This window comes from Phyllostomus hastatus, unplaced genomic scaffold, assembly GCF_019186645.2.
Source record: "Phyllostomus hastatus isolate PE091 unplaced genomic scaffold, TTU_PhHast_1.1 phas_scaffold_555, whole genome shotgun sequence".
Lineage (NCBI taxonomy): Eukaryota > Metazoa > Chordata > Mammalia > Chiroptera > Phyllostomidae > Phyllostomus > Phyllostomus hastatus.
In genome coordinates, this window is record NW_025334036.1 from 2,427,520 (window position 1) to 2,697,488 (window position 269,969).

The following is a 269,969-nucleotide window of genomic DNA, read 5'->3' on the forward strand; positions in this document are numbered from 1 at the left end:
TGCCTGCTATTTCTGAACGGTTCACTCCCGTGGCTGACTTTGCACAACTCGCTTGCTTCGGACTGTCTGCCGTTGCCGGTGGTTGTCCGGGCTGGGCTCTCGCGCCTGGGCAAAAGCTGCGGGTTATCGGGGTGCCGCGTGGGAGATTCTCGAGTGTACAGCCCCGCCCCCTGCCCAGCTCCCCACATTTTGGAACTGTCTTGGCCACAGTGGAGTGGGCCAGTTGTCCCACAGCTCGGCCAGCTGTGTGTGGACACAGTCTCCCTGGGGCGGATTCACCTCTTTGGCCGCCGACCCCAGGACCTCTGAGTATGGGTGGGCAGCTCAGTCGCTGCACAAGGGCCCGTGGCCCAGGAATGCCAGCCCATGGTCCCACCACCACCGAACAGGGAGCCCCCGGCTCAGGGCTACCCGCCCGGGGCGAGCAGGTGGGGTGGGGGCCCACAGCAGCCTGGATGGGGAATGCTGAATATGGGCCTTGTACACTTACCTCACACTTTTACTCACCATACCTCAGATATTTCTCTTTTGGCGGCTGTTGTGTGTTTATGTCCTCCTCAAATTCATGTGTTGAAGCCCCAGCCCCTGGTAACTCAAAATGTGGCTGTATTAGCAGGCGGGGCCTTTCAGAAGGTGATGAAGTTACAGTGCGGGCATTAGGGTGGGCCCTAATCCTGTATGAGGAGGGTCCTTGGAAGAAGAGGTGATTAGGACCCAGACGCACACAGAGGGAGCGCCCCAAGTCCCCTGATCGGGACTTGACTCCCTGCCCCTCTGGGGGGTCCTGCGTGACAGCCCCGCCCCCACCCCGTGCCCTCAGCTGACCTCTAGTGCCTCCCGCCAGGCACGACGACCTGAAGGAGATGCTGGACACCAACAAAGATTCCCTCAAGCTGGAGGCCATGAAGAGGATCGTGGCGGTGAGCGGGGGCAGGAGGGGACGCACCTTCCCCGGGGAGGGGCCCGGGGTCAAACTGTCCTGGTCCCCAGTGGACCAGCCCCTGTTAAGTGCTGGCCCTCTCCCTTCCCCTCCTCCCCCAACCTTGACCCCACCCCCAGATGATCGCCCGGGGAAAGAACGCCTCGGACCTGTTCCCCGCCGTGGTGAAGAACGTGGCCTGTAAGAACATAGAGGTGAGCACTGCCCGGCGAGGGTGGCATCCCGCCTCCCCCAGGAGGAAACCCAAGCTGGTCAGCGGAGGTGAGAGCAAACTGCCCAGCCCCTGGGGGCCCGCCCTGGTCCCGTCCACATGTCTCCAGACCAGACACGGAGCAGAGAGACGGCGGGTCCACTGGGGATGCTCTTGCTTATGGGGGGGACTTGTCCCTGGGGGCCACAGCCACGGGGGTGGGGGTGCCGGTCCCTGCTGGCAGCCTGCTCCCCCCCCCAGGTGAAGAAGCTGGTCTACGTGTACCTGGTGCGCTACGCCGAGGAGCAGCAGGACTTGGCCCTGCTGTCCATCTCCACCTTCCAGCGCGGCCTGAAGGTCAGTGGTCCTGCATGCCCCCTGGGGCCAGGGCCTCGTGGGTGCTGTGTGGGAGGCACGGGCCCAGGGACAGGCCTGGGCTCTGAGACCCCTCCCCACCCGTGAGTGCGAGGAGGGATGAGGTGGGCATCTGGAAACTGTGTCTCTCCTCCTCTGAGCAAGAAGCCGGTTAATGGCCACCCCAGATAGGACCCCACCGGCCCTTACCCCCACTGGGGTCAGGGAGCCGAGGCCCACAGCCTGGCGGACACAGGTCAAGCTCCATAAGACAGTTCCGTGACAGGCGCTGCTGGCCTGGTCCCTCAGCCCAGCAATCAGAGCCGCGGCCCTGGTGGGCTTACCTAGTCGGGCGTCTGTAGGGAGCGCTGACTTTGAAACTTTTTGCCTGGGACTGGGTAAAGAGGACAAAGGTTTACTGAAAACAAACAAGACCCCCTAAAGGTTGGGTTCCAAGGTGAGCACAGGGCCTGCCATTTCCTGTAAGTTCAGCACAGTGGGCGGTTCCCCTGGAGCTGGAACAGATTCTCGCTCTGCTCAGCCTTGTCTCAGATGCGCGGACCAGTCCCCCGTCCTGGGGGGCCACTCTGTGAGGCAGCTGGGGGGTCTGGATGCACCGAGGGGAGGGCCTTGGGAGGAGTCCAGTCCTGAGACACAGCCTGGCTCTCTGGGGGGGCAGGCGGCACGGGCACAGGCCTATGCACCTTGCGTGCGCTGGGCTATTTTTTTTTTAAGTCGAAACCAAAGGACCTATCTCAGATTGGCAAGTCCTCTTGTAAGAACCACGCTGGAATTTTTGCACACAGAGGTTTTGTATTTACCCGCCGTGTCTCCAGCCTGGCCCGTCCCAGGCTTTTAGACACCGGAGCTGGTTCAGTCCCGCTCAGCCCGGTGGTTTCTCCAGACCCGGGGCTGGCGGCGCTCCGGCGGATCCTGCCAGAGAGCTGCCCAGGCTTTGCCGGTCGCAGGGAGTCCGCCGTGCAGCTGCTCCACTCCCCCCGCCCACCCCCCCCACCCCCCCCCCCCCCCCACCCCCCCCACCCCCCATGCGGTGCGACGGCAGCCCTCAGCGAGGGGGCGTGGCCCGCTTCCGGGAGATGTTTACTTACAAAAAAGGAGAGGACAGGTGTGGCTCAAGGGCTCCCACCCACGTCGGCCTTCGGTGCAGAGCGCCGCTCACGGTGACGGAGACCTCTCTCCTTCCCGGGCCATTCGCTCCGTTTTAAGACAACTATAGTTTTTTTAAATTAGTGTATTGCATTGCAGCCCCCATAGTGATAATGTTTGCAAAATGTTCAGACCCACAAAAGACGAAAAGACAGCTATAATGAAGATCTATATGCCCAACACGGGAAACACGATGTTCCTCCAGCAGCCAAAGCCCGCCCCCAACCCCGTGTCTTCCCCTGTGTGTCGCCGCTGTGCGAGTATTTATTCCTCTCCTGTGTGTTTACCCGCCCCTAACAATGTGCGATGCTGGCTTGTAAGCGGCAGCCTGTGATACACGTGTTCCTCTGGAACTCATGTTCCTTTGGTTGGTGTTCCTGTTTCTTTCTCCCGCCTGCACATGGATACCAGTCATTTCCGTCCAGGGTTCCCCTTCTCTTTATCAGGCCCGGCCCGGGCCCGGGGCTGTGTGTGCTTTCTCCGCAGCCCGCCACTGCGGCTGGGGCTCCACCCAGACAGACCTGCAGTGGATGAGCAGGCTCCCTGCGCCCTGTCTCCTTGCAGCTGGTCCCTGGAACCCTCTGGGAACCTCCTGCATTTCCTTTCAGTGGTTGAGTACAGAGCGCTTCTAAATCTTAATTTTTGGCCTCCTGATTGCGTGTCTGCCTCCAAGAGGTTGATAAGCCGCTTGCCCCAGAGCAGCAGACGGCCCTGTGGGTATTATGTTCCCAGGCCGACACTGATCCGGTTCACGAACCCTCCCCAGGCTTAAACAGTTATGTGTCTACCTAACCGCCCGGGCAGCCGGCATTTCCCTGTCTCGTTAGAAAGGATCTTATTCTAGAGCAAAAACATTTCTTAACACCTTCCCTGTGCAAAGGGCAGTGGTGACACAGCAATGAAATAAACGTGAATCCTGCTCTTGAAACAAAAGACCTGCACCACAAATGGTTCCCACAAAGCCTTGCAGAGATCAAGGGACATAGTGTTCATGCCTACCAGCCTAGCCACCCTGTCGGAAAGGAAAACAGACTCGGGTGGGGGGGGTAACTTCCTGCGAATCCATAATAATTTTCAGATAAAATGTTTGTTTGTTTTTTTAAGATTTTTTATTTATTTATTTTTTAGACAGAGGGAAAGGGAAGAATGGGAGGGAAACATCAATGTGCAGTTGCCTCTCACACGCCCCCTACTGGGGATCTGGCCTACAACCCAGGTGTGTGCCCTGACTGGGAATCGAACCAGTGACCCTTTGGTTCACAGGCCAGTGCTCAATCCACTGAGCCACACCAGCCAGGGCAAAATGTTCTCCTTTTCAAAAGAGGAAACTACGTAGGTTTTCGTGGACAATGGGATATGCTTTGACTGTAAGAAAAGACAGACTCCCGCTTTTTCAATCATTGCTTTTGAGCCGTCTGCTTGAAAACCGATTCCGGAATGGTGACGGGGGCCGCCAGCACCGCCATCCGCCATTCTGTGGATCTTGCTCTTTTTTAGAAAGTCAGGGTCGCGTCTGTCTTGAGCGTCCAGCGGCCCTGCCACTGCCCACCATCCTCTGAGATCTGCCGCTGCCTCGGCCGCAATCCCCTGGCCGCGAGGCACTCGGGTCCTTCTCAGGTGTACAGGAAGCTACAGGTGCAAAGAGGAGGGGCCTGCGCACCATCCTCCTGCAACGCTGTGGGAGAAAAGAAGAGCAGCTAGGGAGAGGGCTTGGGGGAGGGGAACGGAAGGAGGGACTCCCGGGAAGGGAGACCCGCTTGCCTTCGCTGGCAGACACCTCGGAGAGAAACACAGAGGGACGCAGGAAACGGGGTTTTCAGGAAGGTCAGTTGTTCTGAAAGTGAAGCAGCCCATCACCCCACCTGCCCGCTCAGGTGTCAGGTTTCTGCAGCCGGGGTCAAGAGTCGGTGACCTCAAGCAGTGCCCGCCCCCATCAGGTCCTGAACGGTGGGTGGCAGTGCACCCAGGGGCAGGACAGGAGGCAGGGGAGCAAGAGCTGGCGGTGGCCCCGGGACATCGCGTCCCACAGGCGTGGCGGCCTCTCACGGCCCCCCCGCCGCCGCCACCTCCGCCCTCAGGACCCCAACCAGCTGATTCGCGCCAGCGCCCTCCGCGTCCTCTCCAGCATCCGCGTGCCCATCATCGTGCCCATCATGATGCTGGCCATCAAGGAAGCCGCCTCGGACATGTCACCCTACGTGCGGAAAACGGCCGCGCACGCCATCCCCAAACTCTACAGGTGCCCCAGCCCCGCCCTTCCCTCCTGGGTGGGGGGCGGTGCCCACGCCCGGCCCCGCCCGGCCCTGGCTCCTCGTAGGCCCTGCGGGCTGCCCTGGTTTTTCCGCTCTTCGGGAGCTTTAGGCCAGTGTTGGGAACGGACAGAGATGGAGGGCCCTGGAGGTGGCGGCCTGCGCCTCTTTATGGATGGGGCTGCGGGCAGGGAGGTGGGCGCATCTCGGGTGGACACTGGGGAGGCTGGAGACGCGGAGTGGCGGGTTCCTCTCAACGCTTTCTCCCCCAGTTTGGATCCTGACCAGAAGGACCAGCTCATAGAGGTCATTGAGAAGCTTCTGGCTGACAAGACCACGGTAGGTACAGGGGCGCACAGGGTGGGCAGTGGGGAGGCCCTTCCGTTGACCCTCTCTCGCCTCTGTCCGGCGCCCAGCTGGTGGCGGGCAGCGTGGTGATGGCCTTCGAGGAGGTGTGCCCGGAGCGCATCGACCTGATCCACAAGAACTACCGGAAACTCTGCAACCTGCTCATCGACGTGGAGGAGTGGGGCCAGGTGGTCATCATCAGCATGCTCACCCGCTACGCCCGCACCCAGTTCCTGAGCCCCACCCAGAATGTGAGTGCGCCCGCCCCGCCCCGCCCCGCCCTCGCCCGCAGAGCCGGCCCGAGGGTCACGCCGAGAGGAGGCACCCGCTGCCCCGCCCGTCTCCCCAACAGGAGTCCCTGCTGGAGGAGAACCCCGAGAAAGCCTTCTACGGCTCGGAGGAGGACGAGGCGAAGGGCCCGGGGTCGGAGGAGGCGGCCGCCTCGGCGCTGCCGGCCAGGAAGCCCTACGTCATGGACCCCGACCACCGGCTGCTGCTGCGCAACACGAAGCCGCTGCTGCAGAGCCGCAGCGCCGCGGTGGTCATGGCGGTGGCGCAGCTGTATTTCCACCTGGCGCCCAAGGCCGAGGTGGGCGTCATCGCCAAGGCGCTGGTGCGCCTGCTGCGCAGCCACAGGTGCGTGCCTGCCCCTCCCACACCCAGTCTTGGCCCCGCCCACATCCGGCCCTGGCCCCGCCCCGCTTCTCCTGCACCCTGGGCGCATCAGGCCCCGCCTCCCCATCCTAGCCCACTAGCCCAGCCCACCGCGCTGACCCCAGCTCTGCCTTCCTCCTGCTGGTGACCTGCCCGCCATCCCGTCCTCTCCTGCGTGTACTTGGTCCGCTTTTCTTACGCCCACCTGCTGCCCCTTGCCCCTGCCGAGGGGCCGTACAACCTCCGACCGTCCTCTCTGCAGTGAGGTGCAGTACGTGGTGCTCCAGAACGTGGCCACCATGTCCATCAAGCGCCGGGTGAGCAAGCGCACAAGGCCTGCGCTCCCGGTCCCAGGGGTGGCTTCTGTGGTGCTAGGGACACCGAGGAAGGACCGGTGGGGGTGAGGGGGAGTGCCTTGTTGGTGTGGAGTGGCGGAGGGGAGACCCCAAGTGCAGGGTCCTGAGGGCCACTCGGAGGAAAGTCCGGTGGAGAAAGACCCGGTCATATCTAGGAGGGAGGAGGGGAGAGATTTGAGACTGGAGCGCAGTGCGGTGGCGCGGGGGTGCTGGGCGCAGGTCCGGGGGCAGGGGGCGCTCTGGGAGAGAGGCCTGGTGGGACTCCCTGGGCTGCCTCTCTCCGCCAGGGCATGTTCGAGCCCTACCTGAAGAGCTTCTACATCAGGTCCACGGACCCCACCCAGATCAAGGTCCTGAAGGTGAGACGCGGACAGAGTGGCGGGGTCTCTCTGCCCCATACCCCCGCCCCCCACCCCACTCAGACCCACTCAGATACCCAGAGTGGCCACTGGGGGGCCTGCCTGTTTCCGGGGCTGTCGGCGATCCCACCACAGAGGAGAGGAGATGGTCCCTCTGCATTTTGAATGAGTTTTGAGACCTGTCAGTTTCCGCGCCCGTCGGGGGGAGGGCGCTGCAGGGCTGCCCTGAGGATTGTTTGCGGGGGTGCGGCGTGGGTTTGCAACGGCGGGTGAGCGAGCCCGCAAAGCCCACTCTCTGCCCCCCTGCAGCTGGAGGTGTTGACCAACCTGGCCAATGAGACCAACATCCCCACGGTCCTGCGGGAATTCCAGGTACGGGCCAGGGGCGGCTCCCATCTGGAGGGGGCGCAGGGGAGCTGCCTTGTGCACAGGAAGTGGCGTCCTGCAGGCGGACCTTCGCTGAAGGGTCCAATGTGGGGACGCAGATGCCTCAGGTCCTCTCCCAGTGCCTCTTGCTGGGATCCCTGGGCGGCGGGCGAGGGTGTCACTCCCCTCCCAGACTGTCGTCTCTGGCGTGATGAGTCATTGAGTGAGGGGGACCGCTTCCCAGAAGGTCACCCGAGAGCCCGCCGAGTCACCGCAGCGGGGTCACGGCCCGCGCGGGGGGTCACTGTGCTGTGCCCCACAGACCTACATCCGCAGCATGGACAAGGACTTCGTGGCGGCCACGATCCAGGCCATCGGACGCTGCGCGACCAGCATAGGCCGGGTCCGAGACACCTGCCTCAACGGCCTGGTGCAGCTGCTGTCCAACCGCGACGGTCAGTGCGTGGCGGGGCGTCCGGCTCCGACGTCCGCCGGGGGTCTGCCTGCACGTCCGCCTCACACGACCGGCGGGCACCCCCTGTCTGTGCAGGCGCAATGCGTGTCCATCACACAGTCTGTCCGCCTCAAGTAGCGCCCGAGTGCCCCTGCGTCTCTGAGGGCCCGTGGAGAAGTGCAGGGGGGGAGGAGGAGGAGGGCCAGGGGCCTGGGGGTGTCGCAGGGCGGCTGTCCCCCCCGGGCGTGGCCACCTGATGGTCCCAGGGGCCCCTGCAGAGCTGGTGGTGGCAGAGTCGGTGGTCGTCATCAAGAAGCTGCTGCAGATGCAGCCGGCGCAGCACGGGGAGATCATCAAGCACCTGGCGAAGCTCACGGACAACATCCAGGTGAGGGGCCGCCCCGTGTCCCCTCCCCGCCCCGGGTCCGCCCCGTGACTGTAAGGCCCTGTCAGGAACGACGTCGACCTCGCACCTTCCACCCTGGCTCGGAAAGGTCTTCCGGTGGAAGGCGGGGAGAGATGGGACACTGTCACCCTGACCTCGCGGCCCAAGATTCGCGCTCCCTTTGGGGACCACTCCCTGGACTCCCCACTTTGTAGTGTTTCCTCTGGCGCTCTGGCCAAGAGCAGACAGTCGACAAACCCCGTGTTTCTCTGCCCCGTCCGAACTTTAAGACGAGGCGTCCCTGAGCGTCCAGGAAGAGTAACGTGGCAGGGAAGCACCGAGGGTGCAGTGGGTCCGGAACGTCAGTGTTTTCAGTCACGACCGACTTTGGGGCTCGGACAAGCCAGTGGCACCCCGGGGAAGAGGGGAGCTGCTGCCCAGGAAGTGCCCACCTGTTACCCCGTCTCCCACCACCCTCCCCCCGACGGGGTCTCGAGGCCCCCATGGTCCCGGAGGCCGGCGTGGACGGCAGGGGTGCCGTCGCCTGGGCGTCCCCCTGCTCACGCCTCTGCCGCACCCACAGGTGCCCATGGCCCGAGCCAGCATCCTGTGGCTCATCGGGGAGTACTGCGAGCACGTGCCCAAGATCGCGCCCGACGTCCTGAGGAAGATGGCCAAGTCCTTCACTGCAGAGGAGGACATCGTCAAGCTGCAGGTCATCAACCTGGCGGCCAAGCTCTACCTGACCAACTCCAAGCAGGTAGAGACTGAGCGGTGCCTGTCTGATGCCTGGTCCCCAGCCGCAGCGCAGGCAGTGCCCCAAGGGCCTCCCGGGGGTGAGGGGGGGGGGCCGTGACCTGTGGCACCGCTTTCTGAAGAGAGAGTTCGAGGCAGGTGGCTGGTCTGTCCTGGTAGCCGGTGTTCCCCCAGCGCCCGCGGTTCCTCTGGGGGCCCCGGGACCTGAGGGGCTGGACGCTGGACTCTTGGCTTCCCATGGGGGCCTTCCGGTGGTGGCGCTGCGCTTCTCCGGTGGCCCCTCTGATCCGGGGGCTGCAGTGGGCCCCGGGACAGGCTGGGCAGTGGAGCCCTGCTGTGCTGGGACAACAGTCAGGAGCAGGAAAGGACAGCAGTTCATGTGGACGCAAAGGGGCCCTGGGTCTGTGGGTGTTGGGACCGTAGGAGGAGGAGATCGGAGAAGGGAAGGCGAGCGAGTGCCCTGGGGAGCATTCAGTCTTCGGACAAATGTCTGCGTGCCTCCTGTGCTCTGGGTGGGTGGAGCCGGGAACAGGCGAGAGGCAGCCCCTGTGAACACAGATGGGAAGAGGAGGCAGTGTGGGTGGGGAGCTGTGCAGGTGGGGGGTCCGATAGGCTCGGGGCTGAGCCAAGTGCTGGGCCCCAGGATGGTGTTGGAGTCCAAGGCCAAGAGGGGGAGAGCGCGAAAGGACAGCCTCTTTTGCGGACCCCGGGCAGCTGTCAGAAACTGGGGGCCAGGCCCTGGCTGGTGTGGCTCAGTGGACTGAGTTCTGGCCTGCGAACCAAAGGGTCACCAGTTCGACTCCCAGTCAGGGCACAGGCCTGGGTTGCAGGCCAGGTCCCCAGTAAGGAGTGCATGAGTTAACCACACATTGATGTTTCTCGCCCTCTCTCTCTCTCTCTCTCTCTCTCTCTCTCTCCCCCTTCCCATCTCTCTAAAAATAAAAACTCTTTAAAAAATTATTTTTAAAAAGTTGGGGTCCAGAGTCAGGGATGGGGGAGGGACAGGGGTGGGTGCAGCCGGTCTAAGACGGGAGGGCAGCTCTGTGTGAGGGCGTCCGCGTTGGCTCAGAGCCCGGGTCTGACACCGCCCCCCGTGTCCCCACTCCCTGACCACTGCTGCCGCCCCCTCGTCCCCCAGACCAAGCTGCTGACCCAGTACGTGCTGAGCCTGGCCAAGTACGACCAGAACTACGACATCCGCGACCGCGCTCGCTTCACCCGGCAGCTCATCGTCCCCTCGGAGCAGGGCGGGGCCCTCAGCCGCCACGCCAAGAAGCTCTTCCTGGCGCCCAAGCCAGCCCCCGTCCTGGAGTCGTCCTTCAAAGGTGGGGGCCTGGCCCCGGAGCTTCCCCCGAGGCCTCTGTCTCAGCCGGGCACAGGCTCTGCGGGCAGGACTTCTAGAGAAAGGCCAGTCCCCTGTGCCCATCCCTGCAGCACCCACGGTGACTCTGCCCACCCACAGCCCCCACCAGCTTCCTCGAGGCCCGGTCCCAGCCCTCCAGTGGGTGGGCCGTCGCCCACCGGGTCTCGGTATCGGGACTCTAAGTACAAGGGCCGGGAAGGCAGGAAGTAACCACCACCACCCAGGGAGAGGTGCGTGTGGGCGAGGGCCCTGACGAGGCAGCGGCCGCACTCCGGGCTGCCCCTGGGGGTCACCCCCGGGGCCCAGGCCCTCATCCTGGCCTCTGTCTGAGCTCGCCTCCGGGACAAGGGCTCTGAGAGGGGTGGGCGAGGAGGGTCCTCACACGACTCTTGGGACCCAGGAACCCACCTGGGACGGAGCTCTCTTCATAGAGCTTGCTGGTCGTCCTGTTATCTTTTGCTTTTTCTCTCTCCTCTGCACCTCTGTCTGAGGTCAGGGGGCGGGATTTGGAAATCTGGGAAGGAGGGAAACCAGCTCTTTCTCCTGCCAACACCGACCCTACTCGAAAGTCTCTGTGCCGCCCCCTCTGGGTCTGACGTCCTCCCATGGCCATGGGGGCAGCTCACCCCTCGGCCCCCTGCCCGGCCCGGTGAGCAGGATCACATGCTCCCACCGCCTGGAAGAGACGCCACCCCAAGCTTCCACCGCCCCCCGCAGCAGGCAGGCCGGGCAGAGTGGCCAGCAGCACCCGTGGGGCCAGAGTCCCCTCCGGCCCTCCTCTGCCATCCCACCCGCCCCCACCCCCCAGCCCTGTGAGGGTCAGGCCGGACATGCTTTCCTTCCGGCGTACGGACCCGAGGGTGCGGCTGGGTTGGAAGAGCCCCTGAGGGCACGCCCACCCCCTCCACCCACCCAGCCAGGGCGTCCCTGCCGGAATCGCCACAGCCCCCAGGAAACAGCTCCCCGGGCAGCACCTCACTGCCACCCTGCACGACCTCTCACCTTGTCCGCAGACCGGGACCACTTCCAGCTGGGCTCGCTGTCCCACCTGCTCAATGCCAAGGCCACGGGCTACCAGGAGCTCCCGGACTGGCCAGAGGAAGCCCCGGACCCATCCGTGCGCAATGTGGAGGTCAGCAGGGGTGGAGGGTTGAGCCATGCAGGGGGAGAGACAGACAGCAGGGAGCCCCCCCCACCCCGTGTCTCCAGTGCCGGCCCGGCCCCCCTGACACGCTCCCCACATGCAGGAAGAAGATCTCTCCCTTATCGAGACCCACGTGGGCCTGTTGGGCGAATACACCGAGGTCCCCCACACCTCCGTGTGCCGTGTGCCGTGTGCCCTCCGCTCGCGGGCAGTGCTTTCTCTCCGGTCCCCCCTCCGTGTGTTCCCACCTGAGCCTTCCCTCCCCTCTGCGTCTCCCTTGGTCCCGCAGGGCCCCCTGCCCCCCCCCAGCTGTGCCCCCCGGGGCAGGGCCAGGTCGGGCCCCAGAAGAGTGGGGGTGAAGGATGAGATGCCCCCTCCCCAGCCACGACTTAGCAGCCCTGCCCCCACTCCCGTCTCCAGGTGCCGGAGTGGACCAAGTGCTCCAACCGGGAGAAGAGGAAGGAGAAGGAGAAGCCCTTCTACTCGGACTCTGAGGGGGAGTCGGGCCCCACGGAGTCCGCAGACAGCGGTGAGGAGATGGAGGGCCGGGCCCCGGGCTGCTCCCCACGCGTGTGCCGTGTGTGTGTGTGTGTGTGTGAGTGAGTGACGTGGTCGTGTACCCGAGGGGCGTGCACCTGCTGTGTGCCTGCATGTGCACTTGCTCACCGGAGGGGCTCTGGCCCCAGGTGTGTGCGTGCACACGCAGGTCTCTATCCAGGTGGCCCCATCTGCATCGCAGGTGGTCCGGCGGCTCCTGGGACCAGGGGCAGGCTGGGGGGAGAGGGGTTGCAGCTTCAGCGCCCAGTCTGACGCTGGGAGCCCAGGGCACCTGCTGGGGACCCAGGGGCCCGCACACAGGCAGGGGCGCCTGACACTGCCCTCCGCAGACCCCGAGTCCGAGAGCGAATCGGACAGCAAGAGCAGCAGCGAGAGCGGCTCCGGGGAGTCCAGCAGCGAGTCCGAGGAGGAAGACCGGGAGGAGGAGGAGAAGGGGAGGAGCAGTGAGAGGTAAGGGGCGGGGCTGGAGGTCTCCCTGGGGAAGGGGGGGCGGGGGAGGGGGAGAGCTCCCGCGCTGGGGCTCTGAAGTTTGCAGCATGGAGAAGCATGGGGGGCCGGCGCTGGTGCAGGACTCCGCGGGCCCGGGCTCCCCACCCTCACCCCCGCTTTTCAAGGTGTCCCCGCTCTCCTGTGAGGCAAGGAGGGGGAGCCCAGTCCGAGCCTGAGTGCCATTTGCCCCCTGCCCTGCAGTGAGCAGAGCGAGGAGGAAGGGGAGAAGAGCAAGACGAAGAAGAGGAAGAAGGCGCAGACAAAGGGACAGGGGGAGGGCTCGTCCTCGGAGGAGGAGGGCAGCGGCTCCAGCAGCGGCTCCTCGGAGTCTGAGGGGTCGTCGGAGACGGAGGAGGAGCAGGCGGAACCGGCGTCCTGGCGGAAGAAGACGGTGAGAGTCCTGGGCCCGGAGGGGGCGGCTGGGGCGCAGGGCCAGGGCCCTCCCGCCGGCCAGAGCTCACCGAGGTGGCTGCACCGGCGCTTCCTGCCACACCCACTTCCGTTCTCTCCCCAGCCCCCCAGCAGCAGAAGTGCCCCCGCAGCCCAGGAGGTCTCCCTGCTGGACCTAGAGGACTGTGAGTCTGGGCCCCCGGGGTCATGGTGGGGGGAGCCCGGGCAGTGACTTAGGAAGGTCCTGTGGGCGCGCTGGATTGGGTGCCTCGGGGCTGGGGGTGCGGGGAGCAGAGGGAACCCGTCCTCCGACCTGAGAGGGCACCTGAGAGGGCACGGGGTGTGGGGCTGGGGTCAAGGGTGGGTCGCCACTGAGAGCCTCCAGGTTGCCCGGGGCCCGCTGTCCGTGGTGCTGAACGGTCTGCTCCTCGAGCCCCGCCCAGTTCAGGCCTGTGCCACGCGGCCTCTCCCCACCCGCAGTCTTCCTCGTCTGCCCCACAGTCGCCCCGCCGAGCGTCCAGCCCGTGTCTCCGCCCGCGGCCGTGTCCACCAGCCTGGCTGCGGACCTGGAGGGCCTGACCCTCACAGACTCGCCGCTGGTGCCCTCGGTGAGGGGGACGGGACAGGCGGGGCTGCGTCCTGTGGCGCGGAGCTGGGCCTCGGGTGTGGTGGCGGGGGACGCCTGGGGTCCCCGTTGCCGGATGACCTCCCCCCCAGGTGGGGACAGGGCCCGGGTGGGCTGCCTGTTGCTCATTTTCGCACCCCCCCTCCCCCGTCTTCTCCCCCAGCTGCTGAGCCCGGCCTCGAGCGTGGGGAGGCAGGAGCTCCTGCACCGCGTGGCGGGCGAGGGGCTGGCCGTGGACTATGCCTTCAGCCGCCAGCCCTTCCCCGGGGACCCCCACATGGTGTCTCTGCTCATCCACTTCTCCAACAGCTCTGAGACGCCCGTCAAGGGCCTGCACGTGGGCACCCCCAAACTGCCGGCTGGCATCAGCATCCAGGAATTTCCTGAGATCGGTGCGGCCCCGGGCAGGGCCAGTCAGTCCTTCTGTGGCTGCCGAGTTCCCTCCGTGCCAGGCCAGGGGGAGTGCCCCAGAGAGGGCACCTAGCACGGCCCCTGCCCTGGGGGGCAGACCACACCTGCCAAGGAGCGAGTGCCAACCCAGGGCAGGGGGCGCTGGAGGCGTGGCTGTTTCAACACTGACTTCAATGGTCATTTGAGGGTGGCTGGGAGGGTGTTCAGATTTGAGCGGAAAACCAGGAACAGTCTCCAGGGCCCAGGAAGCTCGGAGTGGTGGGGTCAGGTCTGGCGGCGGAGGGGAGCTGGGCCTGGGATTCAGGCCTGGCCTGCCAGGTGACGGTGTCTCTCCCCTCCACCACCCCCCCCAACCGCCCTCTGCAGAGTCCCTGGCCCCCGGAGAGTCTGCCACTGCCGTCATGGGCATTAATTTCTGCGACTCGACCCAGGCAGCCAACTTCCAGCTGTGGTGTGTGTCCGTCTCGTGGTGGGTGGGAGGGTGGGCTGGGGGAGGTGGGGTCACAGTGACCTGGAACCCTGGAACCGGAGGGTGGTGGCGGTGGGGGGAGGGGGGAGGAGCACGGTGCCGTGGAGGGTCTGGAAGCCGCCCGCACGCAGTGCTCAGGTCTTGCCTCAGTCTCCGGCCGCCTGCAAGCCCCGCCCCCAAAGTGGGAGGCGCGGGGAGGATGCGGGCCTCACCGCCTGCCTCCGTCTTCTGCCCTCCACCCCAGCACCCAGACCCGACAGTTCTACGTCTCCATCCAGCCGCCTGTCGGGGAGCTGATGGCCCCCGTGTTCATGAGTGAGAATGAGTTCAAGAAGGAGCAGGGTGAGTGCTCCCCGAGGGTGGACGGGTGCGTCTCAGCACCGCGCACGGGGGCCCGGCGAGCTGCAGCGCCCAGCCTCGCCCGAGGACCCTCAGCTCCTCCAGACCCCGAGGCCTCGCAGTCTGCGCCTTCGCAGAGGCCGGGACCCGTCAGGGAGGCTCGGGGGAGTGTCAGCCCGGCCGGCCGAGAGTTCTGGGCCCGCATCCCAGCCGGGGAAACATCGCCAGTGAGGGCTGGAGAAGAGTTTTCAGGAAGAAAAGGGGGTGCAGTGTGGTTTGGGGCGTGGAGTCCCCAGGACAGGGGAGCGGTAAGCACGAAGCTGGAGATCGAGTTGGTCTGATTTCTGGGTGCCTTGAATGCCGTGCTGAAGGGTTTGGGCCCCAGAGTTGTGCGCGGCTGGAAGGGGTCGCAGAGGTTGGTGGATCCCACGCCCTCCTTGGAGAGCTAAGCCGGGCGGATTCCGGAGTCCTGGGAGGGGACTGGGTGGGGGAGGGGCCAGGCGGAGGCCCGAGGCCGCCCTCAGCTGGAGAAACGGGGGATGGGCCCCAGAGCGCTGGCTCAGGTTCTGACCCTGCACGCACTGGGTGTGCGAGCCTGGACCAGATTCTGTGCCCAGCTGTAAGGCCGTTGTGGTTGCAGCAGACCTGATGGGAGATGGTGAGGAAGGGAGGGGAGGGCTGGGGAGGGGGCGGGGCTGGGAGGAGGGAAGTCACAGGCCTTTCCCGAGAAGGGCAGGGAGGGAGGTGTGGAAGCTGTTCTAGAATCCGGGCTTGGGTGGTAAGGAGACTGGCAGCACCCCTCGCCCAGACGGGGGTCGGCGCGCGTTTCCTGTAACGTGCGGGAAAGCCAGCACGCAGGCTCTGTGGGCCGGGCGGCCTGCCCTGCAGGCACCGTTTGGGGCCCCCAGGGGTTGTCTGGATTTGGCCTGCAGGCTGCACCTGGCCAAACCGCTGATCTGGGAGGCGAGAGTGGGTGTGGGCGAGGGAGGAGGGAGGGCCACGGCTGGCTTTGGGCGAGCCCATTCTGCCGTGGATTCTGCGGCGCCTTTGGGAAGTTCGGGGGGAAAGGCGGGTGTGCGCCCAGGAAGCACTTCCGGGCCGGAGTCGCGAACCCAGAAGTGACCACTGAAGCTGTGAGTGTCGGTGAGCTCACCTGGGAGGGGAGGGGGGGGGGGGGGAAGGTGAGAGAGCCAAGGGCCTTCCCCAAGGAGGAAAACTCACATTCTTCCGGGCGGGGGTGGGGTAGGAGAAGGAGCAAAGGAGTGGGTGCAGGGAGAACCAGGCCCGGGGGAGGGGTCTGCAGGCCGGTAGGTAGGTCGGTGCAGAAGGGGGCAGAGGCCGGCCGGGCAGGCCTGGTGGGGGGGCTGAAGGGGCCCGCCGAGGAAGTGGGGTCCTCCAGGAGGGGCTCTGGCCGAGGAAGGGGAGGGAGGCACGGCCTTGGCATGGCAGGAATCTGGCTTCTGGGGAGGACTTCTTAGGAGCAAAGAGCCTTGGACATGGAGAGGCGGAAGGCACCGGCGAGAAAACCCGACTAGTGAGGAAAGGAGGGGCGGGGGAGGGGCTGGAGAGGCGGCGGAGGACAAGGAGCCCACGCTGGCCGAGAGGGCGTGGGAGTGGAGGGGGGGGAGAGGCCGGCCTGCCCAGGGGGCCTTCCCGTGGGTCCAGCACCTTGGCTGCTGCCCCAGGTGAAGGCAGGGGTCCCCCTGCGAGGGCCAGTCCCCCGTGAGGACTCCGCCTCAGGAGCCCGAGGGGACGGGAACTCGGCTGGGGAGCCGGCCAGGGAAGGCCAGAGGGTGTGGGGTCCAGGCTGGAGGGAACCTCTACGAAGGGACTGGGTGCTCCTGAGGGGCGGGGGCCCAGATGTCCGGCGGTGGGGCAATGCCAAGTCCGTCTGGGGTCCGCAACACGGACGGAGCCCCGGGTGGGCTGGGAGGTCCCCCTTCCCAGGACCACTGAGCGGACTCAGGCCGGCCCAGCCTGAGGACGGGCGAGGGAGCTCGGTGGGTGGGCAGCCCGGGGCGAGCCCCCGCAGCCTCTGCCCCCATCACGACCTCTGCCCCCAGGAAAGCTGACGGGCATGAACGAGATCACCGAGAAGCTCGCGCTGCCGGACGCCTGCCGCAGTGACCACGCTGTGGTGCAGAAAGTGACCGCCACTGCCAACCTGGGCCGCGTCCCTTGCGGGACGTCTGACGAGTACAGGTACGGGGCCGCCGCCCAGGCAGAGAGAGGCGGCTGGGCCTGGTGGGGAGTGGGGGCGCCATCCCCCGGGGTTAACCCCTCCCTCTCCCCTCCCCGCCCCACCTCAGGTTCGCAGGGAGGACGCTGACCAGCGGGAGCCTGGTCCTGCTGACCCTGGTCGCGCGGCCCCCGGGACCGGCCCAGCTGACCGTCAACAGCGAGAAGATGGTGATCGGCACCATGCTGGTGAAGGACGTGGTGCAGGCTCTCACCCAGTGACGCCGGGGGTCCCGGCCTCCCCGACGCCCCCGGCTGTCCCGCGGGACACTTGGGCTGTCGGCATCCGCCCCCCCACCCCCACTCCCTCCCCCTCTCTGGTGTGAGGTTCCTGGGGCCAGAGGGTGTTCAGGGCCCCTGCCCCCTCTGGTCATTAACAGATTCCTGCCACCCCCCCCAGCCCTCCCCGTGGGCCCCTCAGTGACCCAGTGTGCGGAGGGGCGCGGCAGCTGCTCCCTAGTCCCCATCCCCCCCCCCCCCGCTTTCTGTAGCTGTTTCTGTAGCACCTTCTCAATAAACGTCTTCTCCCTAGATGCCGGCTCTCCCCTCCTTTCTCCTAGGCTCTAAGGGGCTGGGGGACCGTTTGAGGGGTCCGTGGTTGACCCCTGGGAATGACCGCTGCTGACTCCCAGGGGGGCCGTGCACGCCTCCCGGACGTGACTCCAGCTGGACCCCTGCCCCAGATGACCGTCCCCACGTCACCAGGCGTCTCTGGGGAAGGGACACCTGGGCAGAGACGAAGGGCCCTGGTCCTTCCCATGAGCCTCTTCCACGGCCACAGTCCCCACGGATCCCCGTGTGGGCCCTTGAAGGAGGAGTCATGACGTGGGGAATTCCCCAAACAGGTGCGAGGTTCGGAACATGCCGACTCCATCTGGATGTGGGGCCCAGAGCCCCCACCTGGCTGGGGACGTGACCCAAGTGGCCGTCGTGGAGGGGGAAGGCCGGCAGGTGTGGGACAGGGCCCCCCACTGCGTGTGCTGACCTGCTCTCAGAGCAGGCGGCCTTGGGTGGGGCCCGGGGTCCTGCACTGCTAACAAGGTCCCAGCCCCCGCTACACACTGCTGCCCCATGGACACCAGGGAGGTCGGAGACCCAGCCTTCCACGCCTGGGACAGCTTTCTCGCGGTGGCAGCGCGAGGCGGGGCCCGCTGCCACCCTCCCTGGTGAGTGCGGACGCTGAGTGAGCGGTTTCCAAAAGGTGTGAAAGGTGCCTGTTGGCATCCATTCTTTAAAAAAAAGTCTGTGACTGCGTGAGTTTAGGAATCACAGATTAGGTAAGTTTATTTCCTGCAGGCCTTCTCAGAGCCTCTACTATGCTAACGTGCATTGTGACCCCCCCACACCCCCCCCCACCCCGGGGCTGGAGCTCAGCGCTGTCCAACTTGGTGTGGACCTCCGCACGCTCTGCCCCGGATCTCTGGAGGGACTGGGCTCTGAGGAGCACGCCCCAGGGAGCGCTGGAGGTGTGCACCCCCACCTCTGACCCACCACGGCCCGGGGTCCAGCTCCGGGGCCCCAGCCCTGGCACTGAGGCACCTGAGCTCAGGGCGGAGCAGGTGTGAAGGCAGTGCCAGGGGACACCCTGCCACCGGCTCCGGGGACGTGCTGGGCTCCGTGGCACCACACAGCAACTGCAGCCACTGCTTCCCTGAGAGCCTGGGGCCCCCCCGAGTCTCCCTGGGGTCCCTGTCGTCACCCCAGGTTTAAGGTAGAAGTGATCCACCGCCGAGGGCACCTGAATGGGGGGGGGGACTCCACTCCTGTCTCTGGATCAGCACTGCCTCTGTGAGGAAGGTGGTGGGGGTGACTTCCTAAGAAATCAGCTGCACGGGGAGGGTTTTGGAGAGGGGGGTGGGAGTGGATGAGGCAGAAAGTGCCCCCAGCAAGGGTGGGGTGGGGCACTAACTGGACCCAGGGCCACAGGGCGGTCTGAGCTGACTTGACCACAGGCCTCGACAGGTCGGAGGACAATGAGCCCGGTGGGGGCTGGGAACGGGGAGCCCAGGGCGGGACAGCAAGTGGGTAAGAGAGAAGGCCTCAGTGTCCGGCCAGGCCAAAGCAACCCGCGAGACCCAGTGGGTGGGGAGCAGACCCATCTAGGGACGCCCAGGAAGCTGTGAGGACCCTGGGGGCGGGTCAGCTGTGCCCACGGCTGAAACCCCACCCAGCCACTGTGCTCGCTCAGCACCCTGCACCGGGCAGCAGGAGGGTCGCCTTGCAGTGCAGCCTGCAGACCAGAGGGGTGGGTGTTGGGTGTGCAGTGGGGCTTGGCCTGGCCCGACTGGACAAGAAAGGGAAACTAGGGAAATTCTGACCCACCCGGGGGCCTGGCCCCGGGACAGCCAGGGTCCTCACCGGTCCTTTCTCCCCTGACTCCCAGCCACATCCCCAGCCTCTCGGTCACCCCACCTCTGCCACAGCTCCACATGACGGGGGTTGGGAGAGGCCTGCCTCGGGTCACTCCTTCCTCGTCTCCAGCATTTCCTGAGCAGCGACTGTGGTGACAAGGCCCGGTCGGTTTTGTGTTCCAGGGTCAAGAGGAGGATGGCGAACAGTGGCTGGAAGGCGACGCCCAGGTAGAGGCATGGAGAACTGGGTCAAGGGGGACCATCCCCAGAGAAGCCGATGCACTGCCCCGGCTCATCCACTCGGTGGCGCTGGTCTGACCCCCTTGGCTGCCCTGTCCCCGCCCTGCTGGCCTGCCAAGATGAAGCGCTGAGGACCGCACTGTAATCCTGAGTTTTGGGAACCCTACCACGCACGCAGAGAACACTTTAGTCTCTGAGGCCTCGCCGCTGAGCGGGGGGGGGGGGGGCAGTGCTGGCAGTGCCCACACCCCTTGAACATCTCACTGTTACTTACCGGGTGCCAAGGACCCTCCAATTTTCACGTTTCACCTCTTGCCCCTCAGGACTCCACCCAAGGGAAGCCGCCCCACGGCGTCCCCGGGGTACCTGGCGGACAGGGCGGGCAACGGCTCAGAGAACGCTGCACACCTGTCTGGAATCCTCCCCCACACACGTCCCCGTCTTTGGGACTATTTAATTAAAACTTTTTAAAATATATATTATTTATTTTTAGAGAGAGGGGAAAGGAGAAAGAAAAACATCCATGTGGGTTGCTTCTCCTGTGCCAGTGCGCCCCCTAGTGGGGACCTGGCCCACAACCCAGGCCTGTGCCCTGACTGGGAATCCAACCGGTGACCCTTTGGTTCTCAGGCCGGTGCTCAGTCCGCTGAGCCACACCAGCCGGGGCTAATGAAAACTTTTCAGCATAACATTCATGTAGAAAATTGTACGGATCACAAGTGTGCGACCTGACGTGTTTTCACAGGATGTGTGACCCATGGAAACACAGTGGGACTCATGCCTGTCTGGCCGCCTTCCAGGTCGGGGCAGTGTTCTATGTCGCTCAGAGGTCACGGAGCCTTGAGACGGCACAGCACCGGACCCCCAAAGGTGGTGGCACCCCAGAGGCCAGCATGGACGAGGGACTTGGGGACACGATGGCACGTGCCGCTCTCGTGGGCTTCTGGGGACGCCTTCCCGACAGCCCAGGGCGGGGTGTGGGAATAAGCAGGCTGTCTTCTTGGTTTTTGACTGAGGGAGAATGTGAGGGAAGGAGGAACTCTTCCCGGCTTGGGCGAGGCGACCCTGGTCCAGGCCTGGCTGTGGCAGGTCCCCGGCGTTGTCGCCCCCTCCTGTGTGCTGGCGGCCGTGGGGGTGAACAAGAGGACCCTGTGGAAGGGTCGTTTCTGAGGTTAGGTCGTAGAAGTCACTGCCCCTCCATCCGGGCATCTCTCTCTCTCTCTCTCTCTCTCTCTCTCACTTGCTGGGGAGAAAGCCGGCCGCTCTGTGGGGTGTCCAGGGCAGGAGGCAGGGAGGGAGCTGGGAAGCAAGCCCTCCGGCTGCCGGCGGCGCTCCCAGTGCCTGTGGCTCTGGCCGACCTCGGGAGACCGTGGGCCAGAGCCACCCAGCAAAATGCTCTGGGACTTTGTGTGAGATGGCAAATATCCCTTGTGGACAGCAACACAAACACAGTCCGGCCCTCAACCCACCTCAGAGAGTGTTGGAAAAGTCTTCAAGGCGAGTGGCGGGTGCGTGCCGGCTCCTGAGCGCCGAGTGTTCCGCTTTCAGGAGGCCACCAGAGTGTGGAGCCGGCAGCTGGCGTCGCCTTAGAAGTGTGAACTCCGCCGTGGTGGGAGCCGTAGGTGACCACTGCAAACCAAACCGTCCCCTCCCCACCGCCAACAGTCAAGCACATGCCGGAACGCCATGTCCCTCGGTTTTCGCCATCCCTTCACCTTTTTAAGAAATTATAACGACGCATGTCAGGTTTAAGAGTAAAACGCCAACTGCCTGTGTCCAGCTCTCGGGGTTGGACACGTACAGCACTTAGGAATTCGGTTCCTTCCTTGTCCCGCCCATTTCACAGGCTCTTCCCTCCCCACCTGAAGAAGTCGTCATTCTCGGTTTTGTCTTTATCGACGCCATGCAATTTTTGTACTTTTATTACATACAGACGTGTTCCTAGCCGACACATAGTACTGGGCTGAGTGACCGTCGTGCACTGCGTTTTAAAGTCGTCTGTAAATGGCACCGTAGAGTATGTACGCTCCCAGGTCCTGCTTTTTTTCCACGCCACATTGTTCCTGAGCCATCCACACTGACACAACTGGCTTTATGTCCTTTACTTTTATTTGTATATAGTATTCCATTGTACGACTATACCACAATTTACTGACCCCCTCTCTTGTGGGTGGGCATTTCAGGCTACCTAGTTTACTTTATTTCTGCAACTACGAATGCTGTAGCTATTGGCATCTTTACCCATGCCCCTTTTAACATGCATGCAAGCCGCCGTAACGTGTTAGCCCAGGAGTGCCGCTGCCTGATCCTGGCGCACACACCCCTGCACCTGCACGGCACCTCCCGGCTGCTCACCAGGGTAAGCGGTGAGCTGAACGTGGAAACGTCCACAGCACCCGTATTCATAATCATTTCCCAAGGGGGAACAATTCAAAGGCCAGTCAGCAGGAGATGAGAGGAGAAAATTATGGTATGTCCATACAATGGAATACCACTTACCAATGAAAAAGGACCGAACCTGTGACAATGCGGATGATAGCATGATATCTCACACAGATACCATGTTGGCTGGGAGAAGTCAAGTGCGTCTATACAGCTCTAGGCCGGGTAGGATGAATCTGTGAGGGAAGCAGGAAGAACAGCAGTTGCCTCAAGGAGAGGGCACAGAGCAGGAAAGGCATGCTGGGACGCTGTGGGTGGTGGTTACTACACAGGTAAGTTAAAAAAAAAAAAAAGCCGTACACTTAAGATTTGTGCACTCTACGGAATGTGTGTTATTCCTCATTGAAAAAAAAAAAACTAGAAAACAAAAGCAAAAACCAGTGTACACCCTGTACAGGGGACCACCAGTGGCCACACCAGTGCATAGTGAGACTTCATTTTTTTCTGAGATGGGTGACATGGGTCCCTACTGTGGTCTCACGGGCGCCTCCTGCTGAGGGGTGCGGGTAGGCGCCTCACGATGTGTTTGTTGGCTACTTGGGCTTCCACTGCTGTCAACCACCCGTGCCCATCTTTTGCCCATTTTTCTACCGGGATTTTTTTTTCCCCTCACTGTAGAAGTTCTTATGTGTTTTGGCAACTAGACCTTCATGGATCACGTATTGCAAATACCGGTTTTCCTGTCTACGGCTTGTCTCCCAGTTTTAAATATCTTTTGATAAGCCAAAATGTTTAACTCCCACGGGGTCAAATTTATCAATTTCCATTTATAGCCTGTGCTTATTGTCCCATGTTGATGAAATTCATTCACACTTTGAGGTAATAAAAATAGTTTCCTAATATTTTCTTCTAAAAAAAAAGTCCAAGTAATGCTTTTCACATCTGTACTTTTGACTCACTTTAAATTGATATTCATGCGTGGTGAAAGGTGGGGCTCTTCTCCCACTTACAGGGACACGAGAAAAAGAGTGTGGCTTCCTCTGCACAGAGCTGGGCAGAAGTCGGGGCGAGACTGTGAGCTCACCTCGCCCCATGGTCAGGAGCTCCTCCGTGGATATGCTTTCTGATCACTTCCAACCAGGAAAGTGATTTTTCCCGGCAGCCTCCGGCCTCTCAGCTGCCCGCCTGCCGCGGAACACCCGCGTGTATGAAAGACTGCAGGGTCCCTCCTGCCCCCCTACCACGTGCACTAAAAACTTAGTGCAGCCAGTTAGTTTCGTTCAAACCTGGGCTGTGGATCTGGGGCCTGACCACAGGGGCGGTGCCAGGCGTAGCCGGGCTCAAAAGCCGTTTGTTGACAGGGAGAATGGATAATGCCGCCCGCTTGTTCCGGCTGCTTCTGCCAGTGACCAGCTGTGGGGACCTGACCAAGTCATTCAGTATCTCCACCTCTGCCGCTTCCCACAGCCTGCCCCGTGGACTGTGGACACCTCGTCAGAGGCACTGCGGTCCCTGTATCTGCTGCAGGCCTGGCCCTATGGGTGGGGAGCAAGGGCCCACCCACACACGAGGCCACCCGTCCCTGCACCGTCCGCCGTGAGCTCTGGGCTCGGGAAGTGCACAGGGGACACACGGGGGTGCTGTGGGTGTCATCTGGTTAGGACTTTAGTCTCTGAAGCCAGAAGCCTGCCTGGGTTTGAGTCTTTGCTCTTCTACTTCTAGTGCGGAGTCTTTGGGCTGGTTACGTAACTTCTCTGAGCTTCAGTTTCCTCATCTGGAAAACGGGTTCGCACAGGTAAACCACTCAGAACTGTGCCAAGCACAGGGTAGGAGCTCAGCAAAGGCCAGCTATTATTGCGTTATAGGAATGATTAAGTTTAGGGAGAGGGGAGAGGTTCGGGCAACAGAAGTTTCTGTTCTAAATCACCTGAAAAGTACCTTCCTTTTCTTATGGCTTCCAAAAACATGAAAGAGCGCCCAGAGACCTGTTCCGGGTTTCACATCCCCAGGAAAGGGTGGCAAGGGTCACAGGTCGAAGCCAGGGAGCTGCATGGAGCCCTGGCCCCGCTGGGCTTGGCTCTCAATCTGAGTTAGTGATCGCCTTTAACGTTAGGAAGATTTCACTGGGACTTCACTCCTCCACGGCGCCCATCAGCTCACACTGCTCTTCCCGACGCACCTTCTAGGTGCTCCTGCCCGCCCTCACGGGGCTCCTCTGCTGCAGGTGTCTGGGGGTGGCACCCCTGTGAGGACAGGCCAGATACACCGTCTCGGAGCGGCCGCCCTGAACTGCTCGTGGGCCGGGGTGGGACTTGGGGACGGGCTGCAGCTCCTAAAGAAGCAAGGGCCCAGCGAAGTGCGACCAGAGGGGTGCCCTGCGGGGCAGCTGGAATGAGCCACCTTGAGGAAGGGCGGATGGCTCAGCAGCTGGGAAGGAGAGGGCAGGGTGAAGCCCCAATGACTAGGGTTGCCAGGGACCCTCTTGGCCGGCCCCTGCAGCCACCGCCCTCTCTGCCCAGGACCTCAGCAACCCAAGGAAGTCCTGCCCAGCGATATTCTGTGGGCAGAGAAGGGCCAGCTCTGTCACTCTGACTCCTCCCGGGCACTGCTCCAACGTGGTTCTTACCCTAGCCACCTTCCCCCATGAACCCTCCTGAAACACTAGGCACCCACTGACTTCCTCTCCATCCACTGCCCCAAGCAGAAACCTACAGTTCCCGGCCGCCTCCCTTTAGGCACCAGATCAGGGCCAGCCTCGTTGGCCTGCCAGGAAGGCAGCAGCCCCTGCTCCCCAATAGCCAGGAGGAGTCTGGAGCTCAGAAAGTCCTTTGCAAATGCGTGACGATGGTGAGGCAACACATGCAAACCACTCAGAAATGATCAACAAACGCTGGTCCCTTTCCTCCTTGTTCCAGTTCTTTGTTTCTCCCCCTTTTCTGTGCAACCCGCATAATCAGTCTCCAGTATCATCTTAAAGAACTTGATACTGCCATTCTCCTGTTTACAATGGTCAGTAGTCCCCTGCTATCACAAAATAAAGGCCCTTCCTTCTCAAACTGGGCCCCTGCCTCCTTCCTGCCGTGCCAGCACGCCTTATCCTCTGCGGTGGTCAGATGGTGCCCCCTGTTCAGTCCCCCTTTCCGCCTTTGCCCTGTGTCCCTGCCTGGCGTGCCACCTCCACCACTGCGCTGGCCTGGGGCTTCCGGTCCGCCCCTGCCCCAGCCACCCCACCCCGGGACGCCTTTCCTGACAATGGCCCGGCCCACGGTCGTCCCTCTCAACCGCGACCCCCTCCCGGTCCCTTCTCCGTGAACCTACCGATCGTAGTCTGGCAAGGGTGTCTGAAGCGGTTTCTCCAGGGAACTGCGGTCCAGAGAGGACCCCTGCCGTCTTTGGAAGTTTCCGGAATCCCCGGACGCCCGCACCGCGCCGCTGCCAGCGCCGGGAGCAGCCCGCTTAGTGTGGGCGCGCCTGCTGGAGCCCGGGCGCAGGCTCGCTCGGACCGGGACGCACGGGGCTGGCTCTCGCCCTGGAGGGATCCTTGGAAGGAGCGGAGCGTGGACACCGGAAAAAGGGCTTTCCTGACCCAAAGCATCGCCGCCGCCGCCGCCGCGTCGCAGGGCTCGTAAATCTCGCTCTATGTCACAAGGGGTAAAGCGAGGCCCAGCACGATGAGTGACTTGACCAGGGTCACTAGGTGAGTGGCGCGCTCAGGTGTGGGCCTTTGGCCTCCAACGGGGAGCAGCTGCGGCCGCTCGCGTCCGGGCGCCCGGCTCCCGGGGGCAGCTGAGCCTCGGCCTCGCGCGCTGGAAGGGGCGGGGCGGAGGCGGGGGCCCGGGCGGGGCCGACACAGGTGTTTCGCATCCAGCCCGGGGAGCGGCTCCGCCGGGCTTTATAAGCGGGCCCCGGGTGTGGCGCTCTTCGCGGCTTGCTGCAATAGTAGTGCGCACGTGTCTGCGCGTCCCTGGCCGCGCCGGCCCGCCGCCCGTCAGCCGGCCCGTCCGGCCCGCAGGACCGCACCGGCCCCATGGCGTCCCCGCTGGTAAGAGCCGCCGCCGTCCGCCAGGGCGGGGCCGCAGTCCTGGCCGTGGCGGCTAACGGTGCGCGCAGTCTCAGCCGGTCCGCGGGACCCCCCTCCCCCGCCCCGGTGCGAGCAGGGCCCGGGCGGGGTGCAGGTCACGTGCCCGCGGGCGTGGGGCCTCGCTGAGGGGGTGACTGGCGGGGGGGGGCAGGGCGTCTCCTCGTGACTCAGGGCCTTTGAGTTTAAAGGCGCCGCGGCCCTCTGGGGGCCGCCAGTAGGGCCTCTCAGCTGCGGCGCAGACTCCCAGTGGCCTCGAGCGTCTGTCCAGACGGGAGTTGAGCGCACGGAAGGAAGCCCCTGCTCGGGAAACCTTCTTTCTCCTACAGCCGTCGCACATGAGCCCTGCAGCCTCCCGCGCCTCGCCGCGGCCGCCCTCCCCCCGCCCCGGCGACTCTTGCTCTTACCCAGAAGGCGACTGGGCGGGCGGCCCGGGTGGGGCGGGACTCCTGGCGGCGGGCATCCCCGCGAACGCCACGACGGCAGCGGTGCGGCTCCTTTAAGGCGGAGGGATCGGCCCCTCGTGCTGTGCTCACTGCCTTAGCCCGGGAGGTCACGTGCCTTCACACGTTCTATTGACGCAGGAGCCCGGGCTGTCCAGGTGGGTGTCGCGCAGCTGGGTGGACGAGCACGTGCGAGTCGGCTTCGCGTTCTGAGGTGACTCCTGGGGCCCCGGGGGCTTGGGGACGTGTGGGGTGGGGCGGTGGCCCCGAGCATGGCGCCGGGCCACAGGAGACCGGTGCACATGGCCGCGGCTCTGTCACGTTCTCCTCAGCTGGGAGCCCGACCGGGGGCCCCGGTTCGGATGAGGGTCGGGGCCGACTCAGCTGTGGCCGCAGGTGCGGCGGGACCGTGGCGGGGGGCGGACGAGGTCGCCCGCTTGGCCAGCACGCCGGTGAGCCGCGGGGTCCCGGCGAATCAGGCCGCGGGAAGGCCATGCACCTTGGGTTGTCCAGCATGGCGGCCCTCCCGGGGCTTTCCCGCGCGTGGGGGTTTTGTCCGGTCGGACCGGGGCAGCTCGACCCTGACTGGCCCGCGTGGTTCCCGGAGGGCCCGGACCAGGCCAGGGCCCTGGTAAGCGGCCTGGCGCTGCCCGTGGGGCCCGGAACGGCCCGGAGCACGTAGCGTGGGCCTGGCGGGCCCTGCCCGGCTGCTCGGGGCCGTGTGGTGGGGGGGCTTGCGAGGCCTTGAGGCCCCCCGGACCCACAGCAGGCCCGCCCCACCCGCGGGCCGGGCTCCTGGCGGCGCCTCCCTGTCGCCCCGCCCCGGCGGCACAGGAATAAACTGCCCCGTGACCTCGGCCGGGCCCGGGCGCGTGGGCGGAGCCGGCCCTCCGGAAGGCCCGGGTGGGCTTCCAGCCGCGGGTGGCCGCCGTCTGCTCCTCAGGTGCCGCCGGGGACAGGTGCCAGCCGCGGGCGTGTCTGCCGGGGATCGCTCGTGGCCGTGGGCTCGGGTCCTCTTTGAGCCTAGAGACGCAGACAGACTTAAAATGAAGTGCTCCGAGCGGGCGGAACGCGAGCTTGGAAGTCCTGGCGTCCGTGGTGGGGGTGCGGGTGCCGGCGCGCCTGGTGGGGCTGGTTTCATGGGGGCGGGGGGGGGGAGGAGAAGCTTGAGATCTGGGCCTCAGGGAAGCCCCGTGCTGTGAGGAGCCCCTCGGGGCAGGTGACAGGGGTGTGCGGGCTCGCCGCCATTGCCCACTCAGCTTTCCAGGGCTGATGGAGTCTGTTTTTGTCAGGGCGCCTGCCCCCGTGCTTGCGAGAACTAGGGTTTGGACGTTGCCGGCTCCGTGTGTGTGTGTGTGTGTGTGTGTGTGTGTGTGTGTGTGTGTGCGCGCGCGCATCCTCGTCCCGCTGAAGCATCGTCGTGGGCCCATCTCGCCGGGTGGAGTGGGAGGGCCCCTGTGTGGGTCTGCGCGTGGGCAGGACGCTGGGGGCGTGTGCAGGAGGTGGGGGTGGCGGGGTCCTCGGTGCCTCCTGGGGTCCGTGCTGTGCCCTCCTCACCGCGGTGCACAGAAGGTGCCGGAAGATGGTGACGGCAGTAAGACACCAGACTTGCCAACAGCAGACTTCATAGCCTTCTTGGTGTTTTCATGGGCCACCACGTTGTTGTTTATTTTGTTTCCAGTTCTTCAAGTGGGATGCCAGCCGAAATCCCTTCCGGGGCTGGAGGTAATTAATGTAAAAGAACAGAGGGAGAGGAAGGGGGGCGGTGTCTGTGAGGCAAGCAGCCTGGGGCTGGTGCAGAAGTGGGAGCCCAGAGTTGGTGGGTCTTTGGCTTTTGTTCCTAGTGAAGCCTCCGGGCCTTTCCTTTAAAGGAGACAGTTAAAACATTGTAAGCACAGAGTGGACCAAAGATAACATCTCTGAAGACTGGGCGCCACCTGAGGGCCAGTTTCCATCCTGTCTTTGAAACGTCCCTTTTTCATTCCCCCTCCACTGCCTGGGGTCGTGCAGATGGGGACACAGGCGTAGAGAGCACATTTGTCCCGAGGCTGCCAGCTGATAAGCCAGGGTGTGAACCTAGGTCTTTCCGGTGCCACCCCGCAACCTAGGGCACTGTGTTCTGGTCTGTGAGAGAGGTCAGGGGTGGTCGTGGTCGGAGGTGTGCCTTGCACAGAAAACCCAAGGTCTGGGGGCTGCGCGCGGTGACCCTTCCCCGAGTTGGAGGGGCCGGTGGTGTGGCGGTGCTGACAGTGGGAGGAATGTGCTGTGTTTGTCATTCCGGGACGGGCGAGCCCTGGTAGCCGGTCCTGGGAGGACCCCGTGAGATCTGTGGCAGGCAGGCCTCTCCCAGGCTCTGCACCAAACTCGTGGTGTTTTCAGGGCAATTTCAGTAACTTTTTCCTCCTGACACAAGGCACGTTTGAAATTATATCATTGTTCTAAGATTTACCAAAGCACAGTGGGGTTCATTAAATCTCACCCCTTCTCTTTAGCTAAAATTCTCATAATCCTGTCTCTCAGATTTCCAGGAAGAGTTCCTAAGGGTTTTAGTAGCACCCGGGAGACTCTTCTGGGGTGCGTGCTCAGGACATCACGTAGCCTTGCGCCAAGAAAGAGGCTCTGGACTTAGATTCTGGGCGAAATTGAGCATCCCAGCAGTGTACTGAGCCACACTAGCAGCATAAAGGGGTGTTTACCTTTACTTCTGTATCTTATTCCCAGAGACGTTAAAGCGTGAGGCAGTAAAGAGTACATCTGGAGCCTTTGCCAAAACGATTTCTCCGTGAGAATGCAGACTCAAATACAAACTAGGTAGCTTTTTTTTTTTTTTTTTTTAAGCCTGTGGTCTGGGAAGGTTTGGGAAAGATGGAAACTTTAAAATGTTCCTCATCCCCAGCTGCTTCTCTAGCAGCCTTTGCAGGTCAGTCCCCAAGTTCTCACAGTTGAGTGTCTGGGCATTTGGGGGTGAAGGGGAAGGGTGGCCAAACCAGCGCTCTGCTGGTGTTCTAGAGTTCGTATGCCAGGCCGTGTCTGCAGACTTCTCATTCATTGCCTCCAGGTCCCTTAGCGAAATCACTGTTTCTAAAATCGCCATGTGCTTGTTTAAAAGGAAAATTAATTAGTGAATTTGTAGCTCTGGTTGAACGTTTGGGGCAGGAATGCATACCGAACCTGGAGATGGATGTTTAGGCTGTTGTCTGCAGCAGGTAGTGGTGGAGGCAGTGAAACGTGGGATCAAATAACAAATGATTTTCTCCCCTATGGAAGAGCTGTGCTAATCCCATCCTGTTCTGCATATTTGCTTTTCCTAGCCGATACCCAAGCTGTACTGACTCTGAGGAGAACTTGCCGGAAGGTAGCTGGGTAGGGGGGGTGGAAAGGAAGGGAGTGAGTGGTGGGAAAGTGGTGGGACCTTGAGGTTGGAGTGGAGGAGGTTACAGAAGGAATTTTTACTTCTTTGTGTTTGAGGGAAAACCGAGAAGCCCTGATGGCCCCAGTCAGGGTTTAGTCAGTCTTGCTTGCCCCCTGCTTTTGTCCCCCACCTTACAGCTTTGGGACACGCTCTTGGTTTTCTTTCCTGCCGTCGCTGCGTGTTTTCAGTTAGAACTGCTCCTGAGAGCTTTTCATTTTCTATAAGACAGATTCCAAATGCCCAAAGTCTTTTATGTTCAATAGGAACCCCCAAATACAGCATTTCTCAATCACAAACTGGCTGAGAAGGTTGAACTGAAGTATATAATGTGTGTGATAGAGTTCATAAGATTATCTGACTTCCCATGAAATGAGTCTGTATCCAAATTTCCCTGTTAAATTTTCATTGTAAACAACTCTCAGTGAGTTTCGCTATTTGGATTTTGAAAGGCTTCTGTTAGGGGTTATTTTGCTTCCTTAATATCTACTGTTTTAAATAACACAGGCCCTGGGGGGTGCCTACATGGGCCTTGGATTCAATCGCACAGACACTCAGGCACACACAACCTCTAAATCTACTTTGTGTTTTGCTCTCCGGCATGGTAGGGGCACCCTTTGAGGTTTCAGTGAGCTAACACTGTTTTGGTTTTTAAGGCCCGTGTTTGTGATGAGTTACCTCGAGGTAACTGGAGACTCCCCAGAGCACAGGTCTACAGGTGGATTTGTGTGCTAAAATGGGTCACAGTTACGTGTCGCTGTTGCTTCTGAGAGTAACTTGACTACGTTAGTATTAAGGTTTCTTTATTCTTGGGCAGCATAATGCACTGATAGAGCTACCATCCTGACAGGTGTAGCACCTTGGCCTGAGGTCTCCCTTGATCAAGGTGGGGGAGCAGCTGTCTGTTGGAAGAAAGCAGTTTCCTGGAAGGGCAAGGTGGGGTTCCCTCCCCCACCCCGGTCTTTTGACAGAACACTTAATCTCTTACTAAACACCTGTGCTCTCTGCATTCTGGTTTTGTACTCCTGGCTTCTGACTCTGACACCATCTGTCTTCTGAGTTTGCCCTTTCTCCTGAGACTTTTTTTCTGTAAGCTGTAATTTTGGAATTGTTTTCTTTTTTTTTTTTAGTTGTAATTTTGGAAGTTCAAAAGGTGTTACAGCGCTATCTCCCAGGTACAACTTGGAGATGACAGCAAACCCAGGTTGTCATGTCTGACTCTTATTTTCATGGACACGGAGAATTAGGCTTAGAAGGAAACGTGAAGTGTTCTAAGTTTATAGGTTAGGCGGATAATAGACTCAGACTCGGAAGCCAGGTCTCTTCATTTCCAGATTAGTGTTGTTCTAGAATTCATCGTGCACCTTGACCTCTGTTACGTTGCTCTCTGATTATTTCATTTTACTTAAAATTCCCACTTGGTTCCTAAGACTCGGTGACTTGCTCCCCCCACACACTCTCCACCCCGCTTCTGTCTGATCCCTTCTTGTGTTGGCACTTCAGGCTTCCGCCTCCCCCTGAATGCCGCATTCCCCGTGGTTCATTCTGCTGGCTCGTTCTCGCCCTCTCACACAGAGGGCCTGTGTGTTCCTGCAGCGCCCGTTCTCTCGCTGCGGTCCAGTTCTAGGTCGCGCTCTTTAGCGCTGGTTGTTCTCGAGACCCCTGGCTCCGAGCGGCCTCCTGAATGGGCCTGTCTGTCTGAGGCGCACGAAACCTGGACAGGTCTGGAAGCAGAACCCGCGTCCTGTTTCCTCTTCCCCTGGGGCTGATCTGATTCTCTCCCCTCCACCCAGTCGGTCCACTGGTTTTCCCCCCTATACGCTAGTGTGCTCTCGGGGGAAAGAACTGTGTTTGAGTGGTTTTCGTTTGTTTGTTTCAACGAGAGGCCCTAGTACAGAGATGCTGGGCTTGTCTGTTCACACCCGCCACTCCGTGCGGAGCTTTGCCACCCTGGTGGTCCTGCTGCTCCGGGACACGCCCCTCCGGGGCCTTGGGTCGTTCCGGAGGGTTGTACCCCGAGCTGAGTGCTGAGCTGTGGATGGGGGGCCCTTTCCTACCCGTACCGCAGGAGTGACGAGGGAGGTGTCGCTTGATTAAATTCAGGAGTTCAGGACGAAACGCAGACTTCCCTTAGGTTTGGGATTTGAAGGCGGCTGCAGCAGCTCCACCATCCTGCCGCTTTTCCTGCTCACATCGTCCTGCCCGGGTTGGGGGAAGCATCTTAACGCTAAAGCTTCTGAATGTTTTAGAAATCCAAGAAAATTGAAACACGACAAAACCCACCCCCAGAACCAGCACACTGTCCAGTTACGTGCTGAATAAGTACGTATGCTCCTTGGCGAGCCTGACTGGGGTGAGTAGTTGAAAGTGTACTTCTGAGTAATGGTGACTTAGTCAACTGCGTGGCATTGGGGGACATCCGTCACTAGTAAGTTATTTATTGAGCATGCCCGGATTCTTTGTACGTTTCTCTTTACCACGAGGTCTGCAGAGCAGGTGGCCCCGCATGTCATACCTGAGGCAGCCGGGGCTCTGAGAAGCTACTTCAGGTGGTGAAGTTAGTGTTTCTGCTCCAGAGCCTGTCTTCTTTCTGCTTTCCAGAGCAGTGAATCCCAGTTTTGGGGAGGATTCTTCCCCTGTGGGAAAGGGGGGTGCATTCTCAGGACGGTAGTCCTCCCTCCACTCCCCGCCCTCTCCATGGAGGATTGTTGCGGAAGGAAACCACTCTTCTGTGATGGGAGTGCCGATTGTTACCTGTTGAAAAGGGGGAATTGAGACCTACTAAAGAAAATTGCTTGTGTTAGCAGAGATTCCTCATGAACCGTTCTTTCTGAGAATAAGTAGTTATGAGTAGTTTTATCTTGAGGCCATTTTTAGCCAGTAACAGTAAGAATTGTTGTTTTTCTTCTCCAGCATTGCCAGTTATTTTTTTCCTGTTGATCCACGATCACAGTAGTCCTAAGGTTTGCCTTCTCTCGAAAAGTCTTTGGTTTGTCTTAAAGCCTACTTTCCCATCCACAGCGAAAGACCAAATAAAGGCCAGAAGAAGCTGCAAACGATCTCACTTTATGGGAAAATATGCCGAAAATTGCAGTGAAAGCTATCAGGCGATAGTAGCATTAGCAAGGGAAAGGAAACCTCTTTTTCCTTGGGGTAAAATTTGGGCATGAAGTCAGACCTATAAATCGATCAAAGTTAAGATAAAAATATACAGAGTAGGGGTGGGTAGAAGGTGCGAGTTTTGAAAACAAAAACTGAATTCATTTACTGGAGTTTAAAAGGATCATACTGCCTTCCAGCAGGTTCAGGGTTTAGGCAGTCTGACTTATAGTATGTTTCTAATCTTTCGGCTAAGCTTTTAAAATCAATTGACTAGCAAGATCTGACATGAAAGAACTTGGGGTCTTCAAAGGAATAGTTGGCCTGGGTCTTTAGTCCCTTTTTTCTCCTTTATGAACAAATAAGTTCTTTTCTTCAAGGATCCCTGTGGTGGCTTCTGACCCCTTGGTGTCATTACAAGGACACTACGATCACCACGTCCAGCTGTTCAGCACATAATTATGTCCCAGGTACCGTGCCCGGCATGTGCGGCGTAGTCACAAGTCCTGTGAGAGGCCTTGTACACGCATTGTTCCCATCCGACGTCACTGCCTTGGGCTTTTGTTTGTCCCTTTCCGTTCTGAATCGGTTATTCAAGGCACACGGTGGGGTACTTAGCGATGTGGTCACACAGTTTGGGTATGAATGCAACACTTCGTTTGCTTCTACCCGAACGTCAGCGAGTCCTTGGGGTCTCTGACTTGGTGCACTGGAGAGAAGGGTGGGCAGTGGGCGGGGTTAGCCAGGCATCCTCCCAATGAGGGTGATTAAGACTGCTTCAGATGATAACACTCTCAGACCTTCTTTCCTCCTGGGGACGCAGGTTCCCCTCCCAGCTGCCCCCAAGGCCTCCAGGTCTGCATCTTTACCCAGATGACCCACTAGGGCCTGAGGAGGGGGCGGGGATTTTCTTCCCTGGCTCTCCTGCCTCCGCCTTTCATGTGGTTGCTCACGGTCTCTGCCTGACACTCCCATGCAGTTGTCATTAACCTACCCGTAAGCGTGGCCAGGACCTGGGAATCCATATAGATCACACCTCTTATTACAGTCAGTTGAAATCAGGTTAATTTTTATATATTAACAGGGGGATTTTAAAGTTTGGAAACCTCTATTGTAGAAGATAACCCTCACTCCTCAGCCTGGTAGGCGAAGCTGCCTCTCCCTTCTTTTCTCTTGTGCCCCGGATGCCCCACACTCTGGACCACTTGGGATGCTGTCCCGCTGTCCTCCATGCTCTTCACCCTTCCTCCTACCCTCACTCCAGGCACAGCCTCTTCCTCTGAGCCTCTGGCCTTAGAGAACCATCACAGCACATTGCAGCGTGGGCTGCAGTTGCTCACAACACAGTAAGCTCTGAGTTCCCTTTCTAGACTTGAGAATTTTCCTTCTGGTCGAATCTCTAATGTGCTTACTCTCGGGCGTTCCGTGTAGGTGGCAGGCAGTCGGTGCACGTTGACCATGAGGCAGCGCGTCCGGGAGACGTGCTGACGTGCTGCCGGAGGACCTGCAGGGAGACTGTAGGTGCCCGTGTCCCGGCCCCTGCAGCTGCCCTGGTGGCGTGGAGACTTGGAGAAACCAAGGGCTGTGAAAGGCCTGAGTCACGGACTGGGGGCTCTCCGGTCCGCACTGCCCACAGGGGACACCGGTCTTTTCAAGAGTTTGAGAATGAGGGACTCAGGTTGGTCCCTTCAAGCCATCGGCGGGGTTCGCAGAACTGAACGCTGTGGTCCTTCTCAGGCTCACCTGGACTTGACTAGGCTGTGGGGTCTTAGGTGCTTGTTTCCTCACTCAGTCTGCTTTTAGGGGATTTCCCCCAAGGTCACTGGGACTGAAGGAGCTAATGAGTCTGACTCCCCTTGGAAGGCGTCTGTCAGCCAGTGTTCTGTGACTCCCGCTGTCGGGCCCTGGACGGGGCGAAGGAGGCAGACTGGAGAATGGAGCGTGTGCACCTGGACTCAGTCCGGGGCGCCTGCTGGGTGGTGGTGTCACTTATTTGGGGGGTTCAGTTCCCGATTGTGAGGAGTGCTTCTTTCACTTGGTAACGTCGTATATGACGTGTATGTACCTTTACTGACCACACGGAATCGCACAGCTTATTTAGACTGTTCATTTGTGTGGTGTTCGTACCACTCTTCCCACGTCGCTGGCTATGGCCGTACCTTCAGGTGTGACAGGCAGCTACCATGCACTCAGAGTACTTCATCAGGAGGGCGATACTCTTCCCACTTCACAGATGGGGAAACTGAGGCACAGAGGTGGAGTGATGGCTAATACATGGCTGAACTACACTTTTTAAACACATGTATTGAGAAGTAATTTACATAAAGTTCACCTTTCAATATACAAGTCAGTGATTTTTAGTATGTTTACAGAGTTGCAGTCAATAATCTAATTTTAGAATATTTTCACTGCCTCACAAAGAAACTTCGTACCCATTAGCCACCACCTCCTAATCGCCCCTGCTCCTTAGTGGAAGGCAGCTGATCTGCTTTAGATGTGTTTACTCTGGACGTTTTATGTCAGTGAACTTGTCTAAAATGTCTTTTGTGGCTGGCTTCTTTGATGTAGAATAATATTTTTGAGGTTTCTCCATGTAGTAGTTTGCATCAATACTTCATTGCTTTTCACTGGCAAATAATACGCTGTCGTGTAGACATCCCCCAGGCTCTGAACCAGGTGTGTCTGGACCTAAGGCTCGGGCCGCTGCCGCCTTGCCGAGGTAGCTCCGGCACACACCCCGTCCGAGGAGAAGGCCCTCGCGGCAGCCTGCTCAGGGCCCACAGTAAGCACTCTCGGAGTGTTTGAGCACACAGGCAGGACGCACCAACCCTCGCTGCGGTGTTCTCTGACTCTTGGCGTCGGGTTGGGGGAACGGGGCTGTCGTGAGGAGTGCAGACACCCTGAATGTCTCTGCTCTGTGTCTAGGAGGAGGAAGCGGGAAGGATCAAAGATTGCTGGGACAGCCAGGAGGCACACGCACTCTCCACGTGTAGCAATGCCAGTATCTTCCAGAGGATAAATGCCATACTGGATAATTCTCTGGATTTCAGTGGAGTCTGCACTACGCCCATCAGTCGAGAAGTTCATGATCATCTGCCAGGTGAGTTAGATGTGAAGACGTGCTGCTCTGGGCCTGTGTGCAGAGAGGATTCTGGCAGCCTCCTCGTGAGCCTGTGCAGGACGGTCTGGAATCCCCGGTAACGCTCGCCGCCCTGTAGTGTCCTGGTGGGCGCCCCCAGGTGAAGACTGCCTTTGATTGTAATGTCGAAATCTAGCTTACCGTACTCAAGAAGACTGGGTAAAAAAGGACAAGTCAGAGGTGGCAGGATTATTTGTATAGAGAGTTATAATGTGAGTCACATGTAATCATGGAGTTTCTGGTAGTGACATTGAAGTTAAAAAGGTGATTCTGACCAAGGTGGCTTGGTTGGTTGGGCATTGTCCTGCAAAGCGAAAGGTCATTGGTTTGATTCTGGGTCAGGGCACATGCCAGAGTCTTGGGTTCGGTCCCCGGATGGGACGTGTACGAGCGGCAACCAATAGATGTTTCCTTCCCTCTCTCTCCTTCCTTTCCCTTCTCTCTAAAAATAAAAAATAAAATCTTTTTTTAAAAAGTTAAAATGGTGAAATTAATATTTTACGTAACCCAACATATAGGAAGTATTATGACAACATACAGTCAGTGTGAAACTATCAGTGAGATGTCGTTTCCTCTGTTAGTACTAAGACTTCCAAACCCGCTGTATGTTTGTGCGCTGACAGCACGGCTCAGTTTGAACTCCCTGCGGTCGAAGTGGTCAGTAGGCACCTGCGACCAGCGGCTACTGTATTGGGCAGTGCGGCTCTCGAATATTTTAGCTGCTTACAAACGTGAGTGCAAGTTCACGTCCCTGTTGTCTGTGCGATATTTCGGATCACTCCGCAGAGCAGTGCCGCGTCTGCTGAGCCTGACGCGTCTCCTGAGCCTGAGGTCACAGGGCAGCCAGGTGACCTCATTGTTCCCTGATCTATTCCTGTGCGAGTTGCAACATGTTACAGGAATGTGGATGGACTGGTTTTTGAGTTATTTTATATGAAAGTGAACATGCTTTAAATTTTTTTAATGGACCTTGAAAAAGATGCGGCAACAACAGGGATTCTCAAGGGTGAGTGATTGCTCAATTTTAGTTAGGAAAATTTTATTTTCAAAAACTTGGCCTTGGGAAATAATTCCCACAAAGATGTAGGGTCATGTGAGCATACAGTAGCTAAATGTTTGAGGGAGAGGTTCATTGAGAAGGTGATGGACTTACGGTAACTTTAGAATTTGTTTCTATGAAATTATACTGGAGGGCAATTGAGAGAAGGTCACGGGGGACTGGAGCTCTCTTTTCTAACTTCCCAAAAAATATACACATGTATAATAGTTTTTGTTAATTGGAATAAACCATAAGCTAAACCTTATTCTCCTTTAGCTTATGCTGAGTTAAAAATTCAGGGAATCAGCTTAGTTCTACATACATGTTCTGTTTTTTTCCTTTGAGGAAAACTATGAATTGTATTCCAGTAAGAAAAATTGTATGAATTATATTCCAGTAAGAAGCTTATGCTGAGTTAAAAATTTAGAGAATCCGCTTAGTTCTACATGCATGTGCTGTTTTGCTCCTTTGAGGAAAAACTGCGTGAATTCTATCCCAGTAAGAGAATTAAATCAACAATGGCTTAGTTCTCGCCGGGTTACTCACACCTGCCGGAAACTTCCGTTGCTCATAGCAGAGTATTTTTCACTGAGGCCGGGTTGCCGAACCACGTGAGGGGTGGGGCCTGTGCCTCGTGAGAGAGGGGCTGGGAGGAGCACACCTTTGCACTTGGCCAGGCGGCTGGATGGCGTCGCCAGGAAGGTGCCAGGCCCTGGTGAGGGGGTTGCCCGTGCACCCCTGGCCAGGCCAGTGGGTGGTCAGACTGAAAGATAGATACTTATGGCCTGTTTTGACCCTCCTCAGGGCACATGGAGAGGCGCAGTGGAAAGAGTACCTTGAAAAAGTGGGGAAACCTGGGTTCTGAGGTTGACCTTGGGCAGTGAGACAGTTTTCCTAACTGTAGGACAGAGTGGTGCCTGTCCTACGTAGGTTCTCTTGGGGCTCAGGTGAGGAAACAGTACTGTGTTTGAAGGGACCCAGGGGATTGTAGGACAGGCTGTGGTCAAGTAGCTGGTGCTCTTCCGCCCACTTGGACTGGAAGGGCTGCAGTGCAGGGTGGGAGGGGAGCCAACCCAGGAGGAGCAATAGCACTGTGAGATTGGTCTCCACCCCTTCTGCAGACTCCGCCCTTTTCCTCACTTTAGGAGGTGGGGGACGTGAAGTGGGATTTCCAGAGCCTTGGTCTGCGTGGTCCTGTCCCCATCTGCTGGAATGTCGGGGCTTTGCCGCTCAACGCTCAGGCTGGATTGTCTCGATCACAGGCAGGACCACTCCCACTTCAGTGTGCGTGTTCGGTTTCTGAATGCAGATGTTCTATGTCTGTTTGGCCGAAGGAGAAACGAGTGCACTTGTTGTGGGGAGAGCCCTGTGTGGAGGTCGAGGGTTAGGGCTTCTGGAATCGGTACCAAAGAGGGTGTTTCTGCTGTGAACAGGAGAGGCGTGGACTTTTTAGAGTCCGAGGTACCCTTCTGTTTGTAATGTTCTGTGGTTCACTGTATTAACTGTAACCTAATTTTATATTGTTTTTGGACTCCTAATGTCAAACTTAAAATTTTTTAGTATGGACTTTTTTTTTTTTTTTTTTTTTGGTAAAAATTTAAAATTTTGCCCTGGCTGGTGTGGCTCAGTGGATTGTGCACCAAAAGGTTGTGGGTTTGATTCCCTGTCGGGGCACACACCTGGGTTGTGGGCCAGGTCCCCAGTTGGGGCATACACATTGACCTTTCTCTCCCTCTCTCTCTCCCTCCCTCCCCTCTCTCTGAAAATAAATAAATAAAATCTTTAAAAATTTAAAAAAAAATTTCAAATTTATTTAGGAGATATTATATCTTGTAATTTTTTTTCTTGTTACAATATGTTCATTGTAAAAATTTTCTGAAGAGCCCTGGCTGGTGTAGCTCAGTGGATTGAGCTCCGGCTGCAAACCAAAAGGTCTCTAGTTCAATTCCCAGTCAGAGCACATGCCTGGGTTGCAGGCAAGGTCCCCAGTACTGGGTGCGAGAGGGGCAACTACACATTGAAATTTCTCTCCTTCTCTTCCCTTCTCTCTAAAAATGAATAAATAAAATCTTTTTAAAAAATTCTGAAGAAAACAAGACAAACTAGAAGGGGAAAAAAAAAAACATATGTAAACTCACTACCCAGAGGAAAGAACTCATAACATTTTTGTGTATCTCTTCAGTGTTTTTCATATAGATATATATATATATATATGTATTAAGGTGAGAATCTTTGAACACACTGGGCAGTAATTTGCCTTTCTTTTTTTTCTTTATGTCATTCATTTTCTGTCATTTTCAAGGCTACTTCACATTTTATTGTGTAGATAGATGCATTTTGGGATTCTTAGCCAGGGTCCCTGGGTAGAAATCAGAGAGTCAGGTAACTTGGGCAGGATTAAAAGCTTAGACCTTCTCCCCCTCACCAATGTGTAACTGAAATGGAGCATTTCTTGCTATCACAAAGGCAAGCAACATATCACAACAACATTAGCCTGACCTAAAACTTTGGCAATAGTTACCATCATCGGTAGGATGGTTGGACATTTTGGATCTTACTGCTTTATAGTCATGCACATATATCTTGAAATGTTGTTTTTGCTCATCACTACTTCAAAATGATGATCACGATTTTACATATTTAGCAACATTATTCTTAGAAGGTACCCATAGGCTTTAGCAGACTGCCAAATGGTTCCCGGTACAAAACGTCAAGAATTCCACACTGTGGGAAACAGTTTGCTCCAGTAGGTGTCTATTTCACAGTAGAAGTACCTGGAGGTACAACTGTCGCCTGCATCTGCGGTTATGTGGACATAGTACAAATCTCGACGATAAATTGTTTCATTAAGTAAGTATCTTTCAAAGCTTTCCGGGCACATGTTAGATCACCCTCCAGGAATGATGTACTAATTTACTCTGTTTCTGTACAACATGGAAGCAACTGGTATTTTTAAAATCACTAGCTGTGACGTTCTGTAGATCTGTTGTGATTGGACCCTGTCAGGGATCCAGTTTGGTGTCAGGCTCAAGGACCTTCTGCAGACCTGACACTTGAACACTGTAGCCTCAGGGAAGTAACATGTCATTGTGGTCGGGTTCTACTAGTCTTCCACACCACTTGGGGACCCCACCTGGACAGCATGCTGCTTTCCAGGACCTGAGTCTTCGAGGCATTCTGCTCCAGAAACGCCCATGCCGGACGCCGTAGGTTAGGTGGAGCTGGCCTTGGGTCAGCTGCCGCCTTTACTGCTCTCCATGAGGAAGAAGTTAAAAAAGTGTCAAGTTCAGAATGGTATGTGCCGGTGGCAGTGGAATCTTGAGAACTTTAGAATGTGAATTGAACGTTCTGTTGAGGAAGCAGGGGGTGGGGGGTTGGGGGAACTAGGAGTCGGGTGGAGTCGGTATTAGGAACTGAACTCCTGGTAGGATGGGGTGGATTTAGCTCCAGGGGGTCCTAAGTAGAGAAAGAGAGAGGATTCATTAATAATTTTATAAAATTATTTTTAAAAAACAAGATTTATTTACTTTTTAAAAAAAGATTTTATTTATTTCTAGAGGGGGGAGGGAGAAGAGAGGGAGAGAAACAATGTGTGGTTGTCTCTCGTGTGCCCCTCACTGGGGACCTGGCCAGCAACCCAAGTCCGTGCCCTAGACTGGGAATCGAACCGGTGGCCCTTTGGTTCGCAGGCCCACGCTCAATCCACTGAGCCACACCAACCAGGGCTAATTTTATAAAATCATTAAAGCAAGTCTCTGTTGGGGTGGTATGAGTGTAGACATGGGCTGAGAAAGTGCCGCAGAGCAGGAGAGAGGCAGGAGACCAGGTCGGCCCCTGGATTTGGGTCCCACGTCTGCCACTTCGTAGCTTTGTCAGTCTGGCCCTGTCTCGGCCTTGTCTGCTCTTTCGTAAAGAAGTGGTCTGACCAGCTGGTGTTGTAGCTCCTTTCCTGCTTTCCACTGCGGCTGTCTCTGTCACCTGGTGCTGGGGCACTGGGGGCTCTGTCCCAGAGCGTCCCATCCTCCTGAATGATCACTCTTTCGGTCAGTTCCTGCCAGAGGGCCTGAATCACACAGAACACTCTTACTTGCACATGATCAAACACCTCATTAGAACTAACTTTAGCAGAATGTGGGATGTGTTGTAAGGCTCTTGGTTTGTATATAGGTCACAGGATAGGAAATCTCTGACAAACTAAGGACGCTGAATTGGAGGGCCCCCAGTGTTGTCAGGACCGTCTCTGGGCTGCTTCTCTCCCTGGCTTTCGAGGTTGTCTTTTGCACCGTCTCCTATTATCTGAGGCGCAGGGGCTGTGCTCACATCCTCTGGCACCGTGAAGTCAGGTAATGGTCCTTCCTCCACGAGAGCCAACCGGAACAGTCTCACGGAAGGGCTCCCAGGTAGCTCGGTGTGCATCGTGTCCATAGCTGGACTGGTCTCTGTGGTCACAGGGGTGGGCTGCTTTGGCCCAGGTTGGGTCAGACCTGCGGGCCATTACAGTGCTCATGAGCAGAGCCTGTAAGAAGATGGCATTTGTCCTCAGGACCCCTGGGACGGCATAGGAGGAAACAGTTCAACAAAAACCTAGTGTGGGGGACATTTTTAAAACTTGTTCTTGGGGATTCGTGAAGTAGACAGCAGCATCTTCAAACATTTGTTTGTATACATCTTGTTTTAAAAAAAAAGTGTACCCCACAATGAGATACCAGTTCATACCCATTCGGATGGGCGTTGAGCAATAAATACATACATATATGAGGTCTCGATGGGGATGAGGAGAAACAAACATCTGTGCGTTGTGAGGTGGAAGTGGGGCAGCCGTGGTGGTGAGTGTGGTTTCTAAGGGAATTAAACAGAGTTGGTGTATGATCCGGCAGTTCTGTCTCTTGGTGTGTATGAAAAGAATTGGGAGACTTCTGGCAAGATGGAGGCATAGGTGGACGCACCGTACCTCCGTGCACAACCAAGATTAGAACAACAACAATTTAGAGCCAGAATAATACCCAGAACTGATAGAGGATTTATCTGAATGGAAGTCGGACAGCCAAGAAGTTGAAGTAGACCTGTACATCCAGACTGGTAGGAGGGGCGGAGAGGACGAGCCGGGCGGGCGCGGGTCAGCAGTGGTGCACAGAGGTTGGGGAGAACTCGGCGTGAACTCTGCGCGTAAGCCATCCAGGGCGCGCAAGAACTCAGCGGTGGTCCCTGAGTACGCAAGCTGCGGCTGGCAGACCCAGTGAGGTGGCGATTGTGGACCAGGGCAGAGCTCGCAACCCAGGATCCCAAAGAAGGGACTGATATCCCAGGAGAATGGAACTACCGCCATTGTTCCCTCCCGTCCCAGCTCCCACCCCCACCCCCACATATAACGTCACAATCTAGCGACTGGGGTGCCCAGCCCCAGTGAATAGCTAAGGCTCTGCCCCCCACCGTGACAAGAGCAACCAGACCAGGAAAAAAAAAGGACAGGGAAAGACATGTTTCCAACAGAACAGATCAGTCCCCCAGGACTCATCCTTTTGAGCGACCAAGAAATAGCCAATCTATCAGATGCACAGTTCAAAACACTGGTGATCAGAAAGCTCACGGAATTGGTTGATTTTGGGCGCAAATTAGATGAAAAGATGCAGGTTACCATAAAAGAGATGAAGGAAGATACACGGAGGAGAGCCAATAGTGAAGGAAAGGAAACTGGGTCTCAAAACAATACAGTGGACCAGAAGGAAGCTAGAATCAACCAAGCAGGAAAGCATGAGGAAATAAGAATTCAAAAAAATGAGGAGAGGCTTAGGAACCTCCAGGACACCTTTAAACGATCCAACATCCGAATTATAGGGGTACCTGAAGGAGAAGAGGAAGAGCAACAAGTGGAAAACTTATTTGAACAAATAATAAAGGAGAACTTCCCCAATCTGGCAAAGGAAGTAGTCTTCCAAGAAATCCAGGAAGCTCAGAGAGCCCCAAAGAAGTTGGACCCAAGAAGAAACGCACCAGGGCACATTGTAATTACATTTAGGTAAAAATGAAGTAAAGAATCCTAGAAGCAGCAAGAGATAAGGGGACAGTAATCTACAAAGGAGTTCCCATCAGACTGTCAGTTGATTTCTCAAAAGAGACCTTACAGGCAAGAAGGGGCTGGAAAGAAATATTCCAAGTCATGAAAGACAAGGATCTACATCCCAGATTGCTCTGTCCAGCAAAGCTCTCATTTAGAATGGAAGGGTAGATAAAGTGCTTCTCAGATAAGGTCAAGTTAAAGGAGTTCATCATCACCAAGCCCTTATTTTATGAAATGCTAAAGGGACTTATCTAAGAAAAGAAGATAAAGAAAAAACATGTATAGTTAAAGGACAGCAAACTCACAATTATTAATAACCACACCTAAAGCAAAACCAAAAGAAACTAAGCAAACAACTAGAACAGGAACAGAACCACAGAAGTGGAGGTCACATGGAGGGTTAACAGCAGAGGGGTGAGAGGAGGAGAGAGGGGGAAAAGGTACAAAAATAAGTAGCATAGAATGTAGGTTGAAAATAGACAGGGGGAGGGCAAGAATAGTACGGGAAATGTAGAAGCTAAAGAACTCATAAGTATGACACATGGACATGAACTAAAGGGGGGGGGAATGTGGGTGGGAGAGGGTGTACAGGGTGGAGGGGAGTGAAGGGGGGAAATGGGACAACTCTAATAGCATAATCAATAAAATATATTAAAAAATAAAGAAAGAAAAAGAAAAGAATTGAAAAGACATGTTTGTACCTTGATGTTCATAGCAGTGCTATTCATAATAGCCAAAAGGTGGAAATATCCCACATATCCACGGACAGATGAATGGAAAAACAAAATGAAGCCCATTCACACAAAGGAATAGTACTCAGCCTTAAAAGGGGAGGAAATTATGTCACCTGCTACAATATGGCCAAACTCTGAAGACATTATACTGAGTGAAATAAGCCAGTCACAAAGGACAAATATTAGATGACTCTACTTCTGTGAGGCACCTAGAGTAATGGAGTTGATAGAGCAATTATTGGAGGCTTAGTGGGGCACTAGTGTTTCATGGATACAGAGTTTCAGTTTGAGATGAAAAAGTCGTGGCAGCAGATCGTGGGGATGGGTGCAGAAAGGCGTGCGTGTACTTAACGCCTCCGAACTGTACGCTGAAGAATGCTAAAATTTTGTTACTTGTGTTTTATCACAATAAAAAAAAACATTTAAAAATATAAAGTACTCCTGGCACATATAACCTGATGCCTAATTTTCATTGTAAGTAAAAATGTATCAAGTAGAATCGAAATAGTAGAGGGATTGGTATCTATTATCTTTTCAAAAATATGAGCCAATTCTTTAACAGTGGGCAAATTCTCATTATTCCTTTTTTTTTAACCGTATTTCTAGTCTGCTTCTCCCACAGAATTTTGTCCTAATGTAATGCTTTACACTTGCGTCTTCTGTTGATCATGCTAACCCTCTCTGCAACGGAAATAGCACATAAATTGAAATTTTGAATGATTTCCCGTGACTGAAGTCTCAATTGTTGTGGCATTGATTGCTAGGGCAACTGATTAAGACAGCCTAAACGTGACAGATTTTGATAGTTTTATTCTTTAGCTAATCATTGTTTATTGGAAATGCTTCTTAACGAGATAAATGAGGCATTTAAAAACCTCACGTAATATTAGATGACTCACTTATTCCTAGAGTGACTCAGAATTTTCAACACCAAGTACATTCCGATTGTCTATGTTTATGGATCTGGGCTCTGAGTAACCTGTTCACACAAACAAGCACGCAGGATGTGAAGGCATTGTAAGAGCAGGGTCATCCAATTGTTTCAACTTGAGTTTTGTGCAAAAAAAAAAAATCAGTCATCTATCATTATTTTTAGTCATTTATGTGCTGACAGTTCCATTTACTCTCACAAATTTGTCAAGAAGAAGGAACTGGAAAACCATCCAATTTGTTAAAAGATTTGTTACCTAAGTCAGCTGTCATTGAATTTCTCAGTTCTTTGGGAGTGTATCAAGAATGCTTTATGTAGATTTCAGATGACTACTATGTTATTCTTTCACTTAGAGGCCTTATTTAGGGTCTTCAGTTTACCTGAAGAATTGAGAAAGTTGAGGTATTGTTCATTTAAAAAAACACCTCTGCAACCCTGGCCAGGTAGCTCAGTGGGTCAGAGCGTCATCCCGATCCACCAAGGGTGTGGGTTTGATCCCTGGTCAGGGCGCACAAAAGTAGCCACAAATGAATGCAGAGATAAGTGGAACAACAAATCAGTGATTCTCTCTCCCTCTTCCCCGTCCCCCTCTTCCCCTCCCTCCCCTCTCTCCTTTCTCTAGAAATCAATAAATTAAAAGAGAACAAATAAAACTACACCTTTGCCAATACAATATTCTAAAATGCTGTTTATCCTATAACTTGCTTAAAGTACGTTTTGTCAAGACTCTGGGTCTATAGGTTTTAACTTAATCTGCTTGTTGGTAATGTCAACCATAAAATCTAATTTAATGAAGTCCCGTTCTTCTTGTCAAACCAATTGGTTCAGACAGACTTGCTTTTTGTCGGAAAAAAGGTGACTTCATTTTCCCCTAACGTGGCATGCAGTTCTCATTCACAGCACGCAGTGTGCGGAGCAGGGCTTCTCGTTGTAGCATGTGGTGTGGGGAGTGGCATCTCACTGTGGTCCAGTTCGTATCTCTTTGATAACTGATGACGTTGAGTGCATTTTCAAGAGCTTATGGGCCCTTTATATATCTTTGTGATAGACCTTTTCAAGATTTTCTGCCCTTAAAAAATTTTTTTTTTTACTTTTCCTATATACTGTAGATATTAGCCATTTGTCAAATGTGGTCCCAGATATTTCCTCCTTTTTGGCAGCTTGCCTGATTATCCTCCTAACGGTGTCTTGATGAGCAGAAGCGTTTCATCTTGGTGAGCCGGGGTCATCCAAATCTTTCCCAGCAATCATTGCTTTCTGTGTCCTCTGTCAGAAACCTCTGCGCTCCCTACTCCAAGTCACAGATGTACTCGGTTGTCCTAGAGAAGCTTTAGAGTTGTAACTTTTCCTTACACGTCTCTCTGATGTGTATGAAATGAGTGTGTGTGTGGGGTGTGAGGTCGGGGGTCAAGCTTCATCCTTTCCTCCATATGGCTGTTTGGCTGTCCCTGCACCATCTGTTCGGAAGTCTTTCCCCCCACCCGGACCTGCCTTCAGGCAGGGCTCCTTGTTGGGGTCGCATAGATCGATGTGGTGGCAATTAGCTCTTGAACAATATTGAATCTTCCGATTTGTGAACACTGCATACGACGTAAAATCTAAATATCGGTAAGATTTATCGTAAGACATCATAGAAATCACTTTGAAAGAATTTGCAGAACTCCTTTGGAGATGATAAAGAGCAGTCAAGATGTACATAACCCAATGATCGTGTTTTTATGCCGGGACTTACGAGGTAAACCTAATACTCACTGTTACACCTTGTCCTGTTGTAATGTGACTTTTAACGTATAGCTAAAATCGCAGGGCAGCTCTCCTTGTGTACCCGAGCCATCACGCGCTCTCTCCCCTCTGCATCACTGTTGCCCTCGTTAGCACCTAGATTAACGAGAAGTTGTTCTGTAGTCTCTGAGCTTCCAGAGAGCTCAGCCTTTAGTGTCAGACACAATAAACAAGTGAGCTGGGGTCTTTGGTCTGAGCAGCCACAGGGAGCCCTTGGGGGTCCTTGTTCAGGAGGATGCGCACCATGAAGAATGAGGGTGAGCGAGAACGGGGTGAATTACCTGGAAGAGAGAATCTGGGGTAGAAAAACCCTGTTAAACTTCGGCTTCTTGAAGCGTGGTCAGCAGACCAGCGGCACCAGCAGCACTTGGGAGTTTGTTAGAAATGCCGGTTCTGGGGCCTGACCCAGATCCACTGCCTCAGAACCTGCTCTGAAAAGACCCCTGAGTCACCCGCTTGCCCGTCGGGGTCTGAGCAGAGCTGCGTGGAGAAACCTGCATGCAGCCTGCCGGCGCCCGGGGCCGCAGAGCACTCGGGGCGGTGGGACTGACCCTGACGGGCCCCGACTTCCTGCAGGTTCGCTCGTTAAGTTGCCAAAATGGATTTTCAAAGGCATCGTTTTGGTTTTCTTGATTCGGGGGGAGAAAATAGCCTTTCAAACAGCCTTTTTAGAGATGCAGTCCTACACGGGCTACTTCACGGACGTGGTAGATGGAACTTGTCTTCAGCGGGCTGTCCAGTCACTCAGTCATTTCAGTGAACCTAGTGGGGACAGACGACCCACGTCCTGTCTCTGCCCTTCGTGGGGACTGGGGCTGGGGATGATGTGTTTGCCGTGTGTGCTACACAGCTTGCTTGTTTAAAATCTAAAAAGGAAAAGCAGAGGACGGGTTTTGTTTTGTACTGTTGTAATGTTTATGCAGTAGCTGAAGGAAAATAAATCTATTAGAGCCTACTACCCTCACACAGTAGCTGCATTTTTCTGTGTGTTTTTTTTAACCAACATTGTCCACCAACACACAGAGTTTTCACATAGTTATAATCACGGCATCAGATTCAGCTTCCCAACTCCCCCGACTGTTTCTCTCCCCCTCGTCTTCCTCTCGCCCCTGGGCTCCCTCGCTCTGATCTCCGGTGCACCTTGGGCCTCTTCCTCACCATCTTTTATCGAAGAGTGTACAGATTCCTCACCGTGTGCCTGAGCATCAGTTTGGTGTTCCAGCCTCGGCCCTTCCTGGCTTGACTCGCCCTTCTCCCCTGTCACCTCCTCAAAGCTACGTCTCTGGTTTCCTGTCATCAGCCTGTGGCACATCTGCCCAGGATGCCCAGGGCTGTCCAGGGCCGTCACCGCCTGCCTGCCTTTGGCAGTGGAGTCTGCCCCTTCCTTGTCTTGCTCCCCTGTTTGCCGGACGCTCGAGAAGGGTGGCTGCTGAGGCCCCGGAGCAAACACGTGCAGACGGTGCTAGAAGAGGGTCATCGGAGGACAGGCAGGCCTTATGCTGAGGATGCAGAACTCAGCAGCCCTGGGGCCGAGTCCCTGCTCACCTGTCTTTGGGTCCAGCGGGGGATGCTTTAGCTCAGGCTGCGGCGCAACTTTCAGCCTCAGGTCGGTTAACTGATTTCCCTGAGTTCTGTTGCTTAAATCACTGATATTTTCAAAGGGAAATAATTTTTAAATTGCAAGCCAAGCGAAGGGACCTAAAGCAGACACTCTGTGCAGATGTCGATAAAAGAGTCTTGGAGGAGAAAGCGTGTAAGCCGAGACGTCGTTCAGATAGATGACCTCAGAGTAAGAACCAACTCTCCACCTTGTGCTGGTTCCCGGAGATCGCTCTGAGGATCCAGTTGGTGCTTGACAGAAGATTATAAAGAATATTCTCCAATGAAAAGGACCAAATTCCTGTCTAGCACCAGGTGTGAGTTTGAGAGGCACAGGTGGGTGTTCGCTCAGGAAAGTCGGCCTTTCCTCTTCAGACCTTCGAACTCACCGCCTGTTGGCCTGTGTCCACTGCTTGCTTCTCACACTTCCTTCCCCCCGCGGAGCAGAAGGGGTGAGTTGGGAGAAGGAAGCCCTTAGAAAGGAAGCTTCTAGAGTAAAAATGCTTCAGACCACGGGTGGCTGCAAGTAGAATGACCCTGCCTGCCTTCCGCCCAGGACAGTCTCTGTTCAAGCTGCTGCCCTGCCGTGATTATTAACGTTTGCCCCTTTCTCTCTCTCAAACGTGTCTTGTTTGGGTGATAAATTACATGGGCACCCTATGGAAAGTAAAATACTGATAAAATTTTGGGGGCCAGACACAAATGCTTTGTGCCGTCCTGACAAAATATCTGACAGGTGGCGGCGGCTGCCCCTTGGCCGGCAAAAAGAGGTGCCCAGAAAGGCTGAGGGACTGGACGGAGATCACACAGCACAGACCTGCTGAGCGGAGCAAGGTCTGTGGGACTCCCACAGCGAGCTCATTCCTCCCAGCCCGCCACGCTGAGGGTCCCGCGGGCGCAGTGACGGCGTCCTTTACGTGGAAGGGACAGTGCGAGGGAGGGTGGGCCCAGGGTAACGGTGCCGTCTGCCACGGCATGCGCCACGAATGCAGAGGGGAGCTGTGTTTAGATCCCAAGCACAGACTTCGAGTGCTGCGTACTCAGGTGGGGCTCCTGTTGGAGAGGGGGCAGAGCCCGCAGGCCTCAGGTGGGACCTGGGGGCCTGTCTTTGTAACAGGCTCCTGGGGTGGCAGTACTGCTGGTCTGTCACGTTCTACCTCGGGCAGCAAGACGATAGTCACTGATTAGGTTCCCTCTGCGTGCCCTCGTCACCACGTATGCGACGCCGGGTGTGAGGGGACAGGGGAGAAGTGGTGGCCTGTGGACGGCGAAATGGAGGGGCCATACAGAGAGCTGGTTTCGGGGAAATGGCTTCTCAAGTCTGGGTGCTTGAAGAGGAAGCATCACGTGTTGTAGCTGATCCATACGGATCAGTTTGAAAAGTCTCCTCTTAGCTTGGGGAAGGGTGGGCGTGGAGGGCAGGCTGGGTGGGGGCAGTGCGGCCCGTGCGCTGGGAAACCGAGGCCCTGACACAGACGGGCAGCCAGACGAGGACCGGGATGGATGACACAGCAGCACAGCTCTAAAAAAAACCCTCCCGGGAGGCGTCCCTCCCACAGGCTGGCTGTGCCCGCTGGGCTGAGGCCGGTGCCTGTGGACACGGGCCGAGCTGCAGGAGGCGCTGGCCAGCGTTCCTGCGTGACAGCATTGTGCCCCGCTCTGCCCCCCTGGGGCCCTGTCACGGCAGGCGGCAGTCCCCGGTGGGCCTGCTCCCAGCACAGGGTCACTTGTGTTCCACGGGGAACAGCAGGGCGGGTGCTGCAGCCCGGGCTCGGGGTGCAGCCTGCCTGCCGGGGCTGGGGTCTGGGCCGCCCCTCCTTTCTGAGGTCGTGTGGGAGAAAGACTGGTGCAGAGAGGACGTTGGTGAGGGGCGGTTGGAAGAGCTGACCTTGGTTGCTGGAGCTGTGGGTGGTCACAGACACAGGGCCTTGGCCCTGGCAGCATCCCTAATGCGAGGGGACCGGGTAGCTGACGCATTCGGGGATGCTCACAGCCGGCAGGACAGCTCTCAGGCCCCCGGAAGGGCAGAGCTGGTGACCGGAGGGTCTCAATGGGGCTTCTGTGGGGCGTAAGGCCACGTCTGAGACGGCTGCTCGTGTTTTGGTCTTTCAGACACTGGGGAGTGTTTCGTCTCTCTAGGCCTCCCGTTGCCGGAGGGAGGGAGTCACGGGGCCTGATACGTGTGTGCGCTCCTGACAGATTGTCCTAGTCAGGGCAGGTCTCCCTGGGCGTGGCGTGTGGGCTGTGGGCTGTACCTCCAGCAGCCCCGAGACTCCCCTCCCACTGCCAGCGCTGACCCCTTTCCCCTGTGATCGGCGGCTCCAGACAGGAGCACCAGGTGTTGCTGCCGGGGTGCACGTGTTCAGTGTTTTCTGAAGGTTATCCCACCCTCTGTGGAAGACACTGCTGTGTCAGGGTGCTGCCCAGGGGCCTCGGGGAGCCCATGGGTCTTTGCTCGCAGGACCGCGGAGCTTTGCGTTGGGCTGCAAAACCAGGACTCGAGCAAGCAGCTGGAGAGAGTCCAGGACTAGAGTGTTTTTGGGTTTGGGGGTGGAGAGCGGAGGGAGGGAGTGGGAGGGGCAGGAGGGCAGCGCCACGAGCCAGCAGGCGCAGCTTTGGCTCTGCTGTCGGCAGGCGGCGAGGACCTCAGTCCTGCCTCAGGGCCACCGGGCCACCATTGCTGGAGACCGGAGGGCGCCGCCTCGCAGCCCTGACTTACCGGCGCCGCACCGGCTGTTCCGAGTAGCTGCTGTGCTGCCTTTTCCCTGGGAGGCGAGTCTCCTCCCCGCCGTCCCCTCCCGCTCCTCCCCGTGCTGTGAGGGATGATGCCGCTCGCTCTGCTGCACGGCTCAGCCGGCTGATGTCACTGGCAGCGGGAAGCATCAGCAGCCTGATCACATGCTGGCCAGTCTGTAATGCGGACGGGATGGGGTGTGTGCCTGGGGAGGGGGCTGCATGGCCGCTGCTCTCTCTCTAACGCCCCCAAAAGTGCAGAGGCAGCTGCTGCAGCATCCCGCCCGCTTGGGTGTCTGGTCCCTAAGCCTGGGGAAACTATTATTAATAATATTTGTTGTTGGTAACACCAGGGCGAACAGCCCTTAACTCTGGGGTTTTGCTGTCCTCCTGTCCGAAACAGACTTCCCGGACTCGGAAGAAACAGTCGTGAGCAGGATGCTTTTCCCCACCTCTGCGCAAGATTCTCCCCGGGGCCTCCCAGATGCAAATGACCTGTGCCTTGGCCTGCAGTCGCTCAGTCTCGCGGGCTGGGACCGACCCTGGAGCACCCAGGACTCCGATTCCTCAGCCCAGAGCAGCGCGCAGTCGGGTGAGTGCCAGAGAACGGGTCGGCGGGGGAGGGGGCGCCCGGGCGGCCGGCGCAGATATCCACAGCAACAGTTGTTCCGCTCCCCTCTGCCTCCCCCACCCCTCCCCACGTACAACATGGAGCTGTTTTGCAAGAGATGGAAATGCTGGCCGTGAGCGTGCAGGACAGATGGTGGCTCGGAAGGGCAAGCACGGCTTCTCCGCTTTCCCTGACAAATTCCCCAGAGTTGTTGGCCTGCACCTGGGGTGGCCCTGAGAAAGGTCCCCAAGGTGACAGCCCGAGGCAGAAAAGATCCGGATAAACCCCCTGGTGCCCAGGCCTGTCTTAGAGATGATGAAGCAAAACACTTTTGGGTGGGGGAGGGGACTTCAGGGGCTGCCTACTGGACGCCCGGATTCTGTTTCTCAGTGGCCTTAAGGCTAGGGAGCTCTCGTGCAGGACGGGTGGTCCCTGAGTGGTGGCAAGTGAGCTGGGAAATCCTGGGCGATCGGAATTGGCTTCACATGGGCTGAGAGCATCGATCCTGGAAGGGGGTGGGCAGGGCGAGCAGGGTGGAGTGGCTCTCGGCTACAGAGGCCCTTTTCCTTCCTTTGTGTTAAGGGTGACCCGGTGGGTGAAGGGAGGGCCACTCCCCTTCAGGAGTGATTGTCACCGGAGGGATTTGATGGGGGCAAATCGAAGGGGCCCTGGCCCCCTTGATCGGCTTCTGCCCAGACCTTCCCTCTGGTGGTACAAGGGGGGGGTAGTCACATTCAGGTCTTGGGTATTCGGGAGGAAATGGGAACTTAAGGGGTACTGTATGGGTGTACTTAGAATCTGCGTATTTGGCTGTATGTGAGTTGTGCCTTAATAACGGATGTCTGTCGGCAGCAGCTACTTCAGGAGGACCGGTGGGTGGGGGTGGGGGGGCAGCCATTTGCTGTTGCTGCCGAAGGAGTCACGGAGCTGCCGCCACCCTTCCTGCCGCCCGGCTCTGGGCTCCAGCCTCCGGGCTCCTGCCCTGGCGCAGCCAGGTGCTGCCGTGCTGGTTTCTCTGGCCTCCACCCTCATTGGTGCAGGTCTTTTTTTAGAATACTTTGCAGAGCCTGGGACTGTTGTGTCTGCTGGCATTTTAATGCCCATTTATTTCAGTAAAATCCCATTGGATTGGGGGTCGGGGTTTGGGGTTTTTGAACTTGGTTGCAGGTGGGGATGAGCTTTGCTGTGACCACCTCTGGGTGGGAGCCCTAGCCTTCCGCCGCCTCGGGCTTCCCCCGAGTGGGGGGGTACGGGCCCCAGGGCAGCGTGGTGTCAGTGGGGTCTGGGCCTGCAGATCTCGGCTGGAGGCTGTGGTGGCTTCATTTGGGGGTGCTCTGCAGCCATCCTGTGTGGCCTGCAAAGCTGACCTGGGCTCCGTCCCACCGTGTCTGAGCCACAGAAAGAGGCGCTCCCCTGAGAAACGGGCCTGTCTGTGGTGGCCAGTGTCGGACCAGGGCCCTGTCTTCGACGGGTGTCAGGTTGGGGTGTGGCCCTCCCCTGGCTCTGGTTTGCCTCTGCTGCAAGGGCCTTCCCGAGAGGTAATCACAGCACGCAGATGTGCAAGAGGGCCCGTCTGGGGGCTGGGAGAGCTTGGCCTGAAAGTTGCTGTGAAATTAGGCTGTAAAAATAGCTTGGGATATTACTCAGCAATAAAAAAAGAGTGAAACCCTGCCATTTGCAACCACACGGACGGACTCGGAGCGTGTTATGCTCAGTGAAATAAGTCAGGCAGAGAAGGACGAATACCATGTGATCCCTCTTGTAGGTGCACGCTAAAACACCACACAAACAGAACGGAGACTCGGACACGGAGGGCAGGTGGACGGTTCCGGGGCGAGGGTGGGGAGTGGGTGGGAAAGGTAGGAGGCCTGAGAGGCCCAGACTCCCCGTTGCGGAGTCCGTCGCAGGGGCGTCGTGCACGGCCCCCGGAGTGCGGTCCGTGTTGCTGTCAGAGCCAGGTATGCAGACACACGGGTCCCAGGCTCACCAAGGTGGTCACGCTGTAAGGTGTGTAAACTTTGAACCACTGTGTTGTACACCTGAAACTAAAGTGTTGCATGGCAGCTACACTTTAATTAAAAAAAATAGCTTGGGTCCAGCCTTAATTTCCGCAGCTTTGCCACCCCGAGAAGCCTGTGCCTGGAGCTGTCTCTGAAATGGGGGTGGGCCTGCTTCGCCACCTTCCATCTCAGGCTCTTGAGTGATACATGTTGGTGGGCTCTGTGCACCAGGGAGGGACTGTGGCGTGACCCTTGTGTTCAGAGGGGCCGGGGGGTGGCCCTGGCGGCGTGGCCTCGCTGCGGGCAGGGCCAGTGTGGGCACGTCCTTCTCTCTGAGGGGTGGAGACACACTGTCCTCAGTCCCCATGTTGTCCTTGGATTTCGGAGCTGTGGCGAGGGCCGTGTCCTCGTTTCCTGCGTCCCGGCCTTCTGAAAGCCCACGCAGGCGCCGCCTCCTGCAGTGGGGTGCAGCCCTCCCACCCCCGGCTGCAGCAGGCGCCCTTGCCAGCTGTGCGGGAACATGCAGCCCACACTCCAGGGCCCACCCTGCCTTCCTGCCTGAGGCCCAGCTAGCTCCGTCTCTCCAGGGTGGCTCTGGGCAGTCAGGGGTCGTCCTTGCAGGCAACTGGCACCCTGTGTGTGGCCTCTGCGTGGACTGAGTCCTTGGGCTCTGCCCGGTGCCGTGGTGCCCAGGCAGCTGTGGCTTCCCCTCTGACCATCTGCTGGCACTCCAAGGGTCCGGCACTGTTCAGGGCAGCAGGTCGGGAGAGAGCTCTTGACTGAGAAATCTTGGCTAAATTCAGTCAGCAAACACCCAGCACTTGGTGTGTGCTGGGCACCGTGCTCTGGGCACTGGAGATAGCCACAGCAGATAAAACCCTCGCCCTTAACCCCCCCCCCCACCCACTGAGGGAGGCGATGTGGAAGCGTACCAAATGCAGTGTGGGGGGTTTGTGCGGTGGGGTTCTTTGCATTGGGGTGACCTTTCGCTCGGCGCTCTGCAGGAGACGGGTTCGCTCTCCCCGGGGTGGGGCCTCCTGCTGCGTGGGTTTCGTGGGCCTCGCAGGCTGCAGTGCAGGCAGACCCTGCGGTGGACTCCGAGCTGGAGGCTGTGGTTGCAGGGCCAGTGCTGGTTCGGATGTCTTCTAGACGGTGCGTACCTCACGAATGCCGTCCTCACTGTCCTGGAACGGGGTACCATGGCCGAACGCCAGCAGTATCGAGTGCTTCCTGTGCTGAGTACATCGTGTGACTGGGATGCTTCTCGGTCCTGGGAGACGGGTGCTGATGCTGGTCCCGCCCTGAGGACGAGGAAGCAGGCTCCCAAAGCAGCCCCACTGCCAGATTCTGGCCCAGACTCTGACCAGGTCTCGCTGGTTCCGAACTTGTTCAGCTTTCCATTACACCTGTGTTCCCTCGAGCACAGCCCTAATGGCGGGGCAAGAACGCAGGGTAGGGGACCTCTGTGGATGACTCTGGGGCTCCCGAGCCAGAGGTGACGGTTGCCTCAGGGCCAGGGCCTGCGCTGGGCAGGTCTCAGCTCCTCCACTGCCCCCCGGGGGATGGTCTTCCGGCCTCCCCCAGGGGACTCGGGCGTGTAGCAGAACTCGGCAGGAAGTGGAACCAGGACTCCTAGGGACACCTGGCACAGAAGCCCGGGGGCAGACCAGACGCCGGGCTCGGGGTGCTGGAGGGCGTGTCCTGTTTCCCCCACTCCCCGGAGCAGGTACCGGGGTGTAGCCTGCTTGCTGTGTCTGGGCTCCGCCCTGACTGCTGAGCAGGGGGTGCTGGGTCCCCTGTGTGGTGCCCCCTGGCTGCAGGCTGGATGGTCCCAGCCGAGAGGGGCAGGCGTCCTCTGCATTTTGCTTCTGCAGCTGCTGTGCTTCCAAAAAACCTTTCCAAAGCAGCATCCAAAATAGGATTCCTCCCCTGTGTGGCATGGGCGTCTGGGCCCAAGGGTCCCTGCAAGTTGAGCCCGGCTGTGCAGCTCTCCGCCACCGTACTCCAGCACACAGCTCGGGGCCCGGTCGTGGCTGCCGGCTGCGCAGTCAGGGCGTGAGTGACGGGAGCTGGCCCCCTGCCAGTCCCGGTGCGTCTGGACCTCAGGCTTCAGGCAGGGTCGCTCCGTGTGTTCTTCTGCTGGGTGGGCAGGTCCTGCAGGGTCAGTGACTCCGCGTCCCCACGGCTCCCGGGGCCTGGCGGCCAGCTCGCAGGAAGTTGCAGCATGCACTGGAGCCGGAGTCCTTGTGGTAGTCCTTGTAGTGTCAGGTAGTCTGTGGAAGAGTCACTGTCCGCGCAGAGAAGGGAGGGGCTCCTGGGAACCCTGTGACAGTGGGGTCCCTCCCAGGTGGGGTGGGTGGCTGCGGGACGTGTCGCTTCTTCTGTCAGGGAAACTTCCAGAGGTCGGGGTGAGGAGAAAGGCGGCGTCAGGGCCCACCCTGGACCTGTGAGACCCATAGTCAGGGCAGAGAGACGAGACCGAGGAGCGCACCCGAGCTGCAGGCTGGGTCCGGAACGAGTGCCACCCTCCCCCTTCAACCTCTGTGCCTTCAGGTCCATCTTGGACCCACGGCCTAGCACCAAGGGTCGGGAAGGGGGGAAGGGCTCAGGGGACGTAGCCTTCTGTCTCAGGGTGGGACTCCCAGCACGTGTCTGCGTTTCTCCCGAGACTTCTGTTACGTAAGAGGAGTCTGACTGTGTGTCTGGGGCCTCACCTGCCGTGCTGAGCTCAGGCTCTGACTGTGTTCCATGCAGTCCTCTGTCCGGCACAAAGCTCCCACTGCCGTCGCTGCCGCCGCCACCGTCAGACCCTGGGTGCCTTTGTCCTCTTGGGCCAGGCTTGAGAAAATTCCAGCAGTGACTCAGCTGTGAAGCCCACAGGAGCTGGCGTAGAAGGGTGACAGTGGAGAAAGCTAACAGTCGGTCTAAAAATATGACTGCGGATTGGGTCTCTTGCGCCCGCTGAGGGAGCGCTAGCGAGTGAGCCCTCTGCCAGGCCCTCTCTCCCATGACCGCCCTGAGAGCTGACGGTGGCGGTACCATCCCGGCCAGCCCGGGAGTGGGTTGGGGTTACTGTGCACTCAGCCAGCAGGGCGGGGGGCACTTGGTGAACCTCTGACTTTCTGTCTGTGACCCCTGAACTGTGCAGGTCAGGACAGGAGCTGAGCAGGGGTGACTGTGGGACCCTGGCCTTGACGGAGTGAGCTCCGTGCCCCGTGCCGGGGAGCGGGCTTTGAGAGAGTCACTGGCCTGCAGCACGGGGACCTGTCGTTTCCAGAGGGTTTTAGGTTCCGTGGCTTATGGAGAGTGCCTTTCCCGTCTGGTCGTCCCCCTTCCAGTTAGGGAGAAGGGACCTGCCGAGGACCAGCTGCTTTGTGTCCCCCCCGACTTTCGGTTCGTGGGAGTCGGGGCCACTCGCTCAGCACACGTGCTACAGGGGTGGGGCTGCTCCGTGGGCTGGGCTGGGGGCAAGGCGGGCTCCGTCTCTTGAAAGGGGGCCCCTGCCTGGGACCCCGCTGTCTCCGCGGCTTTCCCTCTTTTTGGCCGGTGGATACTCAGAGCACCGCCTGGCCAGGCCCTGTGTGCTGGCAGCCTGCGGAGGGACAGTCACGTCACTGTAGGGCACTGGACCACGGGTGACAGTTTCCAGAAACTCAGCTTCTTCCGAGGTTGAAGGGGCTGTCAAACCACCTGGGAAACCCCAGGCGTCTGGAGACTGGAGTTTCTCGTCTTCCCTGTGTTTCCTAGTCACGCTCCTGCCGTAACCTTAGCCCCTTCCAGTCTCATCTTTGCAGGACACGTATGCATGCACAGCGGTGCTGACGTGGCCCAGGTGTGGAGATTCCGGGCACCCTGCTCTTACACGATAGCCAGGTGACATTGCCCCTTCCAGGCCGTCACTGCCAGCCCGCGCCCCCGTTGCCCTGTGTGGTCGGCAGAGCTCACTGAGGCCCTGCGCCCGCTCCCTGAGCCTGAATGCAGAGGTGGTGTCGGGGCTGGGAGGGCCCCGGAGGGTTCCGGGGAGGGCTGGGCAGGGAGGGTGACCCTGCAGCCTGCACTGCACACGGTCAGCCCTCCTCGAAGGAGGTGTCTGAGACCAGGGGCCGGGCACAGGACCGGGCGGCTCTCAGTCTCTGTGTTGGCGGTAGGCTGGGCAGGGGTAAGCCGAGGGATTTTCCCCAGCTCTGAGTCGCATGGAAGTCGGCATGGTCCTCCGATCGGGGAGCTGTGATGGGAAGGGTGTGGCCTCAGTGAGCGGTCTGGCTCTAAGGCCCAGGGGACAGCCCCTTTCGGTACGTCCAGCAAACACGGTCCCCACTCCGGGTAGGTGTGGGGCCAGGTGCTGTCCGGTGGGGTGTGGGGACGGACGCCGAGCGTGTACTCGGCCGAGCAGGCGGAGCCGCGTGTACACGTGCCTGCAGATGCCTGTACGGAGCTGTCTGAACAGCTTGTTTAGGAGGAGGTGCCTTCTTCCTCCAGACGGACACTCCAGAGCTACTCGGGTACCGTTTTTTCCTCTGGGGAGTCTAGCCCCTCTCACTTACGCTCTGCTGAGATCAATTGCCTCAAAAAAGGCAGAGAGAATCAAATGGGAATTGACTAGTTTTCTTTCCTGTCATTAAAAAAAAAAAAAGTTTTCTGGGAAATAATTTCAAACTTACAGAATTTACAGATACGGAACAGCGCGCACAGAGGATGCTGGCACTCCCCTTTATCCGGTTCCCCGTTGCGGACTTGCCCCCCCATCACTCTCACGTTCCCTCTGCAGGGTGGGGCTGGGGCAGGGCTGCCGTCGTGAGCACGCAAAACAGTTTATTCTTGTGTTGTTATTTATTGATTATTGTACTGGTTTCCACACGAACCACTGTAAACCACCACCTTTGCTCCACCCTGTGTCTATATATGTAACTTCTGAACCATTAAGAATAAGGATATTCTCACATGGATACACAGCAAAGCGGCTGTCTGCCTCTCTCCCTCTCGTCAGCCCCCCAGCCCCGCCCAGTGCTTTCAGAGTTCCCACATGGGTTCCTTTCTCATCGTGGGGAGCAGTTGCCTTTGTGCCGTCTGAGCTGTGCTTAAATAACCCATGGTTTCTAAGTCAAGGGAAATAATTGGACATGAAAGGATTTTGGGGGGTGGTAAAGGGGACAGGTAAGGAGCTTGAAGTAGCAAGGCTCAGGATTTTCTAGTTCAGTGCTTCTCAAACTTTAATGTGCACACAGTCTCCTGGGGATCTGTTAAAGTGCAGGTTCTGATTGAGTAGGTCTGGAGCAGGGCCCACGGTGCATCTTTAATGAGTTCCCACAGCAGCCAGGCCCCGGAGAAGTGTTCAGACCCAGATGATGGAGTTCCCAAGGCACGGACCCCGGGGAGCTGAGAGCTTGTCCGTAGATGATGGTCAAGGATGGTGAAGACGAGGCGAGGTAGAATTCGGGTATTTAAAGACACGAGATGCTCATGAAGGTGCAAGGCTTGGAATCGGAAAGAATTGGGTCCCACTCTGTCACTCACTAGCTGTTACTCACATACTTGCTCTTCGAGCCTTGGGGTCCCTTTGTTGAGATGGGGTGACAACACCCCCCCGTTAGGGTTCCATGAAGGGTACTTACCCGGAGTGCTGCCGACCGTATCGGGCATGTTCGACGTGTGCGGCACCCGGGAGCTGCTGTCGGCGAGGGCAGGAGCGTGATGGGACGTGGGGCACAGGAGAGCCCACGACCGACCACGCACCGCGAACATGCAAGGACGCGGAGGTCAGTGGCCCGCGTGGGCCGTCCTGCCTTTCTCTTCTTGGGCAGGCCTGTCATCAGACTGGGAGACGTGGTGGAGGTCATTCCTGGCTTTGGCACAGGACTCTGACAGAGCCTCAAGATTTGTGTGTGGGCGTGACAGAAATACATGAAAACTGCAGGTGGTTTGATGGCTTTGTGGCTGGTAGAGCAGGTGTCCCAGCAGAGGGAACACAGATCGGGGACCGAGGAAAGTGGTCCACAGTGGCACCCATATTGCTTTTTGACTTTTTCAGGCGTACTTTTTTTTTTTTTTTTAACCTTGGGTGAAAGTGTAGCTCCAGCCCATGCTGATCGTCCGCAAGCCCTTTGGGCCGCTGCCGAGGGTGGGTGGGTGCGCCTGCCGCTCTGTGCTCGGTTTCCCCTGACGACGCTGGAAGGTTAGTGCACTGTCCTTCACCGTGCCCGTCTCTGGCGAGTGCTCCTCCGGCCTCGCAGGACGCCACTTTGTCGAGCGGGGGCCACGCATTCTCCCCCAGTCCTCCTCCTCTGAAGGTCTCAGTGTCTGTTCTTGTGTATCTGTTTCAGCTTCAATCCCGGTGACCGGCGTGCGCCCCTTCATGCCCGTGTGGGCGACCTGTCCAGTATTTCACAGTCCACACAGTCCCCTTCAGCCACCTGAGGTCATGCACCCCGGGTCTTCCTCCTGTCCGTCCTGCCTGCCCCTGCATTCCTCTTGCAGTCAGCAGCCGCCGGGAACGGCCGGTTTTCCATTTGCTTCCTGTCTGCTGACACTCCCTGTCTTTCCCTGATAACACACAACCCGTCCTGGGCTCCACTTCAGTCTTCCTTGACGTTTCTCTCTCTCTCTCTCTCTCTCTCTCTCTCTCTCTCACACACACACACACACACACACATCGCCTGCCTGCCGAGTGCCCCCCCGACCCCCCCCACCCGGCAGTATAGTGAAATAGTTGTATTCCACCCAAGAGACCACGACAGAGCAGGGACGTGCAGGGCTCCCCTGCACACATGGTCCGCTGCGGAGGGCCAGGCCAGGGCTTCGTCCGAGGTTTGTCTGAGGCCATAGCGGCTCCTCCAGAATGTCACTCTGCTTCCATCCCGAGGGATCGAGGTCTGGGGTGCCCTGCTTAAAGGGACTCTCAGAGGAGAGGCGTGTGTGTGTTGTGCCAGACCTCGGGGGTACAGGGGAGAAGTCCTGTGTCAGCTGTGCAGGGGAGAACAGTGGGGGTTCTGATGAACCCGTTGGCTGGCAGGGAGGAGGGTGTGTCTCCAGTGGCACCCTGGGCGTGTGTCTTCAGGTGTTGATAGCAGCTGTGACCCGTCCCTGATGGCACAGGTTCCCACATGCTGGCACTGACCCTGAAGCCTGGTGGCAGAGAGCAGGAGGCTTGTTCCTTCCGTTGCAGCAGGGCCTCTGGTCTGTCTTCAGAAAGCTGCCCTGTAACTGCCCCCGTGGCCCCAGGTGGCCGGTGTCGGTACCGGGTGTGCGCCTGCAACTTGCACTCAAACTGGGGCCCTGGGGCAGTTCGGGGGCTGTGCCTCGGCCCGTCCTGTTGGGTGGCTGTGGGAGGAGAGGGAAGGGCTGTGGGCTGGGAAGAAATGAGAGGGGTCATGAGACTTTCTTCTTCTCTCCTTCCTAGTGCTGAGCATGCTCCACAACCCACTGGGCAATGTCCTGGGGAAGTCCCCCTTGGGCTTTCTGCCGCTGGACCCCCTGGGAGCTGATGTGGTGGACAAGTTCCCAGCACCCTCGGTCAGAAGCTCCCGCCTGGACACGCGGCCCATCCTGGACTCCCGTTCCAGTAGCCCCTCCGACTCAGACACCAGTGGCTTCAGCTCGGGATCGGACCACCTCTCCGACTTGATCGTATGTAGCTCGTCGGGGGTGAGCCGTGGGTGTGCGTCCCTCGAGCACAGGCCCGGAGGGTAGGGGCCGCCGTGGGCGCAGACAGAGCTGCTCGCCTCTGCAGAGTAGGGGTGCGTCGTGAGCAGTGGGGACGGTTTTCCGAGCTTCTCCAGGAGCCGTTGCCGGCTGACCGTCGTCCCAGAGCGGACATGGGGGTCCTCGCAGCGCTCTCCTTCCTGAGTGACACGGGTTTTCTTTCACCTTTAAGCAGTGTCGTTTGTGTGCTTTCATGTGTGAGATCTCGACATTTTTAAGTGATGATTTAAACAACCCCACGTTAGCATACAAGGTGGCACGCCTCGGGTGTCACGTTGTTTTACAGACTGAGACCAGGCCCCGCCCCAGCAAAGGGACGTTGACTCGCTTTCCTGGGAGACTCGCTCTGTCGTGGCGGTCTGCAGCCAGAGCCCCGGGATCGGCACGCCTGCCTGCCTGTCGTCCGCAGGGCCAGGGTCTGAGGCCAGATCTGACTGGCTCCGGCTCCCGAGTCCCGTCCTCTGGCCCACGCCGGCTCTCAGCCGGGGGCCACCGTGGCTCTGGGAGCTGCTGCCTGCGGGTTAATCTGCACGCACACTCCTCATTCCTCACGCACAGCCCGAGGAGCCGGCGCACTGCCGCTGCTGGGGGGAGCTGGACAGGGGGTCAGCAGATGCAAGCGGGGCTACCAGGAGAAGGCACGTGGGGCGGGGCGGCTGTGAGGAACCGCCCCGCAGTGAAGTGCAGTGTCAACGTGCCTCCTCCTCCCGGCCTCGCTCCGGCCTCGCTCCTCCCCAGCCCCCTGAGCGCACTGTTCTGTGACGGGGAGGGCTGCTTCTCCCCTGTGCCCAGGACTGGCAACCGTGGTGGTGGTGGTGGTGACAGTGTTCCTTTTGTAGCACCACCCATAGCACCCGCCTCGTCCCTGTCAGCTGGCCCAGGGCGCGAGCGGGGAGCAGGCGCTTTGCCCCCCACAGCTTCCTCCCCGTGAGTGGAGTGAGATGAGGGGCTCCTGCCTGTGTCCTGGGCGATGGGGCTCGGCCCTGGAAGTGGGCCTCTCGAAGCTTTCCCGTCCCGGGAGTTTGTCCGAAGAGCTTTCTCAGATAGCCTCGCCCCAGGGGGGAGCGGGTGAAGGGGTTTGGACAGACGGCTCACAGACGCAGAACTAGAGGCAGTGTTTGAACTTTGGTTCTGTTGAACAATTATTTTACGTTGTTTTTTTCTTTTTTGGTGATGTGATATCATTTAGCCACTTAAATCAGTACAATTTAAAGCCTGGGTGCAGCCTGCAGTGAAACGCTCTGACACAGTTCTGATAGAATTCCCATCCACCCCCCCCCCGTGCCCCCCCCCCCACACACACAGCCAGAAGGCATTTTGACATTCCAGACCTAGGAATCTGACCAAAGAAAACACAAAATGTGAAGAAGCTACATTTTAGAGTGTTTATAATCCTGAAAAGTCAGCGAGTATCCCAATGTTCAGCAGTACAGGAATAGTTCAGGGAGATGTAGCTTGTTCCCGAAATAGAGGATCATAAATTAATTAACAACGTTATGAAGACTGTCGGGCAGAGCGAAAAAAAAAGTGTTGACTTGGGGAGAAAAGCCTCTGTTTAAATTATAGTAGGACAAGTAATTTTAAAAATGCTTAGGAGGGAAGTCAAAGAAAATATAGCAGATGCGTGATAGTACTTTTCATAGCGTGATCGTCACTGTTACTACAAGACTGTCCTTTAAAACCCATGTCTCCCTCCTTCCTCCCCTAGTCAAGCCTCCGCATCTCCCCCCCGCTGCCCTTCCTGTCTCTGACAGGGGGTGGCCCCAGGGAGTCTTTAAAGATGGGGGTTGGGTCCCGGATGGACCAAGAGCAAGCCGCTCTCGCCGCAGTCACTCCTTCCCCGACCAGCGCGTCCAAGAGATGGCCGGGGGCTTCCTTGTGGCCGTCCTGGGACCTCCTGGAAGCCCCTAAAGACCCCTTCAGCATTGAGAGAGAGGCCAGGCTGCACCGGCAGGCTGCAGGTGAGTGGGCGGCGGGCAGGCTGGGGCGCGAGGCCGCCTCCTGGGCGCAGGGGGGAGCAGCCGGGGCCACAGGCGGGGAGCTGTCTGTGAAGAAGAGGGCTGGGCTTCATGGGGAGGCCTCTGGGTCTGCGACGCTGCTCTGCTCTGCGGCTGAGTGCTGACAGGGCCACAGCCGGGGCTTCTGCAGAGGGGGAGGCGGTGGAGACCCTGGGGCGCAGGGCTGTGCCCGTGAGGGCTGGACCCGTCTCAGTCGGGCTCCTCCGTGTGGAGCTGCCCCTTTTATCCCCTCACGGACGGGCGGACGGAGGTCTTCAGGAGAGACCCAGACGTGAGGCTCAGAGTTCCTCTGCCTCCCCCTTCCCCCTTCCGGCTCTGAGCCGCGTCAGACACCACCCCCCCACCCCTCCCCCCACACACACACACTGGATGGAGCTTTCCTCCCCGAGGCTTCCTGTCTGGTAGACCCAGGGTGCCCCGGGGTGGGCGGCCCCCGAGGGAAGGGGTGTCCCCAGTGTCCTGGTCTCCCAGACCCCTGGGTCCTGTCATTCTTGTGATCTCCAGATTTGCTGTTCATCTCACACCAGTGCTCGGAAGTCAGTGGGCTGCGGGGTCGCTGTTTACTAAGACTCCGGGGGCACCCCCGACCGCGGTTCTGGGTGCTGGAGTGGGTGCCCAGGTCGGTGCTGAGTGTCTCCGTGCCCCGTGCTTCCAGGCTGGGCCCGACCTCCCGCTCCCCCGAGCACGGTGGCCCTATTCACCTAACGGCTTGGGCGGCCATCTCTGCACTGTCCCCAGTGCCGTCTTCCTGTGTGGTGACATGGCCCCACCTTTGGACAAGGCCGTTACCTCGACTTCTGTTTCTGTTCGCAAAACACTGCTGACGGTGCCCGGGTTCCCGCTCTAGCCGCACGCCGGGCCGGGCTGCGCAGGGCGTGGCTTCCGTGCTGTCACCCTGAGCGACAGGGACGGCGGTTTCCATGCCCCCCGCCCCGGTGCTGAAGGCGGGAGCACAGCCGGCGAGGCCTGGCCCTCCCCACGCGGTCAGTCTCTGGTCTGGAACAGCACAGACCAAGTGGGGGCAGGACGAAGGACTGACAGAGGCTGACTTGGTCCCCAAGAAGAGAGAGGCCTCTAGAAGTGGTCAGGGCCAAACAGAGGTGCAGTCCCACTTCCTGCAGCGGCCAGGGTTTCTCGACAGGGAGTTTGACTCAGAAGAGCCTCGCGGTGGGTCCCCCCAGCCTGTGTTCGGTGGTGGAAGGATGCCGAGGGGTCGAGGGGAAGCCCTTGTCACACGGAAGGGCCAGTGCCAGCCTGGCACCACACAGGTGGCTCTGGGAGAGTGGGGCACGGCCCTGACTCGGGGACATTGGTGGCACTCTTGTAGGGTTGCTCCTGGTGGGTTCTACTGGCAGTGCACTAACTCCTGTGACCGACGAGTCCGGAGCAGAGACTGGGGAAGGAGACCCGGTGTTCCTTCTTGGGGCATTGGGAGGTGATGCCCTCCTGGGCCAGTCGGCCTTTGGGACGATGCTGTGTACAAAGTCGTTCTGTTTGTGTTCACGTCATTTTAGTTTAAGTCGGTTGGTCTTCTAAACAGAGACTAGATGTAACTGCTTTGCGGTTAAAGAACCAGTCACACACTTGAAGATAGCTCGCTCGGGGACCATCTGTGCTCTGCATGACTCTCGGGGTTCGTGGAGGAAGAACTCCAGTGAATGAGGGTCATCAGGCCGGCGGGGCATAGGTTTCCCTGCCTTGCGGAATGGTCGAGGGCGTTCTCCCAGCAGCTGGCTGCGACCGGGGCCTGTCCAGTCCTTCCCAGACAACTTCACGCGGAGCAGGGCGGTGCCTTTGCCGGGTTTCTGACCCCGTTTCTCTCTCCCTCTCCCACCACAGCCGTGAACGAAGCCACCTGTACCTGGAGTGGTCAACTTCCTCCCCGGAACTACAAGAACCCCATCTACTCTTGCAAAGTGTTCCTAGGAGGTGTTCCTTGGGATATCACGGAGGGTGAGCTGCCTGGGCCCTCCCGCTCCAGGCCTTGTGGGGAGGGGCGTCTTTCGGGAGCGGGGAGCGTCTGGGGCGCATGTGCCGCAGCTCCCGCTGTTCTTGCCCATCTCTCCGCAGCTGGATTGATTAACACCTTCCGTGTTTTTGGCGCTCTGAGTGTGGAGTGGCCCGGTAAGGACGGAAAGCACCCCCGGTGTCCTCCCAAAGGTAATATGCCTAAAGGTAATACAGACGTGGTAGGAGCTCTTTTCTTCCCCCCTAGCACCTAACCGCACTGAGGTGTCGCCGCTGCATGCCGGACCGTGGTTGAGCACTCAGAGCACGCGATCTCGGTCCCCACCCTGCCCTCCCACCGCACGACCCTCTGTCTCCTCCCAGCTAACCGTCCGTCCGTCCCAACTCACCTGCAGCGGGAGCTGCCCCAACACCCCTGAGGGGGAACTTCCCTGTGCACTCCCCCCAGGCCGGGCCCAGCGGCTTTTTTCCTCTGGAAACGGGGCGTTTGGAAAGCTTTCCTTCGCCCGCCTCCCCTGCCCAGTCGCGTTGTCGCCCGACCCAGTTCTGAGGTCCCTCCGGGGTTGGCAGGCACGAGGCCCGAGCCTCTGGTTCCTCAGTGGTCTGAAATGAGATCCCTTCCCTGTAGGAAGGAGCAGGTGCTATTTTCACCCTGCACCGTCTTCGCCGGAAATGTGCCGAGGAACTGGACCAGTGGTCTAACTAGGCTTTTAGAGCAGAGCCCCCCGCACCCCCACCCGGCGGCCCGCAGACCTGCCCTCCCTCCGGCCGGGAAGTGTGGCTTGCCGGACCCCCATGGCATCCCGCGTGGAGAGCCGTGTGCTCTGACGGGCCCGTGTCCTGCCAGTCCCCTCCCTGCTTAGCTGGGAGAGGGACGTGTCTCCCTCCCCAGTCCTGGGCAGTGGGCAGAGCAGGGGCTCCGTTCGCAAGACTCCTGAGGGGTAGGACAGGATCGCGTCTTACACGCGAGAGCGTTTCTCCCGGGAGACCCTCCCGGCTGCAGAACTAAGGCTGAGGAGGGGCCACCGAGGGATTGTGATGCCGTTTCTCCTGTCGTTGGGAACAGGGTACGTGTACCTGGTCTTCGAGCAGGAGAAGTCCGTCCGGGCTTTGCTGCAGGCTTGCTCCCACGACCCGCTGAGCCCGGACGGCCTGAGCGAGTACTACTTCAAGATGGCCAGCCGCAGGATGCGCTGCAAGGAGGTGAGTCGGCGCCACGTCCTCTCTGGGCTGCGGCAGCTGACCGCGAGGCCGTGGGCTTCCTCGGGCGGGGGGTGTGGGGCGGGGGGCTCCCGGGCCGCAGGCGAGGGTTGCTGCTGAGGCAAGAGGGCCGCTCCGCTTCCCTCACGGCAGACGTAACATATGTTCTTGATCACGTCAACAGACAAAAACAAGCAACCTTTGGGCCTCAGTGGTGTGTGTGCTCCTGCCCGAGGAAGTTGCTGTCTCTCAGCCCCTCCCCGTCCGTGGGGGCAGCTCTGAGCCACGTCCGCCTGTGGTCGCCGCCTCCCTCCCGGGCAGGCTTCGCTGGCTCTGGGGTTCTCCCCGCGCGCGTTCTTGCTCCTCGGGCCTCTCCTGCTGCTGCTTTTTCCACCTGGAACCTCACGCCGTGTTCCTGGGCTCCTTCTCAGACGTGCCGTGCCTGTCTGGGAGGAGCTAAAGGACCTCCTCGTCCACCGCGCTGCCTGCGGGCTCCAGGGGACAGTGCTGGAGACATGGGTGTTAAAGGACAGCCCTGGGCCCGGAGCTCCAGACTCCTTCCGGTCGTGAGGGCCCACGTCCCATAGTGGAGGCTGTTCGGTTTAGTGGGGAACCGGTGCTGCTGCTTCCCAGTCCTGGTTCCAGAGCACGACCCTTCTGGGACATTGGACCAGACATTTAACGTCGCTGAAACCTCATTTCCTTGTCTATGAAACAGGGCGTCAACAGGCACGTTTTCGTAAAAAGACGAAAAGTGCTGCCAGGGGTCACGGGGAAGGGACGGGTGAGTGGGTGTGGCACCTACTCCGTGTGACACTACAGCAGTGAGTACAGGAGTCCGTGGAGGCTGGCCGGTCGTGACAGAGGCACCTGTGCTGCCGGAGGCCGGTGGTGGGGAGGCTGCGTGTACGGAGAAGGGGTGGGAGGGGCTCACGGCACTTGAGCTCCATTTTGCTGTGCGCCTGAAGCCACTCTAGAAAGTCAAGTCTGTTAGAACCTGCGGAGTAAGGGGCAGGGTAGAGTGTCTGCCTTATTGAGAGGTCACATCCGAGCGAAATCGTCCGTGCGGCGGAGCTGGTTCTTTCCTGCATGGGTGTTTCCCAGTGTGTGTGCCCATTTCATCCCAATAACAGGCCGGGTTCACCCTCTCGTGTTCGGTGTGAGGAAAAGCCTGCAAGCCTGGTGGCCCTTAGGGCGTGGACCCCGGGGGTGGTACTTCCCGTGGGAGTGAGTGGGAAGAGCAAAGCGGGCCTGTTCATCTCCTGGTGAAGGTGAAATTGGCTTCTGTGGTAGCTTCTGCTGGGCTGCCCCGCCCCCGCCCCCGCCCCCGCCCCCGAGGCCCAGGCTGAGCCCTCAGTCCTGGCTGTTCCGAGCCCGGCACCCTGGCCTCCGCCACCTTCCTCTCCTGTCCTCTGGACGACTGTTTCTGCCTTCTTGCTGGTTTCTACAGTACTTCGTCGGGACAGGACCGCTGCGCCTGGGCCTCCACAGCCCCGCCCCGCGAACCTGCAGGAGCCTGTGTCTGGGTGCCCGCCAGGGTGACAGCCTTTGGGTGGTTTGCAGGTACAAGTGATCCCCTGGGTCTTGGCTGACAGCAACTTTGTCCGGAGCCCGTCTCAGAGACTCGACCCCAGCAGGACGGTGTTTGTGGGCGCTCTGCACGGGATGCTCAACGCCGAGGCCCTGGCAGCCATCCTCAACGACCTATTTGGCGGAGTGGTTTACGCCGGCATTGACACAGATAAGCACAAGTATCCCATTGGTGAGTGTCCCACTTCTGTGTGGGGAGGCTCGGTGGCCCCTGGGAGGTAGCCCAGGATTGCGGTACTCCCCACGGGGGCGGAGAGGGAGGCCGACCCAGGTCTGCGGACGGACGTGCACCAGCAGCTCAGCGTCTCCCCAGGTAAGCCAGCTGCCTCGACCCCTGTGCACCCACCCTCCCCCACCTCCCCGGGAGGGGAGGACACACAGAGGCAGGAGGCCTAGCAGGTGAAAGCGAGACAGGAACTCGGGTGGGCAGCTCCGAGCCAAACCGTCTGGGGCAGGGAGCAGGCCGTATTTTGTTACAAGGCCGGGACTTTCTGAACCTGCCTGCTGCTTCTTAAGGGCGTTCTTGAGAAGTGTCCCTTGTGTAGGGTCAGGCTGAAGGAGAGCCCGGGTGGCTCAGGCAGCAGTGCAGCCGTCCACTGCCACCCCAGCGTGGGGCACGGGGCAGCGATCTGAGGGCCAGCCCCTGGGTCGGCTCCCTGGACGTCGCAGAAGGGTCTCAGGGGGCAGGCTCTGGAGGTGGAGCGGAGCCTGAACCTTCTGGCTGACACGCGGTGCACCCGCCTCCCCAAATACCGGGTCTGCCCGCCCTCCGAGCCCGGTCGGGAAGGAGCCGTGTCCTCCGGGAGCTGCACTGCAGCCTGGGAACGGGCCCTCCCGGCTCCCAGCCAGGTCTCGGAGGGCCGCAGAGGAGGGCGTGGCTGCTGGGCCACCTTCAGAGAGAGGTTCTCTCTGCCTCTGGGTTTCCACTCGGAGTCTTCTCATCTTACCTGTGCACCTGCCCACTCCAGAGGACTCTTCCCTCCCCGTTTCCATCAGCAAACCCTTCCCCTGTCCTGCTGGGTTCATGCCATCGTGGTCTGTAACCGTGTCATCTAACACGGCAGCCACCAGCCACATGTGGCTGCTGAGCGCTTAAAATGTAGCCAGTGCCACATGTTGGGATGGTAAGGTTTGGGATATGTGGGTAAAATAAAATAAACTACTAAAATTAATCCCACCACTTGCCTCCTTAAATGTGGCTCCTAGAAAACTTGACATTACGTCAGTTGCCCCCATTGTGTTTCTGAGGGCCTTCACTGGTGTGGAGACGGGGTTTCCCGAGTGCCGACAAGGGGCAGTTTGGGAGAGTCCGGCTGGAAGGTACACGTGTTGTGTTGTTCCTCCACCAGGGTCTGGTCGTGTGACTTTCAATAACCAGCGTAGTTACTTGAAAGCCGTGAGTGCCGCTTTCGTGGAGATAAAAACCACCAAGTTCACCAAGAAGGTGAGGGGCAGGTCCCTGCTTCTCCTGGGCCCCTTACTACCCTGGGCAGTCCTGAGGCGGGGTGTGCCCACAGCAGGGAGCTGAGATCCAAGGGACCCCCAGGGGTCAGGTCGGGGTGTGGGGCGAGCCTGGTCCGGGTGACTCCGGAGAGCAGGGCTGGCTCCCTTGGGCCTCCTCCGCCTCCCCTGGCTGTGGTGTTGGCCGGGCGTTGCTAGGTAGCCTGGCGTCCTTCTCCTGGCCTGTGTCCTCTGGACACTCACGTCTCGCTGGGTGGAAGCGTGTGGGGTCCCCTGTGCTGGGAAGTCAAGGCAGGAATGAATGCACATGGTCGCCCAGCTGCAGAGGCCGCCAGCCAAGCCCTCTGTAGTGTGTTCGCCTGTCCTCGAACACCCGTAATTCTCTCGGGGCCCCTTGAACTCAGGGAGCGCCCGCGTCACACAGAGGGCCCGGCAGTGCACCTTCCCTCCCTAGCCCACTGGCCTCCCGGGGGAGGAGCCACTTCCTTCTCCGTTTTGCTCTGTGCAGGTTCAGATCGACCCCTACCTGGAAGACTCTCTGTGTCATATCTGCAGCTCTCAGCCTGGCCCTTTCTTCTGTCGAGATCAGGTGAGCCCCCTGGACATTTGAGGTGTCCAGGAACTCTGCCCCACCCTTAAGTAGAAGTGGTCACGCCCCTTTCATCACGTGGAGTATTGGCCTTCTCAGGTCCCTTGTGGTCAGCTCAGCGCAGAGGAAGAGGGAGTGGTGGTGGTCAGGCCAGGGGCACACTGCAGTAGCCTGAGCTGGAACTCGCGGGAGCGCTCGCCGGGTTGTCCTGACGCTTGGGCCTCTCCTGGTGCGGGGCGTTGGCAGGCGGTGCCCCTGCTGACCCACCGATGGCTTCAGAGGACGGCAGGGGCCTGGGTGGGTGTGGTCAGCAGTACCTGTGGGCCAAGCAGCGTTTGTTGTTCAGATCCCGGGACCTCCCAGGCTGGTTCCCCCACTCGGGGACCCCTTCTCTACTTCTGAATCTCTGGCCTGTTTTGATCCCCCAGCCGGGGTGGGGGTTGTACCCCCAGTGGTCAGAAGCAGCGTGGGCGGCATTTGGTGGGACGTCTCTGGGCGAGGTGCACAGGTCGGGAGGGCGGTGCAGGGAAACGCCCCCCGTGCTGCGGTGTGTACACACACCACCGGGGACCCTGGGTAGGTGTGGCCTGCGCTTCCGGGGGTTGGCAGTGGGGCCTGGGACCCCGTTCTCCTGGCGAGCTTCCAGGCCGTGCCAGTGTTGCTGGTTTTCCCAGTGGTGTGTCTGTCGCTCAGTTTGGAGACTCTGGGTGGACAGTGGGTAAACGGAGGCTACGGAGCGGGGGTGTGCAGTGCGTCTGGGTTGCTGGGCGGGGCCTGGGGACGAGCATCTCTGATCAGCCTCCATGACAGGCTTCGGGTGTCAGATCTGTCACAGATGGTGCCCCGTTTCCAGGTGATTGCTCAGAGGTCAGTGGCTTGCCAGAGGTTACCCAGCTCAGAGCACGAGGTGGGACAGAGACCGAGGTGCATACCGTCACCTGTCCTCACTTAAGGTGAAGCAGAAGGCACGTCACTTGCATTAGGCTCCGACGTCCTCACACAGGAGCAGCCTGCAACGCAGCTGCTGTAGGCGAGGGAAGGGCAGGGGCTGGGGGCAAGGGGAGCAGCACGGCTCTGCACAGGGTCCAAGGGAGCCCAGCGTGTGCGACGAAGTCGGCACCCGCAGGAACACGGGCCGCAGGTTCGTGGGTCGGTCGGGCCTGCGCTGGGGTGAGAGGGTTCTGGGAGACCCTCTCTTGTAGCCCCTCAGAGGCCACCGGGAATCCCCACGTCTCACGAGCGGGGCTGGCCACGCTGACCCAGGAGAGCCCTGTCTCCCTCTTCCTCCCCACGCCAGGTGTGCTTCAAGTACTTCTGCCGGAGCTGCTGGCACTGGCGGCACAGCACGGAGGGCCTGCGCCACCACAGCCCCCTGATGCGGAACCAGAAGAGCCGAGATTCCAGCTAGAGGAGCCGGCCTCGCCCGGTGGCCTGTGGTGCCCGAGTGCCCGCGGCTGGCAGGTCAGGCGGCAGCCTGCACCACCCGGCCACCGGCGACCAGGGAGCTGGCTTCCCGGGGACAAGGGAAGACCGTAGTCACCTTTGCACTTGCTGAGTCTGTCTTTGTTTCTGCACTAATTAATGCACAATGAGTTTTGTCAGGTTTGTTTTCAGGGGCTGAGGCAGGGCAAGGACCCTCTGGCTCGCCCTCCAAGCGACTCTGTAGTTTTCCCAGATTTTTAGTTCCTCATTTTGCCGATGAAAAGCAAAGCAAACTACGTGTCCAGAAGGTACCGACACGATGCCTACATCTAGGTTTATTTATTAAAAGCGCTTTTTTTACATTCCTTGCAATACCGACGGTGGTGATGCGCAGGTCTCGCTGGTTTCATTCTCGCAGTTGCCATACAGTGCCTTTCCATTGATTTAGCCCCCACCTGAACGGCATAAACTGAGTGTTCAGCTGGTGTTTTTTACTGTAAACAACAAGGAGACTTTGCTCTTCATTTGAACCAAAATCATATTTCATATTTTATGCTCGAGGGTTTTTACCGGTTCCTTTTTACACTCCTTAAGATAGTTTTTAAGTCATTTGGAACAACAGAATTTTTTTTTTCCTTTCCTGGCAGCTTTTAACATTATAGCAAATTTGTGTCTGGGGGACTGCTGGTCACTGTTTCTCACAGTTGCGAATGACGGGATAAAAATTGCAACCAAGAAAAAAAAAGTTTTTGAGTTGCATACTGGACCAGGTAAACGGTGTTAGAGCAGCTGCTATACATAAGTTTAAATGGTTTATTGCACCTTAAGTTGCACTTATTCGGGGGGAGGGTTGATAGGAGTTTTTAATCACAAAGTCACAGGACTTCTTTCTTTTGTAACTGAGCTAAAAAAGGGCTGCTTTTCAGTGGGGCAGAGGGAGGCTCACAGGAGCCCTTTCTCTCAGAGGGGACGGGAACTGTTCCCTTGTTTCTTCGATTTGAGAAATGTGCGGAGCGACAGTTGCAGTGGACGGAAATGCTACTGGAATTTGAAAACTTGACTTTTTTTTCTTTTTCCTTTTTTTTTTTTAAACCTACTTGCCCCTCTTTGGGAAGCTGTGTGCCAAAGAACCAGTGTCATAACCCCCCCTCCCCGCTGAGCTGACGTTGCATTGTTGCATATCCCAGCTACTCTGTGGGTTTCGTGAAGCCGTGTGTGAAGTCTCTACCTCATTGTAGTATATGCAGGCAAGACTGCACTCTCCTGCGGATGTGTGGAGTAAGCTGTGGTGTAGTTTTTTTTTGGCACATAATAAACACGTTGCAGCAGAGTTCTCCTCTTGTCTCTGTGTCTGAGGGTGGGGACTTGGGAGCAGTGGGGTCCTAAGTCAGGCTCCAGAGTGGAAACGCACATTTCCTCGGATCTCCTGGATGGGGTTCCAGCCCAGGTAGGTGGCGGGACCACGTGGGAGACTTGTCCCTGTAGGTACGTCTCGGCCACTTCCATGGCCAAGTGCACCTCGGAGATGCCTCTTGGGCAGGTGGGTACCACTAGTCCAAGTGTGAAAGGCCCTCACTTAGGCTTCCTGGGGGCCCTTCCCCCGTAAGTCCCAGGCCCGGCTTGGAGGAACTGGGGCCCCGCCGCTCAGACGTCAGCACAAGCCGCTGGTCTGTCTCCCCCGTGCACCCTGGGCCTCTGTGTCCGTGTTGGGGGCTTCCTGTCCTCTGGACTCACCGGGCCGACCCGGTTCTTTTCCGGGAGGGAGGGAGGGAAGCATTCGTGGTACTTCCCACCACTCTCCAGAGGGCCCGCTGATTTGGTCGGGTGGGGTGTGCCCGGCCCCTCTGCTGGACGGATCCTACAGAAGACTGCATTTTGGCCTGAGGTGCCGGGGACCCTCCGTGCCAAAGGGCCTTTCTGTGGCAGGTACACCAACCCACTCGGGTGGGGGAGGGCGGGGCACCAGGAGTCCCTCCACCAAGGAGAGACCTCCCCTTTCACTTGAGGCCTGGCTGGTGGCAGCTTGGCTTGACCTTTGCTGGTAGCTGAAGTTCCTGCAGCCTGCCCTCCCTTCCGGTCTCTTCTTGCTGCCTTACGCTGTAGGGGGGCTTCCTGTCCCTCAGCCTTCCACTTCCAGTCAGTTTAGAGTGATGGGACTGACGGAGGTGACGAGTAGGGACATTGAGGGATGAGAGACAGCCCTGTGTCCCTTAGCTCACCCAGCCTGGCCAGCCCAGCCTTCCCTTGAGTTGGGGGAGGGCCTGGGACTAGGAGAGTTGTGGGGAGGGGGCAGGGCACTCCGTAGGCTAGTGAGGCCATCAAAGGTGGCCAGTACTGGTGGCTGTAGAGGGCCTGATTCAGGATGGGTACATGACAGGGACAGCCTGAAGGCAGAAGGTGTCCCAATGGTTGGGGGCATCGCACGTGAACTGGGCCCTTGGTTTAATTTGAGAGCATGCCTTGTGCTGGGCACTGTTCAGGTGAGTAGCTGAATCACCTGTCCCTTGCTGTCATGGAGCTCAGCGGGATGAGAAAATGAAGTCACCGTGACAAGTGCTGTACTCAGTCGTGCATAATGTGCACGTTTTTGCCCAAGTTTTTTAGGGTAAAAAAGGGTGTGCAGTTATCCATGGGTAGCACGTGAAATACCTTGTATCTGCTCTTGTATTTTGTAGTTATTTGTTACATAAAATTTCTTCCATCCTGACTGGTGTAGCTCAGTGAATTGAGCAAGGGCTGCGAACCAAAGTGCCACAGGTTCGATTCCCAGTCAGGGTACATGCCTGGGTTGCAGGCCATGACCCCCAGCAACCGCACATTGATGTTTCTCTTCCTCCCTCCCTTCCCTCTCTAAAAATAAAAATAAATTAACACTTGTTAAAAAAATTTCTTATACCATAATGTTCAAAATTGCTAAAATTCCTTTATAATAAAAACACAAGTATTCAAGCCCTGGCTGGTGTAGCTCAGTGGATTGAGCGCAGGGTGGGAGCCAAAGCATCGCAGGTTCGATTCCCAGTCAGGGCACATGCCTGGGTTGCAGGCCACGGCTCCCAGCAACTGCACATGGATGTTTCTGTCTCTCCCTTCCCTCTCTAAAAATAAAATCTTAAAAAAATTTTAAATATAAATAAAAATTGAATTAAAAACTAAAAATGACATTTTTCCTGAAAGTTTGGGCCAAAAACATGCATTACACACGGGAGTGCATTGTACACCGCAGAACACAGTAGAGAGAGACGCAGACTTAAAGGGATAGTGATGCTGTGTAAGTTGGACGGAAAGGCCCTCGTGTAAGGTGACCTTTGAGGAAAGGCTGGGGAGAAATGAGAGAAGCCTCTCCCGGTTGTACCTGGGTTTCCACCAAGCTAACAGGACAAATCTCTGACCGCGGACTGGGTGGGGGTTCCTGGGCAGGGGACATCTACTTCCTCACCTTTCCACGCCACCAAATGGCCTTCCCAAGGCCTGACTCAGTCTCCCTCCCTTGCCCCGGCAGATGAGGAACACGTGCACTCCTTTTGGCCTGGACACACCCAACAGGCTCTCGGAACCTACGCGCTCAGAGAAAGCCCAGGGCTGAGCTAGGGGGCGGGGCCTATAAGCGAGAGCCCCGCCCGCCAGTGCTTGCTGGCTGGCTGGCTGGCTGCCTGCACTTCCGCTCCGCCCCACCAGGGGTCGCTGCCGCGCGCCCGCGTAGGCGCCGCATGTCCCGGCCAAGGCGGAAGCGGCTTTCTAGCCTGCGCTTTATAGGCCTCTCTTGTGCTTCCTGTTTCCTCTTTCACCAGGGACCCAAGATGGTAGGTTCCTTGGCTTGAAGCTGTTGTTTCTCGCAATCGACTTCCATCTGCCTCTTTCCGCTGCCTGCAGCCCGCAAGGAGGGGCGCCGGGCCCTGTCAGGCCAGAGACTCTGCGGGCCACGGGCTTCCGCGTTGATCCCGCGCTCCGGCGACGCCCGGCCGGCTCATTCCCTTCCTCTCCTCTCCCGGGCTCGGCCCCGGCCCGCAGACCCTGATGTGGTCGGGACGCGACGGCGCGCTCTCGCGAGGAGGGGGGTCCTGGCTGGCAATGACCCTGTCTTCTCCACCCGCAGGGCCGCGTTCGCACCAAGACCGTGAAGAAGGCGGCCCGGGTCATCATCGAGAAGTACTACACGCGCCTGGGCAATGACTTCCACACCAACAAGCGCGTGTGCGAGGAGATCGCCATTATCCCCAGCAAGAAGCTCCGAAACAAGATAGCGGGGTGAGTGGGGTGGGGCGCCGAGGCCCGGGGGCCGTCCTGGGCCTGCGCTTCCCGCGAAGTGGGGCTGGAGCCGGGGCGGGGGACTATGCCCCGGGGGGTTCGCGAGCGCCAGTCTTCCCGATGCCCCGGGGAAGTGCTTTTGCAAGGTTTCTCGTTGGGACTGTCACATCTGGCCGTGACAGCCGGCCACGGTCAGCCCTCCGGGAGACTCTGCATGTATGTATGTATGTGTGTATGTATGTGCATTCTCCTTATTGGGCTCGTCCACTGCCATTGTCCCCCCATATCCTCCCAGAAGACTTAGTATGAAGTGTGATAAATCGGGACTGGGACGAGAGCCCCAAAAACGACGACCGGGGAGGGGCTGATGGCTTGGACGGAACTGGACCAGAGGGCGTGAGGGGCGTGTTTAGGCAGCGGGGCGCTGTGTGGTCCGGAGTCGCGGCTCCTGGGGTGGCGAGCCCGCTCCCTCCTCCCTGTGGACGTCTCGTGCCCCCGCGCCGGGTCTCAGCGTGTTTCTTGGGCCTTTGAACCCCGCAGCTATGTCACGCATCTGATGAAGCGGATCCAGAGAGGCCCCGTGAGAGGCATCTCCATCAAGCTGCAGGAGGAGGAGAGAGAGAGGAGGGACAATTACGTTCCCGAGGTAAACTGTCCGGGCCTCTGGCCCCTCCCGGGGAAGATGGAGCAGGCTCCCAGCGCCCTGCCGGGTGCCTGGTTTCTAAAGGCAGCTGAGTCGGAGAGGGAGGTCCCTTCTCGCCTTGCCTGACCCAGCTGCAGGTACCCCCAGCCTGCCCGCCCGGTGCCGGTCTCTGTTGCGCCCTGTTGGGGCCATTTTGGTCCATTCGGGTTTTCATGGCCAGCTGCCCCTTCGGGGTGTTTGCCTGGTCGTGTCTTCTGGGTGATTGTTTTGCCTCACCCCGGGTGTTCCTGGGTTAGACCGTGTTCCTTGGTTTTCTGAGTGCCAGGAGGATGGTAGTGAGGGCATGCCAGGGTAAAGCGGGAAGAACTGACCTTTGGGGCCTGTGATCCCTACACCGACTGCTTCTCCTGTGGGATCCATCCCCGCTTCTTTGCAAGCGCCCCCTCTCTCCGTGTTTGAGAAAGTTGGGAAAGGGGCGGGAAGGCAAGAGAGAACTCGGGGGCTGATGTCTGGGGCGTTCCTGGTTCCTTCTAGGTCTCCGCCCTGGACCAGGAGATCATCGAGGTTGACCCTGACACTAAGGAGATGCTGAAGCTCCTGGTGAGTGTTCAGTGGGACTCCCCGTGGCTCTCTGCCGCCTGTGGCGGCACCAAGTCTTCCTCCTCGTGTTCTCCGCGCCTCGTCTTCTCACCCTGGGCTCCGTGGCTGCGTCCTCACATTTGTCCTTGGGGCCTTCGCTGCTTTGTCTGTGTGCTGACCGCTCTTGCGAGCTGTGGTGTCGTCTCCGGGTGCTTCCTACCGGGCACCGCTCGGCGCCGCTCTCCCGAGAACAGGGCGAGGTGTCTCTGCTGGGGCTTCTCTTAACGCTCTCACGGGCGCGGTGAACACAGCGCGGGCTTCAGCGTCCACTTAGGCCCTTGGTGGTTTAGACCAGCTTCACGCTTTGTTTTTTTACGATCGTGAAATGCTTAAGACGTTCGACAGCATGAGCTCCCACGTACCCACCACCAGCTGCAGAAGAGCGTTTCCAGGACAGCTAAAGCCTCCTACGAAGGCGGCCTTCTAGCTGCAGCTGGGAAAATTGGGTTTCGGGGATAAAATGGGAAATTGGTTCGGGTATTCGGTGTGCCCTTGAGTTCTTTGCCCCACTCAGACTGCGCGCGCTTAAAGGGAGGGCCCGGCCTGTCCTCCGACCTCACGCTCGGGCGGGTCCCCCACATGCCGGTTGCCCAGGGCCTGCCATCTGTGAGCCAGCCTCCCCGGGCTGGTCCCGGAAAGGAACTGGCTCCACGCAGCCCTGGCGCAGTGATTCCCAGAGGGAGAGATGCCCCACCCTGGGACCCTGGGGCATTTTTGGGTTGTCACAGCTCGGGCACCCAAGGGACGCTGCTAAGCATCCCGCAGTCACAGGGCAGCCCCCAACAGCTTGCTGTTGAAAGGCAGGGTCCTTGAAATCTCCAGTAGATGCCCTGTGAGATTTTTATTCTGAGGTGGGAGGAGAAGGCCCTTTGTTGGGTGTCTTCGGGTCCCAGCAACCTGACCCCGGGCTGCTGGGTGCCCGGCACGGCCTGGGGGTGGTTGGTCCCGGGGCTCTGACCACAGGTCTCACTGGTGCGGCCACACTGAACCTTCACATTTGTTGTTCCAGGACTTTGGCAGTCTGTCCAACCTGCAGGTCACTCAGCCTACAGTCGGGATGAATTTCAAAACGCCACGCGGAGCTGTTTGAATCTTTCTACTGTAATATTATCAATAAACCATCGACAACTTTACCTGTGTCGTCCCCTGCGGGGTTGGGTGCAGTGGAACGAAGGGAAGCGGGTGGAGGGGAGAGCTCACCAGCTGGGTTCTGGGTGGATGGCTCTGACAGGTGGGGAGAAGAGGCCCCGTGCCCTGGACAGGAGGGTGACCTGCGCGCAGCACCCGAGCCTCTTGGGCAGCCGCCCCCTGCGGAGGGCGCCCCTCTCCGTGCCCGGGATGAGGCACGGGACTTGGTCCACGCCCCGCTCCCACTAACGTGGAAGCGCTCCAGCCTGGGCGGCGAGGAGCAGGGCTCCCCGGAGGAGCCGCGGCAGCGGGAGGCCGCGGAGCCCCTTGTCGGGCAGGCGCTGCCTATGGGGGTGGGGGGCCTGCCCTGGCAGGCGGGGCCCTTGGCCAGACCCCGGCGGGAGCTGCGCAGGGCCAGCCCGGGGATGATCGACGTCAGGAGGAGCCCCCTGTAGGTCTGGGGCAGAGCCGGCCTCCGACGGGGGTCCGAGCCCGCCGAAAGGTACGGTGCTGCCTGCGTCTGCCAAGGAGCCCTCACCTCGCTCTAGATCAGAGTCAGCCCAGACGAACTGGGCTCAGTTACTGTGACTCTTTGTAAAAGCGGCTCCCTACCGCCCCCTTCCGGCGAGCTGCGGCACGACGGCCGCCTTCGGCTCGGACCGGTTCGAGCAGGACACGTGCGGTCTGCGGGCCGTGCCGCTGGCTCTGCGGTGCAGCGGGGCGGTCCCGGAGCGGCCTGGGGTGTAAGCGGGCGCAGTGTGCGGGGTTGGGAAGCAGCAGGCGTTTGGAGTTGTGCGCAGCCGTTTTGTAATAAATGAGAACGGCCTCTGGAGACACCGGTGTTCACTGAGTCGGACCGACAGCAGCAGGAAGCGGCTGGGGAGCACGGCGGGCCTGGAAGTCACTCCGAGACCGGGTGTGGGGGGGGGGAGGCAGCTGCCGGCCGGGCCTGCACCGGGACTCCACGGCGGGCCGGCCCACCCCCACTCGGCGAGTCCCCCGCAGACGGCGGGGACTGGGCCGGGGACTGGCTCTCGGGGCACCGAGCTGGGCCACCGAGCTGGGCCACGGCCACAGCGAACCACGGGCGGGGCGGTGTACGGCGACGCGCCGGGAGCTGAGTAGCCAGAGGTGCCTTTATTGTTCCGGGGAGTGCGAGCCATTTACCCTGCCGCCCGCCTCTGTCCCAGGGTCCCAGCCTCGCGGCGGCTTCACAAGGGGCCCGGTTCACCAGAGAGGAAGCGTTGTCCTGACCTGCCACGGTCACGGTCGGCGGGGGGGCGGGGGCGGGGGGGGGGGCTGGAATGGGACCCTGGTCTTGCAGGGCCGCGCCTGGCTCCAGGCTGCCCCTGAGGTGCAGCACCCGCCAACCGTGGCAGGGGCTGGGGGGATGCAGGCTGGGGCCAGCCCCCGAGACTCCATGCCTGTGGGGTGACCCTACCTTCATCTTTCGGGCTCGTCCAGTTCCCGGGAGCCCGTTCTTCCCGCTCTGGGCAGTGGGCAGGCGAAGCGAGCCTCTGGGTGCCCTGCTGGGGAGCCCTTCGCGGGATGCGCCCGCAACTCCGGGTGTGCCCAGAGGACAGCGCTCCCGGAGCGCTTCTGCGGGGGCGCAGGAGTGCCCGACCCGGCTCCGCAGTGCCTGTGGCTGTCGGTCCCCGGCACGACCTTCCTCACTAGCTGATCAGCTTCCTCCGCGAGTAGGTTCTGCTGACGGGGCGTCGCCTGGAAAAGGCTTGTCCATCGTGGGAAACATGTCCGCGTCCTCGTCTAGAAAAAGGCGGACGCACGGGCGGGGACTGAGGACGCAGCCAAGGACAACGGGGCTGGGGCTGCAGGCGGTCCACGCGAAGGCCGCGCTCGCCCCCGCAGGGCCGCTTTCCGCGCTGGAAGCAACAACACCCACTAAACAACACTCTGCTTGTGTAGTTTTTTTTTTTTAATTTACTTATTTAACTTTGAAAATCATTTAATTTCAGTAGAAATGGTTTCTAACATGATTCTACGGGTTTTAAATTTGCTTTTTCAGATTTTTTTTTTAAAGAATTACAGCTGACGCCCTGGCTGGCATAGCTCAGTGGATTGAGTGCAGGCTGCGAACCAAAGCATCGCAGGTTCGATTCCCAGTCAGGGCACATGCCTGGGTTGTGGGCCAGGTCCCCAGTGGGGGCCACATGAGAGGCAACCACACACTGATGTTTCTCTCTCTCTCTTTCTCCCTCCCTTCCCCTCTCTGAAAATAAATAAAATATTTTTTAAAATTACAGTTGACATTCAGTAGTACTTCATGTCCGTCTCAGAAATGCCGTGTGGTGGTTGGACATTTACATAGCTTCTGGAGCCGTGAGTCTGGTACCTGCCTGGTACCACACACAGTCACGTAATTCGTTTTTCGTGTTATTGAACTATACTCATGAACTGTGGTCTGTTAAAGCGCTTGGGTGCGCGCGCACACACACACACACACACACACACACACACACACACACCCGCCCCCTCTGGTCTGAGTTGTCAACACCCAGAGAAGCACAACAGGCCTTACCAAAACGACTCCATCAGGCTGGAACTGGCGCCGCTGAGGTTGGAGCAGGGAAACCAGCTCTCGGTGACTGCCGGGGTCCAGGGCGCGGTGCGGCCGAGCTCCTGCTGGACCCACTCTGGACCGGGAGGCGCTGCAGGGAGCGGGGCAGAGATGGGGGGAAAGGAGGCGTGAGAACCACGGTGGCCACCCCCGCACTGGCTGCTGCCGGGGACCCACCGCCTCCTGCCCGAGGACCTGCGGAGGGGCACTAACTACATTCCTTCGGCGGCACCAACTCCGATGGGCCCGCGTGTCTACGACAACCGCTACTGCGGAGACGCGCAGACGCGGGCTTGCTGCTGCTGCTCAGACACAGCGGACACACACCCGGCCCACGGCCTCTATCGGGAACATCCGCTCCCTGCCGCTTCCGTGAGGCCTGGGCGCAAATACTGCCTTTCAACAAGGCCTGCCGAAAACCACCCCCTTCCAGGCTTGGCTGCTGTGGCTCAGTGGACTGAGTGCTGGCCTCCAAGCCAAAGGGTAGCTGGTTCAATCCCCAGTCAGGGCCCATTTCTGGGTTGCAGGCTGGGCCAGCGGTAGGGGGTGTGCACGAGGTCACACATGCATGTTTTTTTGTCCCTCCTTCACCCTCCCTTCCCCTCTAAAAATAGAAATCTTAATCTCTTTTTGAAAAATTTTTAAAAATATATTTTATTGATTATGCTATTACAGTTGTCCCTTTCCCCCTTTCACTCCCCTCCACCCTGCACGTCCTCTCCCACCCACATTCCCTCCCTCTAGTTCATGTCCATGTGTCATAAGTTCTTTAGCTTCTACATTTCCCATACTATTCTTGCCCTCCCCCTGTCTATTCTTTACCTACCGTCTATGCTACTTATTCTCTGTACCTTTTCCCCCTCTCTCCTCCCACTCCCCTGTTGCTAACCCTCCATGTGATCTCCATTCCTGTGGTTCTGTTCCTGTTCTAGTTGTTTGCTTAGTTTGTTTTGGTTTTTGTCTTAGGTGTGGTTGTTAATAATTGTGAGTTTGCTGTCTTTTTACTGTTCATATTTTTTATCTTCTTTTTCTTAGATAAGTCCCTTTAACAGTCCCTTTTTCATAAAATAAGGGCTTGGTGATGATGAACTCCTTGAACTTGACCTTATCTGAGAAGCACTTTATCTGCCCTTCCATTCTAAATGAAAGTTTTGCTGGATAGAGCAATCTGGGATATAGGTCCTTGCCTTTCATGACTTGCAATACTTCTTTCCAGCCCCTTCTTGCCTGTAAGGTCTCTTTTGAGAAATCAGCTGACAGTCTGATGGGAACTCCTTTGTAGGTTACTGTCCCCTTATCTCTTGCTGCCTCTGGGATTCTCTCCTTCATTTTTACCTTGGCTAATGTAATTATGATGTGCCTTGGTATGTTCCTTCTTGGGTCCAACTTCTTTGGGACTCTCTGAGCTTCTTGCATTTCCTGGAAGTCTATGTCCTTTGCCAGATTGGGGAGGTTCTCCTTTATTATTTGTTCAAATAAGTTTTCCACTTGTTGCTCTTCCTCTTCCCCTTCTGGTACCCCTATAATTCGGATATTGGAACATTTAAAGATGTCCTGGAGGTTCCTAAAACTCTCCTCATTTTTTAAAATTCTTGTTTCTTCATTCTTTTCTGATTGTATGTTTTTTTTTCTTCCCTCTGGTTCATACCATTGATTTGAGTCCCAGTTTCCTTCCTATCACTGTTGGTTCCCTGTGCATTTTCCTTCATTTTACTTAGCATAGCCTTCATTTTTTCATCTAATTTGCGATCAAAATCAACCAATTCTGTGAGCATCCTGATCACCAGTGCTTTGAACTGTGCATCTGATAGGCTGGCTATCTCTTAGTCGCTTAATTGTATTTGCTTTGGAGCTTGGATCTGTTCTTCCATTTGGGCCAATTTTGGGGGGGGGTGTCACACCTGTTACGTTGAGGGGTGGAGCCTTAGGTGTTCACCAGGGCGGGGCAACCCAGTCACTGGGTTGTGACGCTGTATGTGGGGGCGGGGTCCGAGAGGGAACAATGGCGCTTGCTCTGCTCTCCATCAGACCTCAGTCCCTTCCACCGCTTCCCCCAAGCGAACTGGGCCTTTCTGGCGCTGATTCCCGGGTGAGTGGGCTTGTGCATGTTCTAGGACCCTGTGGGTCTCTCCATCGACCTCTCCCATGAGGCTCAGAGTTTCTCCTGGCACCTCAATCCCCACAGGTGTTTTCAATCGGTGCTTTTGCTTTTAGGCTTTATTTCCCGGCGCTGGGGCCCTGGGTGGCGAGGTCTGTCTCGCTGCCCGTTTTCGCAGGAATGTGTGTCCACGGTCAGCCAGCCGCCTTGCCGCCTCACTGGGTCTGCCCGCTGCCTCTCCTGCCCAGGGTCTGCCAGCCACGGCCTGTGCCCCTGGGAGCACCAACCACCACTTTTTCCTGCTGCGACCTCTCTCCACCGGCCCTGACTCCGCCCCTCTTACCGGTTTGGATGAATGGTTGTTGGACTTCTGTACAGTTCAATTTTCTGTCAGATCTGGTTTTTTGTTTCTAAATTTTTGTTCTCAGTTTTGGTTGTGCGAGGATGCACAGTGTTCCACGTACTCCTCCATCTTGGTCGGCAATCTAAAAATAAAAATCTTCATAAAATAAAATTGCACCCCTCCAACTCCCCTTTAACGTGCTCCACTCCCAGTTTCCTGTTTATTACATGGCACTCACCGCTTCGAGTGCACTGTGTAACTCCCTCACGCAGTTTATTCTCTCATCGCCCCGGACTGACGGTAAACCCCACGACGGCAGAGACCTTTGTCTGTTCCGTTCACTGACGAACTCCCCAAACCTAGAACCATGCCCGACACGTAGTGGGCACTCCCTAAATCTGTTCAGTAGATGGAATATCACATTAATTTTATTTTTACCTACCTAGCATAAATAACACTGCCGTGCACTGGAAGGCAGACGGAATCCCAAAGTTGTAGGTGCAGTCTTTATTAGGTGGCAACCTGCACGAGAAGTTCTAGTTCGCTGAGAATGGTGCTGGTGTATGCATGAAGAATGTCGCTCAGTAACAGAAACAGTAGCCTCTCCCCGTGATTATCCATATAAAAAACTGGAGTAGAGATGGGCCTGAGGGCGTTAGTGCTGGAACTGAGCTTACAGATCACGTACTCCTGACTCCTCAACGCACAAACAGGGAAGCCCGGGGTCGCCGGGAGTGTGGACTGAGCATGTGCTCTGTGCTCGTCATAACTCACGGACTCCCCCAGCCTCTCTGAGGCAACCGTGGTTCCCGCCCCATTGCATCCAGGAGGGCTGAGGCCGAGGAATGAGTAACCTGTTCGAGGTCGCCCAGTTAGCGAGGGGCAGAAGCCACGTGTGTACGAACCCCAACCCCGTGCTGAACCAGGAGGCGGCACGGCCGCTGGGGGTTCGCCAGCTCACACGGCGGGCAGAGAGGGGAGACCGGACCCCCCATCCCGCCGCCCCACGCCCCTCCCTCTGCTCTTCGTCCGTCAGGGCAGAGAGCCCTCAGGACCTCTGCTCGGGGACCGCCCAGCTCGTCTCCAGAATGTCTCACACCGCGGTCCGGGAGAGGGAAGCCTTCTGGGGTTACGAAGGCAGAAGACGAACTAAGGCGGGGAGTTTGTTGGCTGTTTAAAACTAGCCATCACCTTTAAGCAAAAAGGAAAAAAGACCCGTGGACATGGACAAGAGTGTGGTGATTGCTGGGGGGTGGAGGGTGTAAGGGGACTAAACAGTAACGGGGAAAAACACAATAAAGATGAAATAAAAATAACCATCGCCTTTAAATCAAGCCTGGGTAGGTATTCCTTTTTAGAAGCCACTTCTAAGTTTGTGTAACTATTGGACACTATTATATCTAATATTACAGTGGAGGGCTTTTAAAAATGAAATGTGATTTTTACATAAAAGTGATAGATGCGTATCAAATGCCCCCTTGTCCGTGGGAGATGTGTTCCGAGCCCCCCAGGGGCGCCTGGAACCGCACAGCACCACACGCTATACACGCATGACGTTTTTTCCTGTGTGCACAGGCCTATGGCACAGTTTGCTGCGTCAGTTAGACACAGTGAGAGACTGACAACAAGCACCTGCGAAGCAGTACAGCTGTAACAGTGCACTGGAACAACAGTCATGTGAAGGTGGTCTGTCGCGCCCAACACACCTTCCTGCACCGCCCGCACCTGTCCACGGGAGGGAGCACTTGCGGCCTCGCTGTGGCCTCCGCAGTGCCAGCGCCACGGGCCTTGTGCTCTGCGGCCACCAGTAAGTCAAGCGAGGGCCGCCTGGACGCCAGCGCCGTGACGCCGGGACGGCTACCAACCTAACGGGCGAGGGGTGTGGGCGGCGCAGAGACGCTGGACTAAGGGACGGCCCACGACCGGGCAGGAGGGCGCGAGAAAGGGGGGGGGGAATGTGGGTGGGAGGGGGTGTGCAGGGTGGAGCGGAGTGAAGGGGGAAAATGGGACAGCTGTAATAGCATTATCAAGAAAATACAGTTGAATAAAAATAATAATACAAAAAAAGAAAATTATCACTGGTGTAAACCTCTAGTTTTTCAGGGGGAAAAAAAAATAAAGAAATGTCTACCAGACCAGACCTGAGACCTGAGAGTGATGGACAGGTCAGGAGCGCTAACCCCGCCCCGCGGCTGACTGACAGTTGGGAGGCCCCCGCGGTGGGGAAAGAGCTGGGCCTGCCTCTGTCCCCGGCTGCCCCGCCCAGCCTCCTCTCAGACGGAACGGGCCGCCAAGGGGTGTGAGGCCCTCTGTCCCTCGGGCTTTCCATTCAGAGCCTCTTCGCTCGCTCGCTGGTTGTCCCTGGGCTTGGGCACTGGCCTCTCCGGGGAGCGGTGGCCCAGCCTGTGAGGTGGACCCAGGTGCGGCTTCCACCAGGTCGCAGGGCCCAGGTGTGGCTCTCCTGCACCAGAGCCCAGCTCACTGTCCCGTGTCTACAGTTTTCATGTCCACACGCACACATACAGATACGCGTAGGTGCAGATATAATCTGATTAGCAGCGGAAACAAGAGCAACAATAATCACCACGTGCTTCTCCCCCAGGGGGCCCGGGGCACCGGGGTCTGCCTCGCCTGGAGGCCGCAGCCATGCGACCCCACAGGGAGGTGAGCGGGAGGGAAATGAAGGTCATGGGCAGAAGGCGGCCTCAGCAGCGACACAGCGACACTTCCACCTTGCGTGTTCTTGGTTTTCCTGGGAGAGGGGAAGCCAAGCAGAGTGCCCTCCTCCCGTTCAGGAGGGCGATCTCGGTGCGGGCGATGGCACACCTCGGTCAGCACGTCTCCCTGGCCGGTGGCCTCAGCCGGCCGGGCACTGCCCTTCTCTCAGCCCCAGCCCTTCCCTGTGGGCACCCAGGGGGAGGTATGGTGCAAGGCCAGAGTCATTTTGTGGCCTCAGGTCTCTTTTGCAAGTAGATGATGTGTAAATGATTAATAAAGGAAGTGTGAAGTGTGGTATTAGACTTTTTATGCCCAGAATCATCTGGGGTAGCACAGTGAGCTCCTCCCCTCCTCAGCCTCCCCTTCAGCTCCCTGCTTCACAAGAATGGCCAGACCATTTCCTTTCCCGGGGCAGATCCTGTCTTTGGACCCCCGGTCTGGGTGGACACCTTGCTACGTCACGGGAATGGAGGGGCTGTCCTTCCACAGACTTGTAAGCTGGCAGGATGGACATTTCCAGCTCCCCTAGTGAGGGGGAGTCCTGCCAGTGATAAAGCCAAAATGGAGTGATGAAGACCAAGACCCTGGATCGAACCTTACCTGAAGCCGCACTCGGGCATCTCATTACCTGAATCTGTAAGCTAAGGTCCTTCCTCACCCCACCCGCCTTCTTCTTACAGAGGGCAGTTCTCAGCTACAAGAGTGGGCCACTACAAGTACCATCGTGGAGGAAGGCACGTGGACCTGCTCATTCCTCCCCGCTCAGGCCCTGGCCCGTTGAGGCCCTGGCCCGTTGAGGCCCTAGCACGGGTTCTGGGGGCACAAGGATGGGTTAAGTCCTCAGTCGGGTCTCAGTCGACTGAGGGGGCAGACATAAGACAAAGCCACGATGCCCTGGGCTGAGTGTCGGGTGTGTGCGGGGAGCAAACTGAATCAGGGAGGGCTTCCCAGGGGTGGTGACGCCTGCCTTGAGAGAGAAAAGGGCGCGGGCCCAGGCCACGCAGCTGACAGGACATGGAGTGTGTGAAGAGACCGCAAGCGAGGAGCTGGCAGCCTGGCACTCCCTGGGCGGCGGGCGGGTGGGAGCGGGGCCACAGCTGCAGCCCCCGCCCCAGCTCCCGCACGGGCCCCAGGCCGGCCCTCGTGACTCTGTCCCTGCCTGGAGGGGTGGCAGGAAGAGGCTTGGAAAGACGTACACGGTAGGAACAGCAGGGGAAGGAGGGGATCTCGCCCCTTCTTCCCAGCACAGGCTGGGCTTCCTGCGGCTGGAAAAGAAAATACACCAACACCGTGCTTTTCGGTGCCCCGTCCGGGCTGAGCAGGGCCGGAGCGGCCCCGGGTGCTCCCGGACGGCCCGGCCGCCCTTGAGAGCACAGCGAGGTCCCCCTGGCCCGGCCCGGGCCCCTGGCCTCCCCGTCCAGCCCAGAGCAACTCGGCCCCACGGCAGGCTTTCAAAATAAAGTGGTTTTTATTCCATATTCACCAGACACGTTACAAAACACAAAACTGCGGTTGCAGCTTCTCGTATTATTCAGGCAACTCTCCCCCATCTCCCTGCCCAAAGCAGTTCACAAAGGGTCTTCGGTCTCCGCAAGTTCAGTCGGAGTCAGCGCCTCCAGCGGACACGGGTGGGCCGCGAGGGGAGGAGGCCGAGTGTCCCCGGCTGTGGGACCGGGAACACCCGCGCATCGGGGCTCCGGCGGCGGCGGCCGGAGCGCGGTTTGCGGGCCGCGGAGGAGGAGGAGGCCGGCGGGAAAGGATCTCCCGGGCGAGACGCGGCTGCGCGGGGCCTGCAGCCCCGGCGCCTGTCCGCTGGGCGGCCTCGGAGAGCAGGCCGTGCGTCCGCGGCGCCGAGGCAGAGGGTTCGGCTCTGCCCCTCGGAACCCGGGGGGCTGCGCTGGGGGGCCTCGGGGCAGGGGCGGGCAGGCCCTGGGGCGCCCCCCGCCCGCTCTTGCTTGCCCTCCTCCAGGTCCCGCCGATGGAATGCGGGCCCGGGCCTGATGCGGTTCGAGGGAAAAGGGTTTCCAGTGGAAGTTTGCGGAGGGCTGACCCGGGCGCCCTGGAAGGTCCGGGGGACTCGGGGTGCGGGACGGCGGGCCTTCCTGAGCCCCGTCGGTCCCTCGGGAACCCGGAGTCGCCGCCCCGTGGGAGCTGAGCGCCGGGCGGGGGGACGCCCGCTGCTCGGAGAAGCCAGCCCCGCACAGGCGGGGGCGCCTGCCCGTGGTGCCTGGGACCCGTGGCCGAGCACAGGCCCATCCCCAAGGCGTCCCCGTCACTAAGAGCAGGAGTGGCTGGGACCCGGCACCCTGAGCTTCAGGCTGTGACTCCGGCTCCAACCACGGGGGGCCGCCCCAGCTCGGAGCACCCTACAGTGGGGGGGGGGCGCTGCCAGCGCCCTGCAGGAAACACGGAGCAGTCAGCACCCCGGACACTCAGCGAAGCGGGGTGGCCCTCACCGTGGTGGCCCCAAGGTGGGGGAACCCGTGGGGACCTTGATTGCCAGCCTCATCGAAGGCCGGGTGACGACAGCCCCCCCCCCCCACGAGGGCCCACGGGGGAGGGATGGGCTGGCTTCCTCAGCTGCTCCCGGGACCCCTGAGGCGGTGGCCTCGGTCTAGGCAGCTCCCTGGCGCCTGCCTGGCCTCTCCTCCCTCCCCCCACGGGAGCCCCTGCCGGGCCTCAGCACGGGACCCCTGGGCCCCCCAACCGCCCACCTTCCGTCTAGCCTAGGAACTGGGGGGGTGGGGCAGGGGCTCATCTCAATCCATGCGGGAAGGGGGCTGTTGGAGTGAGAGGGGGCACCCGCCCTCCCCCTTGCAGGAGCCAGAGCCGCCTGGGGAGGCCGGAGACGCCTTTGCGCCCGGAGGGCATCGCTGGGGCCGGGCGGGAAACGGAGGGCCCAGTGGGCGGGGCTCGGAGGACAACGCCTACCCCCTCCCTCCGGCCCCCGAAGTAGGAGAGGGGGGAGTGGGGAGGGAGGAGGGGAGTCCCTCAGAGCCCCGCCCCACCCGGCTCCCGGATTCCAGATCCTTCCGGAGCGTCGCTGATCTCCGGGCCCTGCGGGGCAGAGGCCAGGCCCGCGTGGGAGCCGCCGCGGACGCCCCAGCGGGGACTGGGGCTTTTCAGACGCGGCGCTTCCCGCGGGGTGCGGGTGAGCCGGGGGTCCGGGCGGGGCGGGGGCGGGAGGGCCGCGAGCCCATAACCGCTGGCTCTGAGAGTCGAGTCAGCGGGCACTTGCGCCAGGCGAGGGGCACCGCGCTAAACCCGCAGCGTGGCCGGGGGGGGGGGGCGACCTCCCCACGGAACCCTCGTTGCACAGGAAAGCAGCTATTTCTACAGTGACGCTCCCACAACAACGGAAAGGTCGCCGCCGGTGTGGCGACTGCGGGTCCCTGCCACCGCAGACCCAGCGCAGGGGGAGAGGCGCGGGGCTTGCAGGCCCATCGTGGGAGGTGCTGCGGTTGTCCCCATTTTACAGCCGGGGAAACTGAGGTTCGCGGGGCCGGGGTGGGGGCGGTCTCATCCACTCCACCCCTGCGGGAGTCTCTTCCTGTGTGGCCTCCCCCAAAGCCCTGGGCTGTGCGCAAGTGTCCCCCGAGGAGCCCACGTCTGGGTTCGGGCCCCAGGGACTCTGATGTACTGGTTGGGGTTTGGTCTGGATGTCGGGGTTCTCTGAGCTGCCCAGGCCCCCTGTCTCAGTGCCCAGCGCCGCGTCCCACCAGCTACCTCAGCCCCGGGCAGGCGCACCAGCCTCGGTGGCCTTACAGGGAGCAGCTGTGTCCCTGGTGACAGAGATGCTGTCGGCACATTTTCATCCTGATCATTGTGGGCGTGATTCAGCGCATGTCGCAAAGCTGTGCGATTTCTAGAACATTCTGATGACGCGTGGGGAACAGCAGGATGCAGTTCGTGGAATCAACGTTATTTCAGCAAAGTTAGGGTGTCTGGTGACCCCCTGACAAATGTAAATGTTGTGATGAGGAGGGAGAAGGGACCCCAAAGGATGGCTGAGGTGGGCTTGGGCAGGTCCTGATGGGCGATGGGGATTGGAAGGTTCTGGAAGGGAGTCGGCTGCATCGTAGGTAGGCACGAAGGGACACTACTGAAAGTGTAGACGTCAGAGGCAGGACATGTCCAGGGAGAATCTCTGGGGGGGGGCAGGACACCAGGGGAGCCTGGAACGCGGCACTAGGGAGCTGGAATTGTAGGCTCCAGATAAATAATTACAGGTGACACTATCCCCTGCAGTCAGGCCCCAGCAAATGACCAGGTGCAGCCCCAAGGTTAGAAACGGCCTCTGGCCGCCGGGTTTTGTAAACAGTCATCGCCTTCAGCATCCCACGGGCGAGCTGGGCCCAGGGCTCTATGCAGCAGCACCCAGGGGAGCACCGCGCGTCCGAGCAGCTGCTACAGAGCCGGGAGCCCCCCCTCCTACCTCCGGATACTCCCAAGCTGTCCCTGCCGGCCTGGCCATCGTTCAGAGGTCTCAGCCAGGACCAAAGATAGCCAGCACGTGTCCCTGGAGCCACAGCGCCTGGCCAGCCTGGGCCACACGGGCTGGCCGGGTCTCTGGCCTCTGTTCCCGGGCTGCACCGGGCCGAGGAGCCAGCTCCCCGGGGCCTCCGGGCCGTGCTGAAAGGCTGCGTCATGAATTGTGCGCGGGGCAGTTCAGAGTGAAGAACCCCTAGGTGCCAGTTGGCAGCGATAAGGCCCTTGAATGCCAGGGCTTGGCTTTTCTGATGTTTACTGATGTGGATTATTTTTTCTGAGAGGGATTTTGAAAAGTTCTGGGAAGGAAGGAAGGAAGGAAGGAAGGAAGGAGAGGAAGAAAGAAAAACTAGCTGGAAATGCTCTCCAAGCCTCGGTGGTTGCCGAAGTCTGTGATTCACAACATGCTCTTCAGCTATTTTATGAGGCAGCCAGACCTCTACTTACCGCCCCCCCAATACTATTTTCTTGGACTCTGGCAACTAGTGCCTCGACTCCGGACTTGCCCTAAAAGCAAACAGCCATTTTTAAAAATTGCATAAACAGTGTCACAATGTCACCAAGACAATAAGCAACTCAAACAAGTCTGTTGTGGTTGCTATAGTGTTGTTTATGCCGTGACCTTCACAAGAAGGAAAATAGGCAGCCGTAACACCAGCATCCCCTGCGCCCCCCCCATGCTACTGTTGCCATTTGCCACCCCCCTCAGCTGGCTGCAAAGTCCTGCAACCCACTTGAAAGGCAGCTTTGTCTAAATTGCAAATTGTGGGTGCATTTACTTTGGATCCAGCAACCCCACTTCTGAGAATTTTCCCTCAAGTACAAAAATGACACTTGGACAAGGTTATTCTTTGCCGTGTTGTTTGTGACAGTAACAGATTAGATCCGAGTGTCCATTTGTTGGGGAATAGAGACAAAAATGACGATGCATCATCCATCAAAGGAAGAAACACTCTGAGAGGTGAAACACTGAGCAGGAAGCCCTCCCTCTACTGGATAGAAAGGGTACTGCAAGGTGCAGAACAGGACCGGAGAGAGTAAGAATTTTCTTAGTGTTTTTACAACAAAACACTCCAAGGATGCACATGAAATAAAAGTGAAACCTTTTATTGAAAGGAAAGATGTGAGCAAAATTTTCCAGTGAGTAATTTAAAATATCTACCTGATTTTTTATTATGTGACTGTAACTAACCCTCCAAAAAAAGGAGCAATTTCCCACAAGTTGAAGCCCTCAAATGACGAGCAGAGTACTGGTAACCGAAAAATTGATTCTCAATTTCTCCATTTGTTTTATACTTGCTCCTCCCTGCACCTCATTCTTGGAGCTTCCATGATCTTAGGGCCTCGTGCAATTTTGTTAAACCCTTAAACATATAAGCAAAAGAATCCTTTTTTAAACATTTTCTTAGACTATTGTAGCATTAAGTCCAACAGAGGGCTCAAAGTGCTAGAACTTTGTGACAATGGCGCCCTCTTGTGGTTCTTAGCTATTCCTGTTACATCGAGGTCTCTTCTGGGACCCAAGGAGAGTAATGATCAGACGTTTTATTTTCTGGTTAGTAATAACCTATTTCTAATAACCGCCTTTACCAGCATTTTCCAAGATGACGTCATGATCCGGGATTTTTGATTAACTAGCTGGTGACACTCTCAGATGAGAGGACTTGAACTGAAAACGGTCTGCTAGCGTCTTGAAGCTGAACGAGGAACTGGGGGAGGTGGGGCTGGAGTTTGTAGGTTTCACAGGCACTCCAGGTGACTCTGACACCCAGTAGGTCTACGAGCCATGGATCCCTGCTCTCAGGTGGGAAATGGGTCCATTTCCCCAACAGATGAAACATATCAGCCGGTGTGAACTGATCACGTACCGTCATGGATGCTGGCCGAGAATGTTCTGTCCGCCTGCATCTGCCCAGGATCACAGCTGCAGAGTTCACACTGGGGAGGCTAAGGCCCTTGGGGGGGAATTTTGGGGTTCAAAAGTTTTCTTTACAATTCTCTTGAAAACATTACTTTAATCTGTTTGCACTCACATGAAGTGTCGGTGGCGGGGCTGTCTGTGTACAGTGTTTGCCTTGCTTGTGCCCCGCCCCCCCAAAAGGCCCCGCCCCGCCCCGGATGGGTAGCTCAGTTGGCTGGAGCATCATCCTGATGTGCCAGGGTTGCGGGTTCGATTCCCTGGTCCGGGCACATGCAGGAAGCCACCAATGAATGCATGGATGGGCGGAGCAACAGACCGATGTTTCTTTCTCTCTCTCTCATCCTCTCTCGTTCTAAAAATCAATAAATAAGAAAATTTTTAAGTTGTTTAAAAACAGAAAAAGCCCAGTCCCCTCCCACACCTGAACTCAGAGGTCATTCTGAAAGTGTGCCCTCCCACCTGGCAAATGGAGTGGAAGTCTCAACCATAACACGCTTCTACTAATGTGAAGTGGCCTTAAGATCCAGCTGGCCCTGGTACTCAGCTGCTGCTGGACACAGCGGGTCAGCGGGAGGAAACTATGCCAAACTAGTATAATGTGCTTTCTTCTCTACGTTTCCTGGGGTTCGGCACATTTTTCAATAAGTGTTCCACTTGGTTAAATGAGAAAGGAACATGTACGCCATTGCGAAATACATTTCATTTCTAAATATTTAGTGACATGAAGTCGGCTGCCTCTGTTACGACAGGGTGAGCCTCGGAAGCAGGGGCGAGAAGCCGTGTGACTTCGGCTCAGACAAGGGAGCTGCACGGCACTGGCCCGGAGACTGTTTCGGGCCCAAACCGCCTCTGCGTGGTTCCCGTGTCCGATGCGGTGATGGCCAGAGAGCAGAACCCGCAGGACCGACAGAGAGTGCGGATCCTGCACCAGACCCACCTGTGCCACAGGGGTCCCGGCCAGGGGACAGAAACCTCGCCAGATATCCTGAGAGAAAGAATTTTTGTCTTAATTTGTTGATTTTAGAGAGAGAAGAAGGGAGAGGGAGAAGGAGAGAGAGAGATTTGTTGTTCCACTTATTGATGCATTCGTTGGTTGATTCTTGTCTGTGCCCTGACCGGGGATCAAACCCGCAACCTTGGTGTACAGAGACGATGCTGTAACCAACTGAGCTATCCAGCCGGGGCCGAACAGAGAGCATTTTTAAGAACAGTTTTACTGAGGGCGAATGTGTACGCCCTGGCTGCACATCTCAAATGTGTAATTTGATAGGGTGACGAATTTATACGCCACCACCCCTGCTGTGCTCAGAATGTCCCTGCGCCCCCCACATTCATACGCTGAAATCCCAGCCCACAAAGGGGATGGGATTAGGAGGCAGGGCTTCTGTGGGGGTGGGGGGTGATTAGGTCATAAGGCTAGAGCCCTAATGAATGGGATTAATGCTGTTTTAACGGAGACCCCAGAAAGCAGGCTTGCTCTCTCCCTGCCATGGGAGGGTGGGTACAGGCAGAAGGTGGCCCTCTGCAACCAGAAAGGGCTTCTTCCCCAGGACCGCACCGCACCGGCCACCTGCCTCGGACTTCCAGCCTCCAGAGCCGTGGGGTCTCACTTCCTGTTGTTTAGCAGCGGCACAGCTGGTAGCACTTCGGGACAAAAACTGGACCAGCTCAGACACCACAGACTCGGGGAGAGTGGATTCAGGATGACCTGTCCCCAGGACGTCCTGTGCCAGGTGCAGGAGAAGGAAACATACGTTTTCCCTTCACGGTATGTATCTCTCAACGAGCGGAGGTTTGGAGACTGTGCTCTTCCCGCTGTGGTTGAGAAATCTCTGCCTAAATCAAGATTTACAAAGATTGTTATTTTATGTTTTCTTTTGGAAGTGTTACAGTTTTATGTTTGAGTTAAATCTGTTATTTACAGCTTTAGGTTTATTTATGTTGAGTTAATTTTTCTGAGAGATTTGGAGTGAAGTTTATGTTTTATCATATGGATGTCACATTTTTTCCAGCACCATTTATTGACAAAGGCTCTCCACGGAATCCATTTGCAACTTTATCAAAATCAGTTTCCCACATTTGTGTGGGTCTATTTCTAGTATTCCGTGATAGGAATAGTCCATAATGTGTGCGATACTACAAGATCTAACAACCTTTTGTGTTATGCATCCACAAATATTCTTTTACACACCTTTTGTGTGTCTGGAAGGGCAGCTGGTGAGGTAGAGTGTGTGCCTTTAAAACTCTGCTGTGTCCAGATCGCTCTCTGTAATGGTTGCACTTACACTCCCATCAACAATGTGTGAGATTTGAGAGTGCATGGTTCCCCCTGTTCTTGTCCATGTTCTTAAGCTTTTTTTTTTTCAACATTTGCCACCTTTATAGGCCAAAGCAGGGGGTGGGGGAAGGATGATATGGCATGGCACCCTTTTATGTAGATGAGGTTGAACACATTGTCATAGGTTTAGAAGCCACTTAAACTTTCTTTTGTGTATCATTTACTATTTGCGTTCTTACTACATTTTTCTACTGACCTGTAAGTCTTCTTTGTATTGGTTTGCAAATATCCTTGGCCAGTTTGCTGTTTAGCTGGTGCTTGGTTTTTGGCCCAGGAGAAATGTTTCATTCTTATGTGGTTCTGTTTATCAGTTTTCACCCCTACACATAAACATTCCCAGTATAAAAATGCTGATACAAAATTACTTTTGAGAGGTAAGTGTGAACCCAGTAAAAATACCAACGCTACTTTGAAAAGGAGAAACTAGACACATTCATTACTTTCAATTTGGGGGTCATAACTGGACAGTCTTGGAACTGAGCCAGCTAAGGTAGAGCGAGGAAAGGTGAAGGAAAGCATACAGGAATTCCAGGTTGGCAAGGCCGGATGGGGTGACATGTAGGTGCCCGGCCAAGTGCAAATCACCGGGCACCCCTGGCTTCTGAAAACTGCCCACAAGGACATGGTCTGTGCACGTCTGGCCACCTGTCCAGGCTGGTGGTTCATTGGCTGGTTTTCTGCGCCTGCATAAGTCTTTGGGGGCACACCTGACTCGGCTGGTCCGGTGATCTCAGAGGTGTGGAGAGAAGACCTGCTCTCATCTCCTGAAAGGCAGAAACCGAAAACCTGGGGAGAAAAAAACAAAACAAAACAAAACAAAGCAAAAAACACTATTAGGGTGTGGTGTCCAGTAACGCTCAGTATCAATTATGGAGTAAGAACGAGTCCTCGGTCCGTTGCCGTCCTTCGGGGAGTTGCATGGTTTCCGTCCGACAGTCCACACCCGGCTGCAGGTTAGTCCTCCCGGGAGCCCGGGAACCGTTCGTGCGCCCCCGGGAAGCCCGTGCCCGTGTCCCGGGGAGTTTACTCGGACCGTGTCGGCCGCCGGGGAATTGCGTGGGGAGTCGGCCCCCATCCCTGCAGCCTCCTGAAAAAAACATTTACAAATTCCCCTTTCTGCGGCCAGGGTCGCGCCATGCCGGGGGTGAACTCTGAGGTGGACGCCCGGGTCCAGGCTGCACGCCCTCCGCGGCTCGGAACCTCGCAAGAGACGAGCTCCGGGGCGAGCGAGATGAGGCAGGGCAGGAGTGGAGCGGGAAGGCCGGCGGTGCGCCCCAGCCAGCCCCCGTCGGTCCCGCTGACCTCGGCGCCGGTTTTCCGGCGCCACCTGGTGGCCGCTTTTATATTGTCTCCTTCCTCTGGAGCTCCGGGGCAATCGGTGAGGGAAGAGAATTGATCACAGTGCCCCAGACAGAGCTCCAGGAGGTCGGCAGCGCTTTCACGCTCACCGCGGTAGAGCCCAGAGAACCGCGCTTCATCTGTTCTCTGGAGATTGTAGCTGCAGGTTTGCAGGGACGGAGACGGCGGAGGTGGTGAGGCCATTGCTAGCCCTTCTGGCTGCGGTGTGGGGTGCGCCAGGACAGGTTGACCAGCAAACGGATGGTGCCTCTCTGCTCGCGGGAGCCCACTGAGGCCCCACGGGAAAGGGGAGAAGTCAGTGCTTCCCAACCAGACGCCCGAGGTGCCCGGATGTGGATCCGGAGGTGGGAGACCGCCCTGGGCTGGTGAGACAGGCTGGGCCCTGAAAAGGTGCGGACCCGCTCCTTAGATTTCTCTCAAAATTCTCGGGGCTCTCCCCGGGCGGTCTGGGATGTGAGTGGGAGCAACGGGTGGTAGAGAGGTCTAGGTCCCTGCTAAGGTGCTTTCTTCGGATTTCATTTCCTCGGCCCGTGGAACACGGTAGTAACTAAGGGATGGAACTTGGCCACAGTGCCCAGGGGAGAGTTCCAGGAGGCTGGCAGTGCTTTCAGGCTCACCCCGGTAGAGCCCAGGGAACCGCGCTCCATCTGTTCTCCGGAGATCATAGCTGCAGGTTTGTAGGGACGGAGACGGCGGACGTGGTGAGGCCATTGCTAGACCTTTTGGCTGAGGTGTGGGGTGCGCCAGGACAGGTTGACCAGCAAGCAGATGGTGCCTCTACTTGCGGGACCCCACTGAGGCCCCACGGGAAACGGGAGAAGACAGTCCTTCCCACCGAGATGCCCGAGGTGCCTGGATCTGGATCCAGAGGTGGGAGACGGCCCTGGGCGGGTGAGATGGGCTGGGTCCCACTCCCTAGATTTTTCTCTGAATTTTCGGGGCTCTCCCCAGACAGCCCGGTTTGTGAGTGGGAGCAACGGGTGGTAGAGAGGTCTAGGTCCCTGCTAAGGTGCCTTCTGCGGATTTGACGTCCTTGGCCCGTGGAACACAGTAGTTAGGTAAGGGAGGGAATTTGGTCCCAGTGCCCAGGGGAGAGTTCCAGGAGGCCGGCAGAACTTTCAGGCTCACCCCAGTAGAGCCCAGGAGTCCAAGCTTCATCTGTTCTCTGGAGATTGTAGCTGCAGGCTTGTAGGGCTGGGGGTGGTGAAGGTAGTGGGGCTGTTGCTAGCACTTCTGGCTGAGGTGTGGGGGTGCGCCAGGACCGGTTGACCAGCAAACGGATGGTGCCTCTCTGCTCGAGGGATCCCACTGAGGGTCCCTGGGAAACGGGAGAAGTCAGTGCTTCCCAACGAAACACCCGAGGTGCCTGGATCTGGATCCGGAGGTGGGAGACGGTTCCACACTGGTGAGAGATGGGCTGGGCCCTGGAAAGGTGGGAACCATGCCATAGATTTTTCTCAGGATTTTCAGGGCTCTCCCCAGACCGTCTGGTTTGTGAGTGGGAGCAACGGGTGGTAGAGAGGTCTAGGTCCCTGCTAAGGTGCCTTCTTTGGATTTCATTTCCTCGGCCCGTGGAACACAGTAGTAGCTAAGGGATGGAACTTGGCCACAGTGCCCAGGGGAGAGTTCCAGGAGGCCGGCAGTGCTTTCAGGCTCACCCCGGTAGAGCCCAGGGAACCGCGCTTCATCTGTTCTCTGGAGATTGTAGCTGCAGGTTTGCAGGGACGGAGACGGTGGAGGTGGTGAGGCCATTGCTAGCCCTTCTGGCTGCGGTGTGGGGGTGCGCCAGGGACAGGTTGACCAGTAAAGCGGATGGTGCCTCTCTGCTTGCAGGGAGCCCCACTGAGGCCCCACGGGAAAGGGGAGAAGTCAGTGCTTCCCAACCCGAGACGCCCGAGGTGCCCTGGATGTGGATCCGGAGGTGGGAGACAGCCCTGGGCTGGGTGAGAGGCTGGGCCCTGAAAGGTGCGGACCCGCTCCTTAGATTTCTCTCAGAAATTTTCGGGGCTCTCCCCAGACGGTCCCGGTTTGTGAGTGGGAGCAACGGGTGGTAGAGAGGTCTAGGTCCCTGCTAAGGTGCTTTCTTTGGGATTTCACTTTCCTCGGCCCGTGGAACACAGTAGTAGCTAAAGGGATGGAATTTGGTCCACAGTGCCCAGGGGAGAGTTCCAGGAGGCCGGCAGTGCTTTCAGGCTCACCCCGGTAGAGCCCAGGGAACCGCGCTCCATCTGTTCTCCGGAGATCATAGCTGCAGGTTTGTAGGGACGGAGTCAGTGGAGGTGGTGAGGCCATTGCTAGACCTTTTGGCTGAGGTGTGGGGTGCGCCAGGACTGGTTGACCAGCAAGCAGATGGTGCCTCTGCTCGAGGGACCCCACTGAGGGTCCCTGGGAAACGGGAGAAGACAGTCCTTCCCACCGAGATGCCCGAGGTGCCTGGATCTGGATCCGGAGGTGGGAGACGGTTCCACACTGGTGAGAGATGGGCTGGGCCCCGGAAAGGTGGGAACCACGCCGTAGATTTTTCTCAGGATTTTCAGGGCTCTCCCCAGACCGCGTCTGGTTTGTGAGTGGGAGCAACGGGTGGTAGAGAGGTCTAGGTCCCTGCTAAGGTGCCTTCTTTGGATTTCACTTCCTTGGTCCGTGGAACAACGTGGTAGTAGGTAGGGGATGGATTTGGCCGCAGTGCCCAGGGCTGAGTTCCAGGAGGCCGGCAGCACTCAGGCTCACACCGGTAGTGCCCGGGGTCTGAGCTTCATCTGTTTTTCAGAGGAATTGTAGCTGCAGGTTTGTAGGGATGGGGGCGGTGGAGGTAGTGGGGCCACTGCTAACACTTCTGGCTGAGGTGTGGGGGTGCATCAGGACTGGTTGCCCAGTGAACGGATGGTGCTTCTCTGCTCGAGGGACCCCACTGAGGGTCCCTGGGAAACGGGAGAAGAGAGTGCTTCCCAACCAGATGCCCGAGGTGCCTGGATCCTGGGGTGGGAGACCGCCCTGGGTGGGTGAGATGGGCTGGGCCCCACTCCCTGGATTTCTCAGAATTTTCGAGGCTCTCCCCAGATGGTCCAGTTTGTGAGTGGGAGCAACGGGTGGTAGAAAGGTCTAGGTCCTGCTAAGGTGCTTTCTTTGGATTTCACATCCTTGGTCCAATGGAACATGGTAGTAGGTAAGGGATGGAGTTTGGTCCCAGTACCCAGGGGAGAGTTCCAGGAGGCCGGCAGCGCTCTCAGGCTCACCCCCAGTAGTGCCCAGGGGCCTGTGCTTCATTTGTTCTCGGGAGGAATTGTAGGTTCGGGGGTGTGGTGTGCTATAACTTCTAGCTAAGGTGTTGGGGCCGGTCGACTCAGCGTGTGTGCCCTTCCGTCACGGGGGGCCCACTGGGGCTCTGTGGAAATGGGGAGAGGGTGTTTCCCACCCAGATACTGGAGGCATCCGCTCTGGAGGTGAGAACCGGCCCGGGGCAGGCGAGAGGGGCTCGGCTGCAGACACACAGCGGGAGCCACTGACCAGCCTGAGCTTTGGGCTGTGGTGACCCCACCTCACAGGTCTTCCTGTTTTGTGTAGGAGGTTCTCCTCCGAGGTTAAGCTATACTTCACCTGAAAAGGGCTGCGAGACGGATGCAGCCCTTCCCGGCTGCTCTCCGCACGTGGCCCTCACGCACTCCTCGGACGCACCCTTAACCGCACAGAGGAGGAGCAGACAGCGCCCACTCTGCCCCCGGCTGGGCCTGTGTTCCTGCCCAACGTGGTGCTCTGCTTGCGGGGCCTGCGCTCCTCATTGGTCAGGTCAGAGACGTGCTCCGAGGTTGAGCACATCGATTCAGCGGCCGTGGGTGCACCCTTGCCATCCCGAGAGGTGGACCCATCCACGGGACATTTGCGTTGGTTGTCTCAGGCGCCACGTGGCGGATGCTTTTCCATGGTTCCCTCCTTCGGGAGCACAGGATTTGGCTGTGGTGAGCCAGGCAGAGCTCCAGGAGGCCCTTGGCACTCCCAGGATCGTCCGGTTCATGTGGCTTCGGGACGTCAGAAGGTGGGCCCCCACCAGAAGTGCCCCCTCATTGGGCCCCAGCTCACTGCGGAGGTGGGGGGGCTGGCACAGGCCGTGCTGGGGGAGCTCTGAGGTGGGTCGGAAGCTCACAAGTGTTCCTTCATCGGGGGCACCTCCGTGGGAATTTGTTTCCATCTGGAGACTTGAAGGGACCATTCTCCCTGCTGTGACTACATCCATTGGGTTGACCAGATGGCCCTACGGGCTCTGAGGCTAAGGGAAGGGGATGGTAGAGAGGATCAGTGACCAGGCCATGGTTCCAGGATGGCCGCATGAACTGTAATTCGGCCCCGCCAACAGGCAAGGTATTTTTTTCTGTCAGAAGCCAGTGGTTTGTATCACCAGATTAGTGGTCACCCCACGGTGGGTGGTTGAGGAAGTCTGCTCCGTGAACAGACCTCTGGGTTTGACCATGAGCAGATGCATGGCTCTGCCCCGGCTACAGACACGCCAGAGTGACTCTGCTGGAGAGCAGCTCTGTGTCTTTGTCTTGCTTTTTCAGGCTCCTGTGCCTGAAGTGGGGTGAATGCGGTTCTGCCCAGGGCTGCTGTGTGGGAAGCAGTGGGACTCTGGCCCTGCTGTGACTGGGCCCTCCTGTGCTGTAGAGCCTGCCCTCAGCACCTCCTTGCTGTCCCCTGCCTGGGGCTGCTGTGTGGGAAGCAGTGGAAGGTATTCTACTGGCCTAGCTCTTCTGTGCTATTGAGTCTGCCCTTGGCAGCTCTATGCTGTGCCCTGCCCAGGGCTGCTGCATGGGAAGCAGCAGAGGGGACCCTGCTGACTGGGCCCTCAATACCTCCTCACTGTGCTGTGCCCTGCCCAGGGCTGCTGCATGGGAAGCAGCAGAGGGGACCCTGCTGACTGGGCCCTCAATACCTCCTCACTGTGCTGTGCCCTGCCCAGGGCTGCTGCATGGGAAGCAGCAGAGGGGACCCTGCTGACTGGGCCCTCAATACCTCCTCACTGTGCTGTGCCCTGCCCAGGGCTGCTGCATGGGAAGCAGCAGAGGGGACCCTGCTGACTGGGCCCTCCTGTGCTGTAGACTCTGCCCTTGATACCCCCTTGCTGTGCCCTGCCCAGGGCTGCTGCATGGGAAGGAGCAGAGTGGACCCTGCTGACTGGGCCCTCCTGTGCTGTAGACTCTGCCCTTGATACCCCCTTGCTGTGCCCTGCCCAGGGCTGCTGCATGGGAAGCAGCAGTGGTCCCTGCTGACTGGGCCCTCCTGTGCTGTAGACTCTGCCCTTGATACCCCTTTGCTGTGCCCTGTGCAGGGCTGCTGCATGGGAAGCAGTGGGAGGCACCCCACTGACCCAGCCCTTCTGTGCTGTGCAAGACAACGATGGGTGCTGCAGTGTAAGAGCAGAGTACTTCAGACTCTAAGGATAGTGCATCTGGAGAGTGTCAGCTAGAGATGGGCCTATGTGTTCCACCTTGGGGTAGGAAGATGCACTGGCATCCTATTCCTCCCTTCCTTGCAAGATGTTGACTGTCTGGCTCTGCCTCCTTGGTCTGGATGTTTGGGACTGGGGTTTGTGGCCCCCCCTTTGTCTGGTGGTGTGTGAAGAGCAGTGTCCTGTGTCCCAGTGTGTGCTGCTCCTCTGAGTCATGACTGTGCCTGCCACCTCTGTCCAGTGCTGCTCTGCCCACATGGGCTCTTCCTGACCAGGGTGGAGTTTGGTGTCAAGCCTGTGATGCTTGCTCTCTTCCATTGCCTGTCAGGCCCCCCGGGATGCCAGTAGATACTGGGTCATCACCCCAAGTCCCTAAGACTGAGTGGGGGGTGTCCTTCCCTTTGTTTGACTGCCTCAAGCTACTGCTGCAGTTCCTGGAAAAGTGGGTAGGCCCATGTTCCCACCCCAGAGATGGGTTGTGTGTTGTGCCAACTATGCTCTGCTTGCCAATTAGCTAAGCCAGCCCTAGGGGGTCCATCAGGTCCTGGCCCAGAAGTGTTTTGCATGTTACATGCAACTCAAGTCCCCCTTGGGCTTAGTTGAGAACACAAGTTAGGAAAAAAGTGCTTGGGGGAGTTGCATGTAGATCAGGTTAGGGTCCCAGTGCTCCTCCCAGATGCTGTGAGGCTGCCTCTGATCCCTCCATCTGAAGCTCTGGCTTCCGTGTGGGCCAACCTGGGAAGTGATGGCCCCTGGTGACAGGACATCAAACAACACCCAGTTGGCTTCCAGTCACTGGTGTGGAAATGGGTGAGTAGGGTCCATGATGCTTTTGTCCGTAGCTGGGTTTGGGCCATGGGTGCGGCCAAGCCTGTGCTTTTTGCCTCAGACCACTTGGTGCTCTTTGTGTCCAGGGGCTCAACCTCCAAAGCCCTGCTGTGCAGGCAGCTCCCTTTCCTGCACCATCCTCAGTGCACAGGTGGGTATGTGGGAACATTTCTGAGACTGATGGGGGTTGTGAGTTAAAACACATGTGGCTGGTGGGGGGAGGTGCAGAGGCCCCTGTGTTCCAGACAGGTGTCAGGATGGAGTGGCCTGCACGCTGGTGAGAGTGGATCCCATCCTGTCTTCTGGAGCTGTGAAGAAGACCCTTCCTCGAGCCCTCCTGACTGCCTCACCTTGGCTGCCTTGTTTCATCCCTACTGACCTCATGGATTGAAATCGGCCTCAGTGTGTGGCAGTCCTGGGGTGAAGTGGCCCAGGAGACAAGCCAGTGGCTGATCAGCACAGGATGTTGGTGTGTATGGGGTGAGCTGGGTTGGAACACAAGGGTGGTGGGTGTGTCACCAAACAAGCAGGTGTCCTGGGGTCCCCTGTGTTCAGCTTTGAGGGCTGGGGCTTGCTTTAGACACCCCCACCTTCTTTGGGAACCTGAGTCCCACTTCTTCCCCTCTATGGGGAAAGCACTGCTTCTAGCCTACTGCTGTGACTTGGATGTAGGGGGCCTGCTCCCCTGTGACATGTGTACCCCAAAGTGGTTTTATAAGAATGGAAATTGGACAGGCTCTGTCTCTGTTCTTGGTGGTGGCTGTCAGTCAGCTTGACTGCTTGTCATCACATGGTGGCTCTCTCCATCTGCAGCTTCCCTTTGGGGGGAAGAACACCTGTCAAGTTAGATCAGGGCTAGACAGCCACTGTAGGAGGGGGGGAAGTATATGTTAAGGCGATTGAAGGGGTTTGCCTTGCTGTAGTGCCAAAGTGGACAGCAGCAGCAAGGTCTCTCTTAGCCTTTATCTACCAGATGTGGGGCCTCTCCGTGCAGGTCTCCAGGAGCAGGCTCTACCTCCTTTGCCAGACAAAGGGCTGCTGCAGCCTGACAGGAAGCAAAGAGACAGCACCAGAGGGGAAAGATCTCTGTCCAACATAGTGTGTAGGTGGATTGCAATTTGCTCTGCATGTGAACACAGCTCACCAACAGAACCTTTTTTGGGGGTCCTCTGCACTTGGAAGTGGAATAGAAGTTATGGCACAATCCAGCTGAAGACAGCATCGGTGGTGTGGGGTGAGCACAAGAAAGCTACTTGGAGACTAGTAAGTATTAGGTTTTGGAGGGCTGGCCCCTCCCTGTCCATGGGAGTGGGGCACTGCCTCAGCCAACACTGTGGGGAGTTTGGGGGGTGGCAGCAGGAGACCGAGACCTCAATAGAAAATGACTCAGATATAGAGGGTGGCAGGGACAGCTGCCCTCGGTCACCGCGTTGAAGTCGTCCTCTCAGCTACAGATGACCATGTTGTGGAATGTTCTTCAGTACCACATCCCCCCCATGCCTCAGCTCCTTTGTTGTATTAGCAAGAGGGCTTGAGGTGACTGGCGTTTTTGCTGAGCACCCGGGTGCTGTGTGGCAGTCAGCCTGGGTTGTTGGGAAAAACGTGTGAGGGCAGTTTCTTCACAGGATTTGCTGTGTGTGTGAGAGAGACATGAGCCTGAGACGGTTCTGTGATCTGTTGAAAAGATGGCCCTGTGCACTGGCTGTGTGGTGTGATTCTCAAAAACAATTACTTAAAAGCGTTCTCAAAATGTGTGTCATTAACACTGCCTTAAGTGGGTTGTGTTGATGGGGTTTGAGACCACAGCAAAGTGAGTAATGATTTGAGAGGAGGGAAGGAGAGAGTGGAAGGTATGAGGAGACAGAGGAGTGGCCCCAGCAGGTCGACCAGATGTCCCAGGAAATGAGCACGCAGCAGGACAAGCAGTGAGTGGGTCGACCAGATGTCCCAGTAGAGGAGCTGCCTGGATGTGAGAGCAAGGCCTGTGACCTCCAGCAGTATGCAGAGACGAAACATGCATTTTGGGGGTTAGCAGAAGATGAGCAAGGAATTGAGCCAGGACAAAGGGTGCTAGAAGAGCGTAATGAGAAGGGTCACGTGTGACTAGCAGGGTGGATGACCACACAAAAACGACAAAAACGCTGCTGGTGCCTTAGTGGCCTCCTGTGAGGGGGCAGAGGAGCCCAGACGTCACTCACCCTTGGTTGTCCCCTTCCCGCTTCCTCGGATGCCCCCAAACCACACCCTCTGCTTTGCTTTACAAAGATCTTCCAAAAGGCCCAGTGAACCCTTCAATCCACTGCAGCGTGGCGCCCATGAGGCCAGATCACATGCGACACACCAGCTTCACACAGAACGTGGACTGTGTCTGGTGGCGTGGCACGTGCACACACACACACACACACACACAGACCTCTGTTACGTGAGGCACTGCTGTGAGGGAACCACGAGTGTCTGCCCCAACAAGACACTCACCCAAGCAGCCCACCCAGTTCTCCTGGACACGGTGCTGCAGGCGAGCTGGTCCCAGGACCCACCCGAGTGTGTGCACTCAGCTTTACCCACTCAGCCTCACACCGTTAGGGCCACCCACGCAAAGCACTTCCTACGTGTCTGAGTTGTTCCTTGTGCTTTCCCACCTGTGCGTTGAGTTCTTCCTGCGTTTTCAGGCGAGCAGCTGCTAAGGCCTCTTGTTTCACAGCATCGTCAGGTTCTACCGTGAATGGGAGAAAAAATTAAGCTAGAAAGCATTTGTACAAAATGGGAATTCTTGAGTTTAGAGGAGCATTAGGAATATATAAAAGCACAGATAGCAGATGGTGCAAAAACATGTTTCTACATGAAGAAGGCTACCCTTCCGCATAGGGAAGTCTGGGGAAGGCGCCCTGACGTTTCTCATGGAAGAGGAGGACTCCCCTTCCAAACGATAACATAACGTTCCTCCACCCCGCCTCCCCGTATTTAGTCATCATTGCTTTCAGCATTAAAGGTAAGTTCTACCGTGTGGAGATGTTCATGTTTTGCTGGACATTTCTTTTTCCCTTTGACATTTCCCAGTCAGGGCCGGTCCCCAGTAGGGGGTGTGTGAGAGGCAACCACACACTGACCTTTCTCTCTCTCCCCCCTTCTCTCTAAAAATAAAATCTTAAAAAACAAAAAGAACCCACACACACTTCCATTTTATAGCAATGTGAGTTTCGGTGCCATTTCTGTTGGCCCATTCTCAGAATAAAATCTATCACGGGTAGGTTTTTAATCGTGTTCTCACAAAATAGGCCAGCATGACGCACCACCTTTCACTGCGGTTCCGTTCTGTAGTGCTTCCTGAAAACAAGCCTCTCGGACGCGCCATCCCATCACCACCACCTGGCGCTTCGTGAAATCCTGCATCTTACGCAAGATTTACGATTGCATTCTGTGCTTTGTTGGTGCACGTGCTCGTAGTTAACAATCAAGAAGACCGAGAGTGGCAGAGATGAGCGACATCTGCATTTAATGATGCCCCCATTCTCAAAGCACTTAACATGTCTTTGGGATGTCCTCAGAAACTGGAGCTTCAAACTCCAGTTTCTAAGTGCTGACAAGGCTACCGTTTCTGAGAGAATGACTTTAAAACAACCAAGTAGAATCTGAAGTCAGGCCTGATGAGTGAGTTGCGATAAATCAAAATATCATGAAGAACTGAACCTGACTTTCTCCTCCCTCATCGAGGTCTGAAAGACAACTCACAGTGCACAGGCAGACCCACGAGTGAAGTTTTCCAGGGAACCCGTCGTGGAAGGTGAAAAGCCCTCCAACAAGTACGCACCGCCAGGTAGATTTCCCCCCTCGATTAAAATCCCCGACGTGAGACGACCTGTTGTCGCACGTTCACCAAAATCGACTTCGGAAGCGCGCACACACGTTTTCTTCCCGTACTTTCTTACCCCGAACAGCAGCCCGGATTTGCAGTCACTAACCCACAGCAGCCGGCGCGGTCCAGCTGCCTCTGCCTCAAGGCTCGCGGGCGTGTGGAAAGCTGCTGAAAAATCAGGCACGACAGGATGCAGCTGAAGACCATGAACCGGCCGCAGGTGGCCAGCGGGGAGCCCACTGGGGAAAAAAAAAAAAGAAAGCCGTCTGCAAGGAGCTCAAAAAAGGACGCTGCTGAGGCTCAAGAGAAGACTTCCTGCAACTCGAGAGGGCAGAGGCCCCTCGGACCTCGGGGACGGAGAGAAAAGGGTGGCCGTGGGGGGCTGGTGCGGCGCGCGGCGTTCCAGTGTGGGCGGGCAGGGAGGGCTGGGCGACCAGGCCTGGAGACCGGCGCCGGAGGCCCAGCGTCCCCAGACACCGCAGCCCAAGAGCTTGCTTCGCAAAAAGTACATAAAAAGCCGGACGGCGCCGCCCGGGAAAATGCGGCTCCAGGAGGGCCAAGGCCTCCCCAGGCCCCGCGCGCCGCGGAAGAAGACGCACCGAACATGGCGGCGCCACCCCGCTTCCCCGCGGCCCGCGGCTACTCACCAGGGACGTGCAGGAACCGCAGCCCCTCCGTCTCCAGAGCCGGGCGCGCGGGCAGCTACTCCGCGTCCCGCTCCTGGCGGCCACAGCTCTGCCCGGTCCCTCCGCGTCAGCCTCGGGCCTTCGCCTTCGGGCCCGCCCCCACGTATACGTACTCGGGGGCGTGGCCCGGTCGGCCTGGCCAATCACAGCGGAGTGGGCGGGGCCCGGAGCCGGCGGAGCCCGGGGCCCATTTGGGCCCTTCAAAGCCCTGCGTCCTCCCAGGCGGCCCACCGCTGACCTCCTTGTGGACCTCGCGAGTGTTGACTTCGGTACCCAAGCAGGGCAGCCTGCTCCTGCTGCCGGTGTTACCTTTTAGTCTAAGAAAGTCCCGTCGATCCTCGTGTTTCTCCCCCCCTCCAGAATCAAAACCTCTTGAGATGAATGACAGCAATGGCTCTAACACCCCATTTCACTGGCACGAAACACTCGCGGTTATTGGTGGCGGAGCCGCTGCCTGCAGAGCCCTCCACCCATTGCCACTCCTCACCTGCCACCCACCACCTCTCTCAGGCCTACCTTGCCCTATCCTATGTGCACCTTGACTTGGAGGGTTTTTTGTGGGGTTTTTGTCGGGGCGGGGGGAGTTGAAGTGAACATACCTAGCAGTCTCAAAAGCTGACAAATTTTTAAAGAGAAAATCGTAGGCGCCCTTGATACCAAACCTAGTTTTAATACCCGACCTGATTGCTGTCTCAATCTCTCCCAGAAACGTAGTTAACTAGTCTGGAGTTTTCTGGTCAGGCACCAGTAAAGCATCTGTCACAATCCCTCTCGCATCCCCACCCCAGGAAGAAGAGGCAATCTGCTCAATGAGAACTCTTGCCATTCACTCCCGTCAACCATGCTCCCCCATCTAATAATCCTTTCTTCCTTTCTGTTTTCTTTTTTAATTTTAAATATGAGCCAAGCTGGCAACATATACAGGGGGAGCAAGTTCTCAAATACTCCCCTTTCCTTTCTTTTTCAATAGCTCCCTTGCCCCACTTTCTTCCTCTAAAAACCTTCCCCTTTTTTGATAACTCCTCTGAGTGCCCTTCTAGTTGCTAGATAAGATGCTGCCTGATTCATGACTCACTTCATAAAGCAGATTAGATCTTCACATTTATTAGGTTGCATTTTTTGGACACCTCTTCAAAAAATGTTATGTATTGATTTGAGAGAACTATCCATCTGTTGTCTATGCATTCATTGGTTGAATTATCACGTGTGCCCTGACTGGGGATCGAACCCTCGACCTTGGTGTATCAGGATAAGGCTCTAACCAGCTGAGCTATCTGGCTAGGGCTAACACCTACTTCTCAATGTTTTCCTTTCACTTGTGAAAGGTGAGCCATCACTCATTGCTTTGAGGTGGGCTTTCATTTATTCTGACATCTTGAACCTGTGCTAAAACTGAATGCTTTCTTGGGGTTACAGTTGTAATACTTGGTCTGGGAGCAACTTTAAATATACAGTCAAATCCTGATTCTCGAATGTCTCCCTCTCCTGCCCTCCAAAATTTTATTTACTTTTAGAGCGAGGGGGAGGGAGAAAGAGTAAGAAAAGCATCAGTGATTCTGTTCTCGCACGCCCCCGACTGGGGACCTGGCCTGCAACTCAGACATGTGTCCTGACTGGCAATCAAACCTGCAACCTTTGCCTTTGTTTGCAGGCCAGCGCTCAATCCGCTGAGCCACAGCCACCAGGGCTCCCTTTTGGGGGGACTGAGATTTTATGTTTATTTATTTACTTATTTTATAGGGGAAGGGAAGGAGAAAGAAGGAAAGAAACATCAATGTGTGGTTGCATCTCACACACCCCTACTATTGACTTGGCCAGCAAGCCAGGCATGTGCCCTGATTGGGAATCAAACCGGTGACCTTGTGGTTCTCAGGCCGGTGCTCAACCCACTGAGCCACACCAGCCGGGGCAACTGTCTCTCATTTTGAACAATCCCATTCTCCATGAGGTCATTCACAGAAAAAAAAAATGTGTGTGATCAGTCGTATGTCTCGGGTGACAAAGGAGAGGATGCACAAGTGTGAATAATTTTTTTTAATAAATGGCTTCTCAAACAGCCTCTCAGAACAAGTTCAGTTCAAGAGCCAAGGTTCCACTGTGCGGTGAACTGCAGTACCGTGCATCTGTGCATGCGTGCATGTGCACACAGTACGACAGGCTCATTCCACTCGGATTTCACAGATTCTGAGTTACCAGAATGCATGAACGATGGTCTCCCTTTCAATCCCTCACATATTGTTCTGCGGTCCCATTCCTTCCAAGTCTTGTCCCTTTAATCAGGGCGTGTTCTCCCCTAGCTTGCCAAGAACCAGGGTTATTCCAGCAAACAATTACTCAGTACAGCTGCTCGGGTGTTGTTTGCTGAAACAGGTGGAAGGTAGTATCCAGAATTCCATCCCTGACTGACCATGTTAAGACTGATTTGCCCTGGCTGGTGTGGCTCAGTGGATTGAGTGCTGGCCTGGGAACCAAAGGGTCGCCAGTTCGATTCCCAGTCAGGGCACATGCCTGGTTGGTCCCCAGTAGGGGGCGCGTGAGACACAACCACACATTGATGTTTCTCTTCCTCTCTCAAAATAAATAACCTTAAAAAAAAAAGCGGACTTGCTCCGATGCATCACTTTACAGCCACCTCCTCACCACGGCCTCCAGGTGGGAGGAGCGGGAGGAGCGGGAGGAGCGTAGTTCCCCAGCCTCTGCCTTGGGAGGCAGCCAGGTGTCTTAGTTTGGCCAATGGCAAGTAGGCGGAACTAATTGTGTCCGTAGTGCAGGCCCAAGACGCCTCTAGCGTTCCTTCCCCTCTTGCACCTTTGCCCAGTTAGCCCACTTGTCCACAGGCCCGTGGGGAAAGCAGAGCCAGCTGTGTGCGTCCACAGTGGTTGCTGACTCAAACCCAAGTTCTAGGGTGGAGGCCCTCACCTCCACCACCGTTTTTAGGGAGCATCGATGGGCTCTCAGGGGTGAGAGCTGTGATCAGGCGTGGAGTCGTGAGGACACTAGCCCTGGCCGGCCCATGGGGGCGGCTGTGACTCCCCTGCGACGTCCTGAACATTGGCACGTGCCACTCTGCACCCCTCAGCTGACAAGGTAAAGCTGCGTCCCCCTCCAGCTCTTCAAATCAGTAATTCATTCGCATGACGTTTGTGAAATAAAAACTCCAAAGGATGCTGCTTCTGGTAAAGCCCTAAAGCTCGGCTGCCTGGAATGAAGCTCACGATTCTTTTTTTTTTTTAATATTTTATTTATTTTTAGAGACGGGAAGGAGGGGAAGAGAGAGAAACATCAATATGTGGTTGCCTCTCACGTGGCCCCCACTGGGAACTTGGCCTGCAACCCAGGCATGTGCCCTGACTGGGAATCGAACCTGTGATGCTTTGGTTCACAGCCTGCGCTCAATCCACTGAGCTACGCCAGCCAGGGCAAGCTTGCGATTCTTTATGCAGAAGAACATGCTCCGGAGATGGCAGGTTCTCACAACCAATCGCTGGCAGCACGCACACTCCTGAGTTTTACTAAGGATTGAAATGTCTGGAGCGGGGTGTCAAACTCATTCTCACCAGGGCCCACATCAGCCTTGCAGTTGCCTTCTAAGGGCGGAATGTGATTTCAAGTCCTTAACAGTTAAGGAGTAATTCCATTTCCACAGTCCAAAAATTATTTCGGCCCTTTGAAGGCGACCTCGAGGCTGATGTGGTCCCCCGGGAAAAATGAGTCTGACACCCCAATGTAAGCATTTCCTCGAGGACCCAGAAGCCCAGTTAGAGACGACACCCTCCTGCATCTCCGTTTACAGGCGCCCACACCCCTCACTGCACGCCCAGCCCAATGACACGCAACTTGGCAGCACAGCGAGTGTCCTTGGTTTTTACTCTTTGTAGAAAACAGGCATCTCAATTTCCAGTGTTCTATTAGAAAATGACCAGCAGCAGCAGCAGCAGCAGCTTGCAGTGTTTCAACAATGCTCGGGAGCTCTCTGCTGACGCCAACGAGGCTACTGTTCCACATTCAACAGGCAGGGCTTGTCCCACGCCGGTGTCGCAGGGCCCGTGGGTGCTCGGGCCTCGCTGCTCAGGACCCGCTTGTGACTGTGTCCTCCTCCATCACCTCTTTGCTGTCGTCCGTGGGGCCTGGAAGGAAACACAACCCAGAGTCACGTCGACGTCAGAGAACGAGCTCTCTCGGCACGTGGGTGCCCGTTCCCTGAGGCTCCTGCGTGCCAGGCCCCGCACAAGGCACGAGAGCCCAACAGCAGCCTCGGCCCTCGGGATGCTCACGGCCCAGCGACCTTCGGGCTCTGGCAGGTGGGCAAAGGGACGGCCTGTTCCCAAAGGAAAAGGAAGATCGCACAGGCGTTTTATGGAAGTCAGACTCCCCGCCTACCACCCCCAACTCATTCACGCATCCGCCACTCAGCCCTGCGCACGCGTGCTTCCTCGTCTGCCAGGTCCCCCGCCTTCCCGCCACCCCCTGCCCAGAGCTGTGCCCACAGGGGCCTCTTTCCGTTCAAGTGTGCAAGGCCGCCTTGTGCCAGCGTGGAGTCAGAAACCTTATGGATGAACAGCTCCTACTTTCTCCCCTGAAAACCCACTGGTCCATCTTGTACCATTTGCCACACACGTACTTATAACCCTGGGGAGCCCTGGTTCCCTGAGCTCTGCAGATGCCGACCTGCCTCATTGCACAGCGTAAAAAAAATCACATTGGTTCCCTAGCTGGTGTGGCTCAGTGGACTGAGCGCCGGTCAGCAAACCAGAGGGAAACAGGTTCGATTCCCACTCAAGAACGTGTGTGGGTTGCAGGCCAGGTCCCTGGTAGGGAGCATGCAAGGGGAAGCACACGGTGATGTTTCTCTTCTTTCTCTCTCCTTTCCCCTGGCTCTAAAAATAAATAAAAAAATATTTTTAAAAAACCTCACATTTGTGAACATCACTGATTTCCTCAGAAAAGTCTGCGAGTGCTGCGAGGCTGTCATGGCTACAGTTGAGGGTAAAAATTTTCTAGCATTTTACTCTGCTTGAAAGTTTGAATTTTATCACTGGTAACAAATACCATGAGTTGTCTCGCTTGAAGGAATAGGCTCACCTCGTGTTTGAGAAGACGCCTGCCTCTCAGCTGATCAGTTGCAGACAGCTTATCATAGGCTTGTACACCTGGAACCTGCTGGCACCCCAATACACTAAAAAACAAAACAAAACAAAAACAGCCAAGGACAAACATCCAACTTAGGCAGAGAGAAGTGCTTTACACCCCACCCCCACCGCTGGCTCTGTCCCCCAGAGTATCTAAAAGATGCGCACTCGAGGGTGATATTTAATGAAAGGAGTAATTCTCATTGCTTCCTGAAGGACATTCCTAAGCAGAACATCAGCGAATAACACCTTGGTGCTGTTACAGTAAGTTCGACCTCACAACCCCCCAGGGGCCCAAAGACCACAGAGTGAGAACCCCTGGCCTGCTCACTGCCTTCCTCCTCTTCTGCCTCACTCCAAACACTATTTCCCCAGCTGCCGGTCTAGCCGGGGGCTCCCATTACACCCAGAGCGAAGCTGGCAATTGCATTCTTCTGAGTGGTTTTTAATTCACACCCCCAGTGCCCACGCTGCCTGACACAAAGCTGGCATCGTGTCGGATCCTGTGCTCTGTGGCACCTCAGAAGTGTCTTACTTAGTCTTCCCAACAGCGTCTGAGGGCGGCACTATTATCATCTCAGGTTTCAAGATGAAGAAATGGATTTCAGAGTAAGTGGGGACTGGGAAATTCACCCGAGGACAGAGCCGGTGAGGCTACGACCCGAGTCTCCGGCTGGGTGCCCCTCAGGCCTGCGTTCAGACTGCTCAGCCAGCCTGGCTGCACATGGGAGCGAGTCCACACCGGGTCCCCTCGTGTTCAGTCTCAGGCCACAGCTGTGCAGTGGTGTCTGCGTCAACATTCACACAGACAAGCCCCCGAGTCCTGTACCACGGCATGGTCTATCAGATCGTTTCTCCCGAAAGAGCATTTAACGGGATCTCGTGAACATCGGGTGAGAGGCGATGAGGCGCTGCGCTCTGGCACTCCGGGCTCGCAGCACCCCAGCTGCTCTGGAACCACTGCCGGGGAACAGGCACTGCAAGCGCACGGGCAGAGCGCGCTCTCCTGACCCGATCTGCGCTCCCTGCCGGGGATCTGGCCCGACTGCAGCAGGCCCTTCGGCTTCTCCACCTCAGCCAGCGTGGATGCATTCGCGATGGCGTTCTGGGGACACACAGAGGACACAGGCAGTCAGTTTCAGCTCGGTGCGCCGACCACCCAGACAACACCTATGGAAACTCACAGCACCTTTCTGAGTTGGAACATTAAACAGTTCTGTGTTGGGGGAAGAATTTGATTGGCATGTTGAAATCAAGCAGAAAACCAAATCGTTCCATTTCCAAAACTGATAAAGAAATGCAGACCCTCCGATAGAAGGAAAAAAAAATTATTTCATATGCCCTAAAATGCCAGCAAACTGAATTACCTACTGGGATTATGTTACTGGATAATTCAGCAGGCAACATTGTACCCTTATCAAGCAGGATCTTTGGGACAGTAAATCTCTCAAAGCAAAAACTACGCAAACATCGACACAGCATCCAGAGGGACGAACCGTCCAGAAGCGCACGTCCTGCGGAAATGAGGAAGATCAGAGCTGCCTCCGCTTCCCTGGCCCAGGTCAAGGTCTGGTCCAATAACAGCTTCAAGCCTGTTTCTCGTCACACACAAATACAGCTGGATTCTAATAACCGTGGGGGAATCGGCGGTGTCCAGAACTCGATGCATTAAGCATCTGTGTGTCTCACACCCGTGGCAGTGCTCTCGGGCCCGAGTTCTAACGCACCATTATTACCTTGATGGCTCCCACATCCCCCGGGGACGGACCACCTTTCTTTTTGTCAGTAGGCAAACCGGCCCCTGGATTGAACCTTGGGAGGGGAGGGAAGGACGTGACTGTCAAACCCAGACGGACGGAAATTGCTTCTCTTCTACTTTCAAAAAGCTTTTGAAAGTAAAATCCAACCAGTGTAGCATCTTATCTTTGTTAACAAACTGATACAAGCGACTGTCTCCTTCAGAAACACCACGGTGTTCCTCTTCCCGGGCAAAGCGGGGCGTGTGTAACAGGACATTGGGACTGAATACTGCAACCTTTGCCCTGCTAACCTGGTCAAAACCTCGTGTGACACAGCGACCCCAGACGGTCAGGGACGAGCGTCACGCAAATTTAATGCCGGATCAGTGGCAGGTGTCTCGTTAGCGTTTGTGGGAGGCGCATGGCCAGACAGAGAGTGTTTCTGAAGGGGAAGTAGAGTGAAGTCAGACGTCCGTGTCTTACGTTTTGCTTCTCCTGGCAATACCCTTTGCAAGCTGTGCACCCCTCCTGCCCTGGAACATTTTCTCTGCTTCCTGACGCTCCTACGGCGACACCACACACAGAGTTAACAGAAGTAGGAACACCACCTGCATTTAGACGCAGTCCTCAGAAAACAGGGAAGGAAAAGAAACTCTTCTGGAGTATTTGGGGCCTGTAAAACACACACACACACACACACACACACACACACACACACACACACACACAAAGCCAATTCCAAGTTCAGAGGAGACACAACGGCTTTGCCTTCTCTGGCGAAGCGCCCTGAAGAAAAGCCCTCGCCTTGTTTTGAGGAGGCGGGGGGCTCCCAAAGAACTAAGTCACTTTAAAAGAAAAACGAAATCCCAACTAAGGGGAATCATCCGAATGATTCAAGGTGCTGGAAACGGGCAGCATTACGTTCCCCAGCGGGAACAGTCTGTCGTCGCCAGGGCTCACTGGGGCTCTGAGCCGCTGCCACCCCCGGGACACCCAACGCCACACACGACAGCTTTGACTCCGGGCCCCACCACACACTCCGCTGTGAAAACAACCTGACATCTTCTTTCCCCATGTTTTTATTCGAAACCGATAGTAAAACTCATTAGGCAACTTTTAAAAAATGAGTCAACAAGTATCAAAGATCAAAACCACAAATCAACCCTAGCCACTGTGGCTCAGTGGGGTGGCTGCTGTCCCACAGAAAGAAAGGTTGCAGGCTCGATTCCCGGTCAGCGCTCAGGCCTGGGTTGTGGGTCAAGTCCCAGGTTGAGGCCACAGGCAGGAGGCAACCAATGCACGTTTCTCTCTCACACTGATGTTTCTCTATCTCTCTTTCTCCCTCCCTTCCCCTCCTCCAAAAGTAAATAAATAAAATCTTACCACCCCCCCACCACACACACAAATGGTATGACTTATGATCAACAAAATAATACTTTCAGTTTCACCTTCTGGAAATCCAGCACTCTGACTTGTGGAACTTTATAAATTACACACAGTCAGTCTGTAATGCTTCTTATCTGTTACAGGATTTCTCAGAAGACTACGAGAAGAGGAACACTATCATGCCAACTTTGTTCGTAGCATAGCATTGAAGGGGTTCCTTTTAATAAAATCGAATGAATCCATAAATCAAGGAAAAATCCACTATTCTTCACATTTAATTTCAGTGTCATAACAACTTAAGTAACATTGGGGACATTTTAATAGAGCCCTTGGCTAAAAAAAAATATCTTCAATATTTGTTTTTAAAAGGTGCCTTTTTTTGGTGGTATAAAAATAATAAGATTCATGTACGAGTTTTAAAATAAAATTTTTTAATTAAAAAAGATTGCCCCCCCATTACAGTTTACATACAACATTATTTGTATTAGTTTCAGGGGTAGGTGTACAGCAAAGTCAAAGGTATTTGTTACGAACTAGAGGCTCTAAGGTCAAGGCCGGAAGAGTGTCACGTCGAAGGGCCTCCATGTCTCCACCACGAGCGAGCCCCGTACCTTAGGTAAGTCAGTGACTTAAGAGATGCCAGAGGGTCCAGGTCGCCCTGCAAGACAACAGCCGCGGGTGAGCACACAGGGCCACGCCCGACCCACACTCGGGAATAGCGAGGCCTTCGGAGCGAGGACTCATCCCGTCTTTCACTTTGTTCCTGCTCCGGGACCTGACACATTTCTACCGAGTGAACTGGTACGTAAACTTGAGCTTCTTACACTGAGCACCTTGGCCATACCAGCTTCTATCTCAATAATCATGACGTCTAGATGGTTTTTAAAAAGTATAATAAATATGTAACAAGTTGAGTGGGGGTTTGAAATGTTTAAGAACCCTGTACTGCTTAGGAGGAGAAAGGTATTGGTTAACTTTAAGCTTTGGTAAATATGTATGTTTTCCTTCCTAGAATGCTAAGAATAGAAACTATTTAATAATTAATTTCTAAGAAAAAATGGAATGAACAAAAAGAGTGAGCGCAAAAGAGTGTGAGGGAGAAATATGGGAGAGAAAAAAATAACAAATGAGCAGGATGAGCTCCAGAAAAAGGACAAACACACACACGTCAGTAATCACATCGACATAAACAGGCTGATGATTTCAGAGACAGATGTCAGGGTGCATGGTAAAGTATCCTATCATATGCTGTTCTCAAGAGACAAACCTAAAACAGAAAGGAAATAAACACTGGGGGTCTGTTTCAGATGGGAGAAAGGTGATCGTGCAAATACGAACGGACAGAAGCTGGTTTTGGTGTACGATGGCAGATACAGCAGCAACGTATGCCCAACAGCGCTGATAAGACCCCTTCAGAAACCGAGAGGACAGACTCAGCCTTCCTCACTGCAAACAGCATTAAACACTGCTGCAACGCACAGAACCGCGCAGGCAGCCCTACCATGCCCCACATTCCCCGCGAGTGTGCGCTCTGGGCTGAGTCCGTCCGGCCATTTCAGAAAGGACGCGGCCTCAAACAGGCCAGTGCTTCTTACTCTGGAGTCAAGCACTCCGCTGGGAGCCTGAGGAGTCACAAACCTGGCCCGCCAGGAAAGGAACAATCAGAGAAATGGGGAAGGGAGGTGAGGGGAAAATAGCCCCAAGTCCAGTTATGTAAGAGGGACCTAAATGTCCAGCATTTCAGGGGGAAATTTTGGTTACAAAACAATATATAATATGGGCTCAATTTTGTTAAAACCTATACATACAGAGAAGAAACTTAAAAAGCGTAAAAAGAAATGTCAAAATATTCAGATCCAAGTAGGGGAAATGAAATCTGCCCCTCATCTCACAGGCAAACCGAATCTGAGTATTGTGGGCTGTTGATCTGAATGCGGAAAGCAAACACAAGTTTCTAGAACAGACTCGTCCAACAAAATTTAGCTCATGTCACATACATAATTTCAGATTTCCCAATAACTACATTAAAATAGAAAAAAATACTTTTAATGTTATTTAACTTATTTTTCAAAATATGATCGTGTCAACATCCATGTAACAGAAGCACTGTCAGCTGACACCCTCTTCTGCTTCTCTGCGGCCCAGGCAGAAAGCGGGGCGCAGCTGGAAGCTCTGAGGAGTCACCCCTCAGCAGCTGCCGGGGCCAGCGGCCACCCTACCGGGCGCTGCAATTCCACAGGATGACATAGGCGAGGAGTTTCCTCCCGACCCTGGGTAGGGGACGCTTAACAGAGCATCGAAAGCACTAGAAACAACAATAACAAAGATGAATAAACTGGACTACACCAAAATTAGGAAATACTCCTCCAGACACCCTCAGAAAGTGGAAAGGCAACCTACAGAGTGAGGAAGGACACCTGCAACTGAGGAAGGCCCAAGTCTGGAACGAATTCAGAAGACAAAGAAAAAGGATGATGAGATAATCTTCTGGAATTAACAAAAATTCTGCAAGAATGCGCAACCTTTAGCCCCTCCCCTCCAGATCCTTTTCCGCCCCTGGTCGTTCTACTTACCAACCCCACAAGGCTGTAGTTGGTAAGAACGAGTTCCGTCAGGCAGGGCAGGGCTAAAATCAGAACACACGCCCTCAGTGGAAGCGACAAGGAAGTTAGCTAATGGTTTCTTCTAAGTCCTTGCTCAGAGGGTCTCGGACTCCCAAGTGGGAAGAACTTCGGAGAGTTCTTTTTCAACCCCTCCTCCCCTTACCCATGTGACAGAGGCACAAGGAGGAAACCTGGCCAAGGTCACAGGCTGAGGGATGGAAGCAGCATGATTTTGGAGCCATGCCTTCTAAAAGTGGTCTGGGCCCTTCCCCATCACAGTTCCCAGTGACACCTAAGGAAAGGAGCAGCTCCTGCGCAGAACCAACTCCAGGCCTGGCTTCTGCGCAGGCGGCACAGAAACCCCAGAGACACTGCACTCACAGCGCAGGCGCAAGACACACACCCACCACCTACTGCAGAGGGAATGGTTAATGCCCGAGAAATATGCCTAGTGCCAAATGTGCACAAACCAGCATGTGTTTAATTTAATTAAATGATTGATTTTTAAAGATTTTATTTATTTATTTTTAGAGAGAGGGACAAGGAAGGAGAAAGAGGAAAACATCACTGAGTGGTTGCCCCTCGTGTGCCCCCTACTGGGAACCTGGCCTGCAACCTAGGCAGGTGCCCTGACTGGGAATGGAACTGGTGACCCTTTGGTTTGCAGGCTGGCGCCCAATCCACTGACCCGCACCAGCCAGGGCAGCATGTGTTTAATTTAAATTAGAAGTTTACCGTGAACATACATACAAGTAGACTAGATTTGTGAATAGATACAAGTAAGTCTAGACCAATGCCAAGTCAAGCTCTGATCTGTATGAGAAAAGTGCGGCTCCTTTCTCATTTTAAGAGGAAATGTGCAACGTGTGGCCAGTAGCAGGTACTACAGCTTCTTCAGGGAACTGTGACATTTACACTAGGGGGAAAAATACTCCCCATTAGCAGACACCATATTCTGTTGTTGTTCACCAGTGATGTTTTCAGTCTCCTCAACAAAGGAAATCCATTCAGTTTCCTGATTTCATTGTCAGAAAAATCAATACCATCAAACTGGCCTAAGTCGCACCCAGATTTTCAATGACAGGAATTTTATACCCTATGAAGTAGAAAAAAAAATAAATCCATCAAGTATTAATAGAATTAAAGGGAATCTTAACACATTAGCAGTACTTCCTGGTAATTCGACTCAAAGCTATCATTCATTCAGAAGGGGTTTACTAGCACCTACGCCAAACACTGCAAGGCACTGGCCCATAGAGTGAGGGACAAGAGAGGCTCAAACCCCGCTGCCACGAATCCTGCGGTCCAGTGGTGGTCACGAAGACAGTGGTGACGACAAGGTCAAGGGCGGTGCTGATGGCGATACTCACCAGCAGTGACACTGGTAGCTAAGGCTTGTGAGAACACCTGTAAGGTGCCTCACACCGTTCTGTACGGCCCCGGGGCTAGTTAAGTGATGTAACAGGAATTCACACGATGATTTGCTTATAGAAAGCGTCCACACCTTTTTCATATACACGGTGGACAACAGTGTCGCATTCATGGAACTCACAGGGTAGCATCACCATACCATGACATTCTCCTTACTTCACCTCCCCCGGCTCCAATCCACAGTTGAAAGTCAATGGTTTAAACACAATGGTAAATCGCTCTACGCACGGTTCACTCAAGTGCTCACCGGCGTGTCTACTATGCACATAATTATTGTGTTACTTGCTAGAAAAGAGGTGAACCCAGCCAAGGTTACAGTACACAATTCAGCGGTGGAAGGGCTACATCAAAGACAAGGACCCAAACCAGGATCCTCAACACTCCAGGCACTGCAGGCTCGGGGAGAAGGCAGAGGTTCCCTGGGCCAAGGCAGCGAGAGTGGTCAGTTACTCTTAAACTGAATCTTTCTCTAAGGCACTTAATTTCATCAAAATAAAAGAACTGGGTTTTGTCAGCAAGGAGTCTAAGCAGAAAATAGTGCCGCCTCCTGAGACCCTAAGGTCCCCACGGGAGCAAATTTCAGGCCAAGGCTGTATTAGCTCCTCCCCAGAGAAGCTGCTCTGCCCGCCCTTCCTAAAGCCATCTTCTGATATGCTGATTCGATCACCGATCGCCGTACTCCCCTACTCGCCGCGCGCCGCGCGCCGGCTGCCTCCCGCCAGCCAGAAGTCCCGGCGTGCCCTGCGCCCGCCGCCAGGCAGCACCAATCGCACGATGCACGCGCCCGCAGCTCAACGTCCAGGCCGAAGCAATCGAAGAGCCACGCCCCGGATCTCATTCTGCTCTGAGATCCTAGCGCACCTGGACTACGTCCCTGGTTCTGGTTCCTTTCCCTGGGGCGTGTCTGGAATCAGGAGGGACCCTGATTCCACACATGTGTATCCGCTAGTTAAGCAATATATTAAAGCACACGAGTGGGACATTCTCACGTGCCTTTGCACTTGGAGGTGAACGGAAAGCTGCGACAGTCCTCACTCCACCCGGGAGGGGCGGCAACCCGTGGGTCCAGGACCTTAGATTCCCGTACGGGCTCTGGTCTTTGGCACCGGGCTGCAACGTGAGAACCGGGGATGGATCGCCCGCTCGTGGCCAGACCTCTGGGACCGCCCTACCGGCTGGCACTTCAGACCAAGCACCGGGTATGATGGAGTTCTGACAATTAAATATTTCTACTGACGCAGGATTTACAGAAAACTGCGCAGATCAGAAGTCTGAACCGTAACGAATGAGCACAGAGTGAGCCCACCTGCTAGCTGCCGCCAGGGTGCCGAAAAGGAACACTATTTCGAAAGCCTCCGATCTGAGGATGATAATTTTATTTCGTCTTTTACGATTTTTATACTAGTTCTTTTTTTCTTAATTTTATTTATTGGTTGGGGGGAGAGAAACATCCATTTGTTGTTCCACTTATTCATGCATTCATTGGTTGCTTCTTGTACGTGCCCTGACCAGGGATCAGACACTCAACTTGGGCCTGTGGGGATGATGCTCTAACCAGCTGAGCTACCCGGCCAGGGCCTAGACTACTCCTACTTGTGCAAGATTCCTCACAGAAGTAAGGACACGTGAACTAGATAGAAATTCCAGGAAACCTCAGACAAACACACTGAGGGACAGTCTACAGATAACTGCCAATAACAGCCTCAGTCTTTAAAGGGTTCAAGGTCATGAAAGTCAAGGAAAGGTCGAGGAACTGTTCTAGATTGAAGAAGACCAGAGACACGAAGGTTAAACGCAGAGTGTGACTCTAAGTGCAAATGTGGTCTAAACTGGATCACTTCGCTAAGGACATTCCTGGGACAACTGGCAAAATTTGGATCCAGTCAGATTGGACAGTAGTAATATATCAAAGGGAATTTCCTGATTCTGTTGGTTATGCAGCAGAAGGTCCTTGTTTATAGGAAATAGCCCCTAAAATATTTAGGGGTTAACAGTGTATCATATCAGTAACTTTCTTTCAAATTGTTCACAAGAAAATTTCTTTGTGCTATGCAACTCTTCCATAATTTTGTTTTGTGATTGTTAAAAAAAAAAAGTTAAAAATATCCAAACTTCACATAATTCCAGAGAAGCCCACCAGGTGGCGGGCTTAGATCACAGAGCTGGTTTTACTCGCTGTTTGGCTGGCTGGATTTTTTTCAAAAAAAAAAAAGGTTTCTTTACTTTTAGAAAGGAAATTTGTATGAGTTTCTGTTGCTTCAGCACAGGATCTGAGAGATGAATCAAACTTGGAAAGTTTTATTAATTTTAGGGTATCTCTATGAGGTCGAGAAAGGGTTTTTTTAATTTAAATTCTTTGGGCTAGAGTTTCTCAACTTGGTACAGTTGACATTTGGAAGCTGGATGATTCTTTATTGCGAGAGCTGTCCTGTGCATTTCAGGAGGCTGAGCAGCATCTCCGGCCTCAGCCCACTAGATGTCAGTACATTCCTCCAGCTGTAACCCCAAAACACCTCGACATTGCCAGATGTCCCCAAGGAGACAAGAACCACCCCAGGTTGAGAATCGCTGTTTTTGGGCAACAAGATGATCTCTGCTCTGGGTACTTGAGTGCCTGTTCACTCACCAGGGAGCCTAGGAGGCATCTGATCACCCTTAGTATAGCCATTATCTACTAAGAGGATGGGAACTTCGGGTGGTGGGAACTGAACCCCAGGGCATGAGATGGGTGTTCAGCGTCGCACCATCTAGGGGTGCTGTTTTGTGCACGGACAAACCGCAGGGCCTGGGGTATCAGGAAAGGCCTTGGACAACCAGCCAGGAAGGATAAGGACTGGGTTCAAGGAAGGAGAGGGGCAGAGGAGGCCGGGGCAGGCCCCTCTTTCCCATGGCAGCCAGTGCTCAGCTGCCTCCCCGCTGGCTGCGCAGAACCTGAAGATGCCAGGGAACAGTTCTGGTGTGCTACCTGCCATCAGCCCTGCTTGTTCTTCCTTTTCTTTTATTTGTGTCTTTATTGTACTTTTCCCGTTACCATTTACTCCCCTTATATTGCCCTCCTTAGCCCTGATTGTTCATCAAATGGTTTAAAAGCAGTGGATGCCCTGGCTGGTGTGGCTCAGTGGACGGAGCACTGGCCTGCAGACCCTAAGGCCCCCATTTGGATTCCGTCAGGGCCCATAAATCCCCAGTAGGGGGCGTGCGAGAGAAAACCAATCAATGTTCCTCTCACCGAAGTTTCTCTCCCTCTCTTTCTCCCTCCTTTCCCTCTTTCTAAAAATAAATACATCTTAAAAAAAAAACAAAAAAAAAAAACAATGGCTGATCATGTCCAGTCTGAAGTTCAAGGGACCCATACTGCTGGCCACATTTCACCATGTTGCCCTTTTGCTTTTTTTAAAGCTCTGTTCGGCCTCCCTCCCAAGATGTGTCTTCTGTAAAGAGCACGATTCTCCCCAGCCCTGGGCAGACTCACAAGGCAGAATGCCAGCAGCGGCCTGGGAGGGGTGGGGATATGAACCTGGGACCCTGTCAGAAAAATGTCCCTCCCCGGAAATAAACCTAGTTGAACCCGAATGCACCGTGGCTGTGCTTGGCCGGCAGCAGCAGTGACTCTCCCCACTACAGAGAGCCCGCCTCCCTCTCTGGGCACATGGAAGGGGGCAGCCCGGCCAGTTGCAGCCCACGCCAGTCACGTCGCGCCTGTGAGCCCCAGTCCGTGACGTGGCAGATTTAGAGAGCGTGCTCCATGATTCTGTCACACAAAACGAGCTCCGTACACGTGTCCTGCCCCCGCTGAGTCCCGATGAATGCACTTAAGGTTGGGCCATTTGCAAACAGGCATTTTATTTGGGCCGTCTTTTTAAAAAATTTTATTCTTACCTGAGGACATTTTTTCATTGCTTTTAGAGAGAGGCAGGGATGGAGGGAGAGAAGGAGAGAAACATTGGTGTGAGAGACAAACATTGATTGGTTGCCTCCTGTATGTGTCCCCCACCAGGGATGGAACCCTCACGCCGGGCGTGAGCCCTGACTGGGAATCAAACTGGCGACCTTTCGCTTTGCGGGACAACACCCAACCCACTGAGCCACACCAGTCAGGGTCCCAGTTTTGTTTCTTTCCTCCGTCAGTTCTTGTTGCTGCATTTCCTGTGTTTGCAGCCAAAAGATGCCCGGCAAGTACAAGCTTCTGCCGCTGCAGAGAGGCCACAGGAAAAAAGTGCACGTGGGGATCTGTCTCTGTGCATAAAAAGACGAGCTGCAACCTAATTAAGTTAAGCCACACCTGGCAGCTTTAGGGGAGAGCCCCTCTGGCTGGAACTCTGGGACCTCCCCATGACCTTGTTACCTCACCATGCGCTGGAGCTCAAAGACCCCCCCGCCCCAAGAAGACTTCGCACAGATCCGGAAACCCCACAGTAAAGCCATTTCCCGCCTTGGTCGGCACCTAAGTTTAGTGTCTGTGCCCTGGAGAGAAATACAGGCTCCTTCGCTGTGGGATGTTAACTGTTTTATTAATTTAGGGCTAACCCTGTGTTTGCTCTGCGGATCTCTTCTTCGGAGGCGTGGACGCGACCAACACCTGTGGGCACCCCCCCCCCCAAGCTCGCGGGGACCAGTCGCAGGACGTGCGACAGTCAGAGGGGGCGCGGGCCGACAAGGAGAGAAGTACAAGCTCAGGAGAATTTAAGGCAAATGTTACCCCCACGTGACGGGGAGCCGATCGAGCCGACCTGTGCATTTCAATGAAAACATATGAAATATTTGTCACAATAATGAACGTCGGTAAAAATCAGACACATGTAGCTTATAAAACGCCCTCCCAGGTTTGGCGGGAAGAGGGCCCGCCGTGCTGCCGGGCTCGCGGCACACACAGACACCGCCACCCCGACCTCGAGGACGAGGATCCCGAGGAGCGCGGGGGGGGGGGGGGCACATGGGTTTTAGCAGCAACCCCACCCACCGGGACGTGAATGGTGAACCACCCAGGGGCTGGGCGGACATCTCGGTCGGAGGAACCGCTTGGTCATTGAGGCACCTTCCTGGCTGGCCCCCCGAGACACCGGCTGGGGACCCTCCTCAGAAGGCTGGGCGTCCAGGTGGAGGCAGGCATGGACCAGGGCCACGAGACTCCCACAGACACAGACTGAGGGCTTGGGGAGGGCGCTTGGCTCACTCAAAGGAGAGTGCTCTGGGAAGGAAGACCCTCCCCCGTCCCCGGGGTTTGGAATCTGACTCTCTAAGCGACTGCAGCTGTTTCAGAGGTCGCTGATTATGTAGAAGTAGATGCTCTACGCCCGGTGGTCAGACACTGTGTGCCCCCCAATCTGTCTTATCTCTAGTCTGACCAAACTGTTCCCCCGGACTGCTCTGTGGCAGCTGGGGGAGCAGGTGTGGGCCCAGCCCTGCACCGAGCACGCATGGGGACAGCCAGGTTCTGCGAGCTGGGCCTGGTGGCTGAGATTGACCTCGGAGCTGCTTGAAAGCCCGCGGGAGGCGGGGGGAGGGTGACATGGGAGGCCAAGTGGCGTGACTTTCTGCTTTGGTCTTGAAGATTCAGTAAACATATGGTCCCAGCAGCCGGAGCTGTAGACTCCCAGGATTCCCGTGGTTCCCGTGTGCAGTTGGCGGGAAGAATGCAGCCAGCAAGCGGAGTGGGAGAGGACAGTGCTGTCAGGGGCAGCCCCTGCAGGCGCCCTGCCCCCGCCCCCGGGTGCCCAGAGATGCGGCCTGAAGGACCTCGCTCCCCGGGAGATAAAGCTGTCGGGTGCAGGGCTCTGCCCCGGAAACAGGCTCTGGCCCCCAGTCCGGAGATGGGTGGACGGACCGACGGACGGACGGGAGCGGCCCTGCCCTCTGCGGGCGGCCAGGCGCCCCTACTCAGCCAGGAGGCACGTGCGGCAGCAGAACTGAACGAAGAGCTTCCGTTCGCAGAGGCGGTTGGACTTCACCATCTCGCAGCATGTCTCGTCGGCTGGGGCACCGAAGCGGAGAGAAAGGGGGCACGGGTCAGGCTTAGGGGCCTGTTTAATTGTCCCAACCATCCCACTGTGCCGGTCCCGACGGTATGAGGGGACAGGGGCCACAGAGACAGTGGGGGGGGGGGCCGCCAGGGCCGCCCTCAGGGCCATCCCGGTGACGTGTGGTGAGCCCGCTACGGCAGAGGCAGCACGTGGCACGCAGGGGCTCCCGCTGAGTCTGGAAGACGAGGATGATAGAAGGGCCGGGGTGGGGGTGGGGGGTAGCCGGCCCGTGAGCACCGCACCTGGGCTGTGCCAGTGTGGCCTCAGTGCGACTCTGTCCAGACAGCAGGGAGGCCAACCAGGGAGATGGTGGCGGGGGGGGGGGGGGGGGGCGGGGGAGGGCTGGAAGGGGCAGGGACAGAGCAGAGCCACGCAGAGCGGCCCTCCCCTTGGTGTTTGAGAATGCGATGCCGTCCGTGCGACCCGGAAAGCCTCCTGTGGCCACCTCACTGTCCTGGGCTGGACGCACAACCTGTGACCCCGACAGAGGGAGCTTCTGGGCCTCGGCAGGGCTCCCCTGATTGGTCCTTGGTCTCCTCTGAGCTCCTGTGTTCACACCCCGCCCTCGTCTCCCAGTCCACTGAGACAAGCGGGGCTCCCCCCTGGCACAGACAGGGGTCTGCCCTGGGGGGCCCGTGGGCTCTGTGAGGCAGAGACCCTGCAGGCCTCCTGACTTGACCCCCAAAGCCAGGCCTCTCCTAACGGAATTCACGGCACACAGGCCACCTGGGGGTGATGGCTTGAGAGCAGAGCCAGCACAAAAACAAAGTCATTTTAAGAGTCGCTCCACAAACCGACCAGCAGCTGCTGGGTTGTGGCCGGGATGTGTGTCTGATCAATGTGAGAGGCTTCACAGGAAGGGAGGCAGGCTGGAGGGGTCCCGGAACAGTCTAGCCTCGGGCGGGGCAGGGCTGCCTTCCCAGCGTTTTCCTTCCCTTTGGACTGGACGCGGCGCACCCATCACGCAGCTGGAGCTCACCGTTGCTGCAGGTGTGGTTGGCGACGCTCGAGGTCCCCAGCCGCGTGGAGCCCGTCTTACACTGGCTGCAGTTCCTGCTGGAGCCTTCGCAGCTCAGGCAGCTCTGGTTGCACCTGCGCGGGGACACAGCTTCCTGTTGCCGCACGTGCCAGAGGCCCTCCCTTCTTGACCTGTGCCCCCTGGCTGGGACCGTGTCCCCCACGGTGGCCTGAAGCCCTGGCCAAGAGTCTGCAAGTCCAGCCTCCTGTCTGACTGCACTGTGGTGCGGGGAGGGGGGAGACGCTCACAGCCCGATTGAGGGAGCGCGCCTGGAGCAGAAGCGCATTGGGAGTGGCGGACACCGCATCTCCGAGACTCCACTGGGCTCACCTGGACACCCTCACGCAATGTTGGGGCTCAGGACAAGGCTCCACCCAGGGATGTGACATGCCTGGTTCTGGACCTGCCCGGGGACAGCTGCTGCGTCCACCAGGCTCAGCCTCCTTTGTGGTGACACTGGCCTGTCCCCTGGGGCGAGGGAGAGGGAGGCACCCTCCCAGTCCTGGCCCAGAGATGGGAGCCAGGGCACCGTGACCCCAGGGGAGGGTGGGCACCCTCAGGCTCTCGGGCCACCTCACACTCGTGTATGTGCAGGGTGTCTGTGTCTGCTTTCACGTGCTGGGGTTGAGCAGCTGTGACCGAGACCGTGTGGCCGGCAAAGCAGAGACTACAGACCACCAGGCCCCTTTATCGAAGGAGCTGGCCCACGCCACTCTGGGGCTTGAGTCCAACCCGTCCTCCCAGCGAGTGGCTCTGCGCAGCGCTCCGGTCTGGTGCCCGCCTCCTTCTTTCCCAGCAGCGCGCCTGCGCCCTGACTTGCAGTGCAGGTGGGAGCCCCCGTGGAGTCTGCTACTGGGGTGTGAGCCCTGCCAGGCAGGTCCCCCAGGATCTGTTTCCTGCCCTGTCTCAGCTACACAGTGCCTGGCACACAGCAGGAGCTCCACAAAGACTCCTTAAGTGAACCAAGGAATGAACGTTGCCTGCTAACTTGTGCCCTTGGCAAGTCCTCCTCTCAAAGGGGTTGCAGTGTAAGGGGGTTCTGGTGTGCCCACCACACCCGACGCAGTGGTGAAATGCTGCACACCTGTCCCCCAGCTGCCGGGGAAGGGCTAACAGACTCGGTCCCCCTGCCACCTCTTTGCGGGCACCGGCAGTGTCGGTCCGAGCCAGGAAGACCATCTGACGGGCACGTACCTCTGGCACACTTTGTGGAGCAAACCCCGCATCTCCTGAGGGCAGCAGCCCTCGCCACAGGCTGGCACGCATTTCCAGTCTTGGAAGTGGAAGTGTGCGGTGCAGTGAATACATTCTCCTCCGCTGGGTCCTGCGGGGCGGGGGAAAGCAGCGGGTCTCAGGGGCTGCCTGCCCATCCTGTGCCCCAGGCCTGCTGCAGCGACCGAGGGAGTGGGGGGCTGTTCTGATGTGCCAAGGACACCACCACCACTGGGCGCCGGGTGCCCACTGTGCATGTGACTTGCTGAACCCCATCTTTCAATGGGGATAAGAGGTTGAAAACTACTGAACGTCATAAACACACTCATACATGAGAATACTAGGCAGCCGTTTAGAAATGCTGTGTGATCCCGCTTTCATCCAAAAGGAGAAAGGACAGAAGGAAAGAGGGAGGGAGGGAAGGCCGGCCGGAGCCAGGGCGGTGCAGGGCGAAGCCAGAACATCAACTGGATAAGAGATCCAGCCGCCTTTGGCCCCTGTTCATTGTCAACGAAGAAATCTGACGAGCGCTGTTTTCCCATTCCCAGAGTCAGGCCCGATAGCCGTAAGTATGCAAAACTAGCTTTGGTCACTGAGTTCCCACCAGCAGGTGTTCCAGCTGGGATGCTCCCAAATATAATGCGGCATCTCCAGCAGCGCGGGAACGTGGGAGGCAGTGGAGCCATCTGCCGCCTCCTCTGTGCTGGAGCCTGGTGGTGGAAATGGCAGAAACACAGTCCCAGCACTCCACTAACACAACAGGGAAATGGACAAGCAAACGCACCGATGACAATACAGTGTGGGAAAGATGCTGGAGGGAAGCACAGGGTGCCATTCCTCTGTGTTGGTCACTGAGAGACAGTTGGGAAAGAGTCGTAAGTAGCAAGCAACTCAGGGGGCCCCATGTTTCCACTGCAGAAGGCCAAGCCAGCAGGAGGCTAGAAGCCATAAAGAGCCATGGCAGGATCAGTGCCATCCTGTTTAACCCCAAGGCAGGGCTACTTTCTGCAACGGGAAAGAGTGGTAAGTAGCCCGTGGACTGAATGCACCTTGCCCTCCATCGTCCACTGTGGACAACAAGCAGCCAAGGCCCAGGACCTCCCCCTCTGCCGTGCCTCTGCACCCCTGATGCAGAGTGCCACTGCGGCCCTGGACATCAGCCACCACAGGTAAATGCAGGAAGGAAGCCCAGCACTCAAGCTCTGCTGGAGAACCCTTCAGCTTTCCTAAGGGGCAAAGGGCCTTCGAGCGCTGCCCAGTGAAGAGACTGCCACCAAGCTTGAGTCTGAAAAGCCCTGGCCAGGAACTCGGTTTGCATAAGGCACAAACACAAAGACACCAAGAATTCCTCGATACCGCAAGAGTATTTCCGGACCAGGGAAGACCAAACAACGAAGACAGGCGCCAGGGCGGGCCTTGCACTCACCTCCGCCCTTCAAACCTGGGCCTGGATTTATCGCTAGCTGATGGGTCTGGACCCTGGTGCGGCCCGGGGCTGGAGTTGATTCGGGAGACAAGGAGTTCGTTTCCCCAGAGGAGCCGAGTGCCCAGGCACGGGGCTGTCGCCGTCAGAAGACCCCTTGGGGACGCCCTCCCGCCGTTGGGGAGACTGGCCGGCCTGGGCCGCCGTTGTGGGGAAGGGTTGGCTCTCGGCAGTTGAACCCGTCTTTTTATTAAAGTTTATGCCGTTTTGCAGGATCGTCCTCCACCTCATTCAGACTCTCGCCTACCAGCAAAGCTCTACCTGTAGTTGCAGCAGGGACGGGTGGGCTGAAAAACTCGCTAAGCCCAGGGTCCCCCTTCCGCCGGAAGCTGGAAGGATGTGCCCCGCCCCCTGTCCTCCCCCCAGGCCCCCCTGCTTCCTTCCAGCCCCTCCACTTCCGGTTCCGCCGTCTGGCTTCGCTGGTCCGCATTTTGGCCTGCAGGCGGTTCTGTCGACATGGCGGGTGGTCTGGGTCTCTCGCTCGCCGGGCGTGCCCGCGCTGTCGTCGCTCGCTGTGGTCTCGCGACCCGAGGGGTGGCAGGCTCAGGCTCTATGGGCCGCGAGCCGGATCACGATACCTACTGGGAGCCGGAGGAGCGGGAGCTGCAGGAGGTGGAGAGGTACCAGCTCCTTTCCGGGCCCTCAGCCTGAAGGAGGGTCTCCGGCCCCGGCGATCCAGGCCGCGTCTCCTTGGCGCCGGGCGTCCAGCCGTTGCCTCTGCAGCGGCCCATGTTTCTTATTCTGATCAGAGACGCAGGGGCAGGTATTCAGCTCCTTCGGGACCACGGGTCCCTTGACCAGTGACGAGTTTCATCACCCGTGTAGGGAGCTCGGCTAGCCCAAGTTCTAGGCGTTAGGTTTCTGGGGCGGTGAACAAGGAGGAGGCCCAGCACTCCGTGATTTAGCCCGAGACTCTTCAGCCCCTCAGCTAGCTCCCACCCATGGCTTCTGCCATTGGTTCTCTTCTCCAGCGCCCTGAAACGACAGAAAAAGGCCATTCGGTTCCAGAAAATTCGGAGGCAAATGGAGGCGCCAGGTGCCCCACCCAGGACTCTGACGAGGGAAGCCATGGAGCAGATCCGGTAAGACCCCCGTTGTCTGGATCTGCTGTGTTGGGGAGGGAGGGATACTGCGCAAGATCATGTGGTTTTCCTACTTTCTTTTATTAGCATTTCAGATTTCCTTTTCTTAAAGATTTCATTTATTTCAGAGAAGGGGGAAGGGAGTGAGAAAGGAGAAACATCGGTGTAGGGGAGATAACAACATTGCGTTGCCTCTAGCACGGCCCCTACTGGCCGGCGTCCCAGGAATGCGCCCCGACTGGAAACGGAACTGCGATCTTTCAGTTCCAGGGTGGACACTCGATCCACCGAGCCCCACCGAGCCGCACTGGGTGGAGCTCAGATTTCTTTTCTTATTCATTCCTTCTGCTTCTCCTGTTGTTGTTGTTTTTTTTTGTTTTGTTTTGTTTTGTTTTGTTTTGTTTTTTGTTTTTAGAGCAAAAGAAGGGACAAAAGGAACATCAGTTTGTTGTCCCACGTTTTGTGCATTCACTGGTCGCTGGCATGTGCCCTGACCAGACCGCAGCCTTGGCGTCTGGGGCCTGCTCTCGCTGGCTGACCTCTGGGCCAGGGCTCATTTATGGTTTCTTATGGCAAAGTAATGGAATGAACTGCCATAAACCCATCATCTTGATTTAAAAATTTTTAATGTTGTGACACGGTTCATTTTGCTGAAATTTTAAAGTAGTCAACTGCAGACCTCACAACATTTAAATGTTAGATAGTAAATCAGGACGTTCTTACTCTAAGAACCAGAGCTGGGGGCTTTCATGGTTATGCCCATTTTTGAAATTCTTTTCTCCCTTCACCCTGGTACCACTTGCTTCTATTTCTAGAGCTGCTTTTCTCTTTCTTTCCTGAATACCCCTGCTTCCTCCTGTTGGTTAAATGTTCCTGTTTTCTTTAGAGCTATGTTCTCAGTCATTTTCTCTCACTCTGCATATTTCCCTGCCTAACGGCAGCCACCCACCCACACAGCTTCAACCACCTTTGCTGTCGGCTTATGACTTCCAAAGCCATCACCTTCAGTCCGTGTTTTTCTCCTGACCCCCAGCTGTGCACCGGACGCCTCCGTCTGGATGCCACACAGGTTCCTCCAACTCAGAGTGTACAAGATAGAATTCACCACTGTTCCGGACAGTTTAATCCCGCTCCTGATTTCGCTGTAACCCTGAATGAGCCTGCAAGTCAGCCCAGCTAAAATCCTGGTCTCAGCCTCCTTCCTCACTTACCACGTTCTCCCATGTGGCCCTCCTAAAATACTTCTCAGGTCTCTTGCCTCCTCCCCTCTCACTGCCACCACCTCAGTCCACCCCGTCTGGATTATTCTGACAGCCTCTCGCTCAAGCTTTCCGCCTCTAGTCTTGCTGCTGAAGGACCACCACTGGATTGGGCTTCAGAATGAAAGTTTGCTCATGGCATTCCACCCTTTAAAAGCTTTCCTTGGTTTGCTGTTGCTCTGGGATGAACTCCAGATTACTAAGCACGGCGTGATCCTGCTCCTGCCTTCACTGTCGGATGAGTTATTCCCCACGAAGATGGTGTTCCGTGCATTTCACATGCTCGCTCTGCCATCAGTATTTTTGGCCCCCCACCGCCGGCTCGCTAACTCCTTTGCATCCTTTCAGACCAGCTCTAACATCGACTTCCCGGAGCAGCTCCTGGGCCACGCTGCCCGGGTTGTGACAGCCTGTTCTTGGGTCTCCGTCGTGGGAGCTCTCACAGCATCCTGTGCTGTGAGACCCATCACAGTGTTGTTCTGTGTTAACATATTCGTCTTGACCCCCGGATTGTACATTCTTTGAAGGGAAGGACGGTCTTCACGCGGTCGCCAGGGTTCACGGGGGAAGCTGTGTAGGGGGAGGTGGTCAGTCGGTGCGAAATAAAGTGATCGAACAGCGGCTGGGTGTTGCTGTCGGCACTCGGGATGGAGCACAGCCTGTGTTTGCAGCTCCTCTTCCCGTGTAGTTACCACTAATATTGTCAGTCAGCTATTCTGATAGAAGACTTGACAATTTGAAAAACTGCTTTGTTTTCCTGTAGGTACTTACATAAGGAATTTGCAGAGTCCTGGTCAGTCCCCAGGTTGGCGGAAGGCTTTGATGTGAGCACCGATGTGATCAGAAGGGTTTTAAGGAGCAAGTTTGTTCCCACGTTGGAGCAGAAACTGAAGCAGGATCAGAAAGTCCTTAAGAAAGCTGGGCTTGCCCATGCGCTCCGCCAGCTTCCGGGCTCTGGGGAAACCTGGAAACTGCTTCCCACGTGCCACTCTGCGTCAGGAGGTGAAGCCTCATCCCAAGGCCAGGGTCGCAGCACAGCTCTGAAGGTGGTGGGACCGAATACTCACAGTACAGACCCACCGAGCAGACAGGAGAGAAGGAACAGCGGGATCCGCAGCCTGGAGAAGGAGGGCTTGGCGCCCGTGGCTGCAGCAGGAGGTCATTGGGGAGAGCTGCAGAAGCGTCCCACCGCGGACTGCGAGGGCACCGGGGGGACCGACAGTGCCGGATCGCCGAGTGCGGTCAAGCTGGAGGAGCTGGCGGCAGGAGAACGGGGTGGCGAGAACTTCAGCAGCAGAGTAGTGCAGCAGGGGCGAGAGTTCTTTGACGACAACGGAAACTTCCTGTATAGAATCTGAGCTGGAGCCTGACCTGTGGAGGTGCCGCGTGAAACCCACCTGGGCAAGCGCATGGATGACTGGCCGGGTACAGCCCAGCTTCCGTGAGCTTGGCCCCCCCGGTCTGACCCGTCCGGACATTCAGTGCTCACCCTTCTTGCTTAGGCTCTCTGTGTTTCAAAACCAGCCCATATTGCATGTGTTAGGAATTTCTATTGTACCTGCAAAATGTGTTTTGGAGGAATTGAAATGTTGGCCTTCTGACTTGATTTATTTCTCGATTAATGAACACTAACAGTTCTGAAGCTGCTTAGTCAGTTGGTTGTTTTCATTATGTGCAAAATAAACTGAAATGTAGCGGTGTGATCGCTGGTTCTGTGGGTGGGAGGGCTTACCTGTGAAACCTGGTGCGGGAAGGAAGGGGCGGAGGGTCCCTTGTCTGCGAACACTGGCAGGGAGATGGGGCCGGGGGATCGCCCGCAGAGAGCTCTGTAGGTCACTGCTCAGTGCTGGAATCTGACAGGTAAAAAGGACATGAATTTTTTTTCAGTTACTAAGGTTGTAAAAGATCGAGATGTGTGTGGGGTTTGATTTTTTAAAATGCAAGTAGGCAAAGGCTTTGGGGCCCTCATCAGCCCCAGTCCCTTTCAAAAACTTAAAAGTATCTCTTCAGTTTCTCACATCTTGGCAGCAGTGTTATGCTGGAGGCAAGAACAGATAACGGGCCCCTTTTAGCAAATGACACCATCGCAAAGGAATGTGGATTTGCCTGAGGCCACGTGGCTGCTCCTAAGTAGCAAACCTGGTATTGAACCCAGGTCTGATCCTTAATTCAAGGCCTTTAAAATTGGAGACACTTTGTTACAACAAAGTGATTGTTGTAGAGAGGGAATGAGTCGTGGGAGCAGCAGAAACCCAGTGACAGTTTTCAACCATGTCTCGTTTTAACAATTCACAGCAAAAATCGGTTATTTGGAGCTTACATGTATGCCGAAAACACTGATATTCCAAACCTGTTACTGATGGTCTGTCTGTGAAACCTTCCTGTTTCCAATGCCATCAACAGCTATTCTGTCCCTGCTCACTCCTAACTGGAGCATTTGTTCGGTTTAAACGGCCTTGTCTCCTGCCAGTCACAGGAAACCCAGATGTTGGGAATGCCACATTGGGCAGACAAAGCCCTTGTTCTCTCACTGGTCTTGTAGTTTCTAGTCAAAGCGGATCAGTGTGACGATTTTAAAGGAATGTGGTCCTTTTCCATTAGAACCTTTCAGGCGTTTGAGAGGTGCGAGGTGCTGTGTGACTTTAAATTAGCGGTTCCAGCTCCTGCAGATCATGTCCGTGCCCGTTCCCCAGGGGCCCGCGGGGAGTTTTAGCTGTTGTTCCAGACCGGGGTAGGTACTCCATTTACCTCATCCTCGGCTACAGTTCACTCAGCTTCAGTCTTCCCATTCTTGAACGTGTCCGTCTGAGGCTTTTGTACTCCCTGGTTCTTTGCCCCCAGGTATTCGCTTGGCTGGCTCCTTGTCATTTAGGACTCAGGTCAAATGTCGCTTTCGTAGGTTTTCCCTAATGACCGGGATCTAAAGCATCTCCGTGTTCTCACACACACGACACCCTGTTTAATTTTTCCCAATATTTGAAAAACATTACCACTGTATTTGTGATTACCCATTCAATAGAATGTAGACCCCACGAGGGCAGGAGACGTGTCTGTGTCGCTGCAGTCCCAGTGCCCAGCATAGATTTTAATAGGGGTGAGGAAATGGGTGGGACCTGATACCAAACAGCCAGCCCACAGTGGCAGAAAGCCCCGCCTTTCACCCTTGGCCACCTCCTCGAGCAGGTAGCAGTCAGCAAGTCCTGAGCTCCCTCCTGTCCCTCCTGTGCTGTGGATTCTAACCCACAGGGGCACAGGTGCGGTATCTGTTGGAGGGAGCAACAGATGGCAAGGTTCTGGTGGACCTGGAGAAAAAGCAGCTGTGAGGAGAATGGACATCTCAGAGAAACCCGGGGACCAAGCTCAGGAGGCTGGTGAACGCCAACAGAAGGGATTTAAGTCCCCATGCTCAAGTGACTGTCTCGTCTGTCCTGGGCAGCCCCAGCCTTTCTGCAGCTGAGGTTCAATCAGACGAAGAGAGTGTGGGGAAGGAAAGCTCAGTATTGAATGCTAGATGATCTCTTGAAGCCCAGTGTGAGCACAAAAGTAGTTTTTTGCTTGATCTTAAAAGAATTTTTCAAATACACAAAAGTTGGGAGACTGTAACGGAATGATCCCCTGTGTACCCATCACCCAGCTTTAACATTGAACAAGTGGCCAGTCTCCATTATTGGAGAAAATGCAGCAGAAAATCCTGCTGCACTTGCCGCACATTTACCCCTGGCTTAAAATAAATTCCAGACATGTTTTGCCTGTATGTACTTCAGTCTACATCTCAAAGAGCTAAGGACTCCTATTTAACATAGATACATGCGCCATCACTGTAACTTCAGTTTTAGTAATTCCTTAATTTCAGCTAAAATCATGGTAGTACTCTTTCACAAATGGCTTTTATGATTTAGTTCTTTGGAACAGGATCCATGCAACAGTGCATTGTGTTGATGTGTTCCAGAAGTCTCTTATTCTGAAGCGGTTTCCCCTTCCACTTTATTCCCCTCACCGCTGGACAGGTTATTTATTCCATATAACTTCCTGCATTTAGATTTCATTCTTGTGATGTCTTCTGACACGTTCTCTACCTTCCCTATGAACTGATAGCTAGTTTTGAGGCTTGATGAGGTCAGAGCTGTGGCAATCGGTGATGCTCTGTGCTTCCTCTTCACCTATGCAGAAGATGAGGATGTGATGTTATGATTGATTACTGAGTTCAGGTTATTGTCAGCAGGATCTATTCCTTATGACTCTATAAGTCCCCCCCCCCCCGCCCAAATAGGTAGATATAATTACCATCATCCCTGAAAATTACCTAATTTTTCTCTCCAGTTATCATCCCAAAGTCAAGCACATTTTTGAATATTTTTCAACACAGATTAGTTTGTCCTGTTCTAGAACCTTGTGTAAGTGGCATCACACAAATGCCACTATCGTTCTGGCTTCTCTGATTTATGCATTTGATTTTATGAATACGCCATAGTTTATCAATCCATTTTCCCATGAGGGACGTTAATGAGTCAAAACCCTGGCATCCAAAGGCCACAGCTGGCGGGGACTTTTAGCTCCCACTGGATCCCATCGCGGTCTCCGCCCCCCCCCCGCCCCCACTCCCCAACTCTCTGAGTCTCTCCTGCAGCTCGGAAGCTAGAGACCTGCTAGCTACCGCGCCTCTAAGAGTAGGTTTGATTGACAGTCAAGATCCCCAAGATCAGCGCTCTTCAGTCTCCGATGGGTTTCACCCATTATATGAATTTCTAAAAATCAAGCAAGTGCCCAACCCTCGCTTGAACAAGCTAGGAGAATCGAGTGTGCCCTTAAGCACTAGTTTTATCATAGAGCACACCCCTCTGGCCAGAAATGAGACTTGCCCTTTGAGGCGTTGGCTCCCGTTTTGAAATGTCCCTTCCAAGGCACCGTCCATTTCTGATCCGCCAACCTCCGGTGGGGGGGGGGAGGAAGGAGGACTTCCGGAAGCACCGGAAGCCTCTCCTGTCAGTCGGGAGGCGGGGTTCTCCCTGCAGCAGCAAGACCGGAATCCCGCTGACCTACGGTGGGGAGCTGTTAGGGCCGGGTCGGGGCACCGTGGCTGCAGGCCTGAGACGTGGGTGACTGAGGCGGCCGCTGTCTGGCCGGGAGGTGGCCATTCTTTCCTCGAGCGCAGCTGAAGAGTGAGAGCCCCTTCGGGGGCTCTTTGGACGTCCGTGGTGCCCAGGCCTGAAGGAGAGCCGCCCTGCGCTTACCCTGGGCTGCTGCCGGCCCTGTGAGAGCGGAGGGCGACCTCCTTCTCACACCCCGCGGCCATGTCTTTCCCACATCGGCCGGACGCCCCGGAGCTGCCTGACTTCTCCATGCTCAAGAGGCTAGCCCGAGACCAGCTCATCTACCTGCTGGAGCAGGTCAGTGCCCGCCGCGCCGGGGGCCTTTGCTGCACGCACTGGACGCGTGGTTCTTCCTTGCTGTGTCCCCTTGAGCTTGTTCTTGGCCTTTGGTGTTGTCCTTGGAGCTTCTGGGGCAGGCCCGAAAGGAAGCACCCAGGGAGGAAAACCTGGGACCTGGCCAGGGAGTTCATGGAAACCACCTTTCCCCCATAGAGGCCAGGGACACAGCACTGGTGCCAGGCGTCACTGGGAGGGAAAGCTGGTTAAGACACCTCTGCTCTTGGGGAGCCCACACTCCAGGAGGAGCCGCAGGACACACGAATGGCCACACCTAGCGCATCGTGTGGTGAGTGAGTGATAGGTACGGTGCCTGAAGCGTTCAGAATACGCAGTCATTTGTAACTGGAGTGATCTGGGAGTTTCAACGAGCCAGAATGTGAAGAATAAGCATATTTTTCTTGGAGATTAGGGGACCATGTTCCGGGGAAATGGATTGGGAGGAGCAAAGTCAAGGAACCGGAGAAGGACGAGGCTTTTATAGGGAAGATCATGACCACACGTTACCACATGTTACACAGTAGGCAGCCACTGAAGGATTCCCCCCCCAACCCCGCCCCCCAGTTTGTGGCATGAAGCTGTGCTTGAAGGTGGTTCTCATAGCCGCGAGTACAGGCGGGTAAATGGACAGGCAGAAGGGCAATTTGGAGACCATAGACCAGACAGAGGTACTAAAGGCCCATCCAAACTTAGTGACCCTGGGAATGGAGGGCAATAATGGGCTTTTAAGTCACCGTGAAAGAAGATTCAAAGACTTGTTGACTGGTTGTAAAGGTTGAGGGAGAAGCAAAGCTGACTTTGGGATTTTAAACTCGAGTTAATAGGAAAGTAATGATGCCAATATAATTGCAAATATAATTGTTACATACATAGTTTGTTTAATGTCCATGTCTCCGGACATTAGCTTGAAAGATCTCTGAGGATGGAACTTGTCTGTTTTGTTTAACACTGTATATCTTGTGAGAGTCAGGCACATAGCATGTACTTAGTAAATATTTGTTGCATGGACACTGAATGGAAGTGAACAAAAGAATTAGAAAGAGGAACAGGTTCGGTGGGGACCCTTCCTTAGTTTGGGTTTGAGTAGGATGAAGTTCAGAGCTGGTAGGAACTACTGCTTGTGCTGTCCAGCAGATGGAGCTGGAGAGCCGCCGCCGGGATGGAGATGGGGACGTGGGAGAACCTCAGGGAATGTAGGGCCACATTTTATTTCACTTTTCTGTGCCCCGATTTGCACAGGAAATTCACTCAACAAATGGAAGGAATTGAAGAGGTGCTAGTTAAAGCCACTGGCCCAGGCAAGAGCCACAGGGAAGAGAGTAAATGGGACCAAGGAGAGGAACTTGTCAATGCAGCATAGGTGGGGACGAGGGGCCACAAGGGCACTCAGTGTGGCCAAGTGGGTCCCTGTGCTGTGACATCCTCTTCACACTCACTTCTTGTCAGTGGGCATTGCTGTTCAGCCTCGAACCCTCACAGTCGGCTTTGACTCTCCTTCCCCCCTCCTATTGACTGAGCCAGGTACTGAGTCCTGTGGGTATTTCCTTCCACCCGACTTTTTAAAATAGTGGTTACAAAGTAATGTTCACACAGTATGGGAAATGTGCAAGATAAAGGGAAGTACAAAGAAGACAATCATCTAGATGCAAGCTCTGTTAACACAGTTCATTTCTTTCAGCCACTTAAAAAATTCTGTTACAACTTCCGGCCAAGATGGAGGCGTAGGTAGACACACTGTGCCTCCTGGCACAACCAAGATAGGGACAACAACAACTTAGAAACAGAATAACAACCAGAACTGACAGAAAAGTGAACTGTATGGAAGTCAGACAGCCAAGAAGTGAAAATAGACCAGTTCATCCAGACCGGTAGGAGGGGTGGAGTCGGGCAGCCGTTCGCAGGTCGCGGTGAGCAGAGCAGAGAGTGTTGGGACTGGGTGCATGGGGCATCCGGGGCACACAAGACCGCAGCGGGCAGACCCTGAGTGCGCAAGCAGCAGCTGGCAGACCCCAGCTGAGGGGTGGCAACCGGTAGACCCAGCAAGGCGGCAGTTGTGAAGCACGGCACTGCACGCAACCCAGGATCCCAGCGCTGGGAAATGGAGCCTTGGGGCACTGATTGAAAACACCTGTGGGGGTTGAGGCGCAGGGAGAGACTCCCAGCCTCACAGGAGAGGTCCTTGGAAGGTCCCGCAGGGTGTGCAAGCCCACCCACATGGGAGTTGGCACCAGAGGGACTCGGTTTGCTCAGGGGAGGCGGCGGAGGGGACTGGGATCTGTCCGAGAGCAGAGCGGGCGCCATTGTTCCCTCTCAGACCCCGCCCCCACATACAACGTCACAACCCAGTGACTGGGGTGCCCCACCCTGAAGAACCTAAGACTCTGCCCCTCAATGTAACAGGCACGACCAGACCAAATGGGGGGTGGGGTTGGGGGTGGGATGGCTCAAACAGAAATGAAAGCCCCAGAACCAATACTTTTAAGTGACCGAGAGATAGCCAACCTATCAGATGCACAGTTCAAAGCACTGGTGATCAGGATGCTCACAGAATTGGTTGATTTTGGTTGCAAATTAGATGAATAAATGCAGGCTACGATAAGAGAAATGAAGGAAAAATGCACAGGGAACCAATAGTGATGGGAAGGAAACTGGGACTCAAAACAATAGAGTGGACCAGAAGGAAGAAAGAAACAACCAAACAGAAGATTGAAGCAACAAGAATTCAAAAAAATGAGGAGAAACTTAGGAACCTCCAGGACATCTTTAAACGTTCCAACATCCGAATTATAGGGGTACCAGAAGGAGAAGAGAAAGAGCAACAAGTGGAAAAGTTATTTGAACAAATAATGAAGGAGAACTTCCCCAATCTGGCAAAGGAAATAGACTTCCAGGAGGTCCAGGAAGTTCAGAGAATCCCAAAGAAGTTGGACCCGAGGAGGAACACACCAAGGCACATCATAATTACATTAGTCAAGAGACTACAATGAAGGAAAGACTCCTAGAAGCAGCGACAGATGAGGAGACAGTAACCTACAAAGGAGTTCCCATCAGACTGTCAGCCGATTTCTCAATAGAGACCTTGCAGGCAAGAAGGGGCTGGAAAGAAGTATTCCAAGTCATGAAAGGCAAGGACCTACATCCCAGATTGCTCTATCCAGCAAAGCTTTCATTTAGAATGGAAGGGCAGATAAAGTGTTTCTCAGATAAGGTCAAGTTCAAGGAGTTCATCATCACCAAGCCCTTATTTTATGAAATGTTAAAGGGACTTATCTAAGAAAAAGAAGTTAAAAAAACATGTACAGTAAAATGACAGCAAACTCACAATTATTAACAACCACACCTAAAACAAAAAACAAAAACAAACTAAGCAAAGCAACTGGAACAGGGAACAGAACCACAGAAATGGAGATCACATGGAGGGTTAGCAACAGGGGAGTGGGAGGAGGAGAGGGGGGAAAAGGTACAGAGAATAAGTAGCATAGACAGTAGGGAGAAAATAGACAGGAGGAGGGCAAGAACAGTATAGGAAATGTAGAAGCTAAAGAACCTATGACACATGGGCATGAACTAAAGGGGGGAATGTGGGTGGGAGAGGGTGTGCAGGGTGGAGGGGAGTGAAGGGGGGTAATGGGACAACTGTAATAGCATAATCAATAAAATATATTTTTTAAAAATTCCGTTACACGGTCCAAGTGTTTCTTAAGTAGCCTATTGTGTTCACACTGCCAGCCAGCCTGACTCAGGGTCTCACTCACCGCCACACGCCTGAGCTGCCTGGACTGTCGCATGAACCCCATAACTGGGCCGCCTGCCTCCAATGTCCCCGTCTCCAGCCCGTCTCACCCGCAGTTCCCAGACCCAGCTCACGGAAAAGGAGGCTTCGGGGCACAAGAGCTTCCTGTTTTCCCTGTTCCCTGGAGGGTCACCTGCAAACTCTCACCTGGCATTTGGGGCCGGCCCTTCCGGCCCGATTCTAGACAGCTGTTTTCGAGACCCCCTCTCTTCGGGGCTGCGAACCGCTGCCCCGTACGTGCCTGTGCACCGGCCACTCCGAATTGCTTGCTTTGCTCTCACCCTTCCGCCTGCCCTTTCCCCGGCCTCTGCTGGGCTGACCTCTTGCTGTGTCACTGCCAGCACGCGCCCCGCTTGCCCAGGCCTCGCTGAGGGGACGCTCACAATGAGTCCCTCGCCCCCTGCCTCTCAGTGTGCCCTCTCCTTCCCCCAGCCAGGCGGGAGCCACGCTAGGAGTGGTGATGCCAGAGTCAGGCGACAGGGACCTGGGGTGGGGAAGTGGTTTTGTACTTGGAAGAAAAAAGCTCCTTAGAAAGAGATTTGGTAGTTCAGGGAGGTGCAGAATGCCAGGTGGGGTTCGGTTTTGTTCGCCTTTGCACAGCAGGACCAGGACTCTTGGGAGGCACAGTGGTGAAGGGGGCGGTGACGAGGACAAGGTCCCAGGCTAGGTTGGAGGGCTGAGTGACAAGGGGTGCACCTCAGAAAGAAGGGAAGATACTCTCCTGCTGACACAGAAAACGAGGAGACAGAACAGGTGACCGTACAGATGTCCTCTGTGGACATGACATCAGCAGCAAATAAGGCGCTGGGGTAGATGGTGTCTCTGGTCTTCCGGCCCAGAGACTGTGCTTCCGCTCACCGCGTGGCCGTGCGGGCTGTCACCGCGGGCGCTGGTGTGACCCCGGAGTGGGCCCAGGATGCTGTGTCTCCTTCAGCTTCCAGGGAGAAAGGACCTGTTCATCGAGGCGGACCTCATGAGCCCTTTGGATCGAATCGCCAACGTCTCCATCCTGAAGGTACCGCCCTTCCTTCCAGGCGGGCTCAGGCCACGCCTTCGTCCTTAAGCAGTTTTCTTTTGACGCACAACACAGATTACTGAGGAGGGACCACCCTCACAGGGTACACAGAGGGGAGCAGGATGGGGTGCCCCAAGGGGGGGTCGCTGCTGTTGTCCACATTGTGTTTGAGGTGTTTTTATTTTTGGTTTTTGAGGAAGGTTCAGTGCATGGTTGTCAGGGAGACGGTTGGATTTCTGGAGTCGGAGTAAATGGGAGGCCAGTCCCCCGTGTTTGCATCAGGCTGTGGGTTTCCAGGCGCCCCACATCCCGTGCCTTGCTGGGTTCTCTCCGCAGCAACACGAAGTGGACAAGCTGTACAAGGTGGAGAACAGGCCGGCCCTGAGCTCCAGTGAGCAGTGAGTGCCCCGGGGGCCCAGCTTGGCCCCCAGCCGGAGGCCGTCCCTGCACGCTTGTCCCTGCACGCTTGTCCCTGGCTGAGATCTGGCCGCGGGAGGTTTGCGATACGGTTCAGTCATCTGAGAACAGGAACTCCTGGGTGCCCTGTAGGGCCAGATACTGTGTCCCACCCCCCCCCCGTCCCCCCCCCCCCCCCGCCACCGAGCAGAATGTCCCTGCCGCCGCAAGTGGCCCAGCCGTGGTGAGACTGAGACCTGTGGGCCTGCCGAGAGGAGCAGCCGGGGAAAGAGGTGGCGTCGTGTCAGGTTCAGTGGGTGCCACCTCCCACCTCACGGCTCTTCCTCCCTGAGCGTCGTCCCTCCCTCCCCTAGACTGTGCTTCCTGGTCCGACCCCGCATCAAGAACGTGCGCTACATCGCCAGTGAGTAGCGGCCCCCCGCGGGTGGGGCCGGGTGGGGTGGGGCGGGGCTGCCTCCTGGCTCCTCTGACGCACCGCCCTCGGCTTTCCTCCTTACGCGCCCTGTTCACAGGTCTCGTCAATGCTGACAAGCTGGCCGGCCGGACCCGAAAATACAAAGTGATCTTCAGCCCTCAGAAGGTGAGTGGATCCTGGTGGGAGGGGCTGAGGGAGGACGGGATTCAGGACCAGGAAGGGACAGGGGGCAAAGCTCCATCTCCCCCAAAGCAAGTTATAGGGATTGAGCAAGCACCCGTCACTGTCTTATTATTAACGTAGACCTGACTGATAAGCAGAGGGCCTGTCACCAGACCGCCCCAAATATGGACTGGGGACCCCACACAAGCCACAGGAGAAGACTGACCCCCCCAGAGCCGGCACGGACTCCCGCGCAGGTGCAGCCTGCGACACTGGGGCTTTTCAGTGGCTTTCCCGCTGCAGCCCTCCGTGAGAAGTACGCTGAGCCGTGGCCTCCCCGGGCTCGGCCTTTCCTCGCACGGGGCAGGCGCCGCAGAGACCGTGTGACTGCACCCCAGCTTGTGTGGGCTGACGCCCACGGCCGCACAGTGAGGCGGCAGAGCCGGGCTGGGTCCCTGCCACCTTTCCCTCCGTGAGGGCAGTGCTCGTGATCTGTCCTAGTGGCTCCGCGTCTCCATCCCTCTGCCCCTCATCAGCGAGGTGCGTCAGAGGGGCGTGCGCAGCCCCGCTCACTATCGGGAGGAGTGGCGTGCAGGTGAGCCCCCTGCCGGGGGTCAGCCTGGAAGGCTGCGCCGCGTAGTGTGGGCAGCAGTTGGAGCAGGTAGCAGTCGCAGCTGAAGGGACAGGGATTTCTTCTGACGCGATAGAAGCCCAAGGGTTCCGAAGCTGAAGTGTGGTCCTTGGGTGACTGCTCTGTGCCTCAGTTTTCTCATCTGTAAAATGGGGTTGACGACGGTACTTACATCTTTTAATGTAAATGCGACGACTTTCAGTGTCTGTTAAGAAACCGAGTGGAGTCGGAGGTGTCTACTGCTTCTTCCTCGTGCGAAAGGACTAAGAGGAAAGAGCCGCGGTCTTGCTTTGAGCATGGGTCGGAGGCTGCCGCGCTTTCCCACCGCCCTGGGCCTGTTCAGGGGTAGACATCCGCCGAGTGTGGCTTCCACCGGGGCAAGACGCCCCGAACTAGATAATCGGTCGCGATTACAGGTTACTCCGGAATGTCACCAAAGGAGCCGGGGCAGTCATTTCTAGTTTTGGGCATCTTACCAACCTTTTTTTTTCTCATTAAACTTTCCCAAGGGCAGATTTGTGTAAACAATGGTGAGAATAAGGCGGTACCGTTTTGAATACAAACCGCTGTATCACACAGAAAAACAAACCTGCCGTTTGTACGAGTTTTCCCATCTGACACTGCGCAAGGAATCAGGTTCCGTGACCGAGTTCCCTTATCGCAGGGAGAGCTCTCCCCGGGCAGCTCTGGGGAGGAGGGGTCTCCGTATCCCCCTGAGGCTCCCTTTGTCAATGAATGGGGGTTTTCGAGCTGGGCTGGGGAATCCCGCCCCTTAGCGTTGCAGCGGCCTGTGGGTGTCAGTCACGCTGACTCGAGCCTGTGAGGGGCGAAGAGGGCTCTTCTTTGCGACGGGAAAATAGCACACAGCAGTGTTCTGCTTCCCTACCTCAGAGCTCCTCGCCACCGGCTCCGGTGTTCCCTCGGCCCGGCCTGGGCTCTCTTCTCCCCGAGAGTTCTCTGTTCCTGGACAGGCCACCCACCTTAAACGCAGCGTGTGTGCCGCCGACACCCGAGACTGTGTCTCCAGACCCCTCGGTGCCTCCAGGGGTCCCACGGACATGTCCCAACCAGAGCGCCCTCTCTCCACGCCACTGCTCTTACCCCCGCTGCCCTCGGTCTGTAGCTGTCCCGCCCTCCTCCTCCCCGCCTGCAGGACCACCCTGCCCCGGCAGCTGGAGCGCCTTCTCCTCCGCAGAGCCTTTCTGACTCTGGGGGAGACGAAGATCAGCTGACTCGATACACGCACGAAACGGGTGACGGGGGAACGCGGTGCGAGGCCCGTGGTTCCAGTGGTTTCTCGACCGGAGCGGCTGGGTCCCCCTGCGGGCTTCAGCCGCTGCTGCCCTCACTGGGGACCGCGGAGGACGGCAAGGGCAGGGGCGGTGTTTGCTCATCGGCCTCCTTTCCTCCTGCAGTTCTACGCCTGCGAGATGGTGCTGGAGGAGGAGGGGATCTTCGGAGGTGAGAGGAGAGCGGGAGAAGGAACAGCGGCCCTTCCCCATCCCCTCCTGCTCCTGGGGCATCCGGTTGGCCCAGCAGGAGGTTGGCCCAGCAGGAGGGGCACGTCTGAGGATGGAGGGGCGGGGATGCTGGGATGCTGGGATGCTGGGAGGGGACGCGCAGGCTTGTCCTTGGAAGTTACCCGCTGCTCTGGCCTTCCCTCCCAGACTCCCCCGGGAGCAGCTGTGCCCACCCTCCCTTGCGTGTTCCGACCTGGCCATGGCCCTCCCTGCAGCACGTCCTGCAGTGGCTGGAATGGTCCCTACCTTACGCTTTTCCCAACCCCGATCTTATTCCGGAGGGTTCTTTGCTGCACCCCCGCTTGAGCTTAGACCCTACAAGGCTGGTGCGCAGGGTGGCTGTTCTCCGGGGCCCAGCGGTAGTTCCGTCTGTCTGGTGCACGTCCCCACTAGATGGAGAATCTGCCCAGGAGATGGGGGGACAGGTCCCTTCTCTCCCACTGCGTCCCCGGTGCCCAGCCTAGTTAGTGCCTGCCCGTGGGCGCCTTTCCGTCAGTGCCTGTCACACTGTGACCGCCTGTTTCCTTGGTGTTTCTGGTGGGGACCCTAAGGAAAACAGGTGCCTGGTCGCATCATATCACAGGCTGTCATGCGCGTGTCTCTATGGTTACCGGACTCCGGGCGCCTTCGGGGCTCAAGCTGCGGCTTACTCAACCCGGAGCAGCCGCGCTCACTGGGTGCAGCCCGGGCGTGTGCGTGCACTCGGTGCCTTCGCGTGCTGGCCGGTGCGCATGCCTGTGTGCGCGGAGCCCGTGCCTCCAGCCGGGAGGCTAAGGCGCCCTGTGCCCACAGACGTGAGCTGTGACGAATGGGCCTTCTCTCTGCTGCCTCTCGACGTGGATCTGCTGAGCATGGAGCTGCCCGAGTTCTTCAGGGACTACTTCCTGGTACGTGGCGGGGGGGTGGGCCTTGGGTCTGGGCGTCGTCCATGGTGGGGACAAGCAGGGTCCAGTGGGCTGGCAACATTGATGTACCTTCACCGACCCCACAGTTTGTTGTGTGACAGTGACTGGGACATTGAATGCCACTGATTAGCGGGCATGGGACTTCCTTTGGGGACAGAGCGAAGTCCCACAACCTGCCTCTGGCCCCAGGGCCCCAGGGCCCGCACTTCCCAAGTGGGTCTGTCGGGTTGGCCCCCACGTCTGTGGCCTCTGTGGTCCCTGCAGGAAGGAGACCAGCGCTGGATCAACACGGTGGCGCAGGCCTTGCACCTTCTCAGCACTCTCTACGGCCCCTTCCCCAACTGCTACGGCATCGGGAGGTGCGCCAAGGTGAGCGCCGGCAGGGCCCCACGTCCCGGTCCGCCCCACCGCAGGTCCTCCGGGGCATCTGTGGCAGGAGGCCTGTTCTTCCCTGTGCTTCTGTTGCTGAGGAGCTGGTCCTCAGCGCAGAACCGGGGCGGCTGACAGGAAGCCCTGAGCCAGGGCCCCTGGCCTCCGTGTCTTGGGGAGGGGGGTGGGCGGGGAGAGAGGGGGTTGGAACAAATGGGGCCAGAACAGGTCATGTTGCTGACGGCTAGCCCCCGCCCTTACCTGCATGGCTAACTTAGTTGGACGTCACCCCACAGAGCAAAGGGTCGCCAGTTTGATTCCCGGCCAGGGCACATGCCTGGGCTGCGGGCCCGGGCCCTCGCTGGAGTGTGAGCCAGAGGCACCTGATTGATATCTCTCTCGCACGTCGATGTTTCGCTCCCTCTCTTTCTCCTTCCCTTACCCTGTCTTTAAAGAGAAATAAATAAAGCCCTTTTAAAACTCCGCTCCCCTCTTGGGGTCCAGAAGTAGCCCACGGGAAGGCGTTGGCTTCTTCTGTACGTCTGGGGAGGCGGGAGGACCCGGGGCCGCAGGTTCAGAATGTCTCGTGTTTCTCCCAACTGCATGTGAATCTATAAACGTCTCAAAGTAAAAATGTTGAATTAAAACAACATTTAAAATTTGGGGGGATGCAAGCATGACTCGATCCCTGGCAGATGTCATACGAACTGTGGAGGAAACTGGAAGAGGAGGAGGATGGTGAGACCAAGGGCCGCAGGCCAGAAATCGGGCACATCTTCCTCCTGGACAGAGGTGAGCGACGCTCAGCTCGCCCGTGTCCCCGGGCCTGGAGGCCGTCGCGGTGCGGGCCGCGTGGTGGTGGCTCGGACGGGCCCTGGCTCTGAGTACAGCATTGCCCAGCAACCGGGGCGCTCCGGCCTGGGAACGGCTCTCGAGCCGACGCTGAGCAAACCGGGTGGCAGGCGGTGCCGGGGATACCCTCACGGTCAGGGGTCTCGGTTTCAGACGTGGACTTCGTGACGGCGCTCTGCTCCCAGGTGGTGTACGAGGGGCTGGTGGACGACACCTTCCGCATCAAGTGTGGTACGTGGGGCCTCGGCTCCTGGGCCCGCCTGCGTGGGGCGCGCTGCTGGCTGCAGACCGCCCGGAGGCCCTGTGGCAGCAGTTCTGGGGAGGGGAGAAGGGGGCCTCCTCGCAGAACCTCACGGCTGTCCCCTCTGCTCTCCGATGCAAGGGAGTGTCGACTTCGGCCCCGAAATCACGTCCTCTGACAAGAGCCTGAAGGTGCTGCTCAACGCTGAGGACAAGGTGCGGGCGTGGGTGCTTGCGGTGGGTCCCCCGGGGGCTCTGCTCCCGCGTGGCCGAGGGCACCGCCCTGCGGGGGAGGCCGAGTCTGCAGGACAGAGGGTCCCCATCGGCTAAGAGCGTACCCATGGCCCGTAGCAGGTCTGACGCCGAGTGTCCGCTGCTAGCTCAGCTCTCCCCTCTCTGTTGCTAGACCCCCACCCCAGCACGCTGCCTGTGCTGTCGCTCTGTCCCTCTGTCACCCTGTCCCTCTGTCACCGAGGCAGGAGGGAACAAGGCGCGGTTCCCTCCGCTGAGCTCTGGCTGCCCTGCCCCCCTCCCAGGTGTTCAGCGAGATCCGCAACGAGCACTTCTCCAACGTCTTCGGCTTCCTGAGCCAGAAGGCCCGAAACCTGCAGGCCCAGTACGACGTGAGGCTCCGCGCCCCGCCCCCCCCCCCCCCCGCCGCTCAGGTTCCCCGGCGGCACGCACCCCCCACCCCCCGAGGCCGCGGCCCCCGGCCACCCCTCTGACACCGCCGCCACAGGGTCCCGACGCGTCTCTTGCATCGGTGGGAACCCAGGGCAGGCAGTGGGTGCTCCTGTCCGAGGGCGGGGACAGGTGACCTTAGGGGGACTTCCCCACAGCGCCGGAGGGGCATGGACATCAAGCAGATGAAGAACTTCGTGTCCCAGGAGCTGAAGGGACTGAAACAGGAGCACCGCCTGCTGAGTCTGCGTAGGTTTCGGCTGGGAGGGGCCGGGAGGGGGGAGGGGAGGGGGCAGACCCCTCTTCATCGGGCAGACGCTGCTCTCCTGGTCCAGAGCCAGAACCGTGTCTGCATACTGCCTTGAGGTCTTGACTCTTCTGGACAATGAAGGAATATCCTTCTGGAGCCAGGAACGCTTCAGCTGTTTTTTCATCCTCTGCAGATATTGGGGCCTGTGAATCCATCATGAAGAAGAAAACCAAGCAGGACTTCCAGGAGCTCATCAAGACCGAGCACGGTGACTGCTGGCTGGTCCTGGCAGGGCTCACTCCGCCCCCGGCTCCACCCCCTCCCGCCCCCTCCCGCCCCGAGAAGAGGCTCTCTGGCTCCTTCCAGCTGACCCGGCTGTGCGGAGTGTCGGTTCCTGTTAGAAGTCTGGGGGCCCTTGACCCAGGATGGGGGAGGAGCTGGGGGGAGAGACGCCCGATAGCACAGATGGCGGCAGCTGCGCTGCTCCCGACAACGGCTGTCCCCTGACCACCCACAGCGCTGCTGGAGGGCTTCGGCGTCCGCGAGAGCACCAGCTTCATTGAAGAGCACATCGACCGGCAGGTGGGCCGGGGCGCGGGGTCTGGTGTTTCCAGTGGGCCAAGCCCCCTCCCCCGCCCAGCAAGGAGGGGGAGGACGTGTGCTGCAAACTTGAACTCTCCTTGGCTCTCTCTTCCTGTGTAGGTGTCACCTATAGAGAGCCTTCGCCTCATGTGCCTTCTGTCCATCACGGAGAATGGTGAGCCCGGGCACCCCGGGTCCCAGGCCCACACTGTGCCAGGGGGGAGGGGGAGTGGACATCCTGGCAGACGGGACGCTTCCCTACGATGTTGCGGGTCCTCTCCTCTGTGAGATTCAAGCCGTTTCTGTTTGGAGCAAAACGTCTGCAGGCCGCAGGGTCAGTTAGCGCCCTCGCCCGAACAAGGACGAGGTCCAGCCCCCAGCCCTGGACAAGGGCTGTCGCACCTGGGGACTGCACAGGTGCAGAGCGGGGCGCGCCTCTGTCCTCACCCCAGCTGCTCTGCTGCCTTCCACCGGCTTCTGGGAGAGATGCGGCCCCCGGGAAAGGCGCCAGCCAGGCAGCCCATGCACGTTCCCAAACGCCCGGGTTCCCCAGCCTGTTCCCCAGCCTGTGACGGCAGCCAGTTCTTGCTGCTGAAGGCGTCCGGCTGGGAAATGTTCTTTGAGGGTGCTCTCTGCCCAGGGCAGGGGTCTGCGTGTTGTAAGTCCCCTCTGTTGTGGTCGGAGGCCCATTTCTTCTTACCTCAGTGGGGGGCTGCATCCGAGACTGGCCTTGGAGCCGGGTGACCCCTCCCTGTTCCTCAGCAGTGTGGGACGTGCCCAGCAGATCTGGCCCACAGCCAGGGAGAGACGCAGGAAGTCCCGCCCTCTCCTGCTGCTTGTGCACCATCCCCACCATCCCCACCATCCCCACCATCCCCACCATCCCCACCCACCATCCCCAGCTGGGGTTAGCGCTCAGCTCAGTGCACCTCAGCGTCCAGAGCTTCAGGGCGCCCCCTTGCCTCGCCGGAGCAGGCTCTCCCAGTAAGCCAGCTTCAAGTGCAGGGTCAGTTTAGAACCAACGGCAGGGTGCGAGGTGGTTTACACCGCTTACTGAAATCCTTCCTCCTGGTTAGGGTTTTCTCCTGGGGAGGAGGGCGGGCAGGGGGGCGGGCGGGTGGGCTTATACGTTTTAGGACACCTCAGCTGGCTCACAAACCTGTCTTGTCTTCCTCCCCCTCAGGTCTGATCCCCAAAGATTACCGATCCCTGAAAACGCAGTATCTACAGGTGCGGCCAGGAGAACTTGGTGGAGGGGGGCACTGGGCATTTCTGAAACAGGCAAAAGAAGACACGGCCCCTCTCCTGCCCCTGTCCCCATCCTGTCTGTCCCCATCCTGTCGCCCTCTGGGCAGTTCTCGGGATAGTCACCTTCCAGCAAGGAGACCCCGCCCACTGCCGGGGGCACCCTCTCCCCGGTTCTCACCAGTGCTGAGAGACACTAGGTGCTAGGTTCTTGCCCCCAGCTGCCTCTCCCTGTAGCACGCCGGGGCATGGTAAGTGCCTCCCTTCCAGGTCTTTCACTCAAGAGAGTGAGGCCCCCACCACCCTTCTGTCAGCTGCATGGAACTGCCTCTGGTCGTTAATAGCTCACGTTGCTTTTCTTCTGGGTTTGACATTTGGCTATCTCTGATAAGAAAACGTCTCATGCCAATAAGCATGAGCTCCTCAAGGCACAGACGGCACACCCCTCCCCCATCCCCACCATCCCCTCCGTGTCACCGTGTCACCAAGCAGGGCTAGACCCCGGGTGGGCGCCCGGGAGAGACTGACTGCGTTTCCTTCAGAGCTACGGCCCCGAGCACCTGCTGACCTTCTCCAATCTGCGGCGAGCGGGACTCCTCACCGAGCAGGCCCCTGGGGACACCCTGACGGCTGTGGAGAGCCGAGTGAGCAAGCTGGTGACAGACAAGGCTGCCGGTGAGCAGGGAGCGCCGGAGGGAGCCTCGTCTCGCCTCCCTTCCCCTCCCCTCCACGGGCAGAGCTCCTGGGCGGAGGGAAGGCTCGGAAGGAGAACGGGGTCCCCACTGTCACTGCCACCACCCACGGCTGCCCCTGCCAGCGGGAGCCGCTGCCACTCACTCACCCTCGGCACATGCCGAGCCCTTTAAATACAGCTCCTCACGAAGGCGAGTCTGGTCTCCTTTTACGGAGGAGGAAACTGTAGAAGAGGTTAAGAGGCTTGTCTGAGACCCCCCCCCCCCCCCTGAGTTACTCAGTCACGTGGGAACCCGGGTCGGTTTGACCCTGCAGTCCATACACGTGACCAGTAAACCGGGGTTGCCCTGTAGGCCACGTTTTGTAGGGAGCTGCCCCCGTAGGAGGGGGAAGACGGGCGCAGGTGGCCACGGGAGGGGGGGGATGCTGAGTGTCCTGCTCAGTCCCAGGCCGCTGTGGGCGGGTGGCTGAGAGGTGGGACAGGCCCTGCGGGTGGAGGAGAGGCGGGCCTGTCCCTTCCCCAACGGCGTGGCCCGGGGCAGAGCTGTGAGCCCGCAGACTTAGGTAAAACCCAGCACAGTTTTCTTCCCCAGGGAAGATCACTGACGCCTTCAGCTCTCTGGCCAAGAGGAGCAACTTTCGCGCCATCAGCAAGAAGCTGAATCTGGTACGTGCGGCAGGGACGGACGGGGGAGGCCGGGGTTCCGTCCTCGGAGCGGGGTTCGGACGCACAGAGGCCCTTCTGTTGTTCTGTCTGTATCGAGACCCTGTCTTTGACAGCGTGATAACACTGGCTTCGTTTACTAAGGGGCAGGACACGCAGAACCGTGTAGTTAGTGAACGGGGAGCAAGTGCCTGAGGAGCCAGAGAACAGGCCAAGTGCCGCTGCAGTGACAGACGCACCCCGTGTCCCCGAGGGGCCTGCGGAGGGGGCCCTTCCCTCCAGGGAGTGTGGGGACTCAGTCAGGAGAGCCAGCCGGCACTGCCCGGAGCTGGAACCTTTGCGGAGTCTCTTCTTTGCAGGCCACGGCTGCGCCTCCCTTTAGCAGGAGTAAGAACAGCTCTTAGGGACCCGCCACTTTTCTCCAACCATGTGAATGACTGCAGACTGGGCTGTCACTCGCCTCATGGCGTCCCCTTTGCCCTCCAGATCCCGCGTGTGGATGGCGAGTATGACCTCAAGGTGCCACGCGACATGGCCTACGTGTTCAGCGGCGCTTACGTGCCCCTCAGCTGCCGCGTCATCGAGCAGGTGAGAGCCGGTGCCCCTCGCTCCCGTGCGTGTCCCGCTCTCCGCTCTCTCGAGTCCCCAGCCTGTCGCAGGTTGTGATTGCATGGTGACGAGCAGGGACGGTGACCCTTGGGCCACGGCGACCGTCCTTCCCTATACTCGGCCCTGTCTTAACCTGAAAGCGGCGCCCGTGCCTTCCCAGGTGCTGGAGCGGCGGAGCTGGCAGGGCCTGGACGAGGTGCTGCGGCTGCTGAACTGCAGCGAGCTGGCCTTCACAGGTGCGCGCCGGGAAGGGCGGGGCCGGGCGGGGTGGGCAGGGCGGGCAGGGCGAGGGGGCTGGTCCCGCCCCTGGGGCTCCCAAGCCAGGGAAGAGCTGAGTCCAGGCTGCTCTCCGCAGACGTGGCCAAGGAAGACAAGGCGTCCAGCGAGTCCCTGCGCCTCATCCTGGTGGTGTTCCTAGGTGGCTGCACTTTCTCTGAGATCTCAGCCCTGCGGTTCCTGGGCAGAGAGAAAGGTAAGAGAACCGGATGGTGACAACTGGCCTCCGTGGGCGGGCTCTGGGGGACGAAGGGCAGCGCTCAGGGAGGCCTCTCGGCTGCCGTCTGCGTACCACTGGCGCGGCAGCCCCGCATCCGAGTATGTGCCCCGGTGCTGCGGCCCAGCCCCGGCTGGGGAAGCTGAGGCGGAGTGGTTCCGTGCGGCCACCGCCGGTGCGGGGTCCTCTGACCTGCTCGTACTCACGGGTGCTGGTGCTTTTGGCTCCTCAGGGTACAGGTTCATTTTTCTGACGACAGCAGTCACCAACAGTGCCCGCCTCCTGGAGGCCATGAGTGAGGTGAAGGCCTGAAGCTGGCCCTGGACGCGCTGCCCGCTGCGCGGCGAACAGTGTCCCCCAAGCACGCTGCCGAGCGCCGGTGGGGAGCACGGAACTTGCTCCGGGGGTTTAGGGACCAAGTGAGAGGGGAGAGCTCAGCGCCTGCCCCCAGGGAGTTTTGTTTCTGGTCTGTGGCGGACAGGCCCTGCCGATAAGCTATGGGGGAGGAGGATCTCCCGCTACACCCCGTTCGTTCGGGTGTCACTGTAAATAAAGCCTCTACTCTGAAATGGAGCGTTTAGCCCTGGAGCGGCCCCCTCATCTCTGGCCCCGTGGGGCGTCCCGGGCTCTGCGAGCTGGACTCCGGTTGCCCCAGGCCTGCGCCGGCTCTTCCGGAAACTTGCCAGTACTGGCGTTTCCAGAACACCAGGAGGTGGGTTTCCCAGCCGGCCCGTCAGCCCCCTTCCCGTTCTAAAGTTCTGACCCGTGACACTGTGAAAAAGTTTGCTGTTGTTTCAACCTAAGGGGGCATTTCAATTTTCAGCGTTTGGTTTCTTGGTGCAGAAGGAAGGACTGTGTCCCGTTAGGGCGAGTCCGGGCACCAGCAGGCGGCACTCCAGCAGGGTCACCAGGGTGGCCCTCCTCGCCAGGCACCTGTTCCCATTTGTGCTCTGCACCCCCTCCGGGAGCGGCCCCTCAGCCTCTTCTCATGTGATCTCACAATGACGACCAGCCTTTCCTTCTTGAAATTCTTGTACTCGCTTCCATGACCGTCTTTCTGACCTCCCACAGTCTCCTGGGCCGCGCTGGTCTCCTTTGACCCCCCCTGCTGTCCCTGGTGCGGCATCTCCCCTCTCTCTGTCCCTCGTCGTCGTCACCCCCTCCAGCGGCCTCAAGCCGCTGTCTCAGCGCTGAGCCGCACGCCGGTACTCCCACGTGGCGAGGCCACTTCTGGAATAAGCTCCCAACCCGACCCTCCTGTCCCCACCTTAAATCCCCAAGTCTGTCCCTCTGCCCGTATTCCCTTGACATGGGAATATCCTGCACCCCAGATTTTTTCTTTTTATCCCCCACATTCACCTGGGCCTCTGCCCATTGTTCTGCAAGACTGTCCCAGGTGCCCCGCCTCCTGTCTGTTCCCCACTCCACGGTGCTGCCGCGTATGAAGAGAAACACCCAAACCTGTGGCACGGGATCATCAAAAGTATTCCTTGCACACACTGACGATGATGTCGTATCAGCTGAGAAAGATTCACACCTCAAGTATCTAGCGAGAATCTGGACAGCACCGTGTCCAGCGCTGGTCTCACTGGGGCCGAGTGAATACGCAGTTGCGGTACGCGGCGCCCGCAGGCTCGACACCGGACGAGGCGGCACAGGAGGTCCCCGTGGAAGGGTCTGGCACGCGCGCACACATCACACAGTGCTTCACACGTGGAGCACCGCTCACAGTGCCCCTGCAATCATTCTGCGACTTGGTTTAGCTTCGGAGCCGCAGCATAAAGGACGTGATGGCCAGGCTGTCTTTTCCTTCTCTGCACCCTCCCCGTGCTGCCCCTGGGGACATGTCTGAAGTGCCAGGGTTCTGAAGCTCTCTGAAAACCTCTCAAGTTAACCAACAAAGAGTGCCACAAGATTTCCAAGTAGTGCCTGAGGGCCACCGTATTAGTGGGCGAACGTTTGGCACTCTGCTGACAAGTTAAAGGATGTTGGCAGTGCCATTTGGCCTTGAACGAGAACCAAACAAGCATCCTTTACTTTTCCTTCGTGGAAAAGGCAAAGGAGAGAATCTCCAGAGGTAACAGTTGGCCGGCACCCGTGGGGAGAATGTGCGGTTTCAGCTGTAACCCAGCAAATGCCACTCACAGAAAGAGGTGCCACGTTCTGCCTGAGAAGCTCACAGAAAACAGTGTCCCCCCCTGCCCCATGGGGGGGTCTTGTTCTATAGTTTGCCTGCCACCGGCAGGAATGGTGACCTTCAATGTCAGAGTTTGGTAGAAAGGAAAGGAATTATTTACCTAAAAGTTACACAGGTTTAGAATAATAGCAGAATTCTGCTGTTAAATCTCACTCCCTTTAGAAACATACTCCCAGAAACACACAGTCCTGCCCTTTCCCTTTGTCGGCTCAGCCAGTCTCAGCATGCCAGCCAGAAGGACTGTCTAGAAGGAAAAAAAAATAGAAAGTCCGTAGCTCACTTCTTCCAGTTCCTCCCAGTAACCTTTACTCGCCCGTGCAGGCCTCCCGAGGTTCCCAGCACCATTGGCTGTGTCCTGTGTTTGCAATCTCCAGTGATTAATCCAAAACCACGGGGCACCTCCTCATGGCACACGAGTGTCCTTTCACCCCTTTTCTCCCTGAGTGGACCCACCAGGTCCTGCACTGTCTCCGTCCCACTTGGCGGCCCACCTTTGCGTTTAAATCCCAGTCTGGAACCTCCTGTGTTACCCCGTTTCTCACTCCTCCCACAATTGGCTACACCTGCTCGCACTCCTGTATTTTTCTGTCTTCCTTGGCCACCAAGGTCGACCGTGCAGGCGCAGTGAACCATCTCCAAGCTCTAGCGCTGTGCCCGGGGGAGCTGCCTCCCAGACATCACGGGTCAAAGCCACGCCCATCTAACCGGGCTCTGCGCAGGCACAAGTGTTAATACTAAAACTGGCCAAGGTACTGCATTACAAAACTAGCAAAGAGGTCTAAAAGGACAGTAGTAGAGCCGCTAAGGGTAACTGCACCATACTCTGCTGGTGTGGCTTCCTTGGTGAGGAGGGCAAATTAATACACCTCTCTGCAAAGGGAGCGCTCAGTAGTTAAACTTGCAGCAGTCAGCATACAAAACTGCACGATGCAAAGATTCGTGTCTGAAGACATTTATGTGCAAAAATTACAATCTAAGTATCCCTCATTAGCAAAATAGTTATGAGATATCCACATGCCAGGCTATTATGCAACTTATTAGGCTATCATCACTGAAAAAAACCTGATTTATAATCATTCGGAATATAGCATGTTCAGCAAGAGGTACAAAAGTACTGTCAATTTTGAGTTTTAAAATGTTCGTAACAATGATATAAACCTGAGGAATTTTAAAGAAAACCACGACCTGAGAGGTCCGCCTTACTGCGCTCTTCGCCCCTTCTTGGCTAGGAATGCGAACAACTCCGAGAGGCGGCGGGGCGGGGGCTCCGGCCAGGGGCGGGCTCGCGCGGCGGAGAGCCACGTCTGCGGCGGAGCCGGGAAAGCCCGTCGCACCGGGGCGTGGATCAGCGCATGCGCCCGCGCTGGAGCAGCTGGCGACGGAACCTGGAATTGCCCGCAGCGGAGGCCGGGCTCTGCGCTCGCCCACGCCCAGGGGGCGGGGCGAGGGCGGGTTCGCGAGAGTGACGGGACGACGAGCCAATCGCAGGGCCGCTCTTCCTCCCGGCTTGGTTTGAAATCCCTGGCTGCCTAACGGCTCGCGCGGCAGCAATCCCGTGCGAGCTGTCCTGGTCGTCGGTTGCTGCGCTCGGTGCTGTGTGGAGCAGGTCCCGGACTCCCACGTCCGGTCCCCGGGAGCGTTCGCCATGAGGAGAAGGTGCGGGCTGCGGGGGAGTGGAGGGGTGCGGGAGGGAGCGACGCCCGTCCCGGGTGCGGGGTCGGTTCCGGCTTCGGGAGGAGCCCCCCTCGGCCCGAGGCTGGGGTGTCACCTCAGCCCGCGCCCGAGAGAGCCCCGGGCGCGACCGGGCAGGGCAGGCGGCGGTGAGCGGCCGCACGGGTCGCGGGCCCCGGCGGGGCGGAGGCCAGGCGGGACGCGCAGCTTCCCGGCGACCTCGGGTCCCCCAGACCCTGAGGCCGGGGTGGGGCGGAGCGGGGTCCGGTGGGCCGCGCCGGCGCACTGCGTGTCGCGTGCGGCTCTCCGAGTCCTGAATCTTGGGGTCTGCGCGTCTCGTGTGTCTTTGTCGTTGTCTCCCAGGCAGCTGGGTTGCCGTTTTAAAATTTAACGGAATCGGAGAGAGCGAGCTTGGTTCCCTTGCAAGTCACGCGACTCCGTTTAAGGAGTTCCTTCTCGGTCGTGTTAACCACTCAGACTGCGCCGCGGGGGGCAGTGCCCGACTCGAGTCGCGGCCGGTTCCGTCGCGCTGTCGCTTACCAGCCTTGTGACGGGGGCAAGGTGCCGGGGGTGCGTCTTCTCACCCGTGGAGTGAAAAGTACGCACGGCAGAGTTCGGGATTGAGAGCGACGGGGCCCCTCCGAGTGGGACTGGGAGCCCGGGCGCGGCCGGCGCTGGCGCGGCTCCAAGGCCTCCGCCGCTCCCAGCACCGCGGCCGCCGCGGGCCCCGCGGGCCGGGTGGGGGCCGGTCTTCCTTTGGGCTCGTTCCCAGCGGCGACTCCTCCTCGCGCGCACTCATCCTCTGGCTCTCCCGGACACGGCTGAGGTCCCCCTTCGCCGCACGATGCCTCTCCCGCGTCCCTACCCCCTCATTAGCAGGGACACTGCCGGCGGGACTCCTGGCGTGGGTGGGGGTCCCTTCCTCTCCGGTCTTTTCTCTGTCTTCCCACGGAGGGGCCTGGGAGGGCCCCGGGGCTTTAAAGGGCCCGAGCCCCAGCGCACCTGGACGTGCCCACTGCACTGTGCTGGCGGCCGCAGCAGGTGTGTGGTCAGTGGCCGGGGCTGCTCGGCCCCAAGAGACCTCGAACAACCTGTGTCTCTCCAGGGGCAGGAGGGGTTTGGCCCCCTACCCCACCTGCTTCCACTCCAGGCCCCTGTCCTCACCTGTGGCACCGCTCACAAGGAAGGAGTCTTGCCCACTCCCAGCCCTGCTCCACCCCATGAAGCTGTGGGGTCCTGTACAAATCTCCGTCCTTTCCCGTTAGGGTGTTTGGTTTTTCACTGGAAGGACAGAATCACAGGGGCTCATACTTGGAATTATAACCCCCCCCCCTTTTTAAGGCTACCTTTTATAATGGGCTACATTCCAGCCGGTGCATAAAGGGTGTTCGTGACTGGGGAAGGCCTGCAGCTGCGTTGCAATGTCCTATAAAGAGCGTTCTGTCTGTCTCCAGGACAGTTTCCTCCTGTGGAATCCCATGGGGGGATCAGTATCTGCATTATTTAGTTCTAAGTACATTCCACCCTTCTGGAAAAAGCATACGTGGGCATCCTTGGTTTCAAGAAGATCTTGTCCTGTCAGGCGAATTGGGGCACATTTGACGAGTGAAAATATATATTGCTCCATAACGTTCCCTAGTTGGAAGGGAACAGGTTCTGCTTTAAAAATGGGCATTGGTTGATGAGCTCTCCCCACTGTTTGTACAGAAGTTCTACTCCACGGGGGAGGGCGACTTACCTGGGGAGGGTGAAGAGCAGACGAAGTGGCCCCAGTGTCCACAAGGGCCCAGTCATTTACCCTTTTGTGGTGGTTCAGTCCCTCCTGCAGCATCAGTACGGAGAAGGGGACAGGACCTCTCCCAGCCCTGTGAACAACCCGGGGCCTGCTCTGGGGGCGTTTGTTTTTCCCAATCCTGTTAGTTTTCTACGGTCCTGCTGAAGGGGTCCTGCTTTCTACAGTAAAAGCAGAGTCCTCTGGGAGAGTTTGCCCAGCAAACATTTTAGTCATTCCCTTGCTTTGCTCCCAGAAACCAGAAGGTACACTCATTGGAACGGGTCGGAATAGCCGAGCTCATACGTTCTAACAGTGAACTTAGTTCCTGCAAATACTTCATGCAGTGTGTTGGAGGCAGGGGCTCACGCAGCGGCTTTCTCTCCTGCTCCCCAGTGAGGTGCTCGCGGAGGAGTCCATTCTGTGTCTGCAGAAAGCCCTGGTGAGCCTTCGGGAGATATGGGAAGTCATTGGGATTCCCGAGGACCAGCGGCTGCAAAGAACGGAGGTTGTGAAGAAGCACATCAAGGTGAGTGCGGCGCGGCTGTCTTTGCGGTGGGACGCGGGTGGCCTGGGTGGGGCCTTCGAGTCCCGTCTGAGGCAGTGTGTCAGAGTGCCACCGAGGCAGCACGGGCTCTTCCTGGCTTCTACGTCCTTACTTACAAACTGGACATTGTTAGGGTTTGGGTTTTTTTCCCTCACTGGCCCCAAACTTCTACGGGACTGACTTCTCTGCTGTAGGACCTCCTGGACATGATGATTGCCGAAGAGGAGAGCCTGAAGGAAAGGCTCATCAAAAGCATCGCGAACTGTCAGAAAGAGCTGGCCACCCTGTGCAGGGAGCTGTGCGTTGAGCCGTTTCAGGTACACAGGAGGGTGCTGGGCTCCTGCTCAGGTCTGAGGTTCAGGGAGGGCCTTTGCCTTGGGGCTGCGACAGAAGGTGTTGGGGTGCTGCTGGGTGCGAGAAGTGGGGTCCGTGCGGCCCAGTCCTCCAGTCCCAGCAGCTTCCCCATCTGTGTGAAGAGCGACCCCGCTGAGTGGCGGGGCGGCCGGTGGGCGCTGCCACGCTGTGGTCTGGAACACACTTCCTCTAGCTGTCAGTCTGTGGGGCACAAAAATGCTTTTTTAGCTCTGAGGGAAGTTAGGCATAGATGATACTGTGCCATCTTTTTCTCTGAAAGGAAATGAGAACAACTACTTAGGAAGCTGAAGTGTCTAGTGATATAAGGGAAAGTTACCCCAAACCCTGCCTTTGTGGGCTTCTTCTTATCCAAAAGCCACAGCCCAGTGAGCCAGCCAGAGTTGCCACTTGAGAAGAAACGTCTCCAAAGCTGGGGCGTCAGGAGAGCACAGCCAGGTCCACAGCACGTTGGGCTGGACCAGAATGAGGCCGCCAGCAAGCAGGGAACCAGCAGGGACAGATGGGGCCCCAGACACCCCTGGTTAGAGCCCGCAGAAACGATGCTGGGCTCATAAAAGTGAAGACCTCTGGGGAGCTTGTGAGGGTGATGGAAACAGTTGTGAGCACAGGGACAGGGCAGGCCATTCCGGCCTCCGTGGTCCCCGTGAGTTCTCAGGCCCCTCTCCCGGTCACAGGCAGAGCTCACGGCCTGCTCTCCACATGGAGTCCGCCTGGGAGCGGAGACGGCCTTTACCAGGTCAAGGCTAACTCACCCGTGATGGCCAGGGGCAGTTGGGCAGACCGTGCTGTCCGTGTCACTGATGATGATGGACAGCTTCTTTAGTCTTTTTTTTTTTTTTTAAACGTTCACTGTGGAGCAGGGTGAGAAGTTAGGCATGTGCCGGTACACCTCCCTTAAATACACGACGGTGCTTAGTTCCCCAGTGCTGAGCCCAGTGTACAGGATCAGTGACGTCCCCTGTGTCAGTCATGCCTTGCATGTCAGTAGTGCAAGAAGTGCTACCCTGACTGCTCCCGGTTAGGTGAAACCCTTAGGACTACCGGGGTGAGCGTCAGCTACGAGCTCAGCGCCCCGGCCTGCGCAGTCGACCGCTGCCGCCTGCAGCAGAGCCCTGGCGCCTTTCCCTGGCGGGGACCTCCCTGGGGGCCCTCTTTGTGCCCCGTTCTGCTGTGCGGGAGTTGGCTCGTTTGCAAGTTCAACTAAAAGTCTGTCCTTTTAGCCCTCTTTCATTGTCTTACTCTTCCTTTGAGGAAGTCTTGGGACCCTGTAATGATGGTACGTCTCCTGTGGCCTCACACAGGAGGAAGGGGAGCCGACCATCTTGCAGCTAGAAAAGGATTTGCGGACTCAGGTGGAACTCATGCGGAAACAGAAGAAGGAGAGAAAACGGGAGCTGAAGCTGCTTCAAGAACAAGATCAAGAACTGTGTGAACTCCTGTGTGTGCCACGCTACGACATCGACGGGGACGCGGTCCCCAGCATCGAGGAGCTGAACCAGTTCAGGCAGCACGTGGCCGCCCTGAGGGAGACGAAGGTACGCTGCCCGCCCCGCCCGTCCGCAGGCCGGGTCGGCTTCCCTGGGCGGACCCTGCAGCCGTTCCCTTCCACAGGCCTCTCGGCGCGAGGAGTTCGTCGCCCTGAAGAGGCAGATCATACTGTGTATGGAGGAACTGGACCACACCCCAGACACGAGCTTCGAACGGGACGTGGTGTGTGAAGACGAAGATGCCTTTTGTTTGTCTTTGGAGAACATCGCAACGCTGCAGAAGCTGCTGCAGCAGGTGACGTCCACTCAGAGTGTGGCCTGGGGCCCCGTCTCCACGGGGCGCAGCAGCTTGAGAGCAGGGACGGTTTCCCCTGTAGTTTTACGTGGGAGCCGGTGCCCTGGTAGGTGCAGAGACTGAGAGAGGATAGTGATGGTATTATGAGATAAACACCCTGACTTTTTTAAACAAAAAACTTAATTTATGTGTAGCTCTAAGAATATGAAACTGACATTATTGATGAAATAGTTGAGTTGAAAAAAAAACTTTTAGTTCAGAATTTGAGTTGACATTCCCGGGGCCTGAGACCAACACAGTGACGGCCTGACAGCTCGTGCTCACCAGTCACAAAAACGCCTGGGCCGGGTCTTGTGAACGTGCCCACCCTGCCCGGCGGCCCGCGGAGCTCGGGGGTGGGGGAGGGGGCCAGAGGGCAAGCCCCCGTGCCGCCGCCTTCGCCGTCAGCACTGCCTTTCCTTCCTACCGCAGCTGGACATGCGGAAGTCCCAGAACGAAGCGGCGTGTGAGGGGCTGCGCGCCCAGATCCAGGAGCTCTGGGACAGGCTGCAGATACCAGCAGAGGAGAGAGAAGCTCTGGCCATGGTTATGACTGGGTCGAAGGCCAAGGTCAAGAAAGCGGTAGGAGACCCAAAGGGTGCGGGGTCAGCAGTCTCTACGGGCACTTTTGTGGTGCTCTCACGTCTTTACCAATGTCTTCCTCGAGCCTGTTCGAGAGCGAGCACCTCACCTCTTCTCCTTTGTGTCCGCTTCTTAGGTTTCCGCCTCCTATAATAGCATTGCTATACAGAGTGTCGACTCAGCTCTGTGGTTTTGTGCTATAGTTTTGTTAAAAAGGGAAAGTTTTGCCCTGACTGGGGTGTGGTTCCGTGGATTGAGTGCTGGTCTGAGAACAGAAAGGTTACAGGCTCGATTCCCAGTCAGGGCACATGCCTGGGTTTCGAGCCAGGTGCCCAGTAGAGGGTATATAGGAGCAAGTGATCAATGTATTTTTCACACATCAATGGTTCTCCCTCCACCCCTCCCTGTCCCTCTCTCTAAAAAGAAGTAAAATCTTTTAAAGGGGGGGCACTTTGCAAAGCACCGTGAAAGTAACATATACCAAGCTCCTTGAACAACAGATACTGTGTTTTCAGCTGCAGTCAGAAGTGGATCGCTTGGAAGAACTGAAAAGGCAAAACATGAAGACAGTGATCGAGGCGATCCGGGCGGAGCTGGCGAAGTACTGGGACCAGTGTTTCTACAGCCAGGAGCAGAGACGGGCCTTTGCCGTTTACTCTGACGGTTGGTGCGGAAGCGGCGGGCTTTATGTGGCCCCACTTGTAAAGACGCAGACTTGCACCAGGAGGCCCTTCCTGGGCTGAACAGATATAACTACCTTTAAAACAAAACAAAACATTTTATTTATTTATCTTTAGACAGGGGATAGGAGGGAGAAAGGGAGAGAGAGAAGTATCACTGTGTGGTTGCCTCTCACATGGCCCCCACTGGGGACCTGGCCCACAGCCTAGGCACATGCCCTGACTGGGAACCGAACCAGTGACCTTTTGGTTCTCAGGCCGGCGCTCAATCCACTGAGCCACACCAGCCAGGGCATAACTACTGTCTTAAGCCACTGGGCCTACATTGCCGTTCCTGTGTAAATGGGCATTTGCAAATGCTGCTGGGAACTAAGGGGTGTCTTGAGTTCTGAAGCAGTGTACCGCTCTAGCCTGTGGATGTGAAGCCCAAGTTTATCAGGTGCTTGCTCCCTCTCTGCCAGGCGCAGTGTCAAACTCTCAACAGCATTATCTCCGTCTCCATGTCTGGAGACACACACACAGGTGCATCCATGTTGAACAGCTCGAACCAAAGGCACAGCAGGAAACGGGCAGGGCTCACCTTTGAACCCCCAGAGTGTGACCCCAGACCCCACAGAATTCTAGTCTGACCTGAACTGAACGCACAGACGAGGCTGTCTGCTGAATCCCACGTTGGGGGTGTTTTCTGTAACTCGGCCCTCGGCTGGGCAGGGTGGGAAGGAGGGATACGAAAGGAACCTAAGACGAGGGGGAGAGGACGCAGGTTTGGAAGCCTTAGGCCCCACCCTGGACCCGTCCTCCCCAGCCCCTCCTGGCGGACCCTGGCGGACGCTGGCGGCCCGGCTCTCACCCCCACCCCCACCCCCACCCCCACCCCTGCTCGTTCGTGTGCCGCTCTCACCACAGTGCAGAGTGAGTCTCAGTGAGTTTAGGGGATGAAGGGTTAGTATTGTGCATTGAGGTCTGAAACACTAGGGGGGTTTTTAAAAATGATCGGGCCTGTGTCTTGCAGAAGACTACACAGAAACCCTGCTCCAGCTCCATGACGCTGAGATCGTGCGGGTAAAAAGCTACTACGAGTTCCACAGGGAGCTCTTCGAAGGCGTGCGGAAGTGGGAAGAGAGCTGGAGGCTCTTCTTGGACTTTGAGGTACGGCCCTGCTTTGCCCGTCCTCCTGGAGCGGACGGCGAAGCGTTAAGGAAGCACGTCCTGGGCAGAGCCAGAGTCCGTGTCCCCTGCTCTTTGCTGGGTCTCCGACACCCTGTCTTCCTCAGTCGGTCTCTGATCACTGCCGACCCGTCTGTGTGTGTGAGGCACGGGCGCTGGAGCGTGGGGGAGAGAGGCCCACACAGACGGCTGCAGTGAGCGAGGTGCGTCCGGCGCGGGGCAGTGCGGGGCAGGTGTGGCCGCTCCACAGTCGGGGGGCCCAGACTTGTCCAGCTCACGGCTGCCCCACCTCGCAGGGGTGGGCCTTGTCCTCAGGGCCACGGTGGCCCGAGAGCTCCCCGAATAGCGTTGCAGGCAGCGCAGTGGAGGAAGGGACACAGAGGGCCCTGTCCCTGCAGCTCCCTGAGGCCCATCCCAGGCTGTTACCCCCGCACCTCTGCTCCTGTGCCACCCGGGCCACCGGCAGGGCTGGGGGCATCGCTGCCGCAGAAGAACTCGGGCTCTGTCAGTGAAGAGGGGAGGAGGGTGGGTGCCGGGCCCAGCAGCTAACACCCTCTGCCATTGCAGCTTTTGCTGCGTTCTTAATGTGCCTGGTGCTGGGCCACCTTTGCTTACTGAGTCCCTTTTCTTCTGGTCCACATAGCACGGGCAGGTTCCCCCAGAGCACTGTGGCGCCGGGGGGCTGGGAGAGGCCTCGCAGACACAGAACTGAAGCCACTGGGTCTCAGGGTCAGGCTGGCCCTGTTACAGCCCGAGGGGTCCTTCAGGGAATCCCGGGTTTGGTTCCTCCATAGTACAGGTGGGAAACTAGGACTCAGAAGTGGAACGAACCGTGTGAGACCAGACGGCTGTGTGAGCAGGTGCCCCATCCTCAGTCACTCCCCACTCCTGCCTGGAAGCAAGGAGGGGCAGATGTCACTAAAGGGCCAAGTACGCGACCCTCGTTGGCGCGCCTGTAGCTAAGGGGGCAGAGCAGACGAACCGCCGCCCGCCGTAGTTCCTGTTCACGGGCCCCGACCAGCCTAGCAGGCTGGGAGGGCAGTGGAAGTTCTTTACAAGCTTTGCCCCCAAATTGTCACGATTTGTTTTGTATTTTTCTGACTAACTGCCCCTAATTTTTAAGTGTCTACACCTAATTTATTATAAATTATATGCACATATTACTGCTGTCATATACTGTATACATGATAGAACAACAAAAAATGTAAGTTAAAAAGAAGAGATGCGGTTACATGGAGCAGACTGACAGCTGTCAGGGGAGGCGGGAGGGGGGACTGGATGGAGGAAGTGGCAGGGGCCAGCCAGAAAACACACACGCAGGACCACGGACACAGGCCACACTGCGGGAGGGCCAGAAGGCCCGAGGGAAGGAGGGGTGGGGGTTGGGAGGAGGGGGGCAAACAAAGGGTGGGGGATTGGGACATCTGTAGTTGTGTCGATAATAAAAGTAAAGGGGAAAAAAGAAAAGTTAAAAAGAAGACACCTAACATACTATGTTTTTTCACTTGTCCATTATGAGGGGGTTCATTCAATGAAAACCGGCGACCTATGACTTTCAACCTGGCACGTTTCAGCTGTGCCATCCCAATGGGCCGGGAGTGAGTGGGCAAGCAGGGGCGCCCCCCAGACTCCGAGTGCAGCCTTCCCCTCGTCCTGCACGTCGCTCACTTCCTGTAGGTGACGGTTCAGATCTTTTGACTTGCAGACCAAGGAAGGGACCAGTGACACTGTGTTAAATATTCTTTTAAAGATTTTATTTATTTATTTTTTAAGAGAGAGGAGAAGGGAAGGAGAAAGGGAGAGAAACAGCAATGTGTGGTTGCTTCTCACATGGCCCCCATTGGGGACCTGGCCTGCAACCCAGGCATGTGCTCTGACTGGGAATCAAACCGGCGACCCTTTGGTTCCCAGCCTGCGCTCAATCCACTGACCTATACCAGCCAGGCACGTGCTAAATATTGAGACCTGTCTTCCTTCTGGCGACAAAGGGAACACTGTGCTCACACCCAACGCCCCTGCCTCAGGGCCCCTGCCCCTCCCCACTGAGAGGGAGTGTGGCCGCAGTGCTGCACTCCGGACCGCCAGCAGCCCCAGCAGTGACTGGTCTGAGGGCCTGCCCCGGGGCCCACTCTGATTAAAGTGTATTTTCACAGAGAAAAGCGTCAGATCCAAGTCGGTTCACAAACCGCGGAGGAAATCTTCTGAAAGAGGAAAAGCAACGGGCCAGGCTCCAAAAAACACTCTCTAAGGTAATACTGCTGTTAAGAGTCTTGGTGCTCGGCTACTAAATACTTCACTTTTGTGTGTTTGCTTTGAGTCATTTGCCCAGACTGTCTTCTCTTCCAAAGGCTAGGCAAGGATGATAAGGAATAGTGGGCCTTCCCAGCATAAGCAACTGAATGTGAAGGTGCATTTGTTTCCAAGGGCAGCCGCACGTGCCCCAGACGGGACGGCCTAAAGCACAGACGCTCCCAGCCTCAGAATTCTGGCAGCTGGAAGTCCGCTTGCGGCCTGGGCAGTGCCGGTCGCTTCTGGGGCCCGTGGGCGGCTGTCTTCTCCGTGTGTCTCCACGTGGCCTTCCCTCTGTGTGTCTGTGGCCACATTGTGTCGTCTCGCGAAGCTCCCCCCATCCCGTCGCTTCAGGACCCACCCTGTGGGCCTCACTCTAACTGAGCTGATTCTGCGCCCACTCAGTCCTGAGAACGGAGCTCAGGACCTCAGCATATGAGCGGGCGGCTGGGGAGGTGCGGGGCACAATTCACTCAAAAACACAGGACAAGCTCTTTAGCAGGTTCTGTGGGCTGAAGTGCTTTTCTCTCTGGTTTTTCTTAATCCGGCCTTGAGGATGTGTTGATTTCAGAGAGGAAGGGGGAGAGAAACCTCCGCCGGTGGCCTCCCATACATGCCCAGACTGGGGACTGAACCCACAGCGTAGGTTGTGCCCTGACAGGGATCAAACCTGCAGCCTTTTGTTGGATGGGACAATGCTCCAACCAGTTGAGCCACCCGGCCAGGGCCAGTACTATTCTCTATGTTAATAATAATAGCATTTATTGAGCTAACAACCAGAAACTTTTTTTTAAGATTTATTTTTAGAGAGAGGGCAAGGAGAAAAAGAGGGAGACAAATAACAGCGGGTGGTTGCCTCTCACACACCCCCCACTGGGGACCTGGCCCACGACCCAGGCATGTGCCCTGACTGGGATTTGAACCCGCAACCCTCTGGTTTGCAGCCCACGCTCAATCCACTGAGCTACACCAGCCAGGGCCAGCCAGAAACTATTTGCGAGTGCTTTCTATTTGTACAGTTGAGGAAACTGAGGCACTGAGAACTTAAGTAGCTTGCCCACCTTCTCACCACTAGTAGGTAGGCTCCAGGCGGGAGCCTATCCGGTGCCGCTCGGCTGCACGGCGCTTCTGGAAGGCTCCCGCTCCTCGCGCTCTAACACCGAGACCGCGGTGGCCACGCTGGTCCTCGCCCTCCCCGCCTTCACGTGCACTGTGAACGCCCCATCCCTCATCCTTGACTTCCTGCTACTGTGGCCCTTCCCCAGCGGGTCCGGCCCAGTGATGCCCTGGGAGGGAGCACCGTTCGGGGTGGGGAGCATTTCCTTTGGGCTTCACACCAAAGGTGTGAGGCAAGTAGCGTCCTCTCGTGCCTGGTTGCAGCTGGAAGAGGAACTGAAGGCCCAGATTGAAGCGTGGGAACAGGAGCATTCCGAGGCATTTGTGGTGAATGGACAGAGATTCATGGAGTACGTTGCCGAACAGTGGGAGATGTTCCGCCTAGAGAAAGAGCGCGCCAAGCAGGAAAGGGTGAGCGGGCCCAGTTTGGGAAGAGGGGCGGGCGGTCCTGTGGGCAGCCCAGACTCCGCCGGTGCCCGTGGGGTGGCCTTGGCGCCAGGCTCCTGCCCCCACCCCCGTCCCAGAGCTGCTCCCTTCCCGCCTGCTCAGTGCCACTCTGACCCGCACACAGCAACTGAAGAACAAGAAGCAGACGGAGATGGAGATGCTGTACGGCAGCGCGCCCCGGACGCCCAGCAAGCGGCGCGGGCTGCTGCCCACCACACCCGGGAAGGTGCGCAAGGTGAGCGAGAGGCTCCAGGCCTCTCCCGACGGGGCGGGCGGGGGGGGGCCAGGCTCGCAGCCGACTCTGGTTTTCCGCCTGCGGAGACGGGCCAGGGGTTCTAGACTTCCAGGGGAATCCGTGTGAACATGGAGCATCATTTTCCTTCTTCCTCTACTTATTCTTTGTAACAGGTGAAACACTGAAAATTCACCTGTACCATAACGCAAGAGAACCACTGAGAGTATTTAGTGTTTTCCTGTTTTTTTTAAGCTTATGGATTCAATTTCATAAAAAAAATTTTTTTTATTTACTTGTTTTCAGAGCGAGGGGAAGGGAGGGGGAAAGGAAGAGAGCCACTGATGTGTGAGAGACACATCCGTCGGTTGCCTCCCAGGTGCCCTGCCGGCCCGTCCCGGCCCGAGGCGACACCCGAGACCCATCTGCGCTTCCGGGGGCGGCGCCGACACGCGGCACTTCCCCACCCCCTGCGGCTGCACCTCTGCTCCTCGGCCGGGTCTGCAGTAGCGGCCCGTGGTCTCTGTGTGTTGCTCTGGTCACGCGTGAAGCGAGCATGTGCGTGTTTCTCACACGGGTCACAGGAGTCCCTTACGTTCCGGATGCTTTCCCAGTCACTGGCGTCCAGGGCAGCCCGTCGTCGTCTCTCCACGGGGCTTCGATGACGGGCAGGGAGGTCCTCCCTGTCATGCAGGGGGAGTGCTCCCGGCTGCTTTCCTCCTGGCTTGTCCCCCTGGGCTCTGTGGGCGGTCCGTCTGTGGCCTGAGGCCGCACGGATGTTCTCCCGTGCTGGGCTTCCCAGTCTCTGTGTTTCATTCGGACGGTGCTGCTGTCCCTGTAAGGTTTCCAGTCCACCTGGAGTTTTTCATGTAAACAAATGTTCACAGTCTATCGACACCTGGTAAGTGTGTAAAGTGCACACTGAACATGTCCAGCATGTGTGCGCCTTGACGCTGCCATGCGGTGCAGACCGTGAGCCACTCACTGCCCCAGCGCCCCTCCCCCTGCTCCTGGCCAGCACAGACTGCTGTCACTGTCGGGTAGGCGGCAGTTCCTAGCATTTTACATACACACAGACTCACAGGACGGCTTTTTCCACGGGGCACAACTCTTGAGCGGCTCCTGCACGTTGGTCCGTGTGTCAGCAGGTCACTGCTTCCTACTTCTGAGCAGCGTGGCGTTGTGAGATGCCACCGTTTGCCCAGCCATCCGCCCGGCGGTGTGTTACTGTGGCTTGGCCCTGGTGTGGGTGGTTACAGGCGCAGCTGCTGTACACACGTGTGTACACATATGTCTTTCTGTGCAGCCGTGCGCTCGTGCCTCCTGGGAGAGCTGTGGCGGCTCCTGGGCTGGGTGTCTCCCCAGTGCTGGGGACAGGATGGTCCTGCCATTCTGTAGCTCTGTGTGCCGGGCATGAACAGGCTTCGGGCCCTTCTGCCGGGCCTCCTCACAGCTCTTCACGTGAACGCGTCTTCCGCCGACTGCTCCCCACACCGTGTCCTGGCGTGCGGGGACGGGCTGCTGGGTGCGTCTCCTGAACGGGGCTCTGTTCTCCTCAGCTGAACACCACCGTCATGTCCAATGCCACGGCCAACAGCAGCATCCGGCCTGCCTTTGGGGGAACGGTCTACCACTCTCCGGTGTCTCGGCTTCCACCTTCCGGCAGCAAGGTCAGTGAGCCCTGTGCACAGGCACGTCCCCGGCACCGCCCCAGCCTCTCTGTCCGGGGCCCCCGCCCTGCTGCTTCCAGTCCCTGAGAGCCCTGGGTTCAGTTACCACCGAGACGCTGAGGGATGACAGATGGAAGCTGGTTCATCTAAACAACCCAGTGGCAGAGAGAAAGACGGAGGTGGTCACACCGAGCCCCACTGGTGTCGTAGGGAAGCCCTGGGATGGGACTGGGCAGCGGAAGAGAGGGGCTGGTCCCCGGGGCCCAGTCCAGAGCCAGGGCTTCAGCTGCTGCTGTGCAGGGCCCCGCAGGGCCCCGGTCCCGGCGTGCATCACCAGACAGGCGCTCACGTAAGGAGACCGGACCGGTGGGCAGTCTGCGCTACGTGTGTTCAGTTGTCCAAGCATTTTCCAGATGACAAAATTCAAGATCAGTGCTCTACAAATCATTGTTACGTTTTCTTTTCGCATCAGAAGTGCTACATAGGGTTAGAAGCACATGAGTAATAAGACGGTGTCGCTCTGTGTGGTCATCACAACACGTCGATCCATCCTTTCTCTGCAGCCCGTCCTCACTTCCACCTGCTCAGGGAAGAAGAAAGCGCGTGCCGCCCTCCGTGGAGCCGACAAGGAGAACCTGGAGCTCAACGGCAGCTTGCTGAGCGGTGGGTACCCCAGCTCGGCCCCCCTCCAGCGCAACTTCAGCATTAACTCTGTTGCCAGCACCTATTCTGAGTTTGCGGTAATTGACCTTTTCTGACATCTGCCAGTCTCTGGGGAGCACACAGTGGGGCAGTGGGTGTCAGCCCAGGGGCACCCAGGCGCTCGGCACAGGGTTTGGGGGCTGAGAATCCCTTTCCTGCCTTCACCGCGGCGTGGGGCAGGGCGGGGAGGGTCCGTGGGCGTGCGGAGCAGGGCAGCTGGCGGCAGCACGGGACGGGAGGCTGGACCCCCGCTGACGCGATACCGGCCCCTGGCTGCGGGAGGCGAGCCTTCTCCTCACTGCCCTGTGCGCTCTTGGTGTTCTTGGTAATTGTCTCAATTCTCTGTTCTTAGAAGGACCCGTCCCCCTCTGACAGCTCCACTGCCGGGCTTCAGGTCTGTGTGGCAACCCCTGCGTGTCTCATGTCCCCTTTGCAAACCCACCTGTCGCCTGCTGGCTTCCTTCCCACCTGGGCACAGGGCTGCACCATCCCGCTCACGAAGGGGGCAGGGCTGCCGGGCCAGACTGCGTAAGCAGCAAACGTCTGGCTTGAGTTCCCAACGTGCTCAGCTGCTGATTAACAAGAAAACGTGTTCAGACTTGCATTGGATTCTCAGCCCTACTAAGGTCAGGCAGAGTTTTTGTATAATTTCACAATAGCTCACAACAGAAAACTCGCACGATCCCTGACGGTGACCGCAAAGGCCGCCCCTGTGCGGGGAAGAGCGCCCGTCCCCAGGGAGGGGCCCCGGCTGTGTGCTGCTTCTCGTGATTCCCCCGGACAGTGTGCCCCCTGGCCCTCGGCTGAGCGCCGCCTCCTGTCCTCTCGGAGCTCGGGCGCTGCCTCCTCGTCTTTGCCTGTTGCTGCCGCTTGAGCTGCCGGAGCCTGTATGAGGCTGTGGGAGAGCCTCATATACTTTCTAGAATGCTCCTCAGCTCCTGGTATCCTACTCCGTGCTTACCGACACCTAACTGCTGTGCTCTTCACCTGCTGGGCGCTCTCCCCCCAGTGTCTTCCTGGTGAGGTGAGCCGCCACCGCCCGGGGGATGCTGAGGCACAGGCCAGGGTGCGGCTCTCCTCGCCGCAGGGACGGAGTGCGGCCCCGTCGTCCCGGCTGCGGGCACTTGGAGTGCCAACGTTAGCTTCGCAGCACGGCACTTCTCACATCCCACGACCGGTGCAGCTCCAGCTGTGGGTGTGTGCATGCTGCTTTGGCTGCCTGATGGCTGCACTGAGGGTCCAGGTTTCTTTCTTTTTTCCTTTTTTTTTCTTTCTCTTTTTTTTTTCTTTTTTTTTTTTTGGCTTGCTCAGTCAAGCCCCATTTCATCCACCTGGACCTTAAATGTTACCTGCTTACCTCCGTGATGGCACCTGAGGCAGCTCGTGTGGTTTTGGTGTCTGGGTGGCAGGCCCCACCAGACCCCACCGAAGCCAGTGACTAACCTCTGCTAACACCTGTCCTTCCCGCGCAGTCCCCCGCCCCGTGCCACGTGCTCCGGCAGCTCGTGTCGCCAGCAGGTGCAAGGCCTCAGCCCCAGGGACTGGTAGATTCCTGGTCTGGCCAGGGGCTTCTCACTGTCGGGCTCTGCAGAGCAGCCTGGGCACAGAGAGGGCTCGAGGGTCTGTGCACGCGCTTCGCCCGTGACAAACAGGACGGCGCCCTGCGTGCCTTGCCCCCCGTTCTGACGCGGCCCGTGCCGGGCCCCTGCGTGTCAGAGCAGCAGCCCTCAGGAGGCTGAGTGCTGACACCCACACTTATAAGGGCGGGGCATGCGTGGAAGGGGAACAACACCACTGACGGTGTTTGTTTCTCAACAGCGAGAACTTTCAAAGGCCTCCAGATCTGACGCTACTTCTCGAGTCCTCAATTCCACCAACCTGCAGTCCTAAGAAGCCCCGATCAGCCCGCTGGCTGTGGCTCCTGTGCCTAGACTGGACCTAGCTGTGCGGGTGGCTTCCATTTTCTCCGCCTCAGGTGTGCTTGGGGCCCCGGGTAGGCGCCATTGCCCCTGGACGGCCTTTCCTACAGGCACAAGTGCATGCTGAGCTTAGCGGACCTTAGACACTATTTTTGGCTCAAGACACATATTAGAAGTAGGCTCACAGCAGTGAGCACAGATTCAGCTCACGGGCCTAACGTTCCCGTCCCCCATCACTGCTCTGGCTGAAGCACATTCGACAACACACATCACGTGATCGCCGTCGGGTGAGAAGATGATGGCCTCCGCCCGCCCCTCAGGGCTGAGGTGGGACACGTGGTGCTTTCCGCACCTGCAGCGAGCAGCTGGCACCTGTTTGGTTTAGGGACTCTCAGCAGTGCCGCGAGGGTGGCTCTGCCCTCACCCAGAGGCCTGTCCGCAGCACGCAGGGCAGCCTTCCTCCTGGTGACAGTGTCCCTGTCGGAGTTGTGATGGCCTGGCCTGCTGCCAGAGGGTGTCAGGGAGGTTGGTGGCCCCTTTGTGAACTGTGTACAGTCACTCTACATGGCGTCAACACGTGCTTGTCTGACTCTAGTCCTTCAGTTTTCTGTGTCCAGCACCCCTCTCCCCACCTTGCCCACCATCACCCCAGGCCCACTGTGCCTGTGTGTGGCCGCCCCCTGCATCTGGCAGCCAGGCCCAGAAGCTGCTGGGGAGACGTAGAACTTTGCACATGTCTGTTGGGGAGTGTTCCCGCTGTAGCTGCCCTGCAGTCACTAGGGTCCTCCGGAAGCGCTGTTATTTATTCCAGCCCCGCCTGCGCTGCCGCCAGCACTACATGTTCCCGCCACCGGGGCGGCCCGTCTGCAGGCGAGCGCCCTGCTGTCTAGCCCTGTGTCCTGTCTTTTAAATCTTCTAAATATAAATATGTTGTTAATAAATTAAAATTTACATATTAAAAAAACTGCGAAGTGTGTTGTCTTCAAGTTTTCCTAAGGTTTTGCTTTGGTCTGTAGAAGAGAAATTCCTGCTCAGGAGTGTAATTTTTTTATAGTGTGTTGTGCGTGTGTAAATAAATGAAGATCACCTTTTCACAGATTAAAAAGGGTTTTGAGAGGGAAAAAAAGGCCTGATATATAACGGGGTGAGTTAATATTAGGAAACGTAGTTTCATTGGTATTTGTCACGAATAGAACTAGGTTTTATAGGGCGAAACTGGCCTTTTATTTTAAAATATAGAGTTAATATTTTTAAAAAATATACATTTAAAAAACATTTCAGTTGTATTTGACATTGGAAATCATTAGTTACAGGTGTACAGTACAATGGTGAGACATTTACATAACCTAGGAAGTGACCCCCCCGGAGAAGAGGAGTAGTGACGCACTATTAGCGGACTCCTGCAGAAGCACGAGAAGCAGACAAACTCTGCCCTGGCTGGTGGGGCTCAGTGGGTTGGGCGCTGGCCGGAGAGCTGAAAGGTCATCAGTTCAATGTCTGGTCAGGGCACATGCCCGGGTTGCAGGCCAGGTTCTCCAGTAGGGGGCATGCAAGAGGCAACCCATCGATGTTTCCCCCTTTCTCCTTCCCTTTCCTCCTCTAAAAAAGTATCCAAAACTGGGAGTGAGGGGGTGGAAGAAGGGGGGGAGGGAAGGGTAGACTAGAAAAAAAAAAAGGATGCTATGATAGGGAGGGGCCGGCAATGGTGCTTCTGGAACCAGGGGGGGAGCTTCACGGGTGTTACCTGTATGAATTTTTACTGCACACTCATTTCGCGCCTGTCCACAGCCATCAGCTCGTCTCTCTCTGCACTGCATACACGTAGGTGTTCCAGGGCCCGCAGCTCACAGCCACTGCCTGGAGCTGCTTATCTACAAAGTATTCCACCCGGCAGGGCCAGTCCCGGCTGGTCGTGTCCCCGTGGCCCAGCTGTCCGTATTTACCTACAGTGAGACCAGACCCTCGGCCACTGTCCCCCCTGGACCCCGGCACCTCTCCCCTCCAGGCAGGAAAACCAGCCACTCTGCAGGGTCTGCTGGGACCTCAGGAGACCAGCCTCCGGGGCAGGCAAGCTGGCCCGGCTGCCCTCGGCGGCAGCCACCAGTCACCCCAGGCCAGCTGCCTCTCAGGCTCCTCACGCCTAAACCCAGACCTCACCACAGGGATTTTCTTTTTATCCTTTTCCCTACCCAGTGCCAGACCAAAAAGTGTTTCATAAATGCTGGCCAAAGCTTCCCTTCAGACAAACGGCTTTTCAGAAAGGCAGAGGGGACCTGAGTGTGCCTAGATTTGCTGTAGAGAAGGGGACAAACACAGCTGTCCGGTCCCGGCCCTCCCACGTGTCAGCGTGTCAGCACGGCCCGTCACCTGCCCTGGGTTCCGGCATCCCCGAGGCGAAGCCCCGACTTACCCCAGCCCCAGGTGTACAGCTCCCCGGCTCCTGCAACCGAGAGGACCGGAAGGGGCCATCACCAGGCTGTCCGACGAGGCGGCTGCCCAGCTTGGCCGGCCACAGCCGGGGCCGGCACACCGCAAGCCGTGAGGTTTGCTTGGCAGAGCCCAGCAGCCCCTCTGTCTCTCTCTGACAACTGTCCAACCACATGTGGGGTGGTGGCTCACCTCCCCATGTGCCACCTGCACCTCACAGCTACTGAGCTGAGGGGTCTTAGCAGCCGGCCGGGGCACGTCGGTGGCTGTGCAGAGGCTGGCCCACCCGGGCCCGCCTCAAGACCCTCTGGGGCCTCAGTGCCCTGTGACACTCGCGGGAGGTTGGGACTCTGTTTCCCAGCGAGGCTGCTACTCAGCATATGTCCCAGACGCCCACAACAGCAGCGTTCTGCGGGACCACACCCTTTTCTGCGCCGCCAGCCAGAGCGGGCAGACCGACGGTCCTGCTCCCCCCTGAACCAGCCTGCCCAGCCACACTCACTCGTCACCACAGCTGTGTGCCGGGACCCACAACTGGCCTTGACCGCTTCCGAGCCCAGGGGGAGGTCCAGTAACGCTGGGAAGGGCTGCAGGGCTATGCAGGGGACAGGGGCTCCGCCCTCATCCCCGGCGGTTCCCGTCACTCCAGGACCACGTCCGCTCAGTCCTGTGGCTTCAGAGAAGCAGTGAGCCTGATGACCACGGCAGCGGCCATCACTCCCTGAGCTGCCCACACCGACTAATGCAAGGCCCTACGGAGCACAGTGCCTGCTGTCTAGCCCCCAAGCTGGTGCCGCCAGCCCTCTCTCCCTGGGAAGGGCTGGGGTGGACAGGTGTGTGGGCGCCAGCCTTGCCACGCTCCCTCCCAGAAGGGGTTTCTGTGGTGTGTCCTGGGGTCCCAAGCATGTCGCACGTCCCTTTTAGACACTGAGAGCCACAGGCTGACCTGTGGCCGGGAGTCAGGAATGACAGAAAAGTGTGCAAGTCCAGAGTTGAGACTCACTGTCCCCCGTGACTGTCTCTCTGTCCTCCGCCAGGCTCCTGGTGGGCAGGGCCAGCTGCCCCGATTCATTCCAGCCCCAGGTATAAACGTCCCCAGTCTCTGAAAGGGACATAAAGGAAGCCCATTAAGCAGACTGTGACCCTCTCTGCCTCCTAAGCCCCTTGCATGTCTCCCAACTGCCCTGCACCCAACTTGCATCCTGGGCACCTGAGGCCAGCCCTGCGCAAGGCAGCACTGCGGGGACAGAGCGCCTCCCCAGGCACCCGGCAGCGTCCTTGTCCTTGTCTTAGCAGGTTCCCCCCCTCCCCAAAGTACCTTTGGGTCATCTTTGTCACTGAAGGAAGTCTCTTGCTGGACTTCCTCTCTTTTCCCTCCGTTGCTCAGTTGCCCCTCCCACTCCCACCACACACATGCACACGCTTCAGAAGGGTGTCCCTGGAAGTCCTCCCGTGGTCCCCACTCAAATCCCAAGTCCGCTTCTGAAGCCCCACTCCCCCCCACCCCCGCCACAAGTCCCGTGGAAGCCTCTCCCTGAAGCCTCCAGCGACCTCACCCCTGACGCACGGTCTGGGGTTGGAGCAGCGGCTGCAACACTGGAAACTCACTACTGGCTGATCATTGCCGAGTGCTCTCACCTGCGCCGGTGTCGCAAGCACCGCTCCCACGAACCCACTGTGCACAGCGCTCCCGTCTCGGTCACGAGAGAGCCTGTGGCACAGAGAGCTGGCGCGTGCGGCAGAAGCTCACAACGCACAGGGCGCCAATCTGAACCTGCAGGTCGGGTTTGGGGCACCTGGGCTCCACCACGACACCGAACCACCAAACTGAAGGCCTCCAATTCCCCCTGGACCCTCGGTGCGGGGCGCGCTGCTGGCCTGTTTCCAGCGTCCCCTCTGTTCTCCGTGGCCCAGTCGCCCTTGACGGAGCCCGTCTGCCACAGCGCCCGTGCGTTCAGTGGGACCGGGGAGGAGGCAGTTTCCCCGCAACGGAAGCAGCAGCCAGAACTCCTGCAGAGTCATCGGCCGCCTGCCGGGCACACGACTCAAAGTGACACTCCCCCTCGTGGCCCCAGGTCCCCCACCAGCAGGACCCACACTCACCACCTTCACGCTCCCTGTGGGCCACACGTCATGACCACCTAGACACCTGCAGCCACTTCCTCCACTCCCCTCGGCCCGGCTGCCCCTCGGCCCTTCACCCTTGCTCAGCAGGGGTTTGGAAACACACAGCTGCGGCCCGAGGCAGGTGGTGAGACCAGTAACAGGAGCGAGTGGCCTCGGAGCTCAGTACCAGAGGCTGTCACGAGGGGTCACGAATGACCGGCGTGGAACCAGCTCCGAAGGAGGCCTGGCTATGCCCCACCCCCACCCACACCCCCATCCCCAGAACTGCAAGAGGAGAAGGTTTGGAGCCTCCAAGATCGAGCTTCTCTGCAGAAACACCAGCCACTCACCGCTCACACACACGGAGTGCCAGCCACCGGCGGCCACCTCAGCCATGGGCAGCCCCTGCAGCGCCTCCAACAGCCGGGGCTCCGGCTCTGCCTCCAGAGTCCCGTGGCCCAGCTGTCCATGCCTGAGCAAGGGAACCGCTGGTCAGCTCGTCACACCAGGGGGTGTCCCTGTCCCTCCTTCCGCGGTCACACTCACCTGCCCCCGCCCCAGGAGTACACCTGGCCAGCCTCGTCCAGCAGCAACGCGTGCTCGGTGCCAAGCTCCAGCCGACGTGCCCGCAGCTCCGGGGCCAGGGGCCGGTACAGGGGCGGCAGCGGGCTCACGTAGGCGCGGGCGCCGGGCAGCAGCGGCAGAGGCCGGGCCCGGGTACCGTCGCCCTCTCCGTCTTCCCCGTCTTCCCGCTGAGCCTCCAGCACCACGGTCTGGGCCCAGAGGGGCTCCCCACACAGCGCCGAGCCGGGCGCCCAGGCCTGCAGCTCAGCCCCAGACCCAGGTCCCCGCCCGTCGCGCAGCACCACGAGTAGCGTCTCTGAGGCCCAGGCGTCCCGACAGCCCTCCGCCGCGCCACGGGCCGAGCCGGACAGCTGCACCTGGCCTGCACCTGCGGGAGCGGGGAGCCAGCTGAGCAGGAGGCGGGGACAAGTGGGGGCGGGGCCGGGAGGGATTGGGCCAGGGCGCTCACGGCTCAAGAACGCGGTGTAGCTCCAGCTGGCGCTCACGCCGCAGACGTCTGCGTCTGTGCCCGGAGCGCGCAGTGGCTCGGGGCTGTGCACCTGCCGCCCGCGGCCCGAGCCCAGCGCCTGCCCGAAGCCGCAGAAACCGAAGCCGAACCAGGACCCGCGGCGCTCCTCGGCCATGCCCTCGCAGCGCCCTCTGCCGGCCGCCAGCGGCCTCGCCTGTAAGATGGGGAAGTTCCGGTCTCCAAACCAGAGAGCCCGGCGATATCCTCCCACAGGGTTCGCTGAGCGGGAGCCTGGGATGAAGTCCTACCAGATTTAGGACAATTCGGGACTGTCTAGGCTGGGGCAGTTTCCCTGTCCTCCTTTTGGACTCAGGCAAGCTCAGCGCCCCTCGAACTGGGCACTTCATCCCACGAAATGTTGGGAACAATTGTCGCCATTGGACAGAGAGAGTAACCGTTACACAATCTCACAGCTCGGGGCAGAGGGCGGAACCCCAGGGAGACGGTGACGGGTGATCCCCAGCTCCAGGGTTCCCCTTTGCTTCTGCAGCTAGCGGGGCCTTGCGTCCTCAGCTAATTCACTTCAGCGCTCAATTCAGTTTCTTCAGTTTGACAAAGATGGAAGTAAGGGAGTGAGAAAGTCGTTCGCAAGGCCTGCGCCTCGGGTGAGGCGCCCATTGGCTGCCGCAGCCGCCCGGGGCCAATGGCCCGCGAGGGTGGCGGCTGCGTCACGGCGCCGGCGGCCGCACGCCGAAGCTCACCGCGGTACTGGCGGTCTTCGCAGCGGCCGGTCCAGTCCAGGTTCCGTGGAGCTGGTGCCGAGGCGGAGGCAGTACCACTGCGGCCCCGGGTGCCCAGTGTACGACCCTCCGGCGGGCGTGGGTCCGCGGCGCTCGGGTGAGACGCCGGTGGGACAACACTCCCTGGAGAGTCAAGGCAAAGCGACAGCGAACAGCCACCCCTCACACCTCCCACCGCGCCACTCTGCGACCCCACCGGAAGCTGCCTCGGCAGCCCTCCCTCCCATTGGCTTGGAATCTGTCATCCATCTCTTCGACCCAATGAGTTGCAGACGCTGGCTCGGCCTGCCTCCCAGCGGAACCAGGAGGCGGGGCCACCCAAGCTTGGCTCCCACGCGGCTGAGGTAAGGAAGAGCTGGGCCGGCGGCACACCCACCCCGACAGGCAGCGGGAGTGGTCACTGAAACTCTCAATACAAAGTACTGAAGGACCAGCACCGAGCAGTCTGTACCCTAAACCCGTTCGTTTATTAACTTTCTACGCTTAACCCCTGAGTCTCCAAAGGGCCTGAGCAGCGACTCAGTGCCTTGGGTGCGGAATCCGTGGGATTCCTTACTAGAGGTGGTACCACTGCGCGCGCGGGCACACAGTTCCTGCTCCAGGGGCTGACCCCCCGCCAGCCTTCCCCCAGGTCACAGACAGGGCACACATCTGAGTTCCACACACTTTATTATTAGAGGGTCAGGGGCGGTCCCGCTAGCAGGCTTGGGTGACGCTCACTGCTGGTGAAGCTGCTGGACGTGCCCTTCCCCTGCTGGTGAGGCTGCTCCAGGCGCCCTTCCCCTGCCCGGGGCTGAGTGAGAAGGGCCTAACCCTTTGCAGCCGTCCATACAGTAGTACAGGAAAGCCCCGCTGCGTGAGGCTGCAGGCAGCGCTGGCAGTGCAGGGCTGTGGTGAGCGTGGCCCTGACTCGGGACACACATCAGAGGGCAGCTGGGGAGACGAGGCCCCGCAGCCCAACCCCAGGCCCCCAAAGCTGCGTGTCCTTGTTCCTGTGCTGTGAGGCGCAGTGTGCATGAGAGTGCGAGAGCCCCTCACTGTCCATCCTGGTTGGGCTTGATGAGCCCATACTCCACCGCTTTCCCCAGGCAGGCCGCGGCCGCCCTCGTGACAGGGCCCTCCTTGCCCTTGGCCAGCACCGACAGGATCTCCAGCACCTCGCTCTCCATCAGGGTGCTGGCGGTCTCTCGGGAGGCCTCCACCATGTTCAGCACCACCACGGCACCCCGGTGCTGCAGCTCCTGGTTGGGGCTGAGGAGCAGAGCCTGCAGGATCTCTAGCCAGTGGGTGGTCTGCAGGAAATGGGGCGGTGTGAACACAGAGCCACAGGTTGGACCCTGGCAGGGGCCACACCGACCTGCCCTGCAAATGCCCCGCCAATGGCCACCATGCTGGGGGGTCCTGGCCCGCCACCCCTCCCCTGTAGAGAAGAGGCACTGACCACTTGGGGGATGCGGTGGCAGAGAGAGGGCCGCATGGAGGTGAGCATGGCCAGGCCCCCGGCGGCCGCCCGCCGTAGCAGCTCGTCGTCCTCCCCGCTGTACAGCACCAGCAGCTTCAGCCGGTCATTGCCCTCGGCCTCAAAGAGGTCCTGCACCTGCGGCCGGATGACGGAGCCCGGGTCAGCCGAGGCGAGGCCCGCCCAGCACGCCGGCCCGCACGCCGGCCCCGACCAGCCCTCACCTCCTTGCTCATGGCCAAGTTACACATGCACTCTGTGGCCGCCCGGCGGATCATCTCGTGGTCCTCAAACATGTAGCCCTCGATCATGGGCACGGCCTTCTCCTTCAGGATCTTCTGCCTGCGGAGCAGTGGGGGCAGCACCGTCAGAGCCTCCACCGCCGGTCCCCGCACAGTCCACCCCTGGGCTATGTCCACGGAGCCGCCCGCACCAGGGGTGAACGGCACTGGTTTCCGGCCTTCCAGCCGGGCCCAGGAGGTGACATGGGACCATGGGAGACGCTCTGAGCTACGGGTTAGGAGACGAGGGTGGCGTGATGGCGATGCTAAACCTACCATCTGAGCTCTTACCTGACCCAGTCCGCACACCATCTGCCTTCACACCGCACCCCCTGACCCTGGCCCAGCAGAAGGCGCAGGCGTGATTATCGGGACTGTTCTGTAGCAGAGGCAGCCACGGCTGCGGACTGCACCATGCCGCCACGGTCGTGATCAGTAACAGCCGCTACTACGTACTGACTGGGCACATCGCTGGGAGCCGGGCACCTTTGTACCAAGTGCTTTTACATGTATTTTCTCACTTAATTCTCCTCACCACAAATCCACTTCACGGGGGAAACTGAGGCATGACATGATTAATTAACTTGCTTAAGGTCACACACTGGTAACCAGAGAGGCCAGGCTTCAAACCCTGGCAGTCTGACTCCGAGCCTACACTGCTGTGGCCGGGGCCTTCTCCTCCCGGGACTGTCCCCTCAGCTGTGTGAGGCACAGGGATCCCGAACAGGACAGCGAGCGGACAGTGCTTCCCAGGCTGTGAGGGACTTCACGGGGAAAATCTAACCCCCGATGCCCCGCCCAGGCCCCCACCCCCAGACATCTTACCGGAGCCTCTCACCGATCCCCGCCAGGTTCGTCAGCGCCATGAGCGCCTCGAAGTTCTGCAGGCCGGAGCAGTGGAGGTGCAGCAGGGAGACCAGGGGCCGGACCACCTCGTAGATCTGTGACACGCACCCCACCCATCAGGGCTGCGCACCCCGACCACGTAGGTGGCGGCCCACCCCCAGCAGAGGCTGCCCTCCCTATCCAGGAGCTCAGCAAAGCTGCCGCTCCCTGTGAGTCCCAAGATGGAGCCAGAGCCCCGGCGAGAGGCCCCAGGGCCCAGTGAGGGGGTGGAGGAGCGGCCCGGGCTGGAGCAGGCAGACACGACACGCACCCGCTCGCCAGGAAACGTCATCTCCGGGTCGGAAGTGATGGTGAGCTTGGCGAGGGCCTGGGCTGCCTTCGTCTGCCCCACGTCGGTGCCCTCCAGGGCCAGCGGGAGCAGGGCCTGCGGGGACAGGCCCTTTGGTGAACGCGGTGGGCCCGGGAGCGGCAGGCCCCGACTGTGCTGCCCTCGCCATGCTCCCCTCCCCCCGGCCTGAAGACTGGGGGGCTCGGACCCTGCTCCCCTCTCCGGGGTCTCCCACGAAGCTATGCAAACACTTCCCAGAACACCCTTTAAGGCCTAGACGCTGGCTGTGCGGGGCTCTGGGCTTTGGAGGCGGAGACACAGGGAAAAGAGGAGAAGGCAGGACCCAAACAGGAGCCCGCCCCGGTCACCATCGGTCAGGCAGCAGGAAGACGGCTTTCCTGGCCACGAATGATGCCTTTCTGTTCCACAGCTATGCCAACTGCCAGCATGGCAGCCAGCGAGGTGTGCTTCAGAGCCCAGGAAGGAGCCTGCCGACGAGCTCACCTTGCCCCCTCCCTGTGCCACCACAGTGCCGCGGTCCTCCGCCTCCTCCACCAGAGCCAGGAAGACCCTGCGGGAAGAAGGCAGTGCCGGTGGGCGGGCCCGGGGCTCAGGACAGGAGGGCAGCTCCCTCGGTGCAACGCAGGCTCACCTGGACAGCAGCTCCCTGCAGGAGTTGGTCAGCACGGGGCTCTCGGTCTTCACCATGCACGTCATGGCTGACACCACGCCCGCGGCCAGCAGCTTCCTGACCCGAGCCCGCACGAAACTCGGCTTGTCCTGGGGAGGGAGGCAGCTCAGCTCGCTCGACAGGGAATGGGGACCCTCACACAGCACGACTCGGCGCACAGGGAAACGAAGGGAGGGAAGCCCACTCAAATGAAAGGCCTGCCTGCCACGGATGCCCCAGATCAACGGGCCCCGCTGACGCAAGAGCCCCGGCCCCTCACACAGCTGCCTCACCTTGGGGTGCTGCTCGGGCACGTGCTGCTTGGCGTACTTGGCCAGCTCCACCATCTTGGGGTCGGGCTCCTCGTAGTCGTAGCTGTTGGTGCAGTTCACGAGCGCCGAGGCCACGGCAAAGAGTACCGACCTCTCTTCCGACTGCAGGAGCAGAGGGCGGGCAGAGTAGCACTGAAATCCATGTGACTGAGGCCCGGGCCCCCCAGTTGTGCCCCTGGTGGGACCACCTGAGCCCCGGATGAGCCTGGGAACTCCCCCAGCCCCCAGGCCGGCCCCAGGCTTTAAGAGCTCACACGCCTGACCCCTCCCCCCGACCCCTCTAGAGAGGTCATCCTTTCCGACACTGCTGCTGTGTGTGGGCCAGTGTGCCCATGCCACACAGTGTGGCCACTCAGGCGACCCGCCCGCCCTCCGTGGGGCCCGAGAGCCGTCGGCCAAGGTGTGCCGGGAGAGCCCGGTGGGTCAGACCGGCTGCACCGCCCGTGCGGATACCCGGCTGAGCTGGAACAGAGCCTTCAGGGCGGCCTCGTCCTCCACGAGCTCCTCCTTCACGTCGGCGTCGAAGGTGAGGTAGGCCAGGCCCTCCACCGCCCAGCGCCGCGTGCCCGCATCGATCTGGTCGTTGCAGAGCCACCTGGGGGCAAGCGGGGCAGCGGGCAGCCCTCAGATGGGGGCGAGAAGGGGCAGGCCGGGGCCCGGGGGGGACGCCAGGGGCTCGATCCGCTCCAAACAGTGAAGCCGTTCCCAGGGTCTGCCTGGGGGTGGGCAGGGCAGTGAGGAGGCCCCGCCCTCTCACGGCCCCTACTCTCCGGAGGCCAGGCCAGGAGGCGGGAGCCAGAGCAGCGCCAGCAACTCACTTTCGACACTGCTTGGCCAGCTTGAGAGTGGAGCCCTCAGCAAACTGCTTCATGCTGAAGTCGGTCCCGCCGGCCGAGCCGAGTTTACAGAGTCCCTGGAAGAAGCAGCGAGGACCCGCTGTGGCCCCTGGGGACGAGGCGGAGCTGGGCCCCTCCCCGGCACTCTTCCAGGCCACTCTCTGGAGCATTTGGTAGCACAATGCAATGCTGGGGTGTCCACACGACACAGGACCTAGTTAGAGACTGGCTCATGGGCCGCTGTGCGGTCCTGGGCCCCAACCCCTCCCGATCCAGCCTGGGATTTGCTGTTTCCTTGACACGTCAGACAACGAGAAAAGACTCTCTACAGGAGAAGCTAGGACATGTATGGGGACAAGACAGGTGCGTCAGCCATGGTCAAGATCCTCACCGGATGAAGCAGCCCAGGACCGAGTGCCTGGGGGGAACCAGTCTCCCCGAGGTGCATGGTGGCAGTAGGCTCAGGCAGGGCAGAGGCCCCCAAACCCCCAGCTCCTGGGGCCGCCCACAGGCCCTGCCTTTCCATGTGGCCCTTCTCACCGGCCTGGCCCAACGGGTCCTCCAAACTCATCGCCTCCTCCTAAAGCTCCTCCCAGTGCCTCCAGGGGGCAGCGTGTGTGGCCTGCACGCCTAGGTGTGCTCTCTGCATAGGGCCCCTCTGCCAGATGTGGCCCTGACAGGCCTGGCCCTGGCCGGGCAAAGCCCTGCGCACCCCGTGTCCTTTCCAGCCTGAGCGGGCAGAGGCCATCCAGCCCGGAGCCCCGCCCACCGGCCCACACGCCAGCTCACCACCAGCGCCCGGATGCGGATGCTGTCCTTCTCGCTGCGCTTGTACAGGTCCTTCAGCAGCGAGACGCCGTTGGCCGTGATGAAGGAGGCCCGCTTGGCCTTGCCGGCCGCGTGGATCAGCGCCTCCACCGCCACCAGCTGCTCCTCCTCCCGCTCGGAGGCGCACAGCGCGATCACGCTCTCCATGACGCCGCTCAGCTCCAGGGCCCGGTTGCCAGCGTCGCACGGGCCCTGCAGGAGGCAGGACACCGTCTGGATGGCCCGCAGCTTCCCGGCCAGCCCACGGCCCTCGAACCAGCTCCTGAGGGGCACAGGGCGGCAGCCATCACAGCGAGGCCAGCATAAAGGGACCCTCCGCCCCTACCACTGGCCGGGCATCTGCGCTCCCCACGCAGGGACGGCCGGAGAAGCGGCCGCGGGGAAGGCGAGGCCCTTCCCCGACAGCAGCGCGGAGGCCCCTTCTCTGGGCTCCCCTCCCGCCTCCCCGACGACGGCCCGCCCCGCGCTCTCTGTTCCGCACTCAGTAAGGTCGGACACTGCCCTGCTCCTGTCACAGTCTGTCATCGCCTTCTCCCGGCTGTGGCCTCTGTAAGAGCGGGACTGTCACGCCGCACTGCTGTGACCAAGGAGACTCGGCGCGTGCCCAGTACAGAGCCCAGCCGCACGAGGCGTCACAGCGGATCAAGAAAGAGGGCCGCTGGGGGGCGCTGTGGACTCGAAGCCCGCCCCACGGCAGCTGCCCCTCCCCAAGGAGCTGCGGGGCGGACGGCAGACCGCTTGCCTGATGTAGTTCTCGCAGAGCCGGTGGAAGTTCTCCCTCTCGGCGTCGCACTTGAGGTCGTCGAAGAGCTTGCTGAGCAGGGTGGAGGCGCTCATGCGGCTGTTGGCCGTCACCGCGAGCTCCCCGGGGGGCTCCTGCAGAGAGCTCCCCACCTCCAGGATCTTCTTCAAACCTGCAAAGGCGGCCTGTTCAGAAGCAGAACACACCTAGCCCCGACAGACCGAGGGCAGAGGTCCCCGGGCGCCCACAGGAGGGCAGGCCCAGGCCGGGCAGGCTGCAGGCCGCAGGCAGCGGTGGGCAGGGCCGGCTGCTCGGGGGCTCTGAGGTTCCTGGTGAGCGTGAGACTGAGGGGAAAGCAACACCCACACCGCACAGGACCACTGAGGCCACACAGGAGGGCGAGCACCCGACAGACACCCTCGCACGGGGACTCCTCTCTGCCAGGCTTCCCTCCCGGACCCCTCAGGGGAAAGGGCGGTGCGAATTGCGACGTCACGCGTCACTGCTTCCCCCAGCACAGAAGTGACACTCGCTCACCGAACACCTCCGGGTGCGGAAAGTGGACCGGCCCCCTGCTCGCAGGCCCGCTCCCCATGCACTCGTCCCCGCCGGGGGCTCTGACTCGGTGCCGTGAGGGCCAGCGGGGCCGCAGGCGGCACCTCAGTGCAGACACGCAGCCGGTGCTGAGCGGGCCCGGCCACCCACGCAAGACGCAGCACGTCCACTCTGTCTCCCTCTCCTTCTAACACGCTGTCCCCTACCTTGGTCGATGACCCAGAGTGTGAGGCTGTTGTTGGGGTCCTTAAAAGACTTCCGGGGCACCACTTTGATCAGGAGGGTCAGGGCGTTGTCTCGGCCTTGGCCCGAGACCCCCACCTCAGTCAGCAGCTCCAGCAGGTTGCTGATGAGGACCTTCAACTCCCGGGCAGGATCTGGCAACGCGAAGACATCAGCAGGCTCCCCAGTGACCCAGCCCTGTCTGGACTCTGAACCTCCCCACGAGGCCGGAGACACACAGGGAGGGGCGCCTGCACCCTGAGCTCTGGGCTGGGCTCCAGCTCCCCCACAGCTCAGAATCTGGGGTAAAACCCCGTCTCCAAACCCGACTCCTGAAACACCTGCACCTCAGTGTCTGGCCCGAACAGCCCGGCTGGCTCAGTTCCTCCCTCCCTCAGTCCCTGACGTCACCACCCAGCCCCCCGGCCCCCCACCCCGGGGCCTGCTCCCGCTCACCCACGATGAGGGCGCCTTCTTTGCCTCGGAAGCCCTTCTTGACACCTTCCTTGAGGGCATCAAACATCACCTGCAGCAGGTGACAGGCAGCCAGCGACACGGCCTGGTTTTCCACGCCCAGGACGGAGACCAGCCGCCGAGTTCCCAGCACGCTCAGGGTCGCCACTGTCTGGGAGGGAGACAGGAGGGCAGAGAGTGTGGGTGGGGGGGCTCCTCCTAGAGCGGCCAGGGTCAAGTCCCTGCTCCCCGGGTTCCAGCCAGCTCAGGTAAGCGGCCGGGACAGGGCTGCTCCTGCTAACACGTCTGGACACCACCGTCCGTGCTGAGGGTCATCACAGGGCCAAGCCCTTCACGTCTGGTCACATCACCATCCCGATGGCACAGATGCTGCGGGCGACAGCACTGGCCACGTCGAGATGCCAGCGGGACTGCCAGGGAAGGACGGGTGCCCTGTCCTCTGCAGCGAGCTCGCTGTGAGCGCTGGGACAGGGAGCCGGAGACCGGGCCTCTCCGTGAGCAGCTGCGGAGGGTCGCGCCCAGAAGCCGCCCCCTGAAGCAAGTGCTCGGGCTGTGGTGGGCGGCTCTGCCACTTCCGGGCCCCAGTTCGTCCCCAGTCACAGGGGCCTTCGTCGAGCCCCTTTAACTTTCCCTCCCCTGTCACATGTCTCCTTGTACCCTGCCTCAGGGTCTTTGTGGAGCAAGATGAGAGGTGGGAGCGCGGACGGAGGGATGGACAGACGGGCCCTCCAGCCCACCTACCCGGGGCTGGTGCTCGGAGCAGATGCCGACCAGCGTGCGCAGCGCCGCCAGCATCAGGTCGGTCTCGCCCGTGTCCAGCAGGCGCTGCAGGAGCTGGACCCCATTGTTCCGGAAGATCTTCTCGGCGCCAGCCTCCTCCCGGGCCAGCACCACCAGGTTCTGAGAAGCCTGCGTCAAAGGGAGTACAGGATGATGTGGGCACCCCCACCCCCATACACACACAGGGCTGGGGCAGGCAGAGGCCCTGAGCTCTGGCCCAGCTGAGCGACCTCGCTGAGCTTCGGTGCCCTTCTGTGTAAGCAGAGGCGACAGCCTGCTCTCAGGGCTGATGCTTATTGTTGGACTCGGGGTCCCAAGTCCCCAGCAGCCTGAGGGGCAGGGTCAGCGTCTCAGTCTCCTTTGTGCACCCAGCGCCTGGCAGGTAGCCTGGCCAGCAGGTGCCCCGAGAACACTGGTTCCCTCCCCTTGGCTCACACTCGGACGCCCGGCCCCGAGCTCCCGCCCAGGCTCTGCGACCCCAGGCGCACGGCCTGAGCAGCGACATGCGGCCGACCAGGCCCACAGGGGCTTCCGGGGCCACCGCCCGCACACAGGCCGGGCACTCCGCCCAGGGGCCTCACCTTCTGCTTCTTCTCGGTGCCCTTCTCCTGGGGGTCCAACAGGATCTGGAACATCTGTTCCACCTTGGCATCCGTCGAAGACATGTATCGAACCTGCGACAGCCCAACAGAGGCTGGAACAGACCCCCGCTTTGGCCGGAGACAACACCCCCCCACCCTGTTCTCTCCGGCTGCTCCCAGGGCCTGGCTGCTGCCTTGGGGAGGCACGGCGGGCATGCCTGGGTTCAGGGCCTGTGCGAAGCTACCATGGGCAGGAAGAGACTTGCCTGGCAGCTTCTCCCAAACTCCCTGCAGCTGTTTTCCTCTCTGAGCGACTTCCCGCTTGGGCAGCGGGGGTGGCGCCCGTGCCGAAGGCAGTGCCATTCAGAAGGGGAGGCATCCTGCTAGCCAAGGGCTACCCGCTCCCACTGGTGCCATCTATGTCGTGGCAGCACTTACACTTCCTGCAAGGGGGCCAGCGGGTCATGAGGTGGCTGCCAACACTGCCCTTGGGTCACGTATTCAAAAATAATCTGAATGATCTCGGTCATCCCCCTCACCATGGCCTGGGCGTGGATGGTGGCACAGGCCTTACATGGGCTATGCCCTCCCCTCCCGCAGCCATGGCAGACATGACCAATCAATCTCAGCACATCCTGCTGCCAGGCCCAGGCCACTGGCTCCCCCATCCTTCCCACACAGGCCTAGGCAGACCCTGGTAGTCAAACAGCGCCAGTACGGGAAGGAACATGGTTTGCTTTCCCAGGTCTCAACCTCTCAGTCAGGCATCTGCCATCATAGTACTTGCTTCCACTGTGTCAGCACTTTAACACCAAATCTGCTAAATTCAACTTTGGTTACAGTTCACGAGGGTGTTTAAACTCTTTTCTCCTAAATTAATCCCTTTCCCCAGGGGTCACACTGTTATCATTTTGACACGTATCTTTTCAATTCTTTTCCTTCACGTTTATATACCCCAGTGTACGCAAACAAAAAATATGGTATTGTTTTGAGGGGTGTAGGTGACACACTCATTTAATGTAAATGTCATCACGCTACCCATCTTATCGTACATTTTGTTTTTCACTCAATAAGCACCAGCTTTCCAGGTCTATGCACGCAGATCTGCCCGCCGTCCGTGACTACAGCGTAGGGGCCTGTGGTGAGGACGCCGCCCGGCTCCCCCACCGTCCTCCCACCGCTGGGCAGTCAGGCAAGCTCCAGGTCTTTGCTAAGATAAACAGGCTCACACACATGCACACGCACACACATGCACACACACACACACACACCTGCTCGTGATCGCGGGCGAGACTTTTCCAGGGAGACACGTAAACATCCTGGGTCGCAGGGCATGCCCACGGACCACTTTCAGAGCGACGCTGAAATGCCCTCCCACTTAGCTGTACCAGCTCAGACCTTCTGGCAGCCAGGAGTGGGCCCGTGCCCGCCAACCGCCCCACTCAAGTGTCTGCCTCCCTCCTTCCAGCAGAGCGGACAAACTTCCAAGCAGACCACCCCCAGAAAACAGCACCTTGCTGTTATTCCACTTGCCTGTCCCTCCCCGCTGCCTGGGGGCGGGGGGCGGGCATCGTTCTGTAAGCTGGTGGGCCACCAGCACCTCCCACCTGCAGACCTGTGTTTACACCTCTGCCCCGGACCTGTTTACCGGTGTCCCTCTGCCACTGGTGAACGCCACGCTTGCTCAGCCACGCACCCACCTTCTCCTGAATCTGGCCGCCAATGCTGCGCAGGGCCTCCTGGAAAACTTTGTTCTTGGGCTCCAGGCTCATGCATCTCTGCAGGTCAAGGACGGCCTGGTCGAGGCGGCCCAGCTTCTCCAGGGCTTGGCTCCGCCGGTAAAGTGCTTTAACGTCCCCGCCATCCTTTTCAATGGCTGAGCACAAACAGGAGCTCTGTCAGCGCCCGTGCGGCCACCGTCTCCAGGCAAGAGCAGGAGGGAAAAGTCTTGAGGGCCAGAGGAAGGTGGGGGGACGGATGTGGGGCTCAGGACTTCAGCCTCGGAAAAGGTGAGGGCAGCTGCAGAAAAGGAAATGCCCGAGGCAGTGGGAAAGGAGGCCGGCGTGTTTCCAGGGGAAGGAGGAGAGTGTGATGGTGAGGTGGTCCCAGAATCCGTGCACACCGCAGAAGCCCCACAGCCCCGTACCCGGCACATTCCCTACCTTTGGATGCCTCGGCTTCTGCTTTGTCGTAATCTTCCTGTGAAAGAAAACACAGGGGCCTGGCTGACTGTCCAGCTCCTTTTCAGGGCACTGACTAGGCAGCAGGACTGGTCTCCGGAATCACCTGGCAAGACATCCCACAGGTGTGTGTGTGGCCTGAGAAGGTGACTGTCCTGCCAGGGGGCCCCTCAGTGGCGAGACGGGCACACCAGAGCAGTCAGGGCAGGGGCAGGGGCTCCCTCACCAGCTTGAGGTGGCAGGCGGCCAGGTTCCGGTGCAGGATGGCCTGGTCCTCGGCCGTGGCGCCCAGCTCCAGCGCCTGGGCGTAGGCCGTGAGGGCGCCCTTGTAGTCCTCGCGTTTGAACATCTCGTTGCCATCCTTCCGCAGCTGCTCCACGGAGCTGGCCTGTGGAGGGAAGGGCGGAGGGGTGGGAACGCGGAGATGGGCTCGGGGCCGAGCCGGGAGCTGGGGGTCCGCGATGAGCCTCACGTTGGGCCGGGACTGAGGGAGGAGGCTGGGGATGGTCAGAGCAGGTGCGGAGTGGTGACCGTGCCGGGGGTGCGGAGGTAGGTGCGCACCCCGGGGATGGTGGGCTGGGGTTGGGGGGCGGTTCCCGAGCCACTCACAGTCATTGTGGAGGGGGCGTCCCGGGCGCGCGCCGGCGAAACCTCCGAGGCGGGCTGAATCCTCGCTACGGAATCCACCGCCCGCCGCGCCGCCCCGCCCCGCCCCGGCCTGCGTCAGAGGCGGTGGCCGGGCGGGGGCGGGGGCGGGGCCAAGGCGTGCGCGCGTCAAGGAGGGGCGGGGCGCCCAGCCGGGCCCGCAGGCACAGAGAAGCCCGGAGCGCGCCTCGTCTGTTCCCAACAAGACCTGCAGGGGGCGCGTCGCCGAAGACCCGCGGCGGCCGAGGCCCCGACCGCGGCGGAAGTGCAGGAGGTCCACCGTCACCATGGCTGCGAACAGCAGCTTGCAAGAAGCCCAAGGCTGGGAGCGGGCCGGTCTCTGTGGGAGAGGGCTCAGTATCAGGATGCTGGCCCCCGCTAGTGCAGTCTGTGGGTAACAGAGCCCGAGAGCCCAGAGAAAGCTCACGCCCCCTCCCCGGATCAATGCAGAATCTGTAAACACAAATTCAGGGGGCCCACAGATAGGCTTACACCACCCATGGAAAGATTCAGGATTGCAAACGCTGATTATAATGTGTGTAATCCACGAAGCACCAAACCCTGCGACTGTTGACCCTTGCCCCAACGACACATGCATGCCCTCCCTGTTACCCGCTTTCCCGCCCCCTGAACTTTTCCTTCACCGAACTGTTTGTAATCACGTATTGACTTGACTTTCTGTTTGAGGTCTGTCTCTCCATCAGTCTGTAAGCTACAAGCCTCCCACCCCGGAATTTAAGAACAGAGCCCCGGATCCTGGAACTCCCTGGCAGTGTTCCCATGACTTTGGGGCTGAAGTTTTTGCCTGAGGATGGGCTGAGGCTGAAGAGCAGACAGGTTGAGCTGGCGTGGGCCTCAAATTTAGCCCGGGCGCACTAGGAGCCCCCTGCAGTCTGCAGGTGGCAATAGGAGGCTTCCTCCAGAGGACCGGAGAGCTGAGGACAGAAGAAGCCACGGTAGTGGTGGCCATCCGCATGGCATCCTGGGTGGTTTGGCACAAGTGAGGGTGCTGAGCCAAAACTGAAAGGAGAGGCAAGGGGGCTGGCAACCGGCAGGTTTGGACTGCCCACACCCTACTCTGCACCTTTGGGAGAGTGAAAGGGACCAGCTGTATAGAAGGGCAGGCTCCCTTCCTCCCAACCAGCTTCTCAGAAGGGCCCAGATTTGCTGAGAGAGAAGGGGACCTGAAAGGGGCAGGGGGGTACGGAGGAGACTGCTGTACCTGGGAGAGAGTTGGCTGGGCAAGGGTCATCCAGCTGAAGAGCAGCAGCAGCCCCATGGGGAGCCTCCTCCGGAAGCCCATGAGAGGTTACCGCCCCCTCTGCCCTGGTCCTAGGTGCCCCAGCATCGCTCACTGAGCCAAGGCTGCAGACGATAAGGAAGTAGCAATCAAAGCTCTAAGGCCCCTGTGCACTGTGACCACAGACCTGCAGTTTCTCTGTCACAGACCCCCATAAAGAGCTGAAACTGACTGAGTTTCTACCTTCTGCTGGAAAATGTGGGGACTGGGGCTCCAAGCTGCCTAAGGTTTTCTGAGCTGTAATGGAAAGGCTGAGACTAGAGGTCAGCATGAGGGATGAGAAAGAAGTTGAGCCTTTAGCCTGAAGAACACACAGGCCTGTAGAACCAGACTCCACCCACTCTCAACTCTCAGGCTTCCGTGGAAGCCCTGGGAATTCTGACTGTTGCACTTCAAGCCCCAGAGGCCTCAGTCCAAGCGCTGGGAACTTCCCTCCCTAACCTCTGCACCGGGGCAACCACCAGGACTAGCTGAAAACCAAGGGTGGGTCCTCTCATTGACTTTTCCCCTGCGTTCTCATCTGCCCCAGCTGCCAGCCAAAGCACTAAAGCTACCTGTCTGGGGTTTACTTAGGAACTAGCTGGTCCCATGTCACAGGGAAAGACTCACCCTACAGCGCATGGTAGGTGCCGGGGGGTGGGGCGGGGGGGTGAGGCAGGAACCCTATGGCATCCCAGGGTTGCCAAGAAAGAAACACGAAATTTGCCCCAGCCCCTGAGAGCAAAGAAGTCGATTCCTGCAGAAACATCGCTGGTGCTTGGGAGGCTAAATCTGAAGCTATACAGCAGAGCTCCCAGCATAGGCTCCAGTTTCCAGAAGGTCAGGCTCTAGTGTCGTCTGGGCCCAAAGTGAAGGTGCCCTGCCCTTGGCAACCAGGCCCCTCCCTGTAGGGAGAATTATTTTTCAAGCACTTTGAGAATTTTCAGAGCATTGACAGCTTGCAGATTTCCATGGGGAGAGAAGTCCCTCCTGGGAGAAGCTGGCTGGCTCTGTCCTTGAGGCTAGGTGCATTGCCCTTCCGCCTCGGTAACAGTCACCTGTGCCTTCCTGCTCTGTGCTCAGCACACTGTGAGGCCACTGCTTTGTTTCTCCTCTCTTCCTCCTTCTAACTGCCACCTGGACCACATTCCACAATCCCCGGGGCCTCCCAGGCGCCAGGGGGCGCTGTGGTGCACGGCCCGGGCTTCCCGAGCTCTCAGGGGCGCGGTCTCCCGTCCCAACGCGATGGGCTCCGAGGCGGCGCAATTGCTGGAGGCTGCAGATTTCGCTGCTCGGAAGCACCGTGCGCAGCGGCGAAAGGACCCCGAAGGGACCCCCTACATCAACCACCCTATCGGTCAGCACGGAGCCCGGGGAGCAACCGCAATGGTGTCGGGGCCGGGGGCGTGCCGCTCACTGAGCACCTACTCTGCACCCAGCTTGGTGCCCGTCATTTTGGGTGTTTAAGCCCCGCACAATCCGGGGCGGTGGGCATGGCTGTTCCCTGTGGACTCTTGACACCCAGAGAGAGTAAAGACTTGCCCAAGGCCACCCAGTTAGTGGCTCTACAAAACCCACGGCACGCGTGCCTGGGACTCCCCTCGGGTCTGACTTCCTGCTTTGCCCCGCCAGGTGTGGCTCGGATCCTGACCCACGAGGCGGGCATCACTGACATTGTGGTGTTGCAGGTAACTTTCCTCCTCCTCTGCCAGGAGGCTGGGTCGGGGATCCGGGGCCCCATTCATCTATGGCCACCCCTTGCCTGGCGTCACACGGCTGAGTGGAAACCTGTCCCCAGGCCGCCCTGCTCCATGACACAGTGGAGGACACAGACACCACCCTGGACGAGGTGGAGCTGCACTTTGGGGCACAGGTGCGGCGCCTGGTGGAGGAGGTAACCGATGACAAGACTCTGCCCAAGCTGGAGAGGAAGAGGATGCAGGTGCAGCAGGCTCCCCACAGCAGCCCGGGGGCTAAACTGGTGAAGCTGGCGGACAAGCTGTACAATCTGAGGGACCTGAACCGCTGCACCCCAGAGGGTAGGATTCCCCGGCCTGCTGGGGGGAAAGGGGCGGGTCCACCTTCTGGAGGCCCCGGTTGGCCAGTTCCCCCAAGGAGGAAAAAAAAAAAATGCCTGGCGTTTTGGTTAATTCTCCAAACTAATTCTACTAGATCACTCTGATCTGCTGTCACAGGGCAGAAATACAGTACTATAGCGGGGCCAAGGGGAAGATTTCAGGACGAATCAGACCATCAAGAAGTCATCTCCTGGCCCTGCACCAGACCCTCCGGGAAGTTGGCAGAACCCAGTGCTGTCCTGCAGGTTGTGTGAGCCGTTTTCTGTCCATTCACGCGCAGGGTGGTCTGAACATCGAGTCCAGGAATACTTTGAGTGGGCAGCGCAGGTGGTGAAGGGCCTTCAGGGAACAAACCGGCAGCTGGAAGAGGCTCTGCAGCAGCTGTTTAAGGAGCGGGGGTTGGCGCTCTGAGCAGTGCTTGGCGTGGCAGAGACTCCAGCCTTGTCCAGGCCAGAGTGGAGTCCCACGCTAGCCTCTCGGTGCCTTCTCCAGCTCCCTCCGCGGTTCGCTCAGCCGAGCGGCCAAAAACCTTTGCCTTTTCTCACTCGGGACGACTCCTGCCGACTGCTAAGCTGAGCCTGGATTGTGGGAGTCAGACACCCCCATCCACTTCTAACGCCGTCACTGCCCTCCAAGGCCTTCAGTCTGTTTGCCGTTTTGCAAGGTGAGGTCTCTGGTCCCTCAGGAACTCGGGCTTGTATAAATACTTGTTTATAGTCATTATTGGAAAATAAAGCATTTTGCGTAAAGCTTTAGGGTGCTGCTCCTTCTCCGGCCTCTGGAGTGGGGAACCGGTAGGGGACACCTGCTCCGAACCTGGCTTCCTTATCGGTGACCAAGGCTGTGTAATTCTCAGGATGACATTCCGTGACGCGCCTGAAGCAGCCTGACACAGGCGCTCAAAAAATGGGAGTCGTCCTCGTTAAGAAAGTTGGACTGGGGGCAGGTGAATTGGAAAGGAATGCCACCGGCTCATTTGAAGCCCCTGCTGGGTACCGGAGAGACCCCAGCAGCAGCGTGGTAGGCCCGGTGGGATACCGCGAGTCCCCCCACTGCTCGGGTCGCAGCCTTGTCACTTCGCGGGATTCTTTGGTTGCTAAGCCACAGGAACTTCCGGGCGGCTCCGGAAGTGACCCTTCCCCGAGGCCCGGAGGTGGTGGGCGGGGCCTGGGGAGGGGCTGTGTGGCCTCTGCTGGGGGGAGTTCACCGGGAGGTGGGTTTTTGGTTCCTGCTGAGCCGCTGGGGTTTATTAGCCCCCTTGAAAAGGGTACCCCTTAGGGATGAGTAAATTGTTAAGTCGAAGCCACTTCATTCCGGACCACGATGTTTTTTCATCCAAAGAAGGCCCAGTGCCCTTTGCAGGAAAAAAATAAAAAATGCAAAGGGCCACAAAAAATGTGACTTTAAAAGGAAACAAGTTTCAGGACAGTCCCAGATGAACAAAGTTCCAAAGTCCAGTGTAATCCTCTTAAAGGCAGAGCCAGGTACTTTTCGGAGAATTTGGGTTTGTTTTTTTAATTAGTTTTTTTTTGGGGGGGGGGCGGGTTGCAGGATTTTTAAAAACAGTATTTATTTGCCAAAGTCTTAAAATCAGTCTGCAGTTTTTAAGTGGTTTAAAATTTAAGTTTCGGGACATTTAATGAACATGAGCCCCTTCTGCACCCTCGGAATGAAAAGGGTCACAGGACGCTTGATGCTGTACAAACCTCACATTATGTGGCTTCTTTACGATAACCAGACGGGCAGAGCAGGGCAGGGCTCACTCGGCTTCTTCTGGGAATAAGCTTGGAGAGGTGAGAAGGCTCCTTCGTGATAAAGTGGACCGAATAGTGACGGACTCGGGCCCAGAGTCGCTCTCCTGTTCTGCCTCACCGCTGGGCCCTGCAGCCAGACGACAGTGACCGCAGCTGATGTCACTCTAACCCCTGGATGGACATGGAGGTCCGGCCCGAAATGGCTAGTGCGTTTGGACCATGAGTCTAAGAACTTCTTAAGGACGCCTGTTTGATCTGAGCCAATATAGAAGATATTTATTTTTTAAATTCAATTTTTTAAACCATCAGAAACGGGAGTTGGAAGTAGAGGGTACGCAAGTTTCCCCCCTGAGCCACTTGACGTTAATGTGCCAACCGGATGCCCTGTTGCCCCTAAACACCTTAGTATGTAGACACAGAAATTCTATGTGACCCAACTAGAACCATCAACACCAAGAAATTAACATTAGCACATGGCTACCTTCAGTCTGTGATAATAGGGCGCCTCACGGTTTACACAGAGGCTCACTTTGCCAGAGCTGGGAACCCAAAGTTCTGCTTCTGGCCTACAATTAGAAAATGCTTTTCCCATTTTAAATACTCCATGCAGCATTCTTAGACAGTAGGGGGCAGCAGTATTGCTGTGCCTCCTCTAGCTGGAACGTTAAGTCCTAGCCATTCCAGCAGGGAACACCCGCTTCTAGGCATCTCGAGGCTTTTACACTCAACGCCGTGTCTTAAATCTTCATTCCTGTCACATTCCAAGTGCCAAGAAGGCCTCCTCCGCAACCCGCTAGTGCGTAGACAACCTAATTATGCGGAGTTCACTTCCAGTTCAGGTTTATTCTCAACTGGGGAGGTCAAAGGTCAGGAGTCGCAGTGGGTGGAAGCCCTTGGCAGGCCCACTTGGTCCTGGCAGCTGAACTGATTTCTCACCGACTCTTAAATAAGACTGAGGTTTGTTAGGAAGGATCTGGTTTGTCCTCAGGGGATGAAGACAAATGGAACCGTGAGAACTGCCACTGGGAAGTGTTTGTTCTTCGTACACATTTTTGTTAGAGAAACACAAAGACGTTTAGAGATCTTGGTTTTGATGGCCAGCCTCGTTCCCAGCCTGATCTTCCCCTCCGTGAGCGCCAGAGTGTCACCGCGAAGCACAGTGACAGTGTGGTACGCAGGTCGATTTCCGGGTACAGGTGTCACCTCCCCTACACAGGTACTGGAGGTCACACTTGCCCCCTACACAAGCCACACCAGCGCTCTGCCTGGGTGCCGGCGCACCATACAGCTCTCCCTTCTTCACGCAAACAGGGTGGTTCTAGGGGGACAGAGAAGCGCAGGAACAGAATTCCATCCAGTTCCAGGGGCTGAAGGTGCTTCTGTCTGCGTTCAGTCCTGGCTCCAGCTCTGATTGTTAACGGTCAGAGCTGCGAGGCCTCAGTGCCGGCACTCCACGGCCACGGTCCAGCGCTGCTGCTTGCCTCGAACTTGGGGGCCCGCTGCCCGGTTTGGTGTGCAAGAGGGTCACCTGGGAGCTTGTTACCATGCAGATTCCTTGGCCCCTCCTCTCAGAGACTGGTCCAGCAGGCTGTGCCCGGGAATCTGCCTTTCCCCTGGCACTAGTTAGTTTTTAGTTCTTGCCACGTCGGTCTCAGGTCCCAAGAGCTCCGCTCCACAGACCGCCCTCCACGCTGATGACCTTGTCTCTTGCACTGCGGGACAGATGGGATTCCGAGTGTCCCGGGGGGCCGCGGTGTCACTCTTGCAGCTCTACATCGCTGCTTAGCGAGCTTTTCTCCTCGTGTGCATTTTCTCCCCCAGCTGTCATTTGCGTCTTAACCTTGATGTTTTCCATCACGCAGAAACTCTGAATGTGTTTGTGGTAAAAATCTATCTTTTCCCTTATTATAAAAACCTTTTAGGTTTCACGTCATTTAGAACAGACCTTCCCACACCAGAGGTACAAAAATACCCTGTATTTTCTGCAGTAATTTTATAGTTTGAACTTTTTGATATTTTCCCCTCTGGAATTAATTCTTGTGGAAACTATGAGGCAAAGAGCTAACTTTCAAAGATAAAGTACTAGTTACTAAATAATCCGTCTTTTCCCCCGTAAATACTGCTTTTATCCTAAACCCCCAAACAGCTGGGTCTGTGCACGGCCCGCCCCCCTTGTCCCTCCAGGACACACGCACGGGACTCGTCACGGTCGCTTGAGCACCCCTCGGGAAGTCCCGCAGGCCGAGTGCCCTCCACCCCCCCTCCTACGGCACGGCCACCCCCGACTGACGCATCAGTACTCACAACTAGTATTCTCACACGTTTACTCTTCCCAATGAACTTTAGAACTTGTCAAATTGCAAAAAATATCCAATCTCACTGGAATAGGATGAATTTATGGGCTGTCTGGAGACAGCCGGAGTCTATACAGGAAACTGCTAGTGTCAGCGGGGTCAGCTTATGGAATCAATGCTCTTGCTAGGTCTGCAGTTGACTTCAGGGGCCGGCCCTCCTGTTGTCCCCACGTAATGACAATTGTACCTCGTCTCCATCGCCCTCACCGGCCACACCGCCGGGCTCGGCTGTGCCGGGACTTCCCTCAATACCAGTAGGGCCTCGGCCGGCTCTGGACTCCAGCAATGCCGTTCCCTGTGGGTTTCTGATAGCAGCCTTGATCTACATCAGCACGTCCCTTTCTAACCTTAAACCTGTAAGAAGGGGTAGCTTGTGAATTTGGCCGATGTCGTTTCAGCATCGGTAGAGGCTATCGTGAATTTTTCTCTGTTAATTGGAGCGGAAATAAAGCAGCCGCGGTGCCTGCAAATGACGCGCACACCCCTGGTCCCGCGCCAGGACCGCTCCTGGCCCTCCGGGAGGGGGGGCACCGACGTGGAGCCCTGTGGCCTGGCTGGAGGGGCGGCGCCAACAGCCCTCTCAGGTTGCCCGCGCCCGGCGTCTCGGAGGCTCCGCTGTCTCTCCAGGGAAGGAAGCCTGGTTGACCACACACCCCCCACAACGATTGGAAGGAGCTCTGGGGGACAGTGGGGTGCAGAGTACAGGAACCGAAGAGGCGTCAGTGGGGTGGAGGACCCCCCACGCCCCGCCACCTTCCCACAAATCAACACACAGACCAAGTGCCCAGCCCCAGACGGGGATTTGTACCTGAAGTGTCCTGCGACCTCTGGCGCAACAGCGTCTAGTGACTCCTCCTGCCACACTGCAGCCCCTAGCCAGGGCGGGCGGGTCCCACAGCCGTGATGCCTCCTCCACCCGCTGCTGGCTCAGTCCCCATTCCCCTCCTGCCTGCCGAGCAGGGACAGGCAGTCCCTACACGACCCCGGGATCCCCCGTCGCCAGCCAGCCCTGAGGCCGGCCGTTACCCCCTGGGCCTCCCCTACCCCTCCTGCTTCTCCGCCATCCCACTCTGGGAAAAGACTGGGTGCTTGGGCCTGTGCCCAACGGGGCGGCCACTCGCACCCCGAGCCGAGGCCGGCCCTGCCCACCCCGACCTTGGGCCGGGTCTCCCTGATCTCGCCAGTGTGGGCCCTGGCTCCCCAACACCGGGCCGCGGGCGGCCCCCGCACACAGAAGCAGCCACAACCAGGAAACCAGGGCCGAGCCCAGTCTGTCGGGTTCTGAGAGGTAGATCAGCACAGGAGACGCCCTGCGTGGCTCGTCCGACCCGGCCTTGTGTGGGAGGCAGTCTCTGTGGACGGACCTGGTCTCCGGGCCGCGGGAGGCCCTAGCCCAGGCGGAGGCGGAAGGTGGCGACCTCCATGGGCTCCAAGTAGACGTCAGTGCCGTTGGAGGGCGCGGCCAGCGGGTACAGCAGCGTCAAGGACGTCGGCTGCAGGAAGCCCACGTCCAGGCCGTGGAAAAGGCTGCCCAGGGCCACCTGTGCGGAGGAGAGCGGGCAGGGCTGTGCTGGGGGCGGGCACGCCGGACGAGGCAGCTGCTCCCCCACCCCACCCCAGGGCCTGCTGCAGCCCCGCTCAGCAGCCAGGTGCCCCTCACATGTGCAGGCCTGCACCCATGCGCCCTATCTCAGGCTCGCCCACGCGGCCCGAGCCCGGAGCCTGCCCTTGGGCCGAGGGTCGGCCCCGGCCCTGAGCTGTGAGCCGTCTGAGCGCAGGGCCTGCGTCTGGGTTCACTTCTGAGCACCCGGAGGCTTTTTGTCAGGGCCGGCTTAGACCGCGAACGAGCTGGACGGCTTTCGGTGTTTTATTCCTGTGACTCCTGCTTTGTTGGGTGGGCGCCCCTGCCCGGGGGAGAGAGGTCCAGCTGCGTGCCTCACGGAGAACCTGCCCGCCGGCCCTCAGCAGCTCTGAACACGAGTGTCGGCAGCTTCCCCCTTGCTCTCCGCCAAGGCCCAGAGTGACCCCCGCCCTCCGATCTCGGCCAGACCCCACTGCAGTCTCACCCGCCTCTCTTCGCTCACGCCTGCCCTCCCCAGTCGCCCCGTTTCCCTCCCTCCCTCCCTCCCCTCGTCAGGGGTTCTTCCCGCACCCGGGCCCTGCTCACCTTGCCTTGGCTCGTGGTGCAGTTGAAGCCCAGGTTCTTGGCCTCGAGGCCACAGTCAAAGCCTTTGCGGTGTAGGATGAGCGCGGCTTCCGCCGAGGGCAGGGCATCGTCCTGGGTGACAGACAGGCGGCACAGAGGCAGTGAGTGTGTGAGAGAGTGTGTGTGTGTGAGTGTGTAAGAATGTGTGTGTGTGTAAGAATGTGTGTGTGACTGTGTGAATATGAGAGAGTGTGGGGGGTGCTGCTCAGGGCTCGCAGGTGCAGCAGCCCCCCTGCCCAGAGGCGGGACAGGGACAGGGAGGAGTCTGGGTGAGGCCCCGGAGGTGCAAGGCCGGCGGGGCGCTCACCTCGGCGTGCAGCGTGCGCAGGTTGAGCAGGTGGAAGTCGCAGGGCAGGGAGGCGGCCAGGGGGTGGAAGGAGCGCAGGCTGGGGGCGGGGCGCTGCCTCTTGGCCACAGGCAGGGCGAGCACCGGGGCGTTCAGGGACACGGAGGTCAGGTGGCTGAGGAGGGACGGGTAGCTGGAGGAGTGGCCGTCTGGGACCTGCAAAATCGGCCCAAGACGCGGGTGAGGGGACAGAGCCGGGGACGAAGCACAACCGAGTGGGTCCCTTTGGGAAGAGCTTCCCTGCGGGGGGCCGGACACGGGGCGGGCCTGGCTCTGGGATCCGTCCAGCACGGCCACCCCTGTGGCACGCCACTCACAGAGGGCTTCTGCCCTCAGCCACCTCGCCTCTGCTTTGGGTTTTTTTTTTCTCTTTCCTTCAAGGACAGTCGTGAACACCACACTCCACCAGCAGCACCTGCCGCCACGTGGGGAGACTCTCAGCGCGGGTGGCGGGGGGGCGGCAGGCAGACGGCCGAGCGTCCCCGGGGGGCCGGGCCTCCAACGGAGGAGGCCCCAAGTGAGCCCCCCAACCCGGCCCCAGCCCCGACCCTCGGGCCCGGTGGTTCCCACAGCCGTGCCGGCTGAGACCGCCTGGGTGGCCGACCTGGACGTATGTCACACACTCGGGACCCTCCGCGACGGCCGCTTCCCATGTCCTGGGTTTCTGTCCCTGGCCCCCCCCGCCCTTTCCACTGGCCCAGAACCTCGCTGACCCCCGGCCTGTCCTCAGTGCCGCAGCAGCCGGGTCCGTACACCCACTCGGCCCCCGCCTCTGCCCCGACCCTCTCCCGCCCACGGCTCAGGGGCCGGCCACCAGCCTTTCCTGCTTGAGAGGCCCCCGGACCGTCCTCCTTCCCCCAGATCCACCCTCCCTGCTGCTGTTGGAGCGACCTGCCCGGGGCAGAGTCCTGATGACAACGTCCCTCCTGCCCGAGATCCTTCGCTGGCCTCCGGGGTGCAGTGCGGACCCCGGGCCAGGCACGCAGCCTGCCCCCACCGACCCCGAGCCGGCCCAGCGCTGCCGTGACTTCCTGCGGCGACGGAAACACGCGCCAGCTGCACTGACACGGCAGCTGCCTCCACGTGTGGCCATGGAGCACCTGCCTGCCGTGCGGTGAGTGAGAGTGAAGAGCTCACCGGTCTTTGTGTTTAGCTCTGGTTCATTTAAACAGCCGCCCTGGACAGGCAGCTCCAGTCTGAGGGATTGCACTGCTAGTCCCCATTCACCCCAGCCACCCGCACCTGGACGGCACCTCCTCCAGGAAGCCCTCCTCGATCCTCTGGCCCCCCACCCCCACCCACGAAGAGTCCAGGAGAGCACAGCCAGTGCCCCAGGCACGGGAGAGCGCAGCAGGTGCGCGGGGGCTGCTTGAGACACAGAGCCCGGAGGCGGAGGGGCAGGGGGCCGTAGAGGGTGCCGACGCCCACCACCACCTGCCGGCACTCACTCCGCACCCACCGCCGGCCCTCACCTCTCGGTCCCTGCTCCTGCTCGTGGGAAAGACCGAGTCCCTAACCGTGGCTGCCAGTCTGGAGAAAAAGCCAGGCTGCCGGGGGCAGAGAAAGCCACGGGATGAACAGGCTGCTGGGGGCCGAGGGGGCCGAGGGGAAGGGGTGGCCGAGGAGCAGGAGGGCCCTGGAAGCAGGTGCGGCGGGCAGGGAGGTGCCAGGCTGCAGGAGGCGGGGCTTCGGGGCATCAGGCTTCCTCCCCGCCCGGAAACCCAGCTTTGCTCCCGCCTCCCCGCCCAGCTCCAGCTGGGCCCCTCCAGCCCTTGGCCGGCACCGCCCCGGGGCCGCCCACCCTGCCCCGCAGGCCCCGGGTCTACCTCGCTGCCCAGGGTGCGCCGCTCCAGCAGGAGGCGGAAGCGGTTGCAGGTCCTCTTGTTGTCCTTGAGCCCTTGGCCCAGGCCGCGGTTGTCGTCCTGCATCAGCCTCCGGTCCAGGATCACCTCCAGCTGGCCTGCGGGAGTGGCCTGTGAGTGCCCGGCCCGAGCAGACAGTGGCCTCTGGAGGACCCCCGACCCCAGGCCCCTGGGTGGGGGGACAGCCCTGCGGGCGGATGGCCGGAAGCTCGGTCACTGGGGAGAAAAAGCACCCTGGGACCCGGGGCTGGAGGCGGGCAGGCCGGCCCTGGCAGGTCACCGTCCGGGCTCCGAGACTCACAGCCGGGCCCGGCCAGAGATCCAGGCAGGAGACCGGCCCGGACCGGCTGCACAAACACACTGAGCGGGCAAAGGCAAGACTGCCGGCGCCCGCCCCCCGCGGCCACTGCCAGGGCCCTGCCGGGGCCGGCTCTCGGGCGGAGCGGAGCCTGGTGAGACCACGCATCCGCTGCCCCTGCTCCGGGTGGGGGGGACCGACCCCCGCTCTGCCCGTCCGACCGTCAGGAGGGCTGCGGGGAGGACAGCCGGAGGGCCAGTCAGGCAGAGGCTCAAATGAGGTGTCATTTGGGGGCACCCTAGGGGAGAGAGACAGGGGGTGATCACCTTGTCTTCTTTTAAAATACGCTTGGGGACGGGGCGCACTGCAAAGCTGGCATGTGTGGGGGATGAGCGTCTTCCCAGCAGCTGTTTTTTATTTTGTTTTAGGAGCCCCCAGGGGAGCCCCCACGGAGGGCCCCACCCGCCCTTCCGCTGCCCGAGCCCTGGCTCCGGCTCTGGCAGTTCCTCGGTCGTCGCCCTGAGCGACCACAGAAAGGTAGCTGGGAACCCCAAACGGCCTCCTGGCACGTGAGACAGTCATTTCTCAGCACGCGGTTCCCGGAAGGGCGGAGAGAACCAGGCGGGACGAGGCTCCGGGCAGGTTCTACAGCCGCTGACCCCGCCGGGTGGGGGGTGGGGGGCGGGGGGCGGGGGGTGGGGGTGAGGGCGGCAGAGAGCCCCGCGGCTCCCAGCCCCGCGCTCACCAGCGGCCCCACGAAGCTGGGAGGGGACTCTCCACTGGGCCCCGCACCAGGCCCATCTCCAAGGGCGACCTGACGCCCTCTGGGGCCACCAAGTGCGAGGTGTCCGCTCCGCCCCGAGGGCGCGGAGACGCCCGGGCTTGCCCAGCGGACCAGCTCCAGGGCAGTGCTCCGAGCGTCCTTGTTCTGAGTCTTGAGAACGTCATTCTCTCTCTTAATGACCGTGAGTAGGAAGACAGCGTGTAATTTCCTCCTTGGCTATTGGTTTCATTGCAGCATCGATGTGCTTTCCCAACAGTCCCCCTCCCATCCCGGGCCAGGAGGGGGCTGCACACCGCCGCCGAGAACCACCATTCGCTATTCGGCCGCCCCTTGAGGGGGTCTACCAGGGCACCCACCCCCTGGACGCCTCCACCAGGGCAGAGGGTGACAGCGGTGCCTGCCCGCCTCCAGCAGCTGTGACTGACAGCTGATGATGCCCCCCCGCTTCCCTCGTGGGGGTGAGGCCGACTGGAAGGAAAGAAGGAAGAAAGGGAGAAAGGGAAGAAGAAAGGAAGGGAGGAAGGAAGGGAGAAAGGGAGAAAGGGAGGGAGGAAGGAAGGAGGAAGGGAGGGAGGAAGGGAGGGAGGAAGGAAGGAGGAAGGGAGGAGGGAAGGAAGGAAGGAAGGGAGGGAGAAAGGAAGGGAGGGAGGAAGGGAGGGAGGAAGGGAGGGAGAAAGGGAGGAAGGGAGGGAGAAAGGAAGGGAGGGAGGAAGGTAGGGAGGAAGGGAGGAAGGAAAGGAGGGAGAAAGGGAGGAAAAGAGGAAGGAAGAAGGAAGGGAGGGAGGAAAGAAGGAGGGAGGAAGGGGGAGGCCCTGGGGCAGGACACGCTGCCCCTCCCGGCCTCTTCCCCACTCACCATCGCGGAGGCTGGAGACGCCCAGGGCCTGGGCCGTGTGCAGCGTGAGGCGGCTCCGGGCGTCCTGGAGGTAGGCCATGACCGGCATGGGGTAGAAGTTGGCCTGCAGGGGCAGCTTCTTCAGGTACCGCCGGGGCTGCACCTGCGGGCAGGGCCGGCCAGCAGGTCAAGGGCAGCTGGGCCGTCCCGGGTCGGGGCTAGTGGTCCCTGACCACGCTGGCTGGCTCCCCCCTTCCCCATCGGGGCAGACCCCCGCTCCCCACCCCCACCCCACCCCCTCGCCGCACGCACACCCTGGTGCCTGTGACGGAAGCAAACGCCGTTCCCGCTGGGTCCCTCGGGGTCCCCAGGGCACGCCCCCCCCCCCCCGGAGTCACCTGAAAGCCGTTGAGGTCCGTGAAGAAGGTGCCCTGGCTGCCGATGTCCGTGCGGAGACGCACGGCCAGCTCCTTGTTGACGTAGTCCCGGATGTCCACCAGCGACGACAGCTCCAGGGACAGCCCCTCCACGCCTGCGCGCGGGGACCGCAGGAGAGCAGAGAGCGCACCACCGAGGCGGCATGAGAGACGGAGCCGCAGCGCTGTGCCCACCCTGCCCCCGCCCCCCCGGGCCATTCCCAGCGCTTCCTCCTGGACGACCTGGCCTCCAGGAGAATTAGTGAAGCGTCCTCCCAGCCCCCGGGGTCGCTGCTCAGGAGCAGACGCAAGAACAGAGCACGGGCAGAAGGGAGAGCGTGTCACAGTCGGGGGGTGGTGGGGTGGTGGGGTGGTGGGGTGGTGGGGTGGGCCGGCCCTCCCTCGCTCCTTCCCTCCCTCCCTCATCCGCACAGCGCACCTGGCAGGTTGTACAGCCGCACCACCTGGTGCACGTGCTCGTAGTAGGCCGCCACCTCGGAGAAGAAGGGGCCTTCCGTGACACGCAGCACAGGGGGGTCCTTGGGCACGTACGGCTGGGGGAAGAGCAGGTGGCAGCTGAGCCCACAGCGCAGAGCAAAGCAGGTGGGCACCAGCCCGGGGCCAGGCAGGGAAGTAGTTGTTCTGTGCAGGCTCTGGTGCCCCCCAACCTCCCACAGGCAGCAGGCCCCCCCCCGCCTGGAGGAAGGCCCGCGCCCCGCTCACTGCCTCCGTTCACAGGTCTCGGGGTGCAGGGCCCAGGCCCGAGGGGCCCCGCCACGTCTGCCGGGTACCTGGGCCTCGCCGTCAGGCAGGAAGAGGTAGGCTCCGCTCTTGTCCTTGGACGTGCGGGTGCCGTAGACGAGGAACTCCATGTCCACGCGCTGCTCCTGCTCCTCGTCCACCCTTCGGATGCTCTGCCAAAACACACAGCCCTGACCCCTGGCCCCACAGCGGCGCGTCAGGCCTGCCCCCGGGAGGGCTGGACGAACCTCCCGACAGAGCCACGCACGCGCCCCCCCCCCCCCCGCACGCGCAGCCGCACGCCCTCCTCCGGCCCCCGCCCTGGCCCTTTACCTTGAGGAGCCCGCTAAGGCCTGAGAACCAGACCTTCATGTAGCGGTTGCTGATGGCAAAGTCGCCGGCGCCGGAGTCGACGACGCGCAGAGGGAAGGCCTCGTGCCGGCTGACAGCCAGCCGCCGGCCGTGCAGGTGGACGCGCGTGGAGGAGGGCAGCGTGCGGTGTCCGTCCAGGCCCAGCTGCAGCTGCAGCACGCCCAGGCCCAGCGCCGGCAGCCGGACGGGCACCGACACCTGCCGGCACAGGGCGGCGAGGGAGCGGGGGCCACGGCCCGGGCCTCAGGGGTGGACCCGGGCCCGGGACTCTGCTCGCGGGGCCTGAGCAAGTCCCCGCACCCACTGGTGCCTCTGCCCCGCCTCTGAAAGGGGAGGTTACAGAACCTGCCCCCGTCAGGCTGTTGTGAATCTCATACGGAGAACCTGGGAATTGGCAACCCCACGCTGACCCCTCAGTACAGGCTCGCGGAACGAGCGACCGATGCGGCAGCCTTCGGGCTCTCACTGCCACTCTGCCAAACCACCCTCCCTTCAAACACTGACTCAAGTCCCCAAAGTGATGGTCCCCAGGACTCCTGTCCCCACCCCGGGGAGCGGGTGGGAGGGTGGGAGGGTGGTGCTGAAGGGCAGAGGGCCAGAGCCCCCCTGCCGTGTCCCCCCCTCACCTGGTAGACGTCGGGGACCATTTCGGTGGCGGAGCTCCAGTGGGCGCTGACCTGCACGGCCAGGGGCTGACCCTCCTCCGAGAACACGCGCACGTGGGGCGAGCTGACCAGCAGGGACGCCACGCTGAGCCGCTCGTGCTCCAGCGGGTTGAAGAGCACCACGTACCTGCGGGGGAGGGGGGGTGAGCTCGCCCAGGGGGCCCCTGCGCCTGGCTGGCAGGTGCGGGGGGCAGGCGGGTGGGAGAGGCTCTGCCTCTGCACCTGGCCTGTTTCCACCCACCTGGGTGAGGCGTCCAGCTGGACCACAGCGCGCTCCGGCAGGGCATCGTGATTCAGGCGGCTGTCATCCTGGAATTCAGTGGGTGGGGAGGGCAGAGCCGGCGTGAGGCTCCGCCCCGCTCCGCATCCTGCCCCCGCCCCCTGTTCCCACCGTCTGTCCTGGGTGGGGACCGCCAGGTGCACGGGGCACACATCCTCACCTCGGCCATGATGAGGAAGAGAAACACCCCCCACCCCAGCTCCCGGGCGGGGCTGCACACACCAGAGGGCCCCCCCCCACCCCCGGCAGCAGACCCCTGCAGGGGGGGGCTCACCGTCTGGAGGAAGGGTGCCGCGGGGTCAAAGTGGTAGGTCTCCTTGTCGCCCAGCACCAGGTAGTGAGCTGCGTTAATGATGACCTGCTTCAGGCCCACGAGGGAGCGCAGCAGCCTGGGGAGGCAGGAGGGGGGCCGCGGAGGAGGTGACCGCAGGCACTCTGTCCGCGCTGCCAGCGGGCTGGGGCTCCAGGAGGCCTGCCTGACGACCGCCCGGCACGCCCTTTCTTTGGGGAGGCAAGTAGGGGCGTGGAGCCCACGGGGAGAGGCCAGGGCCCGCACCTGACGCCGTAGTCCGCCACGACGGCCTCCTTGGCGGTGCCAGTGATGGCGTCGTGGTGCTGGAAGAGCCCCAGGGTGCGCCGAGCTTCCGTCAGGAGGGCCAAGTTCGAGAGCGGGTACTGGCTGGCCAGTCCGGCGCGGCGGGCGTGAGCGACGGCCAGGCTGTACAGAATCTCCGCCCCCCTGCCCGGAGAGACGAGTCGGCGCCGGCCCACACTAGTCCAGGGTCCCACCCTCTGCTCCCCACCGCGCATGCCCCCGGCCCCCCCCCGCCCCCCCGCCCGGGTCTCACCGCAGGTGGGCTTCCAGGACGCGGTCCAGGCTCTTGTAGAACGGCCGGGAGGTGTAATAGCCTGTCCAGTAATGGTCCTCCCGGTCCGCGTAGGAGAAGAAATCTCCACTCAGCACAGGAAACCCCGGGGGCTGGGCCCCTGGCTCCACCCCCGTCCTCTTGTACAAGGCGTCAAAGTAGTCGGAGAGGGTGCCAAACTGGGCCTGTGGGGACCCCCAAAACCCGTCCCCATCAGTGCCAGCGCCTCCCGGGGATGGTGGACCAGTGGCTGCAGCCAGGGACCCGTGTGCGCAGTCCCGTCCTCCCCACCCTCCGCTCCGCACGCACCAGCGGGGCCCGGGAAGGAAGGCGGAGAGAAAAACGGAAGCCCTGCGGGGGGTCAGCGGTGAGCCCTGGTCTGAAGCCAGGAGCGCGTGCTGGGGCTGCGCGGGGAGGGGCCCTCACACCTGCACGTGGAGGTCAGGCTTGCTGTTGAGGAAGTCGAAGAGCCGCTGGTAGTTGAAGAACTGGGCGTCCCACTCCTGGGGCTTGTCGTAGCGGAAGTCGTCGCCCAGCGGCACCAGCAGGACGTTGCTCCGGAAGAGCCGGGACTTCTTGCGGTACTGGTCCAGCAGCAGGGCTGCCCTGCGGGTGCGAGCGCGCGGCGTGCGTCTCCTGTGGCGTGGCGGCATCCTGGGCAGAGCCAGCCCGGGAGGCCCCTCCGCCGCCGCCCCATCAGGAGTCGCCCGCCTGCAGGCGCGCCGTCCGGCCCCCAGCCTTCTCCCCGAAGTCCCCACAAGCGGAGAGCTCTTTCCGCTCTGGCCTGCACCGTGCCTTCCCCTCCCTGACCCCACGCCCATGGTTCCCCTTCCGACGTAAAAGATGTGCCCGCGCTCCTCTGTGCAGGGACCCAGTGATGGACACGATGGATACTATGGATACGGGGGACAAGGGAAGACAGAACCGCACTCCCTTCCGGTCTGGCGCCCCCACGGGAGCGGCGTGCGTTCACCCGGGTGCAGCTGGCAGCCCCCTCGGTCACCCACAGCGCTATGTTCTCCAGGCCCGAGGCTCTCAAGGTCTTTTCTCCTCATCCTGACCTTTCTATTCCCTTTCCTGAAGCGAACTGTGGAAACCTACATCTCTACCTAATAAACCTGAGGTGGTGAGATCCAACCTACGTCCCAAAATGTGGAGATGGCTCGGGATCCAGCTTCATCCTGCCCACCAGTTAGGGAGGCAGCCCTGCGGTAAGGGGCCTGGGCTCGCGAGCCAGACCCCGCCCACACCGACTCAGTGTGCATGAGCTGAGCGATCTTCAGTGAGTGACTTAACCTCTCGGCCTCCGTTTCTATAAAATGAGGCAACATCAGCACCCACCATCCTAACGTCACAAGAGTTAAAATGAACTGCCTGCCCTGGCTGGCGTAGCTCAGTGGATTGAGCGCAGGCTGGGAACCAAAGCATCGCAGGTTCGATTCCCAGTCAGGGCACATGCCTGGGTTGCAGGCCACGGCCCCCAGCAACCGCACATTGATGTTTCTCTCTCCCTTCCCTCTCTAAAAATGAATAAATAAAATCTTTTTAAAAATGAATTGCATGCGTTAATCTTTGCTAGAACACTTGGAATAGTGCCTGGCACCTAGTAAGAACTAGAGATAAACACTTTTCTTTTTCACCCAAATCGGTACACAAACAGGGCCCTGTAGCATATCCTCAAAGCCCTTTTCTCTTTTTAGATCAACCTATCAGTAAGTCGCGTGTCGTGGGGGTCAGTGTTCAGTCAGCCACTAAGCTACTTCACCGCGCTGGTCGGCATCTGCTCTTCTGTTTTGTTTTGGGGAGAGGACGCCTCTGATACCGTTTCCCCCTAATTTATCAGCCCGGGAAGTCTTTCAAAGGAAGAAATGAGGTGACTCTCAGGACTTGCTCGCTGCACACCGGGGCTGGCCTCTGAGGCTCCCGGTGGCTGCTTTAAGAAGAATCCGGCCCTGGCTGGTGCGGCTCAGTGGACTGAACACCAGCCTGCAAAGCAAAGGGTCGCCGGTTCCATTCCCAGTCAGGGCACGTGCTGGGGTTGCGGGCCAGGTCCCTGGTGGCGGTGTGTGAAAGGCAACCACACACGGCTGTGTCTCTCCCTCTCTTTCTCCCTCCCCTCCCCCTCACTCTAAAAATAAATAAATCTTTAAAAAGAAAAATCCTGCCTCCGCAGCCCTAGGTGCTTATTTGGGAGCAGCATTTAGGTTTCTGGATTCCGGAAACAAAGGACCCCTTTCTTCGCCTCCAGTCACATGTTCTATCTCTTGGGCCTCACGGAAATCAGAGTACGGCAACGTGGAAACCAGTCCGACCGGCTACGTGCCTTAGGCAGCCTGGTTCTGGCTCAGTCACGGTTTTCTGTCACCCTGAGCCTGCTCTTTCCCAGGGGGTGGGCCTCAGAGACAGGGACACTTTAGGGGCCCCTGCTGAGTCTCTCAAAGGGAATGAGCCCACTTTCTCCGAGGCCAGAGGCTGCTGGGCAGGACCGAACGTGCACTTGCATTAGGTCCTCAGGACACAGAGGGTCCTGGCTGACTCGGGGCCAAGGCAAGGCGCCTGAGCTCAGGGACGATGGCCTAGGAGGCCGAGGGCTGGAGGGAACCGTACCCAACCCGAGAACGACTCGCCCCTGAGTCAGCCAGGCAGCTCTGGCAGCTTGCCGGGACGCAGGGACACGTGCCCGCTTGGGACGTGAAACCATCCGGCGGAAGGCGGTTCCTTCCAGCCACATGTTTTCCGGGGAGGCTGGTGAGGGAGCGGCTGCCGCAGGGGCAGTGGGCCCGACGCACCTCCTGAGCCCCCGGCCCGCCCGAGCCCCCAGCCCGCCCGAGCCCGGGGCTGGCGCCAAGTACCTCTCGGCCACGTTGGCCTCCGTGATGGCTCGGGGGGGCACCTTCCAGGGGCAGTTGATGCGCCCGCCGGGCAAGCGTTTGAAGTCGAACTGGCAGCAGATCTTGGGGTCCGGGCCGCAGGTGTGGGGCACGTCGTAGCTGTAGAAGGGCATCATGTGGCAGAAGATGTCCGTGGTGGAGTCCGAGTCTGAGGGAGACACAGCGGGCAGTCAGCCGCCGCCGACCCCGCCGTCGGGAACTGGGCACCGGCGCGCGGGCAGGACGGGGGTCTGCTGAAGCTACAGGCAGCCCCGACCGAGGCGGGGATCGACCCAGGCTCAAGGCTGCAGAGGACAGGCAGGCCGAGGGTCAGGACACAGTGGGGACTCCGGAGCACGCAGCTCCCCCATGGGACGGCTCGCCCACACCCTGGGGGTGAACAGTGGGTCCCATAGAGGCAAGACGTGAATTTGATCTTCTCCCACCCAGTGCCTGGGGACCCCCGCTCTGCTCCAGGGAGAACGACCACCACCACCCCATCCACCCTGCCCGGCCTCACCCCAGGTCTGCCTCCACATGAACTCCAGGCTGTGGGTGGTGGCAAAGTGCTTCTTGATGGCGTAGTGCACCCTCTGAATCAGCATGCTGGTCAGGTTGGCCCGGCGCAGCAGGTACGCCATGGTGGGGCTGTGCCCGAAGGGGTCCACCGCCCAGCCGGAGCGCGGGGCTGCACCTGGGCGGGGCCACGGGAGCCAGAGGCCCCCCCTGAACACCTCAGTGCCGGGCCTCCCGGTACCGGGGCCCCAGCTCCCCTCACCCTGCCATCACACCGGGGCCCCTGACGGGGCAATTAGCACACCAAGGAGCCACCCCCCGCCCGCCCCTGCACCTTACAGCCCCCTGCTGTCCTTGGGGGTCCAGCTCTGGGGGCAGACTCTCTTCCCCGGCCTCACCGAGGTTTTTCTCCAGCCACTGGTGCCCCTCGATGAGCTGGTCGATCAGCGCAAAGTAGTGGGAGTTGGCCTCGTCGGGCATCACCCAGCCTCCCGTCACAATCTCCAGCTGCCCGTTCCCCACCAGCCTGGAGGAGGTGAGGACGCACAGTCAGCGTGGGGCGGGGACAGGTGCGCACTCGTGCCGAACGGGACATGCCGGGCCTGTGCACCGCGGCCTCCCTGAGCCAGCTCACCGACACCTGCGACCCAGGGGCCGGACGCGTGCCCTCCCCTCCTGCCAGCCCTGGCCCTGCTGACCCGCAGACCCCATCCGGGCGCCCAGGAGCCTGGCCCCACGCTTCCCCTTCTCTGTGCTCACGGAGCTTTGCTTTCTCCTAACACAAGCGACCCTCAGACCAGTGACCCTGCCTCCTCGTTCTGGGCCCCTCCACCACCCAGCTGCACCCCCACCCTGCTTCCCCTTGCGGCTCCTGCCACAGCTGCGACCACAGTGGCTCCTCTGGGTGAGACCCGGGCCCTGGGGGCCGCCCTCCCCCGCCCCCCGCCGGGCACTGGCCTGCGGACCGCTGCTCTCTTCTGGGCGTTGATGTTGTCCCACCACTTGGCGAAGAAGGAGACCTCGGCCCAGAGGAAGCGCCGCCGCGGGTCCTCCTGCAGCTTGGACACCATGCTGTTGAGGATGTGCTGCGTCTGCTCGGAGTAGTACTTGTCGAAGGTCTTGATCCAGCCTGGGGGGCCCGACACGGGGTCCCCTGAGGACGCCGCGCCCGCGGCGACCCTCCCCCTCCCCGACCCCTGCCGTCGGAGGGAGGGCCCGCCCCGCAGCCCAGCTCCGGCTGGCCCCCACCTGGGTCGTTGTGAGAGTGGGGCACCACGAACACCTGCAGGTCCTCGGCGTCCCAGTCGTGCGGGCCGTAGGAGATGTCGAAGCCTTGCTTCCACACGCCGCCGTCCACGTTGTCGAAAGGCAGCTCCTCCGACACGGTCAGCATCTGCGGAGCGGGACGGTGGCTCGGTGAGGCCTCCGTGGCCGCCGGGGGCGGGGGGGGGTGCGGGGAGCGCCTGCCAGCTGGGGCTCTTACCTGCAGCTCCGGCTTCTGGCCCCGGCCCCCCAGGGCAAACTGGCAGTCTTGCGGGGAGACGGAGAAGAAGCTGGGCCGGGGCTCTGGCGGCACCACCCAGGAGCCGTTGGCCGTGTAGTAGGGCAGCAGGGCGGGCGGGCCCTCGGCGTTGGCGGTCAGCTCCAGCACAGACTCCTTGATGTGGCTGATGATCTCGTGGTTCTCCTCCAGCAGCTGCTCCAGCTGCTGGATGCGGTTCTGCAGCACGGAAATTTGGCTCTGCCGGGAAACCAGAACGCCATCACCCGCAGCCCCTCGTGCCTCGGGGACCGTCTCCGCCCGGGGCCCAGGACCTGAGGCCTGCCTGCTGACCCCGCGCTCCCCGGCGGAAGGCAGGGCCACGAGCCCACGGGCGGTGGCTCTGGTTGGATACGGGAAGAGGTGCGAATCGCCACGGAGGACCGCAGTCCACTCGGAAGCAGCCTCACTCTCCAGTCCAGGGTGGCAAAGGTTGCACCTCACAGGCCTATTCCCACCCGCCGGCACGGCCCGTGTGGAGCGCCGGGCTGACCAGGGTCGTGTCCGGGCTCAGTGGGAGCGAACGGTGCGGTCTGTGAGCAATGGCTGCCGGGAATTCCCGAGACAGAGCAGCCGAACCTCACCGCCCTCCCTCCCCTCCCCCTCTCCTTGCCCGCGGGGAAGGACGGTTCTCACACGGGACTGACGAGGCTCCCCGGCCTGGACGCTAACCTCAGCCCGCACGACGTGTGTGTGTGTGTGTGTGTGTGTGCCGACAGCCTCAGACGCCAGGCGTGACTCACCCGAGGGAAGTTCCCGCCACTCTGGTGCCGGGCAGGGTCATGCTGCACTCGGTCCAGCATGAGGTAGAGCGAAAAGACCGCCACGCAGAAGACAGCTGCCCCACACACGGTCACCTGCTTCTTCAGCTTCATGCTGGCCTCCACGGACCCCTGGCAGGAGGGACACCGCATGGAGCGCCGCCGGCCAAAATCCCTTCGGCGACCTTTCCACCACACGCCCCAGTGAGTTCCCGAGGGCTGCTCCCAAGGAACCTCTGGGTGCGTGACTCCCCCCCCCAAAAAAAGCAAGCTTCGAGCCATCAAATCTCAACACTGCCCTGTGGGTCCTGACCCCACCTGGGTCTTCTCTTGGCCGAGATACAGAAAGCACAAGTAACGCATCCGAGGCTGGTCCCGCTTCACCCCGACAGCAGCTCTCCCCAGGCTGGTGCTAGGAAAAGCAAGACAGGATGACAGACTTCCCAGGTCTGGCTCCAGAGGCCACCACACAACCAACCTCCTGATTAGAACCAGCTTCCCAAAGGGCTTATCTGTAAGAAAGATTCCACCCAGCAAAGGAGGCGGCTGTCCAGGCTCCTTGACCACGTGGTTCTAGTTCCAGGGGAATAAACTGCTATCTGTTTTGATTGAACAGGTATACTCGAAGCCCAAAGAGACAGACAGGAAAGCCTTTCTCCCTGCGCGGTAGGTCCAGACTGGCACTGGGCAGAAGCCGTGCCTGGCACAGCCCTTCTCTCATTAGGAAATCCAGAACGAATTCAAAAAGCAGCAGCTTATATGTCTAACATGGACCGAGTTCTCTGTCTCCTCCTTGTTAGTTCTGACTCCGCAGTGGGTAACTTTCAGCCTCTGCTCACGCGGTAATTAGGTGACCCCCTGGGGAGCCAGCGGCGACTGATGCTGAAGATCCCCTGGGCAGGGAGAGGTCTGGCAGAGCTGTTCGGCTGTGGGGCAACTTCGGGCGCTGCCCCCGCCCCAGCCGGCAGGCCCCTCCTTGCGTGCTCCACGGAGGGAGGCCGCTAACTGCTAGCCAGCGTGAGGGGGACGCAGCTCTGAGTCTCGCTCCGGCCAGGGGCCCAAAGGCTCTGTCGCCTGTGCCTTGTGCCCTACTTAGCACAATCTGGTAGTGCTCAGAAGCCTCCGGGCAATATTTTTAGCCCTTGGAGGCGGATTCGAGGCCAAACTGGGTGGAGCTGGGGGATACCACCGGAGGCAAGCACCTGCGCCAGGTCCTCGGCTGCCCACCCGCTGGAAAGCCCCTCCTGGCCCGCCCCTCCTCCGCACGGACTCCGCAGGTCCCAGGACCGTGACAACTCCCCGGTGCGGGAGCACGGGCCGCTTTCGGCCCCGAGGCACGCTCGTGCTCCTGCTGCCCAAGCGGGCCGCGGCGGGATAGGCGAGCCCTCCCCCACGTCTGCCCGGCGCGTTACCGTCTGAGACTCGCCTCGCGCCGCTCCGGGCCCCGCCGGCCTCGCGGTGCCACTCACATCCCCGGGGTCAACGGCCCGCGCGAGGCAGCGACGCAAGGAAAGCGGCCGTCCGCCTACCCGTCGTCCCGGCTCCGCGCGTCGCAGCCGCGCTCCCGCGGGGCCCGGGCCGCCGGCGCGCTCCAACGCTCCCGCCTGCCCGCGCCGTCCCCTCCTCTAGCGGCCGGCAGAGCAGCGTGCGGGGCGGGGACAGCCGCACCCCCGCGGCCCCGCCTGCTCCTCGACCCCACGCAGCCCCGCCCGGCCCCAGCCCGGCCTCTCTTCTCCCGTGCTCGCCCGTTGCCTGGGACGGGGCCCGCAATGCGCAGCCGCAGTCCGCCCCGCCTGGGCGCGCTGCGGACCTGGGAGCAGGGGAGCGAGACTTTATTTGGTCTGAATCTTACTAGAGTAAGCACAGAATCAAACCCCGTGGCGCACTTCCCGCGCCCGCCCCGCTCCGCTCTAGGGGTCCTTACTTCCACGCAGCTGTTCTCAGGCAGAGAGGTGCTGCCCCCTGCCGGTGCGGCGCCTTCATCACCATCCCTCTCCTGCTTGCCACCCAAGGAGTTAAGTAAGGCAGCACGTAATTGCCTTGGTGATTCTCCTCTTATTGGGCGTCTGGGCTTTTGCAATTTTGAAGTATAATAAACCATACTGCGATGACCTTCTCCACTAAGTCCACGTCTGTCTTCTTTCTAAATGACCTTAGGACAAATTCACAGTAGCGCGGCAAAAAATAAGGACTGATATGACCGGTGATGAGCCGCACACCACGGCTCAATTGCACACTGTTGAATATTACTTTAACAATGGTTTTGTTGATTAACCGGATTTAAAATGGCACCTCGTTGTTTTAACTCCCATGTCTTGGATCACCATCCGGAACGTTTTTCTAGGTTTATGTACCAACTGTCACTAAGGCGGCAGACCCAGCCTGGGTCTCTCGCCTGTGCTCTGGGAGACATTATCTTCCAGCCCTTCTATTGAATTGTTCACTTTGGCAATCACGATCTTAATGTTCCAGAGCTCTTGTTTGTTCTCTCCTAGCTATCTTTTTTTTTTTTAATTGAGATATAGCCCTGACTGGTGTGGCTCAGTAGGTTGGGTGTCATCCTGCAAACTGAGGGGTCGGTGGTTCAATTCCCAGTCAGGGCACACGCTTGGGTTGCAGGCCAGGTCCCCAGTTGGGGGGAGCGCATGAGAGGCAACTGATCGATGTTTCTCTCCCTCTTTCTTCCTCCCTTCCCCTCTCCCTAAAAATAAATATATAAAATCTTTAAAAATAGAGGTATAACTTGTAGTATACGGTGCAAGTCTTAAGTGCACAGCTGGGTAAACTTCAATAGCTGTACACACAAGTATAATCACCGCTCTGACCGAACACAGAACATTCCCTTCACCCCGAAAGTCTCCCCCATGTCAAGAATCAAGCAGTCACAACGTGCGCTGTGGTGGCTCACTGCGCAGCTGTGAGGCGGGCCCGTCACACTTGCACAGACTCAGCAGGTAAGGAGGCGACGAGCCCCACGGGATCCAGACAGCTGACCGACCACTCAGACCGGCACGGAGTCCACTTCCTGCCTCCCTAGTCCCACAGGATGACACTGAATCGGAGGGACCAGGTAACAGGATGATGGGAGGTATGCGGGAGGTATGGGGGTGGGCCACTCCGTGGCTAAAGAGCCACCTCCAAACTGCAGCCAGCACTTGTGTGGCCTGGGGCCGCTCTGTAGAGTTGGCCGATGAAAAGGATGAAAAGCCCCACACTCAAGGGAGACTAGGAAGAGGGATGACCAGCGGCCCAGGGCGGTCTCCCACAAGCCAGGGCGTCTCCACTGTAGGCTGCCAGTCCCCTTGCTCCAAGCGTAATTACTTGTAGGGCATTCTCTCCAGACTGTCAAGACCCAGGCCAGCCTGCCCGAGCCCTGGCCACGTGGCCCACAGAGGGGAGACGTGCAGGGCGGCAGGAACACCTCGGGGAGCTGCGCACCTGCGCCCGCACACCTTGCCATTGGCACCCCTCAGATGTGGCCCTTCCTCTCGCTTCTCTGCGGCTTGGTTTTGCCTGTCCGTGAACTTCATAAAATGGATTGGAAGGATGCACTCCTGCCTGTCTGACTTCTTAGCATGTCTTCGAGAGCCATCAGGGCTGGTGCGTGTATGTACCGGGGAGTGCCCTTCCTTATTGCTGTATACGTGTTTGAGTCCTTGGCAGTTTAGTCTGGTCCTAACTCCTCTCTCCCCCTTTGGAATGTCAGTTACTCACGGATCGGAGTCCCATGTGCATCTTAGGCTGGTCCCCCCCCCCATTCTTCTCTCTCTCTCTGTACTTCCATTTAGGTACCTTCTATTAGATCTATCTTCGAGTTCACTAATTCTGTCTTCTAATGTGTCCCATTGCTATAATTGTGACTTTATCCCTTAGTTGTATGAAGTTTTATGAAACCTATCCAGTGAATTTGTAATTTCAGAGGTGGTGTTTTTTCCAGCTTTGCCTGCTCCTTTGATTCTTGTAAAGTGGATTCCAACCCTGTTGAAATTCTGTATATTTTTGTATCTATTGGTATATGTTCTGAACTTCTGTATATATTTGTGTATCTTTTTTGTCCATCATTCCCCACATTTAACATATCAACCATTAGTGCTGTTGAAATCCTTGCCTGCCACCTCCAATATCTGGACCATCTGTGGGTTTGCTTCTACTGTTTATTTATTTTTTCTCCTGTGTGTTGGCCCAATTTTTCTTTTTCCTTTCTTTTGCACATTTTATAGTTTTTGTTTGCATGATGCATGTCGGGTGTAAAACACAGAGTAAGGACCTCAGACTGTGTTATTCCTCACCTCCAGCCCCGCCCCCCCAACCCACAGGAGCCGGTCACCCCGATACGATATAACAACGTCCTGGGTCAAGTTGGGGCAGTTACAGTCCTGGTGAATTTCTCCAGGCCTCCTCTGGATTGCCCCTGTCCCTTCGGAGTGGCCCTCTTGGATTTGGGGTTGGAAGCCTGGCCAGTCTCTGTCTCTCTTAGCCCTGGCAATTCTGCTCCTCAGAGATTTTAGGGTGAGCTCTGCAGTCTCCCCATCCACACAGGTTCTAGGCCTGGCCAGTATCTTGTGGAGGGAGACCAGTTATTTGCTTGTTTTAGGCGCACCCCCCAAACACTGCAAGGCCGGGGGACTTGCCTTCCCAGCCCGGCCCCTTCCCGGAACTCAGAGGACATTCCAGGAGGAAACCTGGTGTTGCGTTTGGGACTCCTCGTGTGCCCGGTGGGCGTGACACAAATGGCCCGTTCCTCCTTTCCTCGGTGGTCTCTCCGTCTGGGACAATCCTGAGCTTCAGCGACGTCCCCAATTAGCAAATGTCTCAGGAAAGTAAGTAGCCACCCAGCTTCTGTTCACCCCGCAGGGGCCCTGTCCTCCTTGAAACCTTAGATTGTCCAATTCTCATCCTCCCCACACAATCCGTGCTCTTTAAGAGTGAAAGTCATCACGTGGTCCCCCCCTCCTTGCTGCAAGGAGCAAGCAGGCCTGCAGGGACCCGCCGCATCCTACCCAGAAGCAGAAGTTCTTCGGTTCTGCTTTTTACCCCTGCCAACAGAGATACATGATTTGCCTTCCTAGTGTTTCCATGCAGTCACGCACTAACTTGTTTCTAGAGAAGCTGTCGGGCTTTTATGTCTCTGAACACAGATGTTGACTATCTCCTCAACTTTCCCGAGGGAGGGCCATTGGGCCTCGGGGTTCTGCTTTGTTCTCGGGTGCCACCGCTCCTCCCTGGCTCCGCTTGTCAGTGTGTTAGGGTTCCTCGCTGCTGGACCTTCACTGGTGCTGCTGGCAAGGCCTGAGGTCTCCGGCAGTGCTACAGGTGCCTGGGGCCTCCACTTCCTGCTCTGCTACCCCGCCTGCGGCTCAGTGAGCTCGCGTGGGAGGTAAACAGCCCCCCCCCATTTCTATCTCTTCAGCCCCTCCAGTCTCCCCCCAGTGAAGCTCTAGCTCTCCCGGACTCTCCCCTCCGTGCTGAATCTCTCGGGACTGCTGCGCGCGTCCGCAGTGTTGGGAAGTCTCTGACATTTGTAAGCTCTTGACGTGCAGGCCTCAAGTGCCCGCCTGTATCTCTGTCTGGGCTGGACTTACGCGTCACGCCGACAACCCCCCAGGCCCCGCAAACCACGTGGGTTCCGCCCCGGGAACCCCGCCTCTATCCGTCCTCATGGGTGCAGTACGGACAGACACTCTGACCTTCCCAAGACCCGCCCTCCCGAGGAGCACGCACGCCCAGAGCACTGGAGGGCACAAGTGGTTTATTTGTTCCGCCTGGGAGAGGAGGCCTGGGCAGGAGCCTGCAGGCGCAGCAGACCCGGAGCTGCGTCCCCGGCGGCGGCGGCACGGGGAACATGGCCGGAGTCCAGAACCGCGAGGAGCCACCCCACGCGGTGAGCTGCAGCTGGGATGGCGGAGCGATCTTGCCGGCAGAGGCCGCTGGCTCGGGGAGCGGGGAGCGGGGAGCGGGCCCCGCCTCACCGGTGCCGCTTCCGGATGCTCTGCAGCTCCTGGTAGATGGTGCTGAAGCCGGGCCGCTGCCCGGGCTCGTAGGCCCAGCACTGCTCCATGAGCCTGAACACGGCGTCCGGGCACAGCTCGGGGCAGGGCAAGCGGCCCCCTGTGAGGACGGGCACAGCGGGCCGGCATGAGGAGGGGGTCTGAGGGCCCCCCCACCCCCCCACCCCCCCACAGCCCTGGGGCAGACCGTGAGCGATGGAGCCGCTGAAGCTGCTCTGAAGCGCTTCTCGAGGAGCCGCTCTCCCTCCCCAGAGCCCCGAGCGCACAGAGGTCCTGACCGCCATCCCACCAAGCGCTAGCTGCACCGCCTCTGCAAGCCGCAGTCTTTCCTTCTGCAAAAGGGGCACACTAATCCCCACCCCCCTGCTGTGAGGAGCAAACGAAGTAATGGACAGCCTGGGCCACATCAGGCGTCCACCCAGCGACCTCTACAGCACTGACTGTTCTTCTTCGGGCCCAAGCGGGAAGACAGGAAGGTGAGGGGCCCTGGGAGAGTCCCCCTGCAGCGCGAGGTGGCGCCTTGGCTCGGAGTCTGCTGCCACGCAGCGCGGCTGCCTTACCTGTCTCTATGAACTCCCGGGTCTGCTGATTGCTGAGGTTGGGGTAGGGCGAGGCTCCCAGGCTGAAGGTCTCCCAGAGCAAGATGCCAAAGCTCCACACGTCGCTCTCGGAGGAATAGCGGCCTGCGGGGAGGCGCGGAGGTGTCAGCGGGCCGGCCGCCTCCGCCGGTCCGTGAGGCGCGCCCCGCCCTGGGCTCCCGGCCCGGAGTGGACAAGGCCCGGGTTGGCACCGGAGGCCTGGCGTCGCCCGCTCACCGTAGTTGAGAGCCTCGGGTGCGGTCCACTTCACGGGCACTTGTCTGAGGCCCCCCGAGGCGGCGTAGATCCCGTCCTCCTCCTCCCGGGACATCCCGAAGTCACTGATCTTCAGGACGTTCTTCTCTGTGACCAGGCAGTTCCGAGCAGCCAGGTCGCTGGGGACAGCAGGCAGGAGAGGGGCTCACTCAGCCACCGTCCACGCGGCATCTGTCACCTGACTGAGCAGGGCACGCTAGCCACACCCACGAACGAAGGCTGCTCCCTGCCCCGGGACCCACGGTCCGTGGGGAGAGGCTGAGCCCAGCGCTCGCACTGGGCCTGCTGCTGGCCGAGGGGCGCCGGGTGCTAATCATCGCACAGCCCGAGCCTGGGCGGGGCCCCGGGGGCTGGGGGCCCCAGGCCGGAGCTCCTCGCTCACCGGTGGATGCAGCCCTTGCTCTCCAGGTACTCCATGCCCGCAGCCGCGTGCCCCACCATCTGCAGCAGAGTCTTCACCCGCAGGCGGGCTCCCTCCGTCCGAAGGAAGGTCAGGAAGTCGCCCCCTGGCGGTGGGTGCAGGGGAAGCCTTGCTGAGCCTCCTGCAGGGGGCGCTCACCCCCCCCCGCCCCCCCCAAGTCCCCACCCCCGCAGTGCAGTGTGGGGGAAGGGGGGGCTGGGGGCTCACCCTGCACGAGCTCCATGACGATGTAGATGGGCTGCTTCTGGGTGCAGACGCCAATGAGACGCACGATGTTGGGGTGGCTGTACTGCTTCAGGATCCTGCAGGGCACGGCTGCTCAGGCTCCCAGCGTGGGGACCTGCGCATCGCTCCCCGGCCCCGGGGACCCAAGGGAGAGTGGGGAGAGGGGCGCCGGAAGAGACAAGCTTGGACTCAAAGGCCAGGAGGCCCGGACGTGTGTGCCCTCTAGCAGGTCTCTGAGCCGCGAGCCCGCCGCCCTGGCGGAGGGGTCTGTGAGGATGACGACCCCACGGGAGTGGCCCTCTGCAGAACGCCCCCGCACGGAGGAACGCCCTGCACAGACCGCGACGGCGACCCCGATTCCTTCACCCACCGCGCTTCCTGCAGAAACTTGGCCTTGAGGTCGGGCGGGAGCGTCTCTCGGCAGGACTTCACCGCCACCAGCGTGTTGTCCACGCGCAGGCGCCCGCTGAACACCTCGCCGAAGTTCCCCTGAAACAGTCCGGGGCGTCTACCCCCGTCCCCGGACCACGGTCCTCTCGTGTCGAGGGACAGCCCTCCTGGTCCCCACCCGCCCTTCGCTCAGTGCCCCCGCCCCGGCTCCCCAGTCCACCCCCTGGTGGGGGGACCAGCCCAGCGAGCACCCCCGGCACAGGCAGGGGATGCCCCCTCCGGCTGCCACGTTCGCTAAGAGACGTGACGTGGAAAATCCCAAAGCCACTTTCCCTTGGGCTGGAGAAGCCTTGTCACGTGTAGGAAACAATCCTTTCCTAAGCAGGTGTTTCACGGCTCCCGTGGCCACAGTGTGTCTCCTGTCGCACACGGGGGTGGGGGTGGGGCCCCTGGGGAGGCAGCGCGGAGCGGGGGTGGGGACAGGAGGGCTGAGGGTGCCAGCAGCAGAGCCTCCTCCCTGGCCCCCGGAGGGCGGTGTTCAGTGCTGGCCCGGAGGGGAGTCGGCTGCGGCTCCGGGCTGGGGCTCAGACTGAGGCAGGGAGGCCAAAGGGCTGGGGCGCCGGTGCGGCCGGGTGGCCAGCCGGAAGCGGAGCCGGGTGAGGGGGGCCGCAGGCAGCCGGGAGGCCAGCAGGGCACTCAACTCACCCGCCCAATCTGCTCGCCCAGCACCAGGTCCTCGTGGTTCAGCGCCCACTTGTCCTGAGGGGGGGGGCGGGGGTCAGAGGTCGGCAAAGGGAAGGCGAGCGGGTCCTGCCAAGGACTGAAACCCCCACCCAGGCGACCACTCTCGTCTCTTGGTAGCTCAGTTAGTCTGCTAAGTGGCCGTTGGGCCGTATGGGGATCACAATCGGATGGCTCTGGGGGCCCTAACAGGGTGAGCGCCAGCCTGTGAAATGGGGGTGGCCTTGACGTTCCAAATCTGGCAGGTGGCTGACCCCGTACGTAGACCGGGGACCTGGGAAGCCCCTTGGGCCCTGACTTGGTGGCCTGAACCCACGCTCCGCAAGGCCTGCAGGGGGGGTGGGGGGGTGGGGGGGGCAGCGGGCCCAGGCTCACCTTGGGCACAGCCCTGCTCAGGACGATGCCACTCTTCTTGGTGAGGGGCTGCTGGGAGCGCAGCAGGTGGTCGATGAGCAAGGGGATGGTGGGAAAGCCATCGCCCTCCAGGCGGTACAGGTTCTGCAGGGCAGGGGCAAGCTGCGGTGAGCAGCCTCCACGGCCCGGCCCGGCCCGGCCGAGGGGACCCGGGCCCTGGGAGGGGGCGCAGAGCAGCCGGGAGAAGGCCCGCAGAAAGGCGCAGCCTGCTGGCGCCCCAGGGCCTGCCCCCCGCCTGAGCGGGGCAGCCGCCCCGAAGGGGTCAGCCAGTCGTGTCGCTGGAACGAGGCCGTCCCCCGGGGGGGCAGGGGGGCAGGGGGGCGGGGCCGGGCCCACTCACGTCCGAGGACTGGATGATGAAGTGCCGGGGCAGGCCGTCCCACAGCACCGACAGCACGCACTCCTGCTTGCCCTGGCTCTCCCGCACCAGGAAGTCCCCGCACTGCGTCAGCAGCTCGGCCACCTCCGTCCTCGGGATGGCCCCATGGTACCACAGCTGCTCCTGCAGGGGCTTCTGCACCTCGGGGACCAGCTGCAGCGGTGGGGGGAGCTGGGGAGGGGTGAGTGGGGGTCACTCAGCCCGCCCCTCGGGGGACGCCACTAGGCCAACTCAGGGTCGGGGGGTTGCTGCCTCACATGACCCTCCATCCTCCCGAACTGCCGGGACGGCGGGCAGAGCCGTCCGCAGGCCCCTGGAGCAGGCTCGCTCCGGGCAGAGTGGGGATGGGAGGCCTGGGCTTGGCTGGGCCCGAACCAAGCTTTTGCCTTCTACCCCAGGCCGCAGCCTCCCAACCACTCCCGGAGCAGGAAGGGCAGCGGGGCAGCCAAGGCCGCAGGCCCCTCTGCACGCACGTGTGGTGGCTGGGGTCGGGGGGCAGGATGGGGGGGGTGTCTGCACCTGGACACCCAACAGAAGCAGCCTGGGCAGAGCCGTCTCTCTACCGGGGCAACCCCGCGACTCGCCCGCACCCCCAGGTGGGAGGGGCCTAGGAGGACGTTTCCGAGACCCCCGGCCTGGCCCGCCACCACCTGGAGAAGAGGCGGAGGCGTGGCCTCTCCTGGGCTCCACTCACCGAGAACTTGGGGCGAAAGATTCCTGAGATGTGGCTCTTAAGGATCTCCAGGGTGGGCGTCCTTCCCCCTTCCCGCTCATGCTCCTGAGGCCAGGGACAGACGTCAGCGGGTGGCCGGGCTTGGGAGGCGGAGGGTGACAATGAGGAGCGCGGCCCCGGCCAGCCTGCAGGGCGGCCGCGGTGGGCGGTGGGGTGCTCACCGAGGACGAGGTGGAGTGGCGGTCGTCCTGCAGGAGCGCCACGGGGGGCGGCTCGCCGGGGCCCAGCTTCTCCAGCTTGGCCTGCAGCAGGTCCTGCTGGGCCTGCAGCTTGGCCTGGCTGCACAGCGCCACCTGCAGCCCCTGCAGCTCCTCCTGCAGCACCTGCCTCTTGCCCAGCAGGTAAACCCTGCCGGCGGGCGGGAGAGAGGGCTCAGCCTGCAGCCCGCCGCCTCCGCGGAGGGCAGGTGGGAGGCTGCTGCAGGTGGGACCCACTCACCGCTGGCGAGGGTGGATGCCCTGCTCCTCCTTCCGGAGCTCCCGCTGCAGCTGGGTGACCACTTCCTGCCGCCTCAGCACCGTCTGGGTGGCCGCGGCCAGCTCGTCCGTCACGGAGGTGAGCCTGTGCCAGGAGGAAGGGCCGCGGTAGCGCCGGCCTCTCGGACGCGCCCTGCAGAACCACCCCCCCGCCCCGGCACCCCCGCCCCGCCGTCCTGGCACCCACGTGTGCTGCACGCTCTCCACTGTCAGCTCGTTCAGCTGCAGCTCCCCGGGCTCCAGCGCTTCGCTGTCCTCCAGCAGCGACTCGTCGAACGTGACGCAGGGCGGGACGTCAGGCACGGACCTGTGTTGGGGAGCGTGCCCGGTCAGGGAGCAGGCCGGCGGCCCTGCTGCCCGGCAGGGGCGAGGCGGGGCTTACCCGTACTGCTGCAGGAAGCCCTGGTACTCGGCGTCCGGCTGGATGCGGGCGACGGCCGCAGCCATCGCCTGGTGAAGGGCCGCCACCTCGTCCTGCACCAGGCTGCTGATCTCCAGGTACTCCTGCAGGATCTCCTTCCTGCCAGCAGACGGGCCCGGGTCAGTGGGGGGCGGGGCTCGGGCCCCTGACTCTGGGTTGGGAGGCGGGCGGCGGGGGGTGGGGGGTTTGAGCGCCGCGTCATCATTTACCGGCCTAATGACCACCGACAGATTACGGACCGACTCCTGGTCTACACGTCCTGCTACGTGCCCCAGGGGTGCTGGGAGTCCCACGGAGGGAGAGAGGCGTGCATGGAGTGTGTTACACAGGAAGTGCTGGCCGGACGTGCGCTACCCTCCTGTCTGCCCTGGGCGGCCGCCCCGCGCACCGGGCGTAAGCTGTCGCTGTGCGGCAGCCCCCACACGGACACCCCCAGGCCCAGCTCCTCCCCAGCGCCCCAGTCGCAAGTGCCCATCTACGCACTCGGGACGTCTGGCTGGACACCATGTGTTGGAAAACGAATTCCTTTTCCTCTCTCCTGAGCCCGTCTCTCCCAGAGCCTTCTCCGCACACGCTGACAGCTCCTACCGTGTCTTCCGCGCCGACCCTTGGAGTCGCCCTCGCTGCTCTACTTCACACCCCACTGCCGGTCCCTACAGAAACCCGCTGGCTCCGCCCTCAAAGCACCTCCAGGACTGACCGCCTCCCACCTCCGAGGGTCCGAGCAGCCACGAGCTGTGGTCTGCAGAGTTTAAGTAGCCTCCCGTCCTCCTGTCTGGTTCTCCCCGCCCTTGTCCTTGTCCTTGTCCCCGGAGGTCTAGTCTCTGGTGTCAACACAGCCCACGTCCTCGCGAGGGCCTGCTGCTCCCTCCGCACCCCAGCGGCCCCCGGGCCTGGCTTCCTCCAGCCTCACGGCTGGCCGGGCCCTTGCTGGACTCCGCGTGGGCTGCACCGGCCTCCTCGCCCTGGCCTCCTCTCCAGCATTCTCCCACCTCAGGGCCTTTGCCCTGCGGTTCCCTCTTTGTCCCAGCGTCCCCCGCTTCAGTCCTGCACGCTGAGGCTTTTTCAGACCGCTCTGTTTGAGGCCGCCCCCTCACCCCACTTCCTTGTTTCCGCTTTCCCCACAGCACTTATCGCTTCCAACGTGCCTTTTTCTTTTGTTTGCCGACTTTCCCCCGATACTAATGATCTTAAAGAACAGATATTTTTATCTGCATTTTCCTCCGCGGTATCCCAGAGCCTAGCACGGTGCTCAGTCAGTAGGAGGAACCCCGACAATAAGAGGCCCTGGAATAATGCAATTCAGATGCAAACGGACCGGCACTGATCCCCGGTCCCATGGCCTGTCCTCCTGTGATGCCACGACCATCACTTCTATGGGGCTGACTTTTCTGGGCGCGGCGGCAGGGTGAGGGGGCTGGGGCGGGGCGGGGCACGGGTGGCGGGGGCCGCGGGCTCACAGGATGCGCGCCATCTCCTGGTGCAGGTCCTGCAGCGACTGGAGCAGGCCGGGCAGCATGAGCTGGTGGTGGTGCTGGTGGTGCAGCTGCGCAGCCCGCACGCCGAGCACGTAGCGGTTGTGGTGAGCGAAGAGCTTCCACAGGCTGCGCACGTACTTGTCCTTGGCCCGGTCACGGTCCTTGTCTGCCAGGTTGGGGGGGGGCGGGGTGAGCGACAGCACGGAGGAGGCCAGGGCACGGAGGAGGCCTGGGCACCTGCGGACAGGTCGGAGGGAAGGCACGCACCTTTGCTGGACTCCTGGTATTTGCGCCGGGCCTGGGCGCTGTCCCGGGCCAGGGCTCGGTACTGGTTCTTCAGCTTCTCGATGTCCTGGCTGTGGGTCTGGGGAGAGAGAGGGGGCGGTGCGGGTCAGCAGGTCCCCGGGGCGGCGCACCCAAGCCCGCCCTCCGGGGAGGGCCCGCAGACCTCTGGGGCCTGCAGACCTCTGGGGTCAGAGGAGCTGGACCAAGGGCAGGCCCTTGGGGCCTGGGGAAGGCTGCCGCTGCCCCTCCGAGGCCCAGAGTGGCGGCAGGCGGCAGGCGGGGCCCGGCTGCAGGCGGGCAGAGCCCGCACTTAGAAGGCCACCACACTTGGTTCAACGCCGTGCTGACGCCATGTTGAAACGCTCGTGGGATCTCTCACCAGGGACCCCATCTTCACTCCCCACTGAGCCCTGCGAAGGGTGTTCCTGGTGGCGGGAGTGACAGACGGCCGAGACCGGCGCTCCCAACCCAAGTCCCCTGTCTAGGTGCTGGGATGCTCTCGGGCGGGTTCTGCACCCCTCTCCTCTGAACCGCAGGCTCCCCATCTGCCATGAGCCAAATGTACAGGCCGGATGAGCCTTTTCCTTCCAGGGCCAACTGGTGAACACTCTAGGCATGTCAGCCATACGGTCTCTGTGGCAATTACTCAGCTCCGCCGTCGTAGCTCTGGAGTGGCCACAGGTGACCTGAGAACAGGTGTGTGTGCCTGTGTGCCAGCAAAAGCACCTGGGACGACCGGCCCACCCTGCGTCTAGACAAGGTTCTGGGGGAGAGAGGCGTGGGTCCACGCTGGCCACCAGGGGCCGCTGTAGGCCCGCAGCGAGGCCAGGCTTTGCTCTGGTGGAAGAGACGGGTGCAAGGGGGCCACCAGCACGCTGGATTAGAACAACAATTTTCAACCTTTTTCATCTCCTGGCGCTAATTACTAAAATCCTGCAGCACACCAAAAAATATTTTTTTGGCATTCAGACCAAAAAAAAAAAAAAGTACAATTTTGACTAACTTACAAAAATAATAATAATAATAATTACCTACCCTTTTTGCTCCAGAGCTTTGTTAAAAAAATCAGTTGCCTACACTTGTAGGTAAGGATTTCTGGTAGCAAGAGCTAACCAATCAGACGCAGTCTTATTATGCGACGTGACCAGTAAGAGGCAACCTGATATTATGTGGCCTACGTGTTTATGGTTCAAGACAGGGCAGTCGCACCGACAGCTATAGTTGTGCTGGCCGTTGCCATTTTCTTCCTTTGACGGTCGGTCTGAGGGAAAAGAGACCACGGCCCCCGACCAAAGCGTCCAAAGCTCTTGCAGCGCAGTGGCTGGGAAGTGCTGGCTGAGAAGGCTGGGAGCACTCAGACAGATGAGCAGCTCCCGTCTCACGGCCTCTGAGCTGAGGAGCTGGGCAGCCTGCAAATGCAGACAGGCTGACCTCACAGCCCCTGTGTGTAACCTCTGTGTCGGGGCCTCAGGGTATCTCTGGGACCCCGGGAAAAGCCCACCTAGGCCAAGGGCAGACAGACTGGCCTTCATTCCTCAGTCCCTCAGCTCCCAGAGCCAGCGGGTGCCCTCTGGGCGGTGAGTCACAGATCTGTGGTCCCCAGGCTGCGGCTGGACCACTCATCCTGATGCCCGGGCACACAGTAGGGTGACAGAAAATGCACGGGGAGGCCCTGCTGTGCGCCAGCCCGAGAAGGTGCGAAGGGAAGTTTCCGGGAACAGGCCTGCGGTCAGAACTTCCACTTTCCTGTGAATCCAGGGGCGCTTGTACCAAACCAGCCTTTTCGGCTCAAAACGCAGGCAGAGGGGGCCAGGCGAAGCCCCCGGACGCCCACCCACCTTGGTGAGCTCCTGCTGCAGCTGCTGCCACTGTTCGCCGTAGGTCTTGCGCAGCTGCTGCCGCACCCCAATAAGCAGGCTGAGCTTGCTGAGGGGCCCAGAGTTCAGATCTTCTGCGTGCTGCCTCAGCAACCGGCTCAGGCCCTCCGTCTGGCTGGTGATCTCTGCCCAGGACTGCAGCACGGGGCGGGTGAGACGGGGCAAGGGGACTCCAGGGCCCGGCCTGCCCAACTGCTAACCCTCCCTGGGGGGTCTTCGGGAAAGGAAGGGGCAGACAATATCCCTGGAACCTCCAGGAATTCTTGGGGTGAAGGTGGGAAGAGGGTGAGGAGGCCTCAGGCCCCACTGAACCCCACCTGGCTGATGGGGCTGTTGAGGACGCCCCGGCTCTGGGCCCCGCAGTCCTGCAGGGACATGTGGTGCAGCAGCCCCGCGTACTCCCGGTCACTCTTGACCCGCTGGGCCATCCACTTCCTCATGCCCTCCAGCAGCCGGAGCTCGGCCTCCTGCATTTGCTGCACCGCCCCGTGGCCCTGGGGGCTGCACAGCTCCGAAGAGAAGCCCATGGTGCTGTCCTGCGGACGGAGTGAGAAGGGGCCACAGGTGGGGAAGGCAGCGGTGGCGGCTGCTGCTGCTGCAGCAGACGGAGGCCTAGGGCCGGGAGGCTGTGGGCTGAGGACCCAGAGAAGCTGCAGATGGGTGGGGGCTGGGGGCCCGTCCGGCAGAGATGCGGCCACAGGTGCAAAACCCCACCTCGCCCGGGACTGACTCTGTTTCCTGTGTCTCAGGCTACGGCCTGGCGCCAGGGGTCCCCTCCCAGTCCTGGAACAGAACCACCCAGAGTCGCCTCCTGTGTCCCAGGGGTGCGCCAGCCTGGGCCCCGCTCCTGCGGCCACCCCTGCCTGCCCCGGCCTGTCCTGTGTCCACTGTGAACCTGTTGGGCCCCAGCCCCTGCTCTCCGGCCACCACCCACTGCCGGCTGCCTCCCGGGTCCTGGGCAGGCGTTCGGACTCACCGCTCCGGCAGCTGCTCCGGGGGCCCGCGGGGGACCGACTTAGGCCCAGCCGAGTGGCCAGTTCCTGATTCGGTGCTTCCTCCTCCCGCGGTTTCAGTTAGCTCGGGCCCTGGGGCGGGCCGCTGAGGGGAAGGGGCGGGCGGTAGCCCCCCTGCCTGCCGGCCCCCCCCTGCCCAGCCCCAGCCACACAACCACGGAAACGGAAGGGAGGAGGGGCCGGGAAGAATGGCCCTGCAGAGGGCAGCCTGGGCCAGGGCTCCCCAGGGCCTGGGGTGGGGACGGGAGCGGCCCCAGGTCGCCTTGTGGAGGGGGAAGCGCAGGGGGGGCCGCAGCCGGCGCCGGGCCTCAGACCCTGGGGGTCCCGCGGCAGGCGGGCAGTCCTAGCAGCAGCCCAGTGGCCCCAGAGGAGTGAGAGTGAGCGCAGCCCAGATCCTCCGCACCCCAGGGGCTCCCCAAGGAGCACTCCCGTGCCAGGCTCCCTTGAAATAAAATTTCCCAGTACATCTATCTACCTGGCAGAGGCCCGGTCCTGGTGGGCCAACCACCTCTGCCTACCCCAGGCGGGGGCTTCTGTCCCAGGGAGACCTGAGGGGAGGGCTTGGGGAGCGGAGAGGCAGCTGCCCAGCTGGGGCTCGGGCTTCCCCCCCCCCCCGGCAAGAGCACCCCGGCCTGCCTGGCCCCACCTCGGGCCTCAGCCCCACACCCTGGGGCCGGACCCTTCCTTCGGCCCAGGGAGACCCCGAGCGACGGGGACACAGGCTGTAACTGTCCGCCCTGCTGGAGACCAGGCCTGTGGGGGTGCAGGTGCTCGGCTCGTCCCGCCCCCGGGCGCTCGTCCCCGTCTGCTCCCTACAGCAGGGGTGTCAACCTTTTGGTGTCTCTGGGCCACACATGACATACACACACACTAATGGAAACCGATGAGCAAAAAAAAATGTTTTAAGTAAATTCACAATTTTGTGTTGGGTCGCGTTCACAGCCATCCTGGGCGGCATGTGGCCTTTGGGCTGCAGGCTGGACACCCCTGAAAGGGACCCCTCAGTGGACAGACTTCGCAGTCCTGACTCAGGCCCATCTCGGGGCACGCAGACATCACACCGGGCGTCTCGCCCCCCAGCCGTGCGACACCGCCCCCCCCCCCCGCCCCGGCCCATGGGATGCCGCCCCAAGGACCTGGGAAGAATGGCGCCACCACACTGGAGACCAGGTCTGGTTTGCATAGTCTGCACGTTTAATCACTTTAAAACCTCTAACATTATCTCGTGTCCATTAAATAGAACCAACAATGCCGGGCCTGTTTAAATTACAAGGAAAAGAAACTGCTGTGCGCCAACCCAGTATCTTACAAAACCAGCCGGGCTGGCCACAAGGGGGCGGGACGGGGCACCCCCGGGCAGGTGGCTGGGTGCCGGGAGGGGCTGGGGGACAGGAAGGAGAGGGCTCCCAAACAGAAGGGGGCTGATTGTCCTACTGGGAGGGGTGCGAAAGGCACGTCAGGAGAGCGGAACTCGGAGGGGCAGGCCGGCCCGTGCTCTCTCCGCCGGGGCACAGTGATGGAGGGCGCGGTGCCGCTGCCTGCCCACCCCTGGCACTTGGAGAACCGGCGACCCGTGAGCCCTGGGCACGACAAGCCCCATCTGGAACGAGGACAACAGCCGCCACCCCTCCCCCCAACCGCGATCTCCCTTTCCGAGGGCGCCCCTGGCCAGCCTCCTCGGGACTCGGGGCTCAGCTACACCTCACTCCCCCGCTACGAACGTGCTGTGGCCCCACACCTCAGGGCCAGGGCGGCCGGGGGAACAGCAGGGTGGAAAGTAGGTGTGGGAAGGTGGGTGGTCCAGCTGCTACCCCCATTAAAAATACAAAAAAAAAAAAGTCAGCATCTAAAGTGAAATCATCACAGAGTGAAAATATATCCTCAAACAGCCCCTGAGATCCCCACAGGGGAAAGCAGCATCGGGTGGGAGGCGGGAGGGGCCGGCCGGGCCCCCGCCCCCGCCCCCCCCCACCCGGGGGCTCCGAGGCCGAGAGTGCCGACAGCCCAGGCAGCCCCGGGCTCAGAAAACAGGGACCCGGCCCCGGCGGGAGGGGAGGGCGGCCGGGACGCCGGCGTGGGGCTCCTGGCGGGGCCAGCCGCGGTGAGCAGGGGGACACACACACGTGTGTGCACGCACACGCATGCACACGCCCTGGAAGCACCTGCCTCGCCTTGGTCCCTTCCTTCGGCCACTGCTTCCGCCTGAGGCGCGTCGGAGGCGGGGGCGCTGCCGGGGGGGGGGGGTGCGCGAGCCCTTGACGGTGGCCTCCGCCGTCACCTGCCCCTCGGCCAGCCTCCCTGCTGCCCGGACGGGGGCCGTTATTGCTTTAGAGGGGCAGGGAAGGAGCCGGCGCCGCAACCAGGTCGGGGCCGCAGAGAGAGGGGCTCCCCCTCCTTCCCCCGCAGGGAGCGCTGCTGGCCGGGCCTGGACGGCCTCGCAGAGCTGCCCGGAGGTTTCACTCCTCTCCTCGCAGAGGGCGTGTGTGTGGGGGGTGGGTGAGGCCCCCCCCTGCCCCCCAGCTGGTCCTGGGCCCCCCCCTCAGGCAGCCAGGAGGCCCAAGGGGAGGGTGGGAAGCCGTCTCTGCCCCTCCTGCCTCCTAGCTGGGGTCCAGACCCAGTCCCGAGATAAAAAAATACTTTGGTGAGTTAAAAAGTGCCCGAGGAGGAGACGGGCTCGAAGGGGCAGCGGCGGGCGCTCGTCAGAGGATGCTCTGGTCTCTGATGAAGGTGGTCCTCTCGCCCCGGCCCTCGTCCTCCTCGGAGTCCGACGGGCACTCCTGCCAGGCCTCGGGGGGCAGCCCCTTGTAGGAGATGAGGCCGCGGTCCATGGTGTACACCTTCACCCCCCGGAAGCTGAAGCCGGAGCGCAGCTGCAGGACCAGGAAGACGGTGATGAAGACCAGGACGATGAAGGCGCAGCTGAGCCCGGCCACCACCTCGGGCAGGTGCGAGGGCAGCAGCCCGGCCCGCGGCCGCGGCTCCACCTCCACCTCCGGAGGCGGCCGGGTCGGGGGCGGCAGCTGCTTCGGCGACTCCCGGCTGCTCTGGCCTTGCCGGGAGCACGTCTGCTCCACGGGGTCCAGGAAGGCGTGGCTGGGGCAGGTGAGGCAGTCTGTGGGGGCTGGCCCGCGGCACGTGGCGCACGAGGCGTGGCAGGGGGCGCAGACACTGGCGCGGATGGTCTCCACGTCGTTCTCCGTGCTGTAGTGCGTGTCGAGAACTTGGGGGGCGGAGCCCGGCGGGCAGTGCTGGACGCAGCTCTTCTCGTGCAGGGAGAAGCCTTCCTCACACACTGCGGGCGTGGGAGAGAAGGCGGGCGTCGGCCACGCTGCCCCCGGGACCCGCCACCGCAGTCCCCAGGGGCCCCAGAACGGGGTGACCCCGCGGGCTTCAGACCCCCTTTCCGCCCAGAGCACGGCTTTGGGACAGGGACCCCCTTCCCCCCAGCCTCTGGCCCCCATGCCCCAATAGCACCCGGTACTGACCCACACAGGCCTGGCTGGACGTGAGGGTCTTGCAGCCGCTGCTCTCGGGCACGGTGGGCAGCCCCTCGGGGGCTGTGCCGTACAGCACGAGGGTGAACTTGGTCAGCGTCCCTGTTCCGGGCGGGGGGGGGGGGCGGGGAGGCCAGTGTGAGCGGCGCCGGGACCTGGCCCCCAGACCCCGCCGGCTCTCCCCGCCCACCCCGGCTCTCCCCGTGTGGCCCCCCCACCCACCGTAGTTGTTGGCTTCGCTGGTGTTCTCGACCTCCAGGACCCACTCGCCGGAGGGGTCCTCGTCCCAGGAGTGGGTGGTCATGAAGGCCCAGTCATTGAACCCGTCGGCAGAGTAGTCGTGCGGCCTGACGGGGGGGCAGGGTGCACATGGCCGTGTGAGGCCTCAGGGCTGAGCCAGCGGGCGCCACGCCCACCGCTGGCGCTCCCCACCCCCCCAACACCAGCCCCGCTGCTGGGCTGGGGGTGCCTGCGGGCCCTGACTCCCCATGGGCCACGTGTGCTTAACCAGAAGGTTCTGGAGACACGCAAGGGCACTGCACACGGCAGGCACACGGCCGTGGCATGTGAGGGGTGGGGCCGGGGATTCCTGCAACACGGGACAGCCCCACCGGACGAAGCCACCCCTTGGGAAGTGCCCGCGGCACCCGGCTGAGGGTGGTCGGCGCCCGTCAGGGTGCAGGACCGGATGCACGCACTCGGGCGCAGGGGGGCGGGCAGGCACCTGGCGGCCAGCAGAGTGGAGCGGGTGCCCATGGGGCTGACCAGGTGGATGGCCAGGTCGCCGCGGCGGTTGTAGGACAGGGTGAGGCGCGCCTGCACGTGCTCCAGCCGCGTGATGTGGCCGGCCTCCCCGAGGCAGGCGGTCACGGTCCTCCGCACCTCCAGCCGCTTCCCGATGTCCCTGTGCAGACGGCGGTCCATCAGCCCGACCCACGAGGACCCGAGGACACCCGCCACCGCTCTCAGGTCCTGCCCGCCCCTCCCAGGCAGGCTCCGGCCCTCACCTGGGCTCGGTGAGGATGTCGATGATGCACTTCCGCTGTGGGGGCACCGTAGTCCAGTTCTGGGCCAGGGCCACCATGGCGCCCGCGTCCAGCAGCCCGTAGCCATAGGAATGGCTCACTGTGGGGGCAGGGGAGGCAGGGTCGGCACCGAGCACTCCCCAGCGACCCCCGACCCAGCCCACGGGGCCGCCCGGTCCTCACCTTTCCGGCCCACACCGTTGGTGGACCAGTCGTTAGCGTTGAGGTGTGCTGGCTTCGAGGTCTGCACCACCAGGTGCTGCATGTCCCGCCAGGTGAGGTTCTTACTGCGAGGGAGGGAGGGAGGGAGGGGGAGCCCGGGCTCAGTCTCGCCGCACAGACCTACGGCTGCCCTGCAGAGGGCGCCGGTGGGGGCAGGGTTGGCCCCAGGCTCCCGCCACTCACTTGGCCTCCAGGGTGAGAGCGATGATGCCGGCTGCCAGGGGCGCAGAAGCCGAGGTGCCCGTGTGAGACTCGGTGCACTTCTGCCGCAAGTCCGTGGTCACCTGCGGGAGGACGTGGCGCGGAGCCCGGGGTGAGCGCAGGGGACCCGACAGGCCACCTGGCCGCCCGCCCTCTGCCCACGGGCCCTGAGCACACAGGCGAGGTGGCCAACCGTGGCCAGGACACCCAGGTCCCGGGGCGGCCTCGCCAGGGACAGGCCAACGTCCAGCCTTCCCGGGGCCTCAGTTTCCCGAGGAACAAGAAGACCGCGCTGGAGGGTGGATGTCATTAAGGGCAACGTCTGTTTTTAGGGAGGATCCACCCTCCTCGGGGGGGCCCCCCAGATCCCACCCCCCGGTGCCCCCGCCACCCAGCCACAGGCATGTGGGGCGCAGATGGGGCCGCATGGAGCCCGCAGGCAGCCCCGCCCCCACCCGGGGTGGGGGGAACTCACAATCTGCTTCTCGTTCTGGTTGCCGCTGCTGTAGGTCGTGGCCAGCGTGGAGGAGCAGGCCTCGCTGTACCAGGGCACGTTGCCGAGCTGCGTGGCGCTGCTGATGGACAGCGTGTAGATGCTGTTGGTGTAGCCGTCGCAGTTGCAGCTGTCATGCTCCCGGCCCCCGTTGCCCGAGGCCCAGACGAAGATGGAGCCCAGCCCCCCGCGACCCTGTGGGCAGATTGGGCAGGGGTCACGCGGGGACGGGACTCTGGGGAGGCCTGACCGGTGCGGGGTGGGGGGGAGACGCTGCGGCGAACTGGGAGGGCTGGGGCCTCCTGCTCACGGACCCTCTGTCCACCCCCCGGCCCCCGTCGGGGGAGGGGGGGTCTGTCCAGGCACAAGAAACAGGCCCGGACCACCACGGAGACGTTCAGCGTGGTGACTCCAGAGGGCGGGACTATGGGTGATTCTGATTTACTTTTCTCTCTTTCTACCCGTCTAGTCCCTGGCCGTTTCAACGCGCACACGCCCTGTGCAGAGTGAACACTGGACACAGGAGCAGATAAGCAGGAGCAGAACGCAGGAGGGAGAACGCTGCGGGGACGAGGGCGCCCGCCCGCCCACCCGGCCACCCGGCCGGCCGCCCGCCCCACCTGGCTGACGCCCCGGAAGAAGGCCTCCTCGGCGAGGCGGGCCGGCCCGTCCACCGTCTTGCCGTCGTCCTCGGGGCCCCAGCTGGCGCTGTAGATGTGGATGTGGTTGGGGTTCAGGCCCAGGGAGCGTGCCTCCACCGCGTCCGTCACCTCGCCGTCCAGCATGCGCACCCCTGGCCACGGAGGGGGGCGGGGTGAAGGGTGCCGCGTGGGCCCAGCTGCCGGGGGCGCCCCCCGCCCCGCACCCAGGGGATGCGCAGGGGAGGAGGGGAGAGGCTGGGTGCTGGGAGACCCAGAGCCCCGCCTCCCCGGCCTGCCTCTTCCTCTCACGGGCGAGACCCGGGGAGGGCGAACAGGACACGGCGGCGCTCGACCACGCACTCGGGACCAGCGCACGGCTCTGGGCTCCCGGAGGAGCGTGGCGGCCTAGGAGGCCTGCCACACAGGGACTCAGAGTGCGTGGTGAGGGTGCAGAGAGGCCCTCGCTACGAACCACTCCCCCTCCCCCAGCCCAGGGCCCCCGGGGCTGGCCGTTCAGCGCATCGAGTTACTGAGAACCTTCCGCGGAACAGCCCGTGAGGTCGGAAGGATCCTCAGTGGGACAGCGGTGGGTGAGGAGCGGACGGAGCAAAGCCCCACCCCAGGGGCCCTCCCGGAGACGGCGGCCCAGGCCCGTACCCACCTCCGATGCGGGCATTGTAGGCCACGCCCACGCCGCAGACGCCGTTGTTGGCCACCGCGGCCACCTCGCCCGCACACCGGGTCCCGTGCCTGCAGAGCCAGGAGCGCGTGAGTGGTGGGCGCGGCCGGGCAGGTGCGGCCCCAGGAGCAGAGGGTCACCAAGCCCCTCCACCCGTGACCTGCGTCCCACGTGTGAGCACAGTCCCCTCCCACACACTCCCCTCGATGCGTGGCCACCTCAGCTGCGGCCAAACCCTCCCGCAGAGCCTGGGGCGGGGGGGGGGGGGTAAGGGAGGGGCCAGGACCGCAGGACAGACGCCAGCCTCTTGGGCAGCCCGAGCCGCCCCAGGCTCAGGCTCCCTGCCTCCTCTGGGGAGGAGCCGGAGGGGCGGGGGCGGGGCCCAGGGGCGGGGGGCGGGGCTTCTGACCTGTTGTCGTTCATCTGCGTGTAGCGAGGCTGCGGGTCAGGGTCCTGGTCATTGACATCGAAACTGGCCCCGGGATCCTGGAAGGGACGCGGCTGTGGTCAGGGGCAGCCCGGCTGTGCTGGTAGCAGGGGACCGGCCCCCAGACGTCCTCCCCGGGGACCCCAGCCGCCCCCCTCGCCCGCTCACGTAATTGCCCGCCAGGTCCGGGTGGTTCTTCTCGATGCCGTCGTCCAGGATGGACACCACGATGCCGCGCCCGGTGTAGCCCTGGGCCCAGGCCTCCTTCACGTTCAGGTCCCGCTGGGCGGCGCCAGACTGCGGGACACCCACCCCGGCACCCGGCCCTTAGGAGACGGGGCTGGCTGTGTGGGGCCAGGGTGCCCGGGAGAGCCCCTGCACCACCCCCAAGCCTCCTCCTCCACCCGGCCCGCTCCTGACGTGCCGCCCCTGGCGGTCTGGGCTCCGGGGACGCGTGAAGAACTCGGGGCGGGCACCTCCTCCCCTGCCCCAGGCTTCACAGGACGGGCTAGGGAGGGACCGCTCCGCAGACACCAAGAGGCGGACTGAGAAGGGGCCTCAGAGTCGGCCTCGCCCCCCACCCCGGGGCCCCTCGGTGGACGGTGGACTGCACCTGGCGAGGAGCGCCCAGGGCCCAGGGAGGCGACGTACCAGGTACCACTGCTGGGGAAACTTGGGGTCCGTGGGCTCCTGGTACACGTCCCGTTTGGTCCGCCGTTTTGCCACCTGCTGCTGCAGCCACCGGACCTGTGAGCGGGGCAGGGGGACGGTGTGGGTGGAGAGGGGAGAGGAGCAGAGCAGCGCTCCTGAGCTCGGGGGAGGGGAGGGGAAGGCCGGAGGGGCAGGAGGGGCCGGCGCGCTCACCTGAGGCTCCCTCTGTAGCCGGCTGTGCCGCAGGTGGTGGGGCGACAGGGACCGCTTTGTCACAGCTCGATGCCAGAAGTGGTAATAGTCACCGAAGATCTGTAACAGGGCAGGAGGCCTGAGCTGGGCTGTCCATCTGTCAGTCCCCAGGGAGGTGGGGGGCCCAGGCGGACGGCAGGCTGCAGGGGAGGCACGCAGCGGCAGGGGCCGCTGGGCACCTGGTCCCCGCCCAGGACACAGCAGGAAGGTGCGGGGAACTGAGGGGGGCTGCCCCTTCCGGGGTCGCACTGGTCCTCTGAGCGACACATGGAGAGGCCCCAGGCCAGGCCAGGCCGACTGCCCACATCCCCTGACCGCCCCAGAGAACACAAGCCCCACCGTTCCTGCCCCCAGTGCCAGAACCCCTGCCCGCCCCCCGTTACGGCCCAGGCTGAGGCCAGCAGGCGGTAAGACCACCTACCTGGCCCTGGTTGAGGAAGCCATGCTTGCGTGCCAGGCGGTCAGCCACAGCCGGGCCTCCGGAGATGTGCACAGCCCAGGTGTTGGTGAAGACCTCCTGGCCATGGGCACCGGCCACCAGCAGGACCAAGAGTCCTGCCGCTGCTACCACCCATAGCAACCAGGGCCTCAGCTCCATGGGGGGGAGAGGGGGCTGGGACCGAGGAGCCCGCGTCTCCTTGGCCTGGTCACAGGGCCTCGGCTCCCACGTGCCAACACACTGCCTGCGGCCCGGGGCTGGCTGGCGGGGGCATGGGGCCGAGGCGGGCAGGGCTGTGGCGGGAGGACGAGGGCCGCCGGCTCTGGGAGGAGCAAGGGAGGAAAAGGCAGAGAGTCAGTCCCTCAGTCATGGGCTAAAGCTGCCTTCCCACCCATGTGTGCCTGCAGACAGGCCAGGAAGGGGCTCTGGGGGAGAGGGGTGAAAAGCCCAGCCCCCCAAGGCCAGCTGGAGAGGTGGGCAGGGGGACCCCCCCCCCCACACAGCTCCCAAACCTCTCCCCACACAAGAAGATGGGATGAAGAATATTAAGGTATGCCCCAGCTGGCGTGGCCCAGTGGGCTGAGCGCCGGCCTGAGAACCAAAGGGTCGCCGGTTCGATTCCCAGTCAGGGCACATGCCTGGCTTGAGGGCCAGGTCCCCAGTACAGGGCACGTGCGGGGCAACCACACACTGATGTTTCTCTCCCTCTCCTTCTCCCTTCCTTCCCCCTCTCTCTAAAAACGAATAAATAAAATCTTTTTAAAAAGATAGATATATATCAAGGCTTGAGTCACTGAATAAATGCTCACCAGAATCTAAGTGAAAAGTCGGGTCACAGACCAGTATGTACACTGGTTTTTGTTACAAAACAAAAGCCAGTTTTGTTTCCCAAACACTATTTATACACATGTGTTTATATATAACCGCAAAACAAGATCTGGACGGACACACGCTGAAATGCCAACAGTGATTCTCTCAAGACGGGGAGAACTACGAGTACTTTTATTTTCTTCTTTGTGTCATTGTATGCTTTCCAAATTACCTAGGCGGATTTTATAAAGGGATAAAACGCTGGCTTTTTAAAGTTCCTTAGTAGGCGGCATCTACGCAGCTCACGAGGGTTTCCCGGTTCAGCGAAGCTGACCCAGCCCCGGAGTTATCTGCAGTAGCGCACAGCCCCTGGGAAGAAAAACGGGGTGACCCCGGCTGGGATGGGGGCCTTGGGGGCTCAGCACAGGGATCGGGGCGGCTTCCCCTCCCTCTATGGCCCGGACCCTTGGCCACCACCAGAGTCAGGGGCCCGGGCTCTTTTTCACTGTTTCCTGGGGAACGCTGGGGCTGCCCAGCCCTCTCCGGCCGGGGCCCGGAGGCCCCCAGCAGCCCCCCTGCTCCCTCCACGCCCACCGGCCTTGCGTAATCCGAGCGGGGAAGCCAGGGCAAACACTGGCTGCTGGGCCAGGAGCGCCAAGGTGAGGCTGAATCAATAGCCCTCGTGTTGTTTTTCCTCCTTCGGCAAACAGACAGCAGGACCTCTCCACCAGGGGCCACATAACTGTCCCCACAAAGTGCCCCCCTAGCTCGCCAGAAGCCAAGCTCCTGGGGTGGGGACGCGCTGGGGGAGGTCCCATCTCAGCGGCAGGGACAGTGCCCGGGGTGCCCCCACACCTCCTCCCGAGCGGGGCTCACCTGGGCCCCTGCGAGCTGGGAGGGCCGGCTCACCCCAGGAGCCCTTCCTTCCTCCGGGGCTGCCCACAGCCCCCACCAGCCTCCCCGGCGACACTTCTGCCCGGGCTGCAGCCCCGCCGTTCAGGCTGGGGGGATTCAACACACTGTTCCTGGAGTATTTTCAGTTTACACCAAAATAACCTGACAGCTGATGGCAGGAGGCATCTAGAGCACAGCCCCTCACCCCAGCAGGGCAGAGTCCACGGGGCTCCCGGGCAGGCCTGGAGGCCATAGCCCCAGGATGCCTTGGGCGGCCAAGTTCCAGAAAGCCGGCCTAAGCAATGGCTGGGCAGCCAGATCTCCGGCCTTAGGGGGTGAAGGAACCCAAAGTTCCTCAGTCAACAGAAGATACTGGGGCCCTGGGGGCAGAGACAGATGGGGAAGAGGCCTCTTCTCCCCTCCTCGCCACCATGATAGCTGCCTGTTGGGTCCAGATGTCATGCCAAGTCACCCCCTGACCACAGCGCTGCGAGCCTGCTGGGGCCACCACACGGAGACCTGGTTCCCCCGGGTCTGGCCCCGGTGCCGGCTGCCTGTGGGTGGAGCGGCAGCTGCTCGGCGTTAAAGGTGATTAACCAACTATTTAATTACCTTGCAGCACCCGGAAAGAAAGCAGGCTTCAGGCGCAACTGAACAATCCCCAAGCAAGGGCGTGCTCACTACGCCCGCGTTCCCAGCTGTGGCAGGGGGGGACATGGCTTCCCCAAAGCCGAGATGCTCCCCCAGACGGCCCAGCCTCAGCAGCCTGGAGGGAGCGAGGACCCCCCCCACCCCGTTTCCCAAAAGCGCAGACGCTGAGAACAATGAATGAATGGGCTTCTCCCCACCCCCATCCCAGACTCTGACTCACCCTCTGAGTCCCAGTTCTTGCTGTATTCCTAGCCTTCCGTGATGCCCTCTCACATGGGACCCAGCTCCCGGCCGTGGCCAGAGAGGGCCGTGGGCGCTCTCCATGGCTGTGTCGTCTCTTTCACCGGCCCCAGGAAGCTCCGGACACAGATAGCCTTTCCGGGGCACCCACACTGAACCCACCCCCCGAGGTCTGGCTGCTGCTGCCCAGGCGCTGGGGTCTGGCGTGGACAGGGCTGCCTAGGAAACCCGATCCGGTCTCCCCTTCCGGTCTCTCCTCCCAAGCCAGGTCCAGTTACAGACACTCACGGGCTCTCCTGAAACTGTGACCTCCAGTCCCCACTCCACTCCCCTTTGCTGAGTGATCTTAGATAAGTCACTTCCTCCCTGAGCCTCAGTTTCCTTGGTGGTGAAAACTGCTACACCAGAGGTTTTCAAAGTTGTGTGTGTGTGTTTTTTAAGCCACAGAATACTTAAAAAAAAAAAGAAAGAAAGAAAGAAAGAAATCAAATCTTACATGGAAGCCCAATTACAGTAAATAGTAACGCTGGGGCCACTGTGGTCGGGTCGGCTCAGGCTTGACTACTCTGCTGTGCCCCAGACACACCTGGCCCGCAGCCGGCCAGCCCTCACTAGGCCCCACCGCCGACCCCTACGGCCCGGCCCAAGCCACAGAGACCCCAGCACTCTCCGGAGAAAGAAGGTCTGCCCCCCCCACCCCAGTCAAGGAAGCGGGGGAGGACGGAGGGGAAGCAGGTTTTGATCTGACGGACTGCTGTCAGACCCGTGTGGCAAGCAGGCCGCCCCTCAGTCCAGCCACCCCGCGCGAGCGGCGGGGGGCCTCCGCCAGGCCTCCCTGGGAGACGGTCCCAGCACCCACCTGAGCCGGCCTCCCGTCGCCGCCGGTCCCGCACCTGAGTCTCCGACCGCCCAGGTGTGCGGGCGAGGCTGAGGCCCCCGCTGGGAGCCACCCCGCGCGCCCCCTACAACAGCAGGTCCTCCCTCCCCAGGCGCGGAGGAGGCGAGCCGGCGGCGACCCTCGGGGGACGGCGGGGGGGCGGGAGCGCCCATGCCTCTGGAATTCTCTCCCCATCCCGCCCTCTGCGGGGCCCCGCGGCGCTTCCTGAGGTCAGAGGGCTCGCCCGGTCCCCAGCGGAAAAGTACCGGCGCGGGCAGGGCCGGGGCCGACGCGGGCGCGCGCTCAGGTGGGTTCCCCCGGCAGAGGGCCCAGTCCGGCGGCTCCCCGGGGCCCGAGTCCCGCTCCCCAGGCCACGCGCCCTCGCCTCTTACCTTGGGGAGCCCAGGCGGGGAAACTTTTCCAGGCGAGCGCCGCGGCGGCTCGGGCCCCCCTCGGCCGAGCAGAGAGCCCGGCGGCGGGGCCTGAGCTCCGCGCGCTCCCCGCGCCCGGCAGCAGCGTCACCGCGCGGAGGCGGGCGGCGCGGCGGCGCAGCCTCGGCCCGGCCGGCTACCAGGGCACGGATCGGCCTGGGTTCGGGCTCCGGCGCGGGCGGGGGCAGCGGCCGGGCCGCGGCGGCGCGGCTTGTTTACTCCGGCCGCTGTCAGCCGCGGCGGCCCGGGCTCCTCCTCCTCCGCCGCCGCGCCCCTCCCCCGCGCGGCGCCACCTCCGCGCTCCCGGCCGCCGTCTCCGTCCCACCGCCCCGCCGCCCCGCCGCCGCCGCGCCGCCCATGCCGTCCCGGCCCGCGTGGCCCCCAGCGGCGGCCCTACGGCCTTCCGGGGCGCCTGCCGCTCCCGCTCGGGGCGAGCAGGAAGCCGGCCCGGCGATCTCCAAGCCCTCGCGGGCGCGTCCCCCAGGCCCCACTGCCCGCGCCCCGGGCTCGGCTCTACGCTCCGCGAGCTCCCCCGGCGGGAGGCGCGGAGACCCGAACTCGAAACCGTCGTCCTGAGTTGGGAAGAGCTGGAGGAGCCGCTCGGAGCCCAGTCTCGGCTGGATCCTGGGGCGGCTGGTCCTCTCCCCCCACTTCCCACTCCTAAGCCGTGGTCTGGGCACGACGGGGTTCGGGCTCTGGGTAACTGATCTGGGGCACCCCGCCTGTGATCGAACTTCACAGCAGCGGGCAGACCTCGAGACCTGCTGTCGGGGGAGCCCAAATCTCACTCGTGTGTGTATCTACGCAGACAGGTGGACAAACAGAACAAGTAGTCCCCCCGCCTTTGCGTTCAACTGACCGACGGGCAGCCGGCCAGTCACTTTACATTATCGCCTTCTTAGGTACATTATTTAATCCACATAATCCTTTCAAGAGGACGTTAATCCCACTTTCCAGATAAGGAAACTGAGGCGGACGCAGTTTAAATAATTTGCCCCAGATCCCAAACTAGCAGGCCTCAGAGCCCGGAAGACGTGCGTGGGGCTTCAGCACGCAGCCTGCATCCCAGGACTTGCGACACGCCAGCCAACTCGGCTCCCTCCCTGGGTCCCTGCCCTAGAAAACGTCTGTGCTACTTGGCGAGGATGCCCCAGCCTGAGCCGTGAAAGACGCGAAGGGGAAATGTGGCCAAGAGCTCCCCGGGCTAGGTTATTCGAAGGTCGCGGAGCGGTCCCTGCCCATCCCTGCCTGTTCACTGCGAGATAACCCTGTTGCCTAGTGTTAGCCTGTGGCCTCCTCCGCACAGGCTCGCGGATGAGGACCGAAACGAAGGAAGCCTGCTGCTTCCTGGGAGCCAGGTGCTGCTCTAAGCTGTTCCCACGGAACTCATGCCTTCCCCACCGCGAGCCCCGGGACGTGGGTGTGATACAGTGATTTTCCTTCAGGCACCTTCCCCGTGTCCCTCCACGTGTCACACCGGACGAGACGAAGGCGGGAGGTGTGAAGGGAGACTCCTGACGACTCCCTATGGGACGAGTCAACCGGCGAACCTGGGTTCAAACCCCTGCCGCACTAGTTTATGCCACCTTAGACGCACAGCTTAATGTCTCAGCCTCGATTCTCCCCTCTAGCACGGAGATGCTATTCAACATACCATTTGGACACCCTTGCAAATGCTGCAGGCACCGGAAACTTGGGGAAGGACGGGGGTCCTGAAAGCTGAGCTGGGGGACAAGCCCGGGAGTGGGACCGGTCTCGTCTCCAACGAGAGGCTGACTCTCGGGGGCCCCCCAGGGGTAGCCCCACCAGCGCAGCCACTGCGGGGAGAACAATGCTTCTGCAGTCAGACCCAGGGAGGCAGGAAGTGAGTCACGGTTCTTCCTCAGTCTGTGAGCAAGAGAACCCGCGGAGGGGAAACTGGGACAGGGCTGGCCCCGTCTGGCCTTGGAGCCTCTTCCCACTTCTCCCGGAACCCAGCAGAAAGGTCAGGCCCGCCAGAGAGCCGTGCTGGCCGCCTCTAGGGGCCCCGCCCATCCTGGAAGTGGGTTCCCGGGGGGCGCCTCGGTGGGTCTGAGGGGGAGTGGGAGGAGGCCCTTGGAGGAGAACTCCCCAGCTTCTCGAAGCCCGGCCCTCCAGCCCGGCCCTGGGCAGGGTGTGGGAATCTGGAAAGCACGTTGCTCAGAGGTGCATCACTAGGAGGGGAGGGCCGAGCGAGTGGGCGCCTGTCTCTGCGGCGCCCGGAGCCTTCTCCGCCTCCGTCCCGGTCCTGTTTGAGGGTTTCCCGTGCAGTTGGGCTTGACTGCGATTCTGTGGCCGAGGAGCATGTGGACACCACTCTCCTTGGGGCCCCTCGGGGGAGCCCGCCCTCCCTCTGGAGAGACCTTTATCTTGCTGGCACAGGGCCCGCGGGCAGGTGGTGTTCGCTTTGTCTGTCGTTCCCTGCGGGTATCCATATCCACTGAGGGGGTCAAACTGCTGCTGGAGCCCAGGGCCAGGGGACCGGGGCCTTGGGGGCCCCATCCATCTAGGGATCACAAGTGACCAGTTTCACACAGCCCTCAATGGGTGGGGCACCAAGGCACAGAAGCCGGACAACAGGGAGGGTGTCCACCTGTGGGGAGGAGCAAGGCCCGAGGGGGGAAGGGGCTGTGAATCCCGGAGAGAAGGGTCAGCCAGCTAGGTCTCTGTGTCCCCGGACTTGGGGCTAATCTGGGAGGCTCCGCAGAGCCAGCACCCAGTGAAATCCGCCTGGTCGCCCCCATCGCCAGCACTGCCAGTGTCCCTGGGGAGTGCTCTCCGGGGGGGGGGGGTCCCCTTTTTTTAAAACGCCCTCTCCACTCTCAGGCTCCTCGAACAAAGCCTTGGGCAGCAAAACCCACACCTGGTTTTCATCAAAATGTGTACACCACATTCATACACGCACAGAGGTTCACACAACAAATTGAATTGTTTTCTCTAAAAGGGTGAGATTTGCAAGCTTTTTTGCTTCCACGCGCTTTTCAGGTACATCTACGGTAACTTTTGTAACAAACTAACAAAGCCTTCAAGTCACGCAAAACGGAATAAAGCATGCCCATACTTCACCATCCGGCTCCAGCACACCTGGGTCGCTCCCGGACACTGCTGGGCAACGGCCAGGCCCCTCCTACCGCAACACGGGGCAGGGCCCTGCCAGTTCTGGCTGAACCGCTTTGGGCAAAACCTCCCTTATATGACGGGCAAGCAGGGTGTCTGTGGGTGGTGGGGAGGAGCCGGCGGGGATTTGGTGGTGAAATGGCTCGTCCTGCCGGGACAGGATCCCGGCACGGCCAGCCCTCGTCAGGTTCCTGGTTACTGGGGTGGGTCTGCCGCATCCCAAACTCTCTGGTGGGCTTAAGGGCCCCCCTCTTCTGTGCCTTCTGCCTTGCCTTCAATGTCCAGCCAGTGCTGCCCGCAACTGGGCACCGAGTAGGTGCGCTGGGCACAGGCTAAGCAGACAGACGTTCCCTGAGCGAATGCTGAGCACCGGGCCCTGGTGCCCGGAGCCCAGCCGCTCGCGGCGTGTCCTGGGAAGCCAGCAGCTGTGTCCGGTGGGGCAGGGAGGGGGTGCCCCGGCCGGCCAGCATCTTCCCGAACCTGTGTCCTACTGCGTGGCCCTGCGGCTCCAGCGCGCCCCCGCCTTGCCTCCTCCCTCTTGATCCGGAGAAGTCAGACAGACAAACACGGATTCTTGGTGACTTTTCCCGTTAGTCCTGGCACCGGGAAGGGGTTTCTTGGCCTCGGCACGCTGACCTCCTGGGCTGGATCCTGGTCTTTCGTGGTGCTGTCTGCCCGATGCCTGGGGTGTGCTTAGCAACATCCCCAGTCTCCAAACACTGGTTAGGTGCCAGCGACACCCCCCACCCCCGTTACGACAAGCAAAAATGTCCCTAGACGGTGCCACATGTCCCCTGGGGGCCGGATCGCCCCCAGCTGAGAACCGCCGCTGCAGAGCGAGGAAGAGGGGTGGCGTGGGGGTGGGCGCCCGTGCCGCCTGCAAAGCCCCGGGAGCAGTCTGCTGGGGACTGTGCGCCCAGACAGCTGGCAGCGAGGGAGACACTCCCAAACCCCACACCGCCGGGCACGGCAGCGCAACAATGGGGCCATTCAGTGTTCGGGGCGAGCGGTCTTAAACGTCTCTCCACGACATCTGAGGACACGGCTTTCAGCGGCGCTGACGGTTGCGCGGAGCCCAGGAGAGGGACAGTCGTGCGATCAAGCTCTGTTTCCAGGGCGGGGACGTGGGTGAGACCGCTTCGAGCTGAATGTGTGTTCAGAAGGCAGGTCAGCGGCTGCCGGGGAGGGGGCCCAGGGCGGGAGGAACCTTTGGGGAGCACGGCGGTGCTGGTCTCACGGGCGTGAGCGGACGGTGACACAGACAGAGCCACACACGTTAAAATGCGCGCAGTGGATGCTGTGTTGGTCACACCTCGAAAAAGGTGGTTTTAAAATCCATTTGTCCAAAGTTTTAGTGCCTGAAAGATGTTATTTTGAGGATGCCCTCGGGTGAGGCAGCCCATTTCGGGACTGTGCCGGGTAGAGGCCGTGCATCTGGGGAGACGATCGCGGGACCTCCCAGGAAAACAGCAGGTGGTGGTGTGGGCCTCAGGGCCGTTGGAGAAAGCAGGGGAAGGGCCGCTGCGCTCGGCTAGGCCTCCCCCCGAGAAGGCGGCGAGTCTACCCGTAGCTAGGGGCGGCGCTGGAGAGCTCCTCCGCCAGATGATGCTACCAAACCCGTGTGCCTGGGCCCGTAGTAAGTGGGCTCGGGAAAATAAAATAACAAATGGACTGCTGGCTGCCAGAAAAGGAACACATGATTCTGGAAACCACAGGCTCCTCTGCTAACTTTAATCCCTAAAACAAATATTGCTGGGGAGAGTCAGCCAATACCTGGAGGAGGGCGGGGCCGTCCCTCCGTAGGGCATGGCACCTACCCCTGGGGAGCAGGCCACCCCGGTGCCCGAGGGGCTGCGCTCGGCAGAGGGGGTGGCGGACGCGCCGGGTGAGAGAGCTGCAGCCGTCTCTCCCTGATGGGAGGAGCGCTTCTGAGCTGCGGGAGACCTCCACGGGGTCCCCTGGAGCCCGCGAGGGAGGCCTGGGAGCAAGGAAATGGCTTGTGACGGGGACGAGTTAGGAGTGGAGGGCTGACTGCGCGCCAGGCATCTCACTCCTTCGTTCTCAGACACTGGCTGAGCACCTGCGGGGTGCACAGCCTCCTTCCGTGCTCCCGTCGGGGCCCCGGACGCGGACGGCAGCATGATTAGCCGGCGTGTAAGAGAACATCAGGTCGTGGTCGCAAGTACTCTGGGGGGGAAATCGCAAGCGGGTGATGTTGGAAGTTCCTGGGGTGGTCAGGGAAGGCCTCAGGGAGGAGGTGATATTCGAGCAGAAGCTCAAGAAAGAGGCGAAGGTGTGCAGATCTGAGGTGTGAAGAGAGGGCTCCCAAGGCCCAGGAAACCAGGGGGACACGCCTGGTATATGAGCTCGTGCGCTTGGGGAGCAGACGCTCCGAAAAGCGTGGGGGGTGGGGGGAGGGGGGACGGTGAGGAGTGGCGAGAGGAGAGGGTAGGCGAGAGCCAGACCGTGGAGCATGTGGCAGGCTGGTCAGCATGTGGAATTAAAGTCTCAGACCAGTGGACAGTTTGGGAGAATCTCACTAATTTATCCTTTTAAGAGGCCCCTCAGACTGCCGTGGGGAGGAGACATGTAGGAGGTAATAGCGGAAACCGCCCCCCAACAGCCCAACGCAGGAGTCACCATGGGTGACCCTCCTGAGTTACCTGCTGGCTGGGGGACCGGCTCGGGGAAGCAGAGTGACTTTCACAACATGGTGAGTCTGTGAGCTCCTGAGCGGGCCTGGGGGGGATGGGGCGCCACACGGCGCCCTGGCGAGCCGGAGCCTCCTCGGGCTGCGAGTTGGCCGGCCAGGCCTGGGGGGCCCCCGTGCCCAAGTGCTGGGGCGGGCGGCTCCCACGCTTCCCCCTAAGCCACACCCCCGCGGGCGCCCTTCGCAGGAGAGCCGGCGGGGAGGGACGCTGGGCGTTCACGGTGCGCACGCGCAGAGAGCGCGCTCGCTCCTCCCTCCCGTCGCGGGCGCCTGGCGGAGGGCGCCACGCTCACGCATGGCTGCTAACGACACCGACGCAGGCGCTGTTCCCGCCCCCACTTTACAGACGGAGAAACCGAGGCCTAGAGAGCCTGCTGGGAACTCGGAAGAAGATCCAGCCTGCGGAGGGAGGGCGGAAAGCTTTCTGCCTCTGCAAGAGGGAGCACTGGAGCTGAATCAGCCACTCGTTCCCTTAGACGTCGGGACGTGGGCGGCTCTGCTCTGGTTCCCGTTGGACATTTTCTTGGAGAAGCCTGTTCACCTGCATCCTCCCAGTAGTCCCGGTTGGTACTCCTACAACGTGTGGGCCAGCCCGGCCCTTCCCCACACAGACCTCGCGGGCGGCGGTCCTGTGTGTTGGTTCCCAGCCCTGCCCTGGGCTCAATTCCAGCTCTGAAGCTCGCTTAATGCCCCCTGTGCAAACTACTTAGCCTCCCGGGGCCTCAGTTTCCCCATCTGTAAAGTGGGGTACAAGCTACCCGGCTCACCAGGTGACTCCTGTGCAGGGCTCAGCCCAGCGCCTGGCCGGGCCACCGCGAGCAAGTCGCACCCTCCCTCCTTCCGGGGGCCTGACCACGCAGGCCCTCCCAACTCCCCCACGCGGGCCCACACCCAGGCCTGCTCGGACCCATCCTCTGTCCCCGCTGCGGCTCCCCCTTCGGTGCTGTCAGGCTGTTGTTTTTTCCTCGCGGGGAGAGCTGCCAGCCGCCCGCGCTGCTGTTTGTGCCCAGAGCAGCCTTTGGCGGGGCCCATGAGGCGCCTTGTACCTATTTCGCAAGCGGGCCGCTCCTCTGACCTCTTGCTTCCAAGGTCGGGGGTCAGCACACAGTCCCCTGAGGCAGTGTTTCCCAACCTGTCCACCCCATGACACGCAGAGGACGTGGGCAGCCGGCTGGGGCCGAGGGAGCCAGGCCGAGGGGGGCTGGAGGCTCCGGAACCCACTTCAGACACACCGGCAGGCAGTGCTTTCCCAGGGGCGCCCGGCAGCCGGGCCTGTGGGCCCCGCCGGCTGTGCGCTGCCTCCCAGTGCTGGCCACATCCTTGTGCTGGCGGAGCCTCTCCTCACAGGGTCTGGGCGGGGCTGCTCTTCCTGGCCTCCTCATTCTCAGGGGGAAGAAACACTTCCCGGATAACCTTCTAGGAAGGTGTTCGCCCAGGCAGCAACAGGCCTCTTTATCTCTGGCCACGGGTCTCCAACCTGAGCCCGGTCCGCTCCCCTCCCGGGAAAGGCACCCCCACAGCCTCCCCCCACTGGCCGCGGCACCTGGTCTCTCCTGGGTCAGGTGCACCTTCCGCCTTTGCTCTCATGCAGCCGTCCACCCAGCATGATCCAAAGGTCAAACCCGCACAGCAAACACACACACACAGCACTCTTGCCCCTACCTCTGCTCCTTTTTCACGGTCCCCTCCACGCCTGAGCACCAATTTTCCTTCGAACTGATGGCTCTTTCCGGTGTTCACTGAAAAAAAAAAAGAAAAAAAAACATTCTATAGCCACACACATCTCTCTACTTTTATAGCACTCCCCTTTTGTTATCATTAGGTAGCGTAGTGCACCTTGTCTTTTTACTTAGCAACACAACGTAGAGAAGTTTACGCGATAAATAGGAACAAAACCACCAACCCAACGCAACTCATTGAACTTCGGCTCAATGGGGAGGGTGGTGTTGTTTGGCGGGAACCAAACCGCTGCCTGTGGAGCCGTGGGGCTGAGCGGAGAGCAGAACCCCTTTGAATGCGGCGTGCCCGGGGGTGCCGCCGTGGGCTGGGGGTGACTCAGTCCTCCCACGATTTTCTCTCCCTCAGGGACCGCCGTGCTTCTGTTTGCACCGTGGACTGTTACATCACTCGGCCTTCTCCTGGCTTCAACGCATCATTGACGCGTTAAACCCGCCTCTGCTCTCTTCTCGTGAGCCAACAGCAATTAAAAAGGACTGCCTGGTGCCAACACAATCGTAAACACAAATGCACACTCGGGCAGCGAAGTCCTGTGTCGACAGGAGACTGGAAGGTGGTCATGCCGACGGTCGTGATGATGCAAGTGACCGTGATGGTCCCATTTACTGGGAACTTGCCGCGGGACGGAGCCGTGCTAATTGCCTTGCATGCGGGGTCTTATGCGATCCTCCCAAGGACCCTACAGGGCACACCCCACTGTACACAGGAGGACATTTAGACTTAGTGGGGCTCGAGAACTTGCCCGAGGTCACATGCACAGCAAGTGGTACAGTCGGAACTTGAACCTGTGTCCGTCCAGCTGACCCCAGTAACCCCTGGAAGGGCTGGTGGCTGGGGCAGGGAACTCCCTGTTCTGTTTGCCATCGGGTCCTGGCCGCAACCGCTCCCTGTGGCTGTGCCCCGCTGGGCCGAGCAGGGCAGGTTGGCTGGGGCCTAGGGCAGCGGGTGGGAAGGGGGGTGCGGGGGCTGCAGTCCCCGTTAGGGCCTGGACTCCCTGGGAAGCCGCTCCCTGAGCCCCAGGTGAAAGTGCGCCAAGCCTGGCCACGTGACGCGGCCCCGCTCTCCCACTATCACAGAGAACAAACACACACATGCCAAAAACACCACCTAGGAGATAGTGATCTGTGTCCGTGACTGGAACAATGACTTCTGGGAGCGCCGGTGGAGGGCTGAGTTCTGAGTGTTCCTGCGTGGTCCCTGGCGGGCGGCGAGGTGGCCTTTCACCGCCCTGTCCTCAAACCCTACCTCTCCTCCGCCCCCGCCCTCTTGCCTGGTGCCACCTACTGGCTCGTCCCCTGCCTCGGCTTGTCCTTGCCCCCTGCCACTGCCCCAGCTAATTCCAGGAGGGACAGCGCGGTCAGGGAGGCCTGACGCTGGAGCCCTCGGCCCAGGCCTAGCTGCCACGTCACGGAGCGCGCGTGAGCGGCAGGCGCTTCCTGGGCACTGAGTGGGCAGTGTGGCGAGGAAGATGAGGCCCCAGCGGAGTCCTCTGGGAGCTGGCCTCCGGAACGGCCACCCCAGGGTGGGGGCTCGGCCCTCAGGGATCTGAACACCTGGGCAGGCTACGCTGCTGGGGCTGACTCACGCTAAGGTTCACGTAACAAAACGCCCGGACCCACGCAGTGGCTGGGGACTCCCCTGCCCGCCAAAGACCGGGGAGAGCCCTGGGAGGCACAGACCCGAGGGGGCGGGGGAGGGCACCAGTCCGAGCCCACCTCCGCACCCTTACGCAGACCGAGGCCTGAGAACACTCACACCCTCCCCTCGCCCCCACCATGCCCCAGGAAACCCAGCCCTTTCCGCTAAACCTCTTACCTAAGAAAGTAACGCTGGTTTCCGTTTTCCTAGATCAATAGAATTGAGAGTAAAAACGAAGCTGCCCCCTCCCGTTGGCTGCACGTGCCGTGCCGGGCACTGTCAGAGCTCCAGAAGTGCTGCCCGCCTCCAGCAGCTCCTGCTGCGGCCTTCTCTCGGCTCCCCACGAGGACGGGACTGGGGTGTTCTCTTGCTCCGGGGGGAGCGGCTACTGGGATCTGACCCTTTCCCATGGAAACAGCCTGGCTTCTTGCATCATCAGTGCCACGCTTGCGCAAGCACCGCCGGCACCACCCTCGCGCCTTCCCGACACCTACCTGTCTTCCTCGGTCCCCACCCGAGCCCTGGCCTCCCTGTGGATCCTCCCTCTCTCCAGCCGCACTCCTACCCCAGGGCCTTTGCCCTGGCGGTTCCGGCTCTCCGGACCTCCCTTCCACAGCCCGCATGCGCCTCGGCCCGCTCCCCTCTCTCGGGGCTGACGGCTGGCGTGGCGCCTCCACCGCCTGCGGCACGCACACGTGCAAACAGAGCGCTCCCCGGCCCCCGGCCCTGCTTCGGTTTCCCTCCGAACTCTTCGCCACGGACACTCTGCGTTCTCCTTGCTGGCCGGTGTGTTGCCCTTTCCTGCCGTAGCATGTCAGCTCTCGGCGGCGGGTCAAGGTTTTTGCGTGCTTGGCTCACTGCTGTATCCCCAGTGGCTTCAACAGTGCCTGGCACGTAGTAGGTGCTCTGTAAATGCTTGTTGAAAGAATGATTTCACTGTGGAAAATCTGAGTCTATGTAAAGACATGAAGAAGAAATAAAAGATGCCTAGGATCTCCAGCCCTTCCGGCTGAGCTCCCCGTCTCGGGAGGCATTCAAGCGGACGCTGAGCATCCAGCTGGCGAGGGGTTGTGCAGCGGAGAGGGGCGCTGGGTGGGGGTGGGCTTCCTCCTCTCCGGAAAACACTGGGATCCTGCAAACTCTCCCCGGCACCCAAGTGGTTCTCGGCAATGCAGAGCCCTTGACCAGCGCAGGGCTCCTCCCCTGGCCTCAGCACTGGGTGCTGGGTGGGGAGCCCTCTGACCCAGAAAGCTTGGGAGGTGGGGTGCGGCGGAACCCCCTGTCAGGGCAGAGAGTGGCAGGTGGGGTCGGACTGATCTGGACACTCACCGCCTGGCCGGTTTGAGGAAGGTCAGGCCGCCCCCACCCCCTCGGACGGGTCCCCACTGACCTGCCACAGTGTCTGGAATTCCATCATTAGAGAGAGTTCAGTTTCTGCTTTTAGAACGCGCTCCTGGGAGAGCTGGGCAGCTGCCACCTCAGCCACATAAACCAGGTCTAAATTTGCATGTCAGCCCAGAATGGGTCATGAGGGGGTGTGAGTTTTGGTAGCGGGGGCATGCAGAAGCAGGGGCGCTGCCAGGAAAGCAGGCGGCCTGACGGCACTGTTCTCCGAGATAGGGGGCTCGAAGGCCTCAGGCAGCCGTTGTGACCTGAGAGATAAACCCCAGAGCAGGCGCTGGAGCCGGTTATCTGGGACAGGAAGTGGCTCAGAGAAGCACGAGCCAATGCAAAATCCCCTCTCAACAGCTGCGTAATTTCTCCAGGGAATCGGCCTTCACAGAAACGGGGTAATTGGGGCACCTCACCTCTGGGGAGCGTGTGGGGAACTCCCTGAGGGGTCACCGGGGGCAGCACTGTTGGGGGGAATCACAGTTTCGGCAAACACACTGCACGCGCACCACCATGCCCTAGCCCTCGTCCACGGCAGACAGTGCTAATCCATCACCACACGGCGGTCCATGCGGTCACCGCTGACCTCTCGGAATTCGCACGGGAGGTGGGATGTAATGGCTCTTTCTGGTGGAGGAGACCTCGCTGAGGACGGGGCAAAAGGCAGGTGCCCCCGCCACCCCTGCCCGTGGAGGGTCAGGGTTAGGGATTCCTCAGATGAGAGTGGGGAGCAGGGAGATCCTGGCTGGTGGGGGAAGAGGGGCCTGGAGCTCTCGTCTTCCCACTCCCGGCCTGGATGCTGCCGCCCGTCACCGGATGTTGGTCCAGGGCACGGAGAGCCCGTGGCGGGTCCCATGCCCGCACATTCAACTGAAGGAGCCGTTCCAGCCCTGCGTGCCGACAAGCACGGACTATGAGGTCCCAGCGCACTTGGGTTGACCTTATAAAATGTGGGCTTTCTGGGCTCCGGGAGTCAGTGTGGCAGCAACGGGCAGGTGCTGGGGAGGCCCGGGGCCCGGAACCTGGCTGCCAGCCCGACGTGAGCATTGGAGCTTTAGTCCCTGGCCCGTGGCCAGAACAAACACCCTCCGACACGGCAGCCAGGCCCAGCCCGGGGAGACAGGCCTTGCCTCAGGACGGTCCCCACTCTGGGTGGGTCGTGTCCTCTCACTTGGCCTCAGATGCCCGACCCATCCATGAGGAAGCTGACCTGTGACTTAACTTCGCTGAGCCTCAGTTTCCTCATTCATTAAATGTGGATAATAATACCTCCCTTGCTAATATGTCATAAGCATGGGATGAACTAATTCTATAAAATGCTTGGCGCGGCGCCCTGCATACAGCAGGTGCTCGTGGAGGGCAGCTGGCATCCCCTGAGCCCGTCCTGGCTCCGGGAGCCCGGCCTGTGACCCACACCCTGCCGTGGGAGTCCCCCACCTCCCACCTCCTCGGCAGCCACCAGAACCGAAATACCCTGGCCACGTCTGGAGGGGAGGGAATCAGTTTCTCCTGAATCTGGGGAAGGGCAAAAGGGATTAGGGTGCTATCTCCTTGAGGAGCAGCCCAGGAGTTCTGTCAGGCCGGGGGTCAGATCCGAACCTCTCCCGTCCCCGAGCCCCGAAGGCGGCCGAGGCCTCCTTGCAGCCACCCTGCTGGCCCACTGGCAGCACTGCGGCTTTGGTCCACACCCACCGGGGCTGGCTGACTCCCCGCCTGCCGGGAACTAGGCCAGATGGACGGACGTGGTGACAAGCAACAGTGACGTTTCCCCCACTTCCTTTTACCTGCCCCGCCATGCCTGCTGAGTCAAGGTCCCCTTGGGGACCGACGGAGGGAAGTGGCACGACACAGGAGGAAGTGGCAGGACACCCTGGGCAGCCCCCGAGTGCCAGGAAGGCTTCAAAGAGAAATAAGAAGGTCCGAGGAAAACCAGGGCACACCGCCCTGGCTGGTGTGGCTCAGTGGACTGAGTGCCCGCCTGCAAACCAAAGGGTTGCTGGTTCGATTCCCGGCCAGGGCACATGCCTGGGTTGTGGGCAGGGTCCCCAGTTGGGGCATGTCCGAGGCAACCAATCAGTGTCTTTTTCCCTCTCTTTGAAAGCAGGGCTTTGCGGATGCCTTGGTGAGTAAAACTCCTAGGCCACGAAAGGTAACAGAAGTCTCTCTTTCTCTCTTTCTGAGTCCATCCACCACGCGGTGAGGAAGCCCAGGACGAGCCCAGGCTGAGCCACACGCAGAGGCAGCGGCCAGCGAATGCCCAGCTGAGATCTCTGCTGGTCGCTCATCCCCTGTGAGTAAAGGAGCCTTCAGGGTTCCAGCCCCCAGCCGTCAGGTCTCCCGGGCCCCAGACGCTGTGGCGCAGACACAGGCTGTTCCTTCCGGGCCCTGTCCACGTCCCTGGCCCACAGACCCCATGTGCCTAGGAACGGTGGTCGTTCTCCTCCCCTGGATGGGAGCTCGCCGTGAGTCTGGACTCCGCCTCGGGCACTGTGGGAGGCTGCTGGGTGCTTTTGAGCAGGGCGGGGGGTGGCTGTGGCGCTGGGCTGAGAAAGCCTCTCCCACCGCGTGCAGAGGGGAGAACGCGAAGCAGGGAGGCCCAGGCCTTTGCGAGGAGGGGCTGTGGGGCAAGGGGGAGGGGGCAGGGGGCAACAGAAAGGAAACAGACTTGCAGGTGAGGCCCCGTGATTGTCTCAGCCCAATATGGCAAGTCATCTTCCTTTTTGGAGCTTAGCTTGATCACCTATCAAGTGAGTGAGGCAGAAACAAACAAACAAACAGACAGACAGAGAGACAAATGGCGGCTGCCGCTCCCACTTCCTTGCGCGTGAATCCCCCCAGTGCTCCGGGCCCGGCCCGTGTCCCCCTCTCCCGAAGTCGGCCCCTCCCCATCGCGTGTCCTGCCTGGCACACGTGTGCTGGCTGACCTCGCCGACACTCACTCACTCTCACTCACTGCCAGCCCGCCGCCGCTGCATGACGGCGACCGTGTCGTACGTCCGTGAGATTTCCAGTTTCCCTGCGGGCACACTCACAGGGCAGCCTCCACAGAGTCCGCACCTGCGGGGGGGAAGAGGCGGGTCACGGGTAGGCTCGCCGTCAACCCGGCGAGACGCCGCCTTCTGCCACTGCCCAGTGGCCTTGCCAACCCACTCCCCCGCCTGCTGTGTCGAAGGCCGGGGTTCACACGTGGTGGATTCAGCTTCTCAAAGAGATTTTCGTCTCTCTGTGGGGGAGACATACTATCTCGCTGTCCTTTTAATGCACGTTCCTCTGACACCTGCAAGGTAGACCCTCTTCTGGTATGATTAGTGGCTGTCCAGGTCCCTTCCTCAGCGGCCCCCTTGTTCACGACGTTTGCGGAATTTTCTACTGGGCCCTTCACCTTCTTCTTGATTTGCGGAAGTTCTTCCCACGTTCTGCAAACCAGCCACCTGCTGGCCGTACGCACTGCCTTCGCCTTGCCCTCTCGGACTGGGAGGTGTTATTGAGCTGCACACTCAGGATGCGCATTTTTCATGATGCATATTATAATTCACAAAAAATTTAAATTTAAAGGTCGTTCCTTATTCTGAGGCCACAAAACTGCTCTCCTAGATTTCCTTTTAAATGTGTGGAAATGCTGTTATTCACACGTAAGCCTCGGACCCTCCTGGAGACGTGTGTGTGTGGAGGTAGGTGGGGATCTAATTTTACTGTTTCCGTATGGATCGCCACTTGTCTCAGCTGCGTTTGTAAGGGCCGGTCTTCTCCGCACGGGCCGGCGACGACTCTCTGTCACAGAGCAAGTTCTCATCGGCGCTCGGGCCTGCCTCTGGGCCCTTCCTGTCTTCTCCTTACAGCCTGACTGCAAAGCAGGTCTGTGTAATGTCCTCACGATGTTTGAATGTTTGGTGGGACTCGATGGAGGACTCGAAGGCAGGGGATGCAGTTCGAACGATGCTGTGACAAGCTCACTCTGATGAGCTGGGCATGGGTTTTAGAGGCCAAGGCCAAGGGGTCAAGGTGGCCGCTGCGGTGTCCGGCGAGAGGCGAGAGGCTGGCCACGGTGGTGGCTGAGAAGCGGGCGGACGCCGGAAGGGTGGTGGAGGCGGAGCACGCTGGGTCTGCCGACGGATCAGAGAAACCGGGACCAGAGATGACGCCCTGGCTTTTGGTCAAGCTAGCTGGCAGGACGGTGGCGCCGTCAGCCGAGAGGGGGACGCCTGGGGTGCAGCCGACAGGTGGGTCCTTAGGAAGTGCCCAACGAACGACTGAAAGCACGAGTGAGGAGTGGGGTCGGGGTGGGGGGCGGGGGCGAGTGAGCGGGTGCTGCCGCCCCACCTGCTTCCGCTGCGTCCCCAGGGAGGACTGAGCACCGCTGTGCCTGTTTCACGCCCTTAGCTGTTTTAGTGCATCTGCGTCACGGTCCCCGAGTATGACTGTCACTGCTGGGGGGGAGGACATCTTCCCTGCCCGTGTGATGGATCCTCTCCCCCCGCCCCCCGGCTCAGCGCCGGGCCCCCAGGTTCTTGGTCCCAGCACCCTGGGTCACGGAAGGCTTGTCCCACAGCAGGCTGGACGTGTCTGGGGAGGGCAGAGCCAGGCCCCCAAGGCTGCCTCTGCCACTCGCCCGCCTCCACCCTGAAGGAAGTGGCCTGGGTGAGTCTGTGTGTCACTCTGGGGGGCTGTGCTCTTTGTCAGCTGAAGCGAGGAGCTGGCCACAGCTGGGCGCCCCACCTGGAACTCATGGCCTCAGGGGCCCCGCCCGTGGGCGGGGGCTCGGACCCAGGCTTGCGGAGCAGATCGGGGCTCGGTTCACAGACTGACGCTGGCGCGTCGCCCCCAGCTGTTACGAAAACACCTTTAGCTTATAAAACACGGAAACTGCCTCTGAGCGCGGGGGCTGAGTCATCTCGTTGGGCAAGGCTTCCGCCGGGCCAGCATTTTTGGCCGGGCCAGGGTGGGGCTCTGCGCGAACCCCGTGTTTCTCCCCTGGATGGCCTCGGGGGTGCGGCCGGCCACTCCTCCCCTCGTTCGTTCGTTCGATCTCGGAGTCCGTCACGACTGTAAGCCCCTTCTGGGTTTCGAGAGCAGAGCCCTGTCATCGGGATGACGGAATCCCCAAATGACTAAGGGAGTGTGCAGAGGGGGAGGCGTGAGGAAGAGGAGGAAGAGGAGGGAAAGGAGGGCCGCAGCTGGGGTGGAGGCAAGAGTAGGCTCGGCCCGGGTCCCGCCCCGCCCGAGCGCCTGGGAGCCCTGGGCTGCGGCGCCGTCCACCGCGCTGGAACTCGGGCGGAAGGGACTCTCAGGCTGGGGCCCGGCGTGACTCCTGGCTGGAAGGGAAGGAGGGAGGGTAGAAAAAGCAGCCACCACAATCCTTACTAAGCGCCTACTTCGTGCCAAGGCCTGGGCTAGCTCGTTCTCAGGGCCTTGCGCCTGGTCCAAGAACCTGCGGCCGCAAGGCCTTCACCTCCTGAAGAGCTCTGTCCTCCTCTGCCTCCTCCTCCTCCCCCGGCCTCGGGGCTGGGGTGCGGGTCAAGCGAGGCGAGGCAAAGGCACGCAGTCAGTAAAGGGTACCTCGTGTTCCCATGAACGCTGATGACACGGCCAACGTTTATGGGGCACACGCTGCTCCAGGCCCTGCGCTGGGTGTCCTCCCCCCAGGGACTCACTGAGTCCTCCGGCAGCTGGGAGGCGAGGCCTCCCGCCGGCTCCAGGGTACAGACGGAGACCGGGGCTGGGCAGACAGCAAGGAACCTGCCCAAGGCCGAGGGAACACTAACTCTGGGGCCCGCACTCCGACCCAGGCCCTACTGATGTCTGTCCGAGGGAAATCGGGCGGGTTGGACTGAATTGGTGGCTCTCCATGTAAACCCTCCAGAACCTTCACCTTTGCTCCATTAAAAAAAAAAAAGTCTCACCATCAGATAAGCATAGAAAACACTGGAACACTGCATTCTCCTTCTTAGAGACTCATAGGTCGCTGTGATGTGTTAAAGGCCCTCAGAAGCACCGCTGGTTAATGGGAAAACACAAACAGCATGTCTGGGCTGCGCCCAGCACTCCCCAGCTGGCTGGGCCTCGGAGCCCTTCTCCTGAGGAGCCCCGGTTAAGTTCAAGCCTGCAACCTACACACATGCGGGGCACACGTGAAGGCCAGGAGGTCATACTGCTGGCCTTCCGGGGCTGCCTCGCAGGGATTCTCCTGCTTTGCAGAGGCCCGCCACGAACCCCCCTGGTGTTAGGGCCCTGTATTGCTGCTCCTTTGTTGTCTGATTCGGTCAACAGATGTCTCTTGAGCCCTGGCTGAGTAGCTCAGTTGGTTACAATGTCGTCCCAATACACCACAGTGGTGGGTTCGATCTCCGGTCAGAGCACATATAAGAATCAACCCATGAATGCATAAATAAGTAGAACAAGCCCTGGCTGGTGTAGCTCAGTGGATTGAGCGTGGGCTGTGAACCAAAGCATCGCAGGTTCGATTCCCAGTCAGGGCACATGCCTGGGTTGCAGGCCATGGCCCCCAGCAACTGCACATTGATGTTTTTCTCTGTCTCTCTTTCTCCCTCCCTTCCCTCTCTAAAAATAAATAAATAAAATCTTTAAAAATATATATAAGTAGAACAACAAATCAAGGTTTCTCTCCCTCCCTCCCTCTTTCTCTAAAGTCAATAAATAAAAAAAAAATTTTCTCTGGAGTCCTCACAGGCACACTGGGAGGTGGAGAAGGCACAACCTCCTGCTTTAAGAATCTCGTAAGGCCGGTGGGGGAGACAGCGTGGTTTGAGGGACCGGAAGTTCGAGGGGCTGGGGCAGCCCTGTGGGTGGCCCCCAGCTCGGTCTGGAGCCGGGGAGGATTGCTGGATAAGCGGAGGGTGACAGGGGCCAGGTGATGGACTCGTGGCCGGGGCTGTAGGACAATATTTGTACATTTGCGCAAGAGCTGCGTCTCATCTGGACTCTGCAGGACACCGCGTGGATGACCTCAGTGTGTTCTACGCGCCGTGAAGATTGTGGGGAACCGGCAGGGACGCTAAGTCACTCCGGTCTGCAGACCGCAGCGTCGGAGCTGTCCTGTGGGACACGAGCGACTCCCCCTCCCTAGCTTCGCCCCCATTCTCACACGCATTCCAATATTCCTGATCGATGCATGTGTCTGTGCTTCGCGTTCTCTTTGGAGCTGGTGATAATGTCTGCTTGGTCCCCTTACCAACGTAGGAGTCTAAGAACTCCTTCAAGGACGGCCGTGAGAGGCTCCCCGGGCAGAGTGCACGCGTGCAAAGAGAGGCCAGACGGCCTGCTCTCGGTGCGCCCACTGAGCAACAGGCGGCCCGCCCCAGAGCCTCGCTAGAGCAGAATACCGGGAGCCACCTAAACGGGCTGGTCCTCGGCCCCTCCTCGTGAAGGGGGCAGGCGGAGCAGAGGGGAGACAGGCTGGCGACCAACTGACAGGGGCCTTGCGGCTGCACGGCCGTGGGTTGCGAGCCCCGGGTGTCCTGGACCAGCGTGTCTGCAGGGGAGCTGAATGCATTTCCGCGGCGGGTCCTCTGACACTGCCCTCGGAGCGGTGACTCCTCGCTGGCCAGGGAGCGGGCCCCGGGCGTGGGCCGCTTTCTCCGATGAGCTCACCCCGTGCACAAACGCAGGCAAAGCTCACCAAGAGCAGAGGTAGCCTGGGACGCGTGAAGCCTTGTCACTGACGCCGGGGAGATTCCATCAATGCTTTTCAGATTCGCTAGTCCTGGGCCCTAGAGACCGCAAGTGAATTTAGCTAGAAACTCCCGTGAAGGAGGCAGAAGAACCCGGACTCTCGGGGAAGGCTGTGTAATGTATGTGGCACTTTGGGGACGCTGGCTGGGCTCCCCCGGCCTTGCCGGGAGTGGCCTGCAGGCCCCGGGTTAGCCTCCGGCTCTGGAGGGGCGGTGCGGTGGGCGCGGGTGGGAGTGGATCTCTTCGTCTCTCTCCCGGCCCTCTGGCTGCCGCAAGCTCTAGCTGGAGTCTAGCGGTGGAGCCCCCGTTCTTGTCATCCCCGAGGACAGGCCCTGCTCGGGGCCTCAGCCAGGCAGGCACTGCTTTGTCCCCAGCTCACTGCGGTGTGGTGCTGCTGGGCATGCAGGGGTGCACGGCACGGGGCATCTACGGTGTGCCAAGCCCTGCACTGGGTGCCAGGAACCCAGTGGTGACCCGGACCCAACTCCACTGTCATGGCGCTCACGGTGAGGGGGCTGCCACCATGGGGAGGAGCCAGGGCTGGGGTGGGCGCAGAGGAGGGCCCGGCATCCCTGTGGGACGCTGTGTGGGCAGCCGGGAGGCCAGAGCCGGCGAAGGGGAAGGAAACAGCCACCCCCGTCTCAGAACCTGTTCAGACTGGATCCTGAGCTCACGCAGACTCTCTGGAGACTGAATGCTCTAGTGAGAGCTCGGGTCAGTCCCAGGTGAGGGGCCCTGCTGGCCTGGGGCCCAGCGTCCCGTCGTGGGGCCTGCCAGCGCCCGGCCCTTGAAGGATCCTCCCACACACGCCTGCACACGGAGGGCTGCAGGACGGGGGTGGTCACCACGCTGCTGGGCTTAGCAGCAGACTGGAACCAGTTTGCCTGTTCAAGCGTGGGGGGTGGGGGGGTGGGGGTGGGTTCTGGACTCCGGGTTTCCCCAGGGGAGTGGGCAGCTACACGTGCCCGGGAGGGGAGCTCCGGTCCCTCAGAGCCCCCCGGCCAGGCCCCCAGCACCCTCACTCAGTGCCGCCTGCTCAGCACGCTCTGTTCCTGGCCTGGCACTAGCGCTGGGGCAGAGGGGTGCCCGCTGGCTGGTCAGTCCCAGGTGTGTGGCCTGAGCTACCGCTCACTGCTCTTGGTCTCAGTGTCCTCATCTGCCGGATGGGGACAACGGACCTCCCTCACAGGCGAGAAGCACACCTGGTACAGAGTGGGTGTCCAGTAAAGGCAACTGCGACTTAAGTTGTGCCTGGCGGGAACACCGGAGGCGGGCCCAGGCCCGGGAGGTGCGGGGGTGGGGGGGCGGGCAGCGCGGGCTGTCACCTGCTGTGTGCGCGTGAGAGGACCCTGAACTGCAGCTCTCCGGGCCGCCCCCAGAGTTCACGCCACCATTTCCTGAGGGAGGTGGACTCACATCGGGGGACACGGGGGCGACACCCAGGCTCTCACTCACACGTGCTCTCACAATCACCCAACAGCGCTCGGGGCGAGGGTGGCCGCAGGTAACCCACTGACGCTGGGGACGCGCTCGGAAGCTGTGTCTGCTCTGTACTCACAAGGCCGCTACGTGAACGCAGGGCAGCTTGGCGGGGAGCTTCTGGTGGGCACTGATGGGACAACAGGTCCCCCGACTCTGCACGGTGGGCGGGGCGGGGCTGGAGGGGGTGGGTCGAGAGGGGAGTCTCCACCGGGACTGAGGGCCCGGCCCCGTCCAGAACCGCCGATGGCCTCGACCCCTCGGTGCCCACAGACCCTCCGCTGGCTCCAGAGGGAGCCTCTGTTCTCCCTGAAACTTCAGACTTTTTTCCAACAAAACTTTCCATCACTTTTCTTCCCTAACTGACTTGATTTCCCTCTTCCATTCCTCCTTCCCTTAAGCTCACATGTCACTGTCATTCTCTTAACAAGCTTCAAAAGAGATCTATACATTATCTTCTTTATTCCTTCCAAGAACCCCACAGGGGAGAGCTCACCACGTTCCCATTTTTCTGGAGGAGGAAACGGTGACGGAGGACAAGGGACTTGGCTGCGGGAGCCCCACTGGTGGGAGGCCAAGGCCCCGTCTCAGCCACGTGACTTCCAGGCCTGAGCTGGGCCCTGGGCCACAGGGGTGCGCAGAGCCAGGCTGGCCCACGGGGGCTCCCAGCCAGTGGCGGGGGCCTGACCTAGGGGGTTGGGAGGGATGTCAGGGGAGGCTCCTGCAGGAGGAGCCTGGGGGTCTGGGGGTCAAGGGGGGGGTGGGAAAGGGATTCTGGAGGAGGAAAAGGCACGTGCCCAGCTGAGGCGGTGAGGGGAAGGAAAGCTTAGGTCGGCGTGGCTGGAATGGGGTGCAAACGGAGCGGGGCCCGAGTTAGGGCCCCGCTCAAGGGTGGGGAGAGGGAGATAAGGGTCCTGGACTCAGATGCGGTCAGGAGCCAAGCCTGCAGGAAGCAGCGCCCTGCCAGGCATGTCCCAGATGCTTATCGAGGCTGGGCTGGGCCTCCAGCTGCCTGGGTCGGGCCCCCAGCTGCCTGGGTCTAGGGCCAGCTAGAAAGGGCATCTGCCTCCTGGGACAGGAACCTCTGGCAACAGGGGCTCACGAGGGAAGCTCCACGGCTCTCCCAGCTGAGAGGCGCTGAATCCCCTTTCAGTGCTTGCCAGCATTCAGCTGCCCAGGTCGGGCCCCGCAGAGGCTGCGGGGCGGCCCATTGCCTTCCTAAAAACCTTCCTTACGCGAAGGTACGAATAACTCATGCAGCTTAAAATGTAGTGGTCTCAGCCCTGGCTGTTTGGAAGAATCATCTGAGGGGTGTGTGGGTGTAGGTAAAGGCCACTGTTTTTATGAACATGATACATGTTGACTCTCAAACAAAACGGAACAGGCAGTACAGGAAAGTACAAAGGAGGAAGCAGCGGGTCCCCTCCGGCCCGCTTCAGAGAGCCGCCCCCGGGATGGGGGTTTTAGGCCCTGTCCTCGGCTGTGGCCCCGCGCCCGGGCCGCGTTAACGCCGAGTGAGTGCCGTCTGCACACAGGGGACGCTGGGGGAGAGACAAAGAGCTGGACATAGAGGGGAAGGTAAGCAGGTCCAAATAATTTTGAACGATGGGATTGTGTCACATCTGCTATATGCTAAACGGAAAGTGTTTAATTTTTCTTGAGTTTCCCAGGAAAGAAAAACCTGCAAGATTGCTGAATCTTAGATACATTTTTCCTTTCCACCAGAGAGATTAGTTCATAATGAATTTCCCTAATGTTAAGAGAAAAACATTAGGAAACTCATTAAGAGACTGGAGTCCTGGGGAAGAAGAAGAATCGCTTCACTTGGGGCAGGTCCCATCACTCCTTGAGATGAAAAACGTGACTGCTCCCCTCAGACGACCTCCCTCCCTCTCCCCCCGGCGCCCGATTTTGATTCTGGTGCGTTCACCAGGTCAGGGCTGAGAACACGCCTACTCTGTTCTGCAACCATAGCTCTCCGAGTTTTTCATCTCGGTACTGTATTTCATTAGATTCCATTGCTTTTTTTAAAAAAACCTTTTTTTAATGAATTTATTGGGGTGACACTGGTTAATAAAACTGATTCCATTGCATTTTTGAAGCACATTTTGTCCCTGAGTTTTGCATTTGGAGTCATCTCGTGTTCGTATCAGGAAAAACTGGAATGACTTTGAAATGGACAAAAAAAAAAACAGGCTCCTGTGTGAGTCATGACTTTACCTTTAAAAAAAATCAACCCTTTTCACGGTCAGCTAGATTTCACTGCTGAGTAATTTTCTTAAAGATTTATTTTATTCTCATTTGAGAGAGAGGGGAAGAGAGAGTGAGAGAGAAACATCAGTGTGGGAGAGAGACACTGACCCGCTGCCTCCTGCGCGCACCCCAACGGGGTCCGAGCCCACCACCTGGGCCTGTGCCCTGCCCGAGACCCCATCCGGTGACCTTCTGGTTACAGGACAATGCTTCAACCAACTGAGTCACGCCGGCCAGGGCAGCGATTTTATTTTCAAAGAGGCTTGTGGGCGCCATGCTCCCTGACCCTTTCTATGTTTCTGTAAAGTGGAACAGCCTCCCTGGGTGTAATATTCTTGGTTTCCCCTTTCCCACACACAACTTTGAAGACTCAGCTCCTTCGTCTTCGAGTGTTGACTTGGCGGTCGCTGTGGAAAAATCTGAAGCCGGACTGATCTTTCTCTCCTTGTTGGTGACGCGGCGTTTCCCCCTGGAGCCTGAAGGGCTGTTTTCTTTATCTCCAAGTTCAGTGACGGCCCGGCTGGCTCGGCCTGTTCCCGCGCTGACCCCCCCTGTGGCCTCCCAGGCGGTACACTGGGTTCTCCCTTCGTTGCAGGGGGAGCTTCTCTGGCTGTTCTTTTGCTTCAGCTGTCGGAGAGTCCGCTTCCGGGACTCCAGTCCCTTTCTCGTGGGAAGGTCTGGGTCCCACGACCACCTCCTCTCGCACTGTTTGACTGTGTCTGTCCCTTTTCTCTGCATCCGTCGTGATTAATTCAAGTTGCTCTCTGCGCTGTTGTTAATCTGCTTTTCAGATGTGTGCACGGCACTGGAATTCAGTGTGAGATGTGCGGCGGGCCTGCGTTTGTCCTCCGTGTGCGATGTCCCCTCTGCAGGCTCTCTTTGTACCTTCTGATGTTGTTTTTTAATTGTCTCCTCTTACATCCAATTCATACCCTCATTAACTCCTCTCTATCCCGAAGCCATTAGTTTCCAGGAGGCTGCTTTGATCCCTTTTCAGCTCGTGCCCTCACGTGACTTCCTTCCCTTTCCTGGCAGTCGGCGGGGCGGCCACGCGTGTTCTTTCCATCTCGCTCCGGTCCTTCGGCGACGCCGGCGGACGTTCCGCTCAGTGTGACACAGACACCGTACCGCCTTCCCCTTGGAGGTACCCGGGGGAGCGGGGAGCAGAGTCACCCCCCGAGGCCGCCCTCACAGGGGCCTGCAGGTCTTCCCTTCCCCGCCGTCCATCCCTCCCCGACACACTCCGCGCCCCGAGGCCCCCTGCCCGCACGCACGGTGTGGCCAGGGCCGTGAGGATGGAGAGCCCGGGAGGCCACGGCCGTGGAAATCGTCTCTTGGTTTATTGGCACATTCTTTTTTTTTTTTTTTAAAGTTTCCATATCATTTATTTATTGACTGATTTTTTAAAAGAGGATTTTACTTATTTAATTTTTAGAGGAAGGGGAAGGGGGGGAGAAAGAGAGGGAGAAAAACACTGGCGTGCGGGAGAAACATCAATCTGTCGCTTCTCGCACACGCCCACCTGGGGTCCTGGCCTACAACCCAGGCGCGTGCCCTGGCTGGGAACCAAACCATCAACCTTCTGGTTTGTGGGATGTCGCCCAGCCCATGGAGCCACACCAGTCAGGGCTACTGATTGATTTTAGGGAGAGATAAACAGGAAGGGAAAGAGAGAAACCCTGATTTGTTTTCCCATTTATTTATGCATCCACGGGTTGTTCCTAGCGTGTGCCGTGACCAGGCAACAAGCCTGCGAACGTGGTGTGTCCGGACGATGCCCCAGTCAGCCGAGCCACCCAGCCAGGGCTATGAGCGCATTCTCTTCACAAACACTTTGTCATTGTGATGACTCACTGTGTCAGGTGTTGGGATAGAGATGACTGTCCTGTAATCCCACTGGGACAGGGACATTCTGCCTTCTAAAGTCTGAACGCCTCTCCTAGGCAGCCTTACTAATGCACATCTCCACGTGCTGCCCGTCCGGAGGCCCACAGAGAGTCTGATTTTGTGGTTCTGGACGGGACCTGTGCCTCCGCGCCCAGAGCAATGTGGGTGTACAGGCCTGGGGTTGAGGACCGCTGAGTCAGCCACCAGAGCCATTTGCATTTTTGTCAAATTAAAGGAATGCTGTTCTGATTATGTAAAAGGTCATACCTCTGAACATTTCACGGTTTTGGAATGTCAGAGTGGGTGGGCAAATGGGACCATTCATGCCATTGGTGAGGCACAGAGAGGGGAAGTGACTTGCACAAGGTCACACAGCAAATCAGCAACAGACAGGCACGAAGAATTAGAAATGCCAACTCCAGAGCTGGAGACTGGGGGTCAGGGTAGCCTCCCCCCCAGAGCAGGAACGCCATTGCCCAGGGCATGACCACCTCCCACTCTGGGAGGACACAGCTGCAGCGCTACCCCTGGGGAACTCGGAGCTCCGCTGGGGCTGGTGGTCAGACAGGAGGCAGCCATTAGTCTCAGCCCTCCCAGGAGGAGTCACCCCCATGTCCCCTCATGCCTGTCTCGCCCTGTTCGCCCACTGCCCGGCAGCCCTGCTCTCAGCACGAGGAGGGCCTGGGAATGACCTTGGGCCAGGTGGCAAGTGGGGCCGTCTGCCCGAGGAAGCAGCATCAGACAAGTGGGGGGTACGGGATTAGCACTGCAGCGTGGGTGGGTCAGGCCTTTCTGGGAGGGCCCCCATCTCCGCAGGGAAGGCGCCGCAGAGCGGACTGGGCCATGACTGGGCAGTGCAGCGACTCTCTGAGGAGAGAACTGGGCCGGGACGCTCAGGCCCATTGAGCCAAGCTGCTGGGGGTGTCCTGGGTATCGTCAGCCTCTGGCTGCGTCCTAGCCTGGTGACAGACATCAGGGAGCCCGTAACCACTCCTCGATGGGCCCGCCCCTGGCTCATTCCAGGGCCCTCCACACCTCAGCGGCCCCAGGAAACCAACAGGGGCCTCTCCACAGGTCGGGGTGCGGACCACGCCCTGCAAAGGCAGGGAAGCAGCACAGCGTTCGGTAACGGAGGCGCTGAGCTCAGAATAGATCCATTTTGAGCAAGGTACCGAGACATGGTTCACCGGAGACTTTTTGTGCGGAGACGAGAAAGGAAGCCCCACATTGCCATAGTGCCGCAATTTAACTTCTCTCCGGGACGCTTCTGTCCCTGCTAAATCCCCCCGTGCCTCTTCTCCCACCCACCTGTCCCGGAAGCCCTTCTGCTGCTCAGTCCCGGCACCTAACCAACGACGGGTTGACGGTGGCCCCCAAGTGTGTCCTGGGGGCGGTGGGTGTAAATCATGATGATGGCTACAGCTTGAGTGGCATTTATCACGCTCTGGGAAGCACTTGAAGCGACCTTGTGGCGGGGACGAACCGCGCGGGGAGGCGGCGCGAACTCCGGATTACCTCCTCAGGAAGCCCCGGCCCAGCTGCTCCCGCGGCTGACGCCAGACACATCACATCACCCGCATTCCCGGGCTTCACAGCAGCCGCGGCGGGAGGACGGGCCAGGCGGCCACCACCGACCCACAGAGCCCCACTTCTCAGGAGAGGAGGTGCGGCTAAGAGGAGCTCAGGGCTCATGTGGCCGGTCAGCGACGGAGCCTGGACTCACCCGTTCGGCAGCAACTCGGGCCACTCCTGCGGGAGCTGCGCCGTGGACTCCACACACCCTTCCAGTCCGTGGCTGGTTCTTGGCCTCCACGGCCGCCCTGCCGAGCGGCCCATCTGCTCGGCCTGTGCTGGGGCGGGTCTGCTCACCGTTCCACGACACTGTCTCCCCGACAAGACTGCAGACAGTTTGTTGTTACGGCTAATTGTCATCGTATTTTTGCCAGGGGCTTTACGCTTCCTGACTTGCTCTCACCGAGTTATTGGCTGAGTCCTCCCCTGACTTGGGAGAAGGCCTGGCTCTCATGAAAGGAGATGCAGGTGCGAGCTGCTCCCGTCTGTCCTGGCGTCTCGGTTTCAGACGGGCCTCGGTGTGCCTGGGAGCGGCGGCCCTGTCCAGGGAGCCTGCTGAGGCCTCCTTAGTGGAAGCCATGGCCGCTCTTCCAGAAATCTGCATAGACACACAAAATCAGTGCATGAAATTTAAGGGTTTATGCACCCTCTCATATCTGTATCTTGATCTCCCAGGGGTCTAGGTGTAGACCCCCTATGCTATGGGGTGCCATCTGCCAATCTCCAGAACCCCAGAATCTGGATGCTTAATGATGGTTGGCTAGCTGGGTATGGCCATGCCTGAAGGAGGCTTCTTATTCTGAGCGATCTCACGAAAGGATGAATTTGAGACTGGCCGAACCCACTGAGGGAGAGCTATGCAGTCACCTTCTGCACAAATCTATGCAACAAATACATAGTGGGTCTGTGCTCTGACAGCAGCAGCTCATATACCATGTCAGGCACTGTGCCACCTGCTGACCACGCGTTATCTCGTCAGATCCTCACACCAATTAGTTCTATAGGGTTGTGCTATTATTACCTCTCTGAGGCACAGAGAGGGTAAGTCACTTACTCAAGGTCACACAGTAAGTCGACTCTGCTGGCCTTGAACCTCAAGCCCTCTGACCCCAGAGCCATAGTCTTTCTGCCTATGAACTGGTGGAGCTCAGAGCTGGGGGAGGCTGGCCCCAGCCTGTTCCGAGGCTTTGTTCCCAGTTTGGCAGCTGGGTCCTGTGGGGCCCAGGTAGAGGGCAGGCTCTAAACAAACACAGAAATGGCGTTTTTCTGGAAAGCCTCTGAAACACACTGGCGGCCCAGGGCCCCTGTCTAGGAGTCCTCAAACGATCGTATCATGAAGGGGCATTTGCCTGGCCTGGCAGGGAGACAGAACTCCACTCTCAGGCAAATTTGGGGGTAATGCGACCCCATTTGACTGCACAGGTCGGCAAGTCCTGGAAAATGTCAGCTTACACTCATTCCCACCGATTTCAAGGAGGTTCCTTTGCCTCCAGTTCACTCAGCAGAGCGCCCGCCGGGAACGGCGGTTCTGCTTCTGCTTCCTGTGGCTGGGTCCCGCTTTCAGATGCACTTTGGTGCAGGAAGTGGCTTTAGAGCCTCGGCTTTCTCTTGACACCAGGCCCTGGCCTGCAAATGGCTCCCGCCAAATAAGGCTAGTCCACATTTTAAACACCTTTCAGGCACTTCCAAATCATCCAACTGCAGATGGAAGTAGCTTAGCCTTCATGGGAAACCAAGAATGAGAGGAGACACCTTACCCAAGGCTCAAAGCTAACATTCCCAGAAGCTGAGGTCTGCATTCACCCAAGGGCTGACACCTGGGCCGAGGAAGCGGCAGCAGCATCACCAGGGAGCTCAGCTAGAAAGCAGGCCCTCGCTGGCATAGCTCAGTGGATTGAGCGTGGGCTGCGAACCAGGCATTGCAGGTTCGATTCCCAGTCACAGCACATGCCTAGGTTGCAGGCCATGGCCCCCAGCAACCACACATTGATGTTTCTCTCTCTCCCTTCCCTCTCTAAAAATAAATAAATAAAATCTAAAAAAAAAAAGGCAGACCCTTGGGCCCCACCCCAGGCCTGCTGACTCCAAATTTTACGGCCCTCCTGTCAAGCTGAAGCTGTAAAAACCACTGCCTGGGGCCTCTGTCCTCTCAGCTGGGAATTTGAAACTCTGCAAAGTTAGGAATGACTAAAAGTTTGGATTTCACCCCCAGCAGGCGTCTTGGTCCCCCACAAAGCCTTCCCTACTTGGGAGTGCAGACCAAGGAGCTGGAAACAGAAGTTGAGGACTATACAAGTCTTAGCCAAGGGACTAAGGGGCTAACAACCATCCAGCAAGGTTGTCAGGCTCTGCTGTGTGCCGGGTCCTCCAGGCCAGAACCCCTCGGCTGGCCCCTCTCCCCTGGGCGGTGCTCCTTTACCCAGAATTCCCACCGTGCTCCCTCCCATCACTGGGTGGGTGACCCAGCCCAGGGCCCTGGTCTCCTCAAAGGGAAGAGGGTGGCCAGGTAGGAAAATGTTGCTTTCTTCTCAAGGAATGGGGTCCTCAAGGTAGTCAAGTGGTTTGTCCCTTTGCTGTATTCTGATTATAAAAATGATAAATGATACAGAGCTTGTTGTAAAAAAACAAATCATTCAGAAAAGCAAAAATCACCACTGTTAATATTTTGGTGAGCAACCTCGCTCTCACACACACACACACACACACACGTAAAGTTACAAATAAAATCTTTACTGGTCATGTTGTCCATAGCCTGCTTAAAAAGAAAAAAGCAAAAGACAAAAAAAGAGCTGTCTTTTAGCAGACATGCGGACTGCTGAGCGCTGTGTGTCTGGCCCCGCCCACAGCCCACGTGGGAACCGGGGTCCCAGGCTGCGAACCACGGCAGCAGTGGGCCAGTACCATGTTGTCCTGCTCAACAACACGCTGCAGATGACTTTCAAGGTCATCCACATTCATCACATGCTCTTTAGTAAAAAACAAATTATTACAGAGTTAGCATTTTGTGTGTGTTGGGAAATGTGTCCTTTGAGGAATTACTTGCCAGGCTCAGGGGCAGCGTGGGGTGCAGAGAATACCCGCACACACATGTGCACACCCCACACACTGTAGGAGATCCTCCTGTCAAGGGGGCTGAGAAGGAGCCTGGGCCGGGGTCCCCAAGTGACCGTCCAGGCAACGGAGCATTCTCCTGGTCAGGAGGGGCTGGGACTGTGGGTTTCACTGACCAGAAGCACCATCTCTCTGGGATGTCTTCAAAGCATCTTGACAGCCCTGACCCTGCCCTACGTCCCCTCCCTGGCCAGTGGGATCTGCCCACTCCTGGCACCTGTTACCCTGAAAGCTGCTACATTTCTCACTGGACAAACAAGAGCCTCCCGCCTGTCTGCAGGTGTCCGGCCTTACCCTCTCCAAAAAGACCGTGTTTCTCCCCTGCTTCAGCGTCTTCCCTGAGGGCAAGTCCACAGCCCTCAGCCAGGACCGATTAGGCAAGCTACCGCACCTCCTCCCGCCTGTCCTGAGCCCTGGGAGAACCCCTCACAGGCCCTGCTCCGTCCCACCTCCAGCCCTTCACCTCTGCGCTTCCCTTTCGCCTGGAGTCTCCTCCTCTCGTTCTCAACTCCTCCCCATTCTGCAAGGCTCCAAGTTCACTTCTTGTGACCCCCAGGCTAGACTAGGGCTCACCTTGGGGCTCCCACAGCACCCTCAACACCCCAATATTGCTTCTGTTTTTCTTCTGGGGTGTTAGAGTGTTTCCCTCACGGACTGTGACCTCACCGAGGACCAGGGCCATGCCTGGGTCTCCATGTCCCGGCTACCAAATGTTTGCGGAGTGTCGGACCAAAAGGGTGGTGCCCACAACACTTTGGGAGGAAGGGGCTTGGCAATGCATGCATGGTGCCAATGAGAAGTGGAGGCTCAGAGAGGCCCCGAGCGTGCAAAGGCCACTCAGCTAGTTTGGAAGGAGCAGGTTCGCTGAAGACAGACGGAGTGTGGTCTCTGTTCACAGTGCACGTGGAGACACGTGGGCGGCGAGTTGCAGTGGGGCTCACGTGGGTGGCCTTCTGTTTGGCACGAACTGTTAAACCACGGCCGCCGCAGACACTCATGCTTCTGTCTTGAGGTTAGCAGGGTTACTGCCTCCCGGGTCACGAGAGGCCCACGGCCTCTCACTGGGGAAGAGGCCTGAGGGTGCTGGGTGCTCGAGACTCCAGCAGTAGGTCTAGTTCTCAGAAGCATTTCTTTCCAGAAGATTTTGAAGTCTGTTAAAGGGGGTTCTTCAGACTCTTCCTGACTGCAGCGAAGGTCACCACCAAGCCTCGTGGCTCCGTTCTCTGCTCCACAAAGGGTCCTCGTGGGAGGCAAGGACCTGGGAGCTCCACCAGGGTTTGATCTTCG

The 269,969-nt window shown here is 59.5% G+C and overlaps 13 protein-coding genes, 2 long non-coding RNA genes and 1 pseudogene across 34 annotated transcripts in view; 8 read left to right on the top strand and 8 right to left on the bottom strand.

Moving 5' to 3' along the window:
* Positions 1-17,005, top strand: part of AP3B2 (adaptor related protein complex 3 subunit beta 2) — a 22,165-nt gene extending 5,160 nt beyond the window's left edge. Inside the window, exons 2-26 of the mRNA XM_045824950.1 lie at positions 845-920; positions 1,060-1,134; positions 1,392-1,487; positions 4,730-4,890; positions 5,173-5,239; positions 5,317-5,499; positions 5,601-5,884; positions 6,165-6,219; positions 6,546-6,617; positions 6,927-6,989; positions 7,306-7,438; positions 7,716-7,825; positions 8,406-8,582; positions 9,717-9,903; positions 10,955-11,073; positions 11,506-11,614; positions 11,973-12,093; positions 12,334-12,523; positions 12,647-12,707; positions 13,024-13,130; positions 13,311-13,539; positions 13,925-14,009; positions 14,272-14,369; positions 16,430-16,568; positions 16,676-17,005. Coding sequence (XP_045680906.1) covers positions 845-920; positions 1,060-1,134; positions 1,392-1,487; positions 4,730-4,890; positions 5,173-5,239; positions 5,317-5,499; positions 5,601-5,884; positions 6,165-6,219; positions 6,546-6,617; positions 6,927-6,989; positions 7,306-7,438; positions 7,716-7,825; positions 8,406-8,582; positions 9,717-9,903; positions 10,955-11,073; positions 11,506-11,614; positions 11,973-12,093; positions 12,334-12,523; positions 12,647-12,707; positions 13,024-13,130; positions 13,311-13,539; positions 13,925-14,009; positions 14,272-14,369; positions 16,430-16,568; positions 16,676-16,826 — 3,148 coding nt within the window. The 3' untranslated portion in view covers positions 16,827-17,005. The remainder of the gene's footprint in view (positions 1-844; positions 921-1,059; positions 1,135-1,391; positions 1,488-4,729; positions 4,891-5,172; positions 5,240-5,316; positions 5,500-5,600; positions 5,885-6,164; positions 6,220-6,545; positions 6,618-6,926; positions 6,990-7,305; positions 7,439-7,715; positions 7,826-8,405; positions 8,583-9,716; positions 9,904-10,954; positions 11,074-11,505; positions 11,615-11,972; positions 12,094-12,333; positions 12,524-12,646; positions 12,708-13,023; positions 13,131-13,310; positions 13,540-13,924; positions 14,010-14,271; positions 14,370-16,429; positions 16,569-16,675) is intronic.
* Positions 17,006-35,553: 18,548 nt separating this feature from the next.
* Positions 35,554-71,465, top strand: CPEB1 (cytoplasmic polyadenylation element binding protein 1). 4 transcript variants are annotated; one of them, XM_045824976.1, is made up of 11 exons: positions 35,554-35,706; positions 51,025-51,213; positions 60,628-60,854; positions 62,638-62,890; positions 64,787-64,900; positions 65,018-65,122; positions 65,982-66,118; positions 67,679-67,877; positions 69,055-69,149; positions 69,675-69,755; positions 71,053-71,465. In XM_045824976.1, exons 2-11 carry the CDS (start codon positions 51,060-51,062, stop codon positions 71,161-71,163), a joined length of 1,476 nt encoding a protein of 491 aa, XP_045680932.1. In that variant the 5' UTR covers positions 35,554-35,706; positions 51,025-51,059; the 3' UTR covers positions 71,164-71,465. The 4 variants fall into 4 exon arrangements, with proteins under 4 accessions (XP_045680932.1, XP_045680933.1, XP_045680930.1 ...); XM_045824977.1 differs by having other exon boundaries at positions 35,555-35,706; positions 65,018-65,107; XM_045824974.1 differs by lacking the exon at positions 35,554-35,706 and adding an exon at positions 50,704-50,819.
* A 3,399-nt stretch (positions 71,466-74,864) lies between these two features.
* Positions 74,865-77,837, top strand: RPS17 (ribosomal protein S17). The gene is made up of 5 exons (XM_045824988.1): positions 74,865-74,977; positions 75,271-75,422; positions 75,963-76,068; positions 76,600-76,665; positions 77,714-77,837. Exons 1-5 carry the CDS (start codon positions 74,885-74,887, stop codon positions 77,792-77,794), a joined length of 498 nt encoding a protein of 165 aa, XP_045680944.1. The 5' UTR covers positions 74,865-74,884; the 3' UTR covers positions 77,795-77,837.
* A 16,918-nt stretch (positions 77,838-94,755) lies between these two features.
* LOC123809647 lies at positions 94,756-106,578 on the bottom strand. Its single transcript, XR_006784037.1, has 4 exons — positions 106,441-106,578; positions 105,867-106,032; positions 104,580-104,653; positions 94,756-95,102 (listed from the first exon to the last, which is right to left on the bottom strand). It is a non-coding gene; the product is annotated as an uncharacterized LOC123809647 (long non-coding RNA).
* Positions 106,579-110,133: 3,555 nt separating this feature from the next.
* LOC123809580 lies at positions 110,134-117,503 on the bottom strand (annotated as a pseudogene).
* Positions 117,504-123,257: 5,754 nt separating this feature from the next.
* LOC123809581 (proprotein convertase subtilisin/kexin type 6-like) lies at positions 123,258-128,930 on the bottom strand. The gene is made up of 4 exons (XM_045824728.1): positions 128,762-128,930; positions 127,000-127,129; positions 125,767-125,879; positions 123,258-124,738 (listed from the first exon to the last, which is right to left on the bottom strand). The coding sequence occupies exons 1-4, from the start codon at positions 128,928-128,930 to the stop codon at positions 124,641-124,643; spliced, it is 510 nt and encodes a 169-aa protein (XP_045680684.1). The 3' UTR covers positions 123,258-124,640.
* LOC123809633 (neugrin-like) lies at positions 128,901-132,541 on the top strand. Its single transcript, XM_045824849.1, has 3 exons — positions 128,901-129,120; positions 129,472-129,582; positions 131,605-132,541. The coding sequence occupies exons 1-3, from the start codon at positions 128,957-128,959 to the stop codon at positions 132,197-132,199; spliced, it is 870 nt and encodes a 289-aa protein (XP_045680805.1). The 5' UTR covers positions 128,901-128,956; the 3' UTR covers positions 132,200-132,541.
* A 3,291-nt stretch (positions 132,542-135,832) lies between these two features.
* On the top strand, positions 135,833-152,372 carry VPS33B (VPS33B late endosome and lysosome associated). Of its 2 annotated transcripts, none has more exons than XM_045824830.1 (23): positions 135,833-136,228; positions 140,995-141,075; positions 141,412-141,473; positions 141,846-141,895; positions 142,005-142,072; positions 144,116-144,161; positions 145,013-145,107; positions 145,390-145,494; positions 146,190-146,286; positions 146,500-146,577; positions 146,729-146,802; positions 147,123-147,209; positions 147,426-147,516; positions 147,711-147,785; positions 148,035-148,099; positions 148,220-148,274; positions 149,283-149,329; positions 149,887-150,019; positions 150,631-150,704; positions 151,188-151,289; positions 151,471-151,546; positions 151,666-151,782; positions 152,036-152,372. In XM_045824830.1, exons 1-23 carry the CDS (start codon positions 136,133-136,135, stop codon positions 152,113-152,115), a joined length of 1,854 nt encoding a protein of 617 aa, XP_045680786.1. In that variant the 5' UTR covers positions 135,833-136,132; the 3' UTR covers positions 152,116-152,372. The 2 variants fall into 2 exon arrangements, with proteins under 2 accessions (XP_045680786.1, XP_045680787.1); XM_045824831.1 differs by lacking the exon at positions 135,833-136,228 and adding an exon at positions 136,432-136,556.
* A 3,166-nt stretch (positions 152,373-155,538) lies between these two features.
* Positions 155,539-171,953, top strand: PRC1 (protein regulator of cytokinesis 1). Of its 6 annotated transcripts, none has more exons than XM_045824824.1 (15): positions 155,539-155,656; positions 157,839-157,971; positions 158,184-158,306; positions 159,666-159,899; positions 159,976-160,146; positions 160,618-160,767; positions 161,283-161,430; positions 162,460-162,596; positions 164,768-164,863; positions 166,284-166,430; positions 166,591-166,701; positions 168,258-168,368; positions 168,932-169,108; positions 169,423-169,464; positions 170,889-171,953. In XM_045824824.1, the coding sequence occupies exons 1-15, from the start codon at positions 155,646-155,648 to the stop codon at positions 170,958-170,960; spliced, it is 1,863 nt and encodes a 620-aa protein (XP_045680780.1). In that variant the 5' UTR covers positions 155,539-155,645; the 3' UTR covers positions 170,961-171,953. The 6 variants fall into 6 exon arrangements, with proteins under 6 accessions (XP_045680780.1, XP_045680781.1, XP_045680785.1 ...); XM_045824825.1 differs by having other exon boundaries at positions 169,426-169,464; XM_045824829.1 differs by having other exon boundaries at positions 168,932-169,031.
* Positions 171,954-172,189: 236 nt separating this feature from the next.
* RCCD1 (RCC1 domain containing 1) lies at positions 172,190-177,830 on the bottom strand. Of its 4 annotated transcripts, none has more exons than XM_045824840.1 (9): positions 177,317-177,830; positions 176,556-176,769; positions 176,069-176,474; positions 175,873-175,994; positions 174,420-174,518; positions 173,919-174,089; positions 173,400-173,429; positions 172,734-172,932; positions 172,190-172,463 (listed from the first exon to the last, which is right to left on the bottom strand). In XM_045824840.1, the coding sequence occupies exons 2-8, from the start codon at positions 176,728-176,730 to the stop codon at positions 172,781-172,783; spliced, it is 1,155 nt and encodes a 384-aa protein (XP_045680796.1). In that variant the 5' UTR covers positions 176,731-176,769; positions 177,317-177,830; the 3' UTR covers positions 172,190-172,463; positions 172,734-172,780. The 4 variants fall into 4 exon arrangements, with proteins under 4 accessions (XP_045680796.1, XP_045680797.1, XP_045680794.1 ...); XM_045824841.1 differs by lacking the exon at positions 177,317-177,830 and adding an exon at positions 177,027-177,297; XM_045824838.1 differs by lacking the exon at positions 177,317-177,830 and adding an exon at positions 176,864-177,020.
* Positions 177,831-178,005: 175 nt separating this feature from the next.
* On the bottom strand, positions 178,006-189,186 carry UNC45A (unc-45 myosin chaperone A). The gene is made up of 20 exons (XM_045824796.1): positions 189,079-189,186; positions 188,696-188,857; positions 188,452-188,488; positions 187,990-188,165; positions 186,290-186,382; positions 185,670-185,837; positions 184,911-185,079; positions 184,439-184,609; positions 183,678-183,849; positions 182,897-183,197; positions 182,090-182,184; positions 181,725-181,866; positions 181,233-181,373; positions 180,922-181,049; positions 180,774-180,840; positions 180,252-180,365; positions 179,921-180,036; positions 179,039-179,156; positions 178,797-178,952; positions 178,006-178,647 (listed from the first exon to the last, which is right to left on the bottom strand). Exons 1-20 carry the CDS (start codon positions 189,082-189,084, stop codon positions 178,390-178,392), a joined length of 2,790 nt encoding a protein of 929 aa, XP_045680752.1. The 5' UTR covers positions 189,085-189,186; the 3' UTR covers positions 178,006-178,389.
* A 2,417-nt stretch (positions 189,187-191,603) lies between these two features.
* Positions 191,604-193,220, top strand: HDDC3 (HD domain containing 3). The gene is made up of 4 exons (XM_045824861.1): positions 191,604-191,750; positions 192,026-192,081; positions 192,192-192,432; positions 192,752-193,220. The coding sequence occupies exons 1-4, from the start codon at positions 191,639-191,641 to the stop codon at positions 192,880-192,882; spliced, it is 540 nt and encodes a 179-aa protein (XP_045680817.1). The 5' UTR covers positions 191,604-191,638; the 3' UTR covers positions 192,883-193,220.
* Positions 193,221-194,474: 1,254 nt separating this feature from the next.
* Positions 194,475-213,656, bottom strand: MAN2A2 (mannosidase alpha class 2A member 2). 3 transcript variants are annotated; one of them, XM_045824793.1, is made up of 24 exons: positions 213,467-213,656; positions 212,256-212,349; positions 211,920-212,069; positions 211,120-211,377; positions 210,885-211,029; positions 210,594-210,765; positions 210,035-210,162; positions 209,641-209,814; positions 209,103-209,289; positions 206,679-206,856; positions 206,233-206,435; positions 205,941-206,123; positions 205,659-205,773; positions 205,346-205,413; positions 205,066-205,231; positions 204,401-204,637; positions 204,118-204,240; positions 203,766-203,880; positions 203,309-203,442; positions 202,932-203,073; positions 200,958-201,091; positions 199,093-199,287; positions 198,747-198,857; positions 194,475-198,120 (listed from the first exon to the last, which is right to left on the bottom strand). In XM_045824793.1, the coding sequence occupies exons 2-24, from the start codon at positions 212,298-212,300 to the stop codon at positions 197,968-197,970; spliced, it is 3,516 nt and encodes a 1,171-aa protein (XP_045680749.1). In that variant the 5' UTR covers positions 212,301-212,349; positions 213,467-213,656; the 3' UTR covers positions 194,475-197,967. The 3 variants fall into 3 exon arrangements, with proteins under 3 accessions (XP_045680749.1, XP_045680748.1, XP_045680747.1); XM_045824792.1 differs by having other exon boundaries at positions 213,364-213,656; XM_045824791.1 differs by having other exon boundaries at positions 213,350-213,656.
* A 4,013-nt stretch (positions 213,657-217,669) lies between these two features.
* FES (FES proto-oncogene, tyrosine kinase) lies at positions 217,670-227,771 on the bottom strand. Its single transcript, XM_045824805.1, has 19 exons — positions 227,616-227,771; positions 226,957-227,175; positions 226,601-226,774; positions 224,745-224,841; positions 224,460-224,643; positions 222,961-223,098; positions 222,766-222,885; positions 222,541-222,663; positions 222,264-222,450; positions 222,064-222,147; positions 221,331-221,540; positions 220,952-221,074; positions 220,541-220,594; positions 219,816-219,934; positions 219,428-219,522; positions 219,182-219,305; positions 218,761-218,918; positions 218,506-218,628; positions 217,670-218,045 (listed from the first exon to the last, which is right to left on the bottom strand). The coding sequence occupies exons 2-19, from the start codon at positions 227,164-227,166 to the stop codon at positions 217,903-217,905; spliced, it is 2,466 nt and encodes an 821-aa protein (XP_045680761.1). The 5' UTR covers positions 227,167-227,175; positions 227,616-227,771; the 3' UTR covers positions 217,670-217,902.
* A 1,052-nt stretch (positions 227,772-228,823) lies between these two features.
* FURIN (furin, paired basic amino acid cleaving enzyme) lies at positions 228,824-249,620 on the bottom strand. Of its 6 annotated transcripts, none has more exons than XM_045824800.1 (17): positions 249,477-249,620; positions 247,587-247,663; positions 236,159-236,498; positions 235,699-235,797; positions 235,486-235,581; positions 235,003-235,131; positions 234,817-234,893; positions 234,390-234,478; positions 233,708-233,880; positions 233,070-233,282; positions 232,577-232,677; positions 232,355-232,458; positions 232,154-232,271; positions 231,871-232,050; positions 231,369-231,493; positions 231,138-231,248; positions 228,824-230,944 (listed from the first exon to the last, which is right to left on the bottom strand). In XM_045824800.1, the coding sequence occupies exons 3-17, from the start codon at positions 236,333-236,335 to the stop codon at positions 230,352-230,354; spliced, it is 2,385 nt and encodes a 794-aa protein (XP_045680756.1). In that variant the 5' UTR covers positions 236,336-236,498; positions 247,587-247,663; positions 249,477-249,620; the 3' UTR covers positions 228,824-230,351. The 6 variants fall into 6 exon arrangements, with proteins under 6 accessions (XP_045680756.1, XP_045680757.1, XP_045680758.1 ...); XM_045824801.1 differs by lacking the exon at positions 249,477-249,620 and adding an exon at positions 248,769-248,785; XM_045824802.1 differs by lacking the exons at positions 247,587-247,663; positions 249,477-249,620 and adding an exon at positions 246,971-247,087.
* LOC123809651 lies at positions 242,070-249,611 on the top strand. Its single transcript, XR_006784044.1, has 4 exons — positions 242,070-245,927; positions 246,271-246,487; positions 248,010-248,582; positions 249,510-249,611. It is a non-coding gene; the product is annotated as an uncharacterized LOC123809651 (long non-coding RNA).
* Positions 249,621-269,969: the final 20,349 nt, after the last annotated feature.

Excerpts from the sequence above, each read along its gene's own strand:
- CPEB1 (XM_045824974.1), top strand. Across the intron at positions 64,901-65,017 it reads TCCTTGGGATATCACGGAGG|CTGGATTGATTAACACCTTC; the intron begins GTGAGCTGCCTG and ends ATCTCTCCGCAG. Across the intron at positions 69,150-69,674 it reads CCACCAAGTTCACCAAGAAG|GTTCAGATCGACCCCTACCT; the intron begins GTGAGGGGCAGG and ends TGCTCTGTGCAG.
- RPS17 (XM_045824988.1), top strand. The coding sequence starts at position 74,885 with ATGTCCCGGCCAAGGCGGAAGCGGCTTTCTAGCCTGCGCTTTATAGGC. Across the intron at positions 76,069-76,599 it reads GGGACAATTACGTTCCCGAG|GTCTCCGCCCTGGACCAGGA; the intron begins GTAAACTGTCCG and ends GGTTCCTTCTAG. Across the intron at positions 76,666-77,713 it reads AGGAGATGCTGAAGCTCCTG|GACTTTGGCAGTCTGTCCAA; the intron begins GTGAGTGTTCAG and ends TTGTTGTTCCAG.
- LOC123809581 (XM_045824728.1), bottom strand. The coding sequence starts at position 128,930 with ATGCGGACCAGCGAAGCCAGACGGCGGAACCGGAAGTGGAGGGGCTGG. Across the intron at positions 125,880-126,999 it reads CTCCACAAAGTGTGCCAGAG|GTGCAACCAGAGCTGCCTGA; the intron begins GTACGTGCCCGT and ends GTCCCCGCGCAG. Across the intron at positions 124,739-125,766 it reads CAACCACACCTGCAGCAACG|CCGACGAGACATGCTGCGAG; the intron begins GTGAGCTCCAGC and ends TCGGTGCCCCAG.
- LOC123809633 (XM_045824849.1), top strand. The coding sequence starts at position 128,957 with ATGGCGGGTGGTCTGGGTCTCTCGCTCGCCGGGCGTGCCCGCGCTGTC. Across the intron at positions 129,121-129,471 it reads GAGCTGCAGGAGGTGGAGAG|CGCCCTGAAACGACAGAAAA; the intron begins GTACCAGCTCCT and ends TCTCTTCTCCAG. Across the intron at positions 129,583-131,604 it reads GAAGCCATGGAGCAGATCCG|GTACTTACATAAGGAATTTG; the intron begins GTAAGACCCCCG and ends GTTTTCCTGTAG.
- VPS33B (XM_045824830.1), top strand. The coding sequence starts at position 136,133 with ATGTCTTTCCCACATCGGCCGGACGCCCCGGAGCTGCCTGACTTCTCC. Across the intron at positions 147,786-148,034 it reads GCTCATCAAGACCGAGCACG|CGCTGCTGGAGGGCTTCGGC; the intron begins GTGACTGCTGGC and ends GACCACCCACAG. Across the intron at positions 149,330-149,886 it reads TGAAAACGCAGTATCTACAG|AGCTACGGCCCCGAGCACCT; the intron begins GTGCGGCCAGGA and ends CGTTTCCTTCAG.
- PRC1 (XM_045824824.1), top strand. Across the intron at positions 164,864-166,283 it reads TCCAAAAAACACTCTCTAAG|CTGGAAGAGGAACTGAAGGC; the intron begins GTAATACTGCTG and ends GCCTGGTTGCAG. Across the intron at positions 169,109-169,422 it reads GCACCTATTCTGAGTTTGCG|AAGGACCCGTCCCCCTCTGA; the intron begins GTAATTGACCTT and ends CTCTGTTCTTAG.
- RCCD1 (XM_045824838.1), bottom strand. The coding sequence starts at position 176,962 with ATGAAGTGCCCAGTTCGAGGGGCGCTGAGCTTGCCTGAGTCCAAAAGG. Across the intron at positions 174,090-174,419 it reads AGAGACAGTCACGGGGGACA|CCACAGGACTGAGCGGACGT; the intron begins GTGAGTCTCAAC and ends GCTTCTCTGAAG. Across the intron at positions 173,430-173,918 it reads GCACACAGCTGTGGTGACGA|GAGCCGGGGAGCTGTACACC; the intron begins GTGAGTGTGGCT and ends TCTCGGTTGCAG.
- UNC45A (XM_045824796.1), bottom strand. Across the intron at positions 185,080-185,669 it reads GCTCCGAGCACCAGCCCCGG|ACAGTGGCGACCCTGAGCGT; the intron begins GTAGGTGGGCTG and ends TCTCCCTCCCAG. Across the intron at positions 184,610-184,910 it reads AGAAGGCGCCCTCATCGTGG|ATCCTGCCCGGGAGTTGAAG; the intron begins GTGAGCGGGAGC and ends TCGCGTTGCCAG.
- HDDC3 (XM_045824861.1), top strand. The coding sequence starts at position 191,639 with ATGGGCTCCGAGGCGGCGCAATTGCTGGAGGCTGCAGATTTCGCTGCT. Across the intron at positions 191,751-192,025 it reads CTACATCAACCACCCTATCG|GTGTGGCTCGGATCCTGACC; the intron begins GTCAGCACGGAG and ends TTGCCCCGCCAG. Across the intron at positions 192,433-192,751 it reads GAACCGCTGCACCCCAGAGG|GGTGGTCTGAACATCGAGTC; the intron begins GTAGGATTCCCC and ends ATTCACGCGCAG.
- MAN2A2 (XM_045824793.1), bottom strand. The coding sequence starts at position 212,300 with ATGCGTTACTTGTGCTTTCTGTATCTCGGCCAAGAGAAGACCCAG. Across the intron at positions 205,414-205,658 it reads CGGCACCCTTCCTCCAGACG|GATGACAGCCGCCTGAATCA; the intron begins GTGAGCCCCCCC and ends ACTGAATTCCAG. Across the intron at positions 203,443-203,765 it reads GCGGCTGTACAACCTGCCAG|GCGTGGAGGGGCTGTCCCTG; the intron begins GTGCGCTGTGCG and ends CCCCGCGCGCAG.
- FES (XM_045824805.1), bottom strand. The coding sequence starts at position 227,166 with ATGGGCTTCTCTTCGGAGCTGTGCAGCCCCCAGGGCCACGGGGCGGTG. Across the intron at positions 224,842-226,600 it reads TGCAGCAGGAGCTCACCAAG|ACCCACAGCCAGGACATCGA; the intron begins GTGGGTGGGCGT and ends CTCTCTCCCCAG. Across the intron at positions 222,148-222,263 it reads GCCACTCCACCTCGTCCTCG|GAGCATGAGCGGGAAGGGGG; the intron begins GTGAGCACCCCA and ends CCCTGGCCTCAG.
- FURIN (XM_045824798.1), bottom strand. The coding sequence starts at position 238,855 with ATGGAGAGCGCCCACGGCCCTCTCTGGCCACGGCCGGGAGCTGGGTCC. Across the intron at positions 234,894-235,002 it reads CGGACCTGGCGGGCAATTAC|GATCCCGGGGCCAGTTTCGA; the intron begins GTGAGCGGGCGA and ends CGTCCCTTCCAG. Across the intron at positions 232,459-232,576 it reads GCTCTCACCCTGGAGGCCAA|TAAGAACCTCACCTGGCGGG; the intron begins GTGAGTGGCGGG and ends CCTCCCTCGCAG.